Here is a 288,358-nt window from a genome sequence, read left to right on the forward strand (position 1 = left end):
AGAAGTCCTCAGGTGTTGGGAAGCTACCTGAAATTTAAAGTAAATTTACAGAGCGAATTCTGCCTGGTGCTGGTTGGTTGTAGGGGCAGAGCTGAGTCAGGTTCAGTGCAGTGGTGGTACGAGTGGCCTTGGCAAGGCACATCTGGCCTGACATCAGGAGTAAATAAAAGTAGTCCACCAGGTGAGGAGTCCCCGAAAGAGGGAAGAGCGTATCCTGGAGTCCAGAGATAGGAAGTTGTGCCCCATCTCCAGCCTTATCACGCGTCCACATTCTGTAATCTACAGAATGAAGGGTGTATGCATTTCTCCTCTGCATCCTTCCAGGCTGAACATTCTGACTTTCAGAAGGAACCCATAACTATAAGGTGAGAAAGGAGATAGAGCCACTGTTTATACATGAACAAGCTGGGTGTTTGGGTCCAGAGGAGAAACCCACACTCAGAACTGAGCAAAACAGGGTTTAAACCAAGGATGGCAACTACAGGCAGGCCAAAGTTCTGACATGAGAGCCAGTTATTATCTCAAGTTTTTTGCTCCTTTTAAAGATTCTCATTGTTCTGCGCTTATTAGGAACCATACTCTGAAGCAGGATTCCTCATAACATGATCTTCAGAATGTAAATATCCAAGCATCTGGGGACATAATTAAACCCTCCCGTCCTAAGGTCCCACCCCAGAATTCTGATTTGTTGGGTCTGACGATTTGTGTTTTAACATAAACCTTGAGCACTTGGTCTAATCCTTCAGTACTTCTAAGACCACATTTTGAAAACTGCTCCTTTAGATACACTGACCTAACAATCCCAAACCTTTCCCTGTTTACTTTTTAAAGACCCTTTTCCTTAGGCTTTTGGACACAAATTTGATATCACTCATCAAGACTGGTTCAAAGTCAAATACACTGATCTTAAGGCTTTGCTCATAAATCCCTGATATCTTGGCATCATTCCTACGCATTTTAGCTAAGTCCTATTTTTCACAATCTAATTATAACCAGGCACTGATGAGTATAATGAGAGCCTCTACCCATTTAACTATATCCATCACTGTCTGGTTGAGCGAGTGTTACTAATTCCAAGTGGAACCATCTATCAACATGTTTCTTTACTTTTCTTCCACACAATCTGTAAGAGCAACTTATTTTCATCTGGGAGCAAATAATGAATCCACAGGACAAATGACATAAAAATTTCCTCACCTGTGCTTTTTTGCATCAATCCAATCTCAGTAGAAATAGACATAGTGATTAATAAATTTGGAATTAGTGCAAAATAAATCTAACTATAATAAACCATCTTTCTCTTTGGTAGAAGTTAGCTTGGTCTTAGAGTTAGAAGACCCCCGAGAAAGAAAAAGTGTGCACGATGTCAGCCCCATTCTTCTTCCTTCTCATCATTCTCCTTTTATTTCTTCCCTCATTGTGACTATAGTTCATGAAGCACTTTCATCATGGATGTCCCATTTATCACTCATAGCAACCCTATATCACATGCATAGCAAATACCATAGTTGAGGAAACCAAACCTCAGAGGTGTCTTTGCCAAGTTAATACAGCTAGGGAGAGGCAGAAAAGATATTCCAAGCAAAATCATTTGTTTCCAAGACCATTGATCATACATCTTATAAGCAAGATTTTAATCTTTTGCAAGATTTATAATAAAAAAAAATAAAATATCCAGCGACATGGTACAAAATTCAACTTGTTTTCCAGGAGAGAAGGAATGATGAGTCTTGATGTCCAGGGAGAGGGTGAGGATACTGATTAGACCCTTTCATAGCCCAGCATGATGTCAGATGATGTCAGATGATGGATGCTTCAGACTGAGAGGATCTGAAGGTCACCCAAGGTTGGCACAATAAACAATGATCAACGTAAAGATGTAACCCAAATCACTGCCACTGACAACTCCATAATTTTTATCTTGGCCTCCCAGCAAGACATCCTAAGTCAACCATTACTCATCGCTAGGCTGTGTCAGAGGTGACTATGATTGTGCCTCTGACCTCTGAAATCATCTCAAGGCTACTCGGAACTAGGGCCTGTGTCTTCCACAAATGCTGATCCAAACTCTGCTTATTGCCAAGGAGAGAGTCAAGTCTCTGTGAGTTATTAGGAATGCTTAGAAATAAAACAACTCAAGATTGATGTTCCAAAAGTATCAGACACATGACTCAATAGTAGCTCCAATTACTGAAGGTCCAACATGTAGTAACAAATACATGCAAAATGTATTCCTTTTCCTGAAATGGCCCTTTGGGTGGGATGCAACCTCCATTTTTAGATAAAATTGAGGATCAGAAAGTCTAAGTCATTTGCTCAAGGTCGAACAGCTGGTAAGGGCAATTGATAGGATTTACGCCTGAGTCTGACTACCCAGTCCGCTTCGTTACACCTGCACCTCCCAGAACAAGATAATTAGTGCCAATCAGAATGAGGCACAGGACTCTGGACAGAGGGGAGGTCAATGGAAATACATTGGGCTGAAAAAATGGCTCATCCTTATAAGTGCCCTAGACCAAGACCCCAAGACAAGGGCCGTAACCAATTCTTCAGTCAGAGAAAATATCCATGGATTTCAACCTGGAGGTAAGGTTTGGTAATGATTTTCTGGTTTTCTCACAGATTCTTTAAGTCTGACCAAGGCAATGTTTGGAGAACCAGAAGCAGGCTCAGATTCCCCAGCAAAGGCCTAGGAGGCCCCCATGAGTAAGTCATGAGACCAGGCCAGCAAATAGTCCTTAACAAGATCAGAATTGGGGAAAGGAAACCATCACACTAGGCATGGGGGAGGCTGTCCACTCAGGAGGAAGGTAACCAGAAGCTCTGTGACCAGGCGTCTTTGGCTTCCCTGAAGCTATAGCCAGTCTGCCATTGCTGACCCTGCAAGAAGGACGGCAAGCATTTCCAAAGTCATGACCATGAGTGGAAAAGAAGATTTTTATATAAGTGCACGCTGGCTGAGAGCTCGAAGCTGGAGCCAAGGTGTGCCAAGCATACTGATGGCAGAACTTTGGTTCATAAAAGGCAAGTGTGGTGGCAGAAGAGAGGGCAGGTTGGGGTGACAGGACAATCACTGACAACTAAAAATTAGGCGGGTATCTTGGTTTGGGTTTTCCTTGAAACAGATCCTGAGACAAGACTTGAGGGCAAGTAGGTGAGATAAGAACGGGATGCAAGTCAGTACAGGATGCATTATCAAGCAAGTGCCCAGTGGGAAACTAGAGTCTAATCACACTGAGGAAATGAGGGAGACCGTGTAGAATGCACTTCAGAATTCTACCAGCTAAGGAGGCGAGAGGCTGGGGGTTCATGTAGCAGCTCCCTGTCTTAGTGGTGGAGGACAGACCTTGAGGACATTAAGCGCCACACATGCAGCTTGTCACTGCTTTCATGGCCAGATACCAGCCCCACAGGTATATGGCATAAATAGCCACGAGGGCATGTGGGCAAGGCATGAGAGTACCTGCTACCCGAACACTTCTGTGTTTTTCCATTATTTTACTTACTCAGCACCATGGTATGGGGGACGTGTGGGCTTTGGTGGAAAACAGACCTGATTTTGAATCCCAGCTAGGCCACAACAGCTTTGCAGCCAGATTTTTCCTTTTCAAAAAAGAATTAGTCTACATCATCCTACATGATCCGCTCAGTCAATAAAACCAGGGTCGGATTACATTCTCCATCATGAGCTCAACTGACTCTATAGGGCCAGTGCCTGATGACAGACATCTTCTGTCATTAAAGAGAGAAACCAAGCACTATTTGAGAGGGAAACAGATCTCCACAGCCTGTCTCTGTCCCTCATTAAGAATGTTGGAAAGATAACACGTAACATGTTAACTTGTTGTAAAGGTGTGGGGTTATGTATCTGAGGTACACTGTACTATGCTAGTTGTGCGGTAAACGTTCAAAGGATGTTGTCTAGTACTGATTCATTTTCTTAATAATTCTTTAAATAATGATACATATTTTTAAGATGGTCCATGGTCCAGGAACCATGTCTGTAGAAATATGCAGGTGTATTTGTGATTTTCCTCACCAGGAGCTTACTCTCCACCAGGTAGAAATAAGGTAAACATACAATGAAGTGATATCGTAAGTGCTAAAAGTTTCAGTAGGGAGAAAGAACTCTTCCAGTTGAATAAACTATAGGCGACGACCTCATTAAGAGATTTGAGGGTATTTGATCATTTAGAATAAATTTCTTTATAAGCTTCAAGAGAACAGGGACCCAGGCTTTCTTGTTAATTGCTGTATCCTTGATGGACAGAATGGGGCCAGCCCCATAGCTCAATAAATATTTATCAACTAAATGACCGCGAAGAGGAGGGAACATATTTTCTAGGCAGTGGAATGACGTGAGCAAGAAGAGGAGGCAGGAGAAGATGCTGAGGGGTCTGGTTCAGCTGGGACTGGGATTGTGCCGGTGAGGGCTGAGGGTCGTGCCGGGAAGCGAAGGTGAAGCAAGATTGACAGAAAGCCTTCAATATCAGTCCAGCGTGCTTGGATTTTATTCTGTCAACAAAGCGAAGCCATTGAAGGCTGGAAATAACCTGATAAAAATGGTGATTTGGGAAGCTGAGTCTGGCAGTACAATGAAGAAGGAATTAAATTAGGGAGGCAGGAGGCAAGAAGATAGGTTAGAGGTAATTCCAATTGTCCAGGCCCAGGTACATCTGAGTAACTAATGCTCACATGGTTAGCTCCAAATTACCACCAGCACTGACTGCTGCAAGCTGACACCAAGGACAGAGAGGGAGGCATGTTTATCTCTGGCTATAACCCCCACATGGGACAACCTGTGAATAAAGCAATCTGTTCACCCATATGGACCCCACACATTTTATAAATGTGAGTAAATTCACTCTCCATTCGGGTTTCATGTAATTAAATTTAGCAGAGATTCATTATCAAAATTACACCAATTGCAATTCCCCGTTGGAGGGAGTGCTTATCAATTAAGTAGAAATGCACATGTATACATACACACACACATACACACACACAACAGTAACAATCATAACAACATAATTCTGTATCCAAAATTATCTAGTCTATATTCTACATGGTATATTTAACAAACCGTAGTGAACTTTACCCTCAACATCATGAATACAACTGACTCTATAAGTTCAATATCTAATCACTGACTAGTTCTTAGTTAAAGCGAATAAATGGATCCTATTCTAGATGGAAATGTCCCTCTCTCTCTAAACAACTTTATGCATATCAACCTAAAATATATCCATCAGAAATATATTTCTTATAATTATCCCTTCAGTCAGTTATGAAGTACACATTAAATGCTAGGATATATAGTTGTGACAAATGTTATAGGGGTGATCCAGGTTATGGGGAAATTATCTGAATATAACAAGATTCTAGTCTTCGAGGAATTCAGTGTCTATGTGATTTGTTAACAAATGATGGGAGACAGGAAGGCTAGGACATAGCTTTCCCTGGCTGGCTCTAGAAAATCACTAAGTGTGTATTAAATGTCTGTCATATATAAGATCTTGGGTTAGTCACGGTTGTTTGTAAATATTTGGAAGATAAAACTTAGTAATCTTTCAAAATTCAGACATATCTGTGGGTTTGTAACTAAAGGCAATATTAATAGATATATTACTTCTACTTGTCATTCAAAAATATGATTATTGAGTACCTACTATATTCTAGGCACTACTGTAGGTAATATGGATTTAATGTTAATTAAAATATGGTCTGCACCCTAAATCGCTTACTATCTAGTGGGATATAGATGCCAGGTTAAATTGTATTGCACAAACAACTTCAAAATAAACAATGGTTTATTTCTCATTCATGCTGTCTAGACATTACAGTTCAGCCGCAGCCATGCTTCATGCAGTTCTCCATATAGAACTAAGGTAACAAGAGAGGGTCTATCTGAAATATGGCTGCTCTTGTGGCAAGGATGGGAAATATATACACAAAAGGACACATCACTTTTGCTCACATTTCATTGGCCAACATACATCTCATGTCCATCACGACCCCAATAGGACAGGGAAAGAAAATCATCCCGCAATAAGAGGCATTGCAGGGAAGGAACAAGGATATTTGCAGGGAAGGAGCTAGATGAACAATGCATCTACCACAGTGGGTCCACTAGGGCCACAAACCCTTCCAACTGTAATTTCCTGGGTTCTCGAAAATATATCAATGTGGACATACTTATTAGTTAGCAAAATCTTCACATCGGTTGTCCACCCAAGAGCTATTATCGCAGGAAAGACGAAGTGCAAACCCATGAAATTACCTCCACTCTCTAATGCCAAGAACAAAATAAAAAACAATAGCCCTTCACAAGGGTAATGGCCCAATGAGAATTGGAAAATTCGTTCTTCCTGACCCCATAATTTTAGGTTCCATCTTTGTAGTGGTCCTGGTTTCCAGAGCAGGAAAAATTACACTAAGGAGCCACAATATTCTGCTAAACTTAAAATTATGTACTATTCGTCACGTCTTCTCTCAATACATCAGTTTCTACACTTTTGAAATACTGACTATTGCTTCTGCCACGAGTGTTATTACTACTACTACCATAATTACCACCATCACCACCATCACCACTGTCACCACCATCACCGCTGTCACCACTGTCACCACCATCACCACTGTCACCACCATCACCATCACCACTGTCACCACCATCACCACTGTCACCACCTCACCACTACCACCGCCACCACCATCCTTACCCCCACCACCACCATCACCAATGTGACTGTCGTCACTACCATTGCCCCTGTCACCTGTTACTATAGACTCGCGTGTGTCTTATATGTATTTTTATTTCATTTAATGTACAATAATCCTATACAATAGGTACTATGGTTATCCTCATCTTATTCTAAGATAAACGAGGGTTGGTAATTTTTTTTAAATTCCTCAACTTTCCATAGTTAATGAATAATAGAATTTGGAATTTAAATCCAAGAATTCTGAGGTCAAAACTCAAGAACCTAACCAGCATATAAATTGCGTGTAAGTAATATTGAACTAGTTAGAAAATGTGTAACCACTTCTTCTCCATGATGGCAATAAAAGAACAACAGTTAACAACAAAACAGTGTTCCGCTTGTTTCACTATTATTGGGCGGTAGTGGAAAAATCTCAGGGTTTGGGGCCAGTAGATGTTTTCTTTCTGTTCTACTTTCGCTGCCAATTGACTGTGTGACCTTACAGAAATCTGTTAACCTCTCTGAGGTGTAGCTGTAAAATTGAGACAATAATCCTGGATTGCCTTACCCAGAACCGGTGAGAAAGATCAAAAAATAAATGTGAAATCAGAGTGTGAACTATAATTCCTGTAGAGGTGTAAATTACTATTATTTCTGCTTGATTTTTCTCTCTCTGAAAAGCTAGCCTCCCCTTCCATCACATACAGACACACACACACACACACACGAAAAAACCTTAGATGACGGTCTTCAGTCTGGGGCTGGAGGAATATTTACTGTAAAAGGATCATCATCAATTATCGAAGTCACCTGCTTTTCAATAATGGAAGAACAATGACCATTTTCATCCTGATGTCAAGAAAAGAGGGCCCTCTTTGACCAACGTCAAGGACTTCGGAGGAGCTTCCCCAAGGAGCCCATTTCAATCGGAGGCCAGGTGATGAGGGAGAAGAGAAAGCGCCTATTGTTCATGCTAACACGTCATTTCTAAAGGGAGGTTTTCTGACTCATGTGCTGCCAAGAGCTCTTCAATTACAGGCCACAAATTGGCAATCCCTTTATTTCATCCCGAAAGAGAATAAAGGGACGGCCTTGGCATACCACAGAACTCCCGGGGCTTATCTTTCACCAACAGAATGGGCTAAAGTCCCACACAGAAGAAAGGCCTCAGGGGACACCACGCTGAGTGCGGGTTCGTGAATGACACGCTGGAGACGACCCACTGGGTACGTGATGTCGGCTTTTATGGGTGGGAGCCGCGCTGTACTGCTCATGCCCTCCGGAGTCAGCCTCCACTTCCTCGTACAACTTGGCCGGAAACAAACAACCGCTCTGGACTTTGGAGAAGGGCTCCTGCAGCCCCGTCCCAGCCCCGTGACACAGAGCTGCTCACTGTAGCACCTTCCCCAAAGTACAGCTGACCTCCCCGTCTGGACTAATATAACTGCACTGAGAGATAGTCACAGGATTCTAAGATATAGGAACCAATCAAAGGGTGTTTGCTGTTCCCTTACAGTGCACATCGCTGCTAACGAATGCTCAGGTATTTCCTACATTCGGTTTATCACTCTGGCAAATAGGAAATTATTCCAAGTGTGAGAGCAGCACTCAGTCCTGGCCTGGCTGGCCCTGCTTGTATAGGTGGGGGAAACTGAAGAGTCTGTTTATGACCGTCAGCCATTCTCCGCAGGGTCAAATAAGCGATTGCTTACAGAAGGGAAAATGTGCCCTGTGGAGTAGAAATGATATATCACAGAAACCTCTATTCATAATTTTTTAACCTCTTTGAATACTAAGAGGTCACTTTCTCTATATCCTCTAATTGAAACAGGCAAATCTAATTTCTGGCACAGGAAGGATATTCGTAGGCTTGTTGCACACTTTACCTGATATCTTCCCTTACGGCAAAGTGTATAATCTATCTTCTAGGCTGTGGCACCCATATCTTAATATGACTTAGTAAGAAAAATAGACCATTGTCACAGAATATTAACTGTTTCTGTTTTCCCTGAAAGTAAAGAGAGAAAAGAAGTTATATGCCTTGCAAGAGTAGGTCCAACTTGAGGTTTGTAAAGGGGAACTTAACATTTCCCACAATGACCCTCCAGGAAATGTCCGTTCCCAGGGGCCTTCTGTGGGAGTTGGATCCAGTGCGCCATCATCTCTGTACAAAGGACTGAGCTCATCAGAGAGGGCCAGGCATTTCTCTTTATTTTGCGTGATTGTTTTAACTAATGACTTATTTTAGCTGCCTGACTTTGTGCCTTTTGGAAAAGTTACAACCTCGTGTTCCTCTTGGGTTTATTTTCAAGGTACTGTGGTAAGGTCTGAAATAAAGGATAGCATTTGTGACTTTGGATACAACATATATTATGGTCTAGTTAAAGTCATAGGAAAGCTTTTCTCAAGGCCATAGATTGAAAAAAAAGTCAGTGGGCACAGAGAACAATGCTTGTATTCCCAACGGTGGTGGCTGCACACGTGAAGGAAACACTGCCTGCTTTTTTTTTCTTGTTGCTTTGCAGCCTCCTCTCCCGTTGTCATAGCAATAACATCACTCCACAAGCATCTCAGAAACCTGCAGCCAACTTTTTCTGGTCCTGTGCCATGGGACACATGCATAGAGACCAACCATTACAGAAGGTCTTATGAGCATCTCTTAGGTTTTCCTGCTTGCAGGGCAAAGTTTTCCATATTTTTGCATGCGCCTTTTCTTCTAGTTGCAACCCTCCTCCCTCCCTCTTTTCCTGGACTTAGGTTCCTTTTGACATTTAGATGACATTTTCTCAAGAGGCTTTTCCTGACCCCATTCTTCCCCCAATTTATATTTTCCTGGTATTTTCTTTCATGATTTTTTAAATAATTTGTGTTTGTATCATTTGTTTCCTTACTAGACTGTATTATTTATGAGAATGGGAGTTTATGTGTGCTGTTCACAGTAGTATATCCCTCCTGTAGCACAGAGCCCAGCACAGAGAAGGCAATCACAAAATCGTTTTTGAGTGGGTAAATGAGAGAGAGAGAGGGAGAGCACATGCTAAATGCTTTCTAGTTACTTTGTTCCACCCCTACCACAAACCTCTGTGGTTGATGCTATTAACGTCATTCATTTAGATTGATGAGAAAACCAAGGGCAGAAAAGTTAAATAAATTGTCCAAAGCGATTGGTAGCTAAAGGCATTGCTAATTTTTCTTGTTATTTTTTAAATCTCATTTTCATATTATTGTGAAGAGAGTAGCTTAAAAGCCATTGGACAAGCTCTCTGGACATCATGTGCCTGATTTATAAAATGAAGGGGTAATTGTTGTGATCTCCATTTGAAAATTAATTTCTGCAGCCTCCCTCTTTGGCTTGTGGATATCCATCTTCCTGTGTCTTCACATGGTCTTCCCTCTGTGTCCTAATGTCTGTGTTCTAATTAGTTCTTATGAGGACACCAGTCCTATTAGATAAGGGCAGATGGGTTCAGACTTTAGATACATTACCCAGTGTCGTATAACACGTGTGACAATGACAGGAATTCAAAATCCCCGACCTACATAACACATTTTCTGGGCAACCTCTCTGGATGAATCCCAAATAGGGACAAACTATGAAAACACACAGTTGTGGGATTACTGGACTCAAGTATACATCCAGGGCATTCAGAGAAAACACCATTCCATTCAACGTAACTAAGATTTGATAAGTTCCCAATATTACAAATCTATTCTATGAATTAGGCATTTTATACTGGCTCTCAAGGCCCTGACCCATCCTTTAAAAATAAGTTTCTGTCACTTATCTTTCTCAGCATATGTCTGCTCATCAGAGTCTCCTGATTAGCTCCGCCCATGACTTGGCTTGTTGGCCCCTAACACAGCATGATGTGATGCTCTCCTCGGTACCAACAAGACACAGGCAGATAAAGACAGCCCGTGGCCCTGTAAACTTGACTGTTAAACTGGCTTTGAAAACTGTCAGCCCAGATCTGTAGTCTCCTTGAATGTGAAGACTCACAGGTTGGGGCTCCTTGCCCTTAAACTGTAACTAACTGCTTTGAATCTATTTTGTGATTAGCAGCATTTGCATTGGTGCCTACTTTACAAATGAGCCAGCGTATTTTATCATCCAGGCACTGACGGCCTTTACTTGCGACAGTCTGAAATAAGTTTCTCTGTCATTTTTATAGGCCTGATTAAGTGCTTTATATTCATTAACTAGACATCGAGAACGGTATAAATAGCACTGTGTTTATATTAAGGAGACCTTCGTTCAAACCCTGGCTCCCACATCTGCTGGTTGTGCCATCTCCATGGAGTCATTTCAGATCTCTCAAATTCCATTTCCTCACCTGGAAATGAGCACATTGAGAGACTTCAGTCAGATCATGGAGAAGAAGGTGCAGAAGAAAGGCTAGTACAAAGTAGTCATTAATAAACATGAGTTGAACTTGAACCTCAGGTTTATCTCTCCATGTCCCTATTCCCTGTTTCACTTATATATTCATATTTGAAGGCAATACTCTGTGCCATCACGTTGTTTAATATATCCTGTAGACCAAACGAAACACTGAACCATAATAAATGACTTTAAAAAAAAAACAAAAAAAACTAGCGTTTAAATATGAGCCCTGAGTTGGGCTGGAAGATAAATGCCTGTGTTCAGATATCATAGCTACCCTTGCCTGGGGCAACTTATCTGAACACTGAGGCCCACCCTCATCTATACTATGGGGACAGTAATGGCCATTCTGCAAGGTTACTGTGAGGATCAACTGTAATAAAATATAAGCCAGTTCTCAGAAAACCAAGAGACACGTTTAAAATAATGCTAATTTCAATGTTTTTGTCAGTGTTATAAGCCATTCAAGCCAGATGATTGGGAATCTTCTGGGTGTCAGTGTGGTCAAATATTGAGCGTAACGGCAGTAGTCACTGCTATTTAGCTATAGCATGCTGACAATGTATGAGGGAGCCATAGATTCCTTGGTCATGGCCATGGTTAATTTTTTTTATCATTTTTAAAAAAACTATTAATGCTTATATTGTGTCAGTGTTATATAGTACGTTACAGTGCAACACACTGGATAATATAATTTTTTTTATTAAAAGTTTGACATTTCTTTTTCCTTTGGAAAGCTGAACAAGGAAAGTTTAAGTTGTGTGTTCCCTATGCCAACCTTTATCCACTTCCCATAGCTTTGCTTATCATTTATAATGATCATCATCTAACAGAAACAGAAAATCAAGAAGCTTCTTGATTCCATAGGAAGAATGAAACACTTCACCAGGGCTTTTCATGTGCCCAGTCTGTACTGCTGTGAATCTCAATTTTTCTTTTTTATTTCTTTTTAAAAAGATATTAAGACTTTATTCCTCTGTTTGCTGAAAGTTTGTACCCTTTTAGCAACCTTTCCGTATCGTCCCCCCAGTCCCTGGCAACCACTTTTCCACTGTTTCTATGAGTGTGTCTTATTATTTAGAATCCACATAGAAGTGATGCCTTGCAGTATTTGTCTTTCTCTATCTAGCTTATTTTGTTTAGCATCATACCCCAAAAGAAGTCCATCCATGCTGTAACAATGGGATTTTCCTTTTTCATGGGTGAATAATATTCCATCATATGTTTATATTCCACATTTTCTTTATCCATTTATTGTTGACAGACACTTGGATTGTTTCCATACCTTGGCTATTGTGAATATTGTGAATAACTGGATGTCAATTTATTTAAAGTTCACGAAGACTCTTAAACCTACACAGCCTTAAAGATAAGAAAACTTGACCCAAATTGGCCATGATCTGCCCCAAATGAAATAGCTAGTAAATCATGGCAGCAACTCTGATTTACTGCCAACTGTTGGAATCCAAACTCCCTCGTGTCTGTGCTGTACTAGACTGCCTTCACACGGTACAGACTGAAAGCCACGCACCAGGGGTCAGTCAGGATAATGGCCCACACGGGGTCTGAGCAATCATCACTCAAGACTCAAAATACAGGCTCCTGTGGGGAAAAGACTGAGCCTCTCACAGCGCATTAGAGTGTTCAGTTCAAGTACAGTGTAGCCCAGGAGGCTGAATATTTACTAAGTAAGAAAGAAATCCAACACCTTCTAATCATCTTGCTCTTACCCATAGAAATGAACATTACCTTGAATTCCTATGATAGGACAAACACAAAAGAGGGCCTGATATTTTAGCAATTCTATAGATGTAAGGAAATAGCTTATCAAAATCGAGTCCAAATTTCATTATATTACAAAAAATAAAATAAAACATGGCTCCAAATAACAGAAAATCACTGCTGTCATTGTATTAAAACAAACAAACAAACAAACAAAAAACAAAACAAAACAAACTCAAATACTGACCAACTATTCTTCTAGCACCTGATCCTAAACGTGCAGTCAGGGCCAAACTGCACTATTTCCTCAGGTGACCGCTGATCACAAGCAGATCTGAAGAAGTTACTGACATGCCGGAGCTAGCCGCTAGGAAGGAGTGACTGCTCTCTCTGCAGCCCTGGGCTCTGGGCTCTTAGAGACTGGCCTCACGATTAGAACGCTCTACTCTGTGAAAAGAAGAGCAGACATTGAGCCGTTGTCTCATTGTATATTGAACAGACCTTTACTAGTGTCTCATTTTATAGCCGCAGATGCTAAGGGTTGGGTTACGAACTGAAATAAAGGAGGTGCCAGTGTTTCAGATAGTGAGTTTGGGAGAGGAGGGCTGGTTTCATTGCACCCCGCTGTCTTCTGAGGGCCTAAGTAACATGGACTCTGACCCGCTTTACTGCCAAGACCTAATACATGAGTGAATGAGCTCAGACGGGTGGGGGAGGCAGGCAGGTGAGCCCACACTGATGGGTGTTGGTCTAGGTGGAATTTCATCTCCCAGCATCTGTGTATCAAAGTCCTAACAAACAGTACCTCACAATGTGACAGTATTTGGAGACAGAGTCTTTCAGGGGGTGATTCCATTAAAATGAGGTCATTAGGGTGGGCCCTTATATACTATGACCAGTGTCCTCATAAGAGCTAATTAGGACACAGACTTACACAGAGGGAAGAGTATGTGAAGACACAGGAAGATGGATATCTACAAGCCCAGCACAGAGACTGCAGAAGAAGCCAGCCCTGCTGACGCATTGATCTCAGACATCTAACCTCCAGATGCTGAGAAGATAAATTCCTGCTATCTAAGCCACCGGTCTGTGGCGTTTTGTTATGGCAGCCCTAACCAACCAATACAGTCACTGAGGTAGGAACCACAAGCTCCAGAACCCCGTGGGCCAATGTACTGCAGGGGACATAGCCCTCAACCAGACCCAGGCCTTGAGAGACTTGGCAGAAAAGAGGAAACAGGTGGAAGAGAAGGCAGAGTCTGCAGCAGAAGGAATGCCTTGCCTACTCTATAAGAACCCTACTCACGCCAGGACACTGGAAATAAGCCCAGGCCTGGGCCCCTGACGGGGTTCTAGGCCTGACAGTTGGTAACCTGTCATACCAGGCAAGGTCACCGGTGTGTCTGAACTTGGGTCACCTCATTGGTAGAACTGAGTTGACCATTGGGGCCTCCCAGGAAAACTCAAGGGGTTGACGGCCAGCGGATCACTTTGCTAACTCAGACGTGCTCTACCAACGTGAAGGGTCACTCTTATTATTTTTACTCCTGTTTTCACTTAACAAAATCTAGCCAGTGGCCCAGGACAAAACGCATTCGGCTGCAGTGATGAATGCCACCTGCCTCTGCGATCCCCGTCTTCATTTGTTTCCATTTCAAACACCCTGTGAGCAGAGTAATTGAGTTTGAATTGCTTGGGAGAACCTCCCCCCTCAGGGTTCCATGTGAGAGAAGCTCACAGTTGCTAATGATTTATTATTTTGCCTCCTAAGTGTATTTGGTGCGTGTGCCCAGTACAGTAGCTACATAAGGGCAGCACACACGTGCCGTCACTTCCAATACAGATATGAATAAATCCAGGCTGGCCCTTCTGCCTTGATCGCTTATGGAAGCAGTGCTTTCACCCTCTAAAATGGAAATGTTTTTATCTCACAGTCCCCGTCGTGGGAGCTGTGTCTAAATTAACTCAGTGTCCTCAAGTGCCCTGGCTTCCACCCAACTCAGTGTTTCCACCGCTCTGGAGAGGGGTGAGGAATTCTGCAATTTTGCAGGTACAGAGATCGCCCCGTGAGTTAGAGTCCGCATGTAAATAAAAGCAGCTCAAATTTTAGACGACTCGTTATACGCTAAGGATTTTGCAAGTGTAGTCTTTTTACCACTCACACAACCCGGTGAGGTAAGAATTATTGTCTCGTTTTACAGGTGCAGCAGTTTTAAAACATAACTGAATTCTTAGACTTTGCTCCCATGGTGAGATTGGGGGGGGGGGGTGGCCTCAGAGAATTACTGGGGCGGGCGGAGGAAAGGTGACAGCCAGTTTGATGGAGACTCAGATTGGCGTCTGCCTGCGTCAGCACGCAGGGAGGGGGCGGGCTCAACAAAAAAACAATGGCATCACACCAGCTCCTCTGCCAGAGAAGTTGCCTCTCCAGGCCTCGCTCTGAAGCTAGACAGTTCAGTCCCCCGCCCCCCATGTCCTGGCGGTTTTCGAGCTGCTGCCCCAGCGCTGGAGCTCAGAGCAGGTGAGTCTGTCAGCGAGAAAGCCCGCAAGGTCCTTTTAGGAGGAGTGCCCGGCAGTGCAGCTGCCTTCTGGCTCACTCAGCCACAATCTCCATTGGTTTACGCAGCTAGATGTTATGGGGACCTCTCTCCCTGTCACTGGAACCCTGGCTGGGGAGGGGCTGGGGCCCCTTCCTCCTCTGGGGCACTCTGCCGCCGAGATATTACCCTCCCATATTTAATGGTCACACAGGAGTGTGAGACCTGCTTATCCCGTGTCTCTGCCCCGACCACCAGTCTCAAGGGGGCTTCTTCTGTACGTCAGTAGTTGTAGGGCTTCAGTTCAGCTAGACTTCAGGTGATTCTCAATAATGGTGGTTCTGTGGTTTAGGTATAATCCATGTGGTCCTGAGAGGAGCTGAGCACAGCATTTACCTACCATGCCATCTTGACTGGAAATCTTCCATCCACTGCCTATCTTTATAAATAAAATGTTATTGCAACACAGCCAAGCTCATTCATTTACATAAAGGCTATGGCTGTGTCTTTTCTGTTTTTTTAGATGAGGAAAGTGTGATCTACAGGTCACTAATTAATTAATTAAAAAATAGCTGGTCCTAAAAGACATAACAATTAGCTACTGAGGAGAAGCTAAATTTCAGACTCCAAGCCTAGTTTCCTCTCTAATGTGACTAGGAGAAAAGGTAACCAACTCTATTGCTCTTTTGAATTTTTGTGAAGAATATTCTGCATTTGCCTATTAGATACAGAGGTCTTTTATTATACTGTAAGAAAAATAGGTAAAGAATCAAGATTTCAGGAGGTAGTAGAAGAGGTTACATTTATTTAATGAAAAAGATCGTTGGGAAGAACAAAATTAATCCAAAATATAGGGGAAAGGGAAAGGACTACATGAAACCACAACAGAGTTTAAGGAGACTTTGGAAGCAACAGAGAAAAGACAGGAGAAATTTGGTTAGTTTGAAAGTGGAAGGATTGAGTAGTAGTAATAGCCATACTATATGTAGGATTTTGACGACATAGGTAGACTATATTTAAGATTATGCCAACTCTTTTACTTTCATTTTACTAAGAGAACTAGTAAATTTTTAATTATTTACCATATCGCTCAGATATCAGACTGATGTTTCTTTTAAATATGACAGATATTGAAACTTGAGAGATGACTCATTTTTAGTCAAAGTGCTTTAATATTCATCAATCTTCTGTCTTTTCATCCATCTAATTTACTTGTTGGCTCACACCACAGATATTTCTTGAGTCCTCGGAATTGCCTTCTACAAAACTCTCACTCCCTCAGGCATCATTTCCTTTAAGAATCCCTTTTGACAGCCATTGAGCAGGGTACACGTCTTGTTTGTGTTTTGTTATGCCTACTCTAGTGTCTGATCTATAACGAGCCTCCAGGAATGTTGTTATATGGAATTGAGTTGAATGGTAGCCCCTGTCTGGGATACCAAGCAAATAATTCAAAAGTTCCATCCTTATGTGTCATAGCGTCCTGTGGTGAGAAGTAGAACGTGGTACGGGAAGAATATGAGGGAGCCACAGAGGGAGGCTTCTCTTAGAAGCTGATCACATGTCCCTCTCTCTCATCTTGTTGAGATGAAAGCAGAAAAGTCACTCTGGCTGGCCCAGATAGAGACTGAATTCTTAAGGAAGAGCAAAATTAAAACCTGAACCTCTCGGTTCACGTGTTGCCAAGTTCATTGCACCGATGACTTACATTCCTTGACTAGAAGAGGCTTTGACAAGCAGCACGTGTGGAACATGCTGGGAGTTGATTATTCTACTGAATAGGCTCTGGGTAAGTTGGATAAATGAAAGTCATGCTACTTGCCTCTGAAATCTGGGCTGAGGAAATAAAGTAAAATTGGCAAATACAACACTTCAAATGAATTCCAGCCACTACCTTCAAAGACATGAGAGTCAAACCAATATATTAGGTTCAGAGGAGCCATTCAAGGTGCTCAGTGTATATTAATTGGCAATGTCACTCTTGAGTCCACATTACATATAGATATATTGAATCTCAATTCCAATTCAACACACATTTATTAAAGGCTGGCTCTTCATTTATTTATTCATTCATCACTCATTGTACAATGCTTTTATGTGCCCAGAACTATGGTTGTTGATGCAGAAAGAAGGTAGAGCTTAACCAGTATTGCCCTACCCCGAGAAAGCTCACAATCTAGTGAATGACACACACAGTAAATAATCCCTCCAATAATCAGTGACGATTTGACAAGTGTGAGAAAGAAAAATAAAGATTGTGAAGAGAATGTACAATGAGGTGATCTCATCTGGTCTGAATGTCAGCGATGGCTCTGTGAGGAAGTGAAATTTAGGAAAGGACATGAGGATGAGTTGAAAGGAACCTGGCAATGAGGTGGGTTCTCTAGTTAGTGCTGGGGGCCGTGTGAGAGAGAAAGAAAAGCAAGACCATAATAATCTGCATCAGTCGTAATGGCTTTAGAGGCAAATATCAGAGAGCTGAACAAACTCAAGTGAGTGTGAACAATAAATAAATGTATCATCTCATGTGACTGGAAATCCAGAGGGTGGGTTCGGCAGCCTCTAGGAGCAGCACATGAGTGGATGCATAATGTAATAAAGACAGATAACTTCAATCTCAGCTTCTTCTTTCCTCTCCTCTCCTCTCCTCCTGTCTCTCCCTCCCTCCCTCCCTCTTTTATCCTAAGCTACAGCTTCCTTCGGAATCTGATCCTGGTATCTCCTCTAGTCACAAGAGGGCTTCCAGAGGTGACATGACTTATATACATGCTTCCTTGTTCATGTGCAGGAGGGCAGAACAGAAAATACTCCCTCAAGCATGAACTGTTGGCCTAGTCTTTGGTTTTCTCAGACTAAACAAGTCATTTTCCTGAATCACAAAAATCACAGGGAACCATCATGCACAGATTAGAGCAATTAGAATCCAGACTCAGAAGCAGGGCTTGGAGTCACCACTCAGCAGAAAGGATAGACCTGGGTGCCAGAGAAAAACAGAACTCTGAGGAGGAAGTGTGGAATAGATGCTGCATTAGCTGTCTTCAGTCTCCACTACACTGCTTTCCATGAACACAGAGAAAACTCATATCCAGCTTGGAGCTGGATGTAAGATGTGGGAAGAGCATCATCAGCTTTGGTCACGAAAAGACTGTATTTTATTCCTGTCCTTCCATCTTCTGGCTGTAGTAGCTAGATTGCCAATTGAATATCTAACTCTCAGCTTAATCACCTTTAAAATGGGGGAAAGAATTACAGTTGTATAGCATGATTTTGAGAATCGAATACAATAAAACCAGCAATGAATCTGATATATGACAGCTAATCAATGTATGTCTTCTTCTTTCCATGACCCTCCACCCATCTTGCCCTGAAGAATGGGGCACATTAATTCTCATAGCTAAGCAGAGTCTGTGAAGACTCAGTGGCAAAGTAGGGTATGAGAGCTGGGAGAGAAGGGCATACGCTACATACAGCACTGGAGACAGAGTAGAATAACTTCACACAGGAGAACAGGGTGCCGGGGATGGAGGCTGAGTGTGTGTGTGTGTGCTTTGGAGTGTGCATGGGGTGAGGTGAGAGATGGAAGGCAGAGAAGGTGGAGGTCTGGTCTCTTTAAGAACAGCCCACCACCCTGGCCTCAGAATCAGCCCTCCTTTTAGTGGGGAATGCCTTCTTACTAGATCAAGTTCATTGTGTTTCTTTCTTCAGCAGGAATTACTTCTCATGAGGTTCCTCAAAGGTCATATGAAGAGGTTGAGCAGACCAGCACCACTCCACCCAAGGGCCCAGACATGTGTGAACGCTACCTAGATCCACCCTGAGACCCCACACCACAGAAGCTGTGTGCTGATCCAAAGGTAATGGGGACTAACTCAAGGAAGATGTAGGAAGTGCTTTCTGTGGTGGCAATACCAACAGCGGAAACACAGAGTCTGATTTTCTCGTATTCCAACAATTCATAAACATAAATAATGAAGTTGTGTACTAAGGGGAAGGCAGAAAACATGGGGAGAAAAGAGAATTCTGAAGACAAGCCTTTGATGAAATCTAGAGGTCTGTCGCATGAAGCTTTTGTGTGTGGAGAGGTTTAATGAAGGAACATAGGACTCTAGTATGGCTTCCAGGCCTTGGTTTTAGAACGTCCTGGGATATTGTCAGTATTTTAAGTGAAATGTGGAACATGAGGAGTGAAATGTAGCATATTTGGGGAAAGGTAAATGGTTCAAAATTGCTGGAAACCGTGTTTTGAAGAGGGGTTGGCAGGAGATGAGGCTACAGACTTAGACAGGCAGAGGGAATAAAGAGCCTCTTAGGGATTTTATTCTAAAGGTAAAGCAGAATTAAAGAATGTCTAAAGAAGGGACATGCTATTTTTATTTTTGGAAGACTGCTCTGGTTGCATAGGAAAGATGGACTGAGTGACTGCAAACGGGGAGCTCAGGATATCTTGCTAAAAATACAGGTGGAAAACAATGACATCTTGAAAGTAGGGAGCAATAAGGAATGGCAGGAGAGGAAACTGGGGAAGTAGGGATGACCGGACAATGCACAGACTCATCTGCCATCTTAAGTGACTTCCGTTTTAAGGGGCAGAGCATTTTGAGGTTGGAATAACCAGGCCTTGGTAATGGTGAAGGAGCATCCGTGGTGCCATCGTTCATGTACAAATGGTGCTGAAAACAGAGCTCAGATTCCATGTGGACATCTGGGCAAGACTCTGTTAGGGCTGAGAAGATCTGAAGGGTTTGGAAAGTTCGATTTCTCTGAAAAGGATGGCAGGTTTCTATCCTGAGAGTTTGAGCTCACTGTGAGAAATCAGTGAGGGCTTCCCTATGGTTCACACTCCAGGCATTTATGCTACTGGTCATACATTATTTCTACTGCAGTTCTGAAATGGTGTTTCTTGGTGTTAGTGCCTGAATTGCCCACTACCCCCCAACCCGCCGCCACCATGTGTTGAGGTCCTAATACCCCCAGGACCACAGAATATGACTATGCTTGGAGGTAGGCCTTTAAAGGGGTAATTAAGGTGAAAGGGGCTCTTTGGGGTGGGCCCTGATGCAATACCAGTGGTGTCTTTATAAAAAGAGGAGATTAGGACACAGACATACACAGAGGGGAGGCCACGTGAAGATATTGGAAGAAGAGGGCCATCTGCAAGCCACAGAGAATGTCCTCATGTGAAACCAACCCTGCTGACACTTTTATCTCAGACTTGTAGCCTCTAGAACTATGAGAATAAATCTCTGCTGTTCAGGGCCCAGTCCATGGTGTGTGCTATGGCAGCCCTAACACACTCATGCACTGATTTATTTATTCTACAAATATTTATCAGGTGCTTAGTTTTTTTTGAAACTGATCTTGTCTCTGGAGATACAGTGATTGAAAAAAATCAAACTCCCTGCCTACACCACGTGACGTTCTAGGAGAAGAAAATGGGATAAATATGTATTGTATGTGCAAGAGCTACAGAGAAAGCGAGAACTCTGTGTGCCATGAGACGGAGGTCGGGTGAGCCCTCGCTGATGGCATAACGCTGAGCAAACTTAACCAGAAGGAAGGAGCCAGGCCTGAGGACATCTGGGGAAGGAGGATTTTAGGTAGCAAAACAAGTGGAAAGGCCCTGGGGCAGGGATACGCTAGGCTTGCTGGGAACATAGCAAGAAAGCCATGGTGGCTACAAGGGATTTGGAAATAGAGGTAGTAACTGCATTTGGAAAACTAGCAGCGGTGAGTAGAGGGACAGTGGCTCACACAAGGACTTACAAGATATTCCTGTGTCTGAGTCACAGATTCCTCAAAGTGCTAGTTCGGCTTTCTGGGTGTCCCCAGTTTTCTCATCATTCCTGAGCAATAGGAAGCCGTGAAGGTGCTTATGTGGGTATTGACGTGTCGGGACTTGGCCTGGAGGAGGCGGGAGGGGGGTGTCAGAGTCAGGATGGCGGCTTCGGAGATGGGCTGGTAAAGACGAGCTCGGCGCTGGCGGACCTCCCTTGGAAAGGCAGCACCTCTGATGGACAGCAGGCAGCGCAGGTGTCCAGTGAGCAGGTATTCACCTGCGGGTGCAGGCTGTGGAGCAGGTGGGGAAGGGTGTCTGTGGGCTTGGTCTATAAACGCCTGCTAATTTCTCAGTCCGTCCGGTTTCTCCAGTCGTAGCTGTTCTCGTGAGTACTACCACGAGATGACAGCACTCAGAGCAATAGAGAGCTGCTTACACAGGGGAGCTACCCACAGATGCTCACCCCTTTTGCAAACGCCCTGTCACTTCCCAGCAGCCGCACAGCGGCTCTGCACTTGGCAGGAGGCCATCTACTCCCCCTGGAGCCGTCATGGTGGCTGGGCTCCACGGGCACGCGTGCCAGTTGTGGCTGCCTCACTTCTATAATCAAGAGGCAGTAGGAGCTCATGGAACTGTGTGTCTTTGAAGTTCTTTTTGATCTCGTCTTTCTCGTCATCATCATCACAGTAACATGTATTCAGTGTCTGCTGCATGCCGGGCACTGGGATAAATCCTTGCAGAGTCATTTAATTTTCACAAGAACCCTCTGAGGTCTTATCCTCACATTTCGATGAGAAAACTAGGGGACAGAGAAATTAAATAATTTGCTCCATTTCGCACAGCTGGCTGCTCTCCCTGACCCCCCTCTCGCCCCCGGAGGAAAACTAACCACACCTCCATCTGCCGCACTTGTAGGCTGATAGAGCTGTGTCCCTAACGTCTGGGCCACTGTACCAAGTGACGACAGAGGCCCCACAGCTAGTTCCTTTCAGGAGCTAACACAAGTCAGAGCAGGTACAGGCCTAATGACTTACAACTTTTGTGTTGACTCCTCACAACCACCTGAATTCTGCAGATGAGAACACAGAGCCCAGGGTCTGGAGCCATCACCGAGCTGGGCAGGGGCTCGGATCCAGGACTCTGAGGATCCAGCATTTGCCCCTGACCCCACGCTGTCAGGACTCACTCTGAGCAGAGCCCATCTCAGGGCTCAGGTTTTCAGAGGTCGGACTTTTTCTGAGAGCAGGCCGTCAGGTGCCGTGCCGAGAGAGAAATAACATGTGAGCCATACATGTACTTTCAATTTTTCAAGGAGCTACAGTTAAAAAAAAAACAACTGGAAAAAAAAACAACACCTAAAGTTAATAAACAGGTAAAATTAATTCAATAATATATTTGATTTCACATAATGAGCCCAGAATAACATAATTTCAAAATATAAAGGATGTAATAGTACACGTGAGATGTCCTAAGTCTTCAAAACATGGTGTATATTTTATGCTTAGAGCGCTTGTCATTTCAGAACCCCCACCTTTCAAGGGCTTAGTGGCTGGAAACTGCTGCATCGGTCAGGGCAATCAGGGAGCTCACACTGGTGTGTGTGCAAATCCACAGAGACACAGACACACTCCTCTCTTCACACATAGCAGACCGTTCTGTAGTTTACATGGTTCCTTTCCCCATCTCCCCAGTGTTTTGTGTACACCCTACGCATATGCAGGAGCCACCAAAGTTTCCCCACAGCCTCCACACCCCCCCAGGAACCTTGTCACTCTCTGTGGGGCACCTTCTTCTCTCTGTTCCCCAGCTGCACGTGGAGGTCTGTTCACTCTGGGCCCTTCTTTCTAATAGATACAAGCAACGAAACAAAGATGTTTAAGGTTGGGAGGACGTATTTCCATCTTCATTCCTGTAAGAAAACTGAACTCAAGAAAAGCGTGAATCGTGGCAAAGAACTTGGACTTAGAGTCTAGTGAGCTGAATGCAAACCTCCCATCTGCCCCCACTGCGTGACTGTGCAGAGCGTCCAAACTCAAAGCCTTTGCTGAGTCACGCTTCTCAGCTTTGGGTTCTAAGGAAACCTCGTGTTCCAGGCTCCCCGTGGAGATGGTCACGTGCCTGTGCCTCTTCCAGGCAAGGACTTCTCTTTGAAATGTCCCTCCTGCCCTTCCTGCCACCCACCCACTTGCAAAACGACGGTTTGTCTAACAAATACTGACAAAAAGATTTTGTTAAGATGATACTTACTAGTGTTTCGTCTACAGGAGCCCACTCCTAACCAAAGACCTTGGCTAAGACCTATGCGTATTAATCCGGTTGAATATGCGAGTGTGTGTGTGTATGAGAGGCTTCTTCTTCCAATATATGACTAGCTGATATTAGCCTGGTTTGAATGGTTGTTTCGTGACTGTACTGGAGAGTTCTGAGTGCCCAGGAGAGACTCAGTAATACATGATTATCCTGAAAGAAAACCAGTGGTGAGGACTATCCATCGATAGACCTGAGTTTACACTTTGCAGGATGATATGACCACCTTAACGGTCAGTCTTCCGTTCTCACTTTCCTCCTGGGCGTGCACCAGTCCATTCCAGATCTTACTCTACACTCTGGCATTTTGAACACACTGTTCCCTCTACGGTGTGGTCCAGGGGGGCTCCTTTCCTTCTCGAGTCTCAATTAAGTGTCACTTTCCTGGAAAGGTTTTCCTATGCAGATTTTATAATGAAAAATCCATTCTTATATTCACCATTTCAGCCTCTCTGTTTTTGTTTTTTTTTGTTTTTTCCCCCCTCCATAACGTGTATTTTAGGCCACAGTGACTTTAAGTAGATAAATATGTACCTGTTGGCTAGAATATATTTTTTCTAGACTAGAATCCAAAAATGCAGAAAGGCAGGTATTGGTTGTTTTCTTAATTGTCGTTGTTGTTTGTTGTCTAACATTGTTCATGATACTTAGTAGATATTCAATGAATATCTGTTGGTGAAAAACAACAGCAATAAGGAAATGAAAAAGGATGGAGGGAAGGTAGGAAGGGGAGAGGGCGGGAAGAAGTGAAGGAAGGAAGGAAGGAAGGGAGGGAGGGAGGGAGGGAGGGAGGGAGGGAGGGAGGGAGGGAGGGAGGGAGGGAGGAAGGAAAGAAGAAAGGGAGAGAGAGAGGAACAGAAGGTCTCATGAGCTGAATTAATCGCCCGAAATTTTTGTGTGATGGTCAGACAAAGTAAGTGGTAAACAGCGCAACAGCAATGAGAGCCTTTAGGAATTGTCATGAACTGCCCCCTGCCTGCCTCCCCACGGCCAGCTCACCACGCGGGGCCTAGAACACACCCACTGCTCTTCTTGCCTTCTCACTGAGTCTTCAGGAGAAGCGTGCCTAAGCGTGCCTTCTCTGTTCTCTTTGTCTTGAAACTCTTCATTCCTACTCAGTCTCTAAAACTCCTAGGACTTTTCAATGCTGCCTCCTTGTCCTGCATTTTAAGGTAGATATCTCCTCTCTACATTTTCTTGGGGTTCCATGTGCCTGTGGCGGCCGGGGGACTGTAAGGCCCTGCCCCGCTCACGTGGCTTATGAGTCTGTTTAAGAGCCCGTCTTCTGATTTGGTGGTTGGCTCCCCAAGGGATGCAATGTGCTGTCCATTATAACAACAGCACTTAGCAAAGTAACTGGCATATGGCTAAATATTGAATCAATACAGGCAAAGGTGGTTGAATAAGTGAACACGAGTGAATGAGTCAACGTTTTATACTGTTGAACGCAGGAACTTTTTTGTGAGAATTCTGTACACTTTCTAGCATCTAGCGTCTTGAATATAATAGATACATAAGTGCATGGCAGTTGGTTTTTTTGTTTTATTTTTATTTTTTTGCTTGTTTTATGGCTAGTTATTTCTCTACAAAAGAACCTCTTTCTTGAGGGCTATGTGACCAGTCAGACTGCAAACAAGAGTATTTTGTTCAGGGAAGAACAGGCATTATTCTAGAAACATTCACTGCCTGAGCAAGAGCTGGGTCCTTAATTTACTTTGACAACTTCTTTTAAGTCACCAAAGTGAATTGGAAACATCCCCTTGAGACATTCATTGGAAATCACCGTTTGGATTAGTCTAATAACTGAATGTCAGCTGACTTCCAAGACAAAACGGTGAGGCATGCTTCTTTCTTTACAAATTGAGTTACTCAGAAGAATATAGCCTCAGTAACCACTAAGGAGAATGCTCAGAGGACTGAGGCCAGCAAGGGAATTGTTTTCACCTATAGGCCAAAGTCCAAAGACCTTAACTTAGCATCCTCAGCCCTTTATATGTCAGCCCTGACTTCCCCAATCATTGAAAACACTTGGTGAAATCCCACAAGCACTTCTAGAGAAGTGGAGGGGAGCGGGCATTCGGGGTGGAGAGAACAATTTGAATACAGGCAGAAAAGTGACTGAAGTTCAGCAAATCAGGCATGTTCATGACATGCACATGTGGGGGAATCGATGCTAAAATAGGGAAACAAAGGACTGATTGTGAAATGTCTTGGTAAGAATGTTGCTGGAACTTGTGGTCTGAACAAGATGGCAGAGATGGGTTTTCCCTTGTTCCTCCCCACCAAGCACCACTAGAAACCCCTGGAACTGGTGCGAGAGACAGAGGAAGGAGCGCTCTGAGAGGTGGCAGGAAGGAGGCGAGCTGGTTGGGGACTCCGGGACTGGGGGGTCAGCACAGTGTCACGGTGGCTCATATCCCATCACCTGATGGAAGAAGGTCACCCAGATGTGGGTCTACCAATCCATGACCTCCCAACAGAAGACAGTGTGGGTAGGCCCATTCCATCCCTGCATCAAATGGGGTCTCTGAATACATTCGGGTGTCAGGCAGCACCAGCAAGAGGGATTGGTCGTGGGCATCATGAATAATAAGAGGACAGGCCAAGAACACTCCTTCCCCATTGGGCCTGAGGCTCCCTCCCCTTTGCACTGAAAGATTCTGAGGGGGTCAGGCAGAAGGCAAGAGTGGCCAGGAAAGCAAGCGGCCACATCCAGGAAACCTCTCTGTCCCCACAGACCTAAGACTGGCCCTCCCCACTCAGAGACCCGAGGAGAGCTGGGGAGAGGCAGGGGCCACGCCAGTGGGGCAGCTAGACTTAGGGACACCCTCGGCGACACCAGCCAGGACAATGAGCCCCAGCAGCACCCACCTGAAGAGATGAAAACATGACTGCAAACGTTCTGAAAATGAAACCGCCATCAACACCATACCCAAATTAGGCCAAAGCCTGCATTCTAAGCCTCAGCTTGGTGACTGTCTGCTAAAATAAAAGATGTAAGTAGGAGCCAAAGCATTCGATTGTAATAGATAAAATGTCCAGGACACGATTGAAAATCGCCAATAATACCAAACACCAAGAAAATCACAACTTTGATGAGAAAAGACAACAGATTCTACACCAGGACAAATCAGATGTTGGAATGGTATAACTGGATGACAAAGATTTGAAAGCAGTAGTTATAGCAATGTTTCAGAATTCAATTAGAAATTATACTGAAACAAATGAGAAAATAGAAGACCTCAGCAAAGGAATAGAAGTTATTGATATAAAAAAATAACTAAATGGAAATGAAGAAATGAAAAAAGTATAATAACAGAAGTAGAAAACCTTACTGGATGGACTTAATAGTAGAGCAGAAATGGCTTGCTAATCAAGACTGTGTGGTATTAGCGAATAGAATAGGCACATAGATCAATGGAGCAAACTAAAGACGCTAGAAATAGACCCACACAAATATGCCCGATTGATTTTTCACAAAGGTGAAAAGGTAATTTCATGGAGGGAAGGTAGCCTTTTAAACACATGGTACTAGAGCATTTGGGCATTCCATCGGCAAATAATAAATAAATAAATAAATACCTTCACCTAACCCTCACACAGTATATAAAAATTCGCTCAAGATCAATCTTAGACTGGAGTATAAAATATAGAAATATGAAACTGTAGACAAAAAAAAGGGAGAACATCGTTAGGATCTAAGGCTAGTTTGATGGTTCTTAGACTTACACCAAAACCATTCAAAAAAAGGACAAATTGACAAGTTGAACCTCATCAAAAGTTTTAAAAGTTTTTTCTTTGTTTTGTTAGTTTGTTTTTTTAATCCATGTGAAAAGGAAGAAAAAAACCGCTTACTAACCAGGAGAAAATATTTTCTTTTTTTTTTTTTTTTTTTTTAATTTATTGGGGTGACAATTGTTATTAAAATTACATAGATTTCAGGTGTACAATTCTGTATTACATCATCTATAAATCCCATTGTGTGTTCACCACCCAGAGTCAGTTCTCCTTCCATCACCGTATATTTGATCCCCCTTACCCTCATCTACCACCCCCCACCCCCCTTACCCTCTGGTAACAACTAAACTTTTTTCAAACTTCATATCTGGCAAAGGATTGATATTTAGAATATATAAAGGACTCTTTAAACTCAACAGTAAAACAAACAAATGAAAAAACAACTAAAAGACATTTTGCCAAGCAGGATGTACAGATAACAAATAGCACATGAAAAGAATGTTCAACATCACTAACCATCAGAGATATGCAAATTAATACCACAGTGAGGTATTTCTTCACACCTATCAGAATGCAGGGACCATCAGGAAACATACTCAGTCCTGATGGGGAAACTGGGCATCACTGGAGATACTGGACTTTTGGCTGAATTCACGGGGCATAAAAGACATGGATGGCTTGGCTCTCCTCGGGAAGGTGAGGTTTCCTGTGTGACAGAAGAGTGAAATGGGCTGGTTGACAGTGACCAGGATAGACCGAAAAAACATCCACGTTTTTCTCTTCTTCTTAGACACATGGCTACCCTACATTTTTCAGTCTCCCTACAATTAGCCAATGGAGCATGAGCAGAAGTAAACTGCATTAAATGGGCCTGACCCATTAACAAATAATTCTTCCATAGATAATTTTCAGTTCTGTTTCCTCTGTTCGCTGAATGGAGACATTTTAAAGAACTTGGATGTCAGTGGAGCCAAAAGTGGAAAGAGTTTCGTTCCCAAATATTGAGAGATGCAGAGTTCCCTTGCAAACCCACACTGGACTGTGATTTATGCTGTCGGTAAAGTGAAGGCTTTCTACAGATGTAGTTAAAGCTCTAATCAATTGACTCTAATCGAAAGGGATGTCATCCTGGGTGGGCATGACCTAATGCTAAGCATCCTTTATACGGGGGTCTCAATATTAGAGTCTGGAAGCAGCAGACTCTCTCCATCATTGGCTTTGGAGAAGAAAGCTGCCATGAATTCTACAGACACAAGGAAATGAATCTGCCACCAAGGCGAGCTTGGAAGCAGATTCTCCTCTAGTTGAGCCTCCAAGTGAGAACGTAGCCTGGCTGGCACCTGGATTGCAGCCTTGGGAGGCCCTGAGCAGAAGGTAGAGTTAAGTGCTGTCAAAAATTCTGACGTACAGAAATTGGGAGATAAGTAATGCATGTTGCTAACTTGTAGTTTCCTATGCAACAAGAGAAAACTAATAGTTAACTTGCATAATATACATCTTAATTATTTTTTGGCAATCATATATCACTAGGGTCTCATCAGAGCAAAGAGTTTTATTATATTTCCCCTTATTATCTGAAATCAGTCAGGACAGTTTCAATAGACGAGAACCCCGGCTGGGTCCCATGCTCTTGTTCACATCCTGGGCTCTCTTGGCGCTAATGATCCGTTATTTGTATCACCTTTGAGAGGTTTACCACATCTGCAGATCATTTGATATATAATTAAATATTTTTTCTTTATACCTACTCACATTTGTACTTATTTAAATCCATGTGAAGAGTGTGTTAGTTATGGTGACACCAGCGTCTGTAAGAGACAAATCCCCAAATCTCAGTGGCTTTACAGCGTGAAAGTTTATTTCTTCTTGTGAAATATCGCAAAGCTGGATATTCTCCAGGAAACTCCTGTACAACTGTCCTCCATGCCATGGTTGAAGATCCAGTTTCTTCCAAAGTGTATCTTGGGGGTCTTCAACTTACACGTGACTTCCAAACCAGCCTGGCCTTCATCTCCACTCAGCCACTCAGTGAGTAAAAGCGAGTGAAGGGTCATGCATAACAAGTCCTAGGTGCTCGGCTGGGATTAGTGCCCATTGCTTCTGTCCACAATTCCATTCACCAGTCCCAGAGAGATGCCTACCATTCTCTGGGGAAAACAGGAAGCTTCATTGTCACACGTAGAAAACGATATCTCTTCATATCCAGAGATGAATGTAAAACTAAATACAATAAATTATTGGTATCATCTGAAATCCCGAGGCCCAAGTCCACCTTGATGGACTACAGTGAATCTAAAACTCTGCTTTCCCGACTCTAGTTTCCCTCAGTCATTTCCTCAAGCCCTGTGTATGGGATAAGCTGACAAATGATGTCTACTTTAGATGGGGAGCCATGTCTCTAAGGCTAAGTCAGCCGATCCTCCCCTCTCTCCTTGACCTTAAACCACCGTGGTCTACAGGCAGCCCTGAGAAACACCCGTGTAGAGAAGCGGTTCTCAGCCTGGGTGCCTTTGCACCCAGCTGACACTTGTTGATATCCGGAAGCTGTGTTGGTTGTCACAGGTAGATGGAGGACTGCTACAGACATCTCGGGGTTAGAGACCAGGGTTGCCGCCAAATATCCTACAATACACAGGATGCTACCCTCACAACAAAAGTCAGCTGCCCCCAAATGTCAATGGTGCCAAGACTGAGAAACTTGGTATAGAGTCCCTGACCATTAATTTGTGATTCCCTGATATCATTTACTCATATAGGAAAAAGTCTTAAGCATGTGCGATGTGCCAGGAACCGTTCTGTATACTCAGTGATACAAACGTGAACAAGACAGATTTCTTTTGCTCACAGCACCTGTATTCCAGCTTATTACATAGGTGGCCTGGGTAACTTTCCTGCAAGTTAGGCTTCTCACCTGTGAAGCAAGGGTCACGATAACGCACAGGGCAGGTGTGGAGTTTAAATGAGATAATGCATGTGGAACAGGATGTTAAAATGGTACTCTTCATGCTTCATGGGGCATGAATTCAACAGATGTTACATTCCAACGTGAAATGGAGACCGAACACCATGGAAGAAGAACTGGTTATGTAACTGTTACAAAATGTGGACCTAAGAGCGTGAGTAGAGGAGTGATCCGGGAGGAATCTGCAGTGGGGCCTGTTGGGAAGCACCTTGGGGCTGATGAGAGTGCTGAGGCGTGGTGCCTGATAAAAAGGCTTAAGGACACATTCAGGTGTGACCTATGGCCCTGCATTTGGGATGGAGACACAAGGGTGGGTGCTGACCCATGCCTGAGAAAGCTGTAGTAGTAACCTTGGGAATGAAGGAAAGTGATGTCTAGAAAGTAACTGCACCCTTCTGAGAGTGCGTGCCTGGAGCTTCGGGGGCAAAGGTGATGGATGGGACCCCTGGGATCATTTGTAAAGGAGAAAACAGTGAAGTTCCAGAAGGTGAAATGTTTTGCTAAGTCACAACCACTCAACAATCTCCCATATCGTGTCCATTGCGCCCCTCCCCAGCTCCCCACCTCGCCCTGCTGTATGAGGCTCTGGGGGCGTGTTGTATTCTAGGCCAAAAACTCCCAGACTAGATTCTGGAAACCCTCGTTTACCTTCCCACTTTCTTGAGGTAGCTTCCTATACTTCTGAGACCTCTCTTTGCCAGAGGGGGCTAATAACCTCTGATTTCATTCACTAGAATTCATGAAAGAAGAATGTAATTCCAGCTCAAACACAACAGTTTGTGTAAAAAGCCCCAAACCAAGCAAAACTCTAATGATTATTAATGTGGCACAGCTTTAGAGCTTTTCTAAAACAAAGCAAGCTATAAATAAATACATGAAATGATCCAATCCATAAAAATGATAAAAGCCACTAAGAATAATATAAGGCTGTGTTTTCTAAACCAATTCCCCTGGGATGCAAGCTCAACGAAATTATCCTTTTTAAAAAACTGATGGTATGGTACGTAGCGTGGGAAGTGGCCTGAGCGTAGATATTCGTGCTAGCATATGAAGATTCTGAGGTGTCTGGTAATACTGTAGTTAACTTGGCTTCACCCAGTTAATGAAGATTCCAAACTCATTTAGTCACAGAATCATGAATGTCCTTGATAAAATACACTGTGTTATGTACTTCCTGTGGAAACTTGCAGAAAATACCAATAGGGCCTCTTTCTTTTTCCTCCTCTGCCCTTTTTTCCAGCCCCTCTAAGACCTTCCATACCTGCCCCCACATCACTGCTAACCCAAGACTTTGTAATCCAGGTGACAGAAGTCCCCATCCTGTCTGTCTTTTCTCCGGGCCACTTCCATTGCTTTTTCTTGCTCTCCTCACTTTAGCTTCTCTGACTTCCTGGCTCTGTAGTTGGATGGTTTTCCTTGACTCAGTTCTTGACCAATAGCCCTTTGGATTATCGAGTTCGGACTTGCCCTCTGAGCTCTGAGTGAGGTGACCTTCAAAGGCTTGTCACCCAGTCTCTGACCTGTGAGCTTCACACACTGGTGTGAGTCCATCCAACAATTCCGTAAGTCTTTGTGAAAAGCCCGCATGGAACATACAGATAGGAATTGGACAGATATATAAGTTCCCATGGTTTGTTTCTGAATTAGAACTAGACAAACAGACTTTCCCGAGGTAAAGCGGCAGTGGCAGTGTCCCAGGCAGGTGGACCCCATGGTAAACATTTTTGCTAAGAGGTAGACAGTACTCCGAGTGGATCAGAAATACTCTGAGTACCCTTAACCGAACCACGTAGTTTGAGGAGCTGAGGAAAAGGGGAAGGAGGGGCAAGCAGGGCCCTGGGTCAGCAGCCTGGGAGCGGATGCTCACCAGGCCAGCCTCCCAGGTCGCCCCTGCCTGACAGTGGAGAGACACCGCCAGGTTCCTGAGCTCTGCTCAGCGGCAGGCATTCTGCCCGTGTGCCCACACCTTCAGCCAATTCAAGGAAACTCCAAGTACACGCCAGCCTCAGCCCAGCGCTCAGAACAGGAGCAGGACGAGAGGGGGCGGAGCCCAAGGTCACTGGGGCTCGGGGCGTCTACAGTAAACACCGCTCTGAGCTCGCTGGCAACCACCGTCTCATCTCATCCTGTTAGTTAAGTGTCAGAATTGACATTTGTGTCTGAGGATGTGGATGATGAGACAGAGTCAGTAACTCGCCTAAGGAGAGAGAGATCGTGAATCACAGTTAGAATCCCAGCACTAAAGCCTAAACCTGTCCTCTTTCAATGGTGCAGCCCCACATCCGTGAACGTTTCTTTCCTGGTTGGGTTATACCAAAGGGAGAAATACAATAGCGACTAACGCTGATCCAGTATCTTTCCTTTGGACCAGAAGCTTTATGAGTCATTCATCATCTCTTTTAAACCTAACAACAGCCTATGAAGTAAATATCATTATGCTTAATTTGCTGAAGATGCATCTTTAGTTGAGACACAGTAATTTTTTCTGAGGTAAATGGTTGTTACATGGATGAAGTAAGATTAGAATTCATGTTCTTCCCATAACCACACATTTATTCTGGACTGAATAAATGAATGAACAGAGGGATAAACGAATGCATGAATGCTGGCACTAGTCCTTGCATTTTTTTAAATGAAATGCATTGAATTTTCTAATTGAAACAAAATGCCTTTTCCACTACTTTTCAAAATGAGGAAGCTTCCCAGCAAGGAACGGTACAGTTGTCTAGAAGCGTCCGTTAGAACGAGACACAGGTGTCTAAAGGTCCTACATCCATCGTGGGTTTATTTATTTTATTCCAAGGTAGATAATGAGCATCTCATTTATTCTAGGCACTTTTGTTGATGACATACTAGTTGCCATAAAATCTGAAAAGTAAGATCAATTTTATGAGCAATTAAATGGGGTCTATCCAGAGGTAATTAATTTTATGATGGAGGTTGGACAAGGTGATCGGAGAGCCTGTTTTAGATGCATTGATGATAGGGAGGAATAATGGCTCATCAGCTGTGAAAGTTCCAAATTACCTTGCTTTTAGGTCATTATTTATATTTTAAGTCTCCTGCCCTGTTTGCTTTGTGAAAGGAGAGCATATTGCTATCCATCGCCTTTTAGGAAGCGATCTACCTTCGCTCTTTTGAGTGGAATGGAAATCTGGACGGCTAGGAAACTGGACTATAAGACAGATGCCCTTTGATCTGCAGTGAAGGAACGAGAGCATTTATCAGTGAAAGGACTTGGTACTGTCTGAACTCAGGAAATTGATAGCAAAGAGCTAAGAAACAGGTGTTTGGAGGCTATGCCCCTGGTAGAATTAATTAGTCCATGGAGTCATTTAACAAATGTTTACTGAGAATATTCTGTATGTCATGCTCTATGCTGAATATTGGTGATACAGTGAAAAAACCGGGCATAATTATTGGAGAGCTCGTGAGTCTGTGACAGAAGCTGTGTTTCTCCTTGAGACAATTTTTTAAAAAGTGTTTTTAATTGCTCTTGAATAGGCTTGACCATCTCAAAATTCAGTAGTTACAAAATGCATGAGTAATGTGGCTTGCCTCCAAGGTTATTGACGATGCATGCCTTTGTCCTAGAATGGTGTCCCTGCCACAGCTAGAGACAAATGTAATTGTAATCATCAGGGACAGTATAGCACAATTAAAAAATGCCAAAGCACGTTGTACTCACCATGGTTTATCCCAGTGATATCCTTCACATCATCTTCATGAAGCTTCTTTTTCACCTGGGGCTTCAGAGCACTTACTGCCCCTCTCCCCTTACTGTGCCCCAGACATGGACAGAGCATGGACCTCGGAGCCAAACGAATCTGTCAAACCCTTGTTGTCCTGATACCAGCTTTGATCGTAGGCAGAGATTTGACCTTGATGGCCCTCCCCACAAGCCCCTATAAGGACTGTATAGTTTCAGGTTTTGAGTGAGAAAAAAACCAACCCTAATCACTAAAGAGAAAACAAAGGAAGGTTTCTCTGGTTGCATGAAGGAGAAACCAAATGGAAAATGGCTGTATTCCTGGTCACACATATCTATTCAGATGATTTCATTTCACACTTCCTCCATCACTCCTTTGTTTCCCTTTGGTTTCTTTGTTTTTCTCCAGCAGGGCTTCTTAGATAGCAGCCTCAGGTATCTCCACATCATCAATATCCCTAAGGCCTAGAATGCCACAAAGAAAAAGGCCTCTGTCTTATTTGCGCAGAAAACATTTCTGGGATTCCTTCTGATTAGACCAGTTTGGGTCCCATGTGCCACATCAAACCAACCACTCTGGTCAGTTCTGAGCCATAAACCCACCCCTAGAAGTAAGGAGTGAGATTCATTTCGTAAGACCCCAATGGACATGGAGAAGTTTTGTTGCTCAAAGGGAATTATGGTGCTGCTTGTAGAAGATGGAGGCCTCATTTACTTGGTAGACACACACAGCAGAGTCCATTCTACATATTTTGTTCCTACAAATTGACCACTGAGCCTCACAGAGTTATTGGGAGAAATAAAACAGATGAGTGTAAAATATGTTACTCAGTGGAAAGCCCAGAGTAGGTGTCCAACAAGTCTGCTCTCTTCCCTTTTTAAAAAAACGAAATGCATTGTTTCATGCTTTCTTGTCCCTCAAAGAATCAAAAGATGTTTGGTTAAACTTTATGGTGCCAACTTCTGTTTACAGCTTTGTCCAGATAAACGAGTCTGCTGGTTTACACTGAGTGATAAGTATGCATTTTTAAATAAAAAAATGTTTATGACGCACAGACTGGAATGTCCAGAAATCTGGAAGGATCACTTGGACAGAATCGCTTATGTTGATACAACTGACATCACTGGTCCTCGTAGGGGCCACACCATGTTCCAAGAAGAAAGATTCAGCTTGAGCTCAAATTCCCACGATAGGAATAATACAATTGGAAAAAAAGGGGATTCAAAACTCATTTCTGACCCTAGTAAGAGTCATACACAGCACAGCAGCTTTCCTGAAGGTTTGAAACACAAGTTGTGCTGAGCAATCACAGCCATATGTTCTTTCAGCTAGACAGAGGTATCTGTACTAGAAACACGTCTTGCTGCACGTATATAAATGTGGCCAGTTGAGTAGAGCAGTGAGTGGTTAGGATTAAAAAAAAACAAAAAAACGGCATCTCGCACTCCAGAACAGACCTAGCTGGACTTGGAGACATACTTGCGTGGACGGGGTTTGGTACCTAAGCTCCTGGCTTTGGGATCTCCTACCAGAGCTGGTACCATTTGGTTTCTGGTAGTCGCATGTGTTACAGTTAGTCCATATTGCTTCTTCAGAGTCTTAAATGCAACTCACAGTCATTTTCTTGGCAAATAATTGAATGACCTGTCCTGCCACTAAGAAGCAGAAAGAACTCCAGCCCAACCACTGAGAATCTTATGATCAGCAGAAGATACAATGCTGAAGACCCAGATCCCAGGAGTAAATGCCTGCAGTCTGACCTAATCTGTCCCTGGCCAAAGGGGAAAGAAAAAGTGTGACAGCTCTCAGCTTTTAGCTACCCTGACACGAACTAGGTTTTCCATGAACCACTTCATTCTTCCTGCCTATTGATACCCAGCCATAGTATTACCCCAAACTCCTGACAGCGACACACGACAGAGCCAACTCCCACTTTTTGGAAATTTTCCCCAAATCACCTAACACAATCCCAAATCCTACAGCGCACTCTTCTAAACACCAGTACTGGAAGTTCCCATGGTTCCCTGAGGAGTTTGGTAGGGCTTTTCTCAGCAGCTCATAAACCCAGCATTGCTGGAAGAGGGCTTGCTCCTTGTGGTCTTCGGCTGGTGGACACTGACACCTTTTCTGAGCACCCAGTGGATGTTAGTTCCTGTGGGGTTATGAGAATGTCAGTGAAAGCCAGTCTTCGAGGTCTGGAGACCACGCTCACAGGCGTGCATGTTTACCAGTCCCCGTCCTAGCAGCATCTGTGTAGCCTCTAGGACAGATTTGGGATTGATACTGTGCTTTTCTGGATAAAAGTATGTTGATAGAACTGAATTTTGGTGAAGAATGACAACAAGTTTCTGCAAGTGAGAAAGAACTGCAGAAAGAACCGTGACCTCAGAAAGAAATCCTTTAGGTGGGAGACAGAGACCCTACCACCCTGTGGCTTTGTGGCTCCCTTTGTGTACAACTGGAACTGCCAGTATTTTACGTGTTTAGGCTCTGGGGGGAGGGTGTTAGGAGGATGCTTACTACAAGAGACGGAGTCTAAGAATGGCGAGAAAAGTCTAGTCCATATGTTCTAGGGAGCGTGATGGACCCTGAAAATCAAATCATTAAGTTGCTTGTGACTTTGATGTTCATTTGGTTAACACCACCTTTAGTAAACTCTCATTTAAATGTGGCAGCCTTGTTTCTGCTATATAATTGGTTACACTGAGTGTCCACCCTGGGCCCACAGGCTCATACAAACAACACTGCCCCTCCCTACCCCCCGCACCCCAGCCAGTGTGGAAGGAGATGCAGTTGGAAGCTGGAGCCCCCATTTAATGTTGGCTCTCGGGACCACCCTTGAGGATGCTGACTTTAATTATTAGAGAGGCGGCAGTTCCTTCAGAGTGTGTCTTTGCTGGTTTAAAAGGAGTTTCGCCCTGCACCCAGTAACACACCCTCCTTGGGTAATTTGCTAATACTTAGAGGGAAAAAAAGAAAGGAGGAAGGAAAGCCTTTGATCTGAGGAATTCACAGAGAGCCAGCCTGAAAAGTAGCCGGTGGTTGGAGAAAAACTGAGTGTTTAACCTAAAATAGCTCGACAATCGCAGAACCTATACGTCCAATCCAGTTTCCACCTGCCTCCCTCATGCTTGTACACTGAAAAGCCCACCCCAAATATGCTCTGTCTTGCTAAGAATGAATATGTTTCTCTGAGACTGTTGTCGTCAGTTCCTTCCTTTGCCAATCTCCTTGCGTGTCACGCACAGGTAGCAAGTCAGGGCAGAACTATGATCTCTAAGTCCAGAAATGTATAATGCAATTTGAGCAAAGAAAATTCTGAACACTGCTACTTACTGGGCAGGATTATAGTGTACACAGGGGGGTTGAAATATTTAGGTGTCTCAGAGCTACTGGTGAGGATTCATCAAGGTCAGCTTGGCATTTCTTCTCCCAGAATTAAGTAAAACAAGCCATCGAGTTTCACTGTGAGACACGTTCTTTGACAGGATATTAAAGTCAGTAGCTCTGTTGTGTCTGCTGCCCCTGAAGGAATTTACATCTTTTATTTACAGCGCTCTACTGGTGGACGTGACTAGTCAGAGAGAGCTCAGGAACACGAGGGTGGGCTTGACAGGCATGGCAAATCAAGCTGAATTTGTACTGTTTGGTAGCCAATTCATCTACACTGTCTTTTGTGTTTGGGCACGTGGGAAACGTGAGTGATGTGTCGCCATGTGATCAGCCATGAAAAGCCAGAGCCCACTGCTGAGGGCCGTGGACCATCCTGCCTCAGTTCTCCCATCCGTCTCACTTTGCACATCCACTCTGCAGGGCAGCTTTTCGTGCACAGTGTCCTGTCATTTCCGCCCACACTTGCTCTACTCTGAAATTAGTCGCAAATTGGACCACTATCCTATCCACTGCTTCTATCCCGGTTTCTGTGTAATTTTATTTGAAGAAAGATGTGATAAGCTAGCATGCACTTTGTAATAGCTAGAGCAATCACTAAATATATAAGATGTATAACTAATAAATCAATAATGCAAGACGGAATACCAAGAAACAATTCAAAAACAGAAGAGAGGAATGAAGAATCAGAGGAACGCGATGTAAAAGGGATAAACAGGAAACAAATAGCAATTCTGGTAGAATGAAGCACAGACATATACATATTTATGTTAAAAATAAAAATACTAAGCAATCCAATTAAAAGACACAAGCTGTAAACCTGGATACAAAGCAAGACTTGGTTATAGGTTATTAATAAGATACTTCAGACAAGTTGATAATAGAAGGATAGAAAACACATATTGTGAAAACCAGAATTTAAAAGATATGTGACTATATTAATATTCATCAAAGTATACTTCAAAAAGAGGAATATTACTAAGCAGGTGAATTTAACAATGGTTAAAGATTACATTAATCAAGAGAGTATAACTACCACGATGTGTATTAAACTAATAATAGAAGTTTGAAAAGTTTTACAGAACAAAATTTGAGAGAACTAGAGGAACATACAGACAAATTTGCTATGAAAGACAGATATTTCAACATCCGTCTTTTAATAAATGATAGGACGCACATAAAAATAGTAACAACATGAGAACAACATTAGAATTTTGCTAGATCAGGATTTAAAGGGCATATTAATAATTTAAATGCCTGCAGTAGAAAAGAAGAATGGTGTAAAGCAGGGGTGTCCACACTGCGGCCCGCGGGCCAACTGCAGCCCATGATCCCTTGTTAATTGGCCCGCGGCAAATTCCAAAAATATATTTAGTTCACTTAAATAAACCAGGTGAGGCAATACGTACTTCACCTCAAGTGAGTGGCCTGGCTGTTTGTGTATTTTACCGCATATGGCCCTTGGTGAAAAAAGTTGAAAAAATTTGGACACCCCTGGTGTAAAGGCAATGGTTTAAGATTAAAACTCAGGCAACACACACACAAAAGCAAATTAAACACGATACAGGACAATGGAAGCAATCAAAATAAGAGGAAATTAATGAAATAAAAATTAGAAAAATAAAGAATCAGTAGACACAAGTTGATTATTTGAAAGGATTAATACAATTGATTTAAAAAAGAAAGCTATACAGCTGATCAATCAAAGGACAGGAAACCAGAAAATACCTGTGTGACTTGAGAAAGGAGCAAGAAAAAAAATCTGAGTTTGATTAACAGATGTACAGCTTAATGTGGAGTTTAAGTAAAATGTGGAAGCTGGCTTTATAACAGCCTCACTCAGAAGTTGTCCTATAAAACAGCGATAGCGAAAGTCCTCCCAATGGGCAGAGCATTGGGCAGTGCACCATTTCATCTGCTTTGTTGCAAGGAGAAGTGACCCAAGGTTAGAATATATATGGATGCACTGGCAGTGACGAATGGTCTGGACAGCTGGTCAAGGGCTGAGGTGGAATGATTGCAAGGCTGAGGATATGGAGTTCTGGGTAAGGGTTATGGATGGATATATGGCACTGGTCATGGAGTATGAAGGTCTTTGTCATGCATGTTAATGGTAAGCACAGATCAGCCACCACAGGACAGGTCCTAAGGAAGTAGACAAACTCATCAGCTAGGTGACAACAGCCAGCTGTGTCGGTAGCCATGCCAATGATATCATGAAGAACACATTAATTGAATATCTACAGTGGGAAAAATGGAAGCTACACATTGACCCAACAGCATGGACTTCATTTTTCAAGGCTGACCTAGTTATTCCTGCGGCCAAACTCCAGCCTGGTCGCAACAGACACTGACTATGAGCCTTCAGTATGGCACCATTCCTCAAAAACCTAAAGGAGCACCTGATGTCCAGTTCAGTCTTCTGAGCCATCCTGGAAGGACCAGTGGTTCATTCCCAAAGGAGCAGACATATACTCGGTGTGTGGATTTATCCTACCTGCCTGCAGGGCTTCAGTCATGACCACTGTCCAAGGTCTTATTGAGTGTTCAGTTCACCAGCACGGGATCCCACACGAAGTCAGAGCAGGGGACTCACATTTCAACAGAAGAGGTGTGGAAGTGAGCCCGGGGTCAAGGAATCCCGCGTGATATTCCATGCTATGTTACATAGACGCTGCTGGCCTCATAGAGCTCTGGAACAGCTCGGAGACACAGCATCAGCTCGGAGACAATACTCTGTGAGGATAGGCTGCCAAACTCCAAGATGCAACATGTGCTCTGCATCAGAGACCTCTGCGTGGCGCCGTGTCTTCAACAGGAAGGATACGTGGGTTCAGGACCCAGGTGATGGGAGCAGGTGTGGCCTCACTTACTCCCGTCCCTCGCAATGACCACTGAGGGGATTTGTGCTTCCCCTGCCTGCACCCGTAGGTGCTGAGAGGCCTTGGCTCTCAAAGGGAGCCCAGCTTCAGCGGGGTCGCAGCGGAAGCCGCACTGAGTTAAAAGCTGGGGTGCAACCTGGTTAATTGACTCCTTTGCCACAGATGTGCAGACAAGAAAAGGAAGCACCATTTGGTCAGCAGTAATGGACTTGGTCATCAGTCCAAGGGCTGCCGTTACATTGGGGCAGGGCCGGGGAGGAGTCTGTGTGGAAACCAGGCTTGTCACTTGAGTGCTACTTTGTTATCCTTTGACCAGCTGTAACTACAGGGACAGGCATAGCAACTCCAGTCTGCGAAGGACACGGTGACCAGAGGCTTAGCAACGAGGGTCTGGACTCTGCTACCAGGTGTGTCCTACAGAGGAAACTAGAATCGATAGAGGAGAGTGGCAATAAGTGTCTACTGGGGCCAAAGACTAAATGTAGTGGTTACGCTGCATCCCACTAACTCCCCTCTTCTAAGTTTCTCCTCTGACAGAATGACCCCGAAACCTATGGGAGCACCTCCTAAATGCATATGGGGGAAAGGATTTGAACAGTACAGGAAGTGGGCTATTGTTGTCATGGAGATCAGCCCTTCAGGAGAGTAGGTTATGTCCAGCTTGTTGGGGATGAGAGGTGGGCATGGAAATAATGTCCTTCAGGATCTGCCTCAGTTGCAGAGAAATGCCCAACACCAAGCGTGCCCTTCTCATAGCAGCCTGGGTCTGGTGATGGAGAGAGGTGTGAGCACAAAGGCTTTGCGTCATTTTGCCCAAAGTGACACAGCTCTGATGGACAGTATTTGCTCCAAATCTCCTCATGGGTTTCGATGTGGCTCTGGTGGGGTCGGAACTGCTGTTTGACATGTCCCTCTGCCAGTTCTGCTGCTTCTCCTGCATGATGATTCTTAGCGAGTATTTCAGACCCAAATCTCTTGTCCCTTCTCCCACAGAAACTGTCTTGCTGTGACAAATTGCCTAACATTTAGTGGCTTAAGACAATACATATTCCGTCTTTAGTTTGGTAGGCCAGAAATCTGCCACAAGTCTTCCTGGGCTAAGATCACGGTGCCAAGATGGGTTTCATTCCTCTCTGTAGATTCTTGGGGGAGAATCTGTTCCCTCACTTTTAGAGACCACCTTCGTTCTTTGGATCATGGCCCCCTTCCTCCATCTTGAAAGCCAGCAACATTGCATCCATCTTTTGGTTGTCATATCTCCGTCTTGTTCTAAGCTCAGCGAGGAAGGGTTCTTCGATTTTAAAGACCCAGATTTTGGGCCCACACAGAAAATCTAGTATAATCTCCCATCTCAATCTCCTTAACTCAGTCACATCTGCGGAGCCCCTTTCGCCATGTAAGGTAACATACAGGTTCCACAGATTAAGTGTGGACAGTTTGGGGGGTGGGGGTCACTATTCTACTGACCACAGAACCCAACAATCTCCCAAATGTTTTAGCCTTCACATTTTTATCTTTAAAATCATGCGACAGATTGATGGGCTTCTAAACGATCTTTAAGACCTTGCAAATCGAACACTCAGGAACTTGTGAACCTCCCAGAATTGTACAGAGGGTGTTATTTGCTTGTGCACATGTACTTTTCTCTGAAGGAGGATGGACAGCAGTAAACTTTCTCCCCATATTATCTGAGTTCAAGAACCACTGCTCTAAACTCATTTGCATCTTTGGTAAATGATTCAAATACTATTTGCCAATAATTAAGGATAGAAAGTCATCTTCGCATGAGGAACTCAGCTTCAAAGACACTCTGTAAATGTGGATAAAGGCTGCATTACAAGACAGGCACTTCCACAGGTGCCATTATGTCTTTCTAGCCAGCACCTATTGGCTGCTCCCAAGGATCTAGGATTTAGCATTTTATAGATTGTTTAACCTTGATCTTTTGAACAGCCCTATGAGATAGTCACCTCAATTATCCCACATTTACAGATGAAGAAAGTGAGACATAAAGCTTATGTCATTTTCCTAAGGTTACATATCGGGATATAGTTTGATTCCAGAGCCCACATTCAACATGATGCTACTGTTTCCAGAACTTACTTGATCTCAGGAATCAGAATTGTGTTTTTTTTTTTAAAAAAAGATGTATTTATATGCTAGCTTTACACAGTTTCTGCTTCATTAAAACCTTCACAACAGGTATCTGGAGATTTGTGTTTTTAAGAGTTGTCCTAAGAAGAGCTGAAATTAAGTCAGATCTCACTTGTGTGTTATACCACTTATAAAGGTATTGAAATAATTCCATCGTGTTTGGCAAATGGCCTTTTTCCAAGCCCCTGCGCCTCCCTCCTCACCTAACCACCCTACTTCTCTGGGCCCTCTAACTTTCTCAGGGTCTGGTAAGTGACAGGTAAATTCCTAACTCCATGATACAGTAGCATCTGCCAGCATCCCACTGTGACCACCAGCATCTGACCTGGTGAGTCTGATGATGGGGCAAGCTTAGGAAACCACGTGGAAGTTCAAGGAAGGTATTCAAATGTGTGTGACTTTTGAAGGCGGAATAAAATAGACCCAGGTTCAAATTTCAGCTTCACTATCAGCTTAAGCACCTTGGGTGTGATGCTTCGTGATTCTGAGATTGCTTCTTCATCTCTGAAAAATGAGGCAACAAGACTTTAAGGTTATCCTGAGCAGTGGACGAGCTAATTATGTGAAAGTACTACATTTATGTTTAAAACACTCTACATTATAAAGAGCTTTTATTTTCACTCTTAAAAGAGGAAATGCAAAGAAATATTTATCTAATGTGATAAAAGTATAAACCCAGCTGTACTTTAAAGGCTACTCTGAATGACCAAACACCCTCTTCTGGCAAATAATACGCTATCACCCGAATTTCTGGATCCGTGAGCTGAATGCACTCTTGCTTTGGAAATTAACCGACTTTTCTTCCCTGCTGCCCAATGGAAGAAGTCTTATATCTGTCACTTAGACTTTGAGGACTTTGAGCCTACGGGCCCCCAGCTTTGGTACCCTGCATATTTCCAGAAAGAAAATAGATGATCAGAAATGTTTGTTAAACACATTTCTATTGAATCAATGTATTTCCAGTGAACGACCCAATGCCTTGCACATATGCACTTTCACACATTCACATTGACTCTCACACTTTGATGTTTGTCAGGTCTCACACGGACACTGGGAAGTGGCAGGGACAGTATGTGATTGACATTTTCACACAAGGAAGTGTTATATGGAGCGTCTTTATGCTAGGAGTCAGGCATCATGCTGCAAATGGTTTGAGAATGTAAATTATGGATGGATGGATGGATGGATGGATGGATGGATGGATGGATGTGTACCTACATACATACATATACATATGTATATATGTGTGAAGATGCTTGTGTACGCATGTTCATGTGTGTCTGTGTGTCTTTGTCTATCTCTGTCTACTTATCAATCAGAATTAAATAGTAACTCTTCTAAAATCACAAGCAAATGGCATGACTAGATTCCCACCCAACTGCAGACTGTTTTGATATTTCAGTTTAGTGCTCTTGCCTTGTGCCACAATTGCACTGGAAAATGCTAAGGTAGTAGTAATATCAGTAATACATACTCAGAAAAATGTGACTCCTTGGGTGTTATAACCCAATGCAGGTAGAAATTCTAAAATGGTGGACATGGATAAAATGGCAGGTGGCTTCATTGGGGAGGGAAAAGAGCTCTTTTCCCAAAGGGCTAACAATGATAGCCATTCTGCCCACATCATTGACTCAAAAGACTATAATGAAACTAAAATGATGTATCATGTCAGGGAATACTACTGTTTAGGGAGTACTTGATCCATGAGCTGTTGGCACAATATGCTATGAGGAACCATTAAGGTACAGCTTGCCAATGTGCACATTTGGGGAACCATAGCTCCCAAAAGGACAGCTTCTACCTGCAAACTCTGAGGGCTCTCTGTTCCTGAGACACAAAGTTAAAGCTTAAGTAGAAGAGGTTTTGCATACAATATGCTACACTGTGTGTGTGTGTGTGTGTGTGAGAGAGAGAGAGAGAGAGAGAGAGAGAGAGAGAGAGAGAGAGAGAAAAGAAGAGGAAACTAACATAATTCTATTAAAATAATTAGAAAATCTAAAAATGCCCACCCTGACCTATATCAGTATCAGGTCAATCAGTCCATAGGTGATCATTAAACCTCTAGGATGAATGAGATATGAAGTGATATATGCAAAGAATATCATCCTTGGTGTATGGACTGAATGCTTTTGTGCTCCCGAAAATTCACATGTTAAAATCCTAACACCCAATGTGATGGTATTAGGAGGTGGAGCCTTTGGAAGGCAGTTAGGTCACGAGGGTGGAGCCCACATGAATGGGATTAGTGCCCTTATAAAAGGGACCCCAGAGCTCTCTCTCTCTCTCTCCTTGTTCTTCCCACCACTTGAAATGTCAGGAGTCTGCAACCTGGAAGATAAAAGTCACCAGAACCTGACCATCCTGACACTTGATCTCAGATTACCAGTTCCCAGAACTGTGAAAAATTATTTTCTGTTGTGTATAAGCCAGCCAGTCTATGATACTTTGTTCTGGCAGCCTGAACTGACTAAGACACTTGGTCTTCACTCCTACACGTATACTCCTGTGACGTTAAATACAACTTTCCTGGGATGCTGCAGTGGAAATAATATGGCATCTGATAGACCTGGCTCTGCATCCCGTTCCACAAACTCCTCACCCTGTGATCTTGGGTTGAGACTTTAAGCTTAATTTTTCTCATCCTCAAAAAAAAAAATTTAAAAAAAAAATCATTTACTAAATTGAATTAAGTTGATCTGTAGAGTTTAGGTACTCAAAAACACAAAATCTCTCTTCTATTTTCTACTTAGAATTCATACAGATACATTTCAAAGAGTTGCTTTGCTCCTCAGTTTCTATTTCTTTACTTCCCAATCTCACCTGACTGTCTTCTTTCAGGTTTTTATCATCAACATTTCATGGAAATAGCCTTTGCAACATCAGTGGAGATTTCCATATTACCATGTCTAATGGCCGAGGCTCCCTTTTCCTTGAACTTGCCCCACCACCTGGTTTTTCACACAGTTGATCACTACTCCTCGGGGCATTTCAGCACTTTATTTCCCAGACAACACACTTCCCTGCCTGGCTGTCTCACTGGACACACTCTCTCAGTCCTTTTGTCTGTAGCCTGTCCCCTTCCTCATCTCTAGATGGAGGAGAACCTCAGATCTCAGCTCTTGGACCTTGTCTTCTCTCTCAACATTCAGTCCATGTATAATCCCTCACCACGTGTCATTAAGTAACATATATGCACATATGATGGTCAATTTTTCTCTGTAGTTTACTGCTTTCCAGTATTTCCATCTCTGCATGTGGTGAACAGGCATTCCAAACAACAAACTCAGAATTATCCTTGGTTCCTATATTTATACCCCACATACAATCTACCAATAAGGCCTTCCACTTATGCCTTTAAAACATCCAGTCAAAAATCAAACAAACAGACAAGAAAACTGCTTACTACCATCGCTGCTATCCTGGCCCAAACTGTTATCTACCATCTCTCACCTGCACTAATACTATAGTCTCTGAATTGGTTTCTTGCTGGCACTTTCCCCCTCTACAGCCAAGTTCCAGAGCATTCTTTAAAATTATACATTGTTTCATGTCATTTTCTACAACATATACCATTATAATAAAAGTCAAAATCCATGAAATATGTCACAAGGTCTTACATGTGCCTACACAGTGTCCCTGCTGCCTCTCCCTGCTCACCTGCTCCTACTCCACCTCTTAGTCGCTGACATCTGGTTTTGATTAAAAATGTTAAGCCTTTTCCTACCCCAGAGCCTTCCTACTTGTTCTTCCTGCTACTTAGAACATCCCTTTGCATAGCTTGCTTCCTCAGTTCACAGTTTTCCCAGGAAATTTCAGGTCCTCAGAGAAGCATGTTCTGGCCACCCTAACTGCCACCCTCTGTTCACCATCGTCACTCTTCAAGCCACCGCTCTTTCTTGTTCATCACAGTCATCTCAATCTGAAATTATACTGTGTATTTATTTGACGTAATAGTTTATAATAGTGTATTACTTCTATCCACAACTCCCATAATAATGTCAGCTCCAAGAGGACAGTCTTTTGTTTGTTTTCGTTTTATATTATGTCCTTGTAGATACATATATATATATATATATATATATATATATATATATATATGGCCTTTATGTTCCTTATATCCCTTATAGCGTATACACACACACACACACACACACACACACACACACACACACATATATATATATAATAGATTTGTATTCATACTCCTATTAAATGCATGAATGAATAGCTGCCCATTGTGTGTTGCTTTGCCTGACCACTCTGGTAATTGGAACGGCTCCAGAATGTCAATCAAGAATTCTCTGGGTTGCCGCTAACAAGAAGCAAACCTCTGTCCAACAACGAGACCTTTGGAATTGGGTCTCAGTGGGCCCTTCTGAAATAACACAGATACAGGATGGTAAAAACAGCCTGCAGAAACAGCATTTATAACTCTCTTTACAACCAAAGTCTATCACAGGAAATGCCGAGCAAACACATATGAATAAAAATGAAACCTTACATTTATCTGCTGAGACTGTAACAACCTAATAAGGTTTCCCTGGCAAAAGCAGGGCAGGCAAGAGGATAAAAGCACCTTCAATTTTTTTCTGTTCAGTCCACATATAAAGGCAATTCCTCCTTATTTCCAACTAGGCCCTATTCTGATCACACATAAGTGGTTGTAACTACCTTTGATTCGAGGAAGAAGGGAAGGAACCATGTTTTTGCTAAGTTCTCCATGGCACACAGTGCAAACCGGCCCACCTGCTTTCCAGGCTCTAGCTGCCTCCACTCCCGCTATTGAGACTGATGTACCGCCACCTGAAGGCTTAGCCATCAAAATCTTGAAAGATTCTGTGTGTGTGTGTGTGTGTGTACATATCTTACCTCAGGCAAGAAGTTAAACAAACAAACAAATGAACAAAAACCTCTCGTTACTTCAGTTGTCAACTCATTTTCTGCTACATGAGCCTTACCTAGATACCTTAGTTCTAATAACTAGACTCCGCTTTCTCTCTCTGTGCTTGAGGCCCCAAATCCCCAGGCCCTCAAGTTATCTGTAATACCTTACCCTCCGAATCCCCACCCCAGACATGGTTTGTGTATTCCTAACTGTTGTCTGGACTCACCTTGTGCCATTCACTCTTCATATCAAAGACAACCTAGAAGTTCTGTCTCTGAGCACGGCTCTACTTCACAATCCAGTTTGCCTCAACTCATCAAGAGTATCAGGAGCTGAGCAGTGATGTCCCAACATCTAGCACAAAAATAGTCATTCCAAACCATGGATTATTCTAGAAGAGAACAAAAGTTGTGGGCCAGGAAGAGCTTAAGGAGACTACAGTGATAGCACAGATGGATTCGATGGTATTTGGAAAGATAGTTTGGGGTAAAATAAAAAAGGTTGAGTACAATTCCACAGGCTCTGGGACATATCCCTGAGTCCGTTGGAATTTGGGGAGGGGCAGTAGGTACTAGAGCCATAATGGAGGCAGGAGATAGGGAGGCAACCGATGGGTGAAGAATGAATGAAAATGAGTGGATGAATGCTTTCTCACCAAATCTCACGTGTTTCCTATGATCTATAGTATATACCATGTTTACCCGAAAATAAAACCTAGCTGGACTATCAACTCTAACGAGTCTTTTGGAGCAAAAATTAATATAAGATGCAGTATTATACTGTATTATATTATATCAAGACCCGGTCTTATATTAAAATAAGAATGGGTCGTATATTTTTGCTCCGAAAGACACATTAGAGCTGATGGTCCAGCTAGGTCTTATTTTCGGGGAAACACAGTAGTTCACTAAGGACAGTGCTGGGCTCTGGTAATATGACAGCCCCAGCCGTCGTGAGAACAGAGTTGAGTTGAGGTGGTAACTAATAAGAAAACTGGCAATTGTAATATTGCTATTTCCAGAAAGACTTTTCCTATGCACATTGCTGCTTAGGATTTCTATCCAATATAATAGACTGAGCTGACATGAGAATGCTCTTTCTCCAAGCTAATACGGATAGAATGCTGGATAAAACCTAACCAATATGTATGATTTTTACATACATAAAGTGATCTTAATCCAATAAAGGGACTGAGAGCGAACACATTGGTCAGGAGATAACAAAACTAAAGACTATACGGGGGGAATCGGGACCAAATAAGACATTCCATGCCTGGGGGACAGATCTTTAACCTCAGGAATGGTCGGGACGTCCAAGACAGGATCCCTGTAAACACCAGAGCTGTCCTCTACCAAAACCATCAGTGTCCAGGCTTTATGGGAAATAGGGAAATAGGGAAAAACAACAACCCACTGGCCCAAAGATGTAGCCAGAAGGCAAGCCGGCATGCCTGAATGACCAGATCTCATGCCTTCCCAGTAAAATGTATATGGTCTATAGGTTAAATAAATTAATACCTTAACACTGCTCTAGGATCAATGAAATTCATACTTTCCCAACTCTCCGAAGCAGCTATGGACACAAATCTGTCTAAATGGATCCTCCACAACTGGAAACCCAGCTAATTCTCCCCAGACCTAACATCCACTTCACAAGTCAAAGCTGATAAACCACAGAGGACAGCGACCACCAGGACGGGCAGGTAGCAGAAAGAACCAGGAAGAACTAGAGATCGTGCATCTACGTCGTCAGTAAATATTTACCGAGCACCTATTACAAACAAAGCACTCTTTGGGGCATAGGGATACATCAGCAAATAGCACAGACACAAACCCTTGCCTTTGTGAAATTTATATTGCAGTAAGAAAGACACTTGAAAATAGGCATCCGAGTAAGAACTTACACCTAATTATGTATAAATTCCATGCTTCTTCCAAAAAGCCCAGGGAGTCTCCTTGGACTCTCAAATTCAGAGATGCTCCAGTTCTTCAGTATCTTTTATTCAGTTCTTAACATGAAATAGATGTCATTTGGCTCCAGTTCAGTTCTGAGGCAGCCCAGGCACATGGTTTAGATTTGGCTGTGCTCTCTGCTTCCATCATTGAACTTCCATCTCTTCTACTTGGGACGGAAACATTCACAGGAATGACTGTGCGAGCTGTACAGTCAGCCAACGTGGGTTCGAATCCCAACTCTCCGCTCACGAGCTGAAGGGTCTTGGAAGTTTGCCTCAACCCTTTGTACTGTTTCCACAGTTTTAAAAAGTGGATGTCACTAGAATGTAACTTATGGAGAAGTTACGATTTATCTATATAAATAAAGCACTTAGCAGCAGTTCTTGGCATATGGGAAGTGCTGAATAATTATTAACTATTGCTATACCATTTTGATGACACATAAAATTTATCCATGATAAGATTGATGCTGCTTGATTTTTTGTTCAAAGGGAAAGATTCTTTTCAAATTCTGGGAGGCACCACCATTCGAGGACTTACATTTTTACAAGTCTAGTGAAATGCTGTCCCTCCCTTTTCACAGACAAATGGCTTTAGAAAGAGAGGGATGCATTTGTGAAAGTGATGAGGGATAGCAAGGATTATTTCAGAACTGGCATAGGTAAAAGGTGTTCAATAAATTTGGGCCAAGTTAACGGCAGTAGAGAAGAAAATTGTTCAGACATGCGATTTGGAATGATTTAGGGATAAAGCTCTTTTGAAATGTACATCCATTCTGTCCTCTAATACCTCCCAGAGGTTGATTAACTCACTAAGCTGGGTTTTATGAGAAAGCCCCTGCGATATCTGTACGTGAAGTCATGCTGAAAATGACAGAGTGTGGCATTAAGGGCAGTGAATCTTACCTTGTAGCTGTTTGATGTCAGTAGAAGTTGATATGCTAAGATGTGTTACTAGTGCCCAGTGACATCACCAGAGGCAAGCACGTATGCCTTTTCTATGGGGGCAAAGATGACAGTGATGGCGACGATGATGATGATGGTGATGGTGATGGTGGGGGTGGGGGTGGCAATACTGCTGACAATGGAAATGGCTATTTCCCACCGATGTATTGAGTCTGCATGAATCACTATATATGCATAGTCTAGTTTTATTTTACAAACTATTTCAAAATATACCTAACAGTATCTTCATTTTATAATTCAAGAATGTAAGTTCAGAGAGATTAAGTCACATTATTAACAATGGAAAAATCAATATTCACTGAGTTTGATTCTAAAATTTCTGCCTGGAACCTGCTGTAAAATAATCAAGTCACGAAAGTCTGTAAATAGATTTTCTTCATGTTACTCTTCTTCAGTCAAAAAATGATATTAAGTACAAGGAAAACATAGTCAACCATATTTGTAAATACTATAAAAATAGGTTGTAATAGTAAGGTGCTTCCACTTGAAAAATTGTTCTTGTATTCTGATATTTCATTGGTGTACTATTCATCTGTCCTGCATGCTTGGGCTCACAAACACTTTCCATGATGCTCACATGTCCCTAGTAAAACAATGTAGCACGTGCATTATGGGTTCCCCATAAATTAGTTTGACAGCTAGTGAAAATTGTGTTAGGAAAAAGACAAATCTCCGCTTCCAAACTGTGATGGGCATGTATTTGGACATTTAACAATAATACTTGAGCATCTGGAGTAGACGCCCTGCTGATGGTTTACAATTGTTTAGCCAGCTGTCTCCTTCTGCTGCCACTGGATGTCATCTAGACACGTATCTTAATCATTCCTGAGCTTTGTGGAAAGACTCCAAGAGGAACAAGCACGGAGTCCACCATTCTTGCTTGGATGCTATCAGACAAGATGTAGAGTCCTTGACTATCAGATAAATATCCATAAGTGACAATTTAGTCCAACCATCTCCTTTTATAAATGAATAAACTACAGCGTGGAGAGAGGATGTGATCCATTTAAGGTCCCAGTATTAGTCGGGATAAAGCAAGGTTAATTTGCAGCAACAAGCAATCTCACATTTCAGTGCTTAAAAAAAGGCTCATTTCTCTCTTACCATCCAGAAGTGCCATCCAGAAGGACTTGCATGATTCCAAATGTATGTCGTGTCAATGTTTCTTCCACCAAGTGATGCCACCACTGCGGGTTCACTCTGTTGGCTCAAACAAACCCCATGTTTTACTTCAGAGGGAGAAGGGGACTGTACTCCTATCATGTGCACAGAAGAATGAAGTCATATGTATTTTGAGTTGCAATAAACACTATAACCCACATAACGGTCATCATAATCACAAATGTAACGCTAGATAGGACTCAATGGAAGGCTTGATTCCCACAAAGTTTAAACCAGGGAAGATACTCTGGCAGACCTAGAAGGGCACTGGTAGGCGATACCTGAAGTCAGAAGAAAAGGTGACAGGCTATCCCAGTAATTTCCCCATTTGGGGCTAAGTACTCTGTGGATAGTCTAGTACACCTGGAGAGTTCGGGAAGCAGGTGTCCCATGCTGACCCCAGGCATGGACAAACTGTGCTGGAAGGAAGGAGTCAGCATCTGAAGGCTTCCAACAGCATGTTCTCAGGAGAAGGCTGGTGATGCTCTCTAAGGAGTGTGTGAACAGCAAGAAGTGATGAGAATTGCTCGTGTTCCACTGTGGCGAGTGCATGTGCCCGGGCACCGGACACATGCAGCAAACTATTTTATGCAATTCTCACAAGAACCAGGCACCATAGCCATATTAGCTCATGTTATAGATGAGGAACATGAGCTGCAGCGGTCAGGATCCCAGCTGAGAACAGATGGCACACGCCAGCAGGGTTCAGAGGGCCATCAAGGGATGGCACTGACCTGGGGACCAGCCACCGTGGGCATGCATTGCTACCCCTAGAGCTAGGGTCAGGGAGAGGGGACAGTGTTTCTGGACAGAGCTTAAGTGTCACCTCCTCTGGGCAGTGTTTTGTAACACCTTCCCCTAAGCAACAAGAAGTGTCCCATCTCTTTGCCAACACAATCTTCGGGGCATATCTCTGTCACGACAATCGTCATACCATATGACCACAGCCTTCCCCAGTGTCCTTTGCACGGCGTAGGGGCCGTGACTGTCTTTTTCACCATTAAAACAACAGTACATTGAAGAGTGTCTGCCATAGATGAGGCACTTGACCAAAATATTTTGAATAAGAATTCACTGGCAATAACTCCCCCTTCTATATGTACACAGAATGGGCTTTAAGTCCTTGCGAAAATTCCAAGTTAGTAGTATTTCAGCAGAATTGGACAAATTCTCCTGGGAAGGTCCAATAAAAATAAAGGAACAATGTAATCACCTAGTCTTTTCAGCTTCATTAAGTCGGGAATTGGAGGTAAAACTGAGAAGCCAGACAGCACTTGGGATTTGATACATGTCTTTTAAAGGACTTAAAAAGAACAATTATGAAGACAGGGTTCCACAGTTAAAATGAATCTTAATTGAATCAGTCTGGAAAGAGGAGCCTGAATTAGATTTAAAGGGAAAGTTTAAGGGATTCTTCATAATTAGGTAAGTTAATTCAAAACATTCACAGTCTAATAGTTTCATCCGCTTCTAGAGCTGGATTGAGAGGAAAGAGAACAAATTAGTAAGAAGTACCTCTATAAAACTCATGCATTGTAATTTGATCTCCTTTCCCAATGGGCTAGGACCTGGAGTGGTGGAGAAGTGAGGTGATGGCAGGCAGGAATATGTGGATTGAACCCAAAATTGGGAAATGCAAAGTCAAAGGAGAATTATCAGAGGCTGCATTTCCAAAGACAAAATCAATCAAAACATTTAAAGTCATGCTAACAAACCTAAATAAAGCCTGATGAAATGAAGAAGGTGGTTCATTGATGTACCCTGGGTACAATGCACACAGAATATGTTCTTTTTATGTATATCTAGAGGTCACTGGCAGGAACTTGCTAGGATTAATGGGTGCCAGGGCATTAGGAAAATGAAGATACTTTTAGTGAATTAGTGAAGAAAAAAGGACAAGGTGATATTCCTCAGAAACCATCTTGACCATTGCTATGTTTGCATGAGTACACAGAAAATAACTGCGTGCCTACTGTGTGCACACCTTTGTGTTACAGAGGCTGGAAAACTTAATGAATACAACCACTTTATCCTATTGTACACATTTTTATTATCTGCCCCAAAGTTTGTTGAAATGAAGTAGGGTGTAACTAATTTAATAAGGGATTATGAGTCTACAGAGATGTCAGAAACAGCCCCTGTACTGTGGAAGTGTACAGTTGCATACACCTGACACCAGGCAGAGAGAGCATGAGACTTTTAAAGGAAGTCATGTTGGTAAAGAGGTGAATTCTAATCCAAGGTTATAGGATGTTTCTGAGTGATCCCTTTTCAACCAGCCTGTAAGGTTAAACAGCATTCCAATACTGTGTTTCCCCCCAAATAAGACCTACCTAGACCATCAGCTCTAATGCGTCTTTTGGAGCAAAAATTAATGTAAGACCCAGTGTTATATTATACCCAGTGTTATATTATATAAGACCAGGTCTTATATTGATTTTTGCTCCAAAAGACGCATTTGGGCTGATGGTCTAGCTAGGTCTTATTTTTGGGAAAACACAGTAGGATGCAAAACAAAGGAAAGGCACCTCTCCGTAGAAAACCCAGCACAAAAACTAGATAGATAGAGGCATGCACTATATGAGGAACATTTTTGTCAAGAGCACAGATTATATGTGGTTCTGTTACTACAACTACTGCACACAACTGTCTCTGCTATGGTAGATTCTCCACAAAACACTTTCACACAATTTATCTTACATCATTCTTTTCACAGTCCTCTGAGACGGGTAGACAAAGGGATTTTACTCTCATTTTACATTTGAGAAGTTGAGACTTAAGCCGATGAGCCCAAAATGGCAGCGCCACAGCTAGTGCCCCCCCCCCCCAAATGTGATGCCTTTTGCCATTCTACAAACCAGCAGAAAAGAGGCAATAATGAGAAAGGTCATTAGTGTCATTAGAAACACATCATGTAACATCTGTATGTTTCTCTAAAGTGTTCAGAATGTAGTGTGTAGACACTTAATCATGATTTCAGTATTATTTTAACATTTAGAACAGGACTTCTCAACATCAATTCTGTTGCCAGTCTGCTTTGGCAAAGATCATATAAATTAGATGAGACATTCTTTTTATCCAAATGTTTATTGGTCACACAGCAATCTCTAGAGCAGTGCAAACCATCCCTCGCCCCATTCTTCTTTCACCTGCCCCACAGAAGGAAGCTGAGATACACTGTGGTGGATGGCCTCCAAAATAGTCCTGCCACGCCCTGTCACTGTCCTGTGGACAGGCCCGTACGGAGAGGGACCGAGGCCTGCATATGGCCACGTAAGTGAGTCTGGAAGCAGACACTTTCCTCAGGTCAAGACGCCACATGAGAGCACAGCTCTACCGACAGTGTGGCTACAACTTCCTGAGAGACTCGGAGCCAGAGGCACAGGATTAAGTTACGGCCCGAGCCCCGACCCGGGTTAAATGGGAGGCGGTACATGCGTGTTGTTAGAAGCCGATGCGTTTTGGGGCGATGTGTGACATGGCAATAGAGAACTAATGTAAGTTTTGAAGACTGAAGGGAATCTTTAAGGATATGTAAGTTGGACCACCCTAATGTGCTGGGGTTTTTAACGGTCAATACGGGTTTTGTTTGCTTGTTGGTCCTAATAAGAACACAGAGCCATAGAAGTAAGTTGGATTCCTGAGCGTTCAGGCAGGACTCAGGCTCAATTCCCAAAGTGCTGCGTAGATGATTCTGAATCATACCCCAGACTGAACTCCACGGGGTTGGTGGGAATACCGTCGCCTTTGGGACAGTGAGAGCTCGGTTCAGCGCTAGCTTCATCGTATACTGGTCATATATGTAAAACATGTTCCTTAAGTACTCAGAGCCTCGTTGCTGAAGTTTACAAATAGGATGAATTCTAGTACCTGCTCGGTTATTGGCAGGATTAATGAAGGTAATGAAGATACAAGGCAGGTATTGGTGACATAGTGCGTACTCAACCAAACTCCATTTCCCCCTGGCTACTTGCGTTTGGCCTCAGACAAGGCTGTATGTGTGTGATGGTTCATTTTCTGTGTCTTCTTGGTGGATGGAGTGATGCCCCAATACCCAGTAAAACGTTGTTGCTGGGTGTGTCTGTGAGGGTGTTTTCAGCAGACATTAGCATTTGCGTTCATCATGGAGTAAAGCAGATGCCCAATGTGGGTGGGTGTCACCGAGAGCCAGAATAGAACAGAAAGTCAGAAGAAGGACAAATCCACTCTCTCTCCCTGCTTGACCTGAGCCATCCATCTTCTCCTGCCCTCAGTCATTGGCATTCCTGGTTCTCAGGATTACGGACTCAGATGGGCACTTACACCATCAGGCCACTGATTCTCAGGCTTTAAGACTTGGGCTGAATTATGCCACCAGCTTTCCTGCTTCTCTAACTTTCAGATGGCAGAGTGGGGCTTCTAGGCCTCCATAGCCATGTGAGCCAGTTTCTATAATAAATAATTCTCCTCATATATATGGGAATCTATCTCTTGCTATATATATAGCTATATATTTCTATCTATCTATCTATCTATCTATCTATCTGTCTGTCTGTCTGTCTGTCTGTCTGTCTATCAATCATCTATCATCTATCGAGATCCTCTTGGTTCTGTTTCTCTGGAGAACCCTTGCAAATACAATATGTGAACACACACAAGGGCAGCACCACTAGAGCAGAACGCCTGGAGGAATGTAGGTCATGGTTGTCTCCCTCAAGGACTGAGAAAAAGCTATCACCTGGTATTTTTCTCTTTTAGATCAAAAAGGATAGAATAATTGAAAACATAAGACTGAGCCAAGAATGGCCACCCAAACCTGTTAATCCTCAGAAGGAATGTTATTACTGATGATAAGAAAGCAACGTTTTTCAGTTGAGTGATGCTGAGAGAGGTGCAAGATTTTATTACACACACACACACACGTTTATATGTATACACATATATATGTATATACACATATATGACCTTGAAACCAAACTGGAGACTAAATGTGTTGCATTACCTAAGAATGTGTGTTTTTTGCTTTAAATACCCAGAAGCTACCTGCCTAGTAAGCTGTCTGCATGCATTTATCACCCAGGAACCAGGGTACCGACAAGTTCAAACAGACATTGTGGAATTTTAGTCAAACAGAGACATGTGTCCCCTGATAGCCCCTGTACCTCATTGTGCCGTGTGCCCAGAGGCAAAGCTCTTTGTCCTCGCATCTCGCAGTTGGCAGCCTCGTCCTTCCCGTCTGCTCTCAGGGACCCTTCCTGCCAGCACACTCTTCTGTATTGTTTGTGCGCCTTTCCTGCTATTTCCTCCTCGCTGCAGCTAAGTCTACTCAGGTGCCATATGGCCTCTGGCTTTCCTCCACTTGGGGGCACGCAAGTAACAATAAGTGACTACTGAAAACCAAAGATGCCAGTCTGGCTGGAAAGGGCAGGGATTTGGCAAAATCCTACGTCTTGTTTTTAACCAGCTGAAAGACTTGACTTTGTTCTTGCCTGTTCTTTACTTTGTACCACGTGAATGATCGTGAACATGTCTTTTAACCTCTTGGAGTTTCCAAATTCATGGGATTGTCAGCAAGGTTACAGGAGAACATCTTTGTACAACAGTGGTACGTGGTAGTAATGCTTTAAGTGTTGACTCCCATTAGTGTTGCAGTTTTTATTATATTTTGTTTGTATATGTAAATCAATCAACTAACATATCCCCATGGGATTGTTGAGGTCATTGAATGCGATAACCTATGTAGTGGAGCTACTATTGGACCAGACATATCATAGATGCTCAGTAAGTGTTATTTCCATTCCTTTCCTTCCTTTCCCTTATCTTCTGGAATCTTCTGAAAGGGAAAAAGATATGTCCATGATAGATAGATAGATGAGAAGAAGCACCTGGTCCAAAGTGCCGTCACCAGCCTCTTAAATCATTCCAGAGAGGCATTGGCTGCTGGAGTGGCCCTAAGACAATCCTCAAATTCTCCACAGGGGCCCTGGCCATGCCTGGTATTCCCAATACTTTCTGAGAGTGCCAGTTTCCTCCACGTCCAAGAATATTATCCAAATTTTCCTTCTGAGAATAAACAAAAGCAAAGCAAAATAAAACTAAAAAGAGGAAATACAATTTGTTCCAGAGCACCTTATAACTCAACCTTACTTGGAACAAAGATGCTGACATTATGTATTCATTCAACAGATCTTACTGTGACAAAGACTAGTGCCTGTCCACCAAAGATCCATGTGTCCGCTCCATGACAAAGAGGTGGTGCTGGGACACAGCTGCTCAGCCAGAAACAGCAACACAATTCCTGTTGAGTTCTGGCCAATAGCGGCAGCAATTTATATCACTCCCTGGCTTGCCCCCCTCAGACCCTCCTGGATGACCTTCTCTTCTCCCATTTCCTCATCTGCCGGCCAGGTGGTTGTTGACAATCAGTGCAACCTTGAAAACTAAACTTTTAAAATGTCAGCATCTCCACCAATCTGGGTTTCTGACTAGATCTGTGAAACAAGCCACCATTGCTACCATCACCAATCAGAGTAGATGTGAGCAAGACGTAAATTTCTATTTGCTAGGCTATTGAGCTTCTGTGGTTTATCTGTTCTGGTAGCTGATTTTTACTTTAGTAAACATAGTTATTGACTATATATAATGCACTCAGGATTTACGAGGCATTGATTATAAAACGATGGGCAAAACAAGCATGGTCCAGACCCTCGTGCGGACCAAGTAGGGAAGGAGAGACAAATAACTTAAAGAGGAATTTCAACATCACTGCATGTAGTACAGTGTCTAAAAGGGTGTGGTCATCATAGGTGACATGGAGGCAGGAGCAAGTGGTGCTTCAAATCAGGAAAGCAGCAGTGTCAGGATTCTAGAAGAATCCATTCAGGACAAGCCTCAGAGCAGCAATTTTTATGATGTATGTGAGGAACATTTATCATCTGGTCCCAAATAGGCCTGGACCCCACCCATGCCCTCAGGCTGCTCCTGCCACTGTCTGGCTTTGGGATTCATTACCTAACCCAGACCTGGGTAAAGAGCATATTCCTTTGGCAGGATTCAGGAACAGGCCCATGGCCAAAGTTGGTCCTATGAGTGACATCCCTTGGAATTTACTGAAAATGTTGAGAAAGAGGCACTTTCTTTCCTTTCTAAGCTGTTCAACTGTAGGTTGCAGACTGACGTCAGTCTGTGGCCGTCTTCCTACCACATTAGGCCAGTCTGACAAAGAACAAAGCCAGTGCACATGGGGACTGGGAGATAAAGAGAGACGGCTACTCCATAAGGGATAGCTCAGATGTATAAGCCAGTGTGTTTCCCTTAAAACAGTTGGAGCTATTTTTGCCACATGCAACCTAGAGAATCCTGGTGGATATAATCTTACCTAACTATTGTGCTTGTTCACAAATCCTTATAATACAATTCCTTTTCTTACAATAGGTCAGAGTTACAGCATAGTGAAGTGGAAAGAATACAGATTTTTATTTTCTCATTTAATAGCGGTATGACCAGGGACAAGTTACCCGATGTTGCTAACCCCAGTGTCCCGATATCAAATGTGTGGCTAAAAGTGCAGCAATACGCAGGGTTGCGAGGATGAGGGAATGAGAACGCTAGGTTCAAATTCTGACATGTGCTGGAATGAGTGAACACTGTAATGTGGGTGCCCTCTTGCATCTTACTTAGAAATAACGGATAAAGTAAATACTTTCAGAAGTTAAATATATAAGTGAATGCAAAATCCAAAAGGGAAAGGGGAACACTCAGGTGTCAGAATCCGGTGCTGTAAGTGCATGAGCTGACCTTAAAGCCTCTGAGTCTAGAGACAGGCATGAGATGGAAATCCTAGGTGCTGGATGCAGGGATGGTGACCCCATAGGAGGACGCAAGATTTGTCACTTGGTCAGAGCATCCGGGGACTTTGAAATGAGTTCCCTATGTAAATCTAATGCCCAGAAAACCCAAATACCAAAGTGAAGGAGGGACGAGAGAAACATTGTACACCATCCAGGGAAAGAGGCGATGAAGTTTGTCTGTAGCCTGACCTCTGGTTGGGGGAAAAATATAAGGAAGGTCACTCATGAGAAACCGTTAAACATCCTAACCTATATGGCGTGCTGGTTTTACTCTATGTGAATTGCTCAGTAACCACTAACCAGTATACTAACAAATTAACTTATCTCAAACTTGGAAGACCCCTGGGACACTCAGGAGAAGGAAACCCAAAATTTTTTCTGAGGCAACATTTCCAAAACCTAAGCTTCTCCCATCAATGCCCACAATAAAAATATCCCTTATGAAAATATGATCTCAGATATCAATATTTGGACACCAGTTTTCTTCTAATATAGGCAAGACAGAGACTAATTAAATGAATGCAGAAAACATTAATATGGATAAGGTGACCTTTATAAATGAATAATCCACCAGAAAGATATTGTATCCCTGGACTTATGTGTACTTAAAAGTAAAGGCAAAAATGACATTCAATTAACTAATGAATGCTCAACGAAAGACTGGAACACATCTTTATAAGAATCATAAATCAAGCAAACAAAAATACTAAGGCTATGGAAAAGAGATTGACAAATGTTTTTTACAAAAACATTTTTGTAAATATCTTAGTATTTGTGAGCCACACGTAGTCTCTGTCTCTATAATATATGCTTACCTGCTTCTCTCTCTCTCTCTTTCTCTCTCTCCACACACACACACACACACACACACACACTTCATGTACATAATCCCTTAAAGAAATCATTCCTAACTCAGAGGCCATACAAAACAAAACAAGCCTAAGCCCTGGGCTAGATTGGCCCGTGGGCCATAGTTACCCCCCCTCCACCCCCAATCTGGACGACAAGAACACATGTAACAAGCTTAATCTAATGGAACTGTATTAAATTCTGCACCAAACAAGTGCAGTCTGTACATTCTTTTTTAGCAAATATGAAAAGTTTACAACTATTGATCACATAATCATAAGACAAGCCTCAATCAATATAAATCGGAGCCAATATCATAAAATCTACAATCTCACACAACAATGCAATAACATTAGAAATTAATGTAAAAGAAAGCTCAAATGAGCAAATGTTCAGAAATTTAAAACTGAAACTCCTACTAAGTCATAGGTTAAACAGAAGTCACAATAGAAATTCACAGTATTTCAAATTGAGAGAACATGTAAACACTGCTTTAAAAATGAGAATGTACAGCTTTAAATGCATAAATTGGAGTAGAAATAAAATCAAAATAAAGTAATTAACTAATTACATCAATAATGTTTTATTAAGAATGCTAAGAGTTTTTCTTTAAAGTCAACAACCAGCCAACAATGATCACCCTCACAGTTCTTACTGAGCAGGGCACTGGAGATACTTGTCAGCATAGTAAAGCTAGAAAAAGAAAGAAGAAACAGTAAGAAGCCTGAAAAAGAAGGTATCAAATGAGCACTATGATAAATTGACAAACAACATGATGATACCTGGAAAAATAATAATCTACGAGCTGTTAGAATTGAAAAGGTCAAGGTTGCGAGGATGAGGGAATGAGAACGCTAGGTTCAAATTCTGACATGTGCTGGAATGAGTGAACACTGTAATGTGGGTGCCCTCTTGCATCTTACTTAGAAATAACGGATAAAGTAAATACTTTCAGAAGTTAAATATATAAGTGAATGCAAAATCCAAAAGGGAAAGGGGAACACTCAGGTGTCAGAATCCGGTGCTGTAAGTGCATGAGCTGACCTTAAAGCCTCTGAGTCTAGAGACAGGCATGAGATGGAAATCCTAGGTGCTGGATGCAGGGATGGTGACCCCATAGGAGGACGCAAGATTTGTCACTTGGTCAGAGCATCCGGGGACTTTGAAATGAGTTCCCTACGTAAATCTAATGCCCAGAAAACCCAAATACCAAAGTGAAGGAGGGATGAGAGAAACATTGTACACCATCCAGGGAAAGAGGCGATGAAGTTTGTCTGTAGCCTGACCTCTGGTTGGGGGAAAAATATAAGGAAGGTCACTCATGAGAAACCGTTAAACATCCTAACCTATATGGCGTGCTGGTTTTACTCTATGTGAATTGCTCAGTAACCACTAACCAGTATATGAACAAATTAACTTATCTCAAACTTGGAAGACCCCTGGGACACTCAGGAGAAGGAAACCCAAAATTTTTTCTGAGGCAACATTTCCAAAACCTAAGCTTCTCCCATCAATGCCCACAATAAAAATATCCCTTATGAAAATATGATCTCTGATATCAATATTTGGACACCAGCTTTCTTCTAATGTAGGCAAGACAGAGACTAATTAAATGAATGCAGAAAACATTAATATGGATAAGGTGACCTTTATAAATGAATAATCCACCAGAAAGATATTGTATCCCTGGACTTATGTGTACTTAAAAGTAAAGGCAAAAATGACATTCAATTAACTAATGAATGCTCAACGAAAGACTGGAACACATCTTTATAAGAATCATAAATCAAGCAAACAAAAATACTAAGGCTATGGAAAAGAGACTGACAAATGTTTTCTACAAAAACATTTTTGTAAATATCTTAGTATTTGTGAGCCACACGTAGTCTCTGTCTCTATAATATATGCTTACCTGCTTCTCTCTCTCTCTCTACACACACACACACGCACACACACACTTCATGTACATAATCCCTTAAAGAAATCATTCCTAACTCAGAGGACATACAAAACAAAACAAGCCTAAGCCCTGGGCTAGATTGGCCCGTGGGCCATAGTTACCCCCCCTCCACCCCCAATCTGGACGACAAGAACACATGTAACAAACTTAATCTAATGGAACTGTATTAAATTCTGCACCAAACAAGTGCAGTCTGTACTTTCTTTTTGAGCAAATATGAAAAGTTTACAACTATTGATCACATAATCATAAGACAAGCCTCAATCAATATAAATCGGAGCCAATATCATAAAATCTACAATCTCACACCACAATGCAATAACATTAGAAATTAATGTAAAAGAAAGCTCAAATGAGCAAATGTTCAGAAATTTAAAACTGAAACTCTTAATAAGTCATAGGTTAAACAGAAGGCACAATAGAAATTCACAGTATTTCAAATTGAGAGAACATGTAAACACTGCTTTAAAAATGAGAATGTACAGCTTTAAATGCATAAATTGGAGTAGAAGTAAAATCAAAATAAAGTAATTAAGTAATTACATCAATAATGTTTTATTAAGAATGCTAAGAGTTTTTCTTTAAAGTCAACAACCAGCCAACAATGATCACCCTCACAGTTCTTACTGAGCAGGGCACTGGAGATACTTGTCAGCATAGTAAGTCTAGAAAAAGAAAGAAGAAACAGTAGGAAGCCTGAAAAAGAAGGTATCAAATGAGCACTATGAGAAATTGACAAACAACATGATGATACCTAGAAAAATAATAATCTACGAGCTGTTAGAATTGAAAAGGTCAAGGTTGCTAGACAGAGGATCACAATAAAATATCAGTAATGTTCTAAACACCAGGAACAATCAATTAAAATAAATTATCAATTAAAATAAATTGTGACTCTAATCACAAAAAAGGTGTAAATTATTAAAAAAATATTTTATGCTTTGAAAGAACACATTAGATATTTTAAAGGTGTTCAGACTACCACAAATCAGTCTTAAAACATAGGCGATCATTCAGATCTCTCCTATGGTCATCTGGGAGAGTTTTGGATGAACAGCTGACGTAGGAGGAAAAGCCTACGATGGCCAGGTTCATCACACAAATGTAAACTGACAGCGGAAAGCAGTGTCACACACCACAGCCTCATTCAGAGATGGTCTTGCAGACAAAGAAACAGAGAGGGGAAAATCCTCCCAATGGGCAGAGCTCCAAGTTGTGCGCAGGGTCACCCGATTTATGTGGAAAAGAAATACCCCAAAATTAGAATAAAGGAGTCATGGGCTGGAGTGAGTGGTCTGGCTGGCTGTTCAGGGCTTCAGAGAAAAGAGTGGAATATTGATAAGGAAACCCGGGAAGCATGGATGGGCGTGGTGATGACGTGTGACGGTCTTCATATCCCGTGTCATGTGCATCACAGAGCTTTTGTCATGGTAGAGGTACTGCCAATTAAATAAGAGGGCCCAGCAAGTGATGCCAGGCAGCCTCTGTCATCAGCTACTGAGATGCTGCCTCAACGGGCACATGTACAGAGTGTCTGCAGTGGCAAAATGGACACCATGCAGGAGCCCAATAGCAAGGATTCACTCGCCAGGTTTACCTGCTCCAGCTACCAGATGTCAGACCTACCAGCAGCAGAAACCATGCTGAACTCTCAGTGGGACAGTTTCCTGAAGAGACCCTGAAGCCACTTGGGATAATTGGCCACACTGAACCTCTTCTATCCTGAAAGGACTAGCACTTCGTTCTACAGAAATACACACACACTCCAGGTATAGCTTTGCCTTCCCTGGTCACAGGGCCTCAATCAGCACCACTCCCCGGTAGATATGGAGCATTTGATCCACAGTTAAAAGGTTCCGTGCGATACCATGTGGAACCCATTTTACATAAAGGGAGTAGAGAGGAGTGGGTCCCTGCCTGCACGATCCCCTGCTTGGACTGCACTACAGCACCCGGAAGCTTCTGGCTTGACAGAACGCTGGGCCAGCCCACCGATGCACAACTGCAAACAACAGCGGGAAACAGTATCTTAGGACCACTGGGTACCATCCTCTAGGACCCAGTCTCTGCTTTGGATCAAAACCCTTTACAGGGCGCTGTATCCCCAGTAGGAATGTAGGGGAGACACAGCACTCAGTGACCCACAGTGACAGTGTGTGCTCCCCGTCCCTGCAAGTGTGGGCTCTCAAGTTAGACGTTCTGGTCTCCAAATATGCATACGTGGAGAAGCTCCTCTAGCAGACAAGGGGTGGGCCATGCTCGACATGCAGATGAACTGTCCTAGTCCCTTTTCCAATAGGGTGTCCCATCTGCAGGAAGTGCAGCTCAGAGACAGCCACTGGTACCTTCCTAGGATGTAACTATCTGTTCTTTTGTCTCTTCTACCAATGTGTCTTTCATATGGAATCTATACAAGTTATGCATGATATGAACAATTTACAAAATGATGTAAACATTTCTCAATATGATTAAATATTCTACAACATGACATTTGTGGCTACATCAAATTCTGGACACTAAACACCGTAGTACATGTCTCTGATTTTCATGTTCATTTTAACCCTACCTGACTTCTCTGTGAAGCTAGTCAAGAAGTTTCCTACAGAAAAGAGCAAGCAGGAATTCTCAGCATGCACTGAGGACTCAGACCCACCAAAAACCTGACCGTAATCCAAGTTGCAGCATATTGTTAAAACTTTAGGGATGGCACACTGAAGACAGAGTAAACATATTATACAGTTTATAAATCTTACTCAGGACTTACGGATTTAAATACCTCCTGCTATTTTTGAATCTGCCTCCTTTAGCCCCAAGAGAGAGTCTAGCCCAGGTAAGATGAGCCAGAGCAGATGGGACCTTTCCAAAGCCAGTCTCTGGTGGCCCATTTCCAATCTTAATTATTGGGTATAGAAGCAACTGCACAGTAGGAAAAATAAAACTTATGTAATCCTACTTCTAATTTACGCTTGCAATAAATTATGATTATGCCTAATTGCCTATGCCAGCCACCAAGTTGCAATAGGAGGAGAATGACAATGCATTTTTAAAAAGAGATTTGACTGAGATTGTCGATGCATTCAGCAGATTAATGGAAAAGGTACAGAATGGCAGTTTGCACATTATCAAGGATCAACTATCAGGACTTTTAAATGTATATATAATCCATGATCTTTTACATTTGTGTTTCTCGATTTTAGTTGCTTCTCTGACCCAAAACACATAAGTGACTTACCTGAGTCAATGACCCTGATCGTGACACTAACAAAAGCAGAAGATTCTCTGGAAGGCTTCAGAGAACACGGCCATTCTCCCTCCTCCAGGCGAGTGATGGCAAGCGCCCTGTCTGCAGAGCTCACTCTCTCTCAGTACAGTCATCTGAAATGAAGACCACATGTGTGTCCTTTAGGGAGAACCTCCGAAGGTGAATGACAATTATATGCACCACCAGGAAATAGAGAAGGTGGGACCCATGGACAAACTTCACGGCAACGTGCTCAATAGCCTGTGGTCCCAAGGACAGTGCAAATCTCAAATACGTGCCTGAGCTGCTGTATAAGTTTGGACCAATTACTTAAGCTTTTTAATCATTAGCTTCTGATATCTGGGAAAAATAATGCTTATCTTTCAGAGCAGCCGCGAGGATGACATGATAATTCATATAAAGTACCTACTGGTGTATAAGACAGTTTGGTGTTAGGCTTGCTGGAGCTTTAAATCCCTAAGTTCTGTCGGGTATATAGAACTAGACAAAACACTTTAAAAATATTTCTTAATGTAATCTTCTCAACTTTCTGAAGACATGATTTTACTCATCATGCACATAAGTAAATAAAGGCTAAAGAAATCCTGTGACTTGGCCCACGTCACGTAGCAGTGAGGAGATGAAACTTGGCCTTACTCTTCTGATTCCAATTCAGAAATCGCCCCTGTGCTCATCCTGGGACAGCCTGCAGTGCACCAAGCAGAATCACTCCCTCTACTCTTCTCTACATTAAAACTCAGCATTGCAAATACCAACAGCACTGGCGCCTTGCATTGGTGGTTTTCACTTGTAAATTTTAAAAGATAAGAAGAGTTCAAAATAAACACTAAGCCCAGTCTATGGATAAACTATATTCTGCTAAATAAAATATCAGCAAACTTGTGATTTACACGGATATATTCAACAAATATTTGTTAAGTAACTTCCACATACCACTTAAGCATATACTGAATATTGTTCATATACATACACATATTTTATATAATAAGTGCTTGTCTGAATAGGTTTTAATAAATTTTAGGTCAAATCTTTGTTGTGTAAAAGTAATATGTAAGAATCTCCTCAACATAGGTCTCACACTATTCACCAATTTTTCTTCACTGTGACACTGGTTGTGCCCTTTGAGTGATAAAGGCAGAATCGATGTAATTCCAATACTAATATTATATTTATTGTACACATTAGTTGAACCTGGCATTAAATAAAATGCTAGTTTTACAGGGTGCATTTTCTCAAGCATTAGCCTTTAAAATATGGAAGCATTGCACCTTAACTACCCAGAATTTACAAACAGTCTTAGATCTTTAATTATTTTTTGTCTCTAATAGCTATTTTGTAAATCCATGAAAGTGACAAAATTCAACAAGTGCAGCCTTCCTTGAATGCAAAAACATCACAACAACCTCTGTGAAATGCTATGTAGCTGTGGTGGGAGGAGTTTAATTACCCTCCCTGGGTTTTCAAGAGAAAAAAAAAAAAGTCATTTTCCTGGCTGACTACTACCTGGAATAGGCACCCCATGACTAATGTACCTTTTCATTTGTTGATTTCCTGTCTGCTGCCTTCAAATATTTTTCCTCCTCCCGCCTCATCTCCCACCTCCAGCCTCCCCATCCTGCCCAACCCAGACGTAGCAGAGAGAATACAGAGTCGTACAGAATCACCAAATGACTTTTCTCAGGATTTGCTTTTCAGTCAATGCACGTCTACTCCACAGGAGTTAAATTGAAAACATATAAGAATGAAATTGCATTGTTCTTGCTTTTCTTCTTTGTAGCTAATGTATATTTTGCCATAAAAAGCCAAAGATATACATGTGAGTAAATAGGAATGATCTCTAAATTTTATACTAAGTATGTATTTATAGAGAAAGCTACTGATAGAATTATTTATTACAAAGAAGTGTATTGTTCATGTGTAATATAAAAATATACACTGAAAAATATAAGAACAGGGACAAAATATATGTATGCTGACATACAGGCACATATCTTGTTTCAGTCGTTCACTAAATCAGAGTGTTTATATGGTCGGCAGGAACAAGGTGTGGGATATGAGGTGAACACAGCCCTTGACCTCAGGGAGCCCATTTATAGGAAGGGGATAGACACACGAGTGGACACTTGCGAGGCATAAGCTATTTTCAGAGTTATCTCAGCGTGTCTGCAAATAGATCAGGGACAGGAAAGAGACTCACATCCTTTGCCCAAGTCTTGGCAGCATTAGACCCATTCACGTGACCAGTCAGAGGTCAAAGAGCTGATAAAAGTGAACTGGCTTCTTAAGATTCTTGACCATAGAGTTGGGAGGACCATGGGGTGGAGCTGGGCCCTTTGTTATGTCTCTAGTCTTGACTTCCTGGGGAGGGATGGGAATAAAGAGAGAAGCCGTGTTGGGCACTGGGTTCCTTTTTCCATGTGGTCGGCCTGAGAGCAGCCCGGCTGCGAGTGCGCTTGCACTCCTTGGTTGTTCCGTTTCTTTTCCTTTTCCTGAATAAACCGTTGTCTTTTGGTGGATTGCCTGGAGAACTATTTGGACAGTCGACAGAGCTAATGAGTGGAAAAGTCGCCTCACATTCAGCCACCGTCAAATGGAAGGGTCAGAATAACAAATCTCTCTCAAGAGAGAATTTGCAAGATGCTAGAGGGGAGATTGTTAAAATAAAAATTTAAAAATAGCCAGATAATAACTAACCTTTTAAAAAAAGAGAGACAAGGAATATGACAAATTATTTTAGGATGGGAACATTTTGTTATCATTTGTTAGAAATGTTGTATCAGCCTGCTGTTTTATACACAATCCCAACAAAAAGGACTCAAAGAACTTTTCTTGTTTCTCTCAGGCCTTTTCTTTTTGGGTTTCTTCTTCCATTGAACACACACACACACACACACACACACACACACACACACACTTTTCATCTTACACAGCATAATATAATGTAACACATAACATAATACAGTTTCCCTAAAGCCATGTTGGATAAACATCTTGAAGTGCTGAGGAAGGGGAATGTAGGGGAAGCTTGAGAAAACCACGTAGGGAAAAGGAGAGCAGATTAAGGCTCACGTTTGGGGTGCGTGTGATGTGGGGGGTGCGTGTGATGTGGGGGGCGCGTGTGATGTGGCGGGCGCGTGTGATGTGGGGGGTGCGTGTGATGTGGGGGGTGCGTGTGATGTGGCGGGTGCGTGTGATGTGGGGGGTGCGTGTGATGTGGGGGGCACGTGTGATGTGGGGGGCGCGTGTGATGTGGGGGGTGCGTGTGATGTGGGCATGTAGGGGACCCTTGGGGCTGAGTTTAGTTTAAGTAGTTTCTGTAAAGGAGAAAATCTTTACTGGATTGACGCTAATCCCTTAATCCCTACCATTTGTACATCAATTTACGGTGCTCCAAGCACTTTTCCAGCCATTATCACATTTAATCTTCACAAATGCCAGGAAAGAAGATAGAACAGAGATTAGTCAGCCCTTTGAATGTAAAAGGAGAGGCTGTGATTCGGCCAAGGTCACGAAGACAGGGAAGGACAAAGCTAGGGGACAGTTTTCTTCTTTTAGTCATGCCCCCCCCCTTTTTTTTTTAACTTTTTTTAAGCCTGGAGATAGATATTAGTTTGGGCCATGGGAAGAAATAAGTAAACAGCCTGATGTCCCAAACTCAGAGGCATCTAGAAGTATGTTCCAAGGAAATTCTGCTAGCCCGAAAGGGTGTGTTTCCGCTCCACAAGGAGATAAGAGGCTTGTGCCTGAATGCCGTCAACTGTGGCAGAGCACACTGTTCATTCCAGGTGACATATTTTTTCCTAGTAAGCCTTTGTCTATCGCGGAAGTGGTGCGTGGCCAGGTGTGCTACCACAAACGCAAGGGCAGGCCCTTTGAGGCGCATGGCTCTCAACTAATGAAGCTAATGAAATTCCACTAATGAAGCTAATGAAACTCTCTAGTGTGGGATTTCAAAGTGACCCCTCTCCATGGTAACCACCTGAGTTACAATGGAGAACTTTGAAATCGGGGGCTTTCCTACTCAGATCTTGCCCATAACGTCCTTTCTCCCTGCTCTCAATGGGAATAAGCACCCATTTCCTCGGCCATACTCTTTTGAGCCGTGCTACTTGCCAGCTGTGGACTGTAGGCTTGTGGGGTCCACAGATGTAGAAACAAGCATTCATGGAAGAAAGTGATACAGGCTGCGACAGACATATATGTACAGGGGGCTCTGGAAAGAGCATTCAGGGGCCCTAAACCAGAGTAGGTGAGAGAAGATGTACAAGAAACAGGCCAGAGAGGACGTCATAACTGTACTGAGCCCAATGAATGCTGAAACTTTGCCAGGTAGACAGTGGAAGAAGGTGAATGTCCTGTAGAAAAAATGGTGGAAAATCACGAAGGAGGGAGAACTCACAGAACTGCAAGCATTTCCTTATTCAGTGGGGGGAGGGGCACAGCACAAGTGGGAGGAGCCTGTACATAGAGGATCGTACAGGGTCTTTTATGCCAAAGTAAGAGGCTTAGTTTTTATCCTGTGGGTAATGGGAAGCCATTGAAGGCATTTGTGCAAGAGCGTGAAGAATCAAGTCAGAATTTGCAAAGCATATCATTTTAGAAGATTGTTGGAGGGGGCTGTAAATGGAGGGAGGATATTAGCTGATTTTTGTAGCAACCCAGGAGGGCAGGGTTGAATGAGTGAGGGACAGTAGAGATTCAGGACAAAATTGGAAGCTGGAAGAGGTTGCGCTTGATAACGAATGATGGCATGGGGGTGGAGAGAGCTGGGAGAGAGGGCGGTCCCGGGCCAGTGGAGTTCTCAGTGTGTGCCTGTGTGCAGCGCTCACGTACTGGTCCCCAGCCCAGCACACATTCTCTCCGTAACAAAGCAGGTTATGTGTGAATGTCAGGACCCGCCTGCCCTATACCTTGACCTCTGTCCTGCACTGGCCAGCTTCTGCGGAGTGTCTACTCGGGTGAGGGACTTGGCCTCCCCCCAGGACATTCTGCCCTTCTCACCTCCTGCTCACCCACAGATCCGGGGTTGAGAGCAGCCCCCTGATCTGAGACTCCATTTCCTGGTCCTCACCTCCATCTCATCCTGCCCTCAGACCTGTGGTTTCTTCTGCTCTCTCTGCCTCCTGACTCTGCCTCCTGACTCTGCCTCTCCTCCGTGGCTGGGGTGGGGTAACCCATCCCTGCTCCCTGCTTTGAATTGCCGTGGATGAGATGCCCAGCCTTGCCAGCACTCAGGATCCAGCTGTGCCTGGTCCCAGCCCAGCAGCCAGCCTCCCAAGTTCTGAGTGACTCTGAGCAGAGTTCTGCACAGTTTTCATTTTCCGGATGCCTTGTGCTTGTCACGTGTCCCCAAAGACTGTAGGAGGGACATTGTCCTTGAGATGACATAGCTCAGAGAGAAGACGTCAGCCCCTGACCTGCTCAGCTGCCACTGGCACACACTGGGGGGGTTCCCAGTGGGAGAAGGGAGAATGACCACTCACATGTGTGTCTGTACCCAGTGGCTGCAGCACCAGGATAATAATGTCTGGATGGCGTTTTGTCTCCTTGAAGCCTTACGACAAATACGGTTTGTTCAGTTCACAACAGGTGCTTCTTCTGCCCACACTATGTATGCGATGCTGTTTAAGTAACTAGGGAGTCTGAGAGGAGAAAAGGAGGAAAAGGTTCCTCTCTGGCCGTGAAGACAAGATTTTAGTGGAGGGCAGATGGATTTGAACAAACAAACAAAACAATTCAGTTAGTGGAAGGTTCTATGAAGAAAATAAAACAGCATAAAGAGGTAGACGACAGCAGGACAGGGTGGCTAGGGACCACTGTCTGGGCAGGGGGCGTTTGAACTGAGATAGGAATGTAAGCTGGAGTCACCCTCCTCCCTGCGAGGGCCTCTGGGAAAAGCATTTCCGCCAGAGGCAACAGCTGGTGTCAGCACTGCAAGGCGAGAACCACCTGAGCGAAATTCAAGGCCCCCAAGGCAAGTTTGTCCCGGACATCCATCGACGTGGAAGCTGGAGTTGGTTTCCAAAATTCTGTTCTGGAAGAACAGTATTGCTTCTCGATGGCCCAGTGGGTGCCTCTTGTTTTATTTCTTAGAGAATCAGTTTGGCACATCGGAAAGAACACGGGCTTTGGGGAAGACATAAGTAGGTTTGCGTATCAGTTCCATCTCTCTATTCCCAATAATTTAGTTAAATTGTTTAAAATCTTTCAGCCTCAGTCTCCTCACCCGTGTAATAAGGATAAAAAGCTCAACTTTAGGTGTTTGGCGTGAGACCCAAATGAGATAAAACATTTATTAACACTTAAATTTCCTGAGACCTAATGTGCACTTAATAAATATTATTCCTTCTCCTCCCTCGTTACTGAGGTTTAAGACCATTATAAACAAGATTATTATCAGAGCTATTATTAACTTCATAACCTTCCTACTTCCATTTAAGGAAATACTTTTTATTAGTATATGAAGGAGTTTGAATAAAAATCTGACTATCACAATATTTTTAAGTTCTTCTAAATGTATTTAAATGTGAAAATTTAAAAATACATCTCAATATGTGAGTCATCTGCCAAAATATATCCATTTCAATGAGGCTTGAGGATTAACCATGGCAACAAATAGAGAAGAGAAAAACGTCAAGGTTAGTCCAAGGTAAACTGGTGAAGCCAGCATTCCACATCATTTATCTGAAGAAACAATAAAAGGACCTGCCATTTCTGGAATGATTACTATGTGCCTTTGAACTTCACATGTTATACCTCTAATCCTTAAAAACAACCCTGAAAGTTAGGTGATTTTATTGTGACTCTAGCCTTTGCAAGTGACAGAGTCCCAACGCTAACTCACAAAAGAAGTACTAACCTGCAAAGTACAACGTTGGGACCAGAACCAGCCGTGGCTGGATTCAGAAGCTCAGTTTTGAATTTAGCTTTTGCTCTGCCTTTCACTGTTCGTGAGTGGTACCCTTCTGTGTTGGCTTTGTCACTAGGCATGTTGTTTCCAGGAGAAGAAGCATCTTTAATGGAGTCCCAGGTTCCTTCTGACTCATGACCCAAAACCAAAGGTTTCCTTTCCCAGGGTGCATAAGCCAATCTCAGGGAGGACACTCATTGGCCCTGCTTAGAGCAGGTGACTTCACTGTAGCACTTTCTCATGTTCAAGGTGATGAGGTCAAATGGCCATCGTGTGTTGGCACTAAAGTTGGTGTTGAAGGATGGGAAGGAAACAGGGTCTTGATGGACAGGACCAAATGGAGGTGGAAGGGGCACTGCCAAAGAAAGGATGTCAGATAGATGTACGCAGTATACTAAACTGCATTTTTAATTTGTAGATGAGAAACCTGAGGCTTGGATCTGCAAACCAACAAACACACACAATCTTACCCAAATCACACCGCTAATCAATGGCAGAGCAAAAATTCAAAATGAGGACTTGGAGTTACATTGGAGCTTATTTTCCAGTCAGATCCACAGGGCCACACAGAATGCCTGAGAAAAATCCAGGAGCCACACTGCGATGGTGTCCGAATTGTAGTCCGCAGAGTCGTGGGCTTCCAGGGTTCCCCAGGAGCCCAGGCAGCGGCCAAAGGGGACAGTCACGCTCCCAACCCCACCAGGCGTTAACTACACCATCTGAAGTGATGGGATCACCACTTTAATAGAGAAAATGGGCAGTGTTTACGGGTCTGACAGCAGAGCCCCGTCACTGGTGCCATCTCCCAGACATGGCAGTGGGTGTGGTTGTTTTTGGCAAGTTATGTCCTAGTGACGCTCCCTTTGAAAGGTATCACATTTCAAAACACTCCACACAAGTGAAAACAAGTACTTTAGAGGTTAGTTACTGACACAGGCATAGGTCAAGTGCTCAGGGTCCTGGAAGAGGGAACCTGAGATTTTCATTAAATTGCCCAGAATCGGCAGAAAAACATACTGATGAACTTATTGATGGCCTCGACAAATGGGCTTTGGGCTCAGCCGTCAGCGGCTTCTCCACTGTAACCAATCAATCCTGAAGAGACGACTGGTGATTTTTTTTCACCCGATCGCTTTTCTTTGTGTAACTGTGTGACTTCTGCCTTTGTGAGACAGGTCTTAGCGGGAGCTGCTCTCTCTCCTATCTACCTGTATTGAGGAAAACCACCAAAGCTTTAAAATAATTGTCCCTGATTATTCTTTGCAGTTTAGTATCATTACATTTCTTTTGTTGTTTTTCTCCCCCCTGGCATTAATATTTTTTACCGTTTTGACATATCACACTCAAGTGAGTTCTGCATCTCTCTCTTGTCTCTTCAGTAGTATATGAGTACATCTATTCACTCAGCAAACATCTGTTTGGCAGTGATTTTAAGCCACATTCCGTGCTATACACCAGCCTTGTACATTGAATAAACGCTCCCAATACTAAGTGCTGTCAATACAGTTGGGCTGGGTGAGGGGGGAAGAATCCCAAACACAATGATGACACAAGGACAAAAATGCAGAGAGAAAGTCATGTGCAAGGAATTGAGAGAGCACAGAAGTGCTTGCTTCCCAGCCCACAAGGAGAAGGGGGGACAGAGAAGCCTTCCCCCCAAACTGACCCCTGTCCTCGCTTTTCATCAGTTCTTCCTTCTATTGAGTTCTTCCTTGTGTTGTCTGTACATCAAGGAGTGGCTAGAATCTGGCTACAAATGTTTGTTTAAAACATCCCAGCTGCCCACTGAGGGGAAGCACGTTCAGGTGCCTGGATAATGATTTAGGAACCAAGTACCAGTACTGTTAGGAAATCTTAGGACAGGGTGATGTCTGTGGTCTCTGACGCTCAGAGCTAGTTCCTGATGGCAGTCGACCTCCCTCTTGCTTCTCTGACATTTGAGGGTGTTACTCAAGGCATTTTTAGACTTGTACTCTCTTTTCTCTTGGGCATGTCATCTGCCTCCCTGTGAAGGCACTTGCCAGTACAGACAACTGAAATTTCAATGGGAAAGAAAAAGAGATGTGAAACAATGTGCCTGTAGAACCTCCCAGTTTCAAGGAACCATCATCTCTGTGGCCTCCAGACTAGGTCGTTGCAGGGAAGGGACAATACATGAAGGTATCCCCTTAGGGATTCTGCTCACAGCTTGAGAGAACAAGAAATGATTTGATCAGAACAAGAGGTCTGCAGCCCAGGGCCCTGGTAAAGGTATATTAGGTGCTGAGGTCTACAAGTTGAGGTTTCATGTCAGCAAACGAGGGGTTCACTCACTGTCTGGCCCTGTCAATCACCATGGGCACTTGGCCAGGATCGTTAATCTGTCTGTTCCCCAGTCTCCTCATCTGTAAAATGGGTATGTATCAACCCCGTAGAGTGACAACTAAATCTGAGAGTGTATGGTGAGGAGAGCTTTTGCCAATATTTTTTTTCATACAAACATTCATCTCAATTCTGGGAATTTATCCTTAACAGCAAGTAGTGCGGTTAGTGTTTGGAAAATTAGAGGAGACTAGTAATCACAGAGTGAAGGCAGCCTCAACAAGAGGAGAAGCAAGGTAGTTAATCCAGTTGGAGTGCATTTGAGGAAAAGCCGGTGATGGAGAAGTTTTACCGAATGCTGATTTGGGTGATGCATTCTGCAAACAGTAATATGGTTTCAAGAAACAGTTTCTGAGTCTCTATCAGTAATAAATACTGAGCAAAGCATTTTGGGGAACACAAAGGTGAAGTGATGCTTTAAGGGCAGGAATTGTGATTATTCTTTATTAACTGTCAAATAATAGATGGTTTGAATGAATGCACTGGAAAAGGCTTCAGTCTGACTCTTGTAATTTATATCAAACAGGGGTGCAGGTAATGGTAGTGCCGTGCAGAAAGTGGGAACTGTTCTGAGTTTGCTACAAACGAAGAGATGGGATAATACCGAAAGTATAATGTATCAGGAGGAAGGGAGGGTATTCGCAAACTATCTCTACCATTCACAGAATTCTTCACCTGCATAACCTTGGGTGAGTTCCTCAGTGTTGGGTGAGCACCCACAATGCACCAGGCACCTGGGATTTCAAGGCAATGTGCCATGCTTGGCACAGCGGAGCTCCAGCGTCTGTTTATAAATTGAGGACAATGGTTATGTTGATATCCCTAGGTTCTTTGTGAAGGTTTAGTGAAACAGCATATGCAGAAGCACTTTTGTGAACTCAAAGTAGTTTTCAAGTGTGCATTTTTGTTGAGACTTCTGCTCTGGGAGTTCATTAAGTAGAGAATGAGGACTTCCAGGTGGAGATAGGAACAGAAATGGCCTCCATGTCGGGAGCAAAAATTACCTGAATCCTATTACATTTTATCTATTGAGGCATCATGTAGCATTTATGTTTCCGAAGAGAAATAAGAAAAAATGTACTAATTGAATAAAAGCTGGATGTTTATTATTATAAAATGTCATTCAAAGGGCTTCAGAAAACATGTTTGGCTAATTAGCTATTATGATCAAGTATCTATGGAAACAGCTGTACATTAGTACTCAAAATAGACAATCATTTAACCATTTAACAGAGAATAAGAATGTAAAAATGAGCCACGTTCAGTGATTTCTTGCAACATATATAGTAGGAGAAAATTGCAGAAATTTTAAAGGAAAAAAATAACATTAAAGTGAAAAAGATCCAGGTGGGAATGAGGGAGTAGAATAGATCAAGGGAACTGTTCTACGCGTCGAAAACCCTGCCTGAATCATGTGTGTTAGCGGCAACACTCGTGCCCCTTGGTAAGAGAATAATTTGTAGTAACGTTTGATATATATTATCAGCGATACAAAAAGTATTAAGCTTTACTTATGTTGTTTAGTGATACAAAGATGAAAAGAACCCAATCTCTGCCCAGTATGGAGTTCTGGAGAAAGATTTGATAGGAAAGAGGTATGTGCAAAGTATTATGGGAACGTAGATGAGGACCTTATGAATTTGGTGTTGGATCTGGGAATCAGTGAAAACCACAGGGAGATGCGGCATTTGACTGTGGTCTTAAAGACAGAGAGGTAATACAAGTGGAGAAGATGGCTAAGAAATGGTGCCAGCAATGTGCCATGACCCTGACACAGTGTATAAACATATGCACGGTGCACTGGGAAATGACTAAGGCAGTGGACTCAGAGATTCTTCTGAGACTTTGGACACTTGACAAATATATTCTCATTTAAGCCTCGTAAGAACTCTCTATTGTGTATTATTATCATCATCTTAGTTTTACAATTAAAGAAGCAGGTGCTCAGAGGTATTAAATAACTTGCCCACAATTGTCCTGCTGAGGCAGGATTTGAACTGATAACTGCCTGACTTAGGCGCCTCATGTGTTTACATTCCCACTCTGATTCTCTCTTTATCACTGGTTCTCTACTGCCCCTGTTTTTCCTGTCCTCCATTTAGAATCTCATATTCAGACCTTAACAAGGTAAATTCTGATTGGGGCTCGATCATTACCTAATACAGAAGCATCTCTGCTAAAGAGTTCTCACAGGACACCACTCCATAGGAGCTGGTTCTCCTTTTCTGTCTGGATGATACGTGCATTCAGTTTCATGGTCCAGTCAGGCGTGGCCAGGACAAGCGTCACATGACACAAGGTATAAGTTAAGATCAAGTGATCCCCAAGGAGAGTTGGGCTAGAAAGGTATCTGTGGGCATGGTAGGACTCTTATAAACTGACCCCCAGGATAAATTGTCTCCTATGAACAAGAGCTGAGTCCTTTGATCACTTCCTACCTATAGAACTTCAGTTTTCCCATCCGTCCAGACCGAGTCACTGGCTGTGCATACTGGGTGCTCCTTCCCACATGTCTGGTCTGCGTTGCGTTACCATATTGGGAATGCAATTTTGATATGAGCAGCAGCTTGACTGGCTGATATCCTGAATTCCTGTCAGATTCCATCTAAGGCACTCCCACAGCGGGTGGATCTTTTGAAGCACTGTTTTAATCTAGAATCAACAACTTAAATAAATTGTACCAATTTCAAAGATATGAACGACCAAAACTCACTGAAGAAGTTGGTAACTTAAATAGTTTTATATGTATTAAATATGTTGAGTTCATAGTTTAAAAAGTTCCAACAAAGGAAACTCCAGGCCCAGATGGTTTCACTGGTAAATTCAACAAAACATTTACAGAAGAAATAATGCCAAGTCTAAATGACCTTTTCTGGAAAAGAGACCAGGAGGGAGTACCTCCCAACTCATCGTATGAGGCTAGCCTTATACTGAGACCAAACCAAGGCAAAGACATTCTGAGAAAACTATAGACCAGTACCCCTCATGCACATAAACGTAAAATCCTCACTGAAATTTAGTTAAGTTGAATCCAACACTAGACAGAATGAATAATATGTCATGACCATATGAGCTTGTATCCCAGGAATGCAAGTAAGTTTTGATATTTGAAAATAAATAAAATAAATGAAATAAATGAATTTTAACAGAATTAAAAGAACAAAATACAATTATATCAATAGGTACAAAAAAAGGCGTTTGACAAAATTCAATATCCATTCATGAAAAAAAGGGCGCTGTCTTAATCAGATAAAGGGTAACTATAAAAACCTGCTACTAACATCTTACTTAATGGTGAAAGACTGAATCATTTTCTCTCCTACTTGGGAATAAGGCAGGGATGCATTCTTCAATATTACTGCATAGTCTACCCAGTATAGTTACGCAAGACAGAGAAGCAAAAAGCATGCACATGGGGGGAATCAAATTGTTTTTGTTCACAGATGGCATGATTGTCTATGTAAAAAAATCCCAAGGAATCTACAAAAAGGTTCCTAGAACTAATGATTGACTTTTTCAGAGTCACATTTTACAAAATTAATATAAAATATTACTTGTATTTCTATATACTAGCAATAAACAATTGGAGATCAAAATTTTAAGAAGTACTTTACTATAGCATATAAGGGGAAATGTTTAGATGTATATCTAACAGTATACATATATGTGCAGGACCTATAAAGAAATCTGCCTTGGTAGCAGATACCCCCCTCTTCTTCACACCTTAACGTGAATTCACCGAGAAGTCCACTCATGCACGGATCCTAATGAGCTGAAGAAACGTCTCTGGTCAGCTCTCTGCATGGAGAGAAAAGACAGGAAGAAAAAGAATGAGGAAGAGAAAATGGAGGAAATGAGGAGGCAGTCAAAGGAGAGAAATCAAAAAATTTAAAAGTTTAAACTTTTCAAGTAATTTTGGGATGAAATCATGACCAAGTGTAGATTTGAAAACCTCTGTGTTCAGTGATAAACTGCACTGACTTTTGATGTCCTCAGAAAGCTCAGTAATGCACCACACATAATCAGGAATGGTGCCGTTTAAGAACCACCACCGGGTCCAGTATGGTTTTATAGAACCAAACACTGTCACCTGTGTCACCAGACCCCACCAGACTGTGAATAATGTCAGGGTCACAGTAACAATCGCTGAATGGGGTTCGTCTGCATCTGCCCTTAGCTTGGAGGTGTCTCACCTCTCCCATGTCGTCTGGGTTTTCCCCAAAGACATTTCACCTGTACGTTCAGGCATGGCCGTCAGCAGTCACATGGTGCTCGCCATTTTCCTCTCGTCCCTGCCATAGCTGCTTGCTTTGATCTGTCGCCAGGCTCCGATGTCTCTAAGTCCATCATCACAGAGCCACGGCTTCAGGCGTCTTTACCAAGTCCCTGTGAAACCACTTCCTGTTGCTTCCATGGCGCCATTTCCTAGGTTTGGTCCTCCATTGGCATCTGGAAGGTGAGAGACCATCCAGACTCCAAATGCATCGTCTGTGGCCATTCCCAGCAGGATCTCAGGGAGTAGTCAGGATCTCGGTGGGTATTTTCTACCCACTCTGAGAAGCCTTCCGCAAGACCATCCGCTTTCTCTGTGCTCCTCTAGTGTTTGCTCCATGTGATGATGTCAGAGCATTGCTGTGAGGAAGGCCTACTGTACCTCCTTTTAAAAATAAGAATACTGAGGTGCAAAGAGATTGACTTTCCTAGAGTCAGACAGTGGTGAATTGGTTTCAAACTTTGACCCTAAAACCTTTTCAATTAATCATGACTTAGTACTTATAAGCATAATATAATTATTTGTCACTTTGTCAGTCCTCCATAGTAGATGATACACATCTAGGCCTATGCCATCTTCTGATTGATATTACCCATCCCACAACCAAAACACCAGCACAGAACCATGTAACTGGCTTGATCTTTTTCATGTGACTAACTCCCATTCCACCTTTGGGCTACTTAAACTTAGCATTCTCGGGGAACACTTTCCTGACCCTTACCCTACTTTAGGACCTCTGCTTAATTGTCCCATAACTCCTTGTACTATGTCCCCTGTCATGGTGCTCATTGCACGTCATCGCAGATGGCAGTGTCTTAGGAAGGGAATGTCTGCCTCATCTGCAGCTGCACCCCCAGTGCCCAAAACCCATTTCAGGGCTTGGTATTAAGCATGTGTACAATACACGTGTATGTAAGACCAAAGTAATTACATTTTCATGCCTATCATAATTACTCTGGGGGTTTACTAAAAATGTAGATATGTCAGATTCAGTAGGTCAGGATTTTGCACTGGATCAAGCATTTTTCAAATTGCAGTACAGGATACTTTGCAGATGTTTACTGAGTGAATTAATGTTTGGGTGGATAGATTGATAACAATGAATAAACACATCAGTCAGCCATTTAATTAGAATGGACGAATAGATACATTGCCAAGCTGAGGCTAGATCGGCGATGAAGACGCATCCTCCTCTTCTGTGAATAGGCAACAAGCCCTCCCTTTGACATCTCTTTAAACATAAGTGTTCTGGAGTGAAATAGTCCTCTGGTAATCATCATCATATTTTAAACGCCCGCCAGCACTCCAAATGGAGACTTTGTGCTACATCTTTATAGCAGCAAACAACTGGGAACTAGGAAAAGTCGTAATCAACTTGAACATAAACACTAGGTTGCCATTTAAACAGCTATCATCTCCTCAAAACCAACACTGAATAAATGCAGATAACACATCTATTAGCTGAAAATGAATAAAACAATATTTATGAAATGAGTAATTTGAATTTGATTAATGTTCATAAATGTGTTTACATGTGAATTGAATATTAACCTATAGCTCGAAAAGGTTTAATTAGCCTTGGAATATGTTTTGGAACACAATGAAAAATAACCAATTCACAAAGGGAAAGGCAAAGGATATCTGCATACACAAATGAGGTCAATTAATTAAGCAATTTGCATATATTTGAATGGTTATTTTCAGGGCTTTTTTTTTTTTTTTTTTTTTTGACATTTGGCTCTCCATATTCCCATATTGTGTTTCCAATGTTCTATTTATACAACACACATCAATCACTCAGCCACTCTGAATGCATTGTGATTGGCTCAGGTGCAACCTGGAGGCCACTGTCTTCCTGAGAACCAGTCATCTCTGCATAAAGGCACAATAACTTGTCCAAATGAACCCTAGAATGACAAGGAGCGAAATTAGGTTCAAACTAAACCGATGGATTTGATATAGAACCGTAAAATATCAGTACACAGCAACTGTAGTGGAATATAGCAGAAGCTCAGTAATTATTTGTTTTATGAGTGAATAAATGAATGAAAGCTATCGTGGATTTTTAAGAATCACTGAACGCAGTGTTTTTCAAAGAGAATTGAAATAGTGTCACCTTAACCTTGTTTAACCCACAGCCTTGACAATGCTTTAGCCCTTTATATTTTACACTTACCCATTTGTCAGGAAGATTTTGTGAAGTCGTACTGTATTCCACGGCTTTACAAAAATAAAATGTATGGACAACTTGCTTTTACAAGTGAGTGATTTTGGCTGTCCAGGTTTTGCAGATTCCCTTGAAGGACCCTCCACCCTTCCCACTACCGGTGCAGGATTATGGAGGCTCCTAATGGAAAGTCAAACAGCGAATAAATCAAATCGTGGTAAGATTAACTAGATATACAATGATACCTCTACCCCATGCCAACAAACACACAAGGTGGCCATTGTTAATCAGATGCCCAAGAGCTAGATGAGAACGCAGAGGGAAGAATTACAGCACCATCAAGAAGGAACCCATTTCCAACAGGTTTTTTTAATGCACCCAATTGTGCAAAGTGCCATCGCATGCATTATTCGCTATCATGTTTGTGAAAGGAGCATGGAAGATGCTATTGTTCTCATTTGAAACTGGAGAAAATGTGTTCTTTTTATGGCTGCATTCACTTCTTATCCTCAACGTTTCTCAGCCTTTAAGACCAAGAAATGGTCCAGAGAGCAGTGCAGAAAGAAAACGTATTTCCCCAGAGTAGGGTTAGGATTTTGTGTTGCTGTGTGAGCGCTCCCTGCATGTCATGATTGTAAGGACAGGAGAAAGTATTCTGACCATCTCTCACAAAAGGTTTCCTTAGTGTTTTAGAAAACATCTTAAAGTATTTCACAGTGGACAGAGCCTCTCTTTCCACAGAGATAAATAAGAATGAAAAAGATGATGTGCTCGGAGCAATCACTGTTTAAGCTACAATAACAATTAAGGTGCGTAGGACTCATAGGAAAGCCTGTCTTTCCAGGAGTTTCGGTTAAATGGAAGTTTAGACGGAGCTTAGTATTAGTAAATTCTTCAAATGAAGTGGTTGGATGGAGTTTCTTTGGAAGAACAAATAATTCATGAACACCATTCTGGTATCCTGAATTCAATCTTTGCCCACTCTCTAACTTCGTTAAGATCTAGAGCTACCGTGTTTCCCTGAAAATATGAAAATAAGACCTAGCCAGACAATCAGTTCTAATGCATCTTTTGGACCAAAAATTAATATAAGACCTGGTCTTATTTTACTATAATATAAGACCAGGTATAATATAATATAGTATGATATAACATAACATAATATAATGTAATATCGGGTCTTATATAATATAATATAATATAATACCAGAAATATAATATAATGTAATATACAGTCTTATTTTAATATAATATAAGACCCGGTATAATATAATATAATATAATATAATATAATATAATATAATATAATATAATATAATATAATATAATATAATATAATAATGTAATACCTGGTCTTATATTAATTTTTGCCCCAAAAGATGCATTGGAGCTGATTGTCCGCTTGGTCTCATTTTCGGGGAAACACGGTAGGTAATCTCTCCTATTACCCTATCAGACAAACACTCAGCATATATTGATGCTCCGTGAAGTGACGTGAAATATATGAGTGTAGGGTGAAGTGCACTGAAGTTCAAGTTACATCTTTGTTAAAATAGTTAATATGTGAAGAGCTTGCAGTGTACCAGGCATTGTACTAGGCCCATGGACATACATTGTCACAGAAAGTCCTTGAGGAATAAATTATATCTGTGATTATGTGCTTTGCAACTAAGGCTCATAAATTTTTTAATGTGTTCAGTTTCCCTCAAGCAATGAGCAGCAGAGCCAAGACTTTAGCTCAAATCTGCCTGACCCTAGATCCCAGATTCTCACTTTGGCTCCACTCTCTGCTAAGTGTGGGGTCCACTCACACAGCCCCCCTCTCCCCCCGAGGACCTTGAGCTCTGTAACTAAAGTCCCAGAGAGCAGACTGCCTTTTCCAGACATTGAGAAAATACCACCTGACACCTGTTCCCATTTCTCCTGTTCCTTCAGGTCAGATAATTCAGACTCCTGGCAGAACAACCATTTCCCAGAAGCTGGAATGGAAAGTTCCCCCAACCCCCACTCCAAACACACACACACACACACACACACACACACACACACTCACAGAGTTTCCCTTAGATACACTCTCCATCTTTTCTTAGCGTCCCTTCCCTCCCATTTTTCATTAAGTATCTGTAGCTCCTGACCCATGGCCCCTTCCTTCCTCATCGTTGAAGGCAGCAGGCGTGGGTTCTGGAATCAAATATTAGATTGGTGCAAAAGTAATTGCGGTTTGAAAAGTTAAAAATAATTGCAAAAACCGTGATTACTTTTGTACCAACCTAATAGAAGGAGGTCTGGTCAGGGATAAAGCCTGGTTCTTTGTGGGACTTTGAGCAAGATGATCTCTCTTGGTCTTATTTTCCTCACCCATTAAGGAGGGGAAATAATTGTAAACCAAAGTATTGTTGTGAGTGTGAAGTGTCTAGTTTGCAAATCAAGCTATTAGCATGCTCCTCTTTGCCTCTTGCATTTCGATTCATGTCAGCAAATACTAAGGGCACATTGTATGAGGTGACGGGCAGGGTGAGGCTTGGCCTCTAAGTTAGACTAAGTCACTCCCAGTTAAAGCCACGGACCCCGAGGAAAGGGAGCTTCCTGGTCTGCTCCATGCTCCTTCCCTCTCGCCCTCTGCTGCCCCCTACAGGCTTCCAGAACCTAAGGCTTTGCTCCCCCCTTTGCCCTGCACACCTTCAGTGCTTTCCTAGGTTCTAATCACCATGTGTGTCTGTGATTATACTGGTCTCCAGCTAGCAAGGAAAACAGTTGTACCTTTCTCCATCCTATTCCAGGGCATGGCACCCTTGGCTAGCTCATGGGACAGAGATTCACTCCATTTGCTCCGAAAGAAACCATCCAAGTAGTCTGGGGCTAGGCTCTGGGGAGTCTGATGAACAAAACACTATTTTTTGTGTTCAAAGGAAGTGTATCAAATTTGCATGCTTTCATTGACCTTTTATAGATTTCTATCCTATGAGCTTTCCTTAGAAATAGATGCCAAAATAAGTGAGCTCACCCCGCTGCTAGCTGGGGTTCCCTCACTGCTCAGTTCCAAAAGAAAACCTCACGGGTCTTTAATCGTAGATACTGTAGCCAATTTGCTAGCTTCTTTGGGTAGTTTTGTTCTTTCTGTCTGCCTGTCTATCTATCTAGTTTTCTTTCTTTCTTTCAAGGAGAGAACAGGAGGTAGACAGAAAAGCAATATCTGAGAATCTGTTCACCACCCTTTATTTCTGAGACAGGTGCCCTGGTCCCAAAGAAGTCTTTTTCTAAAGGTGTCAGAATCAGCCGATCTCTTTCATGCGGTTCTGTGGATTCATTAACGCTGACAAATGTCAACCAAAAAGGTCATATGCTCTGAAAAATAAATCCCAAGTGAGGTTGCACTATCTCCTCTCCAACCAAAACTGCCTGATAAGTTGACCAAATCAATTTAACTGAAGTTTGGTCTTTTGAAGCTGAAATATATTTACTAAAGTCAAATTCCAAGCAACGATCAACCATAGAAAAAGGAAATGAACAAATCCACATTTAGTTTAAGATTCAATATAAGTCTAAGTTTATGTGTACTCTGATCAACCTTTACCCTTTATCACAGGTGTTTTCATAAGAAATGAATAACAATGGATTAAAGTATTGCTTCTAAATATATTGTAGAAAAGCCAGAGATACAAGCTTTTCAATTCAATCAGCAAATTGAATAGCAGATACTAAAACAGTTTATTAAAAAGATTAGGTTTATTAAATTTTATTAAATATTTAAATGAAGCTTGTTAATAATTAAACTAAATTAAAAGGATTAGCTAAAATAAAACATGATCATAATTGCCAAAAAAATCATAAATCATCTATGGATGAATTTTTAAAGCTTTAACTGAGTAAAACTGGTTAGCATGTGGTTTTTAGTTGTACATAGTTGATCCATTTATTCACATACTAATGAAATATCTACCATGTTCTAAATTCCATGTTAAGTTCTGCGCAGAACACAGAGAAAGCAACTCACAGTCCTTGTACTCAAGGAATTTCCGCTGAGTGGGAAAAGGTTGTCCTGCCATAGCACCAGACACCCAACTCTATAGTTCAGGGGAGTCTTCGTTAACTCATCCATGTCGTGGAGTGAACTCTCATAGGGAGGGATCTGTTATATTGGGGAGACGACCACACATTCATAAGGAGAACTGCTGTAAAGCAACCAGCCATAGAAACGGGGAAGGGGGAAGAAATGAAACCCAGAGAAATGGATATTGCTTAGCTTTCCTTTTCACCAGACGACAGCCAGGTAGGCGACTACAGTACAGCTCACCTCATAAGTCCAAATACGTGTGTGTGTGCGTGTGTGTGCAATTTGGAAAGTACATGTTTCTGATTCTTTTGAAGTTCAAAATAATCTTTATGAAATAACAGTGATAGTACATGATCTGATTGTTTTAATTTCTTTTTATATTGAATGCCTTTACTTGGCAAAATACTATAATGGCAATTCTATATTGGCATGTGTACACACACACACATATACACACAGATATATGCACATACATATTTCATACATATATCTACATATATAAACACACATATATACATATGTGTACATTATGTAAATTAATTATATATAAGGAACAGTTTTTAGTTTCCTTTGCCGCCTTCTTCCCTCGAAGTCTTGCAGTTTCTCTCAACAGACAGGCTCCACATCTGACTCAATTTTTCTCCAATCTTCTCGGTTTGCAAAATGGCCACCCTCTGCTAATAGAACAGTCTCTTTACTGATGACAGAGGGACTAGAATTACACATATAGCTTCTCAGATCCAGCTCCACAGCTGTTCTTCAGGGATAAAGACCACATCATCCTCCTCCCTTCACTGCCTTCGGGACTTCATCTTGATTTTCAGGGTGCACCCATGTCTGCCTCTATGTGTTAACTGATAAAGAAAATGCTTCTCTCTCACTCCCCTTCTCATGGTTCTAGGGACCAGAACTGGATGGATCATATAATCACATATTGACTAAGCCCAGGACAGTAAGACTAGCTATTAGAATAAAGAAAGGTAGATGTTATACATCATTGCATACTTAAGCTGAGTGAAATATGGCGTGGTTTGCTTCTAAAAGAGGCAGCAGGTAGCTATGAATGAACCACTAGTGTTCAGAAGTTGGCTAGATAGTTGCTCAGAATATCCAACTTCCCATTACTTAATCATAAATCTCTCCTACCTATTCCAACTTCCTTCTTAAGATTCTCTTCGGGAAATTCCTTGACTCTTTACTTCCCCCTCCCCCCTCACCCCCCACCAAAATGGGAACAGAAGGAGACAGAGCAGTGAGGAAACTTTGTATTTCTTAGTGCCTATTTTGAGCCAAACTCTGTGCTTGATACTTTTATAAGATTTCATCTCAACTACATGACCTGCTTCTATTTCATGTGTGTTGCCTTTATATCCCCTAAAGAAAGTAAACGTCTAGAAAGCGTCCTGTCTTGCTTTAACATAGTAAGTCAGGATGTAATACGTGGTTATCCTGGGAGTACAAAATGAGACAAATTGAGGAGAGGAGAAGCTGAGTCAGGGACTGACTGCGGAAGATGGGCTTCCATATTGGACAAGAAAACTCTGGATAGCATCCAGAGCACAAAGGAACTGTGGGTACTCGTGTCTTCCGGGGGAACTTTGTCTTTCCATCTTTCTTCGTCATGTTATAGAACATAGTGCATCTTATTGTAATATAGTTTTGTTTAAAGTTTGCTGAACCTAAGTCAATGGACTCCTTAATTTCAATCAATATTGTTCTATTAATGTTTTGTATTCACCAAATTTATAATACTAATCAGTGAAGCAGTCCTATCACTGTAGAAATTCAGGAAAATTAAGAAACTCTGCTTTTCATAGAAAATAATTATTTAACATATTAAGTATCCACTTTTTTCTCATTTAAAAAATGATAATTCCATATAATTGTCAAATTCATATAGTCTTTCCCAAGAAACCCATGTGCTTGAATTCAGCATTTCAGCTCAACTCCATACTAGGTACATGACAAATTATTTCAACTCTCTAAACCTCATTTTCTTATCTATAAGATGGAGGTGGTAACACCTCTTTTTTGGAGTTTTTCTAACTGTAAATATATAGGATCTCTTTACATAACGTTTAACACATAGAGTTGTCCAATAAATCTTAGCTGAATCTGAGAGAAATATTCGGTGACAAATCTTAAGGTTTGGCATTTCTAGTCCTCGAAAATGTTGCCCCTAAGTCCATAATTCTGACTTTGTCATGCTTCCATCAGCACCCCAATATGTAAGGACTCAGTTCAGAGTTTTTAGTCCATATTTAATGATGAGTAAGCAAAGCAGTGATTGGCTCCTATGCTTACACACTTGCAGGCACACACACAAGACATATGACACAAATATTTACTGAGCTCCTTCCATGTGCAAAGCCCTATACGCAATAAAAAGATAAATCAGATATGCATCCTGTTTTCAAGCTGGGGAGATCAGAGGCATGAATCTGGAATGGAGGTGGAAGTAGATAATAGCAACGATTTGTTGGGCCTCTACTGTGCACCTGGTATTTTTCATTTGGCATTTATCGTTCAGAAACCAAACTTTTTCCTAAGCAGAGCTCTTCGTTCTCCTCCCCACATTTCTACATTGGCCAATAAAAACAGGGTCTTCCTGACCCTGCGCACTCTCAGAAGCACTGGGGAAGACGTTGAAGTACTCGTAAGGATGCTGAAATGCTGGGGAGCGCGTTGAGGTACTGGGCAGGCGGAGGGGCAGGGAGGGTGCAAAAGTACTGCTTCCACTTCGTCTCCATTCTTTTCTCCTCGGTCCCCACGAGACAAGGAGTGTCTAATCCATAGAACCAACTCGCCCCTAAAACCTCAAAACATAAGGCAAAGTCCACCATGTAGGTTGCTCTCATTTCTTTGCCTTGTGGGTCAGTGAGAAAGTGATGTACTCTCTCACCTGCCCTGTAAACCCTCGTGTGTCAGGACTTGGGGGCTGCCTTCCAACCTTTCCTTCTTCCTCTTTCTGGGGTTCCGCTTCTGTGTGTGACTTTTATCTTAGCCGATAAAACCAAACCACTCATTCTGTGGATCCGTGATGTTTGGCTGTGTGTTCTGATCTCAGTGCCACGCGGAAGGCAACCTGCAGACAGCAAAGTGTGTCATTAGCTGCCATCGCCTTCAATTTATTGCGTGTTTACTAAGCACCAGGAGTGAGCTAAGCGCTTTCCACACAGGGTACTCACAACAGCCCTGTGAGGTGACTAATAAGAAGTCCTGCTTGACCACGACACTTCTCTGGGTTTGACGGTTCAACTTGCAGAGCAGGAAGGTGCACTGACAGTGATTAATGAAGTAAGATTCATAAACAGACGGGGAGAGACATGAGCAAGGAGAAGGGACGAAGAAGGTGAAACTCAACTCCCATCTTTGTAAAACATCTGTCTGAGATAAGGTGTTATCTCTACAAAACATTCTGCATCTCTACAGACCTGTGACCGGATCTTCCAGGTGAAGGTCAATTCTGTGAAAGTCTCGAGCGTTTTCTGAGCACTTCTGCATTTTAGACAAATCAACACACAGGAGTTTGAATTGAACGCCAACCTGGCAATCTACAGCTGTATCACCTTGAAAAATTAATTTATGTTCCTGAATCTCGGTTTTATCTGTTAGATGAAACAGCCACAATGTGCTCTGCGGGTTGTGTTTGATTGTCTATAGTACACACCAGACAATTAGCACTGTGCCGGACCAGAGCTGGTGGCCAACGAGTGGCAGTTATGAAGAGAAGCTTCTGGAGCAGAGTGGGTGCCCGACCCTCTCCCCCATCCCTGAGGGTGCTTGAGAGAAAGCACAATTAAGCGGTTTGAAGTTTGGATTTAAATAAGCGCAGCGAATACAGGACTGTTAGCAAGTAATAACCACTCAGCTTTGAACAGCCCTGTACACTTCACTTAACAACCCCACACCTGTTACCTTGATTCTCACTACAATCTTTTGAGGTCAGCAGGTAGCATATAGCATGTTTTATTGTTATTTTCAGGGGCTCAGAGAGCAGAGGGGTATTTCCCAAGATAACAGGAATTTAAAGTGGCAGAGTCAAGGTCCACACCAATTCTGCCGTCGGTAGCCAAGAGGTCAGCCCACGCAGGCCAACTGAAAGTGCAGTGGGATCCATCGTGCTGCCCGTGTTAACGTCATGATGTCCTGGGTCATGTTAAATGTGAGAAGCTCAGACCAAAAACCTGGAGGAGGATGGGGAGAGGTCATTTGAGGGCTCAGGAAGAGCTGGGCTTTCAGGACATCCCGCATCTTCCTTTGTTGGCTCTGTAGGTCTGGGAGGCACCAGGAGACGAAGTGGGTGACATTAGCTCTTGACACGAGTAACCAGAGACTGTCCCAGAGCCCTGGGGATGCCCCTCCTGGCAGACTGGGCGGATGGGCCTGTGCCCGAGAACGGAGGCTGAGAGCACGTGGACCTGCTTCCTTAGGCGCCATTCACCGGGCTTCTGCTTTTCATTCTGTCTTCTTTCCACTTGGCGTCAGAATGGAATCTCACCCTGGGGCAGAGGCACTGGTGGCAGCAGCAACCTCTTAGGGTACTGAATTCTTCCTGTCAGGGTCCCTTGGCCAAAGTGTAGTCACCTGGGTTCCTGATAGATGAGGGGTTGACAATGGGCTGGTGTTTCTAAATATTACTGGGTTTGACGATGTACTTCTCCCTCCCTCCCTCCTTCTTTCCCCTTATCCATCCATCCATCCATCCATCCATCCATCCATCCATCCATCCATCCATGTTTTCTATGTGTTTTTATTTAGGAAATATTAGCTCTATTCCGTGCACCTCATCAGGAAAAGAGAACTTACTCCCTCCCTCACCTTGAGTCCCTAGCACTTTGGGGAGACAGGTACACGCAGTATAAGCCTAGTAACTGGCGTGCCCAGCATGTGTGGAAGCTCAGAAAAGTCGGTCTGGAACATTAGCTTTGAACTGATGGTTTTACGGATAAGAGCGGAAGCATCAGGCAAGGGTTACAGGAAACTGGTTTTTCTGTCAGTGTGGACAGTGGATTTGAAAGCAGGTGAGACAGGAGCAGGGCCCAGAAGATGCTGGGACGCTGAGAGTGGGTGAGACGGATGGACCACAGCCGGCTGTTTCCCCTAAAGTCCCTGGAACTTGAAAAGTCCACCTACTCCTCCATGCCCTTAGATGGAATCCAAAGGAAATATATTAAAGCACGACATGGAAAACACACATATATGGTGAAATGTAAATGCCAATCTAGATGTTTGTTCTAAAATGGGCAGTTCTGTACAACTTGATTAGAGGAAGACTTCTCGTTTTCTTTCTTGAACCCTAAGCATGAGCTCAGTCATTGTGCAGGGAGACAAAGCACAGGCCGAAGACTCAGTTCACAACCTCTAATGTCACAGCCTGTCACTGGCATTGGAGGTCTGGCCTCCCAGGACACAGGCCTGGGTAGTGACGTCTAAATGCACAGGGGCGGTATTGGGGCAGTGTGGTGTGGCTGCTTGGTGTCCCAAGTCGGGCATCCCAGCTTGGCTAACGCTGGAAGGAGCACGTGTGATATCTGCGCACAAGCGTGTACAACACGTGAATGAGCCGGCCTGGCTCACGTTGCGTCACTTGCCCTCCTCTCTCCAATCTGGGTGCTAGCTCACTCCTCTCTCAAGAAAATTCCTTGCGCTTCATGGAGTTTTCAGAAAAAAACAAGGTAGCAGAGAGATAATTGGGTGAAAGTGGGTAGAGAGGGCACAGGGGAAAGGGACGGGACAAGGTCACTGTCCAGGACAGGAACGATAGGGGACTGGCGTGGGCGTCACTCTAAAGCAAGGCAGGTGCTCATTCTCTGCAACTGTCTGTGAACTTCCCCTGACAGGGGGGCTTCTCTAAATGCTGAATTGTTTGAGTTTCCGGCTCTTGTGAGATGATTGGAGATAAAAGAACCCCCCTTCTCTACCCCTCCCACCACCCCCAATCACAGCTGGCTTTCTCCACTCTTACTCATATCCCAGGCTGGAGGGAATTCAGATGACACAAGAGTCCAGGATTTAATTCTTAGGATGGGAGCAATGTATCTTTTTTACGCTGAGACCAGGACCTGGCACTTCCAGCCCTTCATTTCGATCCCAGACTCAGATCACTGCTCTCTCTCTCTCTCTCTCTCTCTCTCTCTCTCTCTCTCTCTCTCAGATTCTCTGTCTCTGAGTCTCTCAGTCTCTCTGTCTCTCTCTTTCTCTGTCTCCCCATCCCTCACATCCTCTCACTTCTAAGTCTGTTCTCTAGCCATGTGGAATTGTTTGCATTTCTCTAAATGAGCCATGCATTCCTGACTCCATGGTTACAAATTCTGCCTCCTTCTTTTCCATAGCTATTTGTTATTTTAAACTCAGACAGCACCTCCTCCAGGAAGCCCCCTCTGACCCTTCTCAGTCTGGATGAGCTGCCTTTGCACTGCCCCTTGATAAGCACTCTGCTTTCTCATATTGCAAACTCTATGCAACTCGACTACAAAAATCTTATATTTCTGCTCCTTAAAGTAAAAGCTGGAAAAAACGTGGGGGTTATCCAGGCAAAAATTTAGCTCTGGAAATGTTTTCTAGAGCACCCCAGGTAGAAGGACTGGCATGAATGACAACTTTAGGCACCAAAGAGATTGGTGCGAACGACAGTGCACCAGTGTGTCAGAAGCATCAAGACTGTGAAAAATGTGTGGCACAGGAAGCAGGGCAAAGTTATGAAAGGACCTTGCAGCTCAGGCTTGGACTTCAGAACGTACCCTAAGTGCAAGGCTTTCCTAGTCCCTAGTTGGCTTTATCTAGTTGGCATCTTATTCTGGAATTTTCCAGTGCAGGAGGGCAGCTCATTCCTGCTTTGAAGAGTGTGTTCTCCCAGGCATTCCCTTAGTAGTGTCAGTGCATCTCCAAAATAAACCATATCCCATTTCTCCATGACCACGAACCGAGTACAAGGTGCTGTCTTCTCTTCTCTGGGTTTCTGCCACAGCCTCCTAGCGACACTTTCTTCTTTCCCTCATACCACATCCCTGCCTCCAACAGCTTCATACCCTACATGCAGCAACCAGAGTAATCTCACTAAGGCATAAGCAGATTATGGCGTCCCCTGCTTAAAAGCATCTAATCATCTTCCTTTGCACTTAGGGAAAAATCCTGACCATGTTCTACACAGTCCTACATAAACTAGACTCTCCTTTTTTAATCATTTTAGTTTCCATTCTAAAATCCACTTCTCAAGGAGACTTTCTGACAACTCTAGGTAAAACAGCTCTGGACCCCTCCCCTCCCCACAAAACAGAAATCACCACTCTTTATACATAATTACTGGTATAATTTTACAAGCATTTATCGGTACCTGGCAGTATCTCCAGTATCCATTTGTCCACGTGCATGTCACTTGTTTTCCCTCCAGCAGATAAATTCTGTTGGCAAGAATTTTGTCAGCCTAATCTGCCATGTATTCTCAGTGTATGGAAGAATTTATGGCATAACCTAGAGAGAAAGTTTGGTTTGGTTCCCAACTGAGTGGGTATGTCTTCTAATTCTCCCACTCAACATTTACATTCCCAAGTCAATTTGTTCACCTTTACACTAGTTTTAAACCTTCATACAACACAAAATTGCTAGACAGTGAAGTTACAATTTTTCCAAATTCCAGACTGTTTTGGGTGTGGACTTGTCTGGTTATTACTACTACTTCTAGTCACCATCACTATCACCATCACCGTCACCACCATTATCACCCATCATCTTCATCACCACCATCAGCAGCAGCAGCACCACCATCACGACCATCATCAGCATCACCATCATCACCATCATCAACACCATCATCACCACCATCACCACCATCACCACCATCATCACCACCATCATCAGCATCACCATCATCACCACCATCACCACCATCATCACCATCATCACCACCACCATCACCATCATCACCACCATCATCACCACCATCACCACCATCATCACGATCATCAGAAGCAGCATTATCATCATGAGTCTTTATCATCACAATCAGCAACACCGTTCTATAAAAATAGCTGTGTCTATCAAACACATGCCATGCGCCAGACACTGCTACTTTCTTATTTAATCTTCACAATGAGCACAGTTGACACCATTTTCTTTAAAATTTTTAGGTGGCGCAATAGCAGCTCAGTGCCCGTAAAGTTCAAATAACTTGTTCAAAATCACACAGCTAGTACATGGGGAATGGGTTTCAAGCATAGGTCTGCTTAAACCCAAATGCAGTGCTTTCCACAAGGCAATCCTGTTGCCCCATCTCATTCCAGATCCTGCCGTCTCATGAGTATTGCCTGGGTCTCCAGCACTCACTCCAGCTCATCACCAGCCTTTGCATTTGTTTCCTCACTTCATCCTACTCTTCTGTAAGGGCTGTGGCTTGGAACTGACTTCTGACTCCTGTGCTCTAACCCCAGGCAGAGTCCTCATGACCCTTATGAAGCCCTGAAACCAAGCCCCCTCCAGTTCTCATTCCAAGTGAGGACACATGAGAACATGTTTGTGTAACTGGATGGGAAGGTCAAGTTTTTAAGATAAACTCTGAAGGGCTCTCACTATCCACATGTGATCTTTTTTTCTTGTTTTGTCTATAGTAAATGCTTACTGTCTTAATTTTAATGTAAAAGATTTGAAGCTCCAATAACCCAGTGTCTTGATGGGCATATCCCTCAGACAGCCAGGAGCTCTTTTGGCCAATCCCCTTGCAAGACTCTTTAATAGAAATGAAGAGATCTCCTTGAAATGAATGTGATGGGATGGTGCTTTCTGCTCTCCTCGTGTTAACCACATTAGAGCCCAGCATATTAAGCCATGCTTCTGGAACTACATAATAAACCAAAGAGCTGAAGATTTGAATTAAGTCTTTGACATCTCAAGAAAAAAAAAAAAGTCAGGAAAATATGCCTCATATTTTTCTCTCCCTTGTCAGACAAATTGGTATTCTGTTGATCTTGTTTTTGAAATATCTTGCAATCCAAGCCATTAGACAGAGAAAACACTGATTTGTCATCACTTCCCTGTGATGTTTAACTGTGCACTGTTGAGGGTGATTTTTCAGACATCATCCAGTCATGTGAGGATTGCTGTTTGTGTTAATTAGTATGTGACAGCTTGGGTTTCTCCAGAGGGCCTCCTAATTCCTGTGGCTTATTTAAAGCCAGGAGAAATGAGTCTACTGTGCCCTAAGGGGGATATGGGCCTGGCGATCCCTGTGCCAGACCTCTTGGCCTAAGTGGCTTATACGATGTTTAGCTCAGATACGGGCACGTGTGTTTTCATGTGGTCAGGCACCTTTCCCAAGTCCATACAGTCTGTCTCTTATCTGCAGTTATGAAATTCAAAGTTCTGAAAGCTAAAAGTTTTTTTATAAGTTTCATTTGCAATGAAACATTACCTGACTCAACATGAGGCTCTTTGTATCCTATTAGGGTGAATGGGGCTGGTTTACTGAAGAAATACTCATTTATTTAGTGTCCCTGACCCCACTGAGGACATGGCTTTTCTAAAATAGGAAAGAGGGAGGGAGGGAGGGAGGGAGAAGGTAGGATTCTAAAGTTTCCAAATATGTGGCTGACAAACTGTGAAACTCTTTCTACGTTGATAACATTTTTTTAGATATTCATGTTGTTTTCATTGGCATGAGTGCTCGAGTTCAGTTGACTGAGTGATAACTAATTGCCAAATTGGTAAAAACCCAACCTTGACTTTGCTCCCTCTGCAACCTCCCATCCTCTTCCCGTGAACGTAGAAGACCTGCTCTGTTCATGAGTGAAAATCTCACCACATTCCAAGGCCCAAGTTCACTCCTCCACGATGCCTTCCCTGTTTCCTTTGCAGAGGAATGCACACTATTCTCCAGGAAAACAGTTCAGGTACCTTTATCTCATCCAAACTTGAGCTTACAGTTAGTTACATGTTTTCTTTACTTAATTGGAGCGTTTACTCATTCATTCATTCGTTTATGCATGTAAACATTTACGCAATTATTCAACTTACAATGCCAGACCTTGTACTAAGTACTTCTATTTTTTTTTCCAATTAACCATTGCAAAAACTTTAAACTTTAAATGTACTTGTTAATGCCTCCATTTTTAGCAGAAGGAAGATTGGAAACTGAGGCTAAGAAAGTTTAAACAACTTGTTTAAGAACGTCCAGCTACTAAGTTAATAGAGTTAGGATTTTAACCTAGGTCTGTCTGACCCAAAAGTCCATGTTTTGTGACTGTTCCACAGTGTTTGGGGAACATATTATCCTATTTGCTTTGTTTTGGTCATGCTCTCATGCATTATTGAAGTGATTTTTAAATAAGTAGTCAGACACAGTGTTCATTTTTCCCCCATTAGATGTCTCAGAAGAACACAGATATCCCCTGCTTAACTCGGCCTGATAGGGTTAAGGGATTATGTCCTGACCTTAGATTTTGACCTAGCGTCTCCTCTACAGACTGTGTTGTTGATATTTTCCCCCCTTTTTATGTATGTTCCAAGAAAAACCATACGACCTAAAACTCATGCCACTGAGACATGACAGAACGAATTACTTTTAATTTGAAGGATGACTGCAATACGCTACTATAACATTCAGCTGAAAGTAAGGGTCCAGACCCTGCTCAGTCATTACCTGCATCTCCCCCAGTCTTTCCACTGTGGATTCTACACACACAATCATTGTGCATCTGTTGGCCACCCTCCAGGATACAGTCAAGAAAGGAAATCCAAGAATAGGGTGGACTCCGAGAAATGGCATACTCATCTATGGTCCCTGAGCGGTTAACCCAACCTGATTCTTTGTATGGGTCATTTCCGTAGTTCTCTTGAAATTTGCTTTTTTTGCTCAGCATTATATAATGTGACTTACCCTTCTCAATAGGTGTAGTTGTGATTTATTTTGTTTCACTGATGTGTAGTATTCCAATGTAAACGTACACCATGGTTATTGACCCACCTTATAGTTAGTGTGTGTGGAGGTGTTTCTGATTCACATCCATTTCTTCATTTATTCAAGGAATATTTATTCAGGGCTTATTCTGTACCAAGCACCTATTCTGTTCTAGGCACTTGGGAAGCTGCAGTAAACAAATGGAGTGATATCCTCGTGAAGGTGCTAGAGTAAAAAAGTAAACAAAATCAATGTGAATACACAGTATGTCAAATGTGGGCAAAAATAACACAGGGTAAGGAGTGTAAGGATGACTGGGGTTGGGAAATATAGATACTTTATATACATAGTCAGGGAAATCTTCACTGATAAGGTGACCATTTATTGTAGAAATTTAAAGCCAGGGCTCTCTGGAGAAAGAGTACTCAGAACAGAACGCAAAAGCCTTAAAAAAGTAGGATTTTGGAACATTCAAGACATGGTAAGTGGGCCACGGTGCTTGGATCAGCTTGACTGGGGACAGTGACAAAATGAGGTCAGAAATGTTGCAGGAAACCTAAGTCATGTAGGACCTTGTTAGCCATGATAACGATCTTTGCTTTGCTCTAAGGGGTATGGGAAGTCTTTGGGGAAATTTGTTCAGAAGAATGACACAATATAAATTACTGTTCAGTGGAATTACTCTGTCTGCTATGTTGAGTGTGGATATTAAAAGAATCAGGGATGGATCAAGAAGTCTGGTTGAGAGTTCATTGTGAAAATCAAGTTCAGGGATGATGGTGACTTGTACCAGTGTAGTGAGAAGTAACCCAATTATATAAATACAGTAATATATTGTTTATTAGTGGGTTTGATTTTTCAGAGGCCCCTGTGTCCATGCTGACACTGACTTTCCGCTTCACATGTGATTTATTTTGCCCAAGAGGATAGCAACAAATTGAAGTGAACAAGAGACTGAAAAACTGCTTATGTATTTCTGCTTTCTTGTCACCATAATATCAGCATGCCTGTACTAGCCTTCTTGAGAGACGTGAGGGATGTGGAGGGGAACTTAGTCATTCAAGCCAAAGCCACCAACGGTAGCCACCAGCTGACCACTAATGCCTGAGAAATAAGGGACAAAAGAAGCCAAACCAGGTCCAACCAATCAAAACTCTGCTGACCTGTAGGCTTATGAAAAATGGTAAATGATTATTGTTTTAAGTTTTGAAGCAGTTTGTTATGCAGCATTAGCTAACTGATGTATACATTGTGCAGGCAGAATAGATAAGTTAGGTAAATGTGTTGCTAGAAATCTGACAATTCTTTTCTGTTTACTTCTATTTATTCATACAAATAGAAAATAAGGTCAATGGTGAGAATAAGGATGAGAGGGGAAGTACCAGGCTTTTGTGGAGAAAATATTCTCTAGGAGAACAGGAGAGTAAATAAGTAGGAAAATCCAGTAGGATAACAGATACTAAAATCCCACTAGTGGTCAATGTCTTGAAACAAGACAATATGCTCCTTCGTTTTTCTCCAAACATATTGAGTTGCATAAGATAGGTGAAGAGGAAGCAGAGACTTGAATTTAGCCAGGCGTTTGTTTGTTTGGTTAAAAAAAGGGGGGGGGGATGCTGTCAGGAATCAGCAAAAAGTTTCTGTAAAAGTCCAAGTTTCTGTAAAACTTCTGTAGTAAGTGTTCTAAGCCTTGTGTGTCACACAGTCTCTGTTGTGACTACTGAACTCTGCCGTGGTAGTGTGACAGCTGCCACAGATGACATGTAAACAAAAGGGAATAGCTCTGGGTTCCAATAAAACTTTATTTAGAAAACAGATGACCTCCCAGGAGAGGGGATCTGGGAGGAAGTGATTGTAATGATAGGCTATGTCATCAAACTGGGTAAAGGAGAGACTTAGAGGACATGAAGAATGAACGATCTTGCACGTCAGTTGGTGCAGACGTGTGTGTGTGTGTGTGTGTGTGTGTGTCAGTAGCAAGCTCTTCATTAACTTACTAAATAATGACAACTTGTCTCCTTACTATCTACACCATTTTATTCTTCTGACAGCAGATTAAGAAAGCTGGTTTCCCTACATCATTGTCAATACTTAATGTTTATAAATTCTTCTCTCTCTCTCTCTCTCTCTCTCTCTCTCTCTCTCTCTCTCTCTGCTAATTTTGGAGTCCTCAAATGAAATATTATTGTCATTTTAATACAACATTTTCTTGATTCACCATTTTTTCTTGAATACCAGAACTGCCATCTTGTTCACTGACAGTCAGCTCTGTGGGACAGATGGATGTACAGAGAAGCTCCCCACACATGCTCAGGCCCATGTCGGTGTTTGGTCCAAGCCCCAACCCAACCCTGATGAAGATGGGAAGCAATCTGTAGCTTGACACCCTTTACTGGACATAATCCAGAAATAAAACACAGAGCTTAAATGCCTTATTTTGGGGGGAACTTCAACGTCATATCAAACATCATCAAGTTCTGCTTATAGTTATAGTTATAGGAAATGGCTTTTTTAGGATGCATGTTTCTTGGTATTAATAAAAATATGAAACTTCCTGGTGACTTGGATCTTCCCTGTGCAGCATCTATTTGCAGAAAGGCTTAAGAAGAGATTCTCAGTGCCAGCATGCCTCATACATAAAAGCCAATGAATATTTTATTTTGTCTCTAATGCAAACTTCATGTGTGAGCACTTTTAACAGTTACACTGTTACAAAAATAACTGTTCATTCTTGAAAATGTTTTAAATAACAAAAAATAAAATAAATTCACTCTGAGTCCCACCACAAAGCAAGGTAAATGTTTGATTATCATACGTGTGTGCGTACTCAGGCACACACATACAAACACACACACGCAAACACACGCTCTCAGTATATATTAACATAAGGTAAATATTGCTGCACTTTGCAAACAGAGAGCATCTGGAACATAGTTCTAGTACCACATTTGCAAAACTTGTTATTTGCAAAACTTGGCGACACCTGGCTCTATTTTCATTAGATAGCACAATTCTCTCCCAAAAAGTTAGAGTTTCAGAGTACCTAAGGATAATGATAAAAGCATGCATGGATTCTGGGCAGACCCAGGATGGATTGCTGCTCTTGTCACTTCCCAGCCGTGTCACCGTAATAAGAAAGTCAATGTTTGAGATATGTGGAGGTCAGGTTCAATGCTGAAAATTGTTCTAAGCACCTTCCCTGTGTTATTTCCTGTAATTCTCACAACTAAGCACTGAAATAGGTAATATCACCTCCATTTCACATATGAACAATATGAACATATTGAGGCGCTACGTGACACGCCTACTCTCAGTTCCTTCACCTGTAAAGCAGGGTGTATTAGTCAGGATTGTCCATAGAAGCAGAGCCAGTAGGGTGTGTGTGTGTGTGTGTGTGTGTGTGTGGAGAGAGAGAGAGAGAGAGAGAGAGAGAGAGAGAAGAGGAAATTTATTTGGGGGATTGGCTCACATAATTGTGGAGGTTGAGAAGTCCCACAGTCTGCCATCTGCAAGCTGGGAAACCAGGAAAACCAGTGGTGTAATTCAGTCCAGGTCCAAAGGTCCGAGAACCAGGACCTCCAATATCCAAGGGCAGGAGAAGAAGGACATCCCAGCTCAAGGGCAGAGAGGGTGGATTTGCCATTCCTTGTCTTTTTGTTCTATTTGGGCCCTCAACTGAAAGATGCCCACCTTCCTTAGCAAGGGTGATCTTTCCTCACAGACTCAAATGCCAATCTGTTCTGGAGATACCATCACAGACACACCCAGAAATAATGTTTCCCCCACTAGTTGGGCGTCCCTTAGCCCTGTCAAGGTAACACATAAAATTAACCATCGCATGAGGCCACGATATTTTCCAGTGAATGAAGATAATATATAATATCAAGTCCAAACCACCAAGCAATGTTCCTGGTCCACAATATGTACTCAGGAAATATTCATTTCTTTTCCTCCTTCTGGTCTTCACAACCAATATCTCTATTATCTGTACAACCTTCCATCTTAAAAAAATAAAAATAAGCCATGTGAAGAGAAGAGGAGAAATGAAGATAACACAGTCACTGTTCTCACAGCCCTTTGGTTTGGTAGGCAGAGGGGGATGCTTGCAGAAATGATGCCCTTAGGGGAAGTGGGCTGGTCTGAACCAGACCATCCTCATTCACCAGCCTCACCCCAGTCTAGTTAAAGACCCCAGCAGTACTTGCCATGGGAAGGCAATCTTTCAAAAATGATGGGACAGATGTCTGCCACTGGGTGGTCCCAGAAGCACACCCTGGACATGGATGACTGCATTCCATTTGGATGGAGATGTTCCCAGGAAGCCCCATAAATGAGTGGGGAAGTGAGACAAGGAGAGAGGGAGCACCGTGCATTGTGCTTTGATGCACAAGTCACTGCTGTGGACAAGTGGGGTCCCTGCCACGGAGGAGCTGGGAGACTGTCCGGCAGCATCGCTGAGTTGAGTGACCCATCTAAAGGTGGGGACGCTGCCCATCATTGGCTGAGTTGTTCCCAGGGCCGTTGCCCCCAGCATTCTGGCTGCCTCTGTCCTGCCTGTGCGTGGGTCCTGCTCAGACCAGCAAAGGCTGCAGCTGAAGAGTCTTAGGCACTTGCACAAGTAAGGCCTGGGAGGAAGGAAACGGTGAGAGATGAAGGGATCGGGACCAGAGAGCAACATCGTGGCTACAGATCAGGGAGGTGGCTAAGACGGTAGACTCACCACATTATTAAAAGTATTATCAAAATTCAAATGAAACACACACACACAAAAACTCCAGCATGTAGGCGGAGGAAAGAACTGGAGAGCATGACCACCCCTAGAACGTGCTGGGCTAGCTTCCCTGAAGCTTGAAACAAACACTGATACGCAGTGTGGTACTTTCCTGCAGTGAGGGAACTAGGCCAAAGGACCTCTCTCGTTTCCTATGTGAAGAGCTTCTGAATTGTTGAATAAGCTGAACAAAATCTGCTTTGTATATATGTAGAAGGCATTGAAACGGATCAGTGCATCAAAGCCTCTAATTTTTTCATTCATTACATTTGCTTGTAGTGAAATGTAGTTAATTGAAAGTATATACCATGTAGTTTTTAATAACGGTTTTACTAACCCAGTTCTCAATACCTAGCTCTTCTGATTCTAAATCCTTTGCTCAGTCACTCCCTACATTGGACAGTTTACATATTTACCTGTCTGGACTCAAAAGGCCCCATGAGGCTTTTCAAACTGTGGTTAAAAACAAAACAAAACACATAAAATTGACCATCTTACCCACGTCTAAGAGTACAATTCAGTTGTGTTAAAAAACATTCACAGCATTGTGTAACCATCACCAGCATGTACCTCAAGAAATTTGTCATCTTGCAAAACTGAAACTCTACCTGTTGAAAAATATACCCTATTTCCCCTCCAGACAGACCCCGGCAACCTCTGATCTACTTTTTGTCTCTATAAATCTGATGGCTTTCGAAACCACATATAAGTAGAATCCTATGGTACTGTATTTTCTCTTTGTGGCTGACTTACCCTACTTTGCATAACATCCGCAAGCGTCATCCATGCCATGGCACGTGTCAGAACCTCCTTGCCTCTTCAGGCTGAATGCTGCTTCATCGTGTGTGTGGACCACTTTGTGTCTGTCCGTCCATCTGCCCACGGACACCTGGGTGGCCTCCACTTTTTGGCTGCTGTGGACGTGAGTGGGCAGTTCCTCATTTCTTCATCTGGGGAACCAGTCTCAGCAACATGGATGAAATGCCTTGCTGGTGCCAATGGCTCCAGGTGGCAGGATGGCTCTGATGGAGGTTGCCGAAGTCCAGAGGCCATGCTCTTTCCATCCCTTTCACCAAAACGTTTGTATTAATGCTTCCCATGGTCAGCCCCTGTGAGAGGCACTGGTGATAGAAAAGTAAACCAAACAGGTGTCATCCTTGCCCCCTTCATATTTACATTCTGGTGAGGGCAACAGACATGAAACTGGTGAACATAATTACAGATTGTGGTTAAGTTCTATGAAGATGACAGGGTTCTAAGAGAGAGTACCTGCTGAGCAGGTAGTGCCTTGGAAGGCAGGCTTCTCCCAGGGCACAACCTGGAGCAGAAACCCAAGGATGAGAAGGAACCAGGCAGGGGGGCAATCAGAGAAAGAACCTTTCAGATAGAGGGGGTGGCAGGGCATACTTCTGAGAGGGCTTGGCTTCACTGAGGACACACGTGACAGCCACGTGTCTGGAGTGGATTAGGAGCTGAGGATGAGGAGGCAGGCAGGTGCTAAGGCATGGAGGGCATCTGCTGAGGATTCTATTCTGAGTAACCGGAAGCGTCTGAGGGACGTAAGCGTCAGTGTGCTGTAATCTTATGAACGGGTTCCGCCCTCTCACTATTTTGGTAACCATCATCGTCATCACTAGCTTTAATGGTCTACCTACATCTATATGTTAGACTTGTTTTAAGCTTGTATTAGCTTATTAATTCTTACAGCACTCCTGAGGATCTAGTAATATCTGAGACAGAGAGGATAAGCAATGTGCCCAAAGTCACACAGCTTGTAAGTAGTAGAAGTAAAATCCAAGCCTTTGAAATTTGACTTCAGTAAGTACCCTCTTAGGCAAACATGAGGCCAATGAAATATTCTGATACAAATCTGTTTGGATTTAGTTTTTCTTTCTTTCTTTTTTTCTCCAAAGACTTAGTACTAGAGCTTTCTAGACAATAAAAACCGAACACCATCTTACAAGTTGTGAAGTCTCCCTGTGAGCGCGAGCTTTTACATATGGCCGTTCCCGTGTTCAGTCCTCTCGACAGCCATGTGCAATGACAGACATGAAGCGACTCTCACTTACTAGATGGAAGGGAACGCCTCTTTCCACACCTGGCACTTTCCTCTATGTAGAGGCAGGGCTACAAGTATCACACTGCTTTCTCTTTCCAGTGTTTCCATCATTGCCCTTCTGGGGAAGTCTAGAGACATGTTCTAGGCACCTGTGCAAAGAGAAACTCAGGCTTCCCTAGCTCCTGCATTCGCTCTTCTTGCTGGGAGCTGGCTGCCCACAGATAGATAGCTGGAGGCCTCCGCTGCTCTTGGCCACGCATGGAACTTGGCAGTAGTGGCCCAGAGAAGGCTGCCTGCTCCTGGACTGTGGTGAGCAGGGGAATGAGCCTGGCTCGCTCCCAGGATGTGGGTTAGAAGCCTAACTGTTTGGCTCTGGAAGCTGAGTGCCGCAGCCCTTCCACTGATGAGTGGTGAGGAGGCTATTCCCACACTCCACCCTCGTCTGGATTTCTTTTTCTCGTTCCTCAGCTGGTTTGGAACTGAGACAGGGAGGAGAGGCACGGTCCTTATTTGTCCTCCCAACCCCAATATTAGACATCATAGTGACTCAATAACTTTGGGGCCACTTCTGTGTTTCTCAACATGGTCCAGGGACCCCCATCAAGTCACACAGCTCATCAGTGGCAATGGGGATTCAAGCTCACATCCGTTCTCTGGGCCCCAGGGAGCTTATGAATCAAGCAGTGAGCAGGCGCACGTGGAGCTGTTGGCTTCTCAGAACCCATCGGTGCCCACCAGCCCAGCACACGTGCCATAGGGTTTCTTGGATACAGAGCCCTGCCCGTAACCCTGGGGGTTTCCAGCAAGGCAGTGGCACTTCCAGCTATGGCTCCAATAAGTCGGGGGCCTGGCTCTGGACACACAGCTTCTCCAGCTCCTCTAGCCAAGAGCCATAATAGCTTCGGGCATTGCTAGCCATGTGCCGAATGTCCTATCAATAATTCAAGTAGTGGGAGAAGCTGAGTATCTGCTGTTTTGCAGAAACACTGCGCTTTCTGCTGCTCCCAGCGCTTCCAACTTCTGCAGTTTTGCTGAGGCAACCGCTTTCTTGGTTGGGTGGGAAGCACAGTCTATGGTATTTTCTGTCCTGCAAGATATAAGTAAAAATAAACACCCTCAATTGTAGATGACAGCAGATCACACTGTAACATTAGCAAGAGGTCAGAAGGTGGGGCCAAGTGTCAAGTGCTGGGAGGACAGATTGCTTTTCTGATGTGGTTATCTGTGGTCTCCCCTGGTTCCTAATGTACTCCCCAATGCTTGACTGCTGCAGGAAGACCACGGCCTTTAGGAAAATCTCTTTTAGCTTCATCTCTTCCGTTGTTTTTTTCTTGTTCTCTTTTGTAACAGAAGAAATGGGAAATAGGACCCATTTTCTTATGAATCTAATCTTTAGGTACTGCTTAAAATAGCTGCTTTCACCATGACTCAGAAGGCGCACATCTGAAATGTCTGATTCCACGTTATACATTTTTATTGGCAGAATAAAAGTGAGACAAAGATTAGGGTTGCGATGACAGTCTATGTCTAGAAAAAAGAAAACAACAGCAGGTACATGTTTTTTGATTGGCATCCAACTGTCTGTCTTCAGCATAGATCATGTAATGATACTTTATTCCTTTGAATCTGTAATGACTCTGAATTCCATGAGATTAAAGACTAAAATCACAACTCACAGTGCCTTGAATTGTCTCAGATTTTAATTTATTTCCAGCATTCCGGCCCAAACTCCCAGTAATCCATTCTTGAGCAATCTTCAGAAAATAACATTTAAAATTTGACGTCAGTGTAGCATGCGGGACTCATCTTCCAAACCACGTCCCTCATCTACATATTCTTTCCTATTTGGCATCCCCAGAGCAGGACATGTGTCTGCAGCCAGCTGGTGTCTGGGCTGTCAGGTACACACACCTGGACTGGAATACCTGGGGCTCCTCAGGTCTCTCTCTCTCTCTCTCTCTCTCTCTCTCTCTCTCTCTCTCTCTCATTTCTCCACATAGTAGTCAAGCCACATCCTTTCCTAACCTGGATGCAGAAGTCACATGATGTCACTTCTGCCACATTTTATTAGCCAAGGAAATCCCAAAGACTGCCTAAGTTCAGGAAAGGAACATAGATGCTATCTCTTCATGGAAGGTGTGCCAAAGAATGTGTTGACATGTTTGAACGTGAGTCCAGGACTTAAGCCAGGCCCGTCTCCAGTCTCACCGGGCCTAGCATGTGGTGGGCTCTCAGTACCTGTCTGGTCAATGAGTGAATGGACACTGGATTTCAAATCCTGTACCCATTCTGTACTGCCTCACACAACTGAGATATCATAACCTTCTCTCCTGGGCTCTAGACCCTGTGTTTATGTTTCCAAATGCCGACCTGGATCATTTATTTATACAAGCGTATCTCTAGCTTGGATCTATTTTAGACTCACTATGGTCCAGGCCCTCTTCCAGGAGCTAAGGAAAAGTGGTAGACAAGCAAGTGTGGTCCCAGGCGTCATCAACTGTATGATTATAGAAAGGAAGACAGAATCTAAAGCAGCAATGATATCATGAATTAAGGAATTATAGTTGTGGAAATACACAAAGGGTAATCTCAGGGTTGTGATCGCAACAGAATCAGTCTTTCCAAATAATGACACTATTACCAGGAGTTTCATTTTTACTTAGAAAAAGAAGCTGGCTCCCCTGAGTGGACTAATTAATTGGGTCACTGTTGCTAATGATACGAGATTCCAATCAGCTGAGGTTGAGCGGGCCCCTTGGACATAAAGGTTGGCAGTGCTGCCCTGTGGTCATTTCATTATTAGATTGTGATTATAGTGTAGTGGTTAATCAATCTAATGGATCATTGGTTAAAGCACAGTTTCTCAGCCTCAGCACTGCTGGCATTCAGGCAGGGCAATTCCCTGCTGTGAGATCGCCCTATGCATGGGAGGCTTTTAGTGAAATCCTAGGTCTCTACACACTATATGCCAGTAGTGCCACCCTCCAGTTGTGACAATCAAAGGCATCCTCAGGCATTGCCATATGTCTCTGGAGGACAAAACTCTTTGGGCTTGAGAACTACAGGGTTAGAGGCAAGCAGACACCAGTGCAAACCCAAGGACTTAGGACAACTTAAAAAAGAACTAGAGAAACCCTTGGGAGATGTGTGCTGTGGTGTTCGGCACCGAGGGTGCTCTGATAAGCCAGGGGCTCTCATGTGTCAGCTCATCCATCGGTTCCTTAGTTCCCTGGGCACAGAGGACGGACATGGGCTCAGATCTCAGTTGTCACCGATGAGGTCTACATCTTAGCTGCGGGGCCTTGAAGAAGTCACAACCTCCCAGGACACGGTGACAGCAGCTATAAAATGAGCATATGCGTAGTGGGCCCCTCACAGGTTTTTGTAGGAACTGGAATAACTTTTGCTAACGTTGATTAAGGACTTATAATCTGGGCACTGTTTTCAGTGTTTTTACACATTAACTGAATCCCACGGAAATCTCATGAGGTTAAGTGTGGCTTTTATCCCCACTTCATAAGTAGGGAAACCAAGGGAGTTCAACCCTATGGCCCACGGTGTCTAAAGAGCTAAGTGTAGAGAGGACACAGTACTTTTAGCCACACGGGCGCCATTACTGGCTTAGTCCACATGACCCACATGACCACTGCTTGCGTCGCAGATAAAACCGCAGGAGTTAGAAGAGGATTTGCAGAAGGTAAAATAAAATAACCTGTTAATAGGAAAGCTAACAAGCACACGGTAGGTGCTCGGTTCTTGGCACGATGTGAAGTGTTGGAAATCCAAGATGACCAAGGCCGAAGCCTTGCTCTCAGCTGCTCTACGTTCCCAAGGGCCACTCCCGTTTGAAGCCTCTCCCCACTACTCTGCAGACGCCAACGTGACCGCGGGTCGGTCAGAAGGAACCAGAGAACGTGCCTGCTCACCACACGACACCACAGCCATCCATTCTTGAGAAAGGGTTAGAAGGCAAGGAGGCTGGAGGCAAGCCGGCCAGTGAAAGAAGCTGTTCCAGTGCCCAGGGGGGAAGGGAAGCCTCAGCCATGTGCTAACGACGGGATTGCCAAGCAGAGGATCTTACAACCTATGTGATTTGGAAAGCTACGTATTTCTGAGTCTGTTTCCTCGTCGACACAACAGTGGTACTATTGGTCCAGATGGCACTAACTGGTCCAGATGCTATAAAGATTAAACAGGACCAACCCAGATAATGTGTGGAACGCAGTACAATGATGAATTCCTCAATCAGTCCAGCCACTGAAATATAATTACTGTAAAGGAACAAGCTCAGAGTCTCTCTGAAGAGCTGGTAGCTTTTTCTTGCCCAGCGATCTCTCTCATGCTCTGCCCTCTCCCCACTGCCCTGAGGGTATGTTATTGAAACACTGACCTAATAAAGATGCACGGAAACCTCTTTTCATACACCGAAGTAATGCAAAGCAAAAACAAAACCCAAAAAGGCAAAGCAATTCTCTTTCATGTTTTGCAAGTTCCACTGGGATTTCCTTTCCAAATGAAGATATTTTATTTCTATCCCAGGAAATAAAGATATTGAAAATAAGAAAGTTTCCCCTAATATTCACTATTCAGTAGCTCAGCAGTTTTTCCTTTTTATTTTCTCATTTCCCCATATATCATCTGACTTATATTCACTCTCCTATGTTCTCTTGCCAAAAGTATGTTGAATACATTTAAAGAAGAAAAAACAGTCCCTCAAACCAAAGAAACCAAGCCTAATGACCACTTCAGTTCATTCATTCTGCAAAAAAATTATTGTGTACCTACTATGTGCAGGGTGTGTTCTAAGCACTGAGCAAACAGTAGATTATGTTAAAAGTCTGTGTGCTCATGGATCCCTCCCTGGAGTGGGGGAGAAGCACAACCAAACAAGTAATACCATTTCAGCTAATACTTAAGCTATTCATAAAATAAAAATAGTCCAGAGGTGGGGCCTGATGGGGAGCGGTTGTGTCCTGAAATAGGAGGTCAGGGAAGGCTTCTCTGCAGAGGTGGCATTTCAGTTTAAACCTAATGACATCAGAAAGCAAGTCATGGGAAGTAAAAGCAGAGGAACCAGTCAGAGCCTACTGCAGTAATCCAGACAAGAAAGGAATGGTCCCTGGCCATTGTGAACCAGTGGAGGTGGTGAGAAGAGGTCAGATGGGGGTGTATTATGAAGGGGGAGGAATTGGCTGTGTTAGCTGAGAGAATGGATGCGAGCGGAAAGACATAAATGAAATCCAAGGGTGACTGAAGGATTTGGGTCTGAGCAACAAGGAGGCTGGAAACTGACTGAGCTGGAAAAACCATAAAGAATAAGTTGGGCAGGCCTTGCTCTTATACATCCATGTGGAACTCATCAGGTAAATTACTTTTATAATAATGGGATTAAAACGTACCACACATTGGACTGGGAACTGGGAAAATAAAGGGAAACAAATGAGGCCTCCTCGTGGACAGGAGGTGAAGCTGCTCCAGAAGAGGTGTGTCCACCTTAGGGGTCCAGGGAAGAGCAGTGGGAAGAACAGTGGCTTAAAAGAGTCTCAAATTTCATTAGAAGCCCTTGTAGCCAGTTAAATTGGTCTACAGCGGTAGGTTAATTAATCAAAAGTAAAGTTAAAGAGTGGACCGTAAAAATGATGCATGCACACTTCAAATATTTTATGTTAACTTAAAACATAAAAAGGCTGTTTTTATTTGCCAGGTTCAGCTGTGCGGCCAAAGCCATGATTTGAAGATGGAGCCGATTCATTGGTTTCCTCTTGTCTGGTTTTGCACAAATGACACTCCTACACATGGTCTCTGATTTTTAATATGAGTTTCTTGAAGTAGAGTAAAAACGCAAAGATACTCAGAAAGCAATATGAATACAGACTCCTGTGTTCTGTAACTTTCTTATCCCCAATCTTTTACTGATTTAACGATAACAAACTATTCGCTTTCAGCAAATCTTCCCAAAGCCTGTACATTTGCTCTCACAGAACAACTCTCCATGTCTTTGAACTCACATTTCATCACCTACAGGGCAATTAACTCCATGTAGAAATACAGTAACAAGTACCACTGACACAGATAGCAGTGATTTTCAGGAAGCATGAATGTTCCCTCCGGGAGCAGAAGTGCACAGGTGCACTGAGAGCAGCTTAGCAGCTCGGAGTTATCAGGCATGTTCTCCACATCATCAGTATATGTTATTAAGAAGAGTGAGGTGCTGTTTAACCAGCAAATAATAATAAAGCTCGTTGGAGAGACTACTTGGGGAAGAAAGAAAACATCGAATAGCCTCTAGAAGCAGCCTCCCCTTCCATCTGTATTTCTAACTACACTTGGCTGCGGCCAAAGTGATCAGTGTCGAATGAGTATATGACTGGGAACATGTCTGCTATAAATTATAGGATTTTTCTTCTTTTGTTTCAAGGTGATATTGATAGTCAACATTTCCAACATTTCCAAGTCCAAGCCCATGACATCCTAACCACCATTTATGCATTAACTCCTGCTGTCCTCAGAGAACCACATGAGATGGGAACTCATGTGGTTACAATGCTCATGTGACAGACGGGGTGGGGGAGGGGAGGGCACAGAAAGGAAAAGTCCACATTCTGTAGTAGTATCAGCAGTATTTCCTGTCCTTTTTCTTGGCTGCACAGACACAGCACTCCAGACAGTGGTCAGTACTTTTTCTCTGTAAAGGGCCAGATAGTAAACATCTTCAAATTTATGAACCAGTTTCATCACAACTACTCAACTCTGCTGCTGTAATACAAAAACAGTCATAGGCGATACACAAAGAAATGAGTGTGCTGCGTTCCAATAAAACTTTATTTACAAACAGACGGTGGGCCAAATTGGGACTGTGTTATATAGTGTGCAGGCCCCTGTCCGAGATAGAGAATTAGTAACCTTTCTTAAGCAAACCACTGAAGTTCAGATCTTACTTACCTCGTATTGCATTGTTCTATTGTTTGTTATTGCTTCGTGTTAAGGCAAACCCTAAAATTCTGTGACTATCAGAATAGAACCTTATTTCTTACTCACATGAAGTCTAAAATGGTTGTTCTGGCTAAGGGCAAATCTCCTTTGAGCGGTAGGACCCAGATTCTTTCCATCTGTGGCTCTGTCGTCTTCATGATGTGGATTCCAGGTCATCCCAGAAACAGAACAGGCATGGAAGACTGTGCATGGGAAGGCTAGGGGTGTGGAGAAGAGTCACAGTTTCATAAAAGGAACACCATCTATCAAGCATCTTGAAAGTCTGGTAAGATTTTAATAAATAATATGGGTAGAGGACAACAGCTAAAGGAAGAACATGAACCAACTTACATATCTGCACAGGAACAAAATGTCCTGACTGAAGTATAAAGAACACGTGATATTAATAGTAGTAAGAGATTGGATCACCCCACACAAGGGTATAGATAGTATTCAAATATCAGGTAATAGACAGTATTTAAAATAGTTAACAATGGATAAATATCAAAGAATTTTGAACTCTGGTTCAAGAATCCCTGGCCTTGTTAAAGACAAAAACTGTGTTTGGAGGAATTTAAACAGGAGGCCTCATGAAATGTGGATGAGAAAGGGGTGAAGAAGGAAGCAAGAGGAGCAGTAAGAGGTCACCACCATAATGGAGTTCACACTACAGTTACCGACATAATAACTAGAGAGGAATGCGATGAGATGGAGGGGAAAGAATATTGGACTTGAAGGCAGAAACCGTGGACTTAAGGCCTGGCTCTGACACTAAGCCATCATAACCTTGAGTAAATCACTTCTGGTTTCTGGGATCCAGAATTTTCACTTCTCATAGAAGAAAGGGTCCAAGAAGACAGAAGCATCTTCTTCCAGCACTAACATTCAGTGGCCTGATGAAAATGAAAAATAAACAAGGGGCCCTTTTAAATCTCTACTACCTGTAATCCAAAAGAAGAGTCTAATTACGAATGTAAGAAGACTCAAGAATGCACTGGAGACTATAAATGAGAAACTTCTCCACATTATCAACTCCACGTGGCCTGAGAGATTTAGTAGCCTCGGAGCAAGAATGAATGTGCTCCTTTAAGAACACCTGTGGGAACCTCCATTTCCACTGATAATAATGTCCATTAATTTATTCAACTGACTTGCACTATTTTTTTTTCCTGTTGTCCGGAATCCATCAACTTATTCTGCCCTCTCACAAGAATTGCTGATAGCCATTGATCGATTGCTTTGTTTACAAAGTCGTGCAGTGCCCCAGCTTTAAAATAAAATTAAAATGGGGGGGAAAAAATCCTAAAACAACCCTGCAGCAATTGGGAAATTAATCGTTGGTTTTCAAATCATACCGGAGGCTGAGATTAAAAATCACTAGCTACCCCCCCCCGGCCCCCGCCCACACACACACACACACACACACACACACACACACACACACATTCCCTCAAAGAATTACAACATGTAGGGTCCTCCATTCACCACCAGAAAATGATTCTGGAGTTTCCTGTGAAAGCTAAGCAAGCCCTTTTCCTCATGGCTGCTCTCAGAAACATTCCCCACCCCACTCAGCGTCGACCCTGATGAGTACCTGGGGGCTGTGCTTACACAAAACAGAGCAGTTTGGAAGCCATTTTGATAAATGATACTTTCCTTTCAGCAATGGCCAGGCACACAGATGTTGTTATTTCTAAGTGCATCTAAATTGTCCGGTGTGATTAAGGCATCATTTAAGCTCTAGGAATGTTTTGTCTGATTCTGAAACAGGGAGCTGCTGAAAATATAGGTCTTGTCCAGATGCATTATAAAGTATGAGGATTTTTCTTACCAAATTCCTCTCAAACGCTGGCCCAGTCTCGAAAACCTGTATCTATCTCTCTATGTATCACACTTTCATCTCTTCAGTCATATCAGCCGTAAGAAGAATCCTAAGTGTGGGTTTTTGTCAGAGAACTACAGGGATTGGCCGCCACTCAGATTGCCTGAGATTTGGGATTTCACCAACTACTTCTGTGTCTTCATGTTGGAAAAAAAATTGAATTAGGCTGTTGTTACCAAGTGTAAGGAGCAACTTGCTTAGTAAAAGGGGGAGGGAGGAGGAGATAGAAGGAAAAGAGGAAAAAAATCAATGTTTTTGAGTTGCAAGAGAATAGTGGATTTGTTCTAACAGAGAAACAAACAGTAGAATGGTGGTTGCCAGGGTCGGGGGTAGGAGAATGGGGACATGGTGGTCAAGGATTCAAACTTGTAGTGAGAAGATGAATACATGTGAGAGCTCTAATATTGAGCATGGTGACTGTAGTTAACAATATTGTATTATATTCTTGAAAGTTGCTGAGAGTAGATCTTAAATGTTCTCACCACATAAAAAATTGTATTATGTAAGTTGATGGATGTGTTAACTAACTTTATTGTGGTAATCATTTTATAATGTATACATGTATGAAATCATCTTAAACTTACACAATTATATCTCAATAAAGCTAAGGGGAAAAAAGAGAAGGAAGGGAGGGAGGGAGGGAAGAAAGGAAATAGACAGGTCCAGGGGAGAGAGCGAGACACTCGGAAGTAATCTAGCTGTCTAAATCTTTACCATAGGATGAGCAAACTTAGTACATGACATGTAATCAATACCAAAGGAAAACACCTCCAATCAGGCCCTCCTCATTCCTGGTCTCTTTACTGCTTCCCCGCCCGCAGTCTCTGGCCTTCATCCTCCATCACCTTTCGTGGGCTGCTTTGACCCCACTCCATGGAACTCATTTTCCAGCTCTGAAGTCATTTTCCCCTTTGTGACTACATTTCACATTCATCCATTGTATTTCAGCCATGCTTTCTACAGATAAATGGCGTGTCCAGTCCACCCCCATCTTGAAGACTTTCTCCTGGATATAAGTCTCTATGGTCAGGATTTCCAACTAATCTGTTATAGCTTCATAAGCATGACTCACAGAATCTCTTAAGAGACATAGAAACATTAGACAAATACGGGGTGGACTCTAGATTCAAGGAACATGGCAGCAGGAGGAGATAATTGATTCAAGAGAGAAAAAAAACAAAAACCGAACAACTAAACCTACACTCTATTCAACAGTTAGTGTGGACTCACTGCCCTGGGTGATGATGTCAGTACACTGTTATGACCAACAAAATGGCACAGAAACCTAACATATCTAATCCTGACAGTTGCTGGTTTTCAGTCTTCCAGCCTGAGCAAGACTAAAGCAGGACTGAAGCTGGAACTGTGGTCGCTGTCTTGTAAGAGCTCCTGGCCTGATTCTTGATCAGGCTCTTTTATGATCAAAAGTCTCCCTCAGTAGCTCTGGAATGAATGAGAGAGAGCGTGGGCCCACGACACAGTCCTGAGACCCACTGGTTCTCTGAGCGAGTTATTTAAATAATCTACAGTGCAATTTCTTCAGCCCTGAAATGGGGAAAAAGAAATACTTCACATTATTGCAGTGCTAATTTTCAAAGTTTCAGCACGTACCACACTGGTTTTCAAATACCCATCCATTTCCTGTCACTGTGATGGTAAAGGAGGAAGTAGCCTCAAAAATTAACATTTTCTGAATTAGAAAAGCTCAGAGTAATTAGAATCCATAGGAATTTAAACAGTTATCTTGTATCAGAGTCTGACTAGAACTCAAGATATCTACTATTAATGTCAATTTTAATATTAATAATCATAATAAAGGATATAAATTGAGTGCTGCATTTTAAACTTAATCATATACTTTAATTAATTTTACTTAAGTAATCCATTGTGTTCAAAATCAAAATGATAAAAGTACTACAGTGAAAAACCTCTCTCCCTTCTTGTCCCCCGTTTCCCCAACAAGTAACCCCTACTATTACAGCTTCTTATGTGTCTTTTGGATGTTTTCTATGCCTAAAAAAGTAAATGATAGTATATAGTCTTATTTGTCTTAGTTTTTACACAAGATTCCATGCTCCATAACTTGCTTTCTTAAACATATATTTTAGAGATATTTCCACGTGGACATGGTTCTCATTCTCTTTTTTAGCAACTGAGAATTTGGTCCCATGAAAGTACCATAATTAGTTTAAAAAGTACCCTGTTAATGCATATTTACATGGTTTCTCATCTTGTGTTATTAGAAACAATGCTGTCATGAATACTCATATGCATAAATCATCTTACATCTGAACCATTAACACTATTCACAGAAGCAGACTTTCTGGAACAAAAAGCATATAAATTTTTAATTTTGATAGATAGTGCTGCTCACATGGCATTCTGTATGTGAAAGGGTCTGTTTCCCCACAGTTTAGCCAAAGAGTTCATTCACCACCTTTTCCACCTTTGACAATGCAATAGGTAAAAATAGTAACTCGGTATAGTTGAAACATCCCTGTGTGTCTTCTTGTGAGTGTATGCATCTTTTCATATGTTTAAGAACCTATGCTGTGCACTATCTAGTCATATTCTTTATATATAACTAACCAATAAAGAGAGGTTTTGCTGGTCAGATTTTGAGTGGTAAGTGACATACCTGTAAATGTTATTCTGTAGCGAGCATTTAGAAAAGAATTGTACTCCCGTTTCTTTGTCAGAATAAAAAAAACCATGGCCCTCCTGCCTTAAGGAAATAGCTCTAGCCTAGGACAGTGGAGCTCCTGAAACGGGAACCGCTCAGAATTGAGATGCCCAGAAATGTAGGTTATGCAGTCAGTAAAGTGAGTAGAGTGCAGGCTTTGAATCAAGCGGCCCAGGGTTCAGATCGGCTGTGCCTATTACTATGTGTGAGGAGATTATTTATATCCCTAAACCTTACTCTCCCCATCCAAGCTGTGGCAATACCACCACCTCCCGAGAGACCCATGGAATATTGTAGGTTCTCTAGAAAGATCTCAGTAACGTAAGTGGTGTTAGGAATAACCATGATGATCATACAATCCAAACTCCCATAGCCACATTTCCGAAATCTGAAACTTCTGGTGCGATGATCAAATAGGACAATTTAACCTCACTTGAGCCAATGTAGGGACAATACCTAACTCGGCAAGAGGCTCTGATAACCTTTATTCATCCTGCTTATTGTGACCATTCATCAGTTTGTGTCAAGACTATGGCTGTCAGATGGCAGAGTGCTGCCCAGACTGCTTGGAGTATGTGATATATAGTATACCCATCCATCTTTTAAAAACATTTTAAAATGTATAATATATATATCTGGCTCCAAAGAGTACAGATAAGTGGTTTTGAACCTGTATTTTTGCAACCAAATGCAGGAGAAATTATGAATTAAAAAGCGATTACGACATTCAGAACTTGGAACTGTTGGGAGAGTGTGCGAGAGTGGCACACATTTCTTATTTCTGAAATGAATGTGTCAATAGTTGATGGATGATTTCCCATGTCACTGAATACGAATCATTGACTGTGGTCCTGCTACGAAAGACCAAACTGAGAATGTCTAAATCTGATGGTGTGCATTGGAGTGAGGGCTCCGTAGAGAAGATTTTAAACTAAGTAGGTTGACCAGTGGCTTGGGACACAAACTAGAGGATGGGTAGTTAACTGCATTTCAAGGACAATCTTCACATATTTTCATGAAAGTTAGTAATTTTATTAAAGTCTTTTTTTATGTGATCTGTCCATCGAGGTGGCCAGTCCTTTTGCTGATTAATGATTATCTTATACATCCAAAAGCAGGAGTGGATTTGACCTTCAAAGGTTAGGAATCTGGGACTCAGAGACTAGAGTCACACTTTATCAGTGTCCAAAGACTCAGGAGGCCAGTTCCCTTGTTTCCTAGATGCATAGATAACCTGATATATGATCTAAAAGAATATGGCAGCCAGGTGGGACTCACAGGGAAGACAAATTCATGAAAGATAGACTATGCGTAAGTCAGCTCAAAAAGCACAAAGTCCTTACTTCAATGAACATGGTTAGAGTCTGGATGACCTGAGACTCCCAGGAGGTAGGATTTTTTTTAAGGAGGGGGTGGAAAGAATAATATTCACATGTATCATGGTGACTCTCAGGATATCAGTTGAGTTTAGAACTTCAAAGTGTAGCCATCATTCTTGCCCTTAAATTCCAAAGGAGGAAGATATCGGCCCCTGGAGGCAGGCATATTTAAAAAATGGTCTGGGAAGAAAAGCTTCCTGATGTATAAATATCCAGGCCTAGGATGGTTCTGCCCTGGAAGCTGAGGTTTAAGGAGACAGCTGTGTTGCAGAGCAAAAGGGCAGGTCCCAAGGAAACTAGAAAATTAGACCACAGAAAGGCAAGTAGAGATTTTTATTTTGAGATAGGAAATTCTTTGGGTAGCCCCAATTCCCTAAACAATAAGGAGAGTAAAATGTCCGTTTCCCTGGTGTTGGGAGAGAGTAGAGGCAGCCCAGGAGACAGACGTCCTACCAAGTAGAAACGCCGCATGTTCCATCTACTTAGTTCTTGGCAAAGTGAGCTGAGCTAGCACTACTCCCTGCTTGAACTGCTGTCTTCTCTCCTTCCTCACAGCATCACTCACCCCACACACATGCTGGAGAAGACTTCCTACATGCCCAACACACACCCGTGTCCTCATCCCCGTGGCCTGTCATGGTTTACACACCCTTCCGTCACAGCGTGCTCCCTCAGTGGGGGGCTTTTGCTTATGTCTGTTTCTGGACCATATTATATAGACCTTGAGGGCAGGGACCACAAGGTATCCACAAAGACTGCCCGTAGACAACAGGCTCCCCTGAAGGGGCATTTCCCAAAGCTACTGGACGGCGTGGCAGCCGGTGTATGTCTATTTGCATGTGTGTATTTAAGACACTGGGTATTTCTCCCACCCAGTTTCATTTGCTGATGAGTAATCAGTTCAACCTGAACAAAAATATTTTATTACTGGGAATTCGATGACCTCGTGGCTCCGTGGGTGTGTGGACACAGTGTGCTTGATAGTAAGGTTAGAATGTCAGCATTGGGAGCTCATTTAGTTTTGATGTCTCATTTTTCTCTACTTTGTCACCTCAGTAAAGTGCCAACAAATTGGAACTTAATTCTGCTTCTAAAATTACCCAAGGTATGCAACAGATGTATTTGCAGGAAATGCAGACAGGAGATCAGCTGATTCTGCAGTGTGCTTAGCGACAGGCTGATTGGACAAATGACATGATATGCTATTGCTATTTTTAAAATCTGGTTCTGTATGTTATGTTCAATGTAGTCAATTCTGCTTTTCCTCAAGCAGAAGAGGCAGGCCTGCTTAGCTCTCTGGCTAATAAGAGCTTCTCTGTCCTGGGGCAAGAGCTGAAAAAAGGGTGCCTTTGTAGTGTGGGGATCTCTTATAGGTACTAGGGCTTGCTATGGCTCAAGAGCCCTAATATGTGTTGATTAAAAGGAGGGAAAAACAAAGGAGAAAGGGGGGAAGGACAGAGATGATAGCCAACATTTATGGAGTATTTATATATGTCAAGTATCTTATATTTTATTAAAACATTGAGTTCTCACTATACACTTTGCGCTGGCTACTGGAAGACAAAGAAACTGAGGCACAGAATCATCACGTAACTTGCCCAAAGCCTAGCACATGTCCGTAGGTCACGATCCAATGTAGACAGAATAGAGGTTAAGAGTAGTTAATGGACTCAGAATCCGAGACAGGCAAACTTGAGTCAATCCACATGTCTCTTTGGGCCTCAGTTTCTTTGCATATAAAATGGGATGGACGATATCTGCATTTTGTGGATGTCCGGAGGAATACATCGGATGACTCCTAACCCACTGAGCACAGAGTCTAGCGCAAAGGAGGTGTTCACTTCACAGTCCCACGATGTTTTCATGGTGTTGGAGCTGCTTGGCGTGTTATTTTCAGGATTGTTTTTGTTGAGGCTGCCCAGATTAAATCCTTTTAGGACTGGTGCCAGGTATGCATGATGAATGAAGAATGCTCCAGCATAAAACCTGGTGGTAAGAGGAGTGTCTAAGGATGCTGGTGGCACCTTCTCTTGTGGGGAGAAGGTGAAGGGAAGGAGACTCGGAGTCAGGCCGAGAGCAGTAGATCACAGCTTACATGCACCCGACAGGGCAGGAACCACAGATGCTTCCATTTGTCTCTCACCGTGGTCCATTATGGCTTGGGAAGGCCCCCAGATCATGTGAGGAACATCCGCAATAAAATATCATTAGCCTCAGCTCTTGTTTCCATAAGAGGAACAAAACCCCAATGAGGGACTGCTACTCAAATATTAAGAAGTTACAAATTCCTCTCTCTCTTTGTTCGCTCTCTATGTCCTCACCTTTGTGTGTCCCTGAAAGAGCTGGGAGAGAAGGTATCTAGAACCAAAGCAATTCAGAACCTCACAAAAAAGGTGACACCTTCACATGAATGCAGGTCCTCCAGTCATTGTCCCCAAATGCTGATGGGGCGCCTACAGCAGCCTGTCTCCAAGTGAAGCCTGTGTCCCTCCCTACCATCCCAACCTAGAATGGGCACATAGTGACATGTATTCTCTGTCAGTACCTCTCACCTAGCACCTCTCATAGCATCCATTATATAACTTGCCCAAAGTTACATGCATCTGATGTGCATGTTACATGTGACTGTCTTCCCTCCTGTATGCAAGACTGGGACTTACTGAGCTCTCTCAGAGTAGGCACACAGTAGGTGTGTTAAGGGGCATACGTAAGTGGGATGCATTTGCACAAATGAATTTGAATCCATTATGTATTTCTAGGGTGACTGCTCTTGACAAGTACTTGCTTGAGGATTCCATAGACCAAGAATTATTGCTCTGTAGCCCACACAGCACCCAGAAGTCACGGAACCTCCCCGACCCTGGTCTCCTGATTTGAGTAGTGGGGAAAATGGACATAATGCTTATCTCCTAGCATTTTGATGAGAAAGAAGTGAGAACACACTTGTAAAAAGCGTAACGTATCTCCTAATGTAGAGTAGGTACTCAGGAAATGTTCATTGATCTGAATGACATGTACGCATGAAGCGGGAGTTGGGGAGAACAAGCACGCCGCCCCTTTTCTCTCTGTGTAGAGAACTGTGACATCTCCTAGCTCCATGTGGGCTCTGGAGTGAGACTAGGGGCTCCACGTCCTGAATATGCTTCTGTATCCTCTCTCGGTCTCAGTTTCCCCTGCTCCACAGTGGGTGTAGTTATTCCTATCTACACTGAGGATCAAATGAATCAGTGCCTGTAAGGAAACTACCAGAAGGGCTGGCACATACCAAGTATTAGTAAATACTCACTGTGGTGACTCCACCTGCAAGACTCCAGGAACAGGTCCAAGTGGGAAGAGCCGTGCAGATAAGAGCAGGTTGAATCCTGCGGGGCTGCGTGAGGAAGCTGAACCTGCGGGAAGTGGGCAGGTGTTTCATGAGATTGTGAAGGTCCTTTAACTTAGTCCCAGATCATTTAGGAACCACTGAGGGATCATGAACAATAAAATAATATGATATTTCTTTTGAGAAAAATCACTGATCATTTCCAACTTAATGAGTAGAAACGGCCTGATGCCATAGCAATGGTGCTGCAGTGCTAAGCCTTCCAGACAGACGACAGACAGACAGACAGACAGACAGACAGACAGAGGGACATTTTTATTATTATAGTTTAATCCAAAGCCCTTCCTTGCAGTCTTTGTCTTGCTGACATAGAAATGCAGCTGCAGTGCCACACCTCCTGACCCGTTGGCCCATCTTTCTCAGATGACACTACTGAGGGGCATCCTCTCTGAGTACCTGAAGTCAGGTGTGTCTCGGCTGCCCAAGGCCCTTTGCTGTGGAAACAGTGATGGTTTTGCTTCAGTGGCCCTGGAACTGTGCCGAGTTCCTTAAAAAATAAAACTCACCGCACAACGTGTGTGCCTGCTACAGCTAAATTTGGATCCGTGGATGAAAAAAACAGGAAGTTTACCCAACTCTGTCTTTGAAGGAAATGCAGAGGGTGCTCAGGTTGTCCTGGAATTCATCCCCTCGGAAGCATGCCCGGAGCCCCTGTTATCGTCAGGGGTGTGCAGACCCCAAGGTACAAGAACAAGAGAGCAGGTGAAGGATTCTGAAGTATCCAGTGCCCTCCATGCTGGTCCCAGATGCCCAGACTCGACACACGCTCAGATGAGATTCCCGGGCTGTTTAAGAAAGAATCTGAGGAGCAACAAGCCAACCGATGGCAAAACACACTGGTCCCTGGCACTGCATTATTTATTTCACCACCATGTGATTTCCATCCTGCAGGGCCTTTGTCTGGATCTGGAAAGCGAAGACATTCTGAACGTAACTCAATCATTCAAATGCTACTGTTTCAATTACATTCTTACTGTAAATTGCGTAACCGGCTTTTCGGCTTTTCTTTCTCATATATCGTATCCCCTTAGAAGTGTATCGCTTTGGTTGACCACAGACGGGCACTCTCAGCCGCTGGCTTCTCAAATTTGATCAATAGCATCGTTGGGTCACCTTAAGAGAGAGAGGTGGCATGAGAAACAGGGCAGAGGCGTCGGACTCTCATCATTCCGTTTGCCTCCCTCGTCACCAGCCACAGGCCCCAGTCAACAAACAAAGCAAATGCCTCTGCTCCCACCTCTTCTGGAATCCCTGGGGAGCTGACTGCATTTTACTTTGCTCTTGGCCAGACCTCAGCGCATTGTGTAGTTAATAGTCTGGGGGTTAAAGATCAGGAGCGAAGAATGGAAGGAACAGGAATGAAAGCCACTGCCTCTTCTCAAAACTGAAAATGTTGAGATGTTCTTATCTGCGACATGACAAAACCAGTACTCACCCGACTCATATTTCTCAGTGCTCCTGAGAATCAAAGGCGTGTTGGCTCTGGAAGTCCTGTGCAAATCACCGGGTGCCAACAGGTGCTAGAGATTGTTCTTGAACAGACGGAAAGATTATGAGCTTTGACGTCAGATGTCTTTGGGCTCAAGTTGTGACTAGTCAGGTGTAATGATCCTGGAAGCCCAGAGTCCCTTTTCCCAACCTGCAATATAGTAAATACCCCCAGTACAGTGATTCTCACACTTGACTAAACATTACAATTATCTACGGAGCTTCCAAAGCCCTGATGCTCATGCTGTTATCCCATGGGTTTTACCACACTGTCTGGGGGTTCGGGCCCAGGCGTCAGCATTTTTAAAGCTCCCCACAATTTTAAGTATGGAAGTTTTGCTGAGAACCTCTGATTTAGTGTCACGAATATAAGATACTAACTGTGGTCTGCTCAAACTTCTAACGTCCCTCCTTCTAATCCCTCTACCGTCACTTTGAGTACCCAAGGTCTAGTCACTGGATATCTTACTACCTCAGGTCATTTCACCATTTATTAAGTAGGAATCATAATAGTCGTGCTACGTACATTATTGGAGTATTGTGAGATCAACCTGAATGTTCTCTGTAAAGAGTACACAGCTATGTGGAGGTTAAAATGTTATTAAACCATGCTCGTTGAGGTTCCTCCATCATCAGGAAGCCAGAAGAAAGAACGTGGATGATTTGAAGCAAATCATCCCCATTGCCAGAAGGAAACACACAAACAAACGACTGATCTTCTGACAAAGAGGGCATCTTCACGGCAAACTGTAGAATGATCTGGATTCAAGGGTGAGCCGAAGAATAACTCTCATTGTTCACAGATTTTCTAATGAGTCAAGTAGCAGCTAGATTCTGGTTCTTTGTCCTGTAAAATGATTTATTTTCCCTGACTCCCAGCAATTTCTGTGCCCAAAGAAAGAAGGACAGGGGGAGGATTCAGACCCCAGAGTGGCAGGCTCTTTGGTTAGAAGGCTGCCAGGAACTTCGCAGGAATCCGCCGTCCCCCTCTTCCTGCTAATTGATTTAATGAGAGACCCTGATAGATGGATGTCGGCTCCATGAGGGCCTGTCCGACTGATTTATGTCGCACGAGGAGAAACTTACATTTTCTCTTCCTGGTTTCTCTTGTAATTGCTATTGAAGGGAAGGCGTGTAACTTGAAGAGTGAGAGCATCATCCGTCAGCTCCACAATAGCTCATGTGCAGGAAGTTTCAGTCCTTCTGTGTTAATAAAACCCCCATTTCTTAAAGGGATGGCTTCTGGAGGGCGTGTGTAGAAAAATGTCAGCAGAGAGAAGCCATTTATGTGTCTCCCTTATCCTGGCCTTTAAACTCAGCCAGGGTGTATGCTCAGATGGCCGGAGAAGCACCAAGTACCACTTTCCTGTCTTCAGCGGAGGGCTGAAGTGCGTAAATCCCACCCAGGCTGGGTGCGTAAATCCCACTCGTAACTTCAGGTGTGCATATGGGAACATGTATGTGCTGAGGATGTGTCCTCTGGCTTTGGGGCATGTAGGAGACGTCTGTAGGAGGCAGTATATGCGTCATTTGTTTGTCAGGTTGTGGTTTGTGTGAACTACACACATTCTGCACTGGTTGTGGGTCCCCATGACTTGTGACGGGTACATACTTGTGTAGAATGTGTGCCTGTACTTATCCGGCCTTTCTGTTAAGCCTTTAAAGCTCAGTACATCTTTGTTAGTTTGCTTGAATTGAGTGAGAATGCAATGCTTCCCTGGTCCCATATTCTTCCAGGGCTCCTCCATGAATTACCTCTCAGATTATACCCAAAGCAATTCTTTGCAGGCCCACGGCCCCTCGTACAGCTCATCCCTCCTCCATAAAAAGCCTCAGCTAACTAACCAAACAAACTGACCTAGTGTGCTAATGGGAATCGAGGGTCCTAATTTTGCTCCACAAGGAGCTTCCAAATGGATTGGGTTAGTTAATGAGAAAAAATAGATTAAATTTTTTCCTGATTGAATAACTTGGCACTATTCCCCCTTCTATTGATGCTGTGGTGTAGGCCTTCAGCAGCAAAACAATTGGAGAAATCATCTTGAGAATAGTAATAAAGTTAACTCTGATTTCTGATTACAGCTTCCACACCCGTGCTTAAGAATCTACTTCTGTGTTCAACACACACACATTGTGGGATTCTTGCTAAGTGACGCGTCTGCTGGAGGGTCTGAGGGCTCAGTAATAATCAAAACATGACCCTTCACCAAAGAGTTTATTTTAAATGAGAGAAACAAGCAATAAAGGACCGATTTCCATTTGGAGTGGGGTGCATAGGAGACTGCTGATGGGGCCTGATTGCTGGGGGGCTGGGAAAGCACGCAGAGTACTGACCTCGGGCTTGCAGCCTGTGTGACATGAGAGTGTGTCCCCCCAGTATCTGGGAAACAGCTCAGACAGGTGGATGAAGACGTGGTTTCCGCCAGAGAGAGAAGCAGCAGGGGAACTCTGCAGAGCCCCGGGTGTGACAGGGCCAGCACCGTACAGGCTGCAGGAAGCCATCGAGGAGCTCCTGCAAAGCAATGGCTGGGGCAGTCTATGCACTTTGTTTTCAGTTCCCCAAATGTCAAGCCAATTTATTGAACATCGTTTATTAATCCATCGCTTCCCCCGTTCATTTGAATTCTACCTTTATTAAATATTTTGAGTTCTGCTTCCACATTTTTCAATTACAGTTGACATTCAATATTATTTTATATTAATTTTAGGTGTGCAGCATATGGTTAGACATTTATATAATTTAAGAAGTGATCCCCCTGACTAGTCTAGTACCCACCTGGCACTATACATAGTAATTACCATATTATTGACTATATTCCCTGTGCTTTACATCCCCATGACTATTTTGTAACTACCCGTTTGTATTTCTCAATCCCTTCACCTTTTTCACGTGGCCCCCCAACCACCTTCCATCTGTCACCCCAACAAATCTAGTACCCATCTGACCCAGGCATAGTTATTGCAATATTATTGACTATATTCTTTATGCTGTACCCTACATCCCCACGACTACTTGGTAACAATCAATTTGTACTTCTTAATCCCTTCCCCTTCTTTCACCCACACTCCCAACACCCCTCCAGTCTGGCGACCATCAAAATTTTCTCTGTTTTGTTTGTTTTATTTATATTTGTTCTTTGATTCTATTCACTTTTATTCCACCTCTGAACGCATACGTCAGGAAGTATAAAAATAATCCCTGTCTGAGGCCAAAGTCCCCTCCATCTCACAGTCCCCTGTGCCTGGTATGTCTGAGTGAGTTGAATAAACTCCCTGATGTCATTTATTTTTCTGTCATTGGCTTTTGTGGATAAACCAGCTCCAATCTATGTCCAAATACCTTGTTTAAATTCATGTTTTGGAACATTAGGAAATAGTGGAACATTTGTGTCAAAGGCAATTTGTAAAAACAGCCAGAAAGTTGTCACTGTTGCTAGGAAGTCATGTTTAACTTTGGGCAACACCCAACTTTCTGTGTAAAATCATGTAGGGGATAAAGTATTTCTCTGTTTTAATAATAGAGTGACAAAGTAGATACTTCTGATTGGATACAAACTATAATCAGTGTATAAACTTGCAATATGGGCATATTTTTCTTCTGCTTTATCCTCTCACATTTGGAGGATGGAAAAGAGGAAATCTAAGGATGGCCCCACAGATGAGGACCGATGTCATTGCAAGGCGTGAAGGAAGGCAAAGCAGAAACCACTTCCTAAGTGGGAATACCCACTCCTGTAGCTCTCAGAGTCTCCAAGGCTTTCCAAGGGCCTTGTCTGAGGGGCCCCGGGTTGCAGGCCAGAGACCGACCAACCTCTGCCCCAGTCTTTATGTGCAGGCATTAGGGCAGAGGGCTGCTTAAACCACAGATTCCTGGGTCCCACCCCAGAATTCCTGGCGCATGTCTGCAGCAAGCACTGAAAGTCTGCTTTTCCCACAAGGTCCCAGGTGATGCTAAGCTGCCAGCTGTGGGACCAGGAGGACCATTGCCTTATGGATTCTTCGTCTCTCTAAGCCCCTTAAAATGCGAATAACAACGTCTCAAAGTGAAGTGTCTTACTACATCCATAAATAGGCATTCGACTAGGGTAACGAGGTTGAACAGACTGAGCCCAAAGAAGTCCCATAACCCTCCTGGCCGTCCCGGCTTCCTTTGATCAGAGAACACAGGCTCTGTCGTTCCTGAAGAACTTTCTGGTGATTTATTTTATATTTAATTTGGCCTAAAATCCACGAGCTATATTCTACTAGTGAAAGTCATTTGGGGTCCACATAATATTTAGAAAGGTGAATTTCATTTTGTATAAGACACATATTCAATCCAGGTATCATTGACGTATTTGAAGAATTAGTGGAAAAGGTATATTTAGCTAGGCGGTTATTTCTGTCAAAGTTTACCACGTATAATTAGCACTTCCGTTATTTAATATTTGCACTTTTCAAAGAGAGTTGTATTTGAGATTAAACTAACATTATTTTTCAATTATAAATCTCTAGGATGTGATGTAGACAGAGCTAACATTTTAAAGGACTGAGAATGAGTCCTTCTCTTATAAAATAAGAGAAAAAATATGTAGATCAATGATGATTGTGGCCAGTGAAGATTGTGACTCTCTCTGGTAATTAAGTCTGTAGAAATAAACAAATGAAGCTCAATATAAAAAAACTGATTGAGACTTATTTGCAGGGCCTGTTGTCGGGTGCCAGGCCTCCATCACTGCTTTTCAAGCTTTTTCAGTCATTCACCTGGGATCGGAGAACCTCCATTTTGGCAATGTCTGTAAAAGCTTTAAATGTTTGCACCACTTGACAAAACAATTCCACTTCATCAAATTTGTTGACACATATTCCAAAACAACAAGCACAAAAAAAAAAAAGAAATTATTGTGACCAAGTTTGTAAGAACAGAAACTAGACATAACTGGAATATTCTGCCATAGGGGACTGAGAAAGTGCTAGTTCATTTATACAGTGGAGAACTATGCGTGCTTAGAAAGTACCAGCCCATTTCTTTGCAGTTTTATGGAAGAATCCCCGAGATAAAAGGGAAGAGAGAAAGCGATGGAGAAGTGAGAACAGAGTCCTACAAACTGCATGCAGAAGGGGGAGTGTGATGAACACCTACAGCTACACTTACTTCTGCCCACACACTCAGCTCCACTGCTATGCCTACACCCAGCTGCAGCTCGACCTATAGCTGCATCCATACCTCCCGCTAAGTGTACAGCTACATCTCACCTATACACGTGTCCATATCTACATGTACACTTGTGTCCAATCAATGCCTGCATTTCTCTCTCACCTGCAGCTACACCTCACCTGCATCTATATCCACATCTATCCCAACACCTTCACTCACCTGCATCTCCATCTACACTTAATCTGCAATTCTATCTAAACTGCATGCATAGCTACACCTGCGTCGACATCTCACCTACATCTACATGTGTCTCTTCCTGCATATGATTTTAAATCTCTGGGAAAGTACACAAGTCATTGCAATCGTGTTTGACTTGGGTGGGAAGCAGGAGTCTAGGGTAAGATAGGGTGAGAAAGTGTCGCGGTCACTATTCTTACTCTTGAAAGAGCTGGCCAACGGCATGTCTTAGTTTCTCACTGTGTACACAAACTCATGAACTCCAAAAGACAGAGTAAGAGACAGGCGTGCTGTGTGATGCAGGTGTGACCTAACCACACGTCCTCGCCTATAATTTCTGCCGGTTCTGGGTTTGCTTTCCAGGTCAACCCTTAGTTGGTCTTGATGTCGATTCCTTTTGGAGTCTTGGGTACCAAAAGGTTCTTGTTTGGATTTTACTTCTGTCGTTTGAATTTCTAGCCCAAGCTTGTTTGGACTGTTCTGACTCAGTTTGCATTCAGTTCCACTAATATCGTTAGGACCAATATTACAAAGACAAAGAAGCTAAGTAATTTCCCAAAGTCAGCCCCCTGGACCCTGACCGTGCTGGGATTTGAATCAGGTCAACCTGACACAAACCCCGTGCTCTTTCCTGCTCATGTTGTGTCGCCCTCTGTCTGCTATTGGACTCATCTTGAAACCGAGGAATGGATGATGAGGGACATTCAAATGAAAACCTCCTCATGTTATTTGTGTGATTTTAATTACAAAATGCTTTTCCTTTCTCACTCCACTATCCATAAGCCTCATTTCGCTTGCCCTATCTCTCACTCTTTCCAGATTGGCTCTTTCTTCCCCCATCTTAAGTCTAGCGTCAGACTTAAGTGCATACCTATGCATTTTTCATCAATCTGGCAAGTTTCTTAAACACTTGGCATAAACAAATCACTACCATATAATTCATTATGAATAGTATCAACCCAGGGTACGATTCTGCTACAAAAGAGGCACATGTTTTACAACTTTGAAGAAAAGGAATTTTTTTCTCTCTGTCTCCTTTCTTTGGAAAGACATTTTAAAGTGTCCCTCATATATGTGTATGTCGTGTCGCTATTCTTTATGTCCTTCAAGCACCCAGCTCCGTGCTGCCCCCACTCAGCTGTGTCACGGGTGAAGGTGGTCGATCACCTCAGTCCTCATACTCCAGAGAAATGAGAAAGAGGGACCCACGTGGTGAGCAGACATCCCGGGTGAGGAGTGCTTTGTGGCTCAGGTGGGTTACAAGGCTGCTTCCCTTCTCTGATTTCCTGAGAATCATGGAGAAGTGACCAGCTGTTTGCAAATGTGCAGGATGAGCGTAATCGTACCATTTTTGTCAGTGCCTCTTACTGTACTGGGCCCTGTACTTGCTCCTTTTTGTGTGTGTGGTGTTTTGTTTGTTTGTTTGGTTGGTTTTTTGTTTGTTTGTTTGTTTGTTTTAATCTACTTCAATCCTCAGACTCCTTCTGAGATAACTTTGCTTCTCATTTTCTATGGAAACCAACCTTCAAATGCTGAGTAGTGTTTTCAGTGCACCCCTATTAAATGGCATCGTTGATACTCAAATCCAAATCAATTTACTTCATGAATTTGATCCGTATTTGTCTCTGTGTAACCCACCACGTGGTGTGAAGCTAAATCAAATGAAATGCAACAGTGCAGACTTTTTTTTTTTTTTAAAGTTGCTTATAAAACACTCGCGTCTGTACATCTTGCCTAGATTTTTGCTGTTACATAATTATCTTCAAGAACATTTTCTGGCTCGGCACCCTCCCCTACTCAGCCCTGTTGAGGAAAATCTGAAAAGCTATACAGACGCTCTTACAGTTGAATGATATTAATATGTTTAATTAGCATGAAGCCACCTTAACTCTGTAGTTGGTATTTGTCACGGGGAAAACTCACATCCCCTGTGCTACAAGATTTCAGCATGGATCCAGTTCCTGCTGCATGATGATGCAGGACATCCTGGCATGGTGAGCCCAGGTGCCGCCGCCCATCTCTGGTGATGGTGTTACCGCTGCTGAACCTGCCCTTCCTGATCTGCGCGCCTGGCGGCCTCAGCAGTGCGCTGGCCATGCTCACTAGGGCCAAGACCTGTGGTTTACACCTCAGGCCTCCAGATGAGCGAGGGCAGGAGGCCTGCTTTCTTTTTCTTGTTCCCCCTCCACCTGTTTCTTTTGATTTCCTCAGCCACTCCTCACCAGACAGAATGTCCACTCACCTTTCTAGGGAGGCGTCTCTGTGCCTCAAGCTCTTTCTTTCCGACAAGTGGATGGATTTTGTCCTGGTGGTGCCCCCAGCAGCACGTGGCAGGGGCTCTGCTATTAGGTCTTGTCTGGAGCAGGTGACAGAGGCAAACATGGTTCTCTGGGGACTGAACCAAGGCGACGGCAACAGGTGGATGGGTCAGACCAGGTGAAGTGGAAAGACTACGGCCCAGTGACCCAAGACGGGGGCTGAGTGAGGGCTGGAGCATAAGCACCCGGTCAGATGTGGGTGCCTCAGAGATGTGCACGTGGAAGGCAAGTCCAAAGGCAGATTCTAAACTGGGGGCTGTGTGTTTGCTGAAAAGTTGCGTGACCGAGCTCAGTGAGGGTGGTAGAGAATACGCAAGGGCATAGGCACAGAGAAATGTGAACAAATTGGGGGTCACCAGTGTAGCAAGCCACCGCAGGAGCAGAGAGAAAATCAGAAGTAGTTTTACTGTCTCAAATACCAGGTCTAAGCGGTGCACAGAAACTCTAAGATGAAGAATGAGTGAGAAAAGGTCAGGAAAGTGCTAAGAAGTGACATGCAATGCAAGTCAAGCAAAGGGCCTGGGCATAGCCTGGGAATCTGCATTTGGAAAGAATCAGTCACTGGAATGGATGAAAAGACACTTGGGATCCCAGCCATGGAATGAAGCCGTGCGACAATGAGAGGGGCAAAAAGAGGCCGGCTTTCCTTGTAGCACCAGTTAGGCCATTCAAGGTGCTAGGGAAAGGGCAGGGCCTGAGCACCTGTACAGGAGCTGTTCTAACGACTCCCAAAGCCCTGAAATCGCCAGAGAAGGAAGCAGCCAGTCGTCCCACTGACACGTCCCAAAGAAGCAAATGAGTCCATCTCTGGGGCTAGCGCTAATAAATAACAAAGTGCTCCACAGTCAGCTGGAATCATCCAAGAGCTGTGCATTCAGTCCCTTCTCATTCACTTAAGATGGGTTACTGAGCACGTGCAGTGTTGTAGGCATTGGAAGCGTCCTGTGCCCGCTGCCCTTTAACTCCTGGCGTGGGAGGGCATCTAGTTTTTCTGTAATGCCCTTAGCTTAGCAGAATTCATTTTTCTTTGCCAGTATTACTGACCAATCCCCTACTCTCCTCTGAGAATCACTTTCTGGCTGGGGAACAAAATGGGGTAAGAAGTTTTCCTTTTATGTTCCTATAACTGGTATCCATTCACATTTCCATGTGAAACCGGGAATTTTCATGAAAATTATTATGTAACAGCAAAAACCTAGGCAAGATGTGCCAGAGCACTGTGTTCAGTTCAAATGCCTCTGTACTAATTTAGTTTTCATACAAAAAGTCAGCTGTGGAAGTGCTGAAAATGGAACAAGCCAAAATTAGCGAAAACTTTAGCTATAAGCTTATCATAACCTCAAACAGTGACCGATAACCATACTATCTGGGGGAAAAGTGAATGGATTTCTACCTAGATATGGTGTTGTCCAAGTTACTCTTCATGGACTCTTTTTTTAAACAAAACTAATGCTTATAGTTGTTAATAATGATTATTAACAACTTACACAGCAATTAAAATACATTTTATAGAAAAATCAATAACTACCTGCATTTTGGTTTATTTCAACAAGCTCAGTTACTCACACATATGAGGAATTTAACTATGTAGCCCAAGCTGCAAAATCTTCATCAGAGAAGAAAGCCAGGGTGTCTTGAAGGAAAGCACAAAATCCTCAGAATTTCATTGGGAAGACCTCACAGTTTCACTCCACCCATCAGTAACATAATTACATTGATTTAGAAGTTTCTTTAAAACTATTTTGTAGTTCTTTTTGTTCGTTTGTTTTTGTTTTTGTTGCTTTAACTTACTAAGTGAAACTAGTTTCTCATTTCTGGAGTACCCTCACCAGAGTAGTCTGTACATCCGTTCCACATCTTTTGCATTATTCCTATCATGGCACTTATCACTGTGTCTTGTAAATGACTGTATTTATTTCCCTTTTTGTTTGTTTCTGTTTTGCCCCGACACCAGATACCAGAGCTCCTTGAGATTAACAACTATATATACATATATATATATATATATATATATATATATATATATATATATAACCAGTAGGGTGATAGAGACTGTGATTGGAAAACTATATATATATATATATATATATATATATATATATATATATATACACATGTATATGTATTATATATATGTGTGTGTATATATATAATACATATATATATACATAGTTTTCAAATCACAGTCTCTATCAAAGATTTGTTGCCTAGCAGTTGTTTAGTAAATGTTCTCAGAAAGAAAAATAAAGGGCATGTGTCCGGGGGTAAGACATTTTTGTGTGTTCCCCGTAAACTTGAAGGGTTATGGCACAACGTTTCTAAGGCCGACGATAAGAATGCCTAAATAGGAGGTGAAAAAATGCGTAATCCAGCCACCCACACCAGACATTTTATTTTCTAAACCAGCTTTTATTTAGAATAGCAGCTGGGACAGCTAACTCTCCCTTCTGAGAAGAGCTTGGATACAGAGAATATGTCTATAGCATCTGCCCAGACTCTTCTAGCATGTCTCAGTGGAGAGAAGGGTGTAAGAGGCTGGGTGAAAGACACTCGAGGAAATTTAGGAATGCTCTGAAAAGTCTTGCAGTATTCCAAGTGTTTGACACAATTTAAATATGAATTTAATCACATTTATGTGCACGTAGAACCCCATTGTATATAACACCTACTAATTCCCCACAGAATGCCTGCCTGCTTACAGAAGCATTATTTTGAGCCTTTGTTATCAGTCAATGCTTTTGAGAATCTTTCTATTCTTTCTTCTCTCTGGAAAGTTTAGCTTTATCTCATCTGTGTGTTCAGACATTGAAAATCACATTTAAGTCTTGACTTTCCCAAGAGGCCTCTCCTGTTGGCATTGGAACTTCCACGGTACCTTTATCAGAGAGGGGTGTCCCCTGTATCTTCACAAATCACATCCCGGATGAAGCCTGCTTCCAGAACCACCACTGCTTTTGCAAGACAAAAGATAACTCAAATACAACCACTAACTCTGAAAATAGCTCCTTTGTTCCTGGTGACCAGTAGGGTGGTAGAGTCAATGCCAGTATACAAACATACCACCAGCATCTACCAAAGGAATGTGTTCTTTAGTTAACCTGTGTGCTTCCTGCCAGCCCCCCTGGGTAGTTTAGGGGGCTAACCCTTCATTATATTGCATACACCTTTAGTATGGATTAAAACTACTTTCTCATGAAGACTTGGGCTGTAGCTTTGGAAGCCATGATTACTTCCCTATGAAAAGTTTAAAAGATAACGAAGCTGAACACAACAGGGTTACATACATTAAGAGAGTTAGATTATGTATGAAAAATAATTAAACAGATCTGGTCTTAACTCTCTGTTATTTAATATTTGTGCAATGCAACATGCCTCACTTTCCTCAAACACAAACTTGGATTAATACATGTTATCGTTTTGCTAAAAGAAGGTGGTAGTGTGAGGAATGTACAGTTCCAGGCATTGCATACAGCACAACACGACAGATCTAGTCACCTTATTTCATGACACTCACACAAGCGAAACTGGGGTAGATAGATGATAGTAAACGACGTAAGAGAGATTGGTGAATGGATGGAAAAACACAATGGCCATGCAGCAAAGAGAAAAACAACATGGTCATGGCAAATCACGCATGCTCTCTATTGAAGTACCATTCGAGGCACTGGGCGGCCAGTGGGAAGGCATTTGGGGTAGATAATAGGCCTTGGCCTTAGGTTGCAACATCTAGGAATCCACTTCACACATTAGCCTGATCCTGAATCCTTCTCAACCAGCATGATTACCATCATCTTCATCATCATGCTTACTCAGATCTCAAGGCTCTTAACAAATTACAAACTCCTTTCTCCCATTGGATCCTCACAAGTCCCCTGAGGGTGAGATGGAGCGTTCATTGTCCTTCACCTAGAGGAAAAACGTGAAGTTCCGTGAGACTAGGCAGCTGCCCAAAGTCGGAGAGCAAGTGCAGGAAGAACTCAGATTCCATCCCTGGTCTTCAGATCTTCACTCAGCTCATCTCCTCAGTTCTGGGCTGCCCCCAAGTCCATGATCACCCTGCTTGTCAATGAACCCCCACTATAAAGCATGACTTCCCTCAGGAATTAATAACGGTGATTTATCCCTGTGATGTAGCTCCCAGTTTCCTCCATGAGCTTTGCTTTTATCCTTAAAAAGTTTTCTGCAAAGGCTCCTTCAATTGCTGAGTAAATTGGCTTCCTGACTTGCGATTAATTACTCACAAGGATTCTGGCCTATTACAGAGAAGCAACACAAGGCGGAGTTTCTCTGTTAATTTATTTCCTTCCTTCATTCTGTATTCTGGCTGATGGACTCTCTTGGCATTATAAAGCCAGAACAAGCAATTAACAACCACACTTTGAACCCAATTCTTTTCCTTTTTTCTTTCCTAACTAGCTCTGCCTCCTTTGATCTGGTTCATTTTCTTAATTACCTTATGGGCACACCAGACTTGTTTCCTGGGGTCGGTGTAAATTTGGGAGGTTCAGAAGTGTGAGAGAGCCGGCTGACATTACAGCAATGGGGAGAGGAGGTGACGGCCACTACCACAACAGCAGCATAAGCTCCAAGAAAGAGCAATTAATAACAGCCACCACTGTAACCATGAACAGTTGCTATACACCCACTGTTTTTCAGGATTCCTCTCATCCTCCCATCACCCTATGACGAAGGTGCCAGTATCACGCCCATGTCAGAGATGGACATTTAGGCTCAGAGAGCATGAGTGATCTGTCCAAGACCCCACAACTAAAAGTAACTACAAAACTGTTTCCCACCATAGAGGGGTGTTCTTATAGAGATGGCCTAAATGTTGTTTGGACAGCAGTGCACATCAAGTGTCCAGTGAAGTGTGTGGGACTCAGATGTAACCACAGGTGACCCCGATAACAAGAACAGTGAATCAACTAAGTAGGCAGATAGGGAAACAGACACGGAGGAGGTGGGCTCTTCTCCAAGCCCATCCATTGTGGTTGACCAATCTCTTGGTAGCTGACCTCATGCGGTTGGTGGTGGTCCAACGACCAAGAGAAATGTTACCAGTAAGCAACAGGGAATTTTTCAAGATTCCAGATGATTAAGTGGGTTCAAAGTGAAAATTTCAGATCCAGAGAAATGGGGAAAATCAAGAAACCAAGGAAGGAGCCAGGCAATATGGCAGGGCTTCAGGAAAGGTGTCCAGGTTCCCTTGGGACCCATAGAAACAGGTGGTCAAACCTCCATACAATCAACTCCCAGGAAGGTACTGCCGGACAATGGCTGAGAGGACAGTCTTGGGGTCAGGCTGTTCTGAGTCTAATACTGATTCTGCTGCTGATGTCCTGTAGTGTATTCTTCAGTTACTTGATGTGCCTGAATCTTGCTTTTCTTATCTGTAAAGTTAGAAGGACAGAACCAATCTCATGATGGGAGGTGAGCTGTGACAAAGTAAGTTAATGTGTTTATAGAGCTTAGCGTGATACCTGCCATATGGTCAGCACCTAACAGGCAACATGAAGATGGTTTCTGCTTTGATCAGAACTCATTCTAAGACTGGATGGCGTTGAACTTGTGCTCATTGGCTGTACCATTTATTCACTCATGTAAGTGACAATTGTATGCGTCTGGCGCCCAGTTTAGGTTGGGGCTTGGTGCCTCTGTCTGCTCCATGACTTAGTGAGACGGTCCTAGGGGCTTAGGAATAGCACGCTATTCGATTCATTCAATAATTTACTCTTCTGCCTCCATTTCACTTATCAAAATTATGTATATAAGAAAATGTCTTAGGCAAAGGATGAATTAACTTACAAAACCACTTATACCCCAAACTGCCCTCAGCATTGATTGTCCTCAACGTTTCATAGTTGAGAGTCTGGACTCCAACCAGGTTAGTTCACGAGGGAGAGACAGAAACCCTTGTATAAGGGACAAGGAAGATTCAAACATGTGGTCCGAGCGTCACCCGTTAACCCAGCTGGTGAGATGGAGCTGGAGCAACCTTGCGGTTAACCTAACCCCACGCAGAGGCCACAGCGGGTGTCCCAAGCCACAGAACTGGTCAGGGTTAGAGTCAGGATCAAGTCCTCCTCTGTCTCTTGCTCCAGTCCTTCCGTGGGTAATATTTCAAAAACGGTAGTTGGAATAAAGAAAAGTGAGCGGACTGCAGAGCTGAACTAGGCAAGGATAAGATCAAGGAGCTACATCCTCGTGTGAGGGGGTTGCCGGGAGGTCGGTGATGGGCTGATGGAGGCTGGGCTGCCTTCTCGGGTGTGGAATTTTCTGAGAGCAAGAAGCTGTATATCTTGGTGTTTCCGACAGGGGTTTAGAATGAGCCCCGATGAACCCTAAATCCTACCCAAGGTCTGCTAGGCCAAATACATCATTAGGTACAGCTGTGGCCTTTTTCTCTCTCCTCCGCCGTGTTGTTCTGTCTCTGAGCCGTAAGGATACAGACAGTGGGCAGCAGCCCTCCTGTTCCTTCTCTTTGCCGTTTGTCGCTTCTCCTTGTGCACATCTCCAGGAGCTTCCCACTGACGCGGGTGGAAAATGCAGCAGTAATCACAGGCCAAGTGCCAGGCCACACACCTCGTTCGTCATGTGTGATCTAACATGCAGTCAAACCTCAGCTCATCGGAAGCCTTGGGCAAGAGATGGTATTGGGCTCAAATTATTCCATGAAGTGATTATTGATTAGGCCTCTAATAGCACTGCAGCCCATCGACTGTGAATCCAATTAGAAGTAATTACACGCTTTAAACTAATGTGTTCAATTGAAAGGGATGGAATTTCCAAAGAACTCTGGGAATTCTTGCACGATAATGGAGTGTACCTAAAGAGATGGGAGTTACCAAGTTTTGTTGAGGGAAGTACTGTGCTCTGCAAAGCATGGCTGGCAGGCAGACCCACCAGAGTTTGTGATGACCGCTGTCGGAATCCAGGAAACCTCAGGGTCATGGCAGGGGGCCAAGTCCAGCAGACTGACAGGTGCCAATCATAACGATCAGTGTCAGCATCTCTATAAGAACTCTTGTTTCACGAGGACCTCCCTATGTTCCAGACATTGCGCTAAACATTTTACAAGTAGGGTTTGATTCCATTCACTTGACCAAGGGCTACATCCAACCTTCCCTTGCTTTTGTAAATGAACTTATTAGAACACAGCCGTGGCCTTTTATTTGTATATTGTGTATGATGGCCTTTCCCACTTCATCAGAATCTGAGTTTGTCCCAACCCATGCATTTAGGCGAGTAGATGGAGAGAGCTGGTCTGCTTGGTATCCCCCTGCCATTCCCCCAAACCTGCCTGCCAGACCTCGCTTGTACCCCTCCAGCCAGGAGTTCTCAGCACACTGTGTGTGTGACGAGTCTTTTGATGATTGTGTTTCTAACTATGTATGAAACAAGGAAAATACTCTGCTCAATTTTACTCATTTTCCCTAGAAATAATTATTAAATGTATCAGCCATGGGTAAATACTATTTATAAACAGGAAATAATGGGCAAAACTCAACTGCCCAACTACCAGGGGAACTCAGTAAGTGATGTCTGTCTGATGAAATAGTAAATAGCTATCAGATGCATCCTTGCAGCCTAATGTTTAGGAGGCAATGCTAAGTGAAAAGGGCGGAATAGAAAGTGTGTCTTTGTGATTGAATTCAATCGTCACAATGGTCAGCTGTGCTCCCGGTACTCGGCCTTACATTGGGTGATGCATAAATAGATGTTCTCCACCTTCAGGGAGCTCACAGTCTAGGGAGGAAAAGGACACAGAAAAAAATCATCCAAACTATAATAATTGCAGTGAAGCAAACAGAGAAAAGTATGAGGAACTCAGTAGAGTTTCATTAGAAGAATCTTAGCCTGGGGCAGGGAACAGTCCTTTGACCTCTAGGATGTATTGGAGCCACCAAACAATGAATAGAGGGAGCGTGTTCCAGACAGAGGATAGAGCAGGACAGAAACCCAGCACTGAGAGCAAACCCAGCAGACATTTGAGAACGGGGAAGGATTTCAGTGTGGCGGGAATCTAGTAAACAAGGAAGGTATTGGCTGAGATAGTCAGGTGGGTGGGCGGAGCCTGACTGCAAAGCTGGGTCTGCCGGGCCTGTGAAGGATTTGAAATATTATTCTAATAACCCAAAGCAGCTCGTGAAGAGGATGGACAGGCCATAGCGGGACCACATGTACATTTTGAGATGAGATCTCTGATTACCTGGGGAGAATGAGTGGTAGGGGAGCAAAATAAAAATGCAAAAAAATGACACATATGTGTGACGCGTCACAAGATATGAAGATGAGACCATTAAACCACTTTGATTTATTTCGAGTTAGATGTTTGTGTATTTTATCTATTTGCATTTGTCTTCTATATAATTATAGTGGTTAAAAAATAATAATCCAAAAATTATCCCCAGCCAAACAAAAAGGGGGTGGGGGAATGCAGGAGGTGATCGTCTGGATTGGATAAATACAGTCTAGCAACACTTCCTGTGGAATGGAGGTCCGGCCCTGCCAGCCTGCAGCTCCGTCCTCTGCCCACTGCGTGCCCCACGGCTGTGGCCCTTGTCCTGGGCTGTGTTCTTCTCTAGACTGTACCCAGTGAACAGTTTTGTCATTGATTAAATGCTGCAGCTCACCTGGAGCCATTAATCAATTGCACCAGCTGTTTATAGCTTTATTTACTACAAAGGAAGCAAGGTAATCCCTGTAAACTCAATAGATCTAAATTAACTATACGTTCAGGAGCCAGCTGAGGAAGAATTATTGCTCCCTGACTTGGGACAGAGAGAAAGAGTGAACACCGGCGCCTGTGACAGAGGCTCTGACCTGCTCTCTGGTGTCCAGAAGGGTCACGTCAGGGCACTGGCTGGCTCGGGTCTCTAGTAACAGGGCGTCCAGCACAGAGTCCAGGTAAATCTCTTCCTTGTTTCCAATTGACAATACCTGCCACGAATCATGGGTCTGCCGTTTCTTTCTCTCTCTCCTTCCCTCCACACCTCTGCCTTGGCTTGCCTTCCATCCCCTTCCATTCTGTAGGACACATTCTTCTTCAGTGATGACAGTTTTTCCCATATTCTTTCTTTTAGTAATGATCATGACAATCTTTGATTTGTTTATAGTTCCTTAATGACATTATTATATTCAGTCCACATTTACTGGGCAACAACTAAATGGGGAAGACAGTAATATTTATATGCCAGGAACGGGACTGGGTCCTTTCACATCACTGAATTTTTATTATTTTTCAATCTCCAGGGACAACCCTGAAAGATAAATACTAATGCTCTTGTTTTAAAGATAAGGAGACCCAGAATCAAAGAGATAAACTACTTCGCCTAGCATAACAAAAATGGCTCACGAGCGGCCCCCAGGGCTCCCACCTGGTTTCCTAGTACATGCTTCTTGTAGGCCATGGTACGATCCCATAGCATCGGCTGATGGGCGCTTAGGGTCAAATTACTTCTTTAAAAAGTCAGACGAGAACCCCTGCCTACAAGACCACTTCATGCCCATCTCTCTTCTTAGCCCATCCTTTTCCCCTTTCCCGTAGCTCATCACTAGTGTACATTTTAGACCCTATAGCGTTTGCAACACCCCAAACTAACCATGCCTTTATCTAGGCTGTTTCTTCTTCCTGAGGTGTTCGCTATCTTGCCTCACTGGCAAATCCCGAAAGCCCCGAAAGCCTAGTTCTACAACCTCAACATTCCCCTCATCTCTGTCACCCTCTCCCGTCCTCAGGAGAGTTAACAGTCACAGTGATGGGTCTCTCTTTGCCCCGCCCATGCTTAAACCACTGCACTGACCACTCTGTTGTAATTATGTCCAGCTCCCCCGCACACAGCCGAGTGGCTGGCCAGGAATTTATGCTCCGTCCCTTTGCTGAAGTGCGCCCACTCCCTTAAAGCAGGAAAGATGCCTCTGTCCCTCAGATGCTCTGGGGGACACATACAAAGCACATAAAAACACATGCAAAGCAACGAGACAGGTATCCAAGCAAGTAAGCTGGCATCATTACAAAATGATTTTCCTTTCCAGAGACAACCACCTAGTTTTTTCCCAAGTGTCATGACATCAGGCACAACAGCAACAGAGGGTTATTTCTCCCAAGTCCCCATGGTTTCCCTGTCTCCCCTTCCGTGTGTGCTTTTGTCCCTGGCAAGCTGAACAGGAGCAGATGGGTTATGTAGCACCCTTTGGTTCCTCCAAAGTCTGAATCAGTGCAGACTCCACTCACAATGTGATTAGGTGCTCTTGCTGTTTTTACACCTCTGCCACCCTAACCTAAAAATGCTCATGTGCTACTTCCTCTGTGGAATCGTCATGACCTCCCAATAGTCTCTGAGACTGGCTATTCCTAGTGCTAACAGATGCCTTGTGCTCTGCCTTCAGCACTAATTTAGAGAAGCCAGGTAGCCTAGGCTTACCTTGATGCCTGACCCATTCGCAGATGCTGTTGAAACTGTCTAGAGCCCAGGTGCATGGATTCCACCCCCACCCGCAGAATTACTTTCTGGATAGTTTGTTACCAACGGAAACTGTCCCTGACATCTCTTGATCCAGTCTGGACAACGGATAGGAATTGTCTTGTCAAAAGGAGTGTTACCTGGTGCTCAGGGCTCCTAACACATCTTCTGCTTTCCAGTGTTTAGGTTGCTTTTCCTGCTCATGCTTCTTGACTGTTCTGCAAATATGAGCCTCACGATAGATAGGAAGGGACAGAGTATGTTGCTTACCCTATAGTGTGAAGGCTAAAGACTTCAAAGTCAGCAGGACCTGGGCTCCACGCCAGCCCTGCTATTTCCTAAGCACTAATTTGAGAAGTTATTTAACCTCTTCGAAACTCAGCTTTCCTCACCTGTACAATGGACACAGAGCATATTCCTCGCTAAGCTTTTTGATGATTAAATGAAGCGCTGAACAAAGTTCTTAGCATGAAGTAGGACTTCAGCAAATAGAACGTCTCAGGGGTTGTTGTAGTGATTTAGTGTCTGGTATATGGCGAGTGCTGGGTAGCAGCTAATTCCTCTTCCCGACCCCCAGTGATGGGGAACAGAATGACTTTTCCAGTAAGTGCCTTCGAGGCGATATAGCACTAGATACCAGGAGCCAAAAACAGTCCAAATCATCAACCTCGGCGTAACAGTGGAAGAAATCTGTCCTCAAGAGATGGCCCCCCACAGAATACATGCTGTGTGCTGGAGGTATTCCTTACAAGGGCAGACATTCTGGGAGGAACATAATGTCCAACAGAGAGAGAATAGTTCGTTAAAATGACTGAGCATCTATCCTGGGGAATGTTAGGTAGGCATTAGAAATGACCTTATAAAGACACTACAGTGACCTGGAAACTGTTACCATGTTACGTTCCCAACGTGAGATGGAAAATTGTGTAGAGTGTGATTGCAATAGTGTAAAATTATATAGGCATTCAGACAAGCCAGGAAGTGAAACTATGAAAATGAAAATCATCATTTTGGGGTGAGTAAATGGAGGATGATTTGAGGTCTATTTTCTCTTCTTTCTCCTCTGTTGTTACACTGTCTTTACCATGGAGAAAGGGAAACAAAAATAAGCACCTTTCACTACTCAAGTTTTGACCTGAGCTTTAGCTAAAGCCATCTGGCCCCCATTGCTCTCCTCTAGGAAGATGGGGCCTCAGTGTCTGGTCATGATAACAGTAATCCAAACCCTCCTAGTAGTAATAGCGCCTTTTTCAGACAAACTCCTTTCATCAAAGCACAACAATCCCCTACCGATAATGGTCCTCCCTCACTTGACTCTTTGTCTCTTCTGGGCCACTTTTGTCACCAGAGTAATTATTTTAAAACATGTCTGATCACTCACTCTGCTCCACAAAAGCCTTGGCTGGTGTCATGTTCTTCTGACGACATCTGGGGGCTCTAAGGTGACACCCTGCTCCAGCCAGCCCAGCTACCTCGAGTCCTCAAGCAGGTCTGTGCTCTCACCTTCAGGGCTCTGCCCAGGCACTTCCTTCTGTCCGGAATCCTCTTGCTCAGACTTCTTCCCTCAGAATCCACTGGAGAGTTTTCCTGCCATCTCAGCATGACCCCCTGACCCCAATACAAACACACATGCACATGCATGAGTTCACACGTGTTCTCTCTAAATGTTCCTACTTTTTCCACTTTTGTCATGGCACCTCACATACACCTGAGTAAGCAGGGTCATATTTTGTGAAACATAAAGCTACTTTTTCTCTTTGGGATCTTCTTGAAATGATTTCCTATCTGTTGAGCCAGAGGCTCCTATGTCTTTGAGGAAGTTTAGGATTGTTCGCATGAGCAGGAGAAAATAGCCATGATCGTGGGCTCCTGTGGTGGGTGCCAACGCCTCCCTGCAAATGGCCACATGGGACCAAGCACAGCGGGTAGCCCCCAGGCCGTGCATGAAGCCATCCAACTGTGAGGCAGTGTACTAGTTCTCTAGGGCTGCCATTACAAATCACCATAAATCGAGTCCCTGAAATGACACCCATTTATGATTTCACAGTTCTTTAGGTCAGAACTGGAGACCGGGAGGCTCAGGAGAGCCCTTTGCGTGGGGTCTCACAAGGTCAAAATGAAGGTGTCAGCAGCACTGCCTTCTTTCCTGAGGCTCTGGTGAACAGCCTACTTTTAACCTCATTCAGGTCGTTGGCTAAACAGTTCCTTACGGGTGTAGGACTGAGGTCCACATTTCCTGGCTGTCAGCAGAGCCAGTCTTTACTCCTAGAGTTTGCCCACATTCCGTATCTTGCTTTCCACGCGACCCCCTCAGCAGCTGTGGAGCACGTCCTTTTCCCGTTTTGAATCACTCTTGCCTTCTTCTGCTACTGTCTTAACCAGCTGGAGAAAGTTCTCTGCTTTTAAGGGCTCATTTGATTACATTGAGTTTACCCAAATAATCTAAGATGGTCTGATGGTAATGCCCATAACCTTAATTCCATCAGTAAAGTCCCTTTTGCTATGTAATGTGACATATTCATAGGATTCAGGGATTCGGGCATGGACAATTTGGGGGGAAATTGTTCAAGTCACCCAGACCCTGGGCAAGTTTCTGAATTCAGGATGAGTGGGCCAAGCGTTTAGAGTTCAAGTGATGCTCACCATACAGATTGATTTATTATATTGTGGTTTAAAGATAATCTCCATGTAAAAATCTCATGTCCAGTAACTCTCTCTGGACAAGTGTTTCTCCCCAGACAGGATGTGAGATGCTCAGAGTACGTCGAGATTTTCTTTCATTCTGGTTACCTCAGTGGCTAGAAAAGTGTCTGGCTTGATACAGGTGTGCACTGAAACATGCAATAAACATAGAAATGAATGAGCAAAGAAATAGGTGAATGAACAAGTGGAATCACCCCACTCTCCATGATTTCAGACAATCACCAGATGTTACAGGGGAGGTACTGTCTACTCCAGTGATTCTCAAACTTGAAATCTCTGTGCACCCCTGAGAGAAATAGGTCAATGAAAGGCAAACTTTGACATTTAAGATTTTCACTTGAGATGGTTCCAACACATGTAAATGCTGCAACTAAATTATAGGAAGAACTTGGCTCTTAGTTATTCAGACACATGGCTGAGATGTCACTTTTAGATTTTCATGAATCTCCATCTAAACAAAAACATGAAATTTAAAATTCTCACAGGATGCTCAAATGCTCCAAGGATACGTTTCCAAATCCCACTAGATCCATAGACCACAGTGTGTGAAAATCTTGGCTAGTCCAGCTCCCTCCATTTACAGAAAAACAGACCCTAGCAGTGAATGACTTTCCCAGTGTCACAGTTACTTCATGGTAGAGAAAACTCTAGAAGGCAGGTATTAGGACTCCTAGTGCAGTGCTCTTTTCCAACAAACTGAGTGAGCAGTAATTTTTCCAACAGTTGCTTAATGGAGTATTGTCTGTGGCATCAAATTCAGCGGCACAGATGATATACTTGGAGAGTAAACCAATAAACACAGCCTCACTGTCGCTGTCTCTGATTGGCTGGCCCCTGGTCTGACTCCATCATGGTCCCTGACACATCCTGATAAGAGGAAAGGGGCTGACTGGCCTTACCAGCCAGGCGGTGTGGAACCACGGCTGGAACTCATTACGGGTCCCAAGAGCAGAAATTGCAGAGTTTCTGTTCCCCTGAGGCACTGTGGTTTTTCCCTGTTTGTGAGGGAAAAAATGAAGAGTTAGCAAAATTAGTACAGTCTTTTATATCCAATACACTTAGAATCATTATGTGGATCAATGGAGGCTGAAACACATTTTAGTCTCCACTTTTATTGCATTTTCGGGATTTGAATGATGCATAATGACATGGATTTAGGCTCAGAAAAACAAAACCCAGGACAGAGATTAACTAGGCAAATGTTTTGTTGGTTGATAGAAAAAGCAGATAATTTGATTCCCAAGTTTCAGTAAGAATACGGCACAACGATGAAGGAGAAATGGAAAATCCCAGCATGCTCGTTCTTCTGTGTTTTTCCCCAGCCCGTAGCTAAAAGCAGTAGGTTAATTACCCAAGTCAGCATATATTTTTGCATTATGTGTAAGAATACAAAGCTGTTTGGGGCCGTACAACATTAAGTAGAGGGGGAAAGTACCCTTGCTCCTGGTCCTGCGATTTTTAGACACTGTGTACCGACTTCCTGTGTCCCCTCCTTTGCTGAACGATGTCCCCCTGTGCTGTGGCGGCAGAGACGGCAGGGTCACAAACCAGCCCTCATACACGGAGGGCAGAGAGCCACTGCAGAAAGAGGCAGCCACTCCGTTGGCAGGAGGAGGATGGAATAAGCAAGGGAACTTGTCTGTCTTGGGCACGGATCGCCATATTGTCCCAGAACCTTCAAAGGTATATAGAGACCCGAATGGGGTTCAGTCAGGTAATCAGTCCAGACGGTCCCCACACCACGTCGCTCTCTCAAGGCTGCATTCTGGAAAATGGCTCCCACTGTGGGGATGGCGGACAGAGTACCTTCCAAGGACAGGGGAGGGGTGGCGACCTCCCATTGCCAGGTCCAGCTCACAGGTGGTCCAGTGGCCAGGTCCTCTGACGACTTCTCCCAACACTCCCTGGTGTCCCACCTCTTAGTGTATCTGCCTCCCCATCTCCGGCCGCTGCTTCCCATTGGCTGAATCCAATCGAAAACAGAAGGGCAAAGAAGTGAGGTTGAAGGTGTCCTTGGGGGGCAGCTTCTTAGGGTCCAGAGCAGGACAGGAGAGCCAGGCGGAGCTGAAGGAGAACACCCACCACACAGCTCTCATGGTTGTGTTCCAACCAACTCTTCCTCCTTCCATTAAGTGAGGAATCACCTTGGTAACTAAACTACTAACCCAGTGGATTACGTCCTCCAAATCCTTCGTAGTCCAATTAACACGGTCACCTCTTTGCAAAGCCCTATAATTTCACAGTGCATTCAAATAAATATGTCCTTAAAAGTTCAGGGCTTTATTTTCTCTAAATACATTTTTTTAAAATGCAAGTATAGCAGAGCAAATGGAAAGAGGTCATTGTCCTCATGTCTGCGCTCAGAATCTGTGCTTTGGGACAATATAGCAAATACATGTACAAAAAATTGTGTACAGAGACATACCAATAATTAGCCTAATGAAGCCCCTTGAACCTAAGAAAGGCTGGTGGCAGTTGTGGTGTCAACAGTGGATGGAGCTGTGTCATGTCACTCAGGAGCGTGTGACCTTGGGCAAGTCACTTCACCTCTCTCCATTTCGAGTCCCTCACCTGCTTATAGAAATGATCGTAGTAAGTCTTGTTATGAATTGCACATAAGAAAATGGATATGAGTGTACTTGAGAAATGGCAATGTCTGTATGAGGGTTTCTTTTTTTTAATTAAAGTTTATTGGGGTGACAATTGTTAGTAAAGTTACATAGATTTCAGGTGTACAATTCTGCATTACATCATCTATAAATCCCATTGTGTGTTCACCACCCAGAGTCAGTTCTCTTTCCATCGCCACATATTTGATCCCTTTCACCCTCATCTACCACCCCCACCCCCCACCCCCCTTACCCTCTGGCAACCACTAAACTACTGTCTGGGTCTATGAGTTTTTGTTTCTTTATTTGTTTGTCTTGTTCTTTTGTTGTTTTGGGTTTATATACCACATATCAGTGAAATCATATGGTTCTCTGCTTTTTCTGTCTGACTTATTTCTCTTAGCATTATAATCTCAAGATCCATTCATGTTGTCACAAATGGTCCTATTTTATCTTTTCTTACCACCGAATAGTATTCCATTGTGTATATATACCACAACTTCTTTATCCATTCGTCTATTGAAGGACATTTTGGTTGTTTCCATGTCTTGGCCACTGTAAACAAAGCTGCAATGAACATTGGAGCACATATGTCTTTATAGATAAATGTTTTCAGATTTTTTGGATAGATACCCAGGAGAGGGATTGCTGGGTCATACGGTAATTCTATTTTTAATTTCTTGAGGAACCTCCACACTGCCTTCCATAGCTGCTGCACCAGTCTGCATTCCCCCAATGGTGTATAAGGGTTCCTTTTTCTCCACAGCCTCTCCAACACTTGTTACTATTTGTCTTGTTGATGATAGCCATTCTGACTGGGGTGACGTGATATCTCATTGTGGTTTTTATTTGCATTTCTCTGATGATTATTGATTTTGAGCATTTTTTCATATGTCTATTTGCCATTTGTATGTCCTCTTTGGAGAAATGTCTCTTCAAGTCCTCTGCCCATTTTTCAATTGGGTTGTTTGTTTTTTTGTTGTTGAGTTGCATGAGTTCCTTGCATATTTTGGCTATTAGCCCCTTATTGGATGCACTGTTTGCAAAAATCTTCTCCCATTCAGTTGGTGGCCTCTTTATTTTGTCTATGGTTTCTTGTGCTGTGCAGAAGCTTTTAAGTTTGATATAGTCCATTCATTTATTTTAGCTTTTACTTCCCTTGCCTTTGGAGTCAAATTCATAAAATGCTCTTTGAACACAAGGTCCATAAGTTTAGTACCTATGTTTTCTTCTATGCAGTTTATTGTTTCAGGTCTTAGGCTTAGGTCTTTGATCCATTTTGAATTAATTTTTGTGCATGGTGACAGATAGCAGTCTATTTTCATTCTTTTGCATGTGGCTTTCCAATTCTCCCAGCACCATTTATTGAAGAGACTGTCTTTTCTCCATTGTATGTTTTTTGCTTCTTTGTCAAAAATTATCTGTCCATATTTATGAGGGTTTCTTGACTGTTGATGGACAACTGAAATTCTTATAACTGGATAGCAGGTTCTGAGAAGCCTCAAGTTTGTATAACAGACTTGCTTGTGTGGGGGGAGGCCGTTACAAACATGACCTTGCAACTTTTCTTTAAAAATTATAAGACGTATACAGCATTACCTTAATTTAGTAATAATAATATTACATTTACCATTTCATAATACTTGACTGTTTTGTTTGGTTCTCTGAACAATTCTGAGAGGTAGGCAGAACACATTATTTTTTTTTTCCATTTGATGGATTAGAAAACCCAAAGATAGGTTGTTAATGAACTCAGACTATAGTAGAGATGGCTGAGGTCCTGAATAAATCCATGACATGATAGCTATGAAGACTGGCATGAAAACTGATCGACTGTAGAAGTTAACATCACCCTTATATCTTCTGGGGAAAGAACTGGATTAATCCCTAAATCTGTTGCCTACCAGATCTGTAAGTCTGACCGTAACCATGCTGCCGACTCAGTATGAGATGTTTAATAAAATTATATACAGACACATGAAGCGCGTGCAATTCCTGGCATATGCAGGCGATGGCCCTAAATGCCACCCGAGTCGGAGCTCTTATTTTCACCTGAAGATTCTGGGGGCCTTTGCTGATGCCTGATGCTGAGGCTCCTTGACATGGGCTGCATTTTCTTTTCCGCTCGTTTCCTGGCTTTAGCTCTCCTGTGTGTTAGAGGGATGCATATCCTACGCGCTCATCAGCATGGATAGTCTGCATTTATTCATAGCTGTGTTCATTCTGAAAGCGCTGAGTGATAAAGCTACTGTGCATCGATTAGTTACTATGTGCCAAGCGTTGTGCTAAAGTGCCATCTAATCATTATCTCATTTGATTTACAAAAACCTGATGTATGTATCGTCATTTCCATCTTAAATATGTGAAAAATAAATCTTAGAGACACGAGGTGCATCCTCGATCCCTGCGTGAGCACCAGCTACTCAGGTGAGCGAGACCTGCCTCTGGGCTCACGTTTCCGCAGCTGATCTTCTCACCCGATTCCAATGCTGCACTGAGAAGTGCAGACCTGGGATTCCAGTTCAGTCCCCTGTGGCCCCAACTCCGTGCTTCTAACCCCTGTGCCTTATGGCTGATTGTTCTCGGTGACAGTGCAGCACAGGAGACGTTCTTTCCCATGGGACCACGCGCACATATTCAGCCTTGAGGGAGAAACAAAATCCACAGTGGCCTTTGCAAGTTACGGTCATGCTGAATGTCTATGGGAATCAGAATGGTCACTTTCCAAACGTTAATATTTCCTACGTTCTGAAGAGAATTTATTGGTACTGCCCTACTTCCATAGCTCTTTCCTGACTTTGGGGGAAGGGGAGAGACTCCAGCTTTGTATTTTAGCTTTTAGTATTTGTTTGTTTGTTGCTTATAAATTCTCTTCCTCTATTCAGTCACTAGGAGGCAGCGTGATGTTGCTAAAAGAGCCTTGTCTTGTGTTCAGTCCCAGGTCTGATGAGGAGGGTGATACTGATACAGTGAGGATGATGATGGTGACTGTGGTGCCACCAGTTTATGTCCCTAGTCAAGTGTGACCTCCTCAAAGACACCTTCTCTCACCTACCTACCCAGGTGCATCACTCTGTAACTCGTCCTACGTTACTCAGTAGAAGTTATTACCACTACTTGACAGAACACTGAATATGAGTTTTCTTGTTTACGATCTGTCTTCTACTGGGATACAAGCTACATGCACTCAAGGACTTCATCTGTAGATTACATCGACAATAATCCCATTTCCAAATAAGGCCACCTTGGGAGGGACTGGAGTTACGGCTTCAGAACCTCTTCTTAGGGGACACTCCAGTCCATCAGGTGGGGAGTGGTAGGCACGTCGAAACCATCCACCATGCCTGCAGGCTAACAGTTGAGCATGGAGCACGTAGGGCAAGATGCCAACAGCTAAAGGTTGTTACCTGGAATTAAACTGCCTGGAGGGTGGGAGAAAAACCGGGGCCAGTCCCAGAAGCATCTGACCCATCGTCAAGTTCTTGGCAACAAGTAAACATATTTAGCCAGAGCACTCATTGCTCCTGGGATTGGCCAGCTGATAGACGGACAGGTCAGCAAATTCAGAGGTAGAGACCCACCATTTCTAAGAAACGGAGTCATTTCAGGGAACCAAACTGCCAAGGAGGGAGACAGCCACGTCTCAATCTGCTTATCACTCTGGATGGGGCCCAGCTTTAGAGAAACTTTCAGCACATGAACTAGACAGGTCAAAGAGCACCGTTTAAACATCGCCATAATTAATCAGCTTGGAGGGAAAGCTAGTGACCTAAAAGCTGGTGTCTGGATCTCAACTCCCACCTGTAACAGCTACATTAGAAGAACTTTCAACTCCTGGAAATTCTCTTCCCAAGAGGGTCCTGCTGCAGAGCAGATGTTTGCAAATCATTTAGCCTGTCGGTGATGAATTTGTTTTTAATGGCATTCTCCTGTACTTGTTATAAATCATTAAGCGTCCAACAGACTGTCTCCAAACTTCACACACTCGGTTTGCTGTTCCTCAGCAGCAAAAAGTCACAGTGAGGGGGCGAGGGCGCTGCACCCAGTGGAAAACCGTAATCCTTCACTGGCCTCCTCACTTGACCTTAGCTCTGTCCACACCCCTTTCCTCATTGCTCTCGTCCTCCATCCCCCCTCCCCTTCCACACCTTCCTCTACTCTCCCAGTGGGCCTTGCCTCTTCCCACCTTCTGGCTCTTCCCTCCTTCCTTCCACAACCTTCCTGACAACTCTCGATTCCACTTACCTCTCTCCTCCCCCCACACTTTTCCCTGATTCTCTTTTACCATCCCAATTTTCCCTCAGCATTAAAAATAAAAGCTGTTTTCTTTTGATAAGCTAAAAGAGAGATCTTCATGCTGACACAGTATGATTCTTAACACCACTAATAAATTCATGGTCAGCTCTTCCTGGAAGTGCAGGAAATTAGAGTTGGGGTGGGGGGAGGGAAAGAGCGAGAACAAACCTGAAAAGGAGAAGAAGAGCCCCTCTCCCTGCCTCCATTGATTAGAGAGCGTGCATAAGCATTAACCTCATGACAATACCAAGAGACAGGGCACCAGCATTACCATTAACAAGCAGGGCTCTTGTGCTGGCGGGAACACGTGTGCCTTTTGCAGATGTGTGAATAGTGCTTTGAACCGTGGATCCGCCACTTACTAACCACATGACTTTGAGGAGACTTGGGAAATCTGAAATCTAAGACAATGTAAATAAAAGACGGTGGAACAGAGGAGGTTTTTAAAGCAATAATATTCCTTTCTCATTCGAGCATCATCTTGGGTGTTAGGAAAGAGAAGAAAATTTGAGACACGATAAGTCAAATTCTAATAATGTTAAAAACGGACATTTATTGAGTGGTGTCGTGTGTGCGCCTCCTGAGATCCTGGACTCAAAGATCTGTGTAGTCAGCGTTACCACGGGCTCCTGATTCCACAAAAACAGACAAAATAGATGGAGATGTACTTTGGCATTGACAGGTTAACCGAGTTTTAATCCAAGGCTGTTACTATCAGCAAAAGTGCCAGATGATCCCCTCACTGAGGAGATGAAGATTGGGACGCTTGGCGCCTTAGACTTCCGTTTCCTCCTGAGCAAGTGTTTCTCCCTGTCGCCCTCTTTGTTACCGGAGCCGGTTTCCTCGTACAGCAAGGAGGTGATCACCTATAACTCATTGAATTAGTGCGGGGATCAATTAGATAATATATTTATAAAGCCTAGAGCACTACTTACTGAGCATGTAGTAGATACCCCACTCATATTAGTTTCCTTCCCACCCCCATGCCCCTGGGCCTGGTGGCTACTCAACAGGGCTTTAAAACAACATACTGTTAATACCACACCGAAAGAGGCCGAGAGCAAATACTATGGAATTACAGAGAAAAACAACGCTTAAACATAGAGGGAACTTAGAATTTAAGATGACAAACATGCAGATTGGCAAAGAAGTCAAGCATACACGAAGCTTAAAGTCAATTAACTTTCTTCCGAAGAAAACAACCACCTTTTCTAACCAGAGTAGGAAATTTTTCCTTTCAATCAGTCTCCATTCTTTTTTTCTTTTTTCTTTTTGGATAAGGTATTGAAACTTCCTTGTGGATAAAAATAACTAACACCAAAAATAACTAACCCTTGTTTCACATTTATGAAAAATGTCACACCAACCCTGTGAGGTAAGCAATTTGGTCCTCTCTGTTCCACAAGTGAAAAATGCAGAAATTAGGAGCTAATTTTCTTGCCCAAGACACACAGCTGAGAAAGTATAATGCTGGTACATACTGAGATGCCAGACTTCAAGAGCTTTTGAATCTACTACACAGGTATGTTTATATTATTCAGAATATTTAAACGAGTCCATAGGTACATATATACGTATATGTGACTGCGTACACATACGTTGTTTAGCATGAAGCCTGGCACACAGGAAGTGCTGCTCAGCACATGTTTCCAGATCTCCCTCCTTCAGGCATGTGGAAGAATCGCACTGCCCAGGACCCCTCTTACCGGTGATCAAAGCTTTGGCTTCAGCCAATGAAATGTGTCCATTCCAGAGGGAAACATTCCTTACACCACTGAGACCAAAACAATCCAGATAATGGCTGTCCCAACTGCCTGGGTACTAGAGACGTGTCACCATGAATCAGAAGCCCTAGAGAACTGTGGGTGTCCAAGAAGTACGAGAGAGAAGCAGACCTTTGCTGATTGAAGCCCTGGCATGTTGGGAATGCCTGCGATTGCACCATCACCTAGCCTTTCTTGGTTGATGCTTTTGTGGTCACTGCTGCTGCTGCTGCTGTTGTTACTATGACGATGATGATGATGGTGATGATGCCATCCCCACTAGTATTTGTGAGGAGAACGCAGAAATGCCCAGGGCAAGCCCGCCATGCTACATGTATGGGAGATTCATTATACAGACCGTGACATGGGATTCGAATCCCCTTTACCCACGGTCCACATAGTGACCCCAGATGGCCTCAAGGCAATCCCCAGAGGAGAAAGGAGAAGGGGTGTAGGCGAGGCCAAGACTGTTTGATCACACTCATTAATTCTGAAGTAAAAGTTGAGTTTATAGCACTATAAAATGCAGAAGTGCTCCCTTGCCTAACTCCTTAGGAGACAGGCCTGAATGTCGTTCTGGGTTTATTTCTCTGGGGAATTAACTGCTTAGATCCCTTCAAAGTTTAATTAAATTGTCACATAACACATAAAATAGCAAATAAAACAGGCTTTTCCTATGTCCTGGTGTTAATTTTATGTCATCAAAATTGTTTAGCTTGTTAGCTGCCGAGCTCCGGCTGCCCCGGCTGCCAATTAGGGGTTCTGTGTGAGCGCTTCTTCCCCATTTACATGCAGGCTCCGGCGGCACTCTTGTTAAACTTTTCATTTCCTTAGGGTTGCAACTACTAATTTTTTAATAGGTTCTTGGTCATTTAAGTTTTATGCTTTGCAGTTTTTGATAGCAGAAGAAAATTTATAAAGTTTGACTCAGGGAAAAAGTGTCAACAAGCTAAAATCTTCGTGGGAAGGGACGTGACAGATTATCGGCTCTAAGCAGCTTGCGTAGATGAAGCAACTGAGGGTCAGAGAGGTGACCTGTGCTGTCACAGTAACACAGTGAATGAATGCCAAGGATGGGGTTATAATCCAGGAAGGCAGGTTCTAAAGATGGTGACTTCGTGAACGTATGCCGCTGCCATTTTGGTTGATTTGCTCTTCTCCATTCTGAGGGTATCAGATAAAGACATTCTCCGGGTCTCATTGTGTCTTAGGCAGGCTGTTGATGCCATCATCTTTTTGTTGCTTTCCCAAGACTAGGCCCACTGTTAGGTAGGAACTCTCATCTATGCCCCATACTTCCTCTCTCTCCCCTTCCTCACAGCTCAGAGTTCATTAGAATGCAGAGAACTTCACGTCCCTCCTAGCGGGTAGCAGGCTTGGAACGAGCTCTTCAGGTCACCTGGCCCCAGGTGCTTCCCTACTCCTTCCATGGGAAAAGGAATGACTCACAATGGACCATTTAGCTGAGGACAGAGCCGCTGCCCCGAAAAGCCAGTGCAAACCTGGATGTCAGCTCTTGTCCCCTCTGCTCTGCCAGACACTGTACGTGAACAGCGCCTGTATTCCAAGGACTGAACAGGTGTCTTCTTGGTAGATCCTGCTTTCTCCACATGTGACCTTTCTTTGTGAGCTGGAAGGAGGAGTGAGGAGGGCTCATTTGGCTTGTGTTCAAACTGCATTCTTGAGTTTAGTTTTATCAAGGAGCCCCGAATACGGGGGAATGATGGGACCTGAAGTGGCCCAATAGTAAGTGATACTGTACTTTCGTCATCAAGTCCATTTTTTAAGTGGTTAGAAGCCAGTGGGAAGGAGGAGTGAGTGGTTGCCATCTACAGGGTCCTAACATAAATTCTTCTCTTCTTCATCCTTCCTACTTATTACATCCAAGATATTGATGGGTGGTTTAAATCCTTCAGTGTGTCCCCGAGACCTAAACTTGGGGTAAAATTGAAACTACTTAGAGTGATGGAAACCTGCTTTTCTTATATGGCCCTTCTCTCTTTATCTACTAGTCTCTCTCACCATCCCCCTCCTTTCAGCCTAAATCTCAGCTGTACAGAGCCGCTGGCAGTTCCCTCTGAAATACTGCAGTTCTGGGCCTCTGTGCCCAGAGTTGTCAGTCTGCATGGATTCTGTGCCCAGGCCCACTCTCCTCTATCCCAACTTCCACATTCATATGCTTCAGAGCTTGGCAAACTCCTATAGCTCCTTCCAGAACATGCCAAAATGTCACCCTCTCAATGGGAAGACCAGATTCCAAATGAATTGGTTAGTAATGATTTCAGCTAGGTTCAAGTAAAGAAAGACCACTTATGAGTGATTGAAGATTCCTCTTTCAGTTTCTCTCTTGTTAATTAAAGCTTTAATTTTTTTAACTTTGGCAAAAACACCTAACATAAGATTACTCTCCCAATCGATTTTTAAGTGTTTGATTACAGTTATCTATAGGCACATCGGATCTCTGGCACCTCTTCATCTTGCAAACTGAAATCTTATACACGTTCGCTAACACGTCCCGAATGCCTCCTCCCCCAGCTCCTAGTAACCACAATTGTATTCTTTGCGTCCATAAGTCTATTTTAGATGCTTTGTGTAAGTGCAATTGTGCAGTAATTATTCTTCTGTGACTGGCTTATTTCATTTAGCACAAGTTTTTCCCGGTTAATCTGTGTTTTTGCAAATGGCAAGATTTTCTTTTTAAAGGGTGAATAATATTCCACAGTATGTGTACAGACCACATTGTCTTTATCCATTCATTTCTGGATGGATATTTGGGTTGTTTTCATATCATGGCTGTTGTGAATAATGCTGCAATGAATAGGGGGTGTAGATATCTCTTCAAAATCCTGAGTTTAACTTTTTTGGATAAATACCCAGAAGTGGGATTGCTGCATTATGTGGTCATTCTATTTTTAATTTTTTGAGGAACTCCTATACCATTGTCGATAATGACTGTATAATTGTACATTCCCACCAATGGTGTATAAGTATTCCAGTTTCTCTCCACATTCTCATTGTCTTTTGACTTTTTTTTTGTTAACAAACATTCTAATAGGTGTTAAGTAGCATCTCATTGTGATTTTAATTTGCATTTCGCTGATGATTAGTGGTGTTGAGCATCTTCGCATACACCTGTTGGCCATTATTTGCATGTCTTCTTTAGAGGAACATCTCTTCAAGTCCTCAGACAATTTTTTTAATCAGGTTATTAATTTCTTTGCTATGAGTCGTAGGAGTTCCTTGTACATTATGGAACTTAATATGGTTATTACATATACGGTTTGCAAATATTTCCTCTGTTCCATGAGATGTCTTTTCTCTTTGCTGTGCAGAAGCTTTTTGGTATGATGTAGTCCCAGTTGTCTAAGTTAGTTTTTTTTGTTTTGTTTTTGTCTGTGCTTTTGGTGTCACACCCATGATATCAAGAAGCTTTCCTCTCTGTTCTGTTTCTAGTAATTTTACAGTTTCAGGTCTTACATTTAAGTCTCTTACATATCCATTTTGTGTTGACTTCATATGTGTGGTATAAGACAAGAGTCCAACTTTACTCTTTTGCATGTGGACATTCAGTTTTCTCAATACCATTTGTTGGAGAGACTATCCTTTCCCCATTGCATATTCCTGGCGTCCTTGTCCAAGATCAGTTGGCCCTATGTGCATGGGTTTATTTCTGAGCTCTCTATTCTGTTCCACTGTCTTAATGCCAGTACCGTACTCTTAATTACTTTAACTGTAGAAACAAATAGCACCTCTTACTTTCCCCTTCTATTTTTGGAGTCAAATTATACCCTGGACCTGAATGGCTTGGCGTGTCACTTTAATTTAGTGAGTATTCTATTGAGATAGAGTGGTGGTAGCCCAGATTGTGACAAAGTCCTCACTCATCCCTATTTTTGAACAGAAAAGATAATACTCTGAATGTCACAAAGACGAACTTACGTATAACATCGTAAAGATATTCATTGATTTTATTCAACAAATGTGTAATAAGCACCTACTTCCTGTCAAGATTTCTGCTATTTCTTGAGGATCTGAGGGTGATTAAGATATGTTCCTGCTCCTACAAAGTTCACAAATTGGAAGAGACAGAGCTGAGATCAATATGATACAATGTAATGGAGTGACGAACAAAATTCAATAGGACCAGAAAGAAAAGAGAACGTCGGCCTCCTTAGGGTAGGTAGAGATTTTTCAGAGAGGAACTAGACCTCAGTTTCGACCTTGAAGGAGGAGTAACAATTTGTGAAGTGGAGAGGAAACGATAATGCCCTCCAGACATCTGAACATGAATTAATGCTAGTGGGGAACACAACTGGGGGAATGGTGTCAAAAGAATATTTTTCAATCCAGGATCCAAAAGCCTTTGCTAACTGTTCAAAGACCCAGTTCTGTAATAGCCAACGTGAAGCTTTAGCAAAGATCTCTATTAAGATGGGAAATCTGTCCTTTTCAGCAGTTATTTTCAGCAACTTCTGAAGTGAGGGTGCTGCTAACTGGTACTGGAAACAGAGTTCTCTCTTGGTGTCATACTTGTACACTCTTCGATGCGCTTTCCTTGTGTTACCTAATTTAATATTCACAAACCAACCTGTAGGGTAAATACTGTTGTTCAATCAGTTGTTTCTTAATTAAAACCCTTGGGTCTAAGTCAACAGATAATGGAGAGTGTTGCTGATTATTGGAAAAGCAACGATCATTGGAGGGCTATGAGAAGAAACAGAGGTGATGTGGCTGGTGGAAGAGTTGCTATGGACAAGGAGATCTCAGAAACGTGTCCGCAGCAGTGAATCCCCTGCCAGAGCTGGGTGACCGCATCCTATGAGCTGCTGTGCTTTGGCATGAAGTTTTCACAAGAAGAGCTAAGTTCATAAAAGTTCATCTCCTCATCATCCTGCTAACTGGACCTCATTGGTGTGCCTCCCAAGATTGATTCCACCTCGCCTCATCTCTGGGCCTGCCTCCAAGCTGCCATCACGACGGGAGCCATAGTGGCCCCAGCACCTGAGTCAGACCCATCCAGACTCACCATGGCTCTGGCTTCTTCTGTCACTTCCAGATTCAGATGTAGGACCAAGGCAAGTGCTGGCCCCAATCATGGCTCCTGCACCTTGGTATGTGGCTACTGATTTGGTGAAATTTCTCCTCTATGCAATCAGTAAAGAGAATCATAAACAGTTTACATTTACATGCAAGGGCAGCAGTCTACCACCTGCTCTCTCAAGGTGATAACTTTACACGTCTCTGTTGAAAATATTCTACAAGGACCTTGATCATTGAAGCATCCCTCTGGCATCAGATTGGTTCGCTATATTACTGGCATCATGCTAGTAAGACTGGGTGAGCAGGGGGTGGCAAGTACTGTAAGTGGCCCCACAAGTTACATGGGAGCCATAAACCCCATAATGATTCAATGGACCTGCCACGCTGGTAAATTTCTAGGGGCCCAGTATGTTGGAGTGTATCACAGCTTCCCCTTCCAATGAGAAGACAAGTGTTTTCCAATTTTCATTTTCTATCACTAAAAGTTCATTAAGGGCAGCATATATTGCCCTCGGGAAGCTTGTTCTGATACAACAATTGAGTGATTCAAAAGTTTCCACTTCTAATTGGGGGCCAGAGAAAGAGAGGGCTTTGTAGCAGGTCCAGAAATCGGTATCAAGTTCTTGCTCACTTGAGCTTTACGACCTGGCAGACGCCATGTTGCTGAGGTCTCCACAGCAGACACCCGTGGTGTGTAGAGTCTCTGATGAGCCCCATTAGGAAAGTCACAGTGCAGAATCCTAGGATTCTGGAGTGATGCCATCACCTCTGCAGCCGAGAAATCCACTCCATCTGAAAAACCAGCTCCTGACAGTAGAGATTGGGCATGTGGCCATGAAACACCAAGTGCTGATGCTCTCCGACCTGCCCATTATGGGCTGGGGACTGTCACATCCATAGGTGTCATAGGTGTGGGCAGGTGAGCAGTGATGCATTGCATGGCGCATAGTGTGTTTTCAGAACGGGGCTGGAGCAGATCCAGAGGGTATGAGAAAATGTCAGAAAGATGACCCAGACACTCGTGCCACCTTCTACTGACCTGTACCCCTTCTGGATCTCACAGTGCTCTCATAGGGAGGGAGTAGGGTCCCTGTGATCAACAGACAGGCAAGGAAAGGACTTAGCTGCCTCCTTACAGCCTCACCTTGTGGTGGCCCTGAAAGCTGCAGAGAAGAAGCAGATGGGCAGATATATGACAGTGTACCCACTTTACTCTCAGGGAGGGGAGGACACTGAGGCATGGATATACACAGAGTCCTGGTGAGTGGTTAATGGCTTGGGCAGTTGGTCAGGAGCTTGGTAGGCATGTGACTAGATGGTTAGGGAAAAGGAAATCTGGGAAATATGTATGCAAATGGATCAATGGGACTGGTTACAAAATAGGTGGATCTTTGTATCTCCAATTAATGCACAGAGCTCATCTGCCATACCAGAGGCACTGAACAGTCCAATGAATGGAATAACTTATCCTGCTGCTGGCAGCCAGCCTCTTCCCTTCAGCCACCCCAGTGCTTGTGCAATGGACCTGTGAACATATTGTTTATGGTGGCACAGATGGGGTTTATGTATAAACCTAACAATATGGGTCTCCTTTATGGAAGATGATCGTCACTGACTGTTGGATGTCCCACATGCCAGCAGAGACCAACCCAAATCCTCTATGTGGCATCATTCTTCAGGGACGTAAGTGACCACTAAATGGGAAGTTGATTACATCAGACACCTTCCACCCTGAAAGAACAGTGATTTGTCCTCACTGGCATTGATGCAAACTCTACATCTTATTTTCCTTTCCTGACTCCAGTGCTCCTTTAGTATCACCATCCCAGCATTTGTACAAACTTCCTGACCCATGTCACCCCACACAGCATTGTCACAGACCAAGGAAGTCGTTTAATGTAAAGAGGCAACGGCGGGCCCATAGCCATAAGCTTTCCTGTCTAACTGTGTGTACCATCACTCAGAAGCCAGGGGTCTGAAAGAATCATTGCTGAAGAGCTCAAAGCCGCAGCTAAGACACCAAGCTGGAGACGACACTTGTGGCATTTGAACTCTGACTTTCTAAGATGTACTCAGATGTTAAATTAAGAGTTGGCAAACCACCGTCTGCATGCCAAATCTGACCCAATGCCTTCTCTGTAAATAAAGTCTCACTGAAACAGCCATGCACATTTATTTGAGTTTTGCCTGTGGTTGCTTTAACACTAAAATGGCACATATGAGTATCTACAACACAGATGGTAAGGCCCACAAAGTGTGAACTGCTTACTGCTGGGACTCTATTAGGCAGAAATAAAAATGAGCTTTGAGATCAGACACATCTCCTCTCAATACTTGGTTCCGCCATCTGCTTCGCCTGACCAAGCCACTTACCCTCTCTGAACCTCAGTATCTTTCTCTGAGTAATAGAAATAATCATATCTGTTTAATAGGGTCGCTTTTAAAAGACAGCACAGCCAGTACATCATTTAGTGCATGGCAGGTAGTTGGTAAGTGTTAGCTTTCCCAGCTTTGGGTCCTAACTCCTAGGTATCACAAGAGCTGTGACTATCTTAAAACCAGCCTCTCTAGCTTCTACTTTTTGTTTCAATTCTAGACGGAGAAACCATATATCAAAAGGGACCAATGGTGACTGCCAGGGACAATACATTTTCAGAATGGCTTCCACATGGCAAGGGACTGACGTCTCTGGCACCAGGTGGCCCATTTCTGCACAGACGCTTGTCACATCTCAGAGAACTTATGTCATTCTTCAGAACTGTCTTGCCAGGGGATGCCTTCCACATGTGGCTTCTACCTCTGCTCTTCTTTTGGCAGAAGACGAATGAGAAAATATAATTCATAACCATTTTCACACATTACGGAAAAAGCAGCTTGGTGTTTAATTTGGCAATCCTGCCCAGTGAACTTCCCCTGCATCTTACGATCAAGTTCTGTGACTGAATTGTCATTTCCAACCGTCTGTGTGGGATATTCTTTCCCATTGAATCCAGGAATCTATCTACATAAGTATGAATATTAACATGCAAATGCATGGAAATTAGGCCCAAACGGGGCTAAATATAGGGTTGTAAAAGAAAATTAACTTGTATATGTGAGCATATAAAAATGCTCTATATGAAAAAGGCATTTAGTTATTGTTCTCTACATTCATGGAATCTACTCTGGAGGAAATTGCCTACCACAAGAGAGATTTTAATTAAACATGGGGAAGAACTACTTGATTTTCTCAGAGCAGGTAGGTAAACAAAAATCTAGAATGGCTACTGAAGAAAATGTAACATCTCTCCCCAGTCTGTTTAGCCAGAACATAGAAAATGTTCAGACATTAGTAAGCCTGGAGTCGTGAAGAAAGAAAAGATGGCTTCCATTCACAAGAGAGAGATCTAAACACTTATGCGTTTCAAGCCCTCCCACTACCCTATTTTATATGTAAGGAAACTAAGGCCCAGGAAAGTGAAGTGGGCTTCTCCCCTCAGGACTTGTGCTGTCCCCATGCTGATGGAAGGTTCTGGAATGAGATACCTGGGGAAAAGCAGAGTGATACGAGGGAACAAGGGAGAGTGAGAACTCTGTTGGGTAGAGAGAGGTCTTTTGACAATCCCTCTGTACTGTCGTCATCAGAGTGCCTATTAGCATTCACCCCAGTCTGCGGCGAATTCTTGCCAATCTGGCCAATATCCCCAGTTTGAGCCTAGATACCAGAGCTCACCACACTGGGGCAATGCTTCTGCTGTGTCACTCCTTTCGCTGCCATAACCCTTTGAGGAGGAGACCAGAGGGGCCCTCGTTGGACCTGCACAATGGACCTCATCTGTCCTCTTAGATGGGAACTTGTTTATGGAGAGGGGTAAAGAGTTGTGCCTTATTCATTCATGTAGCCTGCTCAGAACACTTAATACAGAGCTTTTTAAATAGTGGATTTTTAAACAAATGCCCCCACACATCCCATAATTAACACACTCAGCCTTTCCTGGGCTTCCCGGAAATTAATACCATCCAGGGAAGGTCAGCATCTTTCAACTGTAAGCCAGTCAGCATGCCTTACCAGACTTCCTGCCACTGTGGAGCTGAGGTCATCTAATGCAGTCCCATCCCAGCAGGCAGAGCCACTTTGCTTCCAAGTTCCTTTCTTTGTCATTTGTCCCTTTGCCTTCCGATCAGCTAAGCTTCCAATACCTTCCTATCTCCATTGCCTTCCCATTTAAGAAGCAAAGCATGGCTGAGTTTATCTGAAGCCCAGATGGTGTCTGCCTTTTCCCTCCAGGATAAAAAAGTCCAGTGACTTAAAGGAGTGAAACAAAAGTTCAACGAAGAGGGTCTGTGGGGAGGTAAAGAACACAACCAAAGTGTGCCACACTGGACGTGCCTGACAGACGCCCCTCTCCATCCTTTCGTGTGTCAGAGAGATGATGCTCTGATTTATGGAAGTTTTCTGGATGGACACAGAAGAATGAGAAGAATTTTTTAGGAAGATGCCAGGGAGGAGGGAGGCAAGGCAGGCAGAGGCCCTGGGGTGTGCAGAAGGGGGTGCTGTTTGGGGAGCTGTTTGGGGAGCTGAGCATGTCCTCCTAATAGACTGTGTCTGGATCGCATCCTTCATACCACTTCTCAGAACTGTTGTATTTGAGCCACACTGCCAAAGAGATGGCTGGGTCACAGGGGGCTTCTGAATCTACCCTCTCTCTTTCATTTACAACGGAGCAGGGAATACCTTTGCCGGCCCAAGGAAACAGTTCCTGCCTGGGCCTGCTTACTTTCCATGAGGACACGAGAGGCTAGAAGGGCAAGAAAGAGAAACACCTGAGCTCCTGCCCTTACGGCAGAAGAGCCTGTCCCCTGGCCCAAGGTCACCCAAAGTTTATCTTGGGTTCTGACTAATCCAGTTCTTCCTCCTCCCTTGCCAAATACGGTGGTCAGGGAGTGGGTGGGCAGAGGCTAGCCTTGCAGGAGACAGATGGCTGAGAGCCCATGTCCACCAAAATTGACATCCAGAGGAATGCAACTTAGACAACTTTGTACATAGAAATAGTAAAACAAAATAATAGCAATAATAGCTAACATTTATTGAAGCAAGATTGAGGCATGCATTGAAAAGCATCTAGCGTATATCTATTTTACATATTTATTTTAACCCTCATAACAACTTCATGAGAGCTGCATAATTAATTAACCCCCATTAGATAGATAAGGAAACTGAGGTCCATTAAGTCTCTATGATCTGTGATCCAGAGAAGTACAGAATGATCTGGAAATCCATATAGGTGTGATCATGAGTGCATGTGTGTGCAGAAGGTCACGTGACCCAATATAAAGGGAACACAGAAATACAATAAAAATAGTGACCTTGGAGTCATCCCTGACCACTCTTTCTTTCATTTTGCACACGCACGCCGTGAGAAAATACGTTCAGTCCTACCTTAAACACATTTGCGTATTCTGATCACCTCTCCCTACCTTCCCAGTTACGACTCTGGCCCAGGTTACCCTCATCTCTTGTCTGGATCTGCGGTGCCTCCTAATTGGTCTCTTTGCTTCCACTCTGCCCCTCTTCAGCCTACTTTCAACCCAGCAGGCAGAGCCAGCCTGTTAAATGTAAGTCAGTTCATATCACTCTTCTGTCTGCTGGAGACGCTCCGGTGGTTTCTTATCTCACCCCGACTAAGATCAAAATCCTTCCAATGGCCAAAAGTCCTCTACAAGCTGACCTCCAGTTTCCTGCCTGACTTCATTTTCTATTTTTCTGTCCTTTCCTTTGCCACATTCCAGATGCACGGGTGTCCTCCTCATCCCTGGAATAAGCCCGCACTCCCCTTCCTCAGAGCCTTCGCCTGACTTGCCCCATCCCCTACCCATTTTGCCTAGGTGGACCATTTTTATTCCAACAAAAGTCTTATGTTTTCAAAATACCCAAAGGGGACATTGGAACATCTCCCTAAGACTAAGACTAGTCTTTTGTCTCTTTGGCCTCTCCCATAACAAGAGTTTCCTGTGATTCAACACACTGGTTGGTGCTATCTATACGGCAGAGAAAGAGAAGGTGGGTGGACTGCCTGCGGGAGGCCTCGTCTTTGCTTTCCTCCTGTCCAGTCTTCTTCTTTCTCCTCTTCTGCTGCTGGAGATGCTCCCACAGCTCCCCTGTGCCCACAGCATAAGACCCCCACTCTTCAACTTGCATTAAAGGGCCCTTGCCCTTTAAAGCCCTCAACTTGAACTTGTCAGACTCACCTTGTAATACTGCCCTCCACCTACTCAGTGCTCCAGCCAAACTCCCGTTCTGAAATCAAACACAGAAAAATGACTAGTTCTGCAAGTGATTGGATAGGAGAGGTTAAGGTGATAGGATGGTCAAAATGAACCGCCAAAGATGAAGCTAAATAAAGCCTGTAATCACTATCAGTGTAAGATTTCTCATGGACCAAAAAACAGAAAAGAGAGAGAGAGAGAATAACACCTGACCCCTCCAAGTGTGATATGAGATGTTGTATTTCATAGACTAAAACACACTGAAATAGCAATGTGAAAGCGTCACCACTTGTGAAGCCTTTCTAGGGTAACAAACTCAGGTATATCCAATGGCACTGCTTTTTCCCCTGCGTGACATACTGTCTAGAAACACGAATTCAATGCAGGGTCTGTATGACACAGATTGAGCAGTGGCAGATCGAATGCAGAGATTGAAAGTTCCACCCCAGTGTCTGAAAAGTTAGCTCCATCGTTCGTTCTCTCGTTGGCATTTCTGAAGAGGCCTCATTTGGCAGATGAGCCACTGGAGACCAGCCTGGAATGATCATTCACTTGCTCCAGCCAGCAGCTCATTTTGGTTTGTTTGTGTTTGCCGTTGGTGTAACCTAACAGTTGTCACCTAATTGATTCCATGTATATCCACTAGGAATGCTTTTGTCTGCAGGTAATAGAATAGCCATCTTAGAGTGGCTCTGAGCAACAAAGAAGACATTAAATTATCTCCTGGAACCAGAAGGCCAGGGCTTTTGTTCCGTGGCCTAACTGGGTTGGCAGAGACTCAGATGCTAATCTTCTCGGTCAGCTCTCCTCAGGGCTTTGACCTTTTCTTTCTCTTTGTTCATTGCCTTGTGGTCCCAAGAAAAAGGGAGGAGTTGCTAAATGCTTTCTATTTGAAGCCTCTGTCTTTTTATTTGGAAATACAGCCCCTTACAGATTCCCCGTTATGTCTCATTGGGCAGATCTGTGTTCCATAGTCCGCCAAACACTGGCAAAGAATATGAGACTTCCATGGGCTGGGGTGGCACTTGCTTTCCCCCAAATGACCACACAAATGCTGCTAGTCGGGCTGAGACTAGAACTTGGGTCTCTTAATAACTCCCAACAGTGATGACAGTGTCACCTCCGCCATCGAAGCCCGGCCGTGAAACCCATCAGCAAATTGGGAGCTCTACCCAGAAGGCCGTGCTCATTGTTCACCGAGGCGGTTTTGAGACCCTGTTCTCATGTACAGATAGAAAGGAAATGTTTGTCCCAACGTGCTTTTCCAAGCCAAACGCTCTCCATAAGTCCTCTCTCCAGTTGAATGGGAAAGCAGTGATTTGGAGCATGGTGACGCTTGGCCTAAATGTTTCACAGAGGTTTGCCTCCATCATAAGAGTCTCAGCCTCCCTCACCATCCATATCCAGCCCTGCCAGGTCCAGTCACCAGCTGTCCTTTCTGAATGGAGCCAAGCTGAATGTCAACACAGGGACAGCTGAGGTGGATGGAATGAGAGCCTGAATGTGGAGTCCGGGCTGGGTTCAGTGCCAGTCTCTGCCACTGTCACCTCTGTGAACGGCAGCCATTGTGCATGAATGGAGGAGCCTCTTCAGGACGGGACCCTGCCATGATTACCCTAGCTTCAGTCCATGCCACAAGCCTGGTGCACTGGTGGACCAGTCAATTTAGGTGTTCATTCCATCCATCCACCTCTCATTCTTCAGTGCCGAGTCCTAGCCAGGTGGTGGAGCTCCACCCAGGTCCTCAGAGCATGCTGTCGAGCCAGCAGGGATACAGACCAGGAAATCAGCAGTTAACAGTAGAGAACCATAGGTGTCCCTATGGTGGTGGTGGAGGGGATACCGTGGGAGCACCTAGCAGGGACAGTGGTTAGAAGTCCAAGAAACCCTCACTTAGGAGGGACGTGTAAGCTGGGCTTTGAAGCATGAGTCCAAATTAGCCAGGGGGAGGGGGAGGGGAGAAGAGCATCCCAGGGGAGGGAACAAAGACTTGAGCACAAAAGAGAACTTCGTGCCTTGGAAGAAAAAAGTAATTCAAAAGGACTGGAGTATAAAGTACATGAGCACTTGGAGTTGAGAATCGGGGCAAAGGGGGGGTCTGGTGTTAGAAGTGAGACTAGCAAGACATAGGACTGGAGAAGCAGACAAAACCAGGTCAGAAAGGTCCTTAGAAGCCCTGCAAAAATGTTTGTTCAGTGTCAAATGCAAGGAAGGGCTTTAAGCAGAGGAATAAAATATTATTTACGGTTTTTAAAATGTCAATTTGGTTGCTATGTCAAGAATGGATTTGAGGAGACCAAGACTGGTGATACGAAGATTAATTAAAAGGCTATTAAAGTTGTCCAGGCTAGAAATGATGGAAGGAAACTGTGAGATGGAAACGACACTACCTGACCCATCTATTTCACTGGCATGCTTTTCATTCATTCCCTCAGTCACTGACAAGCTCACTCATTCCACCATCATTTGCTGAGCTCATGTGTCCCCGGCTTCCTACTACAGGGTGGGTAGGCTCCCATCACGGCCACCAAAGACTCAAGTCTAGTGGAGGAGACAGACGGGGCAGCCAACCATGGAGTTAGTGTGGTGACATTAAAGAGTAGAGTGGGCCTGCGAGTATTTGGTTTGTCTTTGCTGATCTAGCTTGCCTTTTCCCTTTCTCTTGGTAACAGAAGCTCTCTCTTTCCTGTGAGAAAATCCATTCTATGTGGTTGCATGAAGATAAGCAAGCACATTTATTCCCTTGATCACCAGGGACAGCCAAGCCCCCAGCGTGAGCCTTGGCGCATATACACTGGAAGGGTCTTCTCTTCAGGATCGTGACTTGTAAAGATTCCGTGTTGCCAAGGGCCAACTTGCCACCACACTTACAGACCTGCTGAGATCGGAGCTGGGGAAAGCGAGCCAAAAGCTCCAGAGAAATGACATCAATGCCCTAGTTATAACGTTTCCACCTTAAAATAACCTCCGCCATTACCTTTTCCTCATTATATAAGCCAACAAGTTCCCTCTTCTGACTGTGCAAGTCAGAGTCAGGTTTCTGTCACTTACACCCAGAAGGATCCTGATATAAATAAACTCACGAGCAGAAAGAGGAAGGGGAATATAAAGTTGCTTGGAGAAAAATGAGTTTCCCAGATCTGGAACTTGAGCTGGATGATAAGAGTGATAGGAGAGCATCAACCAAGTGGAAGGGGTAGAAGAAGACATTGCAGGCAAGGAGGAATGGAACATACAGAACCTGAAGGCAGGAAGGCCCAGGGAATGTCAAGGGGACCCCATGTACTTCAGTGTCGTAGCCCACAGTGTCGTCTACGGGCAAGTGCGTATGTAGAATAGGTGGTGGGGGCAGGGCGGGCGCGGGGGCTTTAGGGGAGGTCCAGGGATGCCGCCTCCGTCTGTGCCTCCGCACCTCCCAGAACCCAGACCTGTGCACTGAGGGCGGCCTTGCTCTCAGCTGTGCCCCTGGAAGTGACTATCAGGGTAACCTGGGCTTGTGGCCTCTCCGCCTTCCGTCTCCGATCTGTTCGTGTGTCACCAAGCCTTTTCATGACATCCCCTAGACTTCCACTTTTTCTTCCTCTCCCTGTTCTCTGAAATCCTTTAGGACTTCACACACACATACACACCCGTGCACACACACATGTGCATACACCACACACACACACACGCACACACACACACCACATTCACACATACACGCACCCCACTTGGAGTAGTCTCCTTTGATCTTACCAGGCAGGGTTTGCACCTCTTTCCCTGAGCCGCACACCCGTAGAACAGGCTTCTGGTGAGCACTTACTTCCTTCTGCCTCCCGTGACACACACGTTGTAGGGCCCAGGTGTTGTGAGTTCTCGGAGGACAAGGGCCTTGGCTGCTCATTTGGGAGGAGGCTAGCATGTACCTGGCCACAAGAGGTGTCCAGTCAGGGCTTTTTAAAATGGCGTAAGTGCTGACAATAAAATTGCAATGGGCTCAGAGAGTTTTGATTTGAGCTCCAAAGCAACACCAACAATAAAAAAATCCAAGCCCTAAGAACATATTTAAACTTTCTGGGTTGGGAGATAGTTACAGATCTTCAACTTCTGAAGTTTTCCATTCAACTAGAGAAAAGTATGAGACCCGTTTTGCTCACAGTATTTCAGCTTGACAGTTTCTGGGCTCGGAGTCTATGAAGGAACTTAAATAATGGAAAGGGCCCACTCACCAGGCCTTTGGAGCAAGCTAAAGAGAGGTGCAGGGGCCTGACCGCCCCACTCGTGTGCTTCTGGGACTGTTCACAGTGCCAAACAGTCATGTTAAAGGGGAAGAAACTCGGTCACTGTGCTCCAAGTTTGCAAAAATATCCCTACCTCCTGGACATTCTGAAGCCATCATTGGGAAGCCCAGGTGACTTGTCACCTCTCAGGCAGATGTGGTGTCAGGCAGGCTCGATTTATGAAAGATGGATCTGCCACTATGGCTGCTCATTGATCAGACAGGAGAAAACAGGAAATGGATTCCTGGGGTATAAAGTCTGAAAATACACATCCTGAAGCCTGCGAGATGGAGGGCTGTCCTGTATCCCTTCTGCGCAAGATGTAAAACTCATCCAGGTTCAGGAGAGCACCTTGGTGGCCTGCGAAACCCACAGAGTGCTCTAAGGGGTTGATAGACGCAAGTCGTCGAGGCTGTGCTCACCAGGGCTGCCCACGGAGTCAACTTCTCGGACCAAGACCGAGAGCCAAAGCACAGGACTTTAGGAACTACAACCCAGGCTCTAAAAGAATATCCCCAGAACTTTCAGGAAAATAGTGATGATGTTTACATTGCAAAGTAAAGTTTAAAATAATGCTGCAAGAGCACCTAGCGTAGGAGACCAACTATACACACACACAGATGCATATTTTTGTATCATACACGTAAGTGTGTGTTTCTGTGTGTGTCATTGCCCTTTTTGTGGATCTGGGCTGGGGACACTGTCACGAGGAAGACTTCTTTGGCAGTTGACTCAGTCCAGGTTCTGGCCACAGCCTTGCAGGTCCAGACGAAAACTATTCTCACCTTCTCAGAGGGGGTCCAACATGAGTGGTAGCCTGGCGCTGACTAAATTAGCAGAAGAAGAACAATGTATGAATTCAAAATGTAGGTTTCATTTTAGCAACCAGAATCCTTGTGTCTCTCACCCAAGACATTCTTGAGATACAGGGAGTGTCATTATAATAAGCAGAAGGCTGATGACTGTCTCAGGTAGGACTCTTTCATTTGCAGATGCTGAGATCCTGATCCAGAGTAACTTAAGCCATGGTCTCGTGTAACTGAATGTTTCCAAAGACTATTTCAGGCCTGGCTTGTTCAGGGATTGGACCTGGTCACTTTCTCTTCATCTCTCAGCTTTACCTTCCTCTGCATTGGTTCCTTCCTCAGACAAGCTGTCCCCTTTTAGACACAAGAAGTTGCAGCACCTTCAAATCTTATGTCCTCTTAAATTAAATGCTGCAGTTAAACAGTGAGTTCCCTTTCCAGAATTCCATTTCTTTCTTTTTTCTTTCCTTCCTTCCTTCCTTCCTTCCTTCCTTCCTTCCTTCCTTCCTTTCTTTTTTTTTGCCTCTGGTTGTACTATGTGCCCATCTTGAGTCTGACAAAGTGCCCAGGGAACAGTAACACCCAGCTGTGCCTGGTCCCAGGAGCTGAGAATTGAGCCCCAGCCATAGTGGAATAAGTGTAGTAACTGTCCCTGGAACTAAGGATGCTGGGTGATCACAATCAATGAATGTCAAGGTCACTGTGACAGAGCATGTTCCTGGGCACTTGTGTGCAGTGCTGACTGTTCTCTTGCTGACAGGCTCATTCTGGACATAGATGAGTATTCGGAATCAGCCATAAGCAAATCACTACTCTTGGTGATGTCAGAGACATTCAACTCTAGAAAGATCTATTGACTATGCCACTGCCACCTGAAAACACATAATGCTGACATTAAGTATGTGGAAAATAAACAGTGAGAAAGGCTCTGCTACATATTAATAGACTATCACCATCTGTGTTACCTACCCATTAGTCTGGTTATGTTTGCGAAAAGTTTAATTTCTTGTCCCTGTGAAACTTTGATTCATCATGTAAAACGAAAGAAGGGAAACAGGGAGGGAGGGAGGGGAGAGGGAGGGAGGGAAGGAAAGAGGGGAGAGGGAAGGAAGGAGGGAAGATTCTTAAAAATGGGGGGGAAAAACACTCCAAAGGCAAAAATCATTTTAACTGATTGCTATGTAGTAGAACAATTGAGAACAGTACAGAGACTTAGAGCAAAATGCACACTGACACACATTGCACACACTCATTTATCCACTTAAAATACATGATTTTGGCCCCATCTGTGCAGGTGCTGGGTGGCGCAGAGATGAGTCATGCAAGATTCTGCCGGTAAACAGCACACGGGCTAGTGAGGACAGCTCACATCCGACTGCTTGTTATCAGCATGGTAAGTCCTGCCATCGCGGTGCGTCAGGACCCAGGAGTCAGAGGGGTGGGCCACAGCCTCCACGGTGATGGGGCGGGAGAGCTGAGAAACTCGCAGGGAAAATGTCTGGGTTGGGTTTTCAAGGATGCTCACCATTCCTCCCAGAGGACTGGGTGGTGGTGCTATGAAGGTGAACACAGTGAAGGGGAATAAGGCCCTGTCTGTGGCCCGGTGAGGGGCTGCATGTCTGAGCGCCTCAGTTTATAGAATGCAAGTGAAGAGGACAGAGAACTACCCTTATGCAGTGCCCGGGGTCTTATTACGAGTTGGGCCAGCCAGTCAGTGCCTGGTAACAGTCTGCAGGGCAGTAACTATCACGGGAAACATAACTTAGACAAAATGTGGTTGATCAAAAGGGGAAGAAGTATTTTGATAAGACATTTAAGGGACCGATGGAGAGTGAACCCGCCCCAGGGAGCTTGAAACCCGATGACCACTAAATGGTCTTCCTGTGTCCCCATAGAACTTGTTCTGGAGCATTAGAGCGAGTCAGGGGGGGCTGAGTTGTCACTGGCCGAGCCGGTGAACCTGCTTGCTCACCGGGTAATGGGCCTCTTTCTGCACCTTTCCTCCTTGGTGCAAGGGTCAGCCTTTTCCTGATACCGTTTAATAATTATTATTATTGAGCAACACCATTGCTTAATGACTGTTAAGCATTTATTCAATAAATGTCAGCTTGTAGGGTACCAAGTAGTAAGTCTGCATGGCGTGGGCCCACCTTGGTCTAGCCAGGTGACCACCCTTTGAGGGTAAGACAAACGCTCAGTGCTTTCACCTCACTGGCTGATTCATCCTCACGAGTAACTGCCGGAAGGTATATATAATAGACCAGTTTTTCGAAATGAGGAACTAAGGTCCAGAGATGGGACGTGACTTTCCCATGGTCACAAAGCAAGAAGCATCAGATCTCACACTTGAACTCTTTATTGCCGATTTAATCAGAGAATAATCATCCTGCCCCTCGCCCAGGGCCCTCACACCTGCATTCCATCTCCCCCTGCCTCATTCTTCCTCCATCTAAAGGCATGAAGCATCCAGAACTTTCCTTCCTCATTGAGCACCTTGGATCCTTCCACATGGCCTCAGGGCAGACAGTCTCTAAGCTCCAGTCCTAACAATTAGCCATGAGACCGCCTGAAAAGCAAATTTATGAAAGTGTGTGGGAGCATTGCCCTACCTGGCTGTCTTTCCTTGGGTCTTCACGTTGCCACTGCTGGTTATGGTGATTAATGAGTTAATAATGAAGATGAAGGTTTTCAGGTGCCTGAGCAGAGGGTAGCTGTCCGCCAAAATGGATTAGCCTCGTCCAGCAGGTGTGGCCCTGGGGGGAACGCTGCTTTATGCTTCTCCAGGGACCTTGTTTAGCACCAACCACCTTGTCACAAGGATATATTAAAGGGAAAGCAATTTGGGCTGCCTGCTCGGAAATGCTGACCGCTCTGCTGCTCGGTGATTTTGAGTTTGCAGGGCCGGTCCTGCCTCACAGGAGGGAGAACCAAAGGGGAGAAGAAGCGTGGCTTCTCCTGCTCCTCGAGAGTTAATGTGACATGTGACCACTTCCTTCTGAGCCTCAGTTTCCTCACGTATACAATAAGACTGTAGGATGAGGTGATCCCCAGACTCTTTCTAGAAAAGACCATCCATGATCCTATTATTTAAACCACTAAGTACACTGTCAGTAAAAGCAAGTCACCATTGCCTGCAGGAGTATTTGCTTTAAAATGGAGTCAAAGCCTTCAGGTAAAGGTTGAGTTTCCCAATTTGACACAATGTAAGAATCATCTGAATGTCAAGCCTTAAATCACAGTCTCAGGTGCCAGCCCAGGTGGAAAGCATCATATCCCCGGAAGGAAAAACACAGTGTTTTTGACAAATATCTTAGGCGTTCCTCATGGCCACGCAAGCTGGTGAACACTGGCATAGCAGAGTGGAGCATTGATGCTGGCGGGTGGAATCGGCAGGGGTCCCACAACCACGGTCCTGAAGCTTGGGCATGTGGGAATCATCAGGAGCTTTACGAACCCTGCCTCCCTGGTGCCATCCCCAGGAATTCGGACAGGATTTGCCTGGGGTGTGGCATTTGGGAGTTTTAAAGACTCCCCACGTGATCCTTCTGTACAGCCAGGGTTGAGAACCTCTGCTCAAACTCAAACTATGTGTGATTCCTATGCCCCAAATTCTTCCTCCACTACCCAGGGATATGTGGAATTCCAACCAAGTTCCCGTGTTCCTGGGAGGACTCCCATGGGGCATCCAGCACCAGGGAGAGACGCAGAAGACCAGAGGACTGAGTCTCCTCATGCAAAACGCGACATCGGTTGCTCCCTCCACGTTGCTAGGAAGACGGGACTCACACAGTCTGTGGGTATCGGATGTGCTCAGTGAATACTGGTTGGAGTGAAAGCTGGAAAGGCTGCATGCGGAGGGCATTCGTGAGATCACAGGAGCTTCCCTCAGTCCTGAGAGACTCGGCAAATCATTGCCCGTGAGCCTGTTTATCGTTTTATTCAGGTTCTAAAAGCAGAGATAATAGTAACTGTGGCTGTCTTTTCTTTTCTAACTCTGGCTGCATTCTCTGCACTGGGTTAGACCCAACAGTCAGCACTGCCAACCTTCACACCATCCACAGAAAGTAGGATTCTGACTCCATGTGTCTCAGACAAGGAAACAAGGTCAGAGACTCAGAGGCCGCACAGCCAGCCAAGAGCCGAGGTCCAAATCCGTGTGCCTGTTCCCGACGCCAGCCCATCCCACAACTCATCTGGAGATTTTTTATCTCTGAGTAATAAAGTCACTCCCGGTGCCCATCTTCAGATTCCATATAATTTACGTGACAGCTCTGTCACTGGGGTATTGTCTCTGTGGGAGGCGCCGCCCCTCTCAGCCTTTTGAAATGTCTGGAGCAGGACGGGCGCCTGTGTGTGGGAGGCACTGCGGCGTTTACGGAAACTGCACGGCTCTATTAGGGGAGGAGTGTCCGTGGAGAGGGACTTGACATTTTTTAAATGTCAGTTTGTCACCAATAATATCCTTTCAAACCTTTCAAATCCTCTAAAACCAACAAAATCGCCACAGTGCAAATCAGTCTATCTTCCCCATCACTGAGTAGGGACATTTCAGCAATGAAAGGAAATGTGTGTGCATGTGTATGTGTGTGGGCATGGTTGTCCATGCATGTGTGGGTGTATGCACATCATATATGTACATGTGTGTATGTGTGTGTTTGTGTACATGTATGTGGGGCACTGTGTATATGTGTGGGGAGCACATGTGAGTACATGTATGTTGTGTGTGAACACACGTGTGCATGTTTATGAGGGCATGTATGTGTGTATCATGTGTGTACGTGTGGGGGACCATGCATGTGTGTGGTGAGTGCATCTGCATGTGTGTATTTGTTAATATGTGTGAGTGTGTGTGCAGATGCAGAGACATGTATGTGTCTATGCATGTGTGTGAATCCCATGGATTGAACAGGCCACAGGGACCAGGACATGTGGACAAAACAGAAAACTAACAGTGAGCAGACATAGGATGGAATCAGAGGACCTGATGTCACCTGTCTTTCATCAGGACAAGGGATGAAGGACACTGTGTGAAGGCACAACCCACCCTGAACCCCACCCCACCCGGTAATTCATCGAACAGGCTGGGACGCAGACGCAGATGCCTCGCCTGTAAAAGGAGGAAATGCTTGCACATAGAATTGATTCCCACTGGATCACTTGCAGTCTCAGCAAATCATTTCATTTCTCTGTGTCTCAGTTTCCCCACAGGATTGGTATGATGATTAAATAAGCTGATAAATGTAAAACACAATATATGGTATATAATAAGCTTTGTTGTTATTCCTAACTCAACAATAATATTGGTTGGTTCAATTTCACTTTCTTGGGGAAGAGATGAAAAACGTATTTCCTCTAATACGTAAATTAGAAAAAAACCCGCCCTCTTGACTATAGATCCTCAGAACACCCAGTCTTTCTCCTGGGATTTTTCTCTCCCCATAATTTCTGTGACTCTCCAAACATTGTTTATCGGCTCTATTAACCCTCTCTGGGTGCAGATGTTTCTCCAGCCACCCACGCTCCAAGTCGCCATTGCTTCAAAATTTCTTCTACAGAAAGCGTCACGGTTTGTTCTAAGCTTGCACACAACCTTCTCCCTTAATGCGCCCAGCTACCTCCGGATTGTGTGGGGCATAGCAAAATGTACTCCATGCAGGAAGAATAAGAAAGAATAAAACCAAGAGTGGAGTAGGTTGCTCCCAAGGTTGGTCGTGGGCCTCACGACTGTTAACTGGCCTTCGGGATTTCATTTCTACCTGGCGGGCTTCCTGGTGGAGGACGTATCCAACATTCACCGAGCAGATGTCCCCAGCCACTCCATCTTCTGGGACCAGGCAGGCATTCCTCACTGCACAGGAAGACCATTCTCGCTTCTGCCCACATCCAGCATACACTGGCTTCACACCCAGAATGGGAGAAAGCAGGAACACCCCTTCTTTCAGGAAACAGCCCCTCTCTTTTAGCCGCAGGATGAAGTCCGATTGCCAGGACAGGCGTGTGGCTGATTTCTTTCTTGAGCTGCAAGTTGTTGAATCTTAAATAGCACCTGTCGAAAGCACCAAGAGTTGAGTGTCAATCTACATTTCAGAGGAGTGATTATTCAAGGGCCAGGTCAGGAGAAAAATACACTTAACTTCCATCAAAGAGCCCAATGCTTAGTTCAGCAGAACAATGGGAGGTGTATTTTATTCACTAAATGTAACCAAAGAACCTCAGTGGTAATTTTGCAAAAGGTAATGAATGTTCCCCAAGCACAGGAAGCAAATGTTATCAGTGGCCCCAAAGTGTCCGTATTTCAAAAAAAGAAAAGAATTCAATGTCCTCTTCCTTGGGCACTTAACCATCAGGGATGTGCTGAAGACAAAATAAAATGTGCTTTGTGAATTAAACACTTAGCAATTGGGGCACAGGGAGACCTCCAGAAGAAGACAGCGGGGTTTCTGCAAGCCAGGATTGATAGATCCTGGAGGAATAACTCAAAAAATGTAAGACACCAATGTGTTTCTGCCCCAAGCTGGTGACACCGGCCGTAGCAGGAGTGTGAGGATAGTTGTGGCCTTGCAAACTGTTGGAGGATTAAATGAACTAAGAGACGTGAAGTCTCGGTACAGGGTGGTTCTTTCCCATCCCCTGTCTTATTTGCGGTGCCCAGCACTGCGCCTCATACATTGGAAAGCATCAGATGCCTTTTGTACAGAGCGTGATGCATAGCAAGCCGGAGTCTGAGTGGGAGGTGAATGGTACCCTCTGTACCCTAAGGGCAGAGGAAGCGAGGGCTCACGGCCCGTCAGGGATCACATCAGTCAGTGCTCCTGCTGTGCAGGTGAGGGGACAGGTGTCGGGGTGGCTAGGGCAGCCGCCCACAGCTGCACGAGGAGTCGCTCGTGCTCGGATGGGAGGTCACTCCATGACACCACACGGCCCCCTCGTACCCTCCTCACAGGTGACACAGCCTTCCGATGCCGTGCTGTGCACAGGTACAGAGGGCCAGCACCTGATTTCCACCTGCATACACACGCCTACTCGCATGCATTAAACTGCCATCTCCGCTGAGACGTTCCGTAGGAGCGAATCTGGGGGGCCTGAGTATAGAGCGGGGGTGGGTGTGCAAGAACTGAGCAGGGTGGGGGGTATATTTTACAGTTGATCCAAGTGCTATTTGTAACAACCACAAATACGGATGTGTGCGAAAGGAAAGCAAATGATCACATAGCTCAGGTTTCTGCGGTCCAGGGCACAGTGCACGATGCACGTGATGCCAGCCTATCTTCACCTGGGTTCGTTCCGAGGGTTGTTCTATCAGCCCCTTCACACTGACTGCCTGGAGGTGGTGGAGAACATCACATAAGCAAGCAGACTGGTATTACTGCGAGGTAGCCGTTAGTGGCTCCGAGAGCTTTATTCCCTGTCTGCATCCCAGGAGAGCAAAGCCGACCTCAGGGTGAGCAGTCATCTCTGAGTGAGCATTCATGAGACACTCCATCACTTCACCAGGCTGGCTCATTCTGGGATGTTAGGGCCAGCGGGCATGATGGCGCTGTGCCTACCGGGGCCCCTCCAAAAATGTCCCGTGGTCTCATAGATGAGGCTGATTGTGTGGGCCTCGGTAAGCTTATGGCGGCTTTGGCAGAGACACAGAGGGCAGGAAGGCAAACGCATAAGTGTGAGTTCCAGTAATGACAAATCACTGTCCCCTGCAGAGTGTGAGGACTCTGACCACCAAGTGGCTGATGGTTTTCCTCATGGGGGCTGTCATTGCCAGAGCTCAGTGTTGGCCTCTGCAGTTGACAGATCCGATTTGTCAGTTACAGACCCAAATAAGACTTGGCGGGGGGTGGGTGGGGGTGGGAGGGAGCCCATGGCGTCAGGCCCGCGCATCGGCGTGGTTCTAAGGCTCATTTCATAGCACTGGGCGCTGGGCTAGCTGAGGGCAGAAGACAGAGCTGACATCTCTCGTCCACGTGGAGGTCGAGTGTCACTTCTGTGGTGGATGCAACCAAGTGAATAAAAGAAGAGCAAACAGTGTACCCACACCCATGGCTTCATCATCGGCCTCTTTCCCAAATGTCTCTGTCCCTGATGTTCTAATCAGCCTCCTCTTAGGCCTCTGGTCAACCAGCCCAACCGTTCTCCTTCACTGAGATTCCACACAGTCCTCTAACTCAGGCCGCGTTCCCTTCCCCATCAATTGTACATGCTGTGCGCAACCTGGCCTCCTGGCTGGTTTTCCTCACTACTCTCTTTCAGGGCCACTTTGAAATCATTTCCAATGTCTGTCTCCAAACGCCACCAACATATGGATCTCCCCCATCTATGAAGTCTGCCAGAGTAGGTTTCTCCTCTGTCCACTGGTGGTAGGAACCCCCCATGAATGAAACCATAGGCGTGAGCTGGGGGAATGTGTTGGGACAGAAGAACAAGTGATTTTAGTCTGGGCCACTTCTTCAGTAACTTCCTTTTGTCCTCTCTGCACATGCAGTCTTGATTCCAACTGTACCATTTCCATAGAACGTGGGCTGCTGATGTGCTCACCTGACCTTATGACAAGGCAAGACTTGCTTGTCTTCTGCTCCCTGGCTTGCTTCCCAATTCAGATCCTTGGTTTGAGTTTCTGAGCAAACCTGACGTAAGGCAGACCCTCTCACTCTGGCACACCTCTGATCGGTGTTTTAGCATCCTTTGTAGGTTCAGGACGTGTCTGTAAAGTTTCAAGCTATTCTGGACATTTCAGACAGAATCAGTAGTGTTCAATATGTCTTTGGAAGTAGAAACCATTTTTTAGATGAAGCAAAACCTTACTTGGGAGCACAGTATATAGAATAGATGGGAGTCACATGCTCAGTTGATAGATAGTGACACTTGAAGCCGCTTCTGTCTGCATCTCTTTTATCCCCATGTCACCTCTTGGGAACCTGAAGAGTCAGTGAGACACCAGTGGCAAACAAGCAAATTGAGTGGTTTCTAGGATGCCTCTACCTGAAGCGCTGTCATGCTGCTCTAGGTCGATTTCTGTTGCTGTGGAGAAAAAGCAGACAGGGGTCCGGTCTGTTCAGTTTCAGCAGGTGACTGCTGCTGTCTGTTCCTGCACCGTCCCAGCCCGTGTCATGCTCCACTGTTAACTTCTGGTGACCAAAGGGCTACAATATTCTTTCCTTTTATTGCATTGGGGTCTCTTATATCACACTGCCGAAGCTGACCACAAGTCTTAGCGATCAAATGCTGGCATTTATAGTCTCGATTCAGAAGCATCTAGTACCCTTTCCTGGGTCAACCCCGCCTTTCTGTGAATATGAATTCATCATCCCTCATTTCACTAGCCAGCCCCCTTCCTTAAGTACATTGGAAGCCTCAATGAAACATAACTTTACCCAGCAGTGAATTCTTATAGAACACATTGGAGAAAACGTAAATGAGCAGACTCCTCGTTCTCAAGAGCAATAGCAACTCGATACCCTCCCATTTATAAACTAATTTCACGCTCCTTAAATCATTTGCTACTTTCTGGCAGAAATGCATATACCTGAAGTGCTTTGAAAAACCCACATATAAATCTCAAACGTAGCACTTGGGATGTGCTAGGGAGAAGGTGATCCTAATGGACATCGTGGGGAGGAACATTTGGATAACGGGGCAAGAATGGGTGGCCCTGCTGAGAGCACTTCTCTTGCCTCAAAAGCCAGGGGCATTGGAGAACGCTTCCCACTTCACCAGCTCAGAGGAGGGACGGTGGCTTTGATATAGGCAGCGGCTGAAGGCACCGCCTCTCCACCTGGATATAGAACTGGGGTGTCATAAGTGGGAACAGACACAGAGCCTTTAGACATAGAAGGTGCAGCCACAAATCTTAGCATTTGCTCTTTGCATAACTTCAGAGGAAGAAGAAGAATGTCGAACTCTTGGGGCATCAGCCCGTGACTGACAGAAGCCATGTGGCATTCATATCTTCAGAATGTATCATGGGAAACCAGCAGATGATGGGGCAGGCCTGAAAACAAAGCTCGCACCTGTCTGAGCCAACAACTGCTCTTCAAGACTTCTGTAGGACTCTTGTGAGGAAGGATATTATTTAACACCTGAGTGGCCTGTCAAAGAAGCTGTGATCTGAGAGAGAGGGGCTTTGGGGATCTGATGGGCCTGAGTGTGTCCCCTTCATGCTAGTGTTTGCCTTAGGGGAAGTTAATTACCATTTCTAAGCATTTACTTCATCTAGAAATGGGAATAATGTCTAATTCACAGGGCAGTTGTTTGAATAACATGATGCCTGTAACTTTCCTAACAATGTCAGATAGAAAACACGTGGTTAAAAATGCCGGTTCTCCTTTACTTTCTCCTTGCACATAATGTGATTAACACATGTATTAATAATCTCTCATATTCAAACATGTCTGCATGGAGCCTACTTCCTGATGGTATGTGACACATGGAATAATTACTCATTAGAGTTTATTTAATGGAACACCACTGTCACCATCATTTAGTGAAGATCCATTGGATTGACGAAGGTTTGAATGACTGGGTCTGTACACTTTCATCTTTATGCTGCCACCGACAACCTGTGGGATTTTAGGCAAGTCATTAAAAAGTCAGAGCCTCAGTTTGCTACTGTGAAACAAACATTTCACCAAATAATCCTTTCCTTCCCCTTCCAGGCCATCGCAACACAAGGGTGCAGACACAACGTGTGATGGGAATACTGAAGATGGAGGTGTGGGATGCTTCTGGTTGGAGGTGAGTGTTTGGATGTTAGCACTGTACCATCCAGACGGGGAGGGACCCAGAAAGCAAAATAGCTTCTTGTGAAAGTCAAGCATTTCTGACATTGAGTAATGGAAAAAAGATACCAATATGCCGTTCATGACTTAGGATGTGCTCAGTCGTGTTGAAAAAGAAAGATCACCAATTATTAAGGTAAACTTACTTCAGCTTATGCTAATCAGTAAATCCAAACAAAGCTCTTCATTCTATCCTCAAACTGACTCACTTCCGTGACTTTTCTATGCTTAATAGTAGTTATAAGTGATGTGACCATCTCATCAGTCCCCAGACCAGCAGTATTAGCGTCGCGTGTGCAGCTGCCATGATGACACCCTCTTTCCCACTATGCCTACCCCATCGCCACTCTCTTTTCTACACAACTGGTCCCACACCGCCTCCATTTCCTTGTAAGTGCCTGGTACCAAATCCTCCTGGTCATATCTTTAGGAAATAGGCCAAACGTTCGATGGCTTACCACTGCCTACTGCATGAATGCAAGATAAACGCCTCTGCTGCCTTTTGTGGTCCTCAGACTCCTTGAGCACCAGCTGTGTGCCAGGAACCAGGCCGGTTAGAGGATAAGGGGATGAGAGGAACCTGGTCCCTGGCCAAGAACCAAAAATTCTGAGTGAGGAGCTGACAAAGTCAACAGAGAATCTTAAAACTGTGCTGTAAGGGCTGCCACAGGAGCAGTGCCTTATGGAAGAAAACGAGGGGTGAGGCAGAGGGAAGACGCTGTCACTGGGGAGGGCAATCAGCAAAGCCACCTTCCCTGGCCTTGAGGGTGAAACAGGCAAAAAACCCACCAGTGTGTTCTGAGCACACCCCTGCAGCTTCCTGCCTTCCAGCCTCTGTTCCTGTTGTTCCCTCTGCCCAGATTCCATCCACTCCCTTCTGCCCAGACACAAGCTTCCTAACATGCGGCAAACGACAGCTCCTTCTGGGAGGCTCCCTAAGGTGCCCAGGAAGAGTTAAAGATTTCCTCCTGCAGGGTTGCTCACGGTGGGCTGTTACTCTCTCTATGAGCTCTTTGGGTTTTATCTCCTGGTGTGTTATACATAGTCAGTTGTTTACATGTGTCCCCTGGTTAAGCCATGGGCGCATAGAGAGCAGAGGCATGATCCATTCATCCCCTCAGCTCCCACCGCTCTAATAATGCACTGTGTCTAGGAGGCAATCGATGAATAGCCGCTAAATTGAGTTGTATTCCTAGTCAATCCTTGTTGAAGACTAGCTGCGGTTCATCCTTTGACAGGACATAGAGAGGACCATGCAATGCAATACGCGATCTGATCTCTGCCATCTCGTGATCTCAGACTTTCTCCTCACGTCTCTGTGTGCATCCTCCCATCTCGCCTCCATGAATCAGCCCTTCAGTAGGTTCCACTAATTCATCATTCATACCCTTGCAACATATCACGGAGATGCTCTTCTTTCCATAGATGGCTTCTCTTCCTTGCTTTGCCCGTAACTATTCTACACTTGGATGTTCTCTTGTTTTTACCAGTTAGTTAGTTAGTTCTGCTAAGTCAGTTCTGCTTCTTGCCCATTTCTTTGCTTACTGTGCCGGCCTCCTCTTGTTGAAGCCTGGGCTCCCCAGTTTCACCTCTTCCTGTTCATTTTATAGCACACCCCCTTCTGCTGCTCATATTTTCCTACAAAATAAACTCCCCCCCCCAAACTTGATGTTGCCATCTCCTTTTCCCCTGGAAGCTAACCAGAGGAAGCAACATAACCCACATCAGCGCTGTCACTGTGAGGGGGAGGTGACCCCCTGAAATGGCCCTCTTCAATTCCAGTGGGACCGGTGGGACTACTGAGACCTCCTCCCCATCCTCCCCAGAATCTTGGGTCATGCCTTTGACCTTGAACATCCAAAGGATCCTCGCTGATCACTCTTAACATACAAATTCCATTTGCAATCAGCTAACCCTCCATCTGCTCACACATGAGGATTTTGCCTTAGTCTGTACCCTCTGTCCAGACTCACAGCCTGGTTTCTACAGAACAGCCGAGTTTGTCACGTGTTTCTGCAATTTGCCGTCAAACTCCTTAACAGTTTTTGAAACTCCACCCATTTCAAATGCCTTGCCTGGATAAACTGCCCCCCCTTCAAGTCTTAACACCTCTCCAATCCACTCGCTATAGCAATAGTCTCCTCATTTATTTGATCATGTTTGATTGCACTCCAACAGTGAAAAAGATTTCACTTGCTCCCTCACCCTCATTCTCTACCTGTCTATCTATCTCTGATCTATGTATCTACGATTTGTTATGAATTATAATATAGACTTATTACCATTAGTTAATATTCCCAGGCAAAGTTCATCGTTGACAATGACGGACATAAAGTCACATTCTGCTCTTACATAACCATCCCTGTGTTAGGCAGGGACTCCTGCGTGGGACAGGACTTGACGTGAATCTGATTCCGACCTCAGAGCTGGCAGGTCAGTGCCCCTCCTCCCCACACAGCTCCAGCCACGTGCAGATGTGCTCCACTGCTCCACATAACCTTCCCTGGGGACACTTCCCTGGGGACCGGAGCCTCGCTGTCCTCCGTTCACAGTTTCTCAGAGTCCTGGGCCATCTACAAAGCGGCGTGACTTGCTATGGACGCAGGCCTCCATTAGAGCAGCACCTGCTGTATGTTTTATTGTACGTGATTCACTGACCCTGAGAATAAGGGACCTTCATGTCAGCTTTCACATTACGGGGGAAGTGGCCACCACTCTGCTGGTTTCCACCATGCTAGACTAGTCTGCCTGTCAGTAAAGTTCAGATAAGTAGAATCATACAGTATGTCCTCTTCAGCGGCAGTCGTATTTTGCTCAGCATGTGTCTTAAAGTTGAGTGTATTAGTTCATTATTTTTTACTGCTGAGTAGTGTTCCATTGTACAAACAGCACACCTGGGCTTCAGCATGTAAGCCAGTTTCCGATAGAGCTTAGAAATTGTCACTGCTCTCCTTACAGCAAGAAAAAGCAGGACTGTGGCAATTAGTGATTACTCTTAGACCCATTAGAGAACTGAGGTCACAGGGAAACTACCACCCCAATTCTGGAGAGTCCCAGCTCAGATATGCTTACTTGCAGCAGAAGCGGCTGAAGCCATAGATGGGTAGGAACCCTGAAATGATGACTTGGATGAATTACTGGAGGCTGAATGAGACTTAGGGGCTTAGGGAGGTCCCCACGCTTCTGTGGGTCCTATCTCCAGAAACTCCATTGGGTCTCATGGTAAGAACTAAGAAATGTCACCTGGTGGTCTGGCAGGGGGAAGGGAAGAGTAATCCCCATGAAATGCCCCAGTCCCTTATCTACAACAAAGCCCTGCACTCGGGGGGGAAAAGCTGTTACCAGAGCTCCAACCTAACTCAGAGGAAAGCATCTCTCCCACTCAGGCCCCTCTCGCCTTCCTGTCCCACTTAAGGGGGAAAGGGCTAAGAAACACGTGGGGCTGTCACAGCCCAGAGACACAGGCCCACTGAAAGATTGAGATCTACTCATAAATTGTAGGATTCTCCCCTGCCCCTCACCTTCCCATCATATCAACAGGGCGGTGGTGTGATGACAGTAGATCATAGCTGAAAGAGACAGACTGTCCCTGTGGACTTAGGGAACCCAGAGTCCGTAAGGACACAAACATGAGGACAGCGGCAGAAAGCAAAGCCTCTGGCACCTCCACGTACAACGAACATTAAACATAGCACAACTCCTGGCAAGAGTAACATAAAACCTTGTACTTAAGTCCTGTTGACCTCAGCTCCTATTACATGATACATACATCATGGCTAGCTTTCAACTAAATATAAGGCAGGCTAAGTAGAAGGCAGGAAAAAATAGTCTGAAGAGACAAAGCAAGCATGAGAAATAGGTTCGGCTACGACACAGATGTTGGGATTATCAGACAGGAAATTTAAAATAGCTATGATTAATACATTAAGGGCTCTAATGAGAAAAAAAGTAGACAATGTGCAAACACAGATGGGTAATGTAAGCAGAAAGATGGAAATTCCACGGAAGTTTCAAAAGGAAGTGCTAGAAGTCAAAAACACTAGTAAAATTAATAATGTATTTCTTGGATTCCTCAATAGACTGGACATGGATGAGGAAAGAGTCAAAGATCTTGAAAATAGGTCAATAGAAACTTCCCGAGTTGAAATGCAAAGAGAAAAATAGAAAGAAGTAAAAACAGAACAAAACATACAAGAACTCTGGGACAATTTAAACCAATGTAACACGTGTATAATTGGGATAACATAAGGAAAAGAAAGAAAAGAGTGGAAGAAATATTTAAAGCAATAGGGACAAGGACTTTGCAAAATTAATTACATGCACCCAACCACAGGTCCAGGAAGCTCAGAGAACACCAAGCACAAAAATACCAAAAAAAAAAAAAAAAAAAAAAAAATTAACCTATCTATTCCAACTGCAGAAAAAAAGAAAATGCTTGAAAAAAGCCAAGGGGTGTGGGTGGGCAAATACTTTACCTGTTCAGAAACAAGGATCGGAATTACAGCATATTTATCATCAGAGACCATATTAGCAAGAAAAATATTTAAAATTTTTAAAGGAGAAACAATAATACCAACGTAGAATTCAATATGAAGCAAAATTATCCTTCAAAAGTAGAAGAAAGACTTCCTCAGGCAAACAAAAGCAGGAATTCATGACCAGTGGCTCTACCCGAGAGGAAATGTTAAAATAAGTTCTTCAGGGAGAAGGAAATTGATATAGGTCAGAAATTCAGACCCACATAAAGAAGGGAAGAATGTTGGAGAAAATGAGCCATAATCAGACTCCCTCAGAAATGGAATTCCATTCTTCTTATTAGCAGACCTGTTTTGTTTTGTTTTTTAAATGAATTCAAGTATTATTTTTAAATTTCATCAATTAAAAATTTTTAGAAATGTATTTTTTCTCTTGTTATGCAGTACCTGCATGTAATACTTTTGGTTTTGCCTCTTATCCTGCAAAGCCTAAAATATTTACTTTCTGGCCATTTTTATAAAATGCTGGGCTGACCCATAGTCTAGAATAAAGCCTGCCACATTCTAAGTGATTGGTAAATATTTGTTGAATGAACGAATGAGCAGCCCGTGGCCCCGTCCTGCACCCCTTTGCAGACAAAATACCACCTTAAAAAGATCTGCCCGTCTATCCACCTTCTCTACCACAATATGGTCCTTGAGGCAGAGGCGGTGCCTCTTCCATCTTTGCGTCTCCAGGGCCACAGCAAGACGTGCACTCGGAGACATGAGCAGATCATTAAGGAGTGAGCATGTAATAATCAGAGTTAAAAGATTGTCTCTATAGTGAAGGGGGAAACAAGCCCCAAATTCTGCCCTAATAAAGGAATTTGTGATGCTTCACAGAAGCACAGCTCCATGTCATGGCCGAGTGTGTGAACCTTCTCACCATCTACATGTACCACGGTTGATGCTCTTCCATCGCATTTATTCTAGCGTATGAATCACTCTCCCAGGCACTGCCTTGTCTTCTAGAGCTCGAACTTTTAGGTGCCCAGGCCAAAGTGGGAATGTCACAAAGCAAAAATACAAATGGCTAATTACATGAAAAATATTCAACTGCTCTCATTATAAAAAGTGCACTCATATAACAACAGCACAATTTTTTATCTATCAAATTATCGAAGTCTCTCTCAGTTAATGCTCACAGCTGCTGACGTTCAGAGAAACGGAATTCTGACGCAGTGGAGCGTCCATGGCCATAGCGACCCCATTAGATAGATGCGATCTCTATTTCATATTCAGGGAAATGAGGCGCCCAGAAGATAAAGCCTCTGACTGTTGAAATTGTCCCACCCCCAATTTCAAATCCTCTTCATCCCTTAAGACTATTTTCAGGCATTATCTCTTTCAGGAAACCTTCTAGAATATTGCATCTTAAGCTGGGCTTGGCACGCTCTGTAATCTCCTGTACATCCCTCCGTCTCTGAACTTGCACAGCATTTTATATGCATTTGCTTAGGGATCTTCCTCCCCTGATAGACTGACCATCATGGAAAGATTGACTACTCTAATTAATCTCTGTATGTCCCCTCTCCCTCCCGCTATCTTCCACTCCCCTCATGCCACGAGCTAGGCCAGTCTCAGTGAATGTGTGTTAAATTAAAAACTGAAAGGCGGTGAGCCCAACTCAAACCTGTGCCTTTCTGACCTCAAAACCCAGGCTCTCTCTAATACATAATGCAGCCCTGCTGAATTAACTGAAGTCTAGCTTCTGATGGGCTTGGAAATACAGCCTACAAGGCAGGCAAGCCAAGATTCCTTCCCCTTTGCCTGGTAGATTTGATACGCTCTGCCTGAAAACAAAAAAAGAAAACGAAAAAAAAAAAAAAAAAAAGCTTGCTTCACCTTTTTCTAGCTAGACAAAAGTCTGTCAATAAACATCATATAGTGCAGCCTCCAACTGGTCTTTAATTGCCTGGCAACTATAGGCTCTTAAGACCAGCCCAGCTCGGCGTGGTTGGCACCTGACACCTCCTTTTTCCCAGACAGAGTCCAGGCTGCCCTGATAAACAGACTCTAAAATGGATGATTCTTTGAACGTTTTCTGTGCTCCAGGCAATAAGCTGTTTTCTTTCTTGCTCTGTCACATTTAACCTCAAACTATTTCTGCAACGTAGACTTCAGAATCTCTATTTTCCAGCTGAGGTAGGTGTGGTTCAGAGAGGTAAGAAAGTTGGCTCAAGGTCACCCAGAGAGGAAGAGGCAGAGTTGGAGTTGAAACCCGGTCTGTTCGAGTCCTAACCACGAGGCTGTATTCTGGCTTAGTCTTCCTACCTTTTCCTTCGTGTTTTGTGATTTGCTTCTACAAAGCCACCTCTGGGGCTCTGTCCCGTTGCCACTACGGGTCTGTGGTAACAATGTATTATGTTACTCCAATCACTCCCTCAGTTGTGCCGCTGATGTCAGCAACCTGCCCCGAGAAGCAGAACCCCCTCCTTCTCCACCCACTTACAACTATTCTGGGCCTCTTCTTTCTCAGATTCAGCACAATCAAATTTTCCCATTATATTAGCCAGCTATAGGTCACCACCTCACTCAAATTGAAAATTATTATAGATAGGCTGCAGACAACTTTATTTTTCTTCCTCTGTGTGTACCTTTCAGAAAATAGAGATGTTTTATTTCTCCATCTTCTCATCTTCCTGGGCAGCCGAGGTGGGCAAGTGGAACCTCAGCTGTAACTTCTCCTGTTTCTTCCAGGCAGCTTCGTTTCCCACAAGGCCATTTAACAGTTGAATTGAAAACCCCAGGTGGAAGAATATACATGCCAGGCAACAGACAATTCACAGGAAGAAAGGAAGGGAGGCTCCCAGGCAGATGAGATATGTATACTAAATTTAATTTAGTCGAACACCTCTTTGTTGGATACCTATAGGGAAAGGAGACAAGGAAAGACAATGAAATTTCACAGAGCACCTACTGTGTGCCAGGGCAGTGCCAAGTACTTCACAGTTCCCCCATGAGACATTTTCCTTACTTTTAAAGTGAGGGACATGATGTCACTCCAACATGGGGGTACACAGGTATTTATCAGGAGCTAAGTTCACAGCAAATTGTGCATGCCAATGAGAGAAATCTGAAACTCCTTCCTCGGACACAGGAGCCAGCCAGCCAGGCAACCATAACACTGTGACACGTAGATCCCCTCAGCAGGTCCCAGCCGGCAGCAAGAGGGTCTGGAGACTGTGGGTCTTTGGCTCACTGACCATTGGGACCACCCTGCCCTTTTGGCTCCCTCACTACCACTGGGCCCCAACTCCCATCCTATGGACACTCAGGCATCCTGTCTATGCTCTGAACGCACTACGCACACCACCCTCAGACCTGGCCGAAGTTGGCTGGATCCCAACTCTGCTCCCTGACTCTTGCCTCTCAGCCCCACCCGTGGCCCGGGTTCTACCACGAATGAGCTGTGTACGTTGTATGCTATGTGCCAGGCTGTGCTTCTGGGGGGCTCCTTCCTGTACTCTGAAGAAACCCATAAAGTGTGCGTCTGTGTGCTCCTCAGCTGGGAGGAGAGCTATGGGCATCGCTTTCCCATCTATGTCTCCCCCCCGGCCTTGGGTCCCTCTTGTCCAGGCTGGTTGCCCTACCCTGGGTGTCAGCTGTGTGAGCCGAGCAGTAATCATGTGGGCTAATAGCAATGGGTATATAACCACCCACAGGCCTGAAGGGATTAGGGAAAGAGTGATTATGGGATTCCAGAAAGAAGACTGTTATGGAAACGGCCCCCTTGGCCTTCCTTCAAAAGATACAGCCCAACGGGGGTTTAACGGTACAGCAAGAGATCCCACTTCCCTTCCTCCCTGTCTCATTGGGCATCCCATTGGCTGAACCCAATGAGTGTCATTTGACCTCTGCAGACCAGCTTCCTGGGGCATCAAGCAAGTTGAAGAGCAAATCTGCAGATGAGTAGACGTTATCCCACATACTGGTCCTCACCCAAATCATGAAAAACATGACCATCAAATATTATGGAAGACGAGGTGCATCAGAGCCAACTCGACATACATGCAAATGGCAGGAGACATTTGAAGGTCACTAAGTGCACTTGTCATCACCGGTTTTACTTATTTGGGGAGCTCCCAAGGAACAAAGAGTGTTTTGTTCACCTTCTTGTTACCAGCACCCAGCCCCAGACCTCGAATGTACCATATTCTCAGTACATTGTGGACGAACAAAAGAGTGAGGAGACAGTGTGACCTTGAGGGAGTCACATGACCTTTCAGGTCTAGTTGTGGGGTGTTTTTGGAATGAACACTTGGACTGGTTGATCTCTAAGTGCCACGAGAACACTGGTCATCCTTGTGTCTATGACGCTTAAGGTTGCTTCATTCATCCTTGTCAATGGGCTTTGAAAATGCCCTTCGTCATTATCCAGGCCCTGGCTATTCCGGTCGGCCTACAAAGACTCTCACAGGCACTGGAGCCTTTGGGCAAAGTTAAAAGGCGAGCCTGGATCCTGCACTGCCCAGCGCCCTCCCAGCTAAATAGCTCCTTCGTGCCTTTGTCAATTCATGGCTCCCTATCCCATCTGCCCTGCTGTGGCCTCCACAGCCAAATTTCCAGCTATTCAGAAAGCCACAGCTGCCTCTGCTGCAAGAGCACACTGGTGTCTCCAGAAGCCAAGCGATTACATGAGAAAGAGACGTTCCGATTCATCTCGTCTGGTGCTTTATTGGTTTACACAGAACCTTCTGTGCATACACCTGGTGCAGAGGGAGGCACCGGCATTTATGAAGCACCTGCTCTGTTGCCTCATTTAATCCCTGCAGGAGCCCTTGGATCCTAAGTCGCCTGCCAGGTAAGAAGAAGGGACATGCCCAGTCTAGATGATGCTCGAAGTGGGCACATCACTGCCTGTGGCTCCCAGCAAACAACTGGCAGAGCAGAGGAAAGTCCAGCCTTCCTGAGCCCGATCTAGCAGTGTTTCTAGAAGGGTTTGTCCAACAACAATGACTATATTCAAGTTTCACACATCCGCTGTGCCAGTTTTAGTGTACTGATCCGAGCATGTGTGCTTAAGCCAAAGACAGCTCAGAAACCTCTGTTCTTGCAGCTCGGTGGCTAACGAGGTCTATTGTGCATGCTATAATAGTCATAATAAGGCTATTATTATTATTTAGTTTAATAGTAATAATCATGGCTAATATTTTGCCAGAGTTACCCTGTGCCTGGCCCTGTACTAACAACTTTACCTAAATCAACTCCTTTCCATCTTACAATACCCTGAGGTAGGGATTAATATTATCTGCATTTTACCAACGAGCACACAGACACAGAGAAGTTAAATCACTTGGTTGACGCCCAGCAGGCAGGACGTGGGGAAGCTGAGATCCCACTCAGGCTGATTCCAGAGTCCACGAACTTCAATGTCTTGCTCGCAGCTGCCTTGCAGGGAGTCTAGGGCAGTAGTATTTTACGAGTGGTAGTTTATAGGTGAGGAAACCAAGGCTCGGAGAGCGGAAGGCACTTGCTGGTAAACAGCATACTGTTTCCAAGTTAATGATGGGCCTAATGACCTGCAGAGCCAGGATTGTTCCCCAGAGCCAGCAGCCCAAGGACACATTCCGTGTCTACCTCTTTGAGTACTTGTGGGGATTCAACGAGGTAGTGGACATGGAAGAATATAGTAAAGAATTAGTTCCTCAGCTACTGTTGGCTCCTTTACATTGTTTAATTTTCTCTTTCAGTGTCTCAAGTCCATTTCTAAGTGGTAGAGCCAGGAATCAGACATGGTTTTTCCAACTCAGTCCTGCCTCCACTCTGAGATAGATAGATAGATAGATAGATAGATAGATAGATAGATAGATAGATAGATACTCGTAGATGCATAGATAATGATAGAGATATAGGTATAGGTTATAGATATAGATGTTATGTACATATTGTTAAGACTCTGCCAACTGCTTTCAGCTTTATGGAATGAGCTCATTAGCTTCTGTACAAGATAAAATCTAGGGAGGGAGTAGGATTCTGGAAGGCTTAGTTGTTACTTTTAGGAGTATTGAAAATGTAAGCAAAAGTGCTAAGTAAAACTTGTGATTAGAAGTTCTAATACCAGACGGGTTTTGTCACAAGACCAGAGTATTAGTCTGCTTGGACTGCCATAACAAAATACCATAGACTGGGCGTCTCAACCAATAGAAATTTATACTCTCACACTTCTGGAGGCAGGACGCCCCAGATCAGGGTGCCAGTAGGGTGAGCGCTGTCTTCCTTGCTTGCAGACAGCCACCTTCTTGCTGTGTCCTCATGGCAGGTAACCAGAGAGCGAGAAAGCGCTCTGGTGTCTCTTCTTATAAGAGCACAAATCCGACGATGCGGGCTTCACCCTCATGACCTCATCTTAACCTAATTATCTCATGGGGTTAGGGTTTCAATATACGAATTTGGGGGGAATAGAATTCAGTCCATAGAAACCAGCAATCTTCCAGAAAGAGACTCTCCACGAACCCGGGGCCAGGAGTGAAGACCCTGTGTAACAGATGATGACTCACGATGGAGAAGTATCTCCATACTTGTAAGCCACTGAAGCTTTGTGGTCATTTGTTATTGCAGTACATCCTAGCCCATCCTGATGAAAACACCTCCCTACTCCCTAAAATCTACCCCAGAGGAGCTTGTTCCATGAATGAAGAGAAAATTTGCCCTCTCTCTGGAGGGGATTTGAACGAGGGGAGAGGAGACTGAGTTGGGCATGCTCAGTTTCTTTTCCCAGAATCACTGATCAGTTAAGTTACTTTTGCTTCAATCTTGGGTTGTTTATTTTCTGTTTTCCCCTTTTGGGGGAAGGAGTAAAAGTTCCCTTCTTATTATGGAAACATATCCAGTGGCAAATAAGGTCAAGCTATGTTCACGTAGGTCTGGGCAGCGCGAGACATTGATACTAAGCATGACAACAATGTGAGACTTCAATAGCCACACAAACACTATAACTTTAGTATTTCAAGTTGGAACTCAGAGTTTGGAGCATTCTACCACATACCCTGTTCTTAGCATTGATTCCCAAAGCTCCACTTTGGTTCACTCTTTGGTTGACACTACCATAAGGACCATTCTTTAAAGGGTGGTCCCAGGTCTAACTCAGGCTGTTCCTTAGATAACCTCTACCCTCCCAGCCCAGATCAGCTCTTGACATTGGTGGGTTCTCAGTAAATAACTGTTCATCATGGCTTTGCAACTGGAGGCGTGCCCCCAGTCCTGGCCCTCTTCTCTCTGTGCTTCTGAGACAAAGCCGGACTCCTAGGGCATGCCTACTCAGAGCCCTGGGACCAGAGAAGGGGACCTTTGCTACGGTGCCATCATTCATATGTGACAGTCCTGAATCTCTTCTCATCTTGCTCCCTCCTGACCAGGGATCCACCAGCTCACTGTTGCAGCTCTTCCTGCCAAGCCCCATCCCCAGGGAGGGCACTTGGCTTTTTTGCAGGGCTAGCTCCACTCCTCCTGCCAAAAACAGGAAAGTAAATGGCACTGCACAGTCGACATGGAGCCCAATCACAGAAATCATGCTGTATATTTTTAGACTGAGATTTAAAAAATAGAGAAGTCAGGGAAGATCTTACATATCACTTGGCCCAAAGTTCTAACTTCCCACATTGGGAAAAACAAGACGGAAAGAGTTTGTGGGATTTGGTAGTGATTATGCAATGACGACAGTCATGTCTCTTTCAACATTGCCCTGCAGTTCAGTGGTTAATTACAGTGCTGTCAGGAATATTCTCATCTTACAAAGATATAAGTAAATATTCAAATTCACCTCAACAGTCAGTACACTCGACATCTCAGTTAATGAATATTTCCCTTTTGTCCGATTATCTGGTAGAGCAGAGAGAAGCCTCCATAATCACATCAACCAATTCTTCATGGTCTCTCTCTCTCTCCTCCCCCCCCCCCCACATACACTTCTCCCCATTGATTCTATTGATTCAGTTTCTCTGGAGAACCCAGACTAATGCAATACTTCAAGTAATGAGGTGATGGTGTATGTTGGTACCCCAGCTAATGAGGCCATCATTAACTGATACCCTCCTCTCCTCCGTCCCTATTATCTCCATCAAACTTTAGATCTTCATTTTCTCTCCCTCAGATTATTTCAACTGCATATTAATGGTCTCCCTGCTTCCTTCCCCATCCTTTTCTAACCTATCTTTGTCTGGAAGACCATCCACCTTCTTCTCCTTCTGAAAACCCATGAGTAATAATAATATAGCCACACTAGGTGAAAAGCACAATTCTAAGTGTTTTACATTAATTCAACTCATTAAATTCTCCCCACAACCCTATGAAGTGGACACTTTCATTATTCCCATTTTTCAGATGAGGAAATCAAGGCAGAGAGGGGATAAGTACCTTGTCCAACGCCACCCAGTAGTGGAACAAGGATTCACGCCCTGGGGGTACAGTGCCTGAGGCTATGTCCTAACCTCTGCACTACAGTGCGTCTCATTTCCCTTTGTCACCAGGAAGAAACCCAGGGTCCTCAGCATGCTGGCCTCATGACGTTACCCTAGGGTTACCACACCACATCACACAACTCCAAAGGCGTCACTCCCATTAATGCACCTCACCAGCCTCTTGAATTCTATCACTCAGTGTTTGAAACTTACATATTCTATGCTCCATCCTCATGAAATGACTTAAAATTCCCAAACATATCGTATGGGTTCCAACCTCACTTCCTTTACGCAGGCACCTGTCTCCATCTGCAAGGCCACCTGGAAACCTCCTCTTCTGAGTTGCCACTCATCTTGCCTGCTTTGCAGTTCCTCTTCTGAGACCCTCAGGCACCAGGCATGGCCTCCGTGTGCCCAAGAGGGCTTGATCTCTCTCTATCAGGGAACTACCAACGTCACTGGACCGCTCTAGTTCACCCTTCTGCCTCTCTTTGGTCTATAACTGTGAGAATCTTGTAGAACATTAATATATCCTAACTGAATAAACTGAATAAGTGACTGAATATATGACTTCTTAGGGTTTAGTGAAGCAAAGTGCATGTTAGAGATTCCAGAATATTAACAAGAACCACAGAGGTGAGGCTGACCTAATTTGCAGGTTTAGATGCAGGGCAATGTCCTCAGAAGTCCCCTCTTACTGATTTGTTAATGGCCGTGATATCACCGTTAGCACTGGACTCTTTTAGCTTGAGGTCATGACCATGTTCAAAGAGCATGTCCCCCTGAGTGAGGTTACCCCAAAGCTGTAATCATTCAACGGAATATCGTTAGGAAAACCGACCCAGCAGCTCCCTGAAGGCAGGTCTGCAAAGGGTCAGAATCTATGGAGGAGGGAAATGGGCGGGGCTGGTGGGCGGGACACTGGGCGACTCCAGTCACTTTTTCTGGTCTGGAAAAGAAATAAACAGGCTCAGCCCAGCATGCAGTGGTTTTGTGATGCCCTCCTTTTTCACAGACACAGCCCTTCTCTACCCTTTGTCCCCAGCTAACTAAATCATGCCCAATGAGTCACACTGTTTTTGTAATGTATGTGTGTGTGTGTGTGTGTGTGTGTGTGTGAGAGAGAGAGAGAGAGAGAGAGAGAGAGAGAGAGAGAGAGAGACAGAGACAGAGAGACAGAGAGAGAGAGAGGTTACGGGAGGTCGAGGGAAGAACACTGATTTAGAGTCAAAGAGCCCAACACAAACCCTGGCCTTGTCATCTCCAAGCTGTGCCTGTGTCCCTGGGAAGTCGCTTGAACTGTCATGGATCATAGTCTTCCTCCAGGCCAGGCCTCTGCTCAGGATTTTACATCTAGTTCCCTCAGTGAAGGAGGTAGTGCTGTCATTACTGGATACATGACGAGACAGGGGCCCAGGGCCACCAAGTGGCATGGCCAAGGCCAGAAGCCCCGCAAGTGGACAGACGAAAAGCCAGGCACAGGCCAGCCCTCTCCAACGCTGCTCTTCCCGGACTCCTGTGAGCCTCAGTCTGTGCAGCTATAAAATGAAGGGGTTGGAACAATTGCCTTCCCCGCTCTTTCGTTTTATGACTTGATATTCACTCATGATTGGGGCAGGTTTGAAATTACTTCAGAGACCTAGCGTCTGCCAAATTGTAATCAAATTGGCTGCCCGGTTTGAGGTCCAATAAACAAGACTGTGTCGGTGGCTCAATCCCACTTCATGATGGTGATGGCGCATTTCCCGGGGTTGCTGGAGCCCATGGGGGGCTGGCCCTGTGTCACGTCCCCCCTCACTTTCCACAGTCAAACCCCAGCCTTTCAGAACACAGCATGTTCCTTTCTGCGGCCATCAAGACCTCTGCTCAGACAATGACTCAATCACTGTGATTTATTTTAATTGAAAAGTCTACCAGCCACCTTTGGCCAAAGCATCTGGCCATGTCCTCTGTGATTTCCTACCAGAAAATGCTTTAGCCTGCAATGATGGAACAGGCCAGTGAAGGGGAGGGACGAGTGGGCCTGACTGACATTTCAGAAGATCCTTAAATGGATATTCTAGTTTGTTTTTTTCCAAACAGTAATATTTATAAATCACTACATGGGTTTTGTAGCAGTCTTAAAAACAGTTATTTATACTAAATTGAACCCTATATGTACTCTATTATTTTTTACATATATTTTTCTTTTAAATTTAGTGAAAGCATCAAACAAATGAGAGGAGGCAGGATCCTCTCAGTCCCTGACATAATGGGATAGTCCGGGTTTTGCCCCTGTCTTTCCTGCCCTGTGTCTTCAGACAAATTGCCTAGTATCTCTTCATCTTGGTTTCCTACCAGTAGAACTGAGATTATACTACCTACCTCGAGTGAATGGTTTTTGTTTGCTTGTTTCATTTCTTTCTTTCTTTCTTTCTTTCTTTCTTTCTTTCTTTCTTTCTTTCTTTCTTTCTTTCTTTCTTTCTTTCTTTCTTTCCTTTCCTTTCCTTTCCTTTCCTTTCCTTTCCTTCCATCCCTCCCTCCTTCCTTTTTTCCTTCCTTCCTTCCTTCCTTCCTTCCTTCCTTCCTTCCTTCCTTCCTTCCTTCCTTTTTTTCTCTCTACCCTTTACTCTTTGCAAACTTGTTCATTTTTTGGTGAGGACCCACTGAAAAAGAATCACAGCATATACTTACAAATTAAAAGGAACTAGGCAAAATTAAGAGATTTCTGTTTTTATTAGGAAAGGTGAGGGGAAAAAATGAGGCCGACAAGTAGGGAGAGAAGAGGCAAGCAGAAAGGGAATGTGGAAGAGGAAACAGGCAGGAATTGTCCACCGGCAAGGCTGCATTCTTTCTTATTTTCTCAGCTGGTCTTCATTTAATTCTTATACAAAAGAAAGTCCACAATAAATGATTCTTCATCCTTATTTTACAGATGAGGAAAACCAGGTTCAATGAGTTCGTAAAACCTGTCCCAGGTCACTCTCAGTGAGTTAGATCTAAGTGCAGCATTTCCGGTTTCAGAGCCCAGGCTCTTTCCCCAACGTGTAGTGATGGTGTGAGCTGTGCAGAGTCACCGAGGAAGGTGGCCTTGAGCTAATTAGGCTCCTGTGGGTGGGACTAGGCAAAAAGGGGAGGTGCCAAAAGGAAACGTCACATTGGGGATATTGGTAGGAAGCGGATAGGATTGTGGCAGGTCCTAGATACAATGGAACAAAAGACCCTTACTGGTAGGTCGTGAACTCAGAGCAGGGATGGAAAGGAACCGGTCTGGCTTCTACCCACTGCAGGAATCCCCCCTCCAACCTCACGGACAAATGGGCTCCCATCCCCGGCTCTCTTACCTCCAGCCGAGGAGTTCCCTCCCCACACAGCAGCATCCGGTGCAGGAGCATCTGTCCACCGGCCGTAGCTATGCCCCTAAGCCTAACCTCGGTTGGATATGAGAAACTTTAAGATATTCATTTCTCTTCTGAAGACTCCTGTTCTGAAAAATTCAGCTTCCTATGACCGTTCCTCCCATGACATGGTCATTGCATGGTTGTTAAGCTATTAGGTTGGTGCGAAAGTAATTGCGGTTTAAAAAGTTAAAAATAATTGCAAAATCCACAGTTACTTTTGCACCAACCTAATGATATTTATCATCCACTCTACAGTGGATGCACAGCAAGGACCTAGGATGTCTGCTCGTCAGAGGACCTGTCTGTCAGACTCACCTCCCTGTCTGTTCTTTATGATACTGCTTGGCTTTTATGCTGAGTAATGAAGTAATACATATTAATTGCAGATAACTTAAAAAAAAACATAATATGGGTAAACAGATCGTTATTAACTTTGAATTCCAAACCAGACACTCTGCTACATACACTTTAACGCACATTATCTCATTGAAAAATCACAAAGCCCTGCAAGGTCATCATTATGGCCACTGTAGGAAGTAGACAGGTCATTTTAGTAGATTTAGGTCATTTTCTCAAGGTCACACCCATGAAAAGAGGATACAAACCCAATTATCTGCTACAGCCCAACAAAGACAATGCAAACTGATAACTAGGAGATATTATGCCAGCACATTTTAATACACCTTTCATGTATTTATTTTACCCACAGACATCCTTAGTTTTTTTTTCTTCATCAAATTGAGAAATAGTGTATGAATTCAATAATGACAGATATAAAATACCATTCAGAGGATACGCTGCCGATTTATTTAAACTTCCCCTTATTGACGGACAGTTAGATAGTTCTCTACTTGTCTGCTAACATAAATAATGCTGTGAAAAAAAAATCTTACAAGTAGATATTTGTGCAATCTGCAATTGTTTTCTCAAAATAAACTTTTAGGAGTAAAATTCTCGTGTAAACGTACCTGGAGCTGATTGCAGTGCCCCAAAAGGGACACGACTGCATGTAAAATTAAAAAAATAAAACTGTGCCCAGAAAATGCTTTACCTCTTTCCAGATAATTCTATGAAGCCATCAGCCTTGATTGACTCATGTACCCCTGGAAACCCAGGGCCTAGAACAACATCTGGTACACACTTGTCACTCTTAAGTATTTGATGAATGATTGAATGAATGAATGAAATAAAAGTGCCTTCCTTGAGCCTCCTTTAGGGGAAGGTTCTTGCATTCCCTGAGGCTCCTAGGAAATTGATAACTGCATTTATGAAACCCATGCGGCTATGTTTACCCTAATGTGTGACCCAAGAATGCTTTGTCTCTCTCTGTTCTCCCCCAGTTGCCCATCCCAGAGGTGGACCTAGCCCTGATGGGGAAAACCACAGGCTTTAGACTAACATCCTGGAATACCACCCAGGCCCCTGCTGTCATGTCTGGTTGTGTAAGTGCCAGCTCTGTGCACATGCACACGCATGTACAAGCTTCGTGTGCACATAGAAGCCTGAGCAGAGAAGCTGGTGGGCAACTCTAGATGGCAGCTCCTCATCCCACAGCTGGTTAGATGACACGATCTCTGGGTAGAATCCTCTGACGTCATCTGAGTTAATAAGAGGACAATCGATGTGTTTCTGAAGGTAGAATTTGGAATCTGGCACTTCTCACCTTGAAGGGAAAGGCTCAGCTAGTTGAATATCTGATTTCCATCTTATATAGTACTTTATAGTTTTTATACAACCTGTACACACATGGGTAATACAATAACCTCATAAGATATACATTATCGTTTCCATTTGACAGGTTAGGAATATAGAGTCTAAAATTCATTTTCTTAACTAACTCAAGGTTACATCAGTAGCAAGTGGCAACATCAAAATCTGAAACCACGCCTGTCTGGAGCCCACCTTGGTGTTCCCACTACAAAACCCTGCTGCTGACACCATGGCCTTCCTCCCCACTTCACTATGCCCATCTGATGACACCCCCCACTTCTGTATTTCTCTCAAGTCTCCAGTCACATACAACATGCTCAGCTGCACCAATCAGAGATCCCAGGCCACCTCTCCAAGTGGCTGGCTCCTACCATCTACTCAGGGACCATGCCCACCGAGAAGAAATGGACAGGCTTGGTGTTGAGTCTGTCATCTCCATAAGAACAAGAAACAGTTATTCCCTAGGGCCAGGTTTGAAGACATACCATTTCTCAGTTGCCCTGTGGCCCAGCTATCAAACAGAAGCACTTCTTATGACCAGGAACCTGGCCTATTTTCAAGCCAATGACCTTAAGGTAACAAGATTCAGCTAAGTAGCTTGTTAGCAAGCCAGAAAGCCTCTGAGGCCAGCCATTCCGCCCCACTGTCTTGCCTACACATGGGATCATTTAGAAGGCGGCAGCGATGGGTGCCCTCTGTGATGATGAGTCTAAATGGTGCCATCTTCATTCCCCAGGGGCAGCTCTGTGCATTCCAAGTAGCAAGTGGAGGTTCCCTCGTGCAGCCTTGGAATAAATCAAAGACAGCAGCTGAGACCTCGGCTTTCATGGAAATGCTGCTACTTTGCAGCAAGGGACACTCCCGTGATCACTTGCACATTAGAAATGGCCAGTGACATTTTGGAGTTCTTAGGAAGGACCAGGCCTGGCTGAGGCTGAACTGGTGCTCTGTGGGCAGAGCCTGAGAAGTGGGGTGCACAGCTAGGTGATTGGCAGGCAGGCAGATGGTGCAAGGACTGTCGGCTAAAAGTGAGTCAGTAGGTGAGGAAGTGCATTGGCACAAATCAGGTTCAAGAGTGAAGGTCCCTTTCAGGAAATTTGTTAATTCACTCATTCATTCATTCATTTACCAAATGTTTGCTGAGATGCTGTTCTGTGTAATTAAAGTCTATCACTGAACAAAATCGACGAGAGATCCCTGTTCTCAGGCAGGTTATATTCTGGTGGGGGAGAACAGAGGAAAGACAACTAATGTAAGGAGGAAATCAATTACATAGCATGTTACCATAGAGACAAGAGCTAACTCCCAGGTGATGGCGGGTGCATCTATGAAAGGTAAGGATTCAGGGGACCAGATGACCCAGGGCAGGGAGTGGAAGAGATGACAAAGCAGACAGAGGGAGTTGGTTTCTTCCGATGCCACTTAGGGCACTGCCATTCATTCACTCAGTCATTCATGTGATGAAAGTCTGTTGCCCGCCTTCTGAGAGTCATTCTGTCAAGCACACACGTTTATAAGGGATGCCCAGCCTCAAGGAACTCACAACCCAGAGACGTGGTTTTGGATATTCATGGCGTCATATGGGGGAAGATACTAAAATTCAAATACCCAGGCTTCACTCTTGAAGGGTCTGCTTCTATATCATTGCAGTTCTCAACAAGATTCCCAGGGGGCTCTCAGAGAGGGGTTTGACAGTGTAAAATACTTGATTACAAATAGAAGGAACAGAGATAGACATGTGCACAGGAAAGCGTGTAATGCAAACTGAAGGGGCAATCGGCAAAGGCTTCCTGGAGGAGGACTCCTGATCTAATTCTCTAAGGTTAAGTAGGAGTTGGTCAAGCAGGTATGGGGGAGCGGGGTAGAGCAGGCACCGGGGAGGGCATGAGCAGTGGCACAGAGACAGGGTGGGTGTCACAGGCTACGACTAGTGTTCGGTGTCCTTGGAAGCCAAAGTTATGAGACAGTAAGGAAGCTTAGGCCTTCCTTCCTTGTGGCTGAACGTTCAACAAGCAGTCTTATCGAACAAAGCAACCAGCTCTTAGATCTATTGGTTCTCATTCCACAGGCTCACCTTGCTTCTTGAGGAAGAAATAGGCAAGACTTGGGAGGTGGCCTTGCTTGACCCTTGGCCGTGAAGCTCAGCCCACTGCCTTGTGTCCAGCCTCATGTCCACTCACCCTCCAGTACTGGTAAGAGCCATCGTAGAACTTTGGGCCATTCCTGAGACAGAACAGCTAATCCACAAATGTCTGTTGTTAAAGTCACTCCACAGGAAGTTGCTGGGTTTGGCAGACGCCACACAGACATGACATTTAAGCTACATCGTAAAAGTTTACCGAGGGTCCTCTCAGCAGATGCGGCGAGTGTAAGGGTCTAAGCCTGCCTGGGAAACCACGATGGCTTCAATATAGTTGTGCAGCGGTCGTCAGGGGAAAGGAGGAAATGAGACTAGTAAGAAAGGTTAAAGCCAGATTTTGAAGTGTCTTGAATGTCATGCAAAAGAGCCTGAACTTTATTCTAAAGGTGGAGAGGCCATCTGTTGTGTGGAAAAAAATGTATTGCACGTTTGCTATATACTGGTCATTGTGACAGGAACTGAGGTCCCCACAGTAATACAGAAGTGGTTCTGTGTTCTTGGAGTTTGCAGCTGAGAGGAAAAAAGAGACAACAGACAAGTGTCCAGCACTGACCCAGCAGGAGGAGAGCTCCTAAGTTACCTACCCTGGTGAAATATGGAAGTCTTCCCTTGGTAACACCTGGCACCCCTAGTGGTCTTGAGTCCTACCTTCTGTCTCTGGAGCATTACACATGCCCGGGAAATGGAACAAGACATATGGCTACACAGGCAGGTCAGACTAAGGATTGGGAGAAGTAGAGATAAGTCTCACTTGTGGCTGAATGTTCAACAAGCAGCACATTGTCTGTTGTCAACAAGGGGTCTTCTGCTTTGGCTTCCACATTGTTCTGTGTCCCTGGTGCTGGTGATGGAGACAGTTTAAGCCCTGGAGCAGGAAAACGCTTCACAGTGACTGATTTGGGCATCTTCTGCCTTCCTTTGGAAACAGTGCCTTTAAATCTTAATAGTGAAGTACACCAAACAAATGCAATCACAAAATGCCAAGAAGCAAAACCCGTATAAATAAATGATCATTTTCCTGCTCACCGCTTTCTGGAAGCTCATTATATCTGAACTCACTGAACAAGATTTCCTAGACTGTATTTGTCTAGCTTGTAATTAAAGTACAAGTTTTTCCCCAGTCTGAAGTCAAGTATGGGGAAAAAACTTTGGCAATTGTTCTCAAAATGGCATTCTTTCTAAATTAGTTGTGAAATTTACATTGCAACCTACTCCCCATTAATGGAGTGTGTGTTTTAAATTTGTGTTATTCTAACTTAATTAGCTATTTGCTACTCAAAAAATGCGGTAATCAGGAACGCAGAGGACGGAAAATGCACAATGTCTGCGTTCAATAACTGTTTAATGATCACAGTGGAACTTTCACATTCAAACAACTCCAGCACTTTAAAGCCGTCTTCTCTCTGCTGGAGCCTCCACCTACAGGCCAACCTCTTGGATTTCTTAGAAGGGAAACAGGTGGTAAGATTGTGAACTTGGTCTTAAGCGCTGTTAAATGGAGCAAGACAACAATTGCAGTTAAAAGAAGATATATCGGTTAAGATAAGGTCCACCTAAGAAGGATAGGGTATCTAAACTAACACCTCAGCAAGACACAAATATGTTCTCTCCCATAAAAGAGGTACGGCGATTGGTGGTATAGCTCAGGTAGCTTCTTGAATTTGTCCCAATTGAAGTCCCTTCCATTTTGCTGCTCTGTCATCCTCAGCACACAGTTTTCTACCTCGGCGTCCAAGACACTGCTCAAGAATCAGCCATCACATCTCCCAGCAGGTAGGAAAGGGGAGCATTTCCTCTGAATCACACACAGCACTTCTGCTTACATACCATTGGCCAGTACATGGTCCTTTGAATACATTGGGCTGCATGGGAAGACAGGAAATGGAATTCTATGCAAGGCAAGCACCCATTCAGCTAAATTTTGCTGGCTGAAGATGTTTACAAATGAAGAATAAAAAACTTTTTAAATGAATTTAAAAAAATCAGTTTCTGCCAGGACAGGGAATGGACCCAATTTCTTAGCCTAAGAGAAGCACTCATTCTGGTGACTGGAGGAAAACCAGCTTGAACGCTTGCTGGGTACAGAAAGCCTTAGTACTTCTAGAACCCCCTCACTGCTTTTCTCAGCTCTCATGGAGTCCTCTAACCTCGTTTCCAGTCCCCTTGTTGTAAAAGAGGAAATGTACAAAAACTGTTTGCACATTTGTGAAGGAGATTTGGATTCCTTTCCCCTCCACACCCACTGGTAAAAACTTCCCTAGTCAATGAGAAACAGTTGAGATCACTTCATATTTCAGATGGAATTTTCATACACACATACACACACACACACACACACACACACACACACTCACACACTCACACTCACTGGGAGATGATTAAGAGACTACCTGGTACAGCTATTCTTGGTCCTCCATATGACATTGACAGGCTGTGGGCAGGCGAGAAAAAAAGAAGGGCTTGCTGTTTGTGGTGAGACACCAAGGTGTTTGCCAGGAAAGAAAAGTCGCATATGCCAAAAATTCAGCGTCTGGGAAACCACCCAAAGCTTGACTGCCCACTCGTCCCTGCTGTTCAGAGGAAACAGCCCCTCTTTTTACAGAACTTCCATCCTTTTGTTCTTACAAATCCATCAGTAAATACATATTCTTGGGAGGGAAAAAAAAGCAACAACCGAATGTCAAATTTCATCCCAGATTCATGGGGTGGAGCTAAGGGGAAAATCCGCATCAGTTGTGGCTTTGTTCAAAGATGAAAATCCAAGGCTGCAGAGGAGGGGTCCCCGAATCAGAAATGAGGTGCAGAAACACCGGTGACATCTCCCAACCTCATGGGTGTCACTCTTTGCCCGATGTTGGTGTTTATTGTGTTCAATCAGTTTTTATCATTTCAAAACCAATCCTTGTTCATTTCAAATAATATGAAAAATACAGTAATACAAAAAATAAATGAGAAAGTAAAACCCCCTATTGTTATGGGAGGTTCTTGTTAAACTACCTCTTTGTGGTCTCGGTAATGCTATGCATTACTTTGCAGGTGGATTTGCAGGCTGTGATCATTTTCTACTGTATTGAAGTAAAATAGTCTAAGGTCTACATGAGCATCGTGTGTAATCCCTGAAACTACATGAAATATAGAGTATACTTCTAGCAATCGGCAGTCTAAGAAAATATACGTAAATTTCCTCCCATTATAAAATCATACACAAGGCGTAATCGAAAAATACAGTGAATGTTTAAATTTTAAAAAATTATCACAGGAAAAGACACATTGCCATTAATGCCCCTCAAAATACTCCCCCTCGCTTCGAACACACTTATCCCATCGTTCTTGCCACTTTCTGAAGCAATTCTGGGAGTCCTCTTTCGTGAGTGTCTTTACTTCACCCTGCGTCATGACAAAGCTCTGTGTCACACATCGCTTCTGGTACAGCAATTTCTGTCAAAAACATTACAGTATGTCTCACCCACCTTATTCACTGGATCTGGCACCGTGCAACTTCTGGCTCTTCCCCAAAGTCAAAATGACCATGAAAGGTAACCGTTTTGAATCGATTCAGGACACCGAGGCAGCCGCAACAGCGCAACTAAAGATGCTCACGAAAGACTTCCAGAACTGCTTCAGAAAGTGGCAAGAATGGTGGGATAAGTGTGTTTGAAGCAAGGGGAAGTATTTTGAGGGGGATTAATGGCAATGTGTCTTTTACTGTAATATTTTTTTTAACTTAAATATTCACCATAGTTTTTGATCTCATGTCATACATATGCTGAAAAAATATAACAAACTGTTGGACATAAAGTAAATTCAAAGGAAAGAAAGGGAGTTGACAAGTCTCAGGAATAAAGGAGAATTAATATCAGCATGGTAAGGTCAGACGGATGCTGGGAGGGGCCCCAGCGTTTTGGACCAGGATGTCCATAGGTGTGTCATAGGTGTGTCATAGGTGATGAAAACTAGGGTTCTGCTATCCAAGAAGATCCAGAAGGTATGGTTTTGGGTATAAGAAAGCAAAGAACTAGAACTGAGTCTTTGCATAAATTCCGGATTCTCAAACAGTTGTCTCTTCCATGGAAATTGATCACCACTGTGGTCTGGGAAATAATAAGAAAGCTTGACTCTGTCAGAGGTATTGAATGTGGTTAAAAGGTGCCAATAAGAAACTGAAACCCAGGCCTGTGTCATCAAGATCATAAATTAACATGAAAAACAAATCTGATAGTAATGGATATATGTCATTACACATTTGTCTTCCCCATAGAGGATACAACACCAAGAGTGAACCGTAATATACATGATGGACTCTGGGTGATAATGACACATCAATGAAGGTTCACCAGCTGTCACAAATGTATCACTTTGGGGGGGGGTTGATAATGAGGGTGTCTGTGCATGTGTCGGGTGGGAATTATACGGGAATTCTCTACCTTCCTCTCAGTTTTTCTGTGCACCTACAATTGTCTGGTTTATTGAAAACCCAAGGCTCCTTCAGAAGTAATTAGGAAAGTCCTCACCGTGCTCCCATAGGGGAGAAAAAATATCAGAATTTTATTTTAATTAATGGCCTCATAAAATCAGGCTACCATGATGCATCATCAGATATAATGAATAGAAGAATTAATGCTTCAAGAATTGGCAATAACAGCAACAACAGTGAAAACATAAACCTGAAAAAAATGAGTATGAAATAAGTAAAAAGATAAAGGAGATTAAAGTATACATACAAAAATAAATTAAATAAATATACGATGTGGGGGGAAAAAAGCAACTTTGAAAATGTCCCAAGTAAGACTTTTACTAATAAACAAATAGTGAAGTTTAAGTAGAATAAATTTAGCTGAAATTAGATAGATTTGTATAACTTTTAGTAAACTGAAAGATCTAATGGAACCATAATGAGTGTAGGAAAAATAGAGTTGGGAAGTCAGTAGCAAAGAGACGTAAAAGTAAAGATTAAGCAAGTCCAACATACATCTAAGAGGAGTTCAAATAATAGAATCAGATGAGCTCACGTTTGAGGAAACATGGACAAGAAATGTTTGAGCACTGAGGAAAGCTGAGTCTCCATTTAGATGAGTGACAAGTTGTCAGAGATAATACAAAGAAATCCTCGTTTCCCCATGGGGGGAAAAGACAACTGCAGAACATCAAAGAAAAACAATCAGAAAAAAATACAGATTAATTTCAGGAGCAACAAATAAACTGTCAGTAGACTTTTCATCTGCAACAACAGATGCCAGAAAACAAAGAAATACTGTCTCCAAAGTACTGAGGAAAATAGCTGTCAACTCAGAATTCTAGAGCCAGAGAAATTACCATTCAAAAGTGAGAGCAACATAAAGACATGTTTAGATCAAGTCTCATAGGTTTTACTCAAAAATGCTGCCTTAAAAATGCATTTCAGAATAAAGGAAATTGAGGGCAAAAAGAAAGGGTGGCGGGGAGTAACTACAGGTCAACAAATAAAATTCATAAATCTGTGTGTTTAAAAAGTTGTTTTGTATCAGGCTACCATACAGTCTTCATCACTTTCGTGGGGTGTACCCCAAGTGTATCATTTATTTTAGAAAAGTATCTGAATCCTTGTTTAAATTATCAGTGTTGTTTCTTTGTTTGTTTATTTGTTTTTCCAGACAGTTGCATTCTTTTAAAAGCCCAGTGTCCCATGTCAGATAAAGTAAATTTAAATAAGCATCGATTGTAAGAATAAAAATTAAGGAGGATGATAATTTAGATTAGTTTAAAAACAGGTGGAGCTTACACAGTTGACTGTATTATGAGGGAGAATAAAAGTACTGATTAACTTTAGGCTTTGTAAGAATGCCTAATCCAATGGAGGAGAGCCATGAAATAATTATGTTATATAATAAAAGGGAACTAGATTTAGATAAAACTCAATCTTTCTAGAGGAAGGTAGAAAAAGAGGGAAATAAAACAATGAAAAGGTTAAATATAAAAGGCAAAGATAAGATACATAAATAAGTCCAAAAAGCAGCCAAATCACAGTAAATATTGTATCCTCAGGTTTGGTTTTAAAAAGTATGTTGTTTACACTTATTCATATCTAACACAGAATTTCTTGTGTCAACAGATATTTTTATCCATCCACAAGTCACTGTGGATACAGCAATAAGCAGGACAGATGACTGCCGTATCTCTCTGGAATTTATATTTTAGTATGGTGAAGTAATAGTAAACAAACAGATATGTAATATCAAATATAGATAAGTCTATACTGGGTTGAACAGTGTTTCCCAAAATCCATGTTTACCCAGAGCCTCTGGATGTGAGCTTATTTGGAAATGGGGTTTTTACAGATATAATTAGTTAAATTAATGTGAGGTCATACCGAATTAGGATGGGTCCTGAATCCAATGACTGGTGTCCTTATAGGGAGAAGAGATCACATGTGGGGACACACAGGAAGGAAGACACTGAGTGACGATGGCAGAGACACTGGAGTGGTGTGGCAGCACCAAGGGACACCAAGGTTGGCCAACAGCACGTGAACTAGGAACACGCAAGGGAGGATTCTTTCTTAGAGCCTCCAGAGGGATCATGGCTCTGATAACACCTTGATTTCAGATTTACAGCCTCGTAAACTGTGAGAGAACACAGTTCTTGTGGTTTTAAGCCACTTCAGAAAAGTTAAGAAACTTGACTGAGGCTACAGAGCTTATAAACCAGAAGTTGCTGTGAAAACTACATGTAATAATACATATAAAGTTCTTAGGAAAATGGCCAGCACATAGCATGCATTTAATATATTGGATATTAATATTGTAACATACTGGATGAAATTTGGCAATTTGTAAGGTGTATGCGATATATGCAGGCATGTTGATTAAACCGAGCTTCAAAACAACACCAAAGAAGAAAAATTATGGAAGGACAAGCAAGGAACTGCTAATGAGGAAGGTATTAGACATTTGATGAGAAAGAAATCTTAATTGCATATCCTTCTGGTAGTTAGACTTTTTTTAGCATATGCATGTATGTTTTTATTAATAAAAAAACATTATGTTTTTTTATCCACTATAGATTAAGATCAGAATATAGTCGAGTTTTAGCCTCTAATGCTTTCAGTAGAAAAAGATGACATCTGGAATGATAACTCTGCCTGGGGGAGGTGGTGACCTGGGAAAGAAGGTCACACAATGATTAATCTTACAGTAATTAATCATCTGCTTCTGTCTACTCCCACAAGTCTCATATCCAGATATCAGGCACAGGACTCCTACCTTCCAAGTTCTCGGTCTCAAAATAAGTTGGCGCACAGATCCATTCAACTTAAAAATGGTGACACTGAAATTCTCTTTGCAAGGGGTCATTCAATCATGGTTCTACATACATGAAGGTTTGTTGGATTACTTCTTATCGTGTTTTAAGTATGAACTACTTCATCATACTCAGTGAACACTTATTTATTTCTGTGTTCCATATTTTATTGTTTTTAAGGGCTTTCTGGAGGCATAATTGATGTACGTGGAACGGCACTCATTAATGTGCACGATTCGATGAGTTTAGACATAGGCACACACCTGTGATACCATCACCATGATCAAGGCAATAGACATAGTGCCTATAGTTAAAAATACAGTATCATGCAGTTCAAAATGTCAGAGGTTAAGAGTATAGATCACATGTTAAGTGGTCTTACAAAAAAAAGAAAAGGAGGTGAGGAAGGTGTTGGATACATCAATACACTTTTTTATTGAATAAGAGATACTAACACTTACCGAGCATTTTCTAACCTATGAGGTTAAATCTTGTTATTGCTATCAAATAATATGAAATGGAAGTTTACAGGATTGTGTGACATATTCAAGGTCACAGAATAAGCAGAAAAGCAAGACCGAAATGCAATCTGACTGACTTCCAAGACCCATATCTCAATGTTACCCAATGCTGACACAATAAATGAAAGCTATTCCTGTTTCTAGCTGTTAACCAGTTTCAGAGGCATTGAATTCTCTTACTATGAAAAAGGTTTTCAGTGTCCTCACAACCACTAAAACATCCACTTTTTTTTTTTTTTCACTTCTCGAATGTTTGACCATTCCCTGTAAACAGTACAAGGACCGCTGACCTTTCAACCCATCCAGTCCTGTTGCTTTGTCACATGCCATTGTAGACAGACTCAGACGCCTTTGGGCAGGTTTTGTCCCTGCATCTCTTAGAGGTCCCCAGGGTCATATCATCTATGCTTTGAGTTCAAACGAGAATAGTGCTTATCCTGAAATGAGACTAAAACATATGTTTTCACCTCTCTCTGACATATCCCTGAAATTCAGAACTCTCGTATCGTCCCACTTAGTCTGAAGCCTGGTCCTTTTCTTTTTCTTTTCCCATATACATAGCAGCTCAACGCTTGGCTCTGGGCCCAAAGTGTATCATATTTCCTTTCAGTTGGAGTTTTGCTTCATCCCTTCCCCTCTGCTGTGAGAGTGATTCCCTCCCAGAGCTACGGAGCTTGGGTGCCATATAAATTAAAATTTAATATGTGTTATTATGATCACCATTATTATCATTACTGTTATTAATAATGTTCTTTTTGGCAGCGTTTGGAAGCCATTCCAGCAGTGACATTTGGCTCCCAGGATAATGGATCTTTTTATGTACAGGCTTGTAGACTTGAGGCCTGCTGGTTTCATTGCAGAGAGAGCAATTCTCTGCCATCAGGAGGCCTGCGGGAGCTGAGAAACCCTGAGAGACCTGGTGGTAGTTTCCAATGTGAACCCAAATCTCTTCGGGTGACCGAGATGGAAAGACTACCATAGTCACCGAAGAAAACAATGAACCCATGCAAGTATTCATTCATTCATTCATTCATTCATTTAATGCAAGTTTGTTGCTCATTTGCAGACCATTGATTTTTATTCTTTTTAAAATCAAACATGGCCTGAGCACTGTTGTAAATGCTGGGAATACTATGATGAGCAAAATCAGTTGTGCTTCCTGCCATCATGGGCCAAGAGTCTTGCAACAACATGCACAGCACACCTGAGACAAGTGCTGAGTCAGACATGTGAGAGGTATGGTGGGGGGGGCCGTGATTTGCAGGTGGATCTGAGTAATGATCAGGCTGGAATCTGAAGGATAAATAGGAGTTAACTGAATACAGGAAGAGAAGAGCCTTCCAGAGAGACAAACACCATGTGTGTGTGAAAGTAGAAGAGGTCCCAGCCCTGATTCCATTAGAGGAGGCAGAGCCAGCCAAGGCATCTGATGATGGCTGCCATCCATGAACTGGCAGAGAAGAGATGCAAAATGAATCATACTTGGTGATTCTGCCTTGCTCATCGTATAGTAGGAAAATAAGACATGGCTGACAGTGCATTAAGTTCCACATGCGAGGAAATGTATGATTCGCTTTCAGAGAACAGAGAGAGATCGTTTATGGCTGCAGGCTATTGGGAAAGGTCCCTGAAGCAGGTCAATTTGACCATAAAGACGACGGTCCAGTTCCCAGATTGATGCCTGGTTTATGAGCCATTGGATGGTACAACACCACCAAGAGTTCAGTTACGGCATCCGGATGGAGTATATGTCAGGATGCTGCAGGGTGTGAAGCCAGAAAAAACAATCAGAGAAGAGCATTCGGGGAGAATATGACCCAAAAAACAGGCACATCAGGTAGCCGTGTTGTGGTCCGGACAGAGTTGTCCCATGGTGGGTCAATGGGATGCAATCCAGGACATCAGGGAAAGGGATTGTGCAAAGTGGAAAGTGGAAGACGAAGCCTGGGAAACCTCCCTCATTAGCAGGAAGTAGCTCAGCCTCTCTGGCCAAGTGCTGCAGGCTATGTCGTGAGAAAGGAGAGGGCCAAGAAAGATCCAACCAGCGGACAGCTTCCCCCACCCAGGCACACAGCCATACTGCTTTGGTGGGCAGAGCTGAGGCAGGCATCCACTGCCCCGATTCCCAACCCAGTGTTATTTTAGTGCTTTGCCTTACTTTTATGTATTTCCTTGTTTTTACCAAACACAACATGCTTGGCTCAGAACAACTTGCCTTTTCCAACCCTGAGGGTACAAGCAAAGCAGCAGCTATAGGAGGAGAAATCTCCGAGGTCCAATACGCAAATAGCCACATTTGTCATGAGCCTGAGGGTTCTCGGAATCATAACTCCCAATAGTTAAATATCCTCCAGAAAGTAGCAGAGTGGAAAATTACTTTTTTCTTTGCATGTTTAACCTAATTTATAGAGAATGAATTCTCTTAAACGTTTTAAAGATTTCCTGATTCAGACTCATGGCTACGCTATTTTGGAAGCTAAACTCAGGATTGTTCATTCCTACTCTCCTGGTAACTAGGAGTCCTGAGGATGTGGGCGTGTCTTCACGGCGCGCTGTCTGAGCTCCACACACATTCAGAAGCCTCTTCTGGTCGTGTTTCCTTTGTAGAGTTTGAAAATGCTTCCTAAGCACTTCCATGTGTATGAGGTCAGGCAATTAGGTTCGTGAACTCATCCTAGAAAAAGTGCTACACACCTCATTGCTGAATATCACTACGGTCACCTTCAAAGTTCTCCCCTTGGGAAGCTATGCACTGACACCAGCACCTAGTCCACCCTTCAAAGCAATTTTGGAACTCTTTTTCTAGAATGGCCATCAGAGCTGTCATCGCATTACCCTTGATGTCCTGAATGTCATCAACATGTCTTCCTTTCAATATTTCCTTTATCTTCAGGTAAAGAAAGAAGTCACTGGGGCCCAGATCAGGTGGGTAGGGAGCGTGTTCCAATACAGTTATTTGTTTACTGGCTAAAAACTCCCTCACAGACAGTGCCGTGTGAGCTGGTGCATTGTCGTGATGCAAGAGCCATGAATTGCTGGTGAAAAGTTCAGGTCATCTCACTTTTTCATGCAGACTTTTCAGCACTTCCAAATAGTAAACCTAGTTAACTGTTTGTCCAGTTGGTACAAATTCATAATGAATGATCCCTTGATATCAAAAAAGGTTGGCAACATAGGTGCAACAAGTTTGCAGACTTTATTGTCTGACCTCATATGTTCTCATTTGTCCCCACCGTGCCATCGTCAGGGAGCTGTTTGGAATCACATTCTACCGCTGAGGCAGCTGGAGTTCTGTGTATTAAAGAAACTTCCCAACTTTCTGGACACCACCCATGTGGGATCCCAAGTCCTCTGCTCTTTCTGCTCTGTCACCAAGACTGCGTCTCCAGTTTGAGCCCTGGAACCCCATCCTCTCTGAGTGGTCATTGGCCTTCTTAGGGTGTATGAACGACGTGGAGATAAGATACTCAGAAGGGTGTCAGGTATACCAAGTCAGACTTACCTGCTCCTTCACGCTACATAACCAGTGGAAACAACTGTTTGTGACAAAACCACCCAGAACCTCAGACGATTTATGTGGCGTTTAAACTCGAGGTACCCAGTTTGGGTAATTATCACACTTTGGCTATAGCCATTCACTCATGCATTCAAAAATGCATGCATTTATTAGTTGTCTTTTCTTAGGCAGGCACTCAACTGTTACTGTCTTTCAAGCGCCAGTCTAATTTGACTAGATCAATCTCTCCCCAGCTGAATCTCCAGAGGTGCATTCAATTCATGCACATTTACTTCTGTATCCCTTTTACACCAGGACAAAAACTCTGGATCAAATAAACATGCATTTGGCGATGTAGTAAATGTGAATTCCAGATAGGGGAGCAGTGGTTCAGTCTCCAAGTATCTTTCAATGAGGTAGACCTAATAGATGCTTCTTCTATTCTCATTCCACTAGCTGTAGCGCTCAGTCCTTTGAAGACTCATCAAAATACCTTCCTTTTGACCTCATTCGTTATGTGTGTTGCCAATGTTTGTAAATATCTAATGTATAATCCTGGATGCCACACTTTTTCACCATGTAGGCACACAGTAAGAAGACGGCTGTCAGTAAACCAGGAAGAGGCCCTCACCTAGAAGCCATCCGTGCTGGTGCCCCGATCCCAGACTCTGAGCCTAGCTCTCTGGCCTCTTCTAACAAAGGTAAGATTTCATAGAATGAACATAAAGTCTCCATCTTGATTTCAGAGATTTAATGGCAAGAGCCATCCAGACTGAGGAGAGCTAGCTGAGTAGCTGTTTACATGCAAATTCTTTCATCTGAAATGTATTTGCCGGCTCTGTGTTTTAAAAAGAACTGATAGAGGCAGCACTGGTACAGCGCTCTGGGTCTCACCACTGGATACCTAACTCTCCCTTTTCCATTCATTCATTCATTCATTCATTGGATATGCATTGAACACCTACTGTGTGCCAGGCACTGTTCTAGGCACCGGGAATGTAACAATGAACAAAACAGTTGAAATTCCCATCCTCAAGGACCTTACACTCTAGCAAGGGAAGAAAGACAGTAAATTGATAAGTATAATATATAATGTGTCAGATAGTGAGGTTACAGAGCAGGGAAGGGAGACAGAGAGTGTTGGAGGGGCAACTTAAACAGGGTGGCAGGGTTGACCTCTCTGGGCATGTGATACGTGAACATAGCCCTGGGTAAGCCAAGGTGACTTGTAGGAAACAGCATTCCAGGTTGGTTTTATTCTACTGGACTTGCCTTCTTCAACTAGGTAGCCTCCATCAAACTTTGTAAGCGAGGCCGTACTTTTCATCTGGACAGGTATTATGCTGGAGAGAGAGAGAGACATACAGCCTTTCAGAGAGTTTTGGTCCTGTTCTCACAGCTCACTGGTCATGCGATCCTCTGAATGTATAGAAAGAAAGTGGTAATGTTGAGCATATGAGCACAGAGTACAAGGCACTCTGTGTCTGTTTCTCTTTTTAGGAGCCTCTAATACCGCCCCCTCCCTCTCAGATGCAGCTTCACAGATACTAAAACTTATGCAAAGAGTAAGGGCACACGGATTCTTATCAGAATTACTTCCTATTCCCCATGTCATCCATGTTTGTTCAGTTACGCTTGCTTGGGAAGAGGATGGATGTGTGAGAAAAAGTGCGTGGTGTGAGCGGACAGAGGTCGTTAGGAAGGATCCCGCTTAGAAATGTAAGGAAAAAGGACGTGTTTATTCCAAGAGAAGACAACTGTGCTTCTGAGTGGCTTTAAGCTTTGCCTTTCTTCTGGGCGCCCATTAGTCTCAGATTCACTATGGGGACAAAATGTACTGGCCCCAAATCAGCAAAAGATAAGAGGCTTCCTGGCGAGAAATGAACAAAAAAGACAGGAAGCAGCCAGGCGGGCCAGGGAAAGAATCGGAGAAAATGCTGTCCTAGCAGCAGTAAATAAATCATTTGCTAAAAAGGATATTTGGCTAAATTGCCTCCCAGTGTCTATCCCCACCGGGCACTTTTGATCAGAAAATGCAAAGCATCATGAAAAGAGTTTAGAGAGGGGGCTTGTGTTGCCCGGAGAACCTAGAGAGACTTGCAGACGCGGGCTGTGCTACCAGAGGGAAGTCGCACTTGTCCGACTTACCAGCCGTATGACCTTCAGCTGGAAATAAAGCCTGGAGTCTCCCTTTTTTTCATCTGTAACACAGAGACAATAACCTCTGTTTCAGAGAGGGCTAAATCACGGGAGGGTCAGAGCTCAAATCATGCTGGTTCCCTTTGCCTTGTCTTCTGATGTCATGTAAAACGAGCAACAGTGTTGCTTTCATCAGCATGGTCCACGGTATTTTCATGGAAGACCTAGCAGTTACCACAGCTGAGGTTACAGAAGGAGATTACAATAAGAGTGGAAACCCTGAAACTCAGGACTTGGAACCTGGATGTCCAAGACCTGAGTCTCAGGCCTGCCTCCTGAATGGGTTGAACTGGGCCAGCCTGCTCAGATTGTCCCCTCTCTGAATCTGTTCCTTAACCCATGACCTGAGGAAAGAGACAGCCATTTTAAAAGATTAATGTGACTTTTACCTAGTGAACGTAAGTTTGTTTTGTAAACTAGAAAGCCCTTTGTCTAACAGTAATCTGTGTGTCTTCTGTGTTTGATGGGATGGTCAGTCAGGTAAGGCCGCAGGAGGAGACATAGGGGAGGCCCAGGAAAATAAAGCTGATTGTAGGAACGGGGAAGTGGCACATCACCCGGGGCCACGTGGGGAAGGGCCAGTGCAGTCAGGCGGCACAGACAGGTACAAGAGCGAGCGCTTTATTGAAGTTCTTACAGGAAAGGTGAGAAGGGAAGGGCAACCATTTTGTTATTGGCTACTCTGAATAATTTTGGAGGACTATTACCTACACGCATGGTCCCTCTATGCCTGGAACCAGACAGGGTGATTAAGGACGAGGGTTATTGCCTCCTGGGTTGTATGGCCCAGCCAGGGCAGGTAGGACTCTGGAACGGTGCATTTGCATTCCAAAGGCATGCTCCTGGCTGAGCCAGTTGCTCTCTCTAAGAATTGTTGAGGCCCTAGAGGGGTAGTCTCTCCCCAGCCAGAAACGTTATTAAGATGCCAAAACATCATTAAATATAGAAAAAAATAAAAAATAAAAAGTACTGTGTGTGTGTGTGTGTGTGTGTGTGTGTGTGTGTGTGTGTGTCTGGGGTACTGGAAAGTTTGCAAAGAGCATTGGAGACACTCAGAATACCTCTGTGATTTAGGTATGAATATGAGGTTGCCCACTTCATAGATGCAGATCAGATTAAATATGACTTCTATTGACAAAGAATAAAAATTGCAGACTATCCAAAGTCGTCTACCTGGATTGTGTCTCTCAGAGTCACTAAGCTAAATGTTAGGGCTGAAAATTCTTGATGTGGCAGACCTGGAAACAAAAAAAAGAAGAGTTTTAAATCATTTGTAAATCATCCCAAAAATTGTTGATTCCATGATCTTGCCTACCCAGCCCGTCTCCTGCCCAAAGACAAAAGCTAAAGCTTAAGCCCACCCTCCCTACATAACTTCCCTGTTGCTCTGCTTTACCCCCAACATCAGATCTGTACAGTACATTCAGTAAGTACTGGCTGAGCGAATGAAGCATTAGCTGAACACTGAAATCATTCCAGCAGTAGGTTAGCTCCAGCCACCTGTCTATCCAGTATCAAGTCTGGGATATTGAACTAGACACTGGAGGAAACAAAATCCTCACTAGTTTGGTTTTCTAAGAATATCGAAAATGTTCGCATCTGGGGATTCAGTCAAAACACACCAACAAATCCTTTGTCCTATTCTAACTCTGACTCTCTGACTTGGTTTCTTCTCTTTTTGAAATTCGTATTTTAGAAAAAGTTGCTGTTTCCAAAGCCGAGGGCGCAGAGAGCTTATGGAAGAAGTCTGTAAGCTTCAACTTAACCATGTGGCTCCCCTTCTTGAGACTATTTTTCTTTTTTTCTTTTCTCCCCCACCTCTTCCGTACGTCTCCCTTCTCTCACATTAGCTTTTTCTTCTTCCTGTTCTCACTCTGACTCTCACTGGCCTCTGTACATTGGGAATATTTGAGGATCTTAGGATTTCCTAAGGATGAAACCGACTAATTTGTGTGATGGGGCTATCACAGTGTTTGGCACATAGAAAGTAAGAGCTCAAGAAACGGTCTGTCATAATTTCCATCCCGTTGAACACTCACAACAACCTTAGCAGATGAAAAATGACTCACCCGTGGCCGATTAGTAGAATCTAGATCTGGATATAGGCTTCCGGTTTTCCATGTTGGCCCACGTTCCCAAGCTGCAGGGGAAGACAGGAGGAAATGCATTTGCCCAGAAAAGCAGCTGAGAGGAACCAACCCCACCCCATAAAAAGCACTAAGAGAAATTAATCTTATTCGAGCCTCGGAGTAACCCCATGAACTCAATATCAGTATACACATATTACTACCGGAAACTCTGAGGCACAAAGAAGTTTATGAAACTTCGTCAAAGACCCAAAGACTTTAAGTGACAGAAAAGTATCCTAAAACAGGCCTGCCACTTGTCCATTGTTTTCTACATTATGACATTTCATCCCAAGAAGCTAATACACTTAAAAGAATGTGATCATATTTGGAGGCAAGGGAGTTTCTTAGATATTACCTAGTTTAGCTTCCATACACCTATAACTTCTACCTTTTGGCCCGAGCCCACTTTCAGGACCCGGTTCTTACCTTGACCTCTAACAGCTGAGTCCTTCCTCTGGGAGGTGCAGGAACAGTGAAGGTGCCAGGTCCTGAGCCACTGCTCCTCAGGCAGCTGTCACTCAGCCTTCCAGGCCGCCTGTACGGCACCCCTTCATCTTTCCCCCACCTACTGGAGCGTATTTTTGGAGACAGAGCAAGTTGTTTCAACATTGCAATAATTAAAGAGCAATCACCGAAAAAAAGCAAACAAATTAAATCCGAATGCGTGTGGGATGTGGCACATTAGGAGGCAGTTTCTAGTTGGCAGACAAGAATGGGTGTTTAAAGTGGCAAGAATGTGTTTTCCAACCTGCTTCTCTCGGTACCCAAAGGCCTGGGAAGGCTGCCTTTACCCTCTTGCAGGAAATCCCTTGGGACAGAAGCTGGCTTCAAACTTGAATTCATCAACTTAATCGTGCCACACGGCCATGCGATGAGGACAAGTGCAAAAATACCGCTGTGCTCTCAAGAAGTCAGACTCAGTTCAAATATACAAGAGCCATCATGTTCCCCACGGAAAGGAAACTCCAGAATCCAGGAGGAAGGCTCTGACCTTGAAACCTGACTTTACTTCCTGCAAGGCCTTTTTTGATTTGGGTTTATTTATTTTTTATTTTTTTTCACTACGCCATTTGCTATATCTACACTCTTTATATTTATCTGTGAGAAACTGACCAAAATGATTCTAAACCATGATTTAAACTGTGAGTTGCGTATCCTGACAGAGGAGCAACCAAGTAGATGATGATTTGTTAACAAAAAAAGATGGGTTTTCTGTTTATGCTGGTTTCAGGCCTCTAAGTACGTGTCCAACTACTTTGGAAACATGACAATGAAAAGTTAAAAAAAACATGTAATCCCAGAGACACAGAGGGGTGGTAACCAATCCTCTAGTTTCTGGCAGTGACTCCTCCATAACTGAATGCCGACACAGACGTCACACATATCAATACACATGCAAACACATGTGTACGTTCATATCGTCCCAGCTGTCCTTATGACGTGTCGCTGCTGTCTTCATGGGCCTCACAATAACTTGAAAGGAGAGGCAAGTATATTGGCTTTCTTGACTAACAGATCAGGAAACTGAGGCCTGACAAATTGGAATTTGTAGCTATTCCCACAGCTGATTGGAAGCGGGACCCTGGAAAACGTCCAAGTTTCCTGACACACAACCCAGTTTTTCCCCTACTAGACAATAGTGCCTAGATAAATGTTCAGGAGCAGTAATTCATTCGCTCATGGTTTTTTTTGTGTTTTTTTTTTTTCTTTCTTTTTTTAAAAGAAAGAAGTGGTAGCTGTAGCTTGTCTTCTGAAACGGGAGACTTGGAGACACAAACCTTTTCATGGCTAGATGTGCTAGAGATTAAAGAAGTAACTGTCCTTCATAATTCATGCTCAGAAGTGGTGAAAAATAATCCGTTGTTATCTAGAGCAAAGAAAGAGAGTAATTTATGGCCGACCATGAATACTTAATCATTAGGCCCAGTGACGTCGCTCATATTAACGCAGCCAAAATAAATCACCCCTAAGTCCACAGCCGACTTCAACATGGAGTCAGGAGGATAAATCAACAGTCCTGGCATGAAAGAGTCTGCCTGGGAAACAGAATTAGTAATAAGAGATAATCCTCCCCTGTGCCCTTCCCCCGCTCCCAGGCCAACATCCCACCAGCCCAGTAACAGCAGTAACTAGACTGTACATTTTATTTTATTTTATTTATTTATTTATTTATTTATTTATTTTTTATTAAATTTATTGGGGTGACAATTGTTTAGACTGTACATTTTAGAACCAGCAATTCAACTTCCATAGAAATTCTCAACACATTAATTACTCCTAAAAGGCCCCAGGTTGTCTTTCTGTTCATTTCCCAGTGGGTAAATTCACTACTGGGCGACAAATTGAGTAAAACTTCATTAGTTGAGACTGCCCTTCATTAGTTGAGTCTGAGTTAGTGAAAAGTGCAAATCCCACGTGAAAATCAAGGAAAGGTGTTGCTTGTGCTTCGAGAACACAGGGTAATTGGAAGTAGACTGAGTCACTGTGAATACAAGTACTTGAAAGCAACAGGGGAGAAAAAAATATTATCTGTTCTTACCTAAAAATTATTTCTCTATAGTGTTTCTTAGCTCTGTTTTAATAAAAGGATAATAGTTTTATTTATAATCAGCATAGCAATTATTTGCCACTGGTAATTAGATAACTTAGAAATAAAAAAAAAAAACAAAAACTGCAAATGTTTCTCTTTCACATTCACTTCTAAAGTCTTTTAATGCTGTGTCTCCTGTTTAACAATGTTCTGTGTCTTGGATAACCTTTAGGCCAGTCTTTTCCCAAATTAATTCTTACTCTGTAAGTACACTGAATTTCATGTGATCACATACTGCGTATGTCTCCTCTCTGTCGGCCTTTCTTTCCCCAGTCCACACTAACTCTCTCATCATTGGATTAAGCCCTGTGATCTTGCCACGGTTGCTTCCTCTAAAGATTTGTTAAAACATATTTAATGTCTGTTCATCCCAAAAGATCCCTTTTTCCTAACCTATTGAGCTATATATAATGCTTACTCTTTCTAAGTGAGTAAAGTGGCAGTTGTTGCCTTTTCTTTCAACATGCTTTATCCAAACATATCCCATGTTGTAAGGTGGCAGGGAGAGGACTTCACTCTTCAGAGCCTCCATTTATGCCCTAGTCTGCACACCTGGGTGGCAGTATCTCTACTCGGAACATAACGAGAGCTTCAGGAGACTATTGGGTCCCCTTCCCCAAGACCATGCAATCCTCAGTCGATCAGGCAAACGTCCATGGACCAGCTTGCACAGACCATGGGCACACGGGAAGCAGTTCATCAGAACACCCACACCTCAGAACAACCTCTGAGCAAGTACTTCCTCCTCCCGAGTCGGGATTCAGATCCAAGGCCCTCTGAATCTGAACTCAAGGTCTCTCTCCTTCCAGGGAGAGAAAGATTTAACTCACAGAAGGTCCATCAGAAACCCAATCCAATTTCATCCTCGTTGGAAATTTTTTCTGAAATGCATCATACAACCTCTGCTGCTGAGGAAATAAAGAATGGAGAACAGAAGTGGCCCTCTTTGCAGGCTGAGGAGCCAACTAGTGTTAAGGACTCATTACCTGAGGCAGTGGAAGGAGAAAGTACAGGAGACTGAGCAGACACAGGCTGGCCCAAGAGAAAACATGACAATGGTTGCTTTAAAAGAAATCTCTGCAATCAGCTTCCTATGTTTTAACTTCCCTTCCTTATGGTATATGGTAAACTTCTGCCAAAATGAATGGAGGTCTTACTGAGTATTCTATAATAGAGATCAGTTCCTTTAAATAAGGAAGAGTGAGAAGACAAAGTGGTATGTGACTAAGAACATAGACTGAAATAAAACAGTTTTGATTTCAAAATATGTGTCAACTACTTTCTAGACAAAAGGTCTTTGGCTTGTGCCTTCTCAGTGAAAATTTGAGATAATAACACAATCTGTATAATGTTGGGTAGATTAAGAGAAATAATGCATAGAAAGTGTCTCCCTTTCCATCTGACATGGAGTTTATGCTTAGAATAGATGAACAAATTATTCTTTCCTTCTTTTTATTTCTCTGCATCTAAAAAAATCGTGTCAATAGATCAAGATTCAAGTCTTATGTCTGACAAGGATAGTGACATATTAGCATTGTCATTCGGGACAGCCATCCTTATGCGGGAAAAAACAAAACAAATATATATATATATGAAAAATACCTACTACCATAAGGGATTGAACATATATAGAGTGCCTAGGGTACTGCCTGGCAGACAATTGTCTCTCTTTTTGACTTAAACAAATAATGTTAGTAAATTATTTTCATTTTGGGGACCTCTGTTTTCTTACACTTCTTTGTTCTACAAATTCTCGAACGTCTTCTATATGACAATGCTGGGAATACAGCCACAAGCAGATGGAAAAAGTTCACGGCCTTGTGAAGTTCATTCTAGTGGGAGAAGCCATAAGAAGTAAGCATGTGGTCAAAATCACACGAGACAATGATTTCAGCTGCGAATAAAGTAAAAAGGAAGCTGTGAAAGGACTCAAATGTGGAGTCGCGTTGCTGGAGGACACTTCTGACCTGGCACTGTACCCTCCACTGGAATTTGGACCCCAGGCCATGTGGGTGTTCTCTGCCCACACTGACTTTCTACATGCCCTGGATTCAGGGTACAGGACACTTTTCTGACCTGCACAGGGAGAGGTAGCAAGCTGTCCTGAAAAGAGCTCACGCTCTGGTGGCAGAAGTCCAGGGTCTCGTTTTGCTCTGTTTTCTCTGAGCAGCAGGGTATGAAGCCACAACCACCCTTCTGAGCCTCGGTTCTCTTGTCTGTTTGGCAAATAGTTTTGAAATCCCAGGTTTACGTACAGTTTTTTTCTTGTGCTCCCACCACTTACCCTCCATCAGTTAGTTAGCTACAGAAGTGCTTCTTGAAGTCTGTGTTTAAGAATCCCCCAGGAAGCTTGTTAAAATGCAGGTTCTGATTCTGTAGGTCTGGGGTGGAGTCTGAGATTCTGTGGCTGATAAGCCTTTGGATGACGCCAGGCTGCTGTCCCATAGACCAAGCCTGGAACCCAGAGCCAACTCGGCTCCGTGAGTATTACCTAAATGAAGGGAGGACGGCACAGCGAACAAAGGCCTGGGGAGGTGGGGACCAAGCTTTTCCTGTGGAGTTGAAACTGAAGAGTGAGTTTTCCAACCCTCCACCCTAGCTCAGAACATGATTCCTTCTTCTGATTGGGGGATCAGGGGAGAGACAGTTGAGAAGTGAGTGATGATAGTGGAAAGTGAAACCCAGGAGGAGGCAGACCTGAGATACCTGGGGAAAGAGGCTGAGCCCGAGTATGTAGACACTTCAGCCTCCTCATGTAGGTACCATCTATGCCCGCACCCGGGAGCTGCATGGGCACTGAGTCTTCCTCCGGTGACTGGACATCATGGTACAAGGAGCTATTGGAAGTGATGGAGTGATGGTGATGTTGGTTGTAGTGAGGGTGGTAGCCATGGTGGTGGTAACGGTGGTGGTGGTGATAATGATGGTGGTTGGTTGTGGTGGTGATGGTGACGGTAATGCCAACAGTGGTGGTGGCTGTGATAGGGAGGGGAATGGGGGTGTTGGTGGCGGTGGTGGTGGTGGTGAAAGCAGTAACAATGGTAGCAGTGATGGTGGTAGTGGTGGAGAGGATGGTGGGGCTGATGGTGACAGTAATGCCAACAGTGGTGGTGGCTGTGATAGGGAGGGGAATGGGGGTGTTGGTGGCGGTGGTGGTGGTGGTGAAAGCAGTGACAATGGTAGCAGTAATGATGGTAGTGGTGGAGAGGATGGTGGTACTGATGGTGGTGGTGGTGGTGGAGGCAGAGATAGTATTTATTTATGGAAAGAGTGTGGCAGGGAAAGCCTCTGAACCATCCTTGGACAGCCCTTACAAGAACCCACATAGATCCCCATTCAGCCAGAACGTAATAAATCACACCTCAGTCGCACCCATAAAATGGGGGAAATGAGCCCTAACTCATAGGTTTGTTTTGTACATTATGTGAGCTCACAGCTAATGCAGAGCTTGAAGGAATAAGAGACTGCATACATTTTATCATCATACATCTATATGCCCAAATCATGGAGATTCTATGCGTATGTATCTCACCCATATTTGCCTAGAAATAGTAACCTCTTTGCCTCCAACTCTTCGAAGTAAAAGCTCCTGAGTGCAGATTCCCTGACATTGATTTTTTTCCACAGGAGGTATTTTTGGTCCACAGCCCTCAGCTCAGCCCAGGCCACTGCCTACTCCTCCCGCTCCCATGGCTCAGTCTGCTTAAATTTCAGGTCCTATTATTCTTCCTAGTAGGAAAAGAAAAAAGAAAATAAAAAACTCTCTTCAAAGTGTCCTCAATAATTGTTCAGTGAACAAGAGGTGTGAGGAATTAACTATAACACTCTATAGCTTGCCTTTCCAGAATGAGAGACAAAGAAAAAGAAGAAAGAAAAAGAATAGAAAAGCAATTTTTTTAAAAAAGCACAAGCTTATTTCAAATGGAACTTTTTTCATTAAAAGCTCTTGATACAGTCCCCCGAAGGATGTAAATGTTTCAGATTAAAGCCATGAAGAATGGCACTATCTTGTGGCAGCTCCCACTGGATTTGGGGGTAGCTGTGAGCTCCTAAAGCTAATAAGCTGTTTCTTCAGAGGCAGCGGTTGACGATCGAACTTGCCGTCATCGTCCACTGAAATGACAACTCCTGCTTCAATGTCACTGATGTTAAAATCAGAGAAGGAACAAGACGTCTGGTGGCGTGTTCTCCATTCTGGAGAGGAGGCTGTCTGGACACGCTTCCATCTCCCATCGGATCTCCCAATTATGTTCTCAGATACAGTTTTGTCACTCTTTCTTTCTTCTATTCATCCATCTAGCTCAGCATTTTATTTTCCTTTGACGTGCATCTAATGTGTTGCAGGTACTTTGGACATCTTAAATTGTTGCCAGAAGAGAACAGAATATCTCAGGTATCCACTCCAGATGGAAGAGCCAAGCAATTTCCATACTCCGCTGAAAACGTGAGTCACACTGTTTAGTGAGGACAGAACGGTTACACTGAAGCGACAGATATATTCCCCAAAGTTGTTCAGCATGTATCTGCCTACTTCTAACTTGGTAGAACCCAGTCACGTTCCCAGCACAACCATCAGGGCGCCTGGACAACAGAGAGGGTACATGAGTATTCGGTGAGCACTGACAGTCTTGCCACACATGGTCCACGAGTCTGATCCTAACCTTTCCATCATACTCAGAATGTATAACCATAGTCCCCCCCTTGGCACCCTCTGTGTGACCTATGAGTGCACACAGGTCTCCACGAGAATGTGGACACACCAGACCACTCACATTTGACATCAACATTTTTGAGAGGGGGCAGAGCAAAGTGGTCCAGAGCTGGCCTGAGATTCCCTCCTACACCCCCTACTTGTAATTACTTAACCTTGAGCAAGGCTCTTGACTTCTTTAAGCATTGTTTTTGTCCTCCATGCGTGGCAAGACTCATACCTCCTCATAAGGTCGTTGTGAAGAGTAAGTGAGGTCACATAAGTCAGTGGCTCAGCAAGAGTGTCACACAGAAAGCTAACAACATGTATTGTTACCTGGGACAGGTTTCCACTCTTCGACAGCCATCTCACCCACCTGTCTCAACAGACCGAGAGTCAATAGACACCCAAGGCAAAGGTATGTTCTGTCATTGCTCCTGTTGTTGACAAAATGACATACTTGCTTTGTATGTGTCAGTCAGTTTGCAACAGTGAGCTTTTATTCTCAGGCCCATGGGTCAGTGGGATGGTTGGAAATGCTGTGCTGTAAATGTGTTCCTTCTGGGGTCCAGCCTGAAGGAATAGCAGCTACATCTTCTCATGGGGGATGGAAGCACAAGAAGGGGAAACAGAAACCTGCAATATTCCTTATAGTCTAGGCTTGGAACTGGCACTCTGTCCATCCACCCACATCTCAAAGGCCCAGGCAAGTCACGATGGGGTGTGGGGAACAGCCTCCACCCCTTCTGGATGGAAGTGAAAGGTCTTAAGGCAAAGGATGCAGGAAGGGGAGAAAAATAAGAGAAAATAATGCAATCTGCCACACCCTATCATCTACTTCACCCCAAATTCCTTTTAAAAATCATTTCCAAATTTGGGGAATAATTAAATGTAAAAGCTGGAAATAATTTTACCTAAAACCACAATTTATAGATAAGGAATTGAAGGCCCAGAGAAGGCATTGGCTTACCCAGTGATGCAGAGCCAGTGCGCGGTCGAAAATGCCAGCTCTGACTGTGAAAGTGACTGGCCTCGGGAGGGATGGGATGATTGAAAGCCGTGCTGTGATCCCTGAGTCCATCTACTTGGTGATCGAACTCACAGTACAAATTTTCCACAGACGTCTTATTTTCCCTACGTTACAAGCAGGCAGGGAATCAAATATGGGAACAAATTATTTGAAATCTACTTGATTTTTTTTTAATGAGAAACCGTATTCAAATTGTATTTACTAGTTTGCGTCGTTTGGATTACCTTAAAGGTGTATCTTAAATGTACAGAAGAATGTATTTAGTCAACACTTAAAAATGAAGTGAAACATGAGAAAATGCCGTGAAGGGACTTCTGGGGGTGGGGGGCGGGGAGGCAATGACCAGAAGAGATGGAAAATGCTTTTTCCATGAACATTACAATTTGCAGGCATTTAATTGTGGCTTGATTTTGCTGATTGCAATTAGAACCCTTCCTCTGTTGGGGGGATATCATGTCAGAATCCTAATCTAGGTTAAGTAGACACTGTCTTTAATAAGTCTGACGAAAAGCAAGACTTGTCACTCCCCACACTATAGAGGTAAGTGCTGGGGGCAGGGGTTCTGCTGTGTAAGTTCCTTGAGGAGAAAGCCAACTCTCTCAGTCAGCATCCTTCAATTAACGAATCTTCCCCATTAGACAAATGGAGAGACTGAGACCCAGAAAGGCTAAATGACTAGAATCCAGGTCATTGGAGCCCAGTGCTCTTTCCTTTGTTGAACAAACGTAGATCGGGATTTCCCTGTGCCAAGCAGTTCACTTGTCCCTAGGAAGAAAAAATAAGCCAGAAGTCCCTGCACTCAAAGAGCTGATGGCCTAAAGGAATGATAGACAGATAGGTTTTATATACATGTACATGTATATATACACACACATACATACATATGTACATATATTATTATAAATGTTACATATATGTATCATATATCATATGTATTATTAAGGTATATTAATGCTCTTGCCACCAATGTGTCTATCACAAGGCATGATGTTGTGTACACTCCAGCTACACTGCGTATGCTGAGCACAGGAGTCTTATGTCTAGATAGGGCCACATATGCCATCATGCACCAACATGTGCCAACATACGCCAACACATGCTAACATATGCCAACATGCACCAAAATTCGCCAACAAAAGGCATGTTCATAGCAGCTTTGTTCATACTGTGTTTCCCCGAAAATAAGACCTAGCCGGACCATCAGCTCTAATGAGTCTTTTGGAGCAAAAATTAACATAAGACCTGGTATTATATTATATCATATCATATCATATCATATTTACTATTATATTATAAGACCCAGTCTTATATTAAAATAAAACTGGGTCTTACATTAATTTTTGCTCCAAAAGATGCATTAGAGCTGATGGTCTGGCTAGGTCTTATTTTCAGGGAAACATGGTAGTACCTAGGAATGAAAAACTGCCCACATATCCATGAGCTGAAAATATGTCAATAAATGGTGGCATATCCGCGGAACACGATACAACCATGAGAGTGAACAAATTGCAGCACACACAGCAGCGTAGATGAATATCTCACACTGCTGAGCGAAGGAAGCCCGACACTGAAGGGTACACACTGCATGATGCCATCAAATGAAGAACAGAAGCGGGGAAAATCAGCCGCTACTGTGAGAAGTCAGGACAATAATTACCAGAGGGTGGAGGCAGCAGGAGAGGATGGAAAGAAAGTATTAGGGGGCTTGGTTTCTTGATCTGGCGGTGCTAGTGACATGGGTGATTTTAGCTGAAATTTTATTAGGCTGCACACATATGATGTGTGTTCTTCTCTGTGCAGAGAGTGTACATTACACTGAAGGAACTGATAGCACCGTCCCCTTCATCTCTGTAACATTCTCTGATTCGCTTTTTGTCCTGGCATAGCCAGACCAGGATTGCTATAATATCCCACAGTATCCTGGGTTAATAGCGCAAGTAGACATTTTTATTCCCATAACAAATCAGCAGGCTGATAAACAAATGTATTATTGAATGTGTATGTGTCTGTTTTTCTGGATCTTTTATTTTTCCCTCCTTTAGCATAAAGACCAACACACCTTGGTCTTAACATTCTGCTCCAAAGAAAGCCCATTCCATTCCGATTAGCTGCAATCCAGAATGAATCTTTCCAGTGAATGAAAATGAGGCAAGCTTTTATGGGCCTATTACCCAAGGGCATCCAGTGGTATTTTTCTTCTCCATATATGACCTTAAAAATGTTTTGTAGTTTGTCAAGGATATCATTTTCACCCAGTCAGGCTGCAGGGGCAGCTAATTAAGGGGTGTTTAATGACATTTGTTCCTTAAAGGAGGCCTGATTAAATGTACCATGTAATTTTTTACCAAATCAAGCAATTCGCCCAATTTTCAAATGTGCTTAATAAGCCGGGCCCAAGGCATTGCAGCCTGCCAGCTGTGTGACTGATGTGGCACAGGCTGGAAGGGTCTCACACTGCCTTATGATGCCTGGCCTCCAGAGCTTCATCCAGGCTACCCCTCCACCTGGAACCTTCTTTTCCACTCCCCTCACCTATGCCCATCTGACTCAGTCTAGACAGTCAATCGGAAGTCCTACTTTCTTCTTGGATGTTTTTCCAGTTGAGGCCACATCTGCTCTCCTCTCCCCAAACTCCCGTAACTCCTGCTACGTATATGCCCCTTATCTTTGAACATGTGCCCACACCCCAAATCATTTGCTCCCCTTACCCGATTAAATTATAGCTAATGTGAGTTCAGAAATCATTTTAGTGCATCTTCTGAGCCTCAGAGCTCTACACAGTCCTAAGGACACAGAACAGCTCGAATTTGGGGAAAGCAAGGCCAATAAGTTACAAGGAAATGCAGATGTAATAGTCCTGCCACTCAGGGGCTGCATAGCAGTGGGCAGTTAATTATTAATTTTCATCTCTAAGCTTGAGGTCCTTCGCCTGTAAAACAAAATACATATAATAAATATATATTTACTTATTCATATTTATATGTGTATCTATTATATACATATACCGGGGGTGCCAAAAAAATGTATCCAAGTGGACACGTTGGTCAACGTTGCTCAAGCAGTAGTTCGCCGTCATCAGAAGTGTCTGGATGCTGATGGGAACCACTTTGAGCACCTCTTGTAATTGCAGAAGTCAAACATGACTTGCATTTATCTTTTGTTATTGGTATATATTGAGTAGTACAATTTTAATAGTTTTTTCCTTTCTTAAAATGTGTACACATTTTTTGGCACCCTCTGTGTATAGGATACATATGTCTATCTCCCTTGTGTGATTCTAGTGGAAATTAGATAAGAAAATGCAGTGGTTTTCAACGTCTGGTTTGCCAAAGAATTACCGGAGTGATTGTTAAAATGAAAAACTCTGGGCCATTCTTTTTCCCCCTCAGAAATTCTGAGTAGGTCTGGAAAAACGCCCAGGAATCTGTACCTTCACAGCGTCTCTCACCCCACACATGACACTAGTGCACGTGTTTCAAGGTTTCAGCCTTTGAGAAACACTGAGATGCAAAATAATAATAATTACTATTATTACTGTAAAGCTAAATGATGTTGAAGTTTAAAGTGGCCTCATTAAACAGCTCTTCCACTCTCCACCCAATTTAAGAACAAATTAAGAGATAAATAAGCAATAAAACGGATAGAAGTCACAATGGCAGCTTTATTTTTTAACAAAAGCTGATCACAGATGGTGTGGCTTGATCTGGGAGCAAGTGGACTCGTGAACACTGACGTCTGGGCTCAGACCTTTCCTGCTTTGCCACTTAGATCGGGCTCTTGATGCACAGAATGCTTCTATGCACTTCACACAGGCAGGCCCCATCTCCCAGTTCTGTCTTTGGCCAGGATTTGCTGTTGGCTCCTATCAACTCATATTAATATGTGTGTACCCTTCATGTGCTGATTAAGCCTTAGAAATACAGTAGAGCAAAGTCCTTCCTTGGAGTGGTCAGAGTCCAGCAGGGTTCAGAGAAACGAGTCTGTTCACAGGGATACAACGGACGAAGGGCTATGGTACTGGAGGACACAAGCCCACGTGACCCCTGCACTCTGTCAGTCCAAGCCCTGGGAGCCTCTGTCCACTTTTCTCAGAATTCAGGCGTACGGTGCAGCTGAGGGCCCCGTCCCAGGCCTGTCCTGCTCTTTGCATCCACCTTCCCTCTCCCTTTACCCACCCTAAGATTACATGCCCTCCTCCAGGCCTGCCTTCTCTGTTTCACATGTAAGGAGCACACGTGAGGCAGGAGCTAAAGTCTTTAAAAATAATAACTCCTAATTTTTGTATGATGAACAAGAGATGAGGAAACTGTCCCCACCTAACAGTGGGAAAGTGATACCCCCACAGCCCAAAGGCATTCTGCTGCCTCCTCAGCAAAGCTCAGCCAAGGCCCATCTCTGCAGGGACCCCCCTGAGCTCTGGGACCTCGCCTTCCTTCCCCCCTCAGATGGAGGGAGGGGCCTGGAAAAGCCCTTTCCTGTATCATGCAATGAAGAGGCAAGATAGGATATGGGGGCATGGTTAAGGGGGACCCTGAGCCGCCCTAACCCACAGGAGGCTGGAATTTCCCACTCACTCACTCCTCTAAGCCTCAGTTTACCCACTTTCAAAGCAGGACCCATAGAAATTCTCCCTGTGGGACTGGCTATGCGGTCATGTATGATAACTCAGATATAACCGTTATACCACATGGGCTTTTAAACTGTGAGTTGTGCACGAGGCGTGTACCTCACTCTTTCTAAAGGACAGAGGAGGAGTGGGTGTGCCAAGGGAGCTGGGGTAGGGGTCTGAAGTGGCTCAGGGGCTCCTAACAGAAATCAAAAGATGGGGTGGCTGCTTAGCTCAGTTGGTTAGAGCGCGATGCTCTTAACAAGGGTGCCGGTTCATCCCCACATGGGCCACTGTGAGATGCGCCCTCCACAACTAGACTGAAACAACTACTTGACTTGGAGCTGATGGGTCCTGGAAAAACATACTTAAAAAAAATAAAGAAAGGAAAGAAAGAAAGGAAGGAAGGAGGGAGGGAGGGAGGGAGGGAGGGAGGGAGGGAGAGAGAGAGAGAGAGAGAGAGAGAGAGAGAGAGAGAGAGAGAGAAAGAAAGAAAAAGACTTCCAAGAGCCCTGCATCCCTGGATGCAAAATAAAAGCCACCTAAGCAAGAAGAGGTGCACAATTCAGTGTTTTAAAAAAAACATCAACCAAACAAACCGCCCCCCTTTTTCATACTTTTGTTCTTTTTATTCCTGAGTCTTTGTTCCATACCTCACTCACCTCAAATCTCTCTCCCTCACTCATGATCTGCTTCAATCACCACGTTCCCCGAGAAGTGCCCTTACAGAAGCTGCCGTTGGCTTCCTGATTGGAACACAGAGAGGCAAACTTGGAGAGTTACCCAGGACACGGCAGGGGAGGACACCGGAGGTGAGCACTTTCTCTGGGGGGAGGGCTTCCCTGTGAAATGACAGCTGAGTGGGTGGTTGGCACATGACTCAGCATTACCCAGGGTAAGGGAGACCCAGGGGCACTCACCAGCCTGCTGTGTTTGTGACAAGCTTCCTAGGAGATGCCAAACATACTTGTGACAAGTAGCAGTCAGTGAGTCAGGAGCTATTTATTGAGCACCTACTATGCTCCAAGCCCTGGGTTCACAAAAGGAGTTGAACACATGAGCCTGCAGCAATTGGCAAAGAGCAGGTATGGGGACCTAAGTGACAGGTTCAGGGCACGCCAGCCATTGGGGGGCAGGAATTAGGAGGGGGAGGAAATGTGGAGACATGCCTGGACCAGAGCATAGAGGCCTGATCAGCAAGCTTGTTTCCAAAGGGAACTCAGCCCCTGTAAATACTGAAAGGTCAAGGTCGCACCACTCCGGATGGCAGAACTGGAACTAGAAGTCAGGCGGCCCAGCTCCCAGTCCGGGGCTTACAGCACAGCACACGATGACTTCCTCAGTCATTTCTTTCCGTCTTGGCAAATAAGAGTAATAATAACAACAGCCATTAATGTTTATGAGCCCTCACTCTGTGCCAGGTAGTATGATAAGCACTTCACATGTTTTTATTTCCAGCAACAACCCAATAAAATAGGTAATTATCTCCCATTTCACAGATGAGTCTCTGAGGCGCAGACAGCTTAAATAACTCTGTCATGGCTACGCAGTTAGTAAAAAGCAGTGATGAGACTCAAACCCCAGCATCATGGCTCCAGAACTCATGAGCTTACTGCCTCCACTCTCTGGGCATGTTAAGCCCTGTAGAAGACTTTAGGTTTTAAGAGAGAATGACAGGTTCCTCGGCCAAGGAGCCCCAAGGGGCAGGTTGCACAGTGATGTGTGCCCACACTCAGGGGCTCAGCTGCCTCCTTTGCCTCCATCTTGACCACACCCACCAGTTGCGTGATCTTGAGTGGGTTACATCGCCTCACCATGCCTCCTTTTCCTGATGTACGGAAAGGGAAAATAAACTTATCCCCCCTATAGGGTTGCTGTGACGATGAGCTAATATATGAAACAGTCTTTGAAATAGCTCCAGCTTTATTATTATTTTGAAATTGAAAGTGTAGTCTCAACTCCCATGGGCTGTAGAAAATTTGATAGAGTTTTCTCTATCCATTTAAAATAATTTCTCTACATTTTAAATAATGCAGACTGGTTTACAATAAGATAGTCATTGATCTGGATGGATGTAACTCATATATAACGGAATAATAATGTAGGACTCAGGAGAACTGGATTTTTTCATCCCAATCCTGCCTCTAGCCAGCCAGGTGGATTTGAAGCAAGTTTCTTCAACGCTCCTTGCTGCATTCTCTTTAACTTTAAAATAGAGGTAATGATAATGACCTTGACACTTCTGGTAAGGATTAGAACAAAGATAATGTAGTCTTTTTTTTTCAGTACTTCACCCAGTTGAAAAAAATGTGTATATTCTTTACTCAACAAGCGTGCTAAGAACATTCAATAGAGAAAAAATAGACTTTTCAACAAGAGCTGAGCCATCACTTGGATACTGTTTTGCAGAAGGAAGTTTTGGATACTGACATGCAAAAGGAAGGTGGGCTCTCATCTCAACATCATATACATAAATTAACTCAAAATGGATCAAAGCATTAGCTGTCGTGGCTAAAACTATAAAAATCTTAGAAGAAAACATACGTATAAATCTTCAGAACCTTAGATTAGGCAACCGTTTCTTAGCTAAGACACCAAAATCACAAGAAACCAAAGGAAAAATAGATAAATTATACTTCATCCACATTAAACATTTTTATGCGTCAAAGGACATGTCACATCACTACCATGTCTTTTTTGTAGTGAGAACATGTAAGGTATTTTTTATGCACTGGTTGAACCTTCATGGTTCTCACGCTGATATTCTCACACCGGCGCCAGAGCCTAGTGACAGAGGCCAGCGAGCGTTGCGTGGAGTGGGCGAGGCTCTTCCACCCGTGTGACGTGTGGTCCATGTGCCGAGGGCCCCGCCGCCCACCCCTCCTGCCTCTCGTCTTCCCCTCTGCCGCTCCGTCTCAACACATGTGCAGTAGGTCTGGAGGGGTTCTTGGGTCTGGGACTCAAGGCTTCCACAGCCTTCAAACGGATCCTTCGAGAGGGGCTAGGTACATATGGGGAGCATTAATTCTGGCCCAGTGCTCCAAGGACCAAGCTTTGGCCTCCAGGAAGCGTGAAAAGGCTTCCTCAGAGTCCACGTGTGTTTGCCTAACTCTGGGGTGTTTACAATTAGGAAGGTTCCTGACCCGCAGATATAGATAAACGCCACTTTCTTCCCTTTCAGAGGTATATTGGCCTCCAACTGCCTTACTCCTTACAGTATCCTCCATTGGTTGAACACTCAGGTTGCCAAGAGCAGATTCTTCCCCAGGACTCAACACCCCACCATCTAGCGTGAAATGGCAGGTGACAAAGGCTGAGGTGCTGCTGGAAGAAGCAAAGGTAGTGCCGGGAATGAAAAGATGGATTGCAATGGACAGGTAGAGGGGAAACCTACCACAAAGGGGATATTTGAGCTGAGACTTTCACTAGCTAAGAGAGGAAAGAAGGGGAGTCCAGAGAGCGGGTTCTATTGAGAGTAGTCCCTCGGGTGGGACAGTAGGAAAAATCCTCATGGAACAGAGCATAGCTCATTGTGAGTAAGTGCAGGTTTCAAAGGGAGAGGAGTGGAGAGACTAGTGGCTGATGGAGTTTTTTGTTTTATTTTTTAATTGAGATACAATGGACACATGACATGTGAGTTTAAAGTGCACAATGCGTCGATTTGATGCATTTACATGTTGCAATATGATTGCCCTTGTGTCTTAGCGAACACCTCCATCGGGTCACATAATTATCATTTCTTTTTGGTGGTGAGCACATTTAAGAGCCAGTCTCTTAGCCACTTAAAAGTATATAGTACAATATTACTGACTAGTCACGATGCGTGCGTTAGGTCTCGAGAACTTACTCGTCTTCTAACTGCATATTTGTAACCTTCGACCAACATCTCCCCAACTCCCCCACCCCCCAACTCCCGGTAACCACCGATCTTCTCTTGGTTTCTATGAGTCTGGCTTTTTAAGATTCCACGTAAGTGATACCATATGGTATTTGTCTATCTGACTCATCTCACTCCGTATAATGCCCTCATGGTCCATCTAAGCTGTCACACATGGCAAGAGTTCCTTCTTTCTCATGGCTGAATAATAGTGTGTGTGTGTGTGTGTGTGTGTGTGTGTGTGTGTGTGTGTCCCATATCTTATTTATCCATTCATCCATTGATGGCCACTTAGGTTGTTTCCATATCTTGGCCATTGTGAATAATGCTGTAAAATACATGGGAATGAGTGATATCGTTTGAAAGATAAGGGGCCATTGCTGCTAGGCATTCAGTTAGAGATGCCTCGGGCCTCCATTCAGGGAGTTTTGGGGTGAGAGTTACATGGCAAGGTACATACTTCCTCAATGATAATCACCATAGTGGAGAAGGGAAGATGGGGTGAAGACTGAGACCCATCAAGCAGCCACCATGAGCACAGTCAATAGGAAATGGAATCAAAGGCATTTCGAGGGTGTGGACAAACACAGGTGGATTCTAAACCCATTGTGGCCATATGCACGTGGGTGGCGTCCTTGACTCTGCTACTTGCCAGCTGTGTGACCCTAGGACTGTCATTTTTACTCTCTGCTCAGTCGTAACTGGTGGATCCAGTCACATGGTGGGTGTCATGGTTAAATGAGAGAGTGGAAGCCTACATCTTTCCTTTAATTGAGGTAAAAGTCACATAATATACAAGTCACCATTTAAAGTATACATTTCAATGGCTTTTAGTATATGTACAGTGTTGCACAGCCATCGACGCTATCTAATCCCAGAACATTCTCATCACCCCAAAATGAAACCTCGTATCCATTAGTACCCATCACTTCCTATTTCTGCTCCCCCCTCCAAGCGCCTGGCAACCACTGATTTGTTTTGTTTCTGTGAATTGGCCTATTGTGGGCATTTCACTTACGTGTAATCATACAACATGCGGCCTTTGGTGTCTGGCTTCTTTCACTGCACACGTTTTCAAGGTTCATCCACATTTTAGCATGTCGCAAGACCTCATCCTTTTTTATGTCTGAATAAGAGTCCGCACTATGGGTCTACCACCACTTTTGTTTATTCATTCAGTGATCGGCGGGCATTTTCGGTTGTTTCCATTTTGAGCTATTAGGGGTAATGCTGCTGTGAACAATTGGGTGCACGTTTTTGTGGCCATGCTTGTTTTTAAGCACAAAAGCCCTCATTCATTTCACTTCATTATTTACGGAGCTCCTTTCAGGGGCCAGCAGTTGTGCTGGGTTCTGAGGTTAGAACCATCCACAGGACAAGAACAGTGCCTCTCCTTTGGGAGCACACGATCTAGTGGGGAAGAGCAGCAGTGAATGAGGGAGCAAAGAAATAAACACGATAACTTCAGAGAGTGCCAAGTCTTGGGGGTGGAAACAGGGCAGTGATAAAGCAGAGCAGCTGGTGGGGGAGGAGAAGCGAGACCTTGGGCAGGGGATCAATGGATCTGTCAGGATCCTCTGGAGAAAAAGAACCAGCAGGGTGTGTGTGTGTGTGTGTGTGTGTGTGTGTGTGTAGCTTTATGTTAAGGCGTTCACTTCTGTAATTGTGAAGGCTGGCAAGTTCAAAACCTGCCATTAGTGCCGGCAGTTCCAGGGAAGAGCAGTGCTGCCAGTGAAGTCTGTCTGAAGGTCGTCTGCTGACAAAAGCCCTTCCTGCTCAGGGGAGATTAGTCTTTGCTCTATAAAGGCCTTCAACTGATTGGATGAGGCCCACCCACACTAGAGAGGGTCATCTGCTTTGCCCACAATCCACCGATTTAAGTGTTGACTCATCCATAGACAACACTCTCACAGAAACAGCCAGGGTCATGTTTGACGACATGTCTGGGCACCATGGCCCAGCCACATTGGCACATAAAGTTAACGGTCACAATCAAGGAAGGTGACATTGAGGAGAAGTTGATTCTGGCCGTGATGTGTGAATGAGCAGGAGTCCTCCGTGCAAAAACCCAGGGGGACAAGAACTCCCAGCAGAAGGAACAGCACATGCAAAAGTCTTAGGGGCAAAGTGTACAGAGGTAGCTGGGAGTTGGGGGAATAAAAGAGGCGATGTCAGAGAGGTGAGCAAGGCAGAGCAAATGGAAGGACTTTCTGTTTAAAGGGAGAAGGCCGTTTTCTGCCTGTGGTGCCCTTCTCCACAGCCCACCACATCAGGCTACCAAGGCAGAAAGCCACGTGCTGGTAGGGGAGTGGGCTGGAAATACATCTCTGGGCATCTGCACAAAAAGACAAAAGGAAATCATCAGAGCTTTTGAAAGAAAACACAGGGAAGGTAACATCTCACATAAATATCCCTCTTGGTTCTTTTCCGTGCTTCCAGAAACAGATAAATTTCCTTCTAAATTGTCCTGCTGAGCCTGCCATTATTATCAGCCTTAGGAAGGCTGCGTCTGGGCCAGCTGCGATGCGGGCTGCCTTCTGTAATTCTCACGCATCTCGGCTTAGACAGTGCGAAGGCCAGCGGAAGCTTGATTTCCCCACAGATCCCAGCGGCAGTCCCATTGCCTTGATTGCTTCTGATCAAGGCAAACTGAGAAAAGTGAAGCAGACACATCTGTTCTCTTCCTGTCTCTTGAAGCCAGCAAAACCTGCAGTCAGTGTGGTCACTCAAAACCAACACAGAGTACACTCCAGATACAGGAAGCCCCAACAGCAGAATTGTGAATTAGAAGGTGGTTCCATCCTCTATTAAGAAGGAAGACCACAGGCTGGCTATAGTCAGAGGCAGCTGCTGATGTGTCTCAATCACGAATGTCTATCTTGAGAAGTGGCCCTGCTTCCCAACCTTGTGGCGCGGAGGGACAGAGGTCGTTAGAGCCTGTGATGTGAGAGTGAGCAAGAGCCCTCCATGCCCAAACCCAGGGGAGAACACTGCAAACAGAAGGAGCAGCAAGTTCAAAAGCCTGGGGGAGCGAAGTGAACAAGGTTAGCTAGGTGTTGGGGGGTAAAAGAGGTGATGGCAGGGAGGTGAGCAGGGCCACTTGTCTGTTCACACCTCGGACGAGTACAGATCAATACAGGTCGGAATTAGAGAGCCCTCTGCACGGTCCCCTCTTCCCTGAGCTGCCTCGGACCCTCCTCCTGGGCTTCCTGGTGCTTTCTGGCCCTCTCTACCCGTCCCCCCACACTGCCGTCAGAGCTGTACGTCCTCTCCAGCCTTCTCTCTCTGCAGATCCCATGTCAAACATCAGATGGAGCCTGGGGGGCTACTTTGACTTTTTTTTAGTAAATCACATTCTCTGTCACCTCTGCACGGTTGTTCCTTTTACCTGCAACATTCCCACTTCTCTGCCCCTGTGATAAGTGCATCAGTGAGCTAATTCCTATCCTCCCCTCAGTTTTCAGCTTTGGGAAACCTCCCCGACCACCCTGTCTGAATTAGGTGGCACTTCTCCAAAGTCCCATGATGCCCCATTGCAAACACACGTCCCAGGAAGTTGTCACCTTCCTGTTGTGTCTCCCAATGTGCTGTGACTATCACCCCTCCACTGATCCCCAGGGCCTAGGAGGGCCCCTTGACATTCCTTTTTCAATGAATGAGTGAGTGACTAGCACAGTGTTAGTCTCTGGTTATAGAACAGTGGAAGCCAGTACCTCCCAGAAGCTCACGGACAAATGGGAAGCAATAAGAAACAGCCAGAAATAGCAATGCCACCAGAGTGGGAACGTGGTGGGAAGAGGGGAGGTTATCTAGTCCCTGCCAGAGGCTCATGAGGCTTCTAGGAGCAGCCAATGCCTGAACTGAGTCTTGAAAGATGAGCAGAAGTAAGCAAGGTTGAGGAAGGGCAGGCGGGGGTGCAGCACAGGCAACGGGGTGAGTCAAAGGCAGAGGGAGCCCCAGCGCCCTGGTGTTAGTGGGAAGTCAATTCTATACAAACAGAGCTTCATGTACGTGCGAGTGTCGGGTGATGAGGCTGGTGTGGTCAGTCCACAGAGGTCAGCACTGGAAACACAGATCTGACGGCCATTCGTTTGTGATGGAGGATAAATGCAGGAGAAGAGGCGTACGTCCACCCAGGACACGTGGCAGGAAGGACAGACTCAGAGGAACATGGATATTTATTTAATTAAGGGGCAGATTGGGGAACGGAGGGGGAAGGACAGACAAAGGAGAGAGAGAAGGGCCAATCAGAGCAAAGGACCACAACAAGGGGAGGGCTCTGACATGGCAGTCAAGGGCAAAGGAAGTAGCAGGAAGAAATGGGTGTGGTTTACCTTGTCACCTGCTGCAGAGAAGCTGAGACTCAGGTATCAGTGAATTGCAGGGCTGGGCTGACGGGAATCAGCCTGTCAGCCCTCAGTGCTTTAAGGAGGAGATGGGAGGCGAGGAAAAGGATCCAGGGAGAATTCGCCTCTCATTCAAGGGCCACCCTGGAGAAGGACAGGAGGGAGACTGAAAAACTAACAGCAGAACCTGAAAAATGTAAACAGGGGCAAGAGAGAATGTTGTTTCAGAGGTGGACATGCTCGGCCATCTTTGCAGGCTAAAAGGAAAAGGTCAGAAGGGAGCAAAAGGTCACGGACTTGGGAGGAAGTGATTGGGGAGTGATCATGAGACCTTGCAGAGCAGGCTGGGGTCAGGCCCACAGGAAGAGGCTGGATTTGTGCAGGAGGAAAGTGATGGGCTCAGAGATAGGACACCTGTGGAAGTGGACGTAGGTAAGGGGCTTAGTAGGAAATGGGATCGTTCGCGGCTCAAGCCTGGATACTCACAGCTAAGGCTGACTTGGCTGCCAGTCTCCAAAGTGTCCTCCCAGCGTGCAGCGGACTCGGCGAGGTCGGAGCGTTCTGTGACCCTTGAAGCTCTCTTTTGCCGTGACCGTGTGAAATCCACGTCTGTGAGGCTCGGACATGCCTGCAGAAATGCCGACCTTTTAAATGTATGCAGGGAAATGAAGAACATTTCATAAAGGCAGACCGTCTTAATTTTTTTAAGGGAAAAAGCAAGACACGTTGGATGAGTCAAAGTGAGAGTTGATAGGCTCTTCTCCGTGTCCAAATTTAAGCCCAGGTAGGTCTGGGCTCATTATAGCAGGCCAAACCTGGTAACACTGACGCTTTTGCAAATCAGACCACGTCAACGCGCAGCCATTCCATTTGGTGCTGCCTAGGGGGCCCCAACAGCCCAGGCCTTTCTGGCCCTGGGCCTTCCCCATACTGTGCCCCCTGTTGTAAATGTCCTTCTTCCTGAGGACCCCACTCCTGCTGAGGACCCCTGCTGCCTGACTAACCCCTACTCCTGCGTTCAGGCAGCGTCCATGCATTGCTTCCCAGGAAGATTTCCTCAAGCTCTGCACTAATCCACAGCCACATAACGGTAGTACCCCACACTTAAAGTCTTAAAGCTATACACACGCATTAGCTTACATTCCCTGTAGGTCAGGAGCCCAGTTCAGCGGTGTCTCTACAAAGCTGCACTTGAAGCGTCGGCCAGGGCTTAGTTCTCGTCCCAACCATTCATTCATCATTCAGGTGGTTACCAGCAGAACCTACTTCCGTGCAGACTGTCAAACTGAAGGCCTCGGTTTCTTGCTGGCTGTTGGCTTGAGATTGTCCATCATTTCTCACCCCATGGGCCCCTCCGCAGGGCAGTTCTCACGACCATTATTTCATCAGAGCCAGCAAGGGAGAGTCAGGGAGCAAGATGGGCATTACACTCATATCATGTGATCAAGTGCCATCAGTCATCTTTCCTGTTTTCCATTGCACAGAGGAAGTTACGGGTCCTTTACAGGGAGGTGATTACACACGGACATGCACACCAGAAGGTGAGGATAATTGGGGGCCATCTCAGAGTGTACCTACCTCAGCCAACAGGACTAAATGACTCTCTGTTTATGTGTCTCTCTCCCCCAATAATTAGTGAGCTTTTTGCTGGAAGGCGTGTGTCCTGCTCCTACTTATCACATGACCATGACCAGCGCAATGCCTGGCACACAGTGGGCACTCAGTACACACCTGATAAATTCACTCATCAATAACATTCGCTCATTAATAATACTCATTAATAGCAAGTCACTGGACAGTCCAGACCAAAGATTCAGGCAGTATCCATTTGCAGGAAGGCCTGGATATGCTAAACCCAATTATTACATTCCACAGCTAAATTACAAAATAAAAATTGGATGAGTGAAGTAATGAAAGGGGATTTCAGCGTACTAATGAGCAGAAACAGTAAATGAGGTTGCACGATGCCACATCAAAGCCTGGGTCCTGGCATGCACTCAAGGTGTGTGTTCTCATCGCAGAACCAAACTACCCAGCAATGAGCCATTCTTCAGATGTTTTGGAGGTGGCGCGTCTATATCTTGATCATTAAAGCAGAGAACACAAGGATAAGAGGGGCTGGTGAGGGAGAGAGAGCAAGAGAGGCAAGAATGAGGGTAAGAACAAGGGAGAGAGATATAAAAACATTAAGATGAAGACATGTATTGTGCCAATGCCAAAGATACTCCAAAGAAATGGATGGGACTTACGGCGGAAAGGAGATGGCAGAGGGCAAAGCCAGGATCCAAAGCAAACTGACTAAACCGGGCAGAAGGTTAAACTCACGTCTCTGCCAGGGACCCAGGCAAGCCCGGATCTATAATAATTTAAACTTCTTGTTTATAGAATGTCTATGGTATGGCAGGCACAGCGCTAGGAGTGATGGCTCTGGTGGTGGGTGATAAGACAGACCTGGTCCCTCCACTCATAGGGCGTATACGTGACCACTTGGAGAGACTACTGAAAAATAATAAATGACACAGTAATTTTGATCTGGGATTTTCTAGCCAATAAATGGATATGGTGATAATGATAAAGTTATTCTCTCTAATCATTAGTTTTACTCTCTCTGCTCGTTATTTTAGCTTTGTGACCATCAATATTTTCAACTGTAAAGTGGTGGCTACCAATCCCCACCTGCCAAATTAGCATGACGATTAAATCAGTTCATGAAAACATAACAAGGAGAACAGCACACAGCATTGAGAAGACTTTCAATGCTATTGCTATTATTGTCTGATTTAATTGTCCAGTGGCATTTCCTACTTAAGCACCTGGCATTGTTCTGGAGCATTGGGAGGGCTCGGTCTACCTCTGAGGCTGGGCATTTTCAGGGGAGATGCAGGCAGCATTGCTGTTTGGATGCAAATGCATGTTCCCATGATGAAAATCATCCTGATTTTCCATCTTCCAAGCCCAGGGGGTTAGTAAATTAAATAGTTCCCTCACTGATCATCAACCATAGTATCAATACCCCCCAGCCAATCATGCTAAAATTGGTAACAACCTTATTGATTCAGAAACCCAAATGGAGATGGATAAATCCACAAAACAATATGTCCACATGACATTGTGGTCCAAAAAGGAGAAAAAAACAAATATCAGCAGACCCCGTGTCTAGTAGTAACATGCCATTGACTCACTGTGTGATCTTGGGAAAATCTCTTTCCTTAATTGGGTCAAAGTTTGCTCCCTTTAAGTTAAGTACATTAGAATACATGCTTGGATAGTTTCCCCATTTTAATAGGTGGTTTATAGAATGTTTCCTTTTCTGGACAGAGAAGGAAAGCTGGTGAGGTGAAAATCCCCGTTGCTGTCTGCCCAATCTTTCTGGCTCTGTGCTTGCAGACCCATGGTGGGATTGCTGTTTCTACCACTGATGCAGTTAGGTATGTCCATGTGACTTGTTGGCCTGTACGTGTGAGCAGCGGTGGCCTGGGTCACTTCTAGGCATAAGGTTCAAGGACTCATGCACAATTCATCTCAATCCCCGTTCCTTCTGACATGGCAAGTGGCAATGTTTGTCATGGTGTCTGTTCTATCAGCCTGGTCTCCAAATGGCCACCGCGAGCAGAGCCCTCCCTGCTAACTGATGTATTCAGACACTGAGATTGTGCAGTTGTTACTGCAGCTCAACTGAGCTTATTCTGACTGATACAGTGAGCTACAACGATGGGGGGGTGGGAGGGGAGATAATTCAATTCCAGAGCAAAGGATTCTGGTCAGAGGAGGAACTAATGAAATCAAGAGCTGAAGTCATCCTTGAATTGAACAGAGGGCTCAGCTCCCAGCACAAGTCACCAGATTATTACCCAGGGTCCATGGAACATCTCTGGAACACACAGAGACACTTATTCCCTAGGAGCTGTCAGACCTGGAATGTTCTGTGATGTGTTGTGGTTGGACCTTGAAAGGCTTGGTTAATCAGCAAGGGCCAGGTGTGGAGTCCCGGAACCGTGCGTGACTGTAATAGACTTGCCAGCTTGTGTGTGCCCAGCCACGCCAGACAAAGGAGCAGACCGAGCTGACCAGCAGCGTCTTTAAGAGCTTAGTGCCTAGAGGGAGGCGCAGCCCATCTGGAGGGCCGGTCCTGTACGCTTTTCCAATTGTGGTAGTTTATGAATCCGAGATTCGGCTGTGCTTGGGAAAGATAACCCTACAAACGCTGCATTTCTGGCACTCTCTCTAAAGAACGAACGATTCCAGGCAGAAGGGTGACTTTGTAAGAAAGGAGAGAGGGATTATGAGCAAGGCATTCATCTTCCCTTGAATCAGGCCAGGTGCCATGAGCCTGGAGGGAATGGGCCTAATAAATGGCACGGGTGGAATGTAGGCTAGCCCCAGACGGAGAGCGTGTCAGGGAGGGTTACGAAACAGCGGAGGAAGTGACGGATGAGGTTGTGTCACCTGCTCCCCTCAAGGATCCCAGAAAGGAGATGCAGAGTCTTTCGCAAAGTCAGGTGTCAAGGAATAAGTCCAGTGGGAGTTGGGTTGGGGGTCTCAAGGCCTTGGGGGCGGGGTGCAACACTAAATTGCGCTCCTCTTTCCTACCCAGGTTCTCAACAAACCGAGCAGTTGCATGAATAGCAAGGCAGATCGAGGTCAAAACGTCCCCTGAGCGTGAGGGCCAAATGAGCCTGTTAAATGAACTGCAGAAGGAGGCCAACCTGTCTCCTGGCCCTAGTCAGGGATGGCCCAGGGCCGCCTTCCTGCCACACACAGGGACAGAGACCTGCGGCACCCACAGCCTTCTGCCTGTGGGTGAGCACACTGCTCGCTAAAGCAAAGTGAGGTCTAAGCTGAGCTACCGTGTCCATAGTCATCTTGTCAGCCCTCCCACCAGAGAGGTCACGACCGTGCCTGGAGCAGAGCTGGAAAATAAGCAAAGGGATCCCATCCAGCGGGTCCCCCACCATGAAGGGACATCAAGCTTAGGGGGGCAGGGAAACCCGTCCCAGGCACCAGGTGCTTCCACTTTATGACGCCAGCCTGCTGTGCGACGCCTCCATGTTCATTATTTCATGCAGCCTTTTAATGACCCTGAAAGGAAGGTATTAATACCAAGCCCACCTCTCAGATGAGGAGGCTGAAGCTCTGAGCGGTGACCAGGCAGCAGAGACAAGCCAGGTGTTGTACCTAAGGCTTCTGATTCCTTTTTTTCCCCTTAATTTTAATGCCTTTTTATGTGTAAGTCCCAGCAAAGAGTTGCCCTTTACGCAGGGACAATCTTATCAGTAACTAGTCAGAATTAGGCGTCCATGTTTATATTAAATTCCTTTAAACCCCTCAAAGTACCCCTAACAATAAGACCCCACAATGGTTTTATGGTTTTACGGTGAATGTTATGCAAAGTGTTGGAGAGACACAGGATGAGAGGAGAGGAAAGAATCCTGGACACCCCAGTTCAGACAAAACATCTGCTAGTGCGAAAGGGGAAGCGATTCACTCAGTGCCATCCACCCGGTGAATCCGGACTTGGCAGCTAAACCAAGCAGCTGTGACTGTCACTCTATCACTTACCGCCTTGCTTTGCCAGAACACAGGCACCCAGGGACCCGTCATGCACTCAGACACACAGGGATGTGGGTCTGAGCTGCAGCTTACAGGCCCATCACCTGCGTGACATTCAGCAGGTCACCCAGACACTCTACTGAGTCTCAGTTTCCTTCTGCCAAAGCAAGAACCATCATATCAGAACCCCCCTGCTCCCAATTGTCTGAGAGTCGTGTGAGAGGACAGATGGAAGATGGAAAAGTTGTTTTGTGTTTTTGAAGTTTGGGATGCTTCTGCAGAGTGCAGAATGCCCAGGGAAGGGGATGCTGTAGATTCTGTGCGCAATTATATCACCTGTGGTAGGCTCTGTCATCCTGGCTCAGGTGGTTCTGCCCTCGTTCCTTGTGCCGTTGTGCAGGTTTAGGACCCGGAAATTTCTTTCCAGTTCCTTTTACTTGTATCCCTTCCTATTTTGTGACCAAGATGTCTCAAGCTTTACACTCAGGCCCTGGACTCTGGAGAGCCCCTCATCCATGTGCCTGCAGGAAAGGCCCCAGGGCTGAGGGGCTGGAGAGAAGGAGGGGCCGCTGGCTATCACTGGTCTACACACTGCAGTCCAGCATGTTTTGAAAACATATTTAAATACTTTTCACAAGGGAGAGTTTCCATTTTTAAGTTAATAAATCCCCTCAAGGAAGGAAATGCAGCAGAGCATACAAACAGCTCATCACTAAAACATTTTGTTCCAAAATATCTTCCCCAAACTTGGTGATAATGGAGAAGGGAGGAAAAAAATGGTTTTCAAGGCATATATTGCTTCTGTGAGTGTAAGATTCTATATATTTAACACTTTCTGGGTCCATCCCTTGGTGCTGGAAGATTTTGTAGGTCTCACCAAGCCAGTGAATGCCCACCTCCTGTGTGTAATGAACTATATGGGGAGGAGGACAGCAGGGAAACAGAAATGAGCAAAGAGGGAGATAGGTCAATGGTACCTGTGAGGGCAACAGCCTGGGTGAGTGGCAGAAGAAATCAACCAATTGTAGTATTTATGAAAACTCATGGGAGGCAACTATGGGTCCTCACCCTGGAGCAAACAAGCCCCACTTTCACCAAGTTTACTTCCTTATGGAGTGAAATAAACCATCACTAAGTAGGCAGATAACGTCAGCGAGTCACCAGGATGGGAAAAGTAAACCAGGGATTCCAATGGAGAATGCCTGGGGCTGAAGGGAGAGAAGAGAAAGGGTCAAGAGGTGACTTTGAGCCGAGCTCGGCATAGTTGAAAAGGAGCCACCATTCAACCGTCGAAGGGAAAAAGCTTCGAGCCAAAGGAGGGAGCAGCTGCCAGGGTCCTGAGGTGGGGCTGCTGTTGGTTGTTAGATGAACCAAAGGGAGGCCAGGCGGACAGATGTAGAGTGAGTGGGGGGACAGACACAGGAGATGAAGTGAGAGGTGGGCTTGGGTGGCCCCAGGTACTGGGTATGGGCATGCGTCCCATTCTGGACCCCACCCCTGGGGTGAGCCTGTCTTCGTCACCCTGACTCGGGAATTGGACAGGGTTGAGTCTTCAGGATAGAGATGGGGAGTCGACGACTGAGCAACATCGGGAAAGCCAGAGCTGAAGAGAAGTGTCAGGCCTGGCTGCACGTTGCAATCACCTGGGGAACTTTAAGGATACTGATATCCTGGTCCCACCCTCAAAGATTCTGACTCAATTGGTCAATGGTTCAGCCTGGAGACCTTAACTCTCCCCATAATTCTAGGGTGCAGTCAAGGTTAGGAAGCTACAGAAGATGATGCAGAGCAGGGAGAAGGTTTGGAGAAGACAAGCTTCATAGTAATGAAAGCGTCTCATCCCTGGGGCTTCTCCTTCTCACGATGGACTGGAGGTTCCCTAAGAACCCATCTGCCCATCTGTAAAGTACTTCCCGATTCTTTGACTCTGAGTAAGACACTTAATCTTCCCTCAGACCTGAGAAGCAAGGCAAGCATGGCACCTAGGATTTCACGGCTAGGATGGGATCCGAAAACCCATATCTTTCCTTCCTGCCATGTAACTCATTTCTTACAATGCTACCAAGAGGGAGTTGAAAAACTGGATGTCCAAACCGCACCCTCACACACAAATACACACCCCCCAGGTGCCAATCTGAGATGCCCAGATTGAAAGCTTTAGAACTGATCCAATATGGAACCTTGAGAAAGGCAGTGGTGCATTCAGGCTGTTCTCTACTTCCTCTTGCACAAACAGCTCCCCACTCCCCACCCTCGGCCTTCGCTTTCTACAGGGATTAATTTATTTGTTTGCTCATCTTACCCCTAATGTTGTGAACCACTTTGAGGGCAGACTCTGTCTTCTTCATCTTGGTTCTGTGCTATTCTCCATTAGCGCATCGCAAGTTAGGGGGTCAGGACCTGCTCCCTGGAATGTAAGCAGACCACACTGTGCCCTCATTAAGCTGGCAACCTCAGAACTGAAAGCAACCTCAGACATTGGCCTAATATCCCCTTTAATAAGTGAGGAAACCGAGGCCCAGAGATGTCAATAAGAAGCTGTGTTTATGTAAGGCTTTGTTATTCCCTGTTCACATACATTTTCTGCTTTATTGTTCATTCCCGCCCCCTGCCCATGTGTCAGGGCCCTTTCTCATTGTCCCCATCGCACACATAAGAAATTCGAAGATCAAAGAAGTTAATCAATTTGTATAATGGTTTATAAGGAAAGGAACCAGGACCCACCCAGACAGACTAACAAAAATGCTGTTCTTTGCACTCCACAAGGCTCTCTCCACTTTGTCTGTGACCCCAAAGCAAATTCATGATTCTCAATGTTTGACTGGTTTTTATTCGTTGGGCCAGATTACTCCCTTAACAATACAAACCAGCTTCTTTGCTTCCTGTAAATCAGGTTAATCTCCCATCACACAACACTGTCCTACAGAGATTTCAAGGAAATACTTGGGAATAAAAACAAGCAAAAAGCAGAGAAATCTAACTCGTAGAAAAAAGAGTAGAAAAGTGGTTGGCTGCCAGGGGTTGAGGGGTGGGGGAAATAGGGAGAGGTTGTAAAAGGCTACAAACTGTCAGCTACAAGATGAATAGGCCTGTGGGCCTAACGTGTAATGTGGGACTGTAGTTAATAACACTATATTGTACAAGAGGGATGACCATCGTGTTTCCCCGAAAATAAGACCTAGCCGGACAATCAGCTCTAATGTGTGTTTTGGAGCAAAAGTTAATATAAGACCCAGTCTTATGTTATATAAGACCTGGTATTGTATTGTATTATATTATATTATATTATATTATATTATATTATATTATATTATGTTATATGGTCTTATATTAATTTTTCCTCCAAAAAGACGCATTAGAGCTGATTGTCCGACTAGGTCTTATTTTCGGGGTGTGAGGTGATGGGTCTGATAATCAGATAGGGAGCGTTCTTCCACAATGTATACCCATGTCAAACCATCACAGTGTACACTTTAAATACCTTACAATTTATTTTGTTAATTATACTTCAGTAAAGCTGGGGGCAGGGTGAGGGGGAAACAAGCTGACCTTGGAGGATAGTATGAGGGTAGAAAAATGAAGTCAACTGTTCGCAACCCACATTTGCCTTTTGTGTCCGCTGTTCACCATCCCCTAATCATCTGCCAGGCGGAGCTCATTAACCGGGGCCGGAGACCCGCGTTCCTCGCATGGAGCACAATTTATTTCGCTTCAGTTCCATGTCTCCTGCAGAGTGAAGCTTTCTTTACATATTAGATTTTGCGTTTAAGAAAACGCATGAGACGATGATGTGTTTGTGAGGTTTTTGTTTTTTGTTTTTCCATCAGGCCAATGTTGAGAAGGCCGATGACTCCTTGCCTCTCTCGTCCACACACATCAGGCAGAATAACAGCGTTCTCCTTACGATTCACCTGTGCACTTCAGCCGGCCCAGTGTACCAACTAGGAAATTTGCATTGCGCTGACAGGACAGTTTTATTGATGTGAATGGACTTGTGGGCGCAGGTGGCTGAGAAGCGGGTCCTTCTGCCCTGATTCATGGGGGCTGTGTCATCTCTTCTGTGTCCTGGAAAAGCCAGCCTGGGCCTCCCTGGTTGACAGTGGCAGCGTGAGCATGTCGCAGCCGCTCTCCAGGCTGGTCAGTCCAGTGAGAAGTTCATGGGGCTCCCGCCACCTCCTTTTTCCCTGTTCTCTCTGCCGGCCCCTTTCCTCATAGCACCCCCGCGCCTCAACACATGCACTCACTCATGCTCCTACGGGGCTTCCCAGAGTGCCTGCAATGGGGGAGGACTACAAAGATGGTCACCCGCACGCGTGGCCAACACAGGGGTGGACTGGGATGTAGGTTAGCCACCGCCTACGTGGTCGAGCTGTCTTGGCATGTTTGAGTCTCACAGGGCCCCAAGGCCTAACCATGAGTTCCCCTGCTCTCCCCAGAGATGCCCCCACCCAGGAGGAAAGTCCCCCTTATCAGCTAGACCAGGCTCAGCGCTGGGAATCTCTGTGGGGCCATCAGAACTCTGGGGTAGGAAACACGCTCTGGTGGCAGAGAACCACCAAAACGGGGAAGGTAATCAGTTTGAATTTTTCAAATGTATTTCCTGGGAATCCAAGCTGATTACCTTAGAAAAGACTCAAGGTAACTGACTTCTAGGATTTGAACACCCACGAAGGAAATACTGTAAATGTTCTCTGGGATTCTATAGGGCTAATTTGGATCAATGTGCGGAATGCGGGGAAGACAGATCGGGCAGTTTAAGGAAGACCGTTCTGAGGTGTGACCATTCAAAGGTGGCACAGCCCTCTCAGGCGTTCGTAGGTATCTGGCCCCTGGAAGTGGACCACAGTTTTTAGGGACATCACTGAGCGTCTGAAAGCATCTCTTAGGGAGGATGTGGGATTAGATCTTATAAGGTCCATTCCAGCCACAGCCCAATAAGTCATCGTTTCTTACTCTATTCCCAAGCCACACAAGGAGCTTTAGCAAATTTAGTTTCCTCTGGGTTTCTTCAGTACTGAAAAAAATTTCAATAGGCCTAAAAAATCTGTAAAATAAAGAGGACTCTAAAACAATGGATACAACTTTTGTATATTTCAGACTTTTAAAAATAATCAAGGTAATTGAATGATCAAGGTAAGGCAATTAATATTAATAATACTAGTAATATTAATACAAAATATCTGTATTAGTGCTTTGCTAATACAAATTATTAAAAAACAAACAAACAAACAAACAAACAAAAAACTAACATCAATTTAAAAGAAAGCTTTGTTTCCCCGGAATAGGAGAGTTGGCAACAGTACACTGACAGATTTACTGTGAACAGGTGAAAACTTCATTATATACTAGTCTTGGTCCACAGAACAATATTTGGGAACCTTTGCTCTAAAATATATGTCCACTGTAAGTCTCACCATATCCCTGTCTCTGGTTTTCATGATTTAGAGGCTATAGTTAGGTAACACATTTAAGTAATCAGAGGCGTCTCTTTCAAATATTCATAACTAAATTTAACATCCCAGCAATAATAGAGTCAAGACCATTAGGATTCCATTTTGTTTCATGCAGCACCTCACAAATCATCAGTGCCTTGAGTTTACAAAATTCTTTACCATCCAGGAGTTCACTGGGCACTCACAGCTGCCATAGGCCCGTAGGAAGAACTGTGGCATTCTCGTGCATTGGCATAGCTGGGGTCCTGCTGGGGTAGGAGCTGGCACAGATATGCCCCCATGAGGAGCTGGGCAACCCCCCTCTAATCTAGCTACATTATCTTATGTGCGTGGGGACCTCTCACCCTTGAGAAATGACTTTCTAATGAGAGCAGAACCTGCCTGAGGGATGGAGGGAGAGGTCAGGGAGGGAGAGTCCGCTGGGGCAGAGTGGAGTCCAGGTTCTAGGCAGATGGAGGATGGAGTGGTCCCATCAGGGAGGGGTCCCCCGGAGGAGGGTCCCGTCAGGGAGAAAAACACAGCAAGCATTCTGGGCAGAAGGGGCAGCAGGTGGGAAGGCCTACAGACAAGAGAGCCTGGGGCTTCTAGAACCTCACAAACCCCAGGTTCTGGGGCTTCCATAACCTTCTGGAGAGGATGAGGAAAGCTGGGAGGGAAAGCCAGGGCGACCAGCGAGTTCACACCACAAATGAATGACTCCTCTGCCTGTACCTGTCCACACTCCTGTATACTCTATCCCAGTAAATGGGACCAGCCACCCCGTTTCTCAGCCAGACTCCTGGGGTCCCCTTGATGTCTCCCTTTCCACAGTCCCTACCCCACCACCAGCCACCGGGTCGTATTGCTCCTACTGGACCCCCTCTCGGTCTGGCGCCATCACCTCCCATGACTTCAGGGCCTCCTAACAGGTGTCCCAAGGCCAACCCTCGCCCTTTTCCAGTCCACTTCCATAGAGCAGCCGAAGTGCTATTTTAAATATAAGTCTGCTTCGTTTACTCCCTATGTAAAGCCATTCCATAACTTTTCTCTCATTTAGAATAAAATCCAGGCCCCTTATCTCCAGCCCCGGGACCCTGTGTGTCAGCCCCTTCTCTCCTGCCTGCCTCACGTCACCTCTGTCCTAATGGCTCGCTCCGGCCTCACTCACCTCCACCCAGGTCCCCAACGTGCCACGCTGCACACCAACTCAGATCGTTCCTGGTCTCTCCCTGCCCTTCCTCTCTTCTGTGAGCTCATCTCCCAGCTGTGAGCACTACTGCCTCCTCAGGGGAGGACTTCTCTGTCCCCAAACTAGGTTAGCCATTTAGCAATCCCACTTCCCATCCGTCACTCTCACAACACCAATCACTTCTCATCCTTCACTTCCTTCTATTGGAATGAAGTCATTATCTGTATCTTTTCCCCCAGCTCAGGCATAAACTTGGTGTTATTCCTCCGTGTACGCCCAGAGCCAAGCACAGGACTGGAGCACGGTCGGGGCTAATTAAATGGTTTTTAAATCATAAAAATGAAGAGGAAAAGAAAATGCATGAAAGGATGGTCAAGGAAGGGTTATGCTGAGGAGTTTGGATGGTTCTTGACGACTCCACGGAAGACGTGATGCAGTTTTAAGCGGGATCACGTCAGCTTTGCAGCTGAGAGCAGCAGGATGGAGGGGAGACGGGCCAAGTGCGGAGAGGTGAGTTGAGGTGGGGGCAGCTGCTGCAGTAATGGAAGTGGACATTACTGAGACCTCCAACCGGACAGTGCAGGGTGGAGTCGAGTGCAGGGAAAGAGTGAAGAGCTATTAAGGGCGTAGGTTTGGAGAACTCGTTAGTTTGCTGGATGCTGCAGGTCCAGTGGGGGTGGAAGAGTCAGAACTTGATTCAGACTCGAACAACAGGCAGGTGGATGACGCCGTCCGAGGAGTTGGGACGCGGAAGCACAAGGATGGATGCAGAAGTATTCGTTTCCTAAGGCTGCTGTAACCAATCACCACCGACTGGGTGGTTTAAAACAACAGAAACACATTCTCTCATAATCCTGGAAGGCAGAGTACGGAACTGAGTTGTTAGCAGGGTTGGCTTTTTCTGAAGGCTCTGAGGGAGAGTGTTTGGATTCTCCAGAGGAGCAGGGATTATGGAGGCAGAGAAGTACCAGTCTCCCCTCTGCCAGCTGGAGACCCAGGAGACCCAGTGGTGTAGTTCTGTCCAGGCCCACAGGCCTGAGAACCAGGGGAGATGATGCTGAGTAGAGGGCAGGAGAAGACCAGTGTCCCAGCTCGGCAGTCAGGCAAAAGGGGTGAATTCCTCCTTCCTCTGCCTTTTATTCTATCCATCCCCTCAATGGATTGGTGATGCCCACCCACACTGGGGAGGGCCATCTGCATGACTGAGTCCACCGACTCAAATGCTACTCCCTTCCAGAAGCATCTTCATTAGACAAGCTCTCTTGGCCTTTCCTTTATAAGGATACATGTCATTGGATATAGGGCCCACCCTAAATCAAAATGACCTGATATTGAGATTCCTAACTTAATTGCATCTGCAAAGAGTCTTTTACCAAATAAGGTCACATTTACAGATACTGGGGGCTTAGAACTTGGGGGGACCACTGTTGAACTCACTACACAGGAGATGTGGAAATGCTGACTCCCATAGGTCTGTTTTGCCACATGTTGATCCAACTATCTGGAGATCATTCCAAGATCAGGGTGAGCTCAGGTTGAAACAAGGAGGGAACCAGGAACATGAAAGCCCACCCAAGGGATACAGATAAAATTCTATGGGATCAACAAAGCGTAGACCAACTGCAGAGCAATGCCCAGGAGATTAGTTAAGACACTTAATCTGCAACCCATTTCTTGCTCAATAATGAATTTATTCCTCATACCATGTTTCCCCCAAAATAAGACCAGGTCTTAAATTAAGGTTTGCTCCCAAAGGCACAGTAGGGCTTATGTTCAGGGGATGTTATCCTGAAAAATCATGCTAGGTTACGTCTTGTTTTCCGGGAAACACGGTGGTCACAGGACAACTACTTTTGATAGCTGATATCCAGAATAAACCTGGCATAAAATGATATACCAACCGAGCAGCTGGAAAAGTGTGCAGTCTCAGTGTTTTGAAGCTAGAAATAGTGGCTCAATCACGAGGTACCTTCATCTTTCATTCAGCCATTTACGCATTAAAGAATGGTGTCTGAGCAGCCTAGTATGTGAGGCCAGAAGAGGTAAGAGTGACTCAGCCAGGTTCTCTCCCTCAGGTGATCACTGGACAGTGGGCTTCTCAACCTGAGAACTGCTGACATTTGGGTCCAGAGCCTTCTTTACCGTGGGCAGGTGCCCCGTGCATTGTAGCATGTTTAGCAGCATACTTGGAAGCCAGCAGCTCGCCCTCCCCGTAGCTGTGAAAACCAAAAATATCTTAAACATTGCCAAGTATCCCCTAGAAACAAAACTGCCCGCAGTGGAGAACTACTACTACAGGGCTATTGGGGTTTGGGTGACAGATTTTGTAAGCAGGACTGCTCTGGTGCCGACCACATAAAAGACCACAGGAATAGGGTCCAGGAGGCCCCCGGTGTGCGGGGCAGGGGGAGGGGGCAGATGGGAGATCATGGAGGTCCTGAGGGTCCAGGTATAGAGTTTGGAGGGGATTCAGGGAGGGGTCAGGGAGGCAGGCTGTTTACCAACCTCTTCAGAAATCTGATGTTTTTAACACACCAGGGATCTAATATGAAAATGCACAGAGTCGGGGCTCAAATCCAGCCTCTTTGCCTATAAATCCAGCACCTTTTCCGGCAAGAATGCAGAGTGTGCCCAGTTTAGCAGCCAAGATGCTCTCACAGATACTCAAGGGGTTAGGCTGACACGGTAGCTCTGTTAGCGACAGATGGAGTGAAACAAAACAGAGCCCTGCACTGTTTAAAATCCAAGGGTCTGTCCTCAGCCCGGCTCTCTTTTCCTTTTCATTTCCCTGAACCACTTGATTTAAATCCCCGGCTTTTGCATTAACTAGCCAGAATAATTGACATATCAATGTCTTCCTCTCTTTGTCACCCGTTACTAAATATACATTCTCTTCAGCAAAGTTTTCAGATTGACTGCTCCTGACAGACAACACAGATTTCAACATTTACACAGAAGTTGTCTGTCAAAAAGAAAAAAAAAAAAAGAAAGAAAAGAAAAAAAAAAAATGTCCTATTTTAGGATGTCTCTTTACTTAAAACGCAGGAGAGGGAAGGAGGGAGGAATGTCTCCCCGTGCATAGCAGCAATTTATGCCGGGATGCACAGTCTTGCTGGAGAGGTTGCTAAGCAACTGCCTGGCGGCATGTCAGGGGGCAAAGGGAGATGGAAGGTAAAGAGGCACCAAGGCCTGGGCACTGCAGGACACGCAGACACCCACTGGGGACACGCAACCCCTCTTCGCTCCCCCGACAGCTAGGACGGCTGGAGGGGTGATGGAGGGTAAGTTTTCATCTGCATGGCCTTGATGTCAGGAAGAGAGATTCCATATGCAAAGCACAGCTTGGAGCACAGCCATCGTTGCTGGCATTTTGCTGCCGTCTCCAGTGCAGCGGAATGAGCTCAAGCTCGGGAGTCAAGCAAAGCTTGGTTTCTTCATCTCACAAGCGCTGTTGTGACTGTAGCTCCGTCATAATACGGTGGTGAGAATGATACTGTACTTGCCAGCTGCCTGCACTTACTCACCTGCCTTGTAGCACCCACCACATTACACTGAAATGTCCTGTTCCGTCTGCCCATGACCGGTGGGACCGTGCCCTCTGAGTACAGGGACTGCATCTCCCTCATCCATCACTGCCCAGTGACTAGGATGCCACCTGGAATACAACAGAGCCTCATTAGAGAACTTTCCGTACCTGATCTGAATGGTGTCTTAGAGGACCATCCGTGCTCCATCCAGCTCCACGTTCATTCCTGCCCTCCTCACCAATTGTCCTTGTACCTTCAGCCCACCCTCCCAACCCCAACGCGACCATCTTCCCTTTATCAGAGCACATTTCCCTATTCCTGAATGAACTGTGATCTCTGAACCATGGTTGCCTCCCCCATTAACTTCTGGGTAACTCCTATTCATCCTCTAAAACCCAGCTCAAGCATGGCTTCCTCCATGAGGGCCTTTTGTGAATTTACTTAAGCAGCCAATCTGTTGGTGCAGAGGATGATGGTAGGGGCTATGGCACACTCGAAACCCATTCTAAGACACACACACACACACACACACACACGCACGAGTATTTACCATAGGTGCCAAAAAATGTATACACATGACTTGTATTCATCTTTTGTTCTTGGTGTATATTGAGTATTACAATTTTAATACAGTTTTTTTCCTCTCTTAAAATGTGTATACATGTTTTTGGCACCCCTGCTATATATGAGAGAGAGGAGGTGAGAGAGAGCTATCGTTTTGTGCCCTCTGCTATCCCAAGTCTTGGGTCGTTATCAATGTTTGGCTTGCTGAAGCTCACGCAGAGAATCAGAAGTAGGCAGACCTAAGACAAAACCCAATTCTCTCAGATCCCAAATGTTCTGCACATCTCTCTAAATCACAAATTGCCTGTGATAGAATGCAAATCACTCCCTCATTAATTCAAATATTTAGTATTCAGTTATTAAGCTTGTCCTTTGGTCTAGTTGCTGTGGAGGGTGCTGCAGTGTTATGTATTCATTTACTCATCCAGTAAACCATCCTGCCGATACTTGGATGTTCACAGAAGAATGCCTCCTGCCCTCAAGTCACTCAAGCAGATTCTATTACACAGCATTGGGCTGGCTTGTTTCATGTGTGCGGTGGCCTCATCGTCACACCTACACAGTCAGCACCTTTATGGACACTCCGGTGTCACATCCCTGCCTTCCTGCAACTGCTGGCTTGGGGTTTGGACCACAGACCATGGTTCATAACTTCTTGTTTATGGAAATTGAGCTCCATGTATGTTTCCTTAATCTAACTTACTGCAATTTGATTCTAAAGTTCAGAGTGGAAAGGTGCCCAAGTGGAATACCCAATATGCACCCGATCTTGGGAGTCTCCTCCACCGGCTCACTTCATCCTTGAACAGCTCTTTGAGGCAGGGACCATTCATTCCTGTCTTCATGCAGGAGAATCCTGAGCTCAGAGGGAATAAACAACTTGCCCACAGCCAGTCACTGGCAGAGCCGGTATCAGTCCACACCCCTGCACGACAGCATGCGGCCGCAAACAGGCCTCGAAAGATGGTACAGAATTCCACAGCCACAGAAAAGGTGGGAGGGGATGTCCGTGGAAGAAACAATAGGGACAAAAGAGTGAAGATGCCCCGCATTCAGGAAACATGGACGCTCTGGCGAGGCCAGTGCAGCGTGTGAATGAAGACTTAACAGAAAGGATGGCTGCAGAGATGGGACAGAACATGAGATGCCCTGAGAATCCTTGTACAGCGCTCGGCCTCATGGCTCCATTCCCCCTATACCTATGTGTTCAGTCTTTCCTCCATTACAGCCAGACCTAATTTCCAGAGGTGGATCCGGGAAAACATACTTATTTTGCAGTGTTCAAAGCTGTACCCTTCTCTGCCCCAACTGCAGAAGCTCCCAGGTGTTTCACTTCACCCCAGTCGCTTAACAATCCATCTCCCTCTGATTGACCTTGAACTCCTGAAATACAGACATTACTTTGGATGTGTCTCTGTAAAGCCACCACCTAGCACGATGCTTACGCCAGGACAGATGCTAAGCCTGTGCTCTGTCCATAAGTGAGACACTGAATCGGCGATTGACTTAACAGATACTATTTCTCTTTTCCATTTCAGTAACAACTCAGAGTCTTTTGAAGAGGCTCCCTTATTACTTGAGTAAGTAATTAGTACTTAGTACTCCAGTACGTGTTTAAACCCCCTTTGGAAATGCATGGCAAGGGGACATGGCAAATAAAGCGTTATTGAGCCCAAAGTGATTTGAAGTGTGTGTCTGAATTCATCTCCTGTGGGAAAGACACCCCACTCAAGTGAGAGTAGGCGGTCTTGCTAGGTTTGGGGTTTGAAGGAGTCTGATCTATGGCTGCTAATTGGGCGCTTCTTAATTATAGTCATTCTTCATGCTAGGGAGTGGAAAGGGAGGCAGGGGAGGCTTTATTCTTAACAACCGCACTTTCTGTGACAATTGCGGCCCCCATTTACAGCAACGAATGGAATTCGAGCCAAGGAGATGGGACTGAGTTGTTAAGTGCAAATAATTAGGCCCTCAGTTCCTAGAACTGGGAAAAGAAGTGCCCTGTGCAGCACAGGGGTGGGGAAAGCACCGTTCATTTTGAGTTTTTCATCATTTACAATGATAATTAGTAAGAGATAATATGCCTCAGTAGCCAATTTCGCCTCTGATTATTTGCTTGAATATGGTAATTGTGTGGTTTTGTTTTGCTCTCTTCAACACACTTCCCAGAGTCCTTGTGCAGTTTTAGGGGGTTGGGGGACTCGTTATTATCTCTGAAAGTAACCATGGAAATATATAATTAGACATTATTCAGGGTGGAATGACCCAGGTTGTGGGAAGCCTCTACGGACAGTGTTTTTAACGATGCGAGGACTCTGAATATCAGCAGGGTATGATTTTCCCACAGATGTGGGGATCCCAGCTTGTGGAGCAGTGAGGGAGCCCGAGGTCAGGCAACAGGAGCCCTGTTTTCTGGTCCCAGCTCTGCCCTTTCTGTAAGTGGTTTCACTTCACTGGAATTGGGGGAGGGGCCCTCGGTGGGTTCAGATGGAACACCAAGCACTTGCACGTGTGTTGGTTTGTACTTCATTTCCTCCTCACCAGTAGCAGGTCCCTGTCACATTTCTTCTCTCCGTTATAATGTTTGAGTACACCCCAAAATTGGGGGAGGGGGAGTTCTGTTTTTGTTAAAATGTAAATATTTATTCTGTATATCATGGGTACCTAAGACTAAGAGGTACAGCCACGTTCTCTTACCATAAACACAAAATGTCAGTGATCTAGAATGGCACTGAGTCTAGAACAGGATTAGGCTCTATCATCTGTTTGGAAATCTGGAAAGAAGCACTCAATCGAGAAAGGTGGAAAATGGAAAGTTCCCAAAAGATGTGGCAGGGGGAAAGGCAGAGGAGGCAGACCACAAGCCAGGGCTGCAACACCTGGCCAGTGTGTAGACGAGGACCATTAGATCGCACCTGAGGCCTAGTGTAACACCAGGAAACACGACCCATGAGTGTAAGACAGGGCTGCTTTCAGAAGGTCAGCTCCTTCAAGGTCAATCGCAGAGTCCTGAGCAAGCCACAGAATGCCATCTGACCCAGATGTGAGCCTGGCCCACGTTCCCAACTCCACACCCTGCACACCAGCCCCACCCTTTCTCCTCCTCGCATTCTGTTTCATCACATCGAACTTCTTGGAATTTCTAGAATTCCCTACAGTTCTGATCACCTCTGAGACTTTGTCTGTGTTCTTCCTTCTGTCCTGAATGTCTTTGTCATTCCTCTTTGCCTAGAAAACTACAAATCACACTTTACAATGAAGCTAAAATATCACTTTCCCTGGGGAACCGCCCCACTGGTGTCAAGGGCACTTCCTCAGGCCCCCCATGATATCAGACATTTAGTCCAATATTGTACTTACCCAGCATACAGTAGGTGCTCACTAATGTTGGATTCTTAATGAATTAACAGAGTTTTCTCCTGTAACTTCTGTAGGATTTCATCTGTTCATTGTGTTCACTGAGTTGGTTATGTTGGGAAGACTTATGTTGCGTTGACGTGGTTCAACTGAGTGGTGTTGGGTTAGGATTGGATGAACTCAAGCCAAAGAGAATTAGGAATGCCCCCAGCCTGGGAACTAGGGTACCACACAAGCAAAGTCCTGGCTTCCCACCTCACAGGACATCTCTGTCTCAACAGTACTGTGGGTAGAAGACAGAAAACTTGCAGTACTTTCATGCAAGGAGCACAGCGACTCCCCTACGGAGTCACAGTAAGGCCTGCAAACCTGGCTCCTGAGAACAGAGCAAAAGGAGCACTGACTCCAACATCACTTAAGGGGAAAATAAGATTTACACCCACCGGCCTTATCCTCGCACAGTCAGAGCTGGCTCGTAAGGAGAACGGAGATGGGACAGGATGGGCACCCAAGGGCAGGGTGACAAAAGGATGGTTCTTCCTAGAAGAGGCCATTTCCGTGGAATGTTAGGGATGAGAACTAATTGTGTGCCTAGAAATATCTAATTTTGTTTTTCCAAGATCCATGCTTTTAGTGTGTAACCTGTACTGCAGAGTGATAAAAATGGACCCAAGAGTCAGTCAGACGTGGGTTCGCCAAAAGGTTACCAGCTTTTTCATTACTTAATATTTCCCAGGATAGGAAGAAATTTCCACTCAACTCTCTAAGAGAGAAGTCACTAGAGAAAGGGTTCCACTTTCTTTCTGCCCATCACTCACCTTTCTAGAGGAGGGGAGTGAGGTATGTGATGTGGAAGTTTGGAGGAAGCGCCTTTGGTATACAAGGAGTAGCCCATTCGGGCCTTGGGGCACCTGGCTCCTCTGCCACGTAAACTTATAGGCACATGCTCTCCCGTGGGGGTGCTCGAGGGCCATGTGAGAGCTGCTAAATTCAACAGTGGGGTGGAGTCTTAGGACCCCCCCAGTGGCCAGACATCTAACCTGTAGTCTCCAATCAGCTTTATGTGGAATAAAGTTGGCATTTTGAATGCGGTCTTTCTATCTCCCGTTCTTATTCCTCAATGACTTTTGAATGCTAGAAGGGAGAAGGAAGTTGTACATCAATCCCCTCCTTCCCAACAGATACGTTATGTTGGCCCCCCGCACAACCACTCCAGGTCTCTGTTTCCCTGTCTGTAAAATAGGAATAACACTGCCTGTCATCAAAGTGTTGTGGGAAATAAATGAAACGGCATATGAAAACCATAGCACCAAATAGAATTTTAGTACCTTCCTCACCCCACTTTAGAAAAACAATATTTATAATCACCCCTACGATGTTCTTGCTCTCTTCTTCTTCTTCTTACCCAATTCCATTTCATTCCCTATCTTATATTCCCTATTCTAATTCAAGGAATCACTTTCCATCCAGGTGCCACAGATGGAAATTCATGCTGCTGACACTTATACCCGTGTCTCCAGCCCAGAGGTCTCCTCCAGGCTCCCAACTTGTATCTCTCCAAGGATACCCCAGGGGCACCCCAAATGTAACATGTAATAGAAATCATAATATCCTTCCAACCAGGCCCCTAACCTGTGCTTTCTCAGCCACCTAAGCACCAAGGCCACTGAGCCACGAAGCCAGCTCCAGATTCCCCCTTCTTACCCCTCTGGCCCTGGGTCACATCTTTGGCAGTTCCCATCTAGACTCATTCAAGGACCCCTTCTCCCCCCATCCGTCACACACAGTAGAAAGCTCTACCTCAAAGGCTGGCAGAAGTGTTCCCATCACTTGTCATCTTCCCGGTCAGGCTGCCCATTTCCAGAGGCAGGACTGGTGCTTCCTGCTTCTCTGTGTCAGATGTGTTTCCTGCCCAGACCCAGGCATACAGAAGCACCTTGACAGTGTTAGTTCAATTGAAAATGGATGCGTCCAACCTCTGTTCCCTATTTTCTCCCATGCAGAAATAACCTTATTTTAGTAGGAGCAGTCAGGAATTGTCAGAGAAGTGACATTAGACATTATTAATATTATGCAGAGAAAAATAATGTTTACCTGCTCCCAGTTATACCCTGCTTCTGTTTTTTCTAACCCAGTGTTCTAGCAGCCAGCTGGAATGTTTATTAGATAAAGACCCAAGTGTATCTGTCCAGGTTAAGGTCAGTATGATAATAACCAGAGTTTCCAAACTCTTTTTGCAGCAATTCCCCAGAGAACAAATCACCTCTGATCCTAAAATGCAGTATTTGGAAGACCTAATCCTCTGTCTCCAGCTCTACCATGGCTGTGATGCTTCCAGATTATTCAACGCTTTCTGTTTGTGAGAAAAGAAAAGAAAAAAGCGTGCATTCCCCTATCTGATTAAACTGTAAAATGCCTCTCCTATCTGACACTTGTCCCATGTGCCCTCTGCATACTTTCCCATCTCCAGCTCACAGAGGTCTTGTTGAGTCTCAAGAGTAAGTCAAAGAATGTTGGCATGATTTAAAAAGAAAAAGAAAAAGAATTCTGACAGCTTCTTGATGCTTATTAGCATGAAAAACAATGATGTAGCATCAGCCTGGGAAATAAAAAGGAGCTGACACTCCAGCATGCTGGCCTGGCCCCAGGTGTATTTGAGGTAGAATCTGCCTTTTATTTCATTGTCAGGGTCTCATTAAAGGAAGTGCCTCCCTCTTCTCAAAAAGGACTTCTTCCCAAGGTGTGGGCCAGTTTCATTGCCATTCATTTTGCCACTTCTAAGGATACCCTTTTGTTTCCGCAGGACCGTTGGCAAGTCCAGGCTCGTGTGAAAGCAACAGTGGTGACACTGGTGGTGACCCCTCACATCTGCTCAGAACCCAGCTGTCCGCCTCTCCTCTCCCTGAACACGAGCTGGACCATCCTGACCGTGGCTCTCATCAAAGAAAGAAGCAGCAGTGGTGGCTGAACACCCCAGAACCTGACACTCCAGGTAAGGTAACCCAGAAGTACATGTCCTATCCTGGCATCCAGAGCTCCTCAGGAGTGAGTTCTCGCTGTCAGAAGTAACTTTCACGACAACAAACATTTTGCTGGAGCCCTCCCCTTCCCTGTCTTACTTCACTCCTTCTTTGCTGGTGTTTCCTGGAATTATTTTAACACGTTACATACGGATCACGGGAATCTTCACGAGGGATTTAAACCCTGCCGTACGCAACGTGTTAAGTAAATGACCAGCTTTCAGGGTCAGCTTCTGGAGGAGGTGAATGAAGAAAGCCTCTGAGCTGATTTGGACGAGGGTCTCGCATCAGAGCCCCTCTCCGGAGATCTGCCTTCCAATGAGCAAGGCCTTGGTCACCTCAGCTTCCGGTCAGCACTTTATCCTGCAGGCTTAATCCAGGCATGGATGGTTTCTCTTGCCTTGAGGTGCAGAGTTTGGGGCTGAGGAAGGGGACACTCTATAAAGCAATGATATATGGAAATGCCAAATCAAATACTCGTAACCAAAGCATCAGCCTCCATTGGGAGTGAAGGGAAGAGGGATCACGACACCTCAAACTCGATGCCCCACAAGCATCTCATTCCATAATCCTTAATGAGTATCTTCTATGTGCCAAGGGTGGTGCTAGCTACGTTCTGTCACATACAACTTTCCTCTATATGAACGTTTCCACTACCGTCTTCTTTTTTTAGTGTAATATCATAATTTAAAAAATAATAGAAGAAAAGCAATACTTCACACTCTTCTAATGAAATGCAGGCAATAAACTAAGAGGACGCCCCTCTCCCTTAGATAAGCTGTTAGGAGCAGAGCACGCACCTAAACCTCCCAACAGACCTCATGGTACTTGCCTTGTGAACCCAGTGCCATTGGCATGGAAACAGCCTGTCTCTAAAACTCTGAGATGCCTCCAGGTCAGTGACATGAGGATATTACCCAACAGGCCATAAAGGTGACTCAGAGTCAACTCACCACCCTGATGGCACTGAAAAGGAACGGTATCTAGAAGATGCTAGAACTAAGCAAAGGATGAAGGAGGTTCTCATCCTGCTGTGGTTCCTCAGCTCGGGCGTGCCTTCTCCACCACGGGGTGCTGTGTGCCCACTGTCTAGACTCTCCTACTGCCCTCCTCTGCCCCGTCTAGTCTACTATCCGCCCGCTTATTCCTCAGGTCTCAACTCTCTGCCACTCTTTCAAGGATGTTTCCTATACTCTCAAGACCAAATGCTACTCCCTCTTTATGAAAGTCTCTGGCTCTCCAGGCCTCATTTTATACCATCTGTCGTAGTTGAGAACTTGCATGTCGTCCACGTGGCTGTCTTTTCTGTGAGCTTTTTGAAAGTGGGAACCATGTCTGTTTCTGTTCACCATGGAATTCCCAGTATCTAGTCCAGGGTCTGACCCATAACTGGCCTCAACCACGGTCACTGTGGAATTACTGCAAAACTGCTGTTTTCCTCCACCCCAGGTGGACTGCTGAGCTAGACCAGGTGCATTCCTAACTCAGGTCCTTACTGGGTACCTGTAGAACACTAGCTCCAGGCTTCACACGGAAAGAAAAACAGCATTTCCTGAACCTGGAGTAAATAAATCCAGAAATGGAAGTTTTAACAAAGCTGTTCAGGTTTCTGTACTTTTCAGAGCACTTAAGATACTCATGTGTGTGGTGGCTGTTAAGATGGGGATACATTAGGAAAAATGCCCCAGCCTGTCTTCTCTGGCTCCACCAGCCCATGCTGCTGGCCCCGTGTGCTAGCCCATGCATTTCTATTACCTGTGTCAAAGCACCTAGCTCGGTGTGGGCAGGAAACAAGTGTCATCGGTGCTGAAGGAAAGGATGGTGGGAGACAGATTGCGTGGGAACAGACACAGTCTACGCTTTGTAAAGCCAAAATCTGATACAATTTGGAGACTACTGTGAGAAAAAGAATACAGAAAGAGCTTAACGTTGTGACTTTTACAACAACAGATTATTATGTGAATACAGAAATAGAGACCTGCTTTGAGATCACACCCGAGCTGCTTGGCCGTCTCTGTTCCCTGGCAGGGCATTCCCACAGGGAGGAGCTCAGTGTGCTCAAGCTGACGGCCTTCTGAGGTAAGGGTCATGTGTTTGTTCCCGCTCTGTGTCCACTGCTTTCTTCGCAACCACCATTTTTTATCTGAGCAACATCCTAGCACACAGTAGGCACTCAGTCAATGGCGGATTGATGATGACTTGGAAGGAAGGAAGGAAGGAAGGAAGGAAGGAAGGAAGGAAGGAAGGAAGGAAGGAAGGAAGGAAGGAAGGAAGGAATCTGAGAATGAGAAAGAGTCTCTAACCTGGGTCTCTAACCTTCTCATTTCACTTGTGAGAAAACCGTGATCCTAGACTTTTCTTCCACTGAACCAAGATGATAATACATATTATAACAAATCAGTGATGGAGATAAAAATGATGCCTGTGGCTTCTGGACCCCAGTTTAAAATAGTCCATTCACTCATTCAACATGTACTAAGCACAAAAACTCACTCAAAATCACTGTTCTCGTGGCTAATACAAGACAATTTCCACTAGGCCACACTGTCTTTACGTATTTATTTTTATATCTCTTCAAAAAAATAAAAGGACACATTTCCTGGGCTTCTTGAATGAAGATTAATACCAATTTTTACCTCATTACCGCACTGAGGCCTTTCAGCCTTTATTCCCTTAAGTGGTCTCACTTAGTATAATAGCGGACATTGAGCAGAGCCAAAGAGGGCACCGATATTACCTGAACTTGACTCTGGTTGTCACAGCTCTGCCCTGTCCCAGCCGTGTGACCCCAGGTCTCTGCTTCCTTTCCTCTAACATACAAATACGTCTTATAATTATGTGAAGAGCAAAAGGGATGATGTATTTTAATTCCCTGGCATATAGCAGACATCTAGTCAATGTTGGTGGGAGGTATGTTTGAAGATTTCAGACCCAGATAAAGAATGTTTAAACAAAAACAAATAATCAAAGGAGAATTTAGAGTTGACCTTGCCCAACAGAATTGCTTTATGGAGGCTCTGAAACCAGGGAAGCATGGAGACCCATCCAGAGCCACATGACCAGCCACAGCCCCTCTGCACCTTGAACCCGGAGCTTGCGTTCCCAGCCAAGACGTTTTGGTTGATGTCAGATTGGATTGTACCATGAAGGGTGGTCTAAGGAATCTGGGTTTTGTCCTCCTGACAATGGAGATCTATCAAAGGTTTCTGAGAGGAGACATGATGAATTGACAATCAGTGTTTGACATCAAAAGTGTGTAATTATTGGCCAGGACCAGACTGGGAGTCCCTGTCCTCCAGATGAGAGTTTGCATTTATCTAGTGAGCTCTATTTCTAATTTAATAAACCATGAAAACTTTGACTTCCAACAGACACCTTAAAATAATCACAGAGTCCACAAAAATGCTAAGAGATGCACAAATTCAGTTTCCACATGCCTGCCCCAGTCCCAGCAGGTTCCTGAGTTTCTGAAAGCACTTGGTATGCATCGAGCTGATCAAAAAACATCAGGGAAAACATATTTCATCTGTGGACATCATTTTTCTTTGGTACAGAGTCTCTTTCACTGCTGACCAAAAAAAAAAGAAAAAGAAAAAGAAAAAAGTACCCCAAATAAAAAGAAAAAAAAAAATGAACAGCAAAGTCTTCATATCAAAGCCATATTGATTTTTTTTTTTCATTTACAAAAAATCAACCAGGACTGTCTATTAAAAATAGAATGTCTAAGGGCCAGAACTTATGTCGCACCAGGAACCCAAACTTTCTGCTGACTTCAAGGAAGCTTTCACGGTTAGAACAAAAGCAGAAGAGGCCAAAAGAGGGCTACAAAATTGAATCCCAAACTCAGCCCTTCAAAACCTTGCTTTCTTATTCTATCCCCACGCTACGCAAAGTTTGGAGTTGAAATATCACACAGGAGGTATCAAATGGCTTTATAAGAAGTGCCATGTTGTGAGGGAAGGCAAGGCAGTTTGGGTCCCTATTGTGTCGCAGCCCCCGCCCCCACAGAGGCAGAGGGGGAGGAGCCAGAACCAAGGACAGTATTTACCATGTGCTTCAGATTACAGTCTACTCTAAGTCAAGAATTTTGGCCACCGGTGACAGAGTTCTAAGCCCAGCTAGCAAATTGCAATAAAGAGAATTTATTGACTCATGCAACTGACAGTTCCTAGGACAAAGCTGCCTTCAGGCATAGCTATATATAAGGGTTCAAATAATGACAGTAGCACTCCATCTTTCTGTCCACTTATGTTCATCCCTGGTTCCCTTTGTTAACCAGCTTTATTTTCTTACTACAGTCAAGCTTTCTCCACATGGGACAAAACAATCACCAGCAGCCCCAGGCCTACATGTTTCTAACCCCTGACTCAAAAGAAAAAGACAGCTCCTCATCTATTACCAATATGGCAAAGTCCAGAGAAGATCTCTAACTGGCTGAAAATCACTGGACTCTTCGAATCCCCAGGATGTGTGAGGTATCACCAAAATTGCATGAAGGGGACAGGATACCCCAAACTGTGAGATATTGACAAGAAGTTGTCACTAGATCCTTTATATACACATGCATACAAGCCAACATTACAACACAATTCCAACATCCCCCAAATTAAATATTCTAAGTGATAAAACATGGAGCATTTGATTAAATAAAATCAGCTAAATCACAATTATATCGTTCTGCTGTAGAAGGATCATCACCGATTTTCATCAAATAAGAAATCAAATCAAATATGAACTGTTCTGTATCACAGAGAGATATATCATTTCTATATCAGATTGAGCATTGCCCATGATGGTGCCTTGGCTTGTGTGAGCTTGGATGTGATAAAGTGAGTGGAATATTGAGGCGTCGTGATGTCATGACATTTCTGCCCAACCCCCAAAGCACTTTCAAGCTGTATCATCAGAAGACCATATGAAGTTAGCACTGAATGATGCTTGCCTCTCATTAACTGAGATCTATAAAGTTATCTGAAGTTCTGGTAGATAACTGTATATGTTAAACCGACACTTCTGAAAGCATGTTTGTATTCCATGGGGCAAATGCCCTCAAGATTGTAAATTTTAAAAGGTTCGGTGACTGAAAGCATTCCATAACATTCTCTTACATAATAACAATCTGAAATAGTGGACAAAACTCTGTGAGAACTGTAGTGAAAAAGAATTGTTTAGCTCTTCCTAAAACCATGGTCTTCATTTAGATTTTCCTACGAGCAAAGTCTAAAACATAAATTTGCACAAGTAGCTTGGAAACAGGCAAGAAGGAAAGGTGAGACGGGGAAGGAGAAAAAGGCCCTAAATGATACATCACTGAGCTACTTCCCACTATGTCACGTGAGGATTGATCTCCAGAGAGATCCTGTAAAGACTGGGCGGAATGCCCTCTGACTCGTCCCGCCAACTGCAGGAAGCTTATATTTATCCACCACTTCTGCTCCCCTATTGATTGAGGGTTGACCCCCAAAGCATTAATTTTCTCGCACCCCCAGGCACCTTCAGCAGGCCAAGGGATATTAAAATCAAATTTTAACTCATTATGGCATTGAGACCTTCCACCTCTGTTTCCTTAAGTGGTTTCATTTAGTAAGACTCATAATATTGGACATTGAGCATGAGCCAAAAAAGCAGAGGAGTGGCACAAGACATAGCTGAATAAGCAGGACATAGGACCTCCAGCAAGCATGGAACTGTGCACCGAGGCTGTGCTGAAATCAAAGCTGGGAAAGAAAATACAACACAGGAGATTTTTTTTTTTTTAATCGGCTTATGTATTTTTTCCCAAACTTTTTTGTACATAAAATCTTTGTATGAAGCACCTTTTAACATCACACAGCTCCTTGGCAAAGTGTGAGAGAGAAACTTATTGTTTTAAGGCATTTAAGGACACTTCTGTCCAGGCTCTCGTGGACCACTGAGCTAACCGGGCACAGATTTTGGTGGCTGCACATGAGAGAGAATACAGCCTTTAGACAATTAGTCTAGAAAAGTTATGACATAAACAAATAACGTCAAGAAGAGTAACAGAGAGTAACAACAACAAGCTCTGGGGACAGGGGAGTCATATTTGCAGAGTAGCCACATTAGACTATTTAAAATGTACAGTTTCCAACAACAAAAGAAATTAGGATGCATGCAAAGAACAGGAAAGGATGCCCCACACCCAGGAAAGAAAACTGTCAATAAAACTGTCTCTGAGAGACTATAGATATTGGATTCACTGGTTGAAGACTTTACATGACTATTTAAATCAGTTGTTACAAATGTGTTCAAAGACCTAAGTGAAGGTATGAGAACCATGTGTTCTCAAATAGGGAATATTAGTAAAGAGATAGAAATTTTTTTTTTTAAAAAATAGACATTCTGGAATTGAAAAGTAAACTAACTGGAATAAAAATTTTGCGAGAGCAGCTCAGCAATAGATTTGAGTTGACAGAGAATCAGCAAACTTGAAGACAGAGCCCTGGCTTCTACATTTCACAGCTTGTGCAAAAAGAGATATTTAAACAGATAATCAATAGTAAAAATAATAACAACATGATGCTAATGAGAAGTGGAGAGGGCAAAGATGTTCCTTGAAAGAACAGGAATTCGGAGGTTGAAAAAGACAAGAATAGGTCATCTGCACTGTCATTTGTTACGTACTCACAAACTTTGCCTGAGTCTGTGTTGTGGTTCCGACAGGGCAACAGAGGCTTTGGTGTAATGCGATGGAACAGCCCTCATGCTAATCCTTCATGAATTTATTTAAGGTCCTGAGCCTTTCCCAATCAATTATTGCTGGACGATTATTTAACAGGATGCACACAGAAAGTATCTTGGCATCTGTGTCACTGCCCAGAGGGGTGGTCAAGATTCTGACACCCACAAGCGACGGACCCAGAAAAGGCAGCCCCCTTCGGAGCCCTGAATAACCACCCTCCTTCTCTGTCCCTTTGCTGCCTTCACATGTCACTAGTGAAACTGTTCAGAGCCCCAGGCTCTGGCCCCAGCCTTACAGCCAGTCCGGGAGGATGCTCGGAAGTTCTGAAGTTCCTCTCGCTCCCGGAACTGGGAGCCAGCTGCTGAGAGCTTTAACTGATGCACTGAGCCCCTGGGATGCTTGCCATGCTGCCTCCTCGTTCACCTCCAGCCCAATTCCAGTCAGCCACCTCCAAGGCCTCAGATAAAAGTACACCTCGGCCTCTGTGGGCTCTGAAACTCTACCCCCAGGAGCTTCAGTTACTCTCTGTGCTTTCTCTTGAAAAATAAGAATTGCTTTTCTACAGTTCTATGGAGGCCGGAAATGAGGCAGCGCCAGCAGAAGCCATCACCTTGTGGACCTGAGTAAGACATGAGTTTTCATGTCCAGAGAATGGCTCAATTCAGCAAATGTGTTCTCTGGACCTGCGGAGAGCCAGGCCCGTGGGCAAGCTCAGGTAGGGAAGGAAGGATGAGAGGGGAAGCTCCCTGCCCTCAGCAGATGTGTAAAGTTGGCTCTGGAAAGACATGCTGCTAAAAAACGGGGACCAAAGAAGTCCTTTGACGGTCCCCAGCAAGTCGAGAATGTACTCTGGGTTTCCAGGTAAAAGTGGCCACCTCTTGAAAGCCTGCAAGAATGACAGTAAAGGAATGTATTAAGTGTAAACCTATGAAGTCAAGAGAGGTAAGAGAGATGGTAGCCGATGAGACGTGGCAACCAAATTTTAGACAACAGGAAGCAGACACACAGGACAGCAGACTCAGAGCAGGTGAGCTTAGGTAGAAGCCAACAGGAAGCAAGGTGCTGCAAGTCGGCAATATGATAGCTAACCCTCCTCGTTTGATGAGAACCAACCCAATTTGTAGATCACGGTGGGTCCGGCCAAGCATGCCGCTCAGGATTTCTAGTTTCCCAGCCTCCCTCTGGGAGAGGTCTGACCTCTGAGACTGAAGCAGAAGTCTTCTGAGGCTGCTCCTGAGGATTATTTTGCTTTCTTTATAAGGGGGAAGGTACATAGCTGGGACAATCACAGCTAAATTCCAGGCAGTTGCTTTGTTTACGTATCTCATTTGGTCTCACTGCCTTTGATATCATTTCCTACCCCTTACACGTGAGGAAATAGGCTCAGAGAGGATAAGAAACTTGCAGGTCATACAGGCAGCCAGTTGTGGAGAAAGATTGACACCCAGTTCCGTCTCACTTTGCATCCCTGTTCTTTCCCCCGCCCCCCAAGCCTGGTTTGCCACACCCTGAAGGCCTCGGGGGTAGAACTTAACCTGGGCATCCAGACCCTCCTATCTTCGTGGTATCGAGCAGTAGAGGTGTGGGTCCTGATGGTTCAGTAGCTCACTGATTAGGAAATGAGCCGCAGGGGCACCAACCTCCAGGTAATGGGGTGGAGCAGAAATCGAATGAATTTTCATCCAACCCTCTAAATTATCCCTTTCCCCTCTCAGGAGACTTAGCAATCAAAGACATGAAGCAACAAGGAGCAGTGAGCTTGGAAAGGTCAGTGGTACTACAAAGCACCGAATCTTCCTCCATTAATGTCCTAATTGTTTTTATCACCCGGTTTTCACTCAAACGTCAAACTTAATCTCTGCCTTTCTCCTCTCCCGGGTCACAGATGTTTAATATTCCTGACTTAGACATAATGAACCTTTTTATGTCACTGTAATATTTAGTCTCTTTAAAACATGATTAGCTCCCTCCGTTGTGTCATGCAAGGATGACGAGAAATTTTGGAGATGGGATGCCGTTAGGCAGATATTATTACCAAGCCGAGCTGAAAGGGAAATTAAGACAGGTGACAAAGTTCAGCAGTGATAAACCACACTGCCAGTCTGGAGTTGATTGTCTGTGAAACTCAGGTGAAAAATAAGTAGAAGGTTGGGGTATTAAGGACTTTGAAAAGTTACGATTTTCTAATTTTGTGAAAGTCTGCTTCCCACATGAATATATCTATTTAGTATTCTAAAGTACTAAGGCTTTTTAAGGAGTATCTTTAGTCTACGTTCTTCTAGATTCTAGTCCCCTATCTTGAATGGCTCATTTGGCAAACATAAATTGACATCAATGAGTAGGGAACAGCTCATCAATGAAAAGTGTAAAGTGCATTCTTACGTTTTTGTGCAAAAAGCGTAAGGGTACATCAGTCATTTCTTTTTCTCATTCTTTTTTCTCAAAATACCTTATATTGTCCCATGCTCATGAAAAAACAACAACAACAAAAACACACACACCATATCTTGTAAGCACCCCAACAGACCATGCAAGTGAGGATTAATAAAACTGAGCCAAACATCCTCCAGAGCTTTTCATGACGATTACTCAAATTCTAAACTTTGTATTCCAGATCAGCCACTTCAGTTTCTACCTAGGAATTCACTCTTAATTTTTGCCTCCCGTTTTTCTATTCCATCAATGACTTTAGACGAGACATGCCAGGAAGAACTAGGACAATATCTGACATCCACCGTGAATGACAAGTAACAGTGAACGCGACAGTTAATGGGGGTCATAGCTATTGAGAGGAGTCAGTGAAGCATTTTTACAATTATCAAGATATAAACACCAGCCTCTGCTTTTTTGTCAATTTGCCAAAATAATAATAATAATAATTAAAATGCTAATAAGACTATTAGAAGGATGACTATTGAAGACGTGGCATTTGTTAGATTTTGCCTCCACCATGGGACAAACAAACTGTCCAAATCTGGCCAATTGCACTTGTTAAATATTTTTTGTTAATCCATCTGCTCTCTGTCTAGTAGAACTGAGCTCCCCATGAGCTCTCAGCTGGACTGCTTCTGTAGGAAACTCTGCGCTTGTCTCTCTGCCCCCACACTGGCCCCTAGTTCCCTTGATGGCTTCATCGCCTTCCCAAGGTCTTCACCATGTTATTCAAAACCCTCCAGGAGCTGACCCCTTCCCCCACGCTTCCTCTCCCAAGGGGGAAGCTTTCTTCTTGGCTCTGAAAAGCTTACTGCTGCGCATGCACTGACCTGCAGCTTGTGGGAGAGGAGGGCATGGAGGTTTAGCGAGGGCAGTCTGGCCGCCTGGAGACACAGAACCTTTGGTTCCCGGATGACATGGTTTCTGAGAAACGTGTAGAAGGAATGCTCTTGAAAATATGGAATGGACTAGACTGTCATATTTCAACTGATTGTTTTCTTCCTTTATATATCACAATGTAATAGCTTATTATACGTCGCAGTGTGTGTGTGTGTGTGTGTGTGTGTGTGTGTGTGTGTGTGAGAGAGATCGATTTATTGATTTCTATTTATTAACTTTGAATCATGCTATCCTATTGAATTATTTCACTATTTTTATTCATTTTTGGTTAATTGCCTTGAATTTTCCAGAGACATAATCATATTGCATTTAGCTAGTGATTTTTTCACCTCCTCCTTTCAAGCTTTTGTACACATAATTTCTGTATCTTACTAACACATCTGCTATAATGAGAAAATGTTGTAGAGAAGGCATCCTTGTCTTTTTCCTGAATTTAGTGGGAATGCTTTTAGTGCTTCCTCATTTATCCTGGAAATGCCTTGGGGGCAAAAGAGATATCATTTACCAAGTGAGGAAACTATGTGAATTCCTATTTTGCTAAGTTTTTTTAAAGCTAAGGATGGATATTCAATTTTGCCTAATGCCTCTTCAGCATCTATGGAGATTACCATAAGTTGTTTCCTTGGATGTATCAATGTGATGAATTGCCTCATAACAAAGCACTCTTGATTATTGGAATAAATGCCATATAGTCATGCTATGCTTTTTTTAATGTGCTGTTGAATTGTTTGTTAAAATTTTATTCAGGATTTTCTGTTATCATGTGCTATCACAATTTATCGCTGGAGGGTTTCAGCACATCCTGTGTGACTCCATTGGGAGAGGACTCTGGAAGCTTATGCCTGGCTTCCTCTGGCTTGTCCCCATGTGCCTTTTTCCTTTGCTGATTTTGCCTTCTATCATTTTGCTGTAATAAATTACCGTAAGTGCTCTGGGGATCTCTGGCAAAAGGAAGGTTGAGTTGGGGATATAGTCAATGGGAATTTGTTGGTCTATATTTATGGGATTTGCTTTCACCACCATTTATAGTTATGTTACTGCTAGCCATCCTGGTATAGGAGTAGCTTCTAGAAGTTTCCGTGCTCCCTCTGTGTCAACTCAACTTGCAGAGCAACTTGAGGATGCAACTTGAGCCCGAGAGGAGTCTGTCCTCCAGTCCCTGACACTAGGTGTCTGTGGCTGGTGGAAGAGAAACACGGTGAAACGTACACATCCAGAAGCCCAGCGGTGGGAAAGTCTTCCAGTCATAAACTGTGTACAATCATAAGTCTGAGTCTCTTTGATATCTAATCAAAACAGTTTTTTCCTATCAACTATATGCTCAAAATCTCAGCAGGTACAATTCTAAAGGCACTGTAGGTGTTTTTCTTTTGTGGTGGGAATTATATGAAATAGAATTAATCACAATTCCTGTGTTTGTAGAGTAGAAGCTAGTGTGAGAACACTAAACAGCAAGTGAGTCTGCGTGAGAAGCTGTGTGTTTTATGCATCCCAATATATTGGATTGCATCTAGCATATCCAGTGCCTCTTGTCCCAAGGAAGTCTGCTGGTTCCAGATGAAAGAGAATGCAAGATTGTCAATGACACAGCAAAACAGCCTGAAGAAGCAAGTAACAAAGTCCTACGCATTCATCAGTAAATCATTGGATATGGAATAGGAATAATTGGATTACACTTTACGTAGCTCAATACAAAGTAGTGGCAGTTTTTAAAAGTATTAGAATTGCTAATGTGTATGCCTTGATTTTGGATTAATTTTATACATTTTAAGGATTATTCATCAAAGCAACAATTCAAATTTGATGGGAAGTACCTTAATAGAAGTCAAGAAAAAAAATTAAACACACTAAGACTGGCAGAATCTTTAAGATGTCCAAAACTCTCTTATTACATCACAACAGGAATTAAAACTCTGATGGCCAAAGCCATAAAGATGCAGAAAAGAGTCCTGGCAGTCAAAAGTATAAAAATAAAATGACAATTAAAGCGATCACAAAGATTGTGAAAATCAGGCCATTCCCAAAGAGAAACAAAAGTCAGAAGGGAGATGAAAATAAAGGCAAAGTAAGACGCAATTTGTACAAGTGACAAAACTACGTGAAGGTCAACAGTAGCTGCACTGTGCTGCATTCATGACCTTCAATAAGTTCTGTGATCTTTCATGACAGACTGTTATGATAAGCAGCGTTTTGTTTTCATTCATGTGCTTAAGTAAAAACAACTTTTCCCCCCAATATCATGGCCACAGAGATAAGAAGAATCATATCACAAATACAAAGAATCAAACAAAACATAAAATGGATATAAAAGCTACTTCTGAAACAAATGTTTTTCAAAATAATGAACGACCAAACTGCTGAGATCTTGGGTGTCCTATATGGTGTCATCTATATGTGTCCTATAGGGCTTAGTGCTGTTTGGGCTGTAAACTGTGTTCCATTAAGAGATCCATCAAATAAACCAAGCACTAGATAACTACCCCGTGATGGTAGATTCCACATTCGATGTGATAAACATTGGTCTGTGATGAATGTTGTGTGCTACTCTGTCAGCAGAAAACCCTATGAGAAATTTTTAACTTTTTTGCCAGCTGACAGCTATCTACGACTTGATTCAACAAAGTGCAACAGCTTCTGGACTATGGTAGCCCGTTCTTGAATGTCATTCACAGTCAATTGTATGAAAACATTGCTGTTACGGGGAACAAAGTCCTTTGCATGTAAACATAATGGCACAATATATGCCGTGAATCCCGTTAAGAAAAGGCCACCTCCACAATTCTGAGGTTGGTGACAGCTTTGGTAGCTGTCGACTACATTGAATGTTTTCTTTGCAGGCTTGGATTGTACGTGTTATTTTATATGCACGTGCCAACTTAGATTTTCCTTTAAAGAATTTAAGGGTGATAAAATGGTCTGGCTGTTACAAATCTATTCAAGACTTGCACATGGCCACAAAGTTGTTTAAAGATTCTAACATACATGTTTGAAGACTCTTTGGAGAAACCTGAGCACCAAGAAAACATTTAAAAAAGTATTCAAAAAGTTGACAGAGCTTCAATACCTCATTTCAAACGTAATTTGAAAAGGCCTTTTGGAATGTTTCAAATAAAACAAATAATAAATCGCGGGCTCCTGAACTGAATGTTTATGAAGGAAGGATACATTCTTTTATTATCTTTAAGTTTATTGTTAAGGAGATGAAAGGAAATTTAATTTACAATGACAGGAAACAAAAGGAAAATATGAATGGAAAAAAACTAAGAGAAATTGATCTGACATTTAGAAGCAAATTATAGCAAAAATAATGTTTAGATCACACTAAATGTGGTAATTCATTAGAAGAAAGAGTGACTCATAGAAATAATACATAGGTTCCTGGTTTCTTTGATATTTTGATCAGTCTGAAAAAGTGAATCATCTGAATGTATTGGGAGATATTGAAATTTCTGGCTGATTTGAAACAAAATGCTGACAACCATGGAGGTCATACAAAGCTCAAAATATATCACTCTAAGAGGAAGGCATGACAAGCTGGCTATTGAGTGTCAGTAATTCAAAGGTGATTTAATATTTAGTTGTTACACAAGAAAAGTTAAAGTGGTCTGAAAACTTACAGCTCATATATGTGGCAGAAATTGGCTAGAATCTTTCCCAAAATTGTTAACAACCCTAAGTTTGTAGGGTTAGGATTCTAAATGTCCTTTTCTGAACTATCAGTAAAAACTACTTTAATCCCCCATGCCAGAAGGACTGAATAAGCTTTCTATTGTCTCATTAGAAATGATTACAAAATTGTCCTCTGAAGAGGCCACAGAAGAGTATGGACCCGAAATCTTAGGGAAAACATGTTATAGATGTGTGTCTGGAAGTTAATTTTAAAATATTAGGTTGTTTCCTTGGATTTTGTGTGATTATTTTGAATTTTGTAGTTATTCAACCTTTATAATTTATCTTTTTTTCTCCTTCTACGTAAATATTCATTTTTAATCTAATTTTCTGTTCACAATCTTCTGTCCTTTTTCCTAAAGAGATCTCCCGAAAGTATAAATCTTCAGGTGTCACGAAACTTTAAGAGCAGTAGTAACATCTTATACATAAAAACAACAATTCAAGACCTGAGGAGAGCATTGGTGAAGCCATGAATGTGGGGTGAAAATGTTGAGCCATTATTTAAACTTGAATGCATGACAAAAGGCCTTCCCATTGCCCCATTATTCAGAATCCGGTCTGGCCTTGGTATTCCCTTTGGCAGAAGACCAGTTTATAACTCTGAAACTCCATCTATTATTCTATAAAATGTGTATAATACATCTTTGTTTCATTACATGGTTGTTTCGATGAACTCTGTTGGGTATAATGAAATTACTAATTATTACCGTGAGATTAAAATGAGATCATTGATTCTGATGCTTCTTAACCTGAAGTCCCCAGGTAATATCTAAGAGCTATTCTATTTTCTATATTTCAAAATGTATACAGGATGTCATTCTTCATACATACTCATAGGCCTTTACTTAATCTGTGCAGAGTGTTATATAGCATTTGTGAGACCAATCGACATTGTTGAGGCCACATTATATAGAGAATGAGTTTTAGGCCATCCTTTAGGGTCATCTCTGTCCTTTTTTAAATCTAGATAACATATTAGAGTGGGGCATGCATTTTATAATAAGAAATTGACTGCAGAATAAATTACTGGTCTAATGAATGCCCTTCCTGACTTCTATTAGAGCCTCTGGGGACAAAAGATAATGTGTTCACAGCTCATAAGGATACGCAAAGGAGCTACCATAACTAGTTTCCCATGGGCCCTAATGAGCCCTGCCTCTCAGTATTCAAAATCCTTGCCTCTTGAATCTAAGCTGATCCTGTGCCTTTAACTAACAGAAGGAAAAGGACATGATACTGAATGACTTCTGAGGCTGGGCCAGAAGCAACCTTGGTCTCCTGGAACATTCATTCCCAGGGAAAGCAGCTTCCATGTAAGCAGTTTGATGACCATGCTGTGAGGAAGCCATGATGTGAGGAAGCTCAAGCTAGCCAAGAGAAGCTACAGGAAAGGGACGGGACTGGCAGGTCTGCCCCCAGGGAGTCTCTCCATCCCCAGCAAGGCTCTAGACATGGGTGAAGACACTAGCTTGGATGTCTAGCCCACTTGAGTCTTCAAGTGACTCCACCTCCAGCTGTCACGCAACTTCAACCATATGAAAGAACAAGCAAGAACCACTTACTTAGCACCCTGTTTACCCAGTAATGAGAGATATTACTAAATTATCATTTTAAGCCATAACGTTTGGGGTGTTTCGTCACTCAGTATTAGATGTCTGAAACAGGAGCCATGTTGGACATTACAGATAGGAGATAGACTGCCATGATAAACTTTTCTTTTGTCCTGGAGTAGGTCACATTTTGAGGGACTGAGGGCTAGGACTTCAATATACCTTATAGGGGGACACAATTCAACCCATAACAGTAGGTATTCAGGATTTTTGTGGCTACATTGTAATGCCCATCTCCTTAATAGGAAATGAAGCTAGAAAGATAAGTGTCTAATCCTGAAAGGAGAGCACACCACGCTAGAGACGTTGGGCTTTATGGTCAGAGAAGCACAATGTGGCTTTAAGCAGAAAAGTCATGTGATCAGACCCAGCTTTAGGCTGGAAAACCGTGTTGGCCGCACAAATTGGGATAATTCAAGACAGGAAGCTGGGGTGGGCACCAGGGAAGTGGCTATTTCAAAAGTCAAGGTGAACCTCACACAACACATAAAAATTAATTTGACATGGTTCATAAATCTAAATGTAAAAAGTAAAGCACTGAAGTTTCTAGAAGAAAATATAAGAGATTATTTTCATGACCTTTGGGTAGGCAAAGATTTCTTAAACACGTCACAAAAAGCTCTAGCCATAAAGAAAAGATTGATAAATTGGACTTCATTAAATTGAGGAACTTCTGTTCATCAAAAGGCATCATTAAGGGGGTGATAAAACAAGACATGGACTCAAAAATATACTTGCTGCGCATGCATCTAAAAAGGGCTCATATACAGAATAGATGAATAACTCCTACAAATTAAAGACTGATGACTCAGATTTTTAAATGGACCAAACACACACACACACACACACACACACACACACAAAGTCTACTGGCAATAAATAACCAGTGTTGGCAATGATACGGAATAACCAGAATTCTCCTAGATTGCTGGTCGGAGTGTAAGTTTAGTTCAACCTCTTCAGAGAATTATTTGGCAAAATCAACTTCAGTTAAACATAGATATTGTATGTCCTGGAAATTCTGTTCCTGGCTTTGTCCCTAGGAAAACTTATTTTCACCAAAAGACAAGGCAAGAATGTTTATAGCATTAATCCCAATAACCAAAAGTTGGAAATTACTAATTGTCCATTAAGAGTAGAACAGGTAAATCATCTGAGATATCAGATATATATCTTATATACTTTAACTTTATTTTGAAATTCAATATTATTTTATATTAATTTTAGGTGTACAACATAGGACTTAGACCTTTATATAATTAAAGAAGTGATTCCCCTAGTACCCATGTGACACCATACATAGTTATTACAATATTATTGACTATATTCCTTATTCTATACACTACAACCCCATGACTACTTTGTAACAACCAATTTGTACTTCTTAAACCCTTCCCATTTTTCACTCACCCCAAACCCCTTCCCATCTGGCAACCATTAAAATGTCTTCTGTATCTATGAGCTTGTTTCTGTTTTGTTTGTTTGTTTATCTTGTTCTTTAGATTCCAACACAAGTGAAATCACATTGCATCTGTCTTTTTCTGTCTGACATACTCCACTCAGCACAGTACCTTCCAGGGCCATCCATGCTTCTACAGATGACAAGAACCCATTCCCTTCCGTGGCCAAACTATATTCCACTGTACATATGTACCACCTCCTCTTTATCCGTTCTTCCATTGACAGACACCCAGGCTGCCTCTATATCTTAGCACCATTGTGAACAGTGCTGCCATGAACTTATGGATGCACATGGCCCCTTGAAGCAGCATTTGGGTTTCTTTGGATAAATACCCTGACGTGGGATTACTGGGCCCTTCTTTGTCTCTTGTTATAGCCTTTGTTTTAAAGTCTATTTTATCTAGTATGAGTATTACTACCTCAACTTTTTGTTTGTTTGTTTCTATTTTCATGAAATATCTTTTTCCCATCCCTTTGCTTGTAGTCCGTGTGCCTTTCCATGTGAAGAGAGTCTCTTGTAGGCAGCATTTGTAAGGGTCTTGTTTTCTTACCCATTCAGCCACACTATGTTTTGATTGGATCATTTAATTAATTTACATTTAAAGTAATTGTGGATAGATATGTGGTTATTGCCAATTTATTGCCCCTTCCACCACATGGGGACACAGTGAGAAGACGGCCATCTGTGAACCAGGAAGTGGTCTTTCTCCAGACCCCAAATCTGCTGCTGTCTTGGTCTTGGACTTCCTAGAGTCAACAACAGTAAGGAATACATTTCTGTTGTTTATCAGCCTCCCAGTCTATGTTATTTTGTTAGAACAGCCCAAAAGAACTAAGACAGTTTCAGTAATGCGGAAAAAAAAACATCTGCTAAACACAACAAATTGGATTTATCACACAGACATAATAGAGAAAAGAAAAACAACCAAACACAAAAGAGTGCGTACTGTATGATTCCGTTTGGAAGAAGTTTAAGAACAGATGAAAGTAACCTGCATTGTCGTGATTAGGATAATTGAGCCTTTGGTGATGGATGGGCCTCAGGTGCTGGGGTGCTGGAGATCAATGTCTTGATCTGGAGGTGAAGCAGGTCTGTAGACATACGTGTATAAAAATTTACCGAGGGAACACGTGGAGTTTGTGCACAGTCGTGCATACAAGTAATTGTCCAATGAGGGCGAGATAAAGCCCGGGTGAGCCGGGCTGAGAGTGTAAGGGGAATGGGGGCGGAGAGGTGGGCTACCTAACTGTTCCTGGGGAGATGGAGGAAGCATGAATGGAAACCGGCCAGATGGAAAATAGTAGAGATGGGATAAGAGGCCCCTCCTAGTCCTAACTATGAGTTACAGGAGGAAAGGAAGTGAGTTCCAAAGAAGCTGGAGCTTCACCTGGGCCCTCCGTGATGGGCTGGGCTCTGCTGGTGTGAACTGGTGGTCAGACAAGGAACCTGGTCCTGGAGCGTGAAGACCTGGACACGTCATCGTGAAGTTGGAGCCATCACAGCCCATCACGCCCACCCCGGGGCGGTTGTTCTTTTTGCCCATTAGTATCTTTCTAGCTTTCTGTGATAAGGGTCAGAAGTTAAAAAGAGAGAGAGGGAGAGAGAGACAGAAAGAAAGGAAAAAGAAATCACAGTGTCTATTTGGCAAAGAGGTGACAGAGAGGGCCCCGGAGTAGAAAAATAGCTACTATAGTCAAATCTTCCTTCTAGACAGGAAAATGTGGGGGTGGGGGGCGTAGGGGCAATTGTATAGAAAACACACAATGCTGCAATCTTTCAGGAGAAACGCTCGCTGAATCTGAAACCCACTTTATCACAACTGTCAAAACAGACTCAGGCAGTACATAATTTATAACCCTGGGGTGGCAGCCGGGGGGAAGAAGCCTAAAAGATTGGTTTATTTTTCTTATTAATATTTATTGGCTAAGAAACAGCTCTTCCCCCACTAGACCAGAATGTGGGTTTAATTTGAAGCAGACACATTTGATTTGCATTTCTCTGCCTCCCTGACTGGTCCTCGGGGCTGACTGGAGGAGACAGGTGGGTGACACGTCCTTCCTCACTCCTGGCCACACTGCAGTGGAGACTGAGAACGAGGCAAGGAGAAGACCTGGGCCCTGCTGACTTGTCCACGACAGGACATGGACAGGTGGATGGAGAGTCCTACGCCGGCAGGAAAAACGGCCCCAACAGAGCACCAGGAAGAGGCACAGAAGCCTGAGTGAGGCCAGGGCCCATAGGCAGGGGACCAAGTGGCTAAGCTACATGGTGAAGGGCTGGCAGGACTTCGGGAAAGATGGAGGAAGCATGCTCCATTCAGGGGCAAGGAATACCTGGCGAATTGTCCCCCTTTAGGAACAATCAATCAAATTTAAAAAACAAACAACAAAACCCCAAATTCTCCCATTGATATTGGGGGCAAAATGAGGAAGGGAGGTGACAGGAACAATTGTTGACGTTGTCAGCTCTTTTCTAGAGAGCTCAGTGTTGAGCCAGGAGTTGGGAGGATTTGGACTACTGGGTCTCCAATAGCATCTCTGTAAGATGGGCGGGGAGGGGGCTATTTCCAGCTTCCTACTGACATATGAGTGCATTGGTGATGGCGGGGCATGAAATGAGGGTGCAAATTGTAAGGCTCTGTGTCTCACCTGAAGCAGCCCGCACAGAGCAGTGTCCCTCCCCCCTGCATCCCCAGAGGTGACGAGGGCAGGTGTTGCTGCCCTGCCCATCATGGGAGAAACAAAGAAGTCTGGAGAGGGAGGCATTGCGCAGGTTTCACTCCACACACAGTCTGGACTTGGCCCCCAGGCTCCTGACTCCAAATCCAGTGTTTTCCCCCCAACATTCCCGGTGCCCTATCTCAGCCCCAAACCTGGTCATGAACCCTGGCTTTACAGAGAAAGGGAAGGGCTGAGGAAAAGGAGGGCAGGGAGGAAGGGTAAGGAGGGGAGTGGATGGGGGTGGGCGATGGGCAATCAGAGCCTAGTCGGCTGGGGATCCATCCAGGCTCTATCCTGGCCAGCTGGGTGTGTTTGGACAAGGGACAGAACCTCCGTGAGCCTGTGTTCAAACCTGTGGCAAGAGAATCATACCCATGTCACCAAGAGTTCATGAGGTTAAGTGAAATCACAACGAGTACGACTGAGCACGTCTTATGTGCCAGGAACCAAGTGGAACCCTATTCCAGCCTCATTTTGTTCACTCTCTAGGCCATCCTGCAAAGCAGATTTTATTATGCCCGTTTTCCCAATGAGAAGACTAAGGCCCAGAGTGGGCGTGAAACCTGCCCGAACCTGCCCCAAGCTAGTGGCACAGTGTCTAGACGCTAATGTGGATACTGGCCCTCTCTTTAAAGAAGTAGGGGTGAAAATCAAACCAGTCCCAACGAGAGAGAGAGAGAGAGAGAGAGAGAGAGAGAGAGAGAGAGGTTCCCTCAAACGAGCCCTGGCCCCGCGAACCTGGTTAGAACCCTCTCTCTCAGAGGCTTCCTTCTCAGCTCACACTACTTTCCTTTCCTTTTTAATTGTTTTCTTTGTTGGAAGTCAAAATGGCTAGTGGGAAGGCTTCTGCTTTTAGGTGTGGTTTTTGAGAAGAGCTTTTAGCCATTGTATTACAAGTCTTTTCTGGGAAAACTCACTCCCAGAGAAAAGTCTTCCTCTGGAGTAAGAGAATTACAGGGTGGTAATGGATTCTGATGTCAGCAGCTCCGAGAAGCGTAGAGCCTGTCAGGTCCCAGGCCTTAAGAAACCTGCCTGCCCAGCCCCGGGACACGCTGCTGTGGCTGCCCACTGAGAAGCTTTCCCCAGTGGGAACTCCCACAGGAAGACCCTGGAACAAATGCTCAAGGGATTAGGGTCAGGCCTGGGGTGCAGGCTGGAGAGAGGGGGTACTGCAAAGGAGAGCTGCAGGGGTACAGGGGGAGGGGGAGGGAGGGGGGATGGGTGGTACCTTTACCATGACACACCCACTGTCCTGGGTTGAATTGTGTCCCCAAAAGAAATATGTCCAAGTCCTAACCCACAGCACCTGTGTTTGTGCATTCACCTTATGTGAAAATGAGGTCTTTGCAGATGCCACTGAGGATGTGGAGATGAGGGGGGAGGCCTGTGAAGTTGGGCCTGCACCTGGAGTGATGTGTATACCAGCCAAGGACGCTGGCAGCCATCGGAAGCGAGAGAGTGGCCTGGCACGCACTCCCGCTCAGAGCTCCTCATGGAGCCATCCCTGTGGCACCGTGACTCTGGCCTGCTGGCCTCCAGCCCTGTGCGCTCTCTTTGCGGAGCCCGGGCTGATATACCACGGCAGCTCTAGACAGAAGTTAGCCAAGGCTGAGAACACGGTTCAGAAAAAGACAGTGGTGGGATGGAGCCCCCTAGAAGTGGTCAGGAAGAGAGACGAGGCAGAAGGGGACACACCACGGGCCTAGTCCTGGCCAGCAGCCACGTCTGGACTTTGATGGTTGGCCCCAGCCCTGAACCATTTTTGAAACCACTCCAGCTTTCCTTTCTGGCTCCCTGATGGGCAAAGGCTGAGCCAGAGAGTCAGAGAATAAAGGCTGGAGTCGGGGCCACCCAGTGCAGGCGACCAGCTCTTGGAGTTTGGGAGGGGGTGTTCCTTAGAGGAAATTCAGTCTGAAACTACCGAGGTGACAGGAGATGCCAGGAGAAAAGCAGAAGTATGCTCTTCTCAGGCCTAAGCACAGACCCCTCATTGGGCTGCAGGCCTGGCTGTGGGACACAGACCACCTAGCTCCAAGTTGTGAGTTTGCTCATGACCCAGCCCCTGGATGGTCAGAAAACAGACCAGGCACCACTAGGAGGTAATTCATCACCAAAGTGCGGGGCCTGGGAGCAACCGGGGACTGCAGGATAGGAGGCTGCCTAGAGGGCACACGGGCAAATAAGACAGAAAGTGGTCTCAGCAGCTGCGAACCCAAGCCAGGTGGACACTGGCTGGGTGCCCAGCAGCTCACGTTTTTCTTCCTCTCCAAAGTTCTCTTCCCATAGCCTCACTAACTCCCCGCTCTGCCCTGTGACCCGCCTCCCCTCCCGCCTCCCCTCCCACCCCCCCTCCCGCCTCCCCTCCCACCTCCCCTCCCGCCTCCTCCAGCCACAATGCTGACTGTCCTTCTGGGATCCGATGTTGCCCAGTGTGAGGTGTGCCTGTTGGCCAGAGCTCTCAGGCCAGGTGACCTCCTAGGACACTGGACTCCTAGGATGGCTGAGGTAAGGTCAGGTCCAACCTGTAACATACACAACAGCCAGGTCACACTGACACAAAGAACAGGTACATTTTCCTGCCACCTCCTGCAACTACTTTTCTCAGGAGAAAGTGGGACGATGGCATCACCATGAGGCATCATGACCTCATAATACAGGGATCATTCATTCATGTGCATGGGCTTATTGAGCACCTACTGTGTGCCAGGAACTGCGTCCAGGATACAGTGATGCAGGCAGTCCCAAAGGTGCTCATGGACTCATGAGGGAAACACACATTTAACAAATCAGCCCCCAAACATAAAACCACCACCTGAGGAGTGTTGTCTTAGTGTCAATGTCCCCCAAAAGTAGACCTGAGACAAGGATTTGGGTGCACAGATTGTACGTGGGAGGTAGTCCCAGGAAGCAGAGGAAGGAGAGTGAGGCAGGAGATGACAGGAGGAAAGGACGACGAGGGACATACAAAGTCATGGTAATTATGCCTTTTGGGCTTACGAAAGGTTTCAGGGAGTGTTTTACTTTCAGATAGTAATCGTGGGATAAACCTGTATAGTGAGGTAGCAGGGATACTAGTAAGATGAGAGAAAGAGAGAGAGAAATTCCCCTGCAAACCGTGGTCCAAGTTCACGTCTACATGTTTTTATCCGTAAGTGTATGAGTGCTACAGATACAAATGACTTCACATTTTGCTGACTCTCAAGTCCAAAGTAAATCATTCTGTTGCTTAACATTGGCCACCAGACAAGTAAACTATAGAGGGTGAAATATAAAAATATATTTTTATACCCTACAGGCAGGTTGAAACTGAGGTAGAACAAAGGAAAATGTAGCCCCTGTGTATAAAAAAGCCAAAACAAATTAAAGCAATAAATCTGGAACAATGGCAGAAGGGAACTTAATAAGACTTTCCAATGAAAGTACATTTTGAACGCACACACACACACACACCCCTCCCCCACCATCACCACCATCCCCATCACCACCATCCCCATCACCACCATCACCACCATCCCCATCACCACCATCACCACCATCCCCATCACCACCATCCCCATCACCACCATCACCACCATCCCCATCACCACCATCACCACCATCACCACCATCCCCATCACCACCATCCCCATCACCACCGTCCCCATCACCACCATCACCACCATTACCACCTGCTCCAAGAGAAAAGAGTAGCCTGATGACAAGCTGAGTCAGAATTAGAGGAGTTGGAACATTGCTTTTGATTTTCCTGATTGTCTTATTCTGTCCAAGTCATGAAATAATACATGGGTTGATTTTCTGACCTGTAAAATGCAGATAATAATGATGGCTTTGTGACTGTACCAGACTAGAAAATAAATTTGGAACCCCACTGGAAAAATAGAAATCCTTTATAAATACCAAATGTCTCCAGCGTATCATAATCATTTTTGTTAGGATTGAAATCTGATAACAGCAACAATAATAATATAATAATAGTTAACACTTATTAACCAATTTCTCTAAGGACAATAACAAACATTTTATGGGTAAAATTAATGAGGTTCCAAAATACTGTCACTTGTCAGGGTCAGGGCCACTACATACAGTTGTAGAAGTTGTGCACTGCACAACTCTAAGGATGCCATTTATATGTGTTATCGTCACAGTTTGAGATACTTTCTCAGCAGAGAGCAGTCAGAAGTCTTGAGGAACAGGCAGAATCTTCGTATTCTCACAAAGATGCAGCACAGAGAGCTGGTCAGGAGTTCAATTTAGTTCTCCCTGACTCCAAAATGTATGTTCATCCCGTGGATTTGAAACTTAAAAAAGCAAGTGTAATCTTTTTCAGAAAGAAATGACATGGAATCTTGATAACATAAAACAAATCAGTCTTCCCTGTTGCACCTTTTCTTTCCTCACTGCACCCTCCATCCCCAGCTGTCCCCAGGCTGGGCCGCGCTGTGCATTAGCCTGGATTGCTGGGACTGGGGAGAGGTCAGGGTTCTCCCTGCCCAGCACCTCACCATGGACGGGGTGACAACAGATGCTAGCAACAGCCATTTGGGGGGAGCTTGGAGGACAATCCTGCATGAAAAACCAGTCCAAAGGGTCACTGGTTGATAACAGTGCAGAGAGGTGGGGCAGGCTGTGCTCTAAGCAAGGATTCAATGGGGGCTGAAACCCAGTCCACCCTCCACCCACCAAGCCACGCACCGTGATGGGGAAATGCATCTGCCCAACAACAAGGAACCCTTTTCCTAATTCACGAAAAGACACACTAGATGTAGCTCAGTGCTGGAAGGAAATGGAGGGAGAACGAGGCCAGGAGAGAAGAGAGGGACCCTGTATTCATTTGACAAGCCTGGCCTGGTAGTTAACGCCTGGGCTCTGTGGTCAGACTGTTCGTGGCCAAATTCTGGCCCCACCAGCTAATAACCTCATGGCCTTGGCAGCTACTGACCTCTGTGGCTCAGTTTCCTTCTTGGTAAAGGAGGATGATAACAGTTCCTGCCTCGGGGTCCCTGTGCGGTTTATGTGAGTTTGCAGGACAATGTGCTCAGAGACAGCTTGCCTGCGCTCCACAACTGTCTGCTGTTGTGACAGAAGTGTGCTGGACCCAGGCCCCCACTGATGACAAAGACAGGTGCTGGGAGGCAGGCTCATACACACAGCTGGCCCTCGGCCGGCTGCTGGAGCTGTGATGAAAGCCCAGCAAGCCCGGTCAGCCAGGAGCCACGGCCTCAGGACAGTGGCTCAGGTGATGCCCGAAGAAGACGAGCAGATGACGGGGGTGGTGTTTAACTCCTGTGCTCTGCAAGGTGGGAGGCAACAGCCTGCACTCGCCAACACTGTGAGCCAGCCCCAAGTGTCCAATAAAAGGAAAGAACCCCCCTTGGTCACTTGGTAACTTTGGTAAGATAAGTCAGAAGGGCGAAATGATTTTTCTAAGAGTCCATTAAAAGGATCAGACGACCTCCAGGATGAGTTTTCCTGCCATGCCCCCCACCCAGCATGGGTTCCCCACACTGCAAACGCAAATTATTAGTTGCCATTTGAGCAGTCTTAATTATCTGGATCCATTGGAAACCGTGTCAGTTATTTGAAACCAAGAGGTCGATAGCTCCAATCGATGTGGGGCCATTAAGGCACAGCTCTCAGCAGATACGGCCCCCGCTCCCCACGCACAGCTCCCGAGGCCTGAGGCGCCTGCATTCTCTGAAAAGGAACCAGAAAACTCTTCCCGTTGGACAGTGTGGTCACCGACGAGGCCGCAACCACAGCTGTCAGGAGGATACAAAATTAGATGAAGATCTTTCATTTCAGATGGATGGAAAATGTGTGCTTTTGTTCTGTTTAGAAAACATTTATTTTCAAACTGAGCCAAACCTGGGGCAGGGAGGGGGGGAGGGGTCTTCTCTCTGTTTAACCCTGTAGTCAAGTTGGATTCCAAAGAGCCTCAACGGGGAGGACACAACCCGGGCTCCACTCCTGATGCTGTCATTGCTTTGCTGGGTGACGACTGGATCTGGAGGCACAGCTGACATCCCCCTTGGTTGTCCTAACATGACTCAGACGTAGTGCAGCCAAGCTCATCTGTGTGCTGTCTCCCCCGTCTCAGAAAGTAGCACCCCACTGTGGGTGTTATCAACAATGAAAGCAGTGGCACATAGAAGAAGCGCAACACGTGATTACTGAGTGAGTGAACAAGTGGACGACACAGGAGACGTTACAGAATCTCTCGGAGGCTCCCTTCTCATCTGTAATGAAATGCAACTAATATATTCATTATCTCCAGGAGTTGTTTAGTGATTGGCCTAAAATATTTGGAAACCTTAGCACAGGGCCCGACACCCCTCTGGCCTGCTCCTTCTGCCAGTGGACACAGGTGGTGGCCATCTGGGCTCTGGGGAGAGTGGGGCTGAGTGTTTTCCAGGCAAAGAAGCAGCAGGGCATTGGGAGTGCCAGAGGCGCTCTCGCAAGTTTACAACCAGCCAAGGATCTTGTGGAGTGAGAACTGGGGGCTCTCATGGAAAAGAAGTCCCCAGAAAAGTATTAAGTTTCCAGATTGTATGTAAGAGACCCGCATGGGCAGCTAGTGATGCCAAAATATAAGAAGGCACTGCAGCTGGTAGTGAGTCAGGAGTCTCCTTACTGGCCAGATGCAACGTGGGGGCTGGGGTCCCAGCCACTACCTCCTCATTGCAGGTAGCAGGAAGGAAAATGGGGAAAGACAGAAGCACGTCTGGAAGCCTGTCCAATAACTTCTGCTTATATATCTCATTGGCCAAACTCGGTCACATGGCCAAACCCAACTGTAGGCTGGGAGAGAAATGGAACCCTTACCAGGTCATCGCTCCTTCTAACAAAATGGGAGTTTTATTGTTTTGTTGAGAGGGAAGAACTGGAGAATAGACGTGGGAAGGTGACCAGCAGACTCTGCCACAGGTGGTTTCTGCCTAGACAGCCATCAATATCACCCGTCTGGTGGGGCAGTGATGCCCGGATCTGAGTGGTCGACCAGGAGGAAGGGACTCACAGACACAGGACCAGTCAGGGCAGGTAGCAGCGGCTGTGCATCTGGGCTCACCTGGGCCACCAAGGACTCCAGGAGGGTCTGAGCTGCAGGTTGATGGCGGACTGAGACTCACTGTGTGGCAGCTACACCCTGCTGGCTGGCCCATCCTATTAGAAGCAGGATGTAGGGGGTGGGGCCAAGAGACACGTCTGGGAGGTCTAGGTCCCAAACGAGAGAGCTGGGTTCGGGACAGGGCTCCAGCCCCACAGCTGGGGGACTTGGACCTTGTCATGTGCCAGGAAGGGCATCTGCTCTCTGCCCCATCCGCGTGGGGCAAGCGTGAGCTCTGTGAATGCAGTGCCAGGGTGTGGAGAGCAGCACGGAGTTAATTTGCCATTGTTTTCAATAAAATGGAGAACTTTTCATTTTATTTTTAGAACTTTTAAAATCTTTCTTTCCCCTCAATTTTAAAAGAAGCTAATCACAAGCACTGATAAGTGACGCAGCTGCTGATTTTTTAAGAAACCCAAGATCCAGCAACCGGAATGGACGTCAATAGGATGTTCCCTTTTCAGGCTGGTCACTGAGTCCAGCTGCTGTCCCCCCGTGGGGACAGAGTCCCAGAGAGCAGTTTCCAGGCTCTCGGCCTCACGTGGAAAGGTGCTGGCTACTGGTTGGCCGTAACCAGTTAGCCAATTGGCCACTAATATAACTACCGTAGTAGCTATGCTGGCAAGGGGATTGGTTGGTTGGCAGAGAAGTGGATGGCAGATTGCGGATTGAGTGGATCCTCCTTCCTTCCTGTGTCTCGCCCAGCCACCAGCGAGACTGGGGTGCAAGAAGTTCCCTTGTTGGGGTACTGGCGGATGTTTGTTTTTGTGTCTCCAACCCAGCCGCCAGTGAGAATACAGTGGTATGACTTCCCTGTCTATGGCTCCGTGGGTGTTCCTTTTTGGCCTCGCCACGTCCTGTGTTCTTATGTGGGGAGCAGGAGCTGAGACCCCGCATGACAGGGTGGCACCCAGCATCTTCGCACAACCCTGAGAGACACCGAGTCCCTCTCAGCCCCGCACCCACCTCTCCGAACTCATCTCCTCAGAACCTTCCACTCCACATATAGTGAGTTACTCACCATCCCCCGAGGCTGTTGTCGCATGTCTCCACATCTGGCCCTTTCATTCCTTCAGCTATCATTAATTCCTTCCTTCCAGTAAGATGCACTAATGCGGGGGATCCAGGCACTCGTCCTCATGGAGCTCCAGCCTCCATAAGGAAGACACTAAGCTTAAACGTCCCTGGCCTAATTGTGCAAGGATTAATTCCACCTGTGCCAGAGTGCCTTGATGGAGTAGTTCTGGGGGACGAGGGCACCCCCGGGGGGCCTCACCTAACAGACCACTCTAAGGGTAGAAAGACAGGCCCGGCAGAGGGAGACGGTGTGTGAGGCCATGATGGAAGCAGTCCAGAGCTCCCAGAATGAATGACGCAGCGCAGAGCAGCCCCACAAGGCTCTAGACCAGGGGTGTCCAAACTTTTTTCAACGTTTTTCACCAAGGGGCATATGCAGTAAAATACACAAACAGCCAGGCCACTCACTGGAGGTAAAGTACGTATTGCCTCACCTGGTTATTTAAGTAAACTAAATATATTTTTGGAATTTGCTGCGGGACAATAAAATTGGATTGCGGGCTGCAGTTTGGACACCACTGGTCTAGATGGTCCTACGTGGCCCCAGAGGCCATGGTAAGGAAGTGGCGGTGGAGAGATTGTATGCATCACTGCCTCAGTTTTCCCATCTTCGGGATGACCGGGCTGAGCTTCCTAACATGCCTCTGCCCTGGAGAATGTCGTGACTCTGCGGGACTCGCAGAGGAGGCTCCGAATGCCTTGGAGGGACCCCAGGTTTCCCTAGGCGACTACAAAAGAGCAGCCATTGCAGCCTGTCAGTTGGGTGAAAATATGGCCATATGTATGAAATGGATTTACTACCAGAGAAAGGGGCATTAATCCAACTGCAAATTCCCTCTGCTGGGACACGAGGCGGTAAATTTCAGCTCGCGGGCAGCGGCTCTGATTCGGCGTGAAATATGGTGCTTATGTTGTTTATGTGTGTGTGAGTTTTAATAAAGGGAACTCTTTTTCAGATTCTTAATTGACTATCACATTTCCCCATCTAAAAACTGTAGCAGATGATGAGATTGTAAAAACGTGCAGTAAACACATGCTTTGCCCTGCCCTTATTGACGCTTCAAACCACGGACTTTGCCGAGGGAACCTTTTCGTCTGTGGTCCGGAGAATCCCATGTTTTTGAGTATCACGAGGAAATGAAACCCACCAGAATAATTTATTGAACACCTATTAAATGCAAGGTGGCTTTTTAAAACAGGAATAATAATATTATCGTGACTATCATTTATTAACCACCCACCATGTCCTGAGAATTTGCTAGAGCTCTCTCTCCTGTAAATTCTGAAATACCCATGAAAGGCAGGCTGTCATTATCCCCATGTTTCTGTCGCTGAGGAGACCAGTGTCTTGTCCATGGTAATTCAGGTAGATAGTGAGCCAAGTGGGAACCCAACACCATGTGTTTTCCACCCCTCATGTTCATTAGACACAGGTGGCCAAGATTGACACACGTCCTCATGCTCTAAAGTGGGAAGTCCCCCACTCCACTCCCTCAGCTAAACCTGCACCCCACAATCCCCACTTCCATGGATTGCAGGGAAAATTTGATAAGACCCCCAAACCCCAGCTGTTCCCTGATCCAGTTCTCTAACCCTGGACCTTATGGCAAATGTCCCCCCAGAACAAAGTCAATTTGAAAGGGCATTTTCCTGGTGCTGTTTGGCGCTGAAAGGGTTTTCCCCCTTTTAGCAGTCAATTCAGCCCCGGTCTTGTTCATGTCATTAATACTTGTTGAGCCTCTGTTGTATGCCAGACACTGCCCTCAGCACTGGGAAGACAATGGCGTTTCTCTTTTATTCTAGTGACAAGGAAGGAAGTGAGCCAAGGCAAGAGCGGAGTGTCCTTCACCCACACGTCCCCCTGGCGCTCCAGCCCCAGCTGGCAGCCATGTCAAGTGTACTTCCTTGGAGAGCCTGTGGCTGGGGTGGGCGGAAGTGGGGTTGGCCAGCGAGTGCTGGGGCACACGCTGCTACTTACACCCAAGAGCTATCTTTCCCTCCCTTCTTCTTGTCCAGAAAACCTGCCTCCGAGACAGAGAGAGAGAGAGAGAGAGAGAGAGAGAGGCTGGAATAGCCGATCCTCATTTTCCCAGACTCCCCTGCAGCTAAAAATGGTCATGTAATCCGATTCCAGCCAATGAAAGTGAAGGGGAAACGCAATGAGGGGCTTGTGAGAATCATTCTCTCTTTTAATCAGATAGAGAATCACAGGAAGAACGCCCCAGCCCTCCTGTCTCCATCTTAACTTGAGTTTTATTTTGTTATGTGAGGAGGTTAACCATCCTGTGACGTGGAAGAAACTTCATGACACTGAGGAGATGGCGTGGAAAGAAAGAAAGAACCCGGGCGCTTGATGGCGTCATTAAGTCGTCTCCCCATCTGTAAAAATAAGAGTGGAGGCTGTAAATGGATGGTATGGAAACCCAAGAAACCTAGACATCAGGCAACAATGGAAAGCGGCCAAGTAAACCATCACCGTTTCTGTACAGAAGTGAGCAGGTGGCTTTATCGGAGTGGAGACTGTGTCCATAGCACCTACCGTGTTTCCCCCCAAATAAGACCAGGTCTTATATTAAGGTTTGCTCCAAAAGACGCATTAGGGCTTATGTTCAGGTGATGTCATCCTGAAAATCATGCTAGGGCTTATTTTCTGGTTAGGTCTTATTTTCGGGGAAACACGGTAGCACTATACTGGCCCATATCACCCGCTCCGCAACCCTCCTTTCCTCCCTGAGGTTTCGTTTTTGTCTTAAGTGTCGACAGACAGCCCCAACCCAGGATGCTGGTGTGATCTCAAAACAGACCCCAGACACTGGATCCTGCCTGCCCGCAAGCCAGCACATTCCCCAGCAGCTTCTAGGATTTAAAAAGGGAAAAAAAAGAAAAAGAAAACCCACCCCGACGTGCTTCCCTTCAGCAGCGAGCGTACAAGGATTGAATCAAGCAATCCATCAAGGAGGAAATGAGCACACCAAAGGAGGGAATTGAAAATGAAGCTGAGACTGACAAGAAAGTAGATGGAGTATGAACAGAATCTCTCTTTTTTATGCATTTATACATGAGAACATCAAAAATACCACATGTGACAGAGGCCATATTTCCATTTGCAGCAGGAACTGAAGGACTGAAAGTCAGGGATAGGAGGTGGCAGTGGCAGAGCCCTGGGCCACGCTGAGGTCTGCGCGTTTTTTCCTTGCTTTCCCAGCTAGCACATCCTCCAGTGGGCAGCCAGCGAGCTGCTTCCAGCGCACAGGCCTGATCTACCCTTTTCAGGCCTAAAGATGTCCGTTAAGTCTCCATCATCCCGGGGACCAGAAACGGCCCCTTTCCCTGGAATCCTGAACTCTCTGGGGTCTGACCTTGGCCTCCTGCCCCCACTGCCTGCTCCTGGCTCTGCTCCGTCAGTACCAACCCACTCACTTCCACCCTGCGTTATGCCTCTGCGCCTTTACCCATGTGGTCGTTTTCTCATGCACACAACAGGCATTTATTGAGAGCCTTCTGTGTATACCTGGTACAGAAGTCAGTAACGATATGCAGAGAAGAATTATACACATGCCAAGCTTTGAAAAGTTGCTGAGCCCAGAAGGGAAGAAGCATACATAAAGAGATCATTAAAAAGCGATGTGCAAAAGGCAACTTTCATGTTTGGAAGGGGAATCCTGTGTGAGGTGTGAGTCCAAAGGGGTGAGGAGGACACTTAGGCATGGGGAGGGCCAGCATGAAACCCAGCTGGGGGAGGAGGGCAGCCGCGTGGAGGGGTGGCCTCATGGAGAAGCCCAAGCCTCAGCAGGCACAGGAGGGCTTCAGTTGGGGGAGATGGTGGAAATGGACAAGAGAAACTTCCCATATGATAGGATTGATCAAATAAGTAACTATACTAAGGAGGATGGAAGCCAGCTTTCTCACTGTGGGAGAAGGGCTCACCAATACAGAAAGGGTGAAAGCTAACGTGTTTCCCCAAAAATAAGACCTAAGCAAAAAATAAGCCCTAGCATGATTTTTCAGGATGACATCCCCTAAACATAAGCCCTAATGCGTCTTTTGGAGCAAACATTAATGTAAGACCTGGTCTTATTTTTGGG

The 288,358-nt window shown here is 44.3% G+C and overlaps 3 long non-coding RNA genes across 4 annotated transcripts; 2 read left to right on the plus strand and 1 right to left on the minus strand.

Annotated features, from left to right (window-relative positions):
* The first annotated feature begins 15,191 nt into the window (after window positions 1-15,191).
* On the plus strand, window positions 15,192-205,996 carry LOC141567838 (uncharacterized). Its single transcript, XR_012490706.1, has 6 exons — window positions 15,192-15,331; window positions 19,053-19,201; window positions 167,576-167,674; window positions 176,931-177,009; window positions 197,128-197,251; window positions 205,856-205,996. It is a non-coding gene; the product is annotated as an uncharacterized LOC141567838 (long non-coding RNA).
* LOC141567837 (uncharacterized) lies at window positions 168,419-190,445 on the minus strand. 2 transcript variants are annotated; one of them, XR_012490704.1, is made up of 3 exons: window positions 190,183-190,445; window positions 184,168-184,439; window positions 168,419-172,327 (listed from the first exon to the last, which is right to left on the minus strand). It is a non-coding gene; the product is annotated as an uncharacterized LOC141567837 (long non-coding RNA). The 2 variants fall into 2 exon arrangements; XR_012490705.1 differs by lacking the exon at window positions 168,419-172,327 and adding an exon at window positions 181,629-181,720.
* Window positions 205,997-209,072: 3,076 nt separating the features above from the next.
* On the plus strand, window positions 209,073-226,545 carry LOC141567801 (uncharacterized). The gene is made up of 4 exons (XR_012490643.1): window positions 209,073-209,192; window positions 219,754-219,853; window positions 220,445-220,517; window positions 226,454-226,545. It is a non-coding gene; the product is annotated as an uncharacterized LOC141567801 (long non-coding RNA).
* The last annotated feature ends 61,813 nt before the right edge of the window (window positions 226,546-288,358 follow it).

The sequence above is a fragment of the Rhinolophus sinicus genome, linkage group LG12, assembly GCF_036562045.2.
Source record: "Rhinolophus sinicus isolate RSC01 linkage group LG12, ASM3656204v1, whole genome shotgun sequence".
In the NCBI taxonomy this organism is placed as follows: domain Eukaryota; kingdom Metazoa; phylum Chordata; class Mammalia; order Chiroptera; family Rhinolophidae; genus Rhinolophus; species Rhinolophus sinicus.